The sequence below is a fragment of the Dreissena polymorpha genome, chromosome 5 (assembly GCF_020536995.1).
Source record: "Dreissena polymorpha isolate Duluth1 chromosome 5, UMN_Dpol_1.0, whole genome shotgun sequence".
Classification (NCBI taxonomy): domain Eukaryota; kingdom Metazoa; phylum Mollusca; class Bivalvia; order Myida; family Dreissenidae; genus Dreissena; species Dreissena polymorpha.
The window spans coordinates 65,076,398-65,300,417 of NC_068359.1; the positions used below are offsets into that span (position 1 = coordinate 65,076,398).

General features: G+C 35.6%; 3 protein-coding genes and 3 long non-coding RNA genes across 10 annotated transcripts; 2 read left to right on the forward strand and 4 right to left on the reverse strand.

Moving 5' to 3' along the window:
• Window positions 1-3,523: 3,523 nt before the first annotated feature.
• LOC127881380 (TATA-binding protein-associated factor 2N-like) lies at window positions 3,524-63,481 on the reverse strand. 3 transcript variants are annotated; one of them, XM_052429164.1, is made up of 10 exons: window positions 63,454-63,481; window positions 41,803-41,946; window positions 38,071-38,173; window positions 24,568-24,599; window positions 21,296-21,457; window positions 15,085-17,102; window positions 11,888-12,033; window positions 10,885-11,063; window positions 5,813-6,039; window positions 3,782-3,929 (listed from the first exon to the last, which is right to left on the reverse strand). In XM_052429164.1, exons 1-9 carry the CDS (start codon window positions 63,464-63,466, stop codon window positions 5,819-5,821), a joined length of 3,018 nt encoding a protein of 1,005 aa, XP_052285124.1. In that variant the 5' UTR covers window positions 63,467-63,481; the 3' UTR covers window positions 3,782-3,929; window positions 5,813-5,818. The 3 variants fall into 3 exon arrangements, with proteins under 3 accessions (XP_052285125.1, XP_052285124.1, XP_052285122.1); XM_052429162.1 differs by having other exon boundaries at window positions 24,559-24,599; XM_052429165.1 differs by lacking the exon at window positions 5,813-6,039 and having other exon boundaries at window positions 3,524-3,929; window positions 24,559-24,599.
• On the reverse strand, window positions 43,429-44,057 carry LOC127881382 (uncharacterized). The gene is made up of 2 exons (XR_008050038.1): window positions 43,815-44,057; window positions 43,429-43,652 (listed from the first exon to the last, which is right to left on the reverse strand). It is a non-coding gene; the product is annotated as an uncharacterized LOC127881382 (long non-coding RNA).
• LOC127881381 (uncharacterized) lies at window positions 46,339-48,703 on the forward strand. Its single transcript, XR_008050037.1, has 3 exons — window positions 46,339-47,138; window positions 47,620-47,720; window positions 48,228-48,703. It is a non-coding gene; the product is annotated as an uncharacterized LOC127881381 (long non-coding RNA).
• A 17,123-nt stretch (window positions 63,482-80,604) lies between the features above and the next one.
• Window positions 80,605-147,042, forward strand: LOC127881822 (phosphatidylinositol 4,5-bisphosphate 3-kinase catalytic subunit alpha isoform-like). Of its 3 annotated transcripts, none has more exons than XM_052429959.1 (22): window positions 80,605-80,681; window positions 99,663-100,304; window positions 102,623-102,870; window positions 103,823-104,029; window positions 107,619-107,869; window positions 108,914-109,031; window positions 121,174-121,298; window positions 124,454-124,639; window positions 125,149-125,284; window positions 125,636-125,778; window positions 128,540-128,646; window positions 129,702-129,783; window positions 130,575-130,739; window positions 131,635-131,738; window positions 133,882-134,041; window positions 135,638-135,753; window positions 137,320-137,441; window positions 138,731-138,809; window positions 139,247-139,414; window positions 139,948-140,065; window positions 142,036-142,187; window positions 145,263-147,042. In XM_052429959.1, exons 2-22 carry the CDS (start codon window positions 100,207-100,209, stop codon window positions 145,519-145,521), a joined length of 3,144 nt encoding a protein of 1,047 aa, XP_052285919.1. In that variant the 5' UTR covers window positions 80,605-80,681; window positions 99,663-100,206; the 3' UTR covers window positions 145,522-147,042. The 3 variants fall into 3 exon arrangements, with proteins under 3 accessions (XP_052285919.1, XP_052285921.1, XP_052285920.1); XM_052429961.1 differs by lacking the exon at window positions 80,605-80,681 and adding an exon at window positions 96,302-96,495; XM_052429960.1 differs by lacking the exon at window positions 80,605-80,681 and adding an exon at window positions 98,060-98,216.
• On the reverse strand, window positions 110,997-113,977 carry LOC127881825 (uncharacterized). The gene is made up of 3 exons (XR_008050302.1): window positions 113,803-113,977; window positions 112,959-113,020; window positions 110,997-111,282 (listed from the first exon to the last, which is right to left on the reverse strand). It is a non-coding gene; the product is annotated as an uncharacterized LOC127881825 (long non-coding RNA).
• A 1,954-nt stretch (window positions 147,043-148,996) lies between the features above and the next one.
• Window positions 148,997-159,196, reverse strand: LOC127831286 (uncharacterized). Its single transcript, XM_052356261.1, has 3 exons — window positions 159,184-159,196; window positions 158,802-158,893; window positions 148,997-150,553 (listed from the first exon to the last, which is right to left on the reverse strand). Exons 1-3 carry the CDS (start codon window positions 159,194-159,196, stop codon window positions 148,997-148,999), a joined length of 1,662 nt encoding a protein of 553 aa, XP_052212221.1.
• Between the last annotated feature and the right edge of the window lie 64,824 nt (window positions 159,197-224,020).

A 224,020-nucleotide genomic window follows, 5' to 3' on the forward strand; every position in this document is an offset into this window, starting at 1 on the left:
AGATACTGTACAATCAGATATTGATATGCAATATGTATAGCGTACATGGTTTCAACGAGTAATATCACCTGCTTGCAACACACCACGAGTATAAATTTATTTAATATACGTTTGCTCTTTATTTAAAATAATTGTACCTGTTTTATTTTCATACAGAAAGTTACTTTAAGGCTGTACTTTTACCAACGATTTCAAAGATTAGTATTCTTTTTACCGATACTTTAACACGAACTTCGACTTAATGCAAGGAAATAAAAATCTGCAGACTTATCAATTAATTATGGATGAAAAAGTCGTACCTAAATTTCTTACAAATGGTATCAAACCAATTCGCAGATAAGTCTAATTTAAATTATTTGATAACAGAACAGTTCGCCTTCTTTCAACGAATGTTTTATCGCAGCAAAGTCGAATACAGTCAATTGTCTTTAGCAGCGAAAACCCATAAATGTGTGATTGCCTTTAATCACATATCAAAATTAATAATTTCGTCTCACATGTTACACATTGAATCTAGGAAACATTTTAATATTCTTTAAAACGAACGTAAATGTATTATATGAATCTCAAATATAATCGAAGACGAGTATCATTTTGTAATTGTATGTCCTCTGTATACCGATATTTGAAAATTGTATAATGACAAATTCTATTATAACCAACATAGTATGAATATATTTATAGTTTTGTTAACGAATACTGACACTAAAATTCTAACGCATCACACGATATGTTGTAAACAGGCTTTTACAGTGAAAACTGAGACATTGAATGCAAACGTGGAGTATTATCATGGCCTTATTGCTTTTTTTTTAAACAGTGTATGTACTATTGTGGTCACTTTCGTTTCACCATGCATGTGCTTGTTGCTTATTTATTGCCAGTTTCGTATAATATAACAATGAACTTGATTTGTTCAGGTTATATGTATACACTTTCTGTTGTGTTCTCTTTAATCGGGTGCCGATTGTCCGGTAGGAAAATTTCATCGGGTGCCAATAGTCCCTGGGGACCGTTTCAATAAACATCGCAGTACACATTTACGATACGATACATTTTTCGAAGATACATAATTGCTCAAGTCCATATCATATGATTATACATTTTCAGTACTTAATTAATTACATTGGCATCTCAAGCGCCGTATATATTAGACGAGCATGGCGAGCTAGTTCGTCTACTTATTAAGATAACAAAATTCTCTCGCAAGTTAAAATTGTCGTACGATCGTTTATGAAACGGCCCCCGCGGGTCGATACAATTTACGAGGTTCCGATTGTACGGGAATAAAAACAAACGCAGGGAGCCGCGCTGTCCGGATACCCAATATTTCTGTATGCTGTGTTCCCATTGTCGTGCGAACCGACACAAACACTCCGGTTGGATACACGTTACTGATCGTAGAATGAGCTCGTAGTATTTCTCCGAGTTTTCAGGTCAAGATACGGTATGGTGACCGTTCCTAATGAAACGCTGCTCTCAATTGCTATCAGTTCACAACTTGACATTTACAGCAGCCTCAATTCAACACGGTCTGATCTCCGAGCGTGGCCGATGGCGAAAATCGATTTGCGAAGGTGCAATACCGGGCTCTGATTAGTCGGTAAAAATAGTCTTTTCAGACGTCACATTTCGATAAAAAGACGACAAATGGTTAAAATCAACTACTATCTAACAAAAAACAGCGAAAAAAAGGTACCTTATTTTATCACTGGAGCATACCTTTAAGATTTCAGAAGGTCCAAAGGGAATATTTAGAATTATTTCACTAATGTGTCTCTACTCACTACGATAGGGTTTGTCGAATTAGTACGTTCTCGTGCTAGGAGATACGATGCTTGCCGTCCTCTACTACGATACAATACAACTTGATACAATGACCCCGATAAGCAATAAACCCTTTCCCACCAACAAGATTTAAGTTTAAAAGGCTTCATTTGCAACCCTTAGATACTGATGAGCAGCAAACTGAATAAAACCTTAAAGACTGCGTGTTACTCGCAGGCTGTTCTGGTTTTATGCTGTTTGTACATAGCCATTTTCACTTTGCCTCTGGGTGAGAAAGCGTTAATCGCAGTTGATCGTTTAATTCGTTAAATTGTACCACCATAGGTTCATGATTAAATATAATTTCCATGGGGGCGCCATTCGTGATCTACCGGGTAGTCAGAAAGCGGCATTATATTTTAATTAGAATTTAGCGATGGTTCCGCATTGTATTTATATTTAATGTAATGTGAATTTCCGTCGCAATTTCGTCGTCCCTAAAGTATATAGTTTTTACCAGGATATGGTTGTAAAATTTATCACGAGTCTTCGTGCTTAAACAAAATAATTTTGTAGTTTATGACATATTAATCCGCTTTTGTAGATCATTGTCAAAATGACTGCAGCTTTGTAAATTATTTATGTCATGCGTAAGAGGATCATCGGTTTATTATGAATGCATCTTATCATTACAAACTTGTCATTATTGTAATAACTTCCTTTTTACATAATACAATCAGCTTGTTTGGTAATTATTTAACGACAATTCTTAAAGGTTAAAGCAGAACTAATCGGTGGTTGCGTAAGAATTACTTAAGCTTAAATGATGCTGTATTTCGCATTTTTCTGTAGAAATGTTGTTACAGTTGTATGTTTAAAGTAACGTTTTGTGTATATGTATATCGTTAAACTTCTTCTTTGAGCTAAGAAGTACTATTAATATGATAATATTGCTGTCATAGCCGCGGTTCATTCATATATGGTACAGGGTACATCACGTTTCTGGTGTGCTGAAGGCATATATACAGTAATATATTACACGACCAATGCACGACAAGGAGCGTCTGTCACGACTCAGGATATAATTCTGTGATTTTGGCTACGATACATAAATTAAAGGTAATATAAAAATAATTAAATGGATGCTTTTAATTCTCTCCCCATTCCGTGAACGCCTTCTAAGCATCCCCTCTAAAGGCACCAAACACTGGCTCTGTCCAGACAATGGACTAGGGGTGGTATTCCAGAAACATCTTAAGTCATTTCTTAAATAATTTCACTTAAGTTCAAAATTACAATGCTTTTATTTCTTTACTAGATAAGGAATCACATGTTTCTGTTGGTATTCCTAAAATAACATTGGCCTAATGATATTATTTTGATGTAATTCTTGATGCCAAACTATTGCAATAAAGAATAAATAGTCTCACCATTTACCACTTACTTATTAAGAGCTGTGTCTAGTCCCTTTGAAAGTTAAATTTAATTAAAGACCTTTCTTACTATATTCAAGTTTTAAAGGATTCATTTCCAACCTTAGATACTGATGAGCAGCAAACAGCATAAAACCTGAACATACTGCGAGTTACTCGCAGGTTGTTCTGGCTTTATTCTGTTTGCACATAGCCATTTTCACTTTGCTTCTGAGTGGGCTAGGATTAAAATAACGGCCATATCTCGTCGGAGCCCATTCTTAAAATAGCAACAAGCATCTTGTATGACTCGTATCAGATATATGTTACTGAAAAACACAGAATTATTTATCTATAATCCGTTTTTATTTATGGATTCATCCATGTAATATTTACAATGAAAAATGACGGATTCACATACCTTAAGCAGGACCTTAACAAAACAATATGGAAAAGAAGCAAAACAAAGTAGTACATTGATAGGAAATTATTCATTCACAAATTCAATTAAAAACAATATGAAATTAAAATGAGAACAACACAATATTGTTCAAGACTTGTTTAAATCTCGATACTTTTTGTCCAATTGTTTCGATCTATGTTGCTTGCTCTGGGTATGTTGAGCAAACTGTATCTCTGTGTTCAAAGTTGTGTCACACATCGGGCAGTAAAACTTGCCGCTGGGGGTTCGATAGTTGGTCACATCGATGTTTACCCTCGGCTTCGGGGGCCTTTCTGGTCTGAGTCCACCTGGAAATATATAGGGAAAAAGTGTTAGATAAATACTGCACACATTGATTTTCCCATAACTCAAAAATGGGAGACAAATATGACAAATGTCGACCAGACAATTCCAACTTGAATAAGAGATGTATCAGGGGGCTACAGCTTCTTTCAAAACACAAAATACAGAAAACAGTTTAGACCGATTTATTTAAGCTGGATTACATCAAAAGCCTGAGGCTTATTTGTAACACCCTTGATTATGTTTCCTGGGACAAGAACCAGTACTTAGTGTCTATGGGAGAGATCTGAGAATGCTCCAACCGTGGGGATCAAACCCGTGACCATCTGGTCGCAAGGCGGACACCATATCCAAAAATACAGAAATAAACCACCTTATGATTGGTGATAATGCAAAATACAAAAGATTGTCAGAAGTTGCCACTAACTTCAACGACTTTTTAATGTAGGACAACAAAATTGCATATGCACTACATGTTATTCCTTTTATGAGAACAAATCCATGCGTGTTTGAATACTGTACATTGAAAAGTTAAGGAAAAGTTTGCAAGACAAACTTGCCTCTACAGACGGACAAGATGAACAGATTGACATCCACGGTGAGTCCATTAATGCCCCCTTCATTTCATAATCATACCCAAGACTTAGCACAATACATGCACCTTACCAAAACACAAACAAGGTCACGGGGTCACTTAGTGTGTTTTAAAAATTGAGCACGGTATCTGCTGTTTTATGTGAAGACAACATGCAAAATATTCTGTGTCAATGCGACATGTGAAGATATTCCTCACGTCTGTGACAAAGATCTAGTTATAGTGGAAGATGAACAATAAAATAAATAAATAAAATTTGTAAGGATGTGCGGTATTCATAGTGTTATTATCTACAGTTGTTCTATATCTTCAGTATAAATGTCCACTAGTAATAGTCATACATTTGTTGCAAACAGATGCTGCCTTTCCTAGAAACTGCTGTTTACTTTTTACTCTTTTTAATCCGTATACATGTAAGCCCACCTGTCAGAGCACAACATGATCACCATTTGTCTGTTGTATGTTGTGCACTGTCAACACTTTTTTGTGAAAACTAGAGGCCACAAGGTTATTCAGAAAAAGCTTGTGAACCCAGGCAGGAGAAGTGCTAATTGGTTCACTGACTGCCGTGCTATGAATTAACCCTTTGCATGCTGGGAAATTTGTCGTCTACTAAAGTTGGAACATGGGCCATGCCGGGTCAAAAACTAGGATGCGGTGTCTCATCAGGGTCTGCGCTGTTTGCTTCAAAAAAATTCTTTAAGAAATATTCTAAATTTAGAAATAAATATACTAGACATCCCTAATTTTGGAAATAAATTGATCCAATTTAGAAGGATTCGAGAGTCCACTAGGCATAAATGGGTAAAGTGGAATTTTTTGCCGTTTTCTACAGTATTTAACCCTTTCAGTGCGGGAACCGAATTTTAAAGGCCTTTGCAAACAGTTTGGATCCAGATGAGACGCCACAGAACGTGGCGTCTCATCAGGATCCAAACTGTTTGCTATTCTGATAGTATCCTTTGAAAAAAAATCCAAGAAAATGCTAATTTTACAAATTCAGCAGACGACATTTTAGCAGACAACAAATTTCCAAGCATGCAAAGGGTTAACCTTGTAATGACCAATGGACAGAAAAACAAATAAATGAACAATTGCACATATACCTTCATACATCTATAAAAAAAGTTGAGTTGAAATTTCTCACACACAGCGAGTCACTTGTATATAAATTGCGTCCATCATTGAAAATTGCACCATTTTAGCTCTTTAGTGGTCAAATATACATGTACAGGAAAAGGCGCTTAAAAATTGTGTTTCAACTGACTCCACCCCACCCCCATCAAAAATTACATTTTATCAAATAACATCGTAGAAATTGTTTCCATAATTCTTCTTGCGTCGCCTGCGTGAAGCCATAGACTCCTCCTCCTCGTTATCGCTCGTCTCCTCGATAAACTCAATCGGATCTGGATTGTCGCTGAAGAAATTTGCGGGACCGTCAAAGCGTTTCGTGAATGCGTCATTCCTTGTCGGTTCCCTGTAGGGCCTAACGATGAATCCATCTGGTACCCGCATCCCTACAAGAGACAGTAGCTATCTGAGAACAGGGATTTTGATAGTCAGTTTTTAATACACTGATTTGATATACCGCATGTGATTTTTAAAGTCCATTTTAGTTGAGCTGATTGAATTAAGTGTATTGGATTTTGACAGTCTGTTAAAATGCGCTGATTAATTTTAAACTCTGATTGTTAATTCTGCACTCATAATTTCTAAATTGGTCAACATTCTGAGGAGAACAGGGATTTCACTGTGATCTGAATACTAAACTATAGGTTAAAAACACACACAAGTGTTTAAGAATCATTATGTGTTCTCAAATCAAAAAGATTTTCTTTAAAGCTAAATAAGTGAAGTGGTGCTATCCAAATACCTCACAAAATCCCTGTTTTCAAATTTCTACTCTCTCTGTCTAACCTTTACGAATGCACACATGTACACAAATTTTGGTCTAAAAATGGTCATAAGGAATGGAATGAATGATGATCTAACTAGGCGCTTTAAATACAAGAATTTTTTTCAAGCAGGGCGAAAATCAAAACCATTTAATGTACAATATTCATTGTGCCAAACAATTAATATGCAACTAAAAATGGAAGAATATTTGTAACAAAAGATGTGTTTGTCAGAAACACAATTCCCATTTACTGCATCGCTTTGATTTATTTATTTTTGTTTTTGATTATATCCCTTTAAAAAATATTACTTCCTTTGTAAAAATGATCTGTACCTGCCAAATGATAAATAGAAATGATTTCCCTTCAAATCTTGTTACTTCCCTTGGATTTTTTTTTTACCTTTGACCTTGAAGGATGACCTTGACTTTTAACCACTCAAAATGTGCAACTCCATGAGATACACATGCATGCCAAATATCAAGTTGCTATCTTCAATATTGCAAAAGTTATGGCCAATGTTAAAGTTTTCGGACATACGGACTTTAAGACAGTTCAAATGCTATATGCCACCCTACCGGGGGCATAATAAAACTAGATATGTCATAGATACAGATACGGCCATTAAACATATATAACATCAGAACATACTTTTAATGCCAATATTCGACCTGCAACCTCAGTGTTTAACCCTTTCTCACTCAGAGCCAAAGTGGAAATGACAACGTGCAAACAGCATAAATCCAAAACAGCCTGCAAGTAACTCGCAGTCTGCTCAGGTTTTATACTGTTTGCTGATCATCGGTATCTAAGGTATGGAGATGAAGCCTTAAAAACTTGAATCGAGTAAGAAAGGTCTTTAATTTATTTTAACTATTTGAATAACTACAAATGCGTGAAAACATGTAATATCCAAGTGGTACAGGGTTAAGCAAAGAAGGGACACAGATGTAGCATGTAACACACCTTGAAATCATTTGTGGCAAGCAACTTTAGAATTGCCTGATTAAAATGATGTTGCAGTTAGGATAAGCTATGCAGTGCCCTTATTTAGACAACAGTTTGTGCGACTGACTTTTTTTCTGCTAGGTTTAACTTGAAAAACATTTGGATAATATGAAAGGCATATAGAATGTTCAAAATATAAAAATTGACGAAACACAACAAACAATTGACAAAAGGAAATGATGCCCAAAGAAGCTTAACATTGTGAAATTGCATAAGATTCAAAGCTAACCTTTAACTTATCTTATACATGAATTATAACAATAGTTGATAAAAATAAAGTGGTTATGTATATATACAAACAAAATGATATGAAAGAAATTCAATCTATCATTACGCATGCTGCAAACAGGTTTTACAAAACAAAATCCTGTGTCTTCATAGCGATCATAAGTGGTAAATTAATAATCCTGTGTCTTCCTAGTGATCATAAGTGGTAAATTATTTTAAAATATCATGCTGAATGACAAAGTTACAGTCCAGCCCAGCACTTTAAAGCCAAATTTGACTTTGAACTCCAAGTGTGACCTTGAACTTTTATGTAGCATGGCAAGTTAGCACGTAACATGTATAAAGATGGACTGCATTTGTTCCATATCATTTAAAATCCTTCAATATAAAGTAAAGTTAAGACTGAGTGGAAAGTTCAAATCAGACATAATAAAGGTAAACAATGAAACAAGAAATAACCCACATTGAGCAACAAGAGATGTGTTTGTCAGAAACACAATGCCCCCTATTGTGCCGCTTTGAAGCCATATATTTGACCTTTGACCTTGAAGGAAGACCTTCACCTTTCACCACTCAAAATATGCAGCTCCATGAGATACACATGCATGCCAAATATCAAGTTGCTATCTTCAATATTGCAAAAGTTATCTCAAAACTTTAACCAAGGTTTATGTTTTGGGACAGAATGACAGAGTGACAGACAGACAGACAGGCCAAAAACAATATACCCCCTATCATTCGATCCGGGGGCATAAAAATGATTTTTACAGCGTATGATGCCAGGGTAGCTCCAGAACCGCCTGCACAATCAGCAGCCTTCTCCTTGTAAGCTTTAACCCTCGCCCACTCAGAAGCAAAGTGAAGATGGCTTTGTGCAAACCGCATCAAACCAGAACAGCCTGCGAGTAACTCGCAGTCTGCTCAGGTTTTATGCTGTTTGCTGCTCATCAGTATCAAAGGTTTGTAAATAAAGCCTTATAAACTTGAATCTAGTAAGAAAGGTTTTAATTAAATTCAACTTTCTAAGGGACTTCAAATGCGTAAAAATACGTATCTAAGTGGTAAAGGGTTAAATACGTATCTAAGTGGTAAAGGGTTAAATACATATCTAAGTGGTAAAGGGTTAAATACGTATCTAAGTGGTAAAGGGTTAAATACGCATCTAAGTGGTAAAGGGTTAAATATGTATCTATGTGGTAAAGGGTTAAATACGTATCTAAGTGGTAAAGGGTTAAATACGTATCTAAGTGGTAAAGGGTTAAATACATATCTAAGTGGTAAAGGGTTAAATACGTATCTAAGTGGTAAAGGGTAAAAGTCCCTTAAGGTTTTATGGTCTCCTTTGCAGACAGAAAAGCTGACCTGACAGCACATATGCACAGGCCAGTCTGGGACTACACAGGCAACATAAGGCAGTAGACCCGTTTTTACATGACACAGTTCAAATGTACAGCGCATGGCAGTCATTAGTTACAAAAGGCCAAACGAAATATGAATGTACATATGTTAAGGTACAGGTAAGTCCAGATAGCACTAAGTTTCAATGTTTAAATGTTTGAAAAATCATATTTTTCAGAAACCAAAAAATTACGGTTCATCATAACCCAAGAAACCAACTTTGACCCTAAAACTTTGACTTTAAATCATTGAAGATAATGACAAAACATGAGCACCGCATAATGGGTGCCAACGCTTGGCTGCAGGTGCAGTTTTGAATAAATGAAAGTTTGTCAGATTATTTGTTTAGGTCACAGTGACCTTCACCTTTGACCTAGTGACTCAAAAATGGGTGTGGCATGTAGAACTCATCAAGGTGCGTCTACATATGAAGTTTCAAAGTTGTAGGTGGAAGCACTTTGATTTTAGAGCCAATGTTAAGGTTTATATTTAAGTTTTATATTAGAGGTAACAGTGACCTTGACCTTTGACCTAGTGACCCAAAAAAAGGATGTGGCGTGTAGAACTCATCAAGGTGCATTTACATATGAAGTTTCAAAGTTGTAGGTGGAAGCACTATGATTTTAGAGCCTATGTTAAAGTTTTAAATTAGAGGTCACAGTGACCTTGACCTAGTGACCCAAAAATGGGTGTTGCTTGTAGAACTCATCAAGGTGCATCTTCACCTGAAGTTTCAAAGTTGTAGGTGTAAGCACTTTGATTTCAGAGTCAATGTTAAGGTTTATTTTAAAGTTTTATATTAGAGGCAACAGTGACCTTGACCTTTGACCTAGTGACCCAAAAATGGGTGCGGCGTGTAGAACTCATCAAGGTGCATCTACATATGAAGTTTCAAAGTTGTAGGTGGAAGCACTTTGATTTTAAGAGCCAATGTTAAGGTTTATATTTAAGTTTTTATATTAGAGGTAACAGTGACCTTGACCTTTGACCTAGTGACCCAAAAATGGGTGTGGTGTGTAGACCTCATCAAGGTGCATTTACATATGAAGTTTCAAAGTTGTAGGTGGAAGCACTTTGATTTTAGAGCCTATATTAAAGTTTTATATTAGAGGTCACAGATACCTTGACCTTTGACCTAGTGACCCAAAAATGGGTGTTGCTTTTAGAGCTGATTAAGGTGCATCTACATATGAAGTTTCAAAGTTGTAGGTGGAAGCACTTTGATTTCAGAGCCAATTTTAAGGTTTATATTAAAGTTTTATATTAGAGGTAACAGTGACCTTGACCTTTGACCTAGTGACCCAAAAATGGGTGTGGCATGTAGAACTCATAAAGGTGCATCTACATATGAAGTTTCAAAGTTGTAGGTGGAAGCACTTTGATTTTAGAGCATATGTTAAAGTTTTATATTAGAGGGCACAGTGACCTTGACCTTTGACCTAGTGACCCAAAAATGGGTGTAATGTGTAGAACTCATCAAGGTTCATCTACAAATGAAGTTTCAAAGTTGTAGGTGGAAGCACTTGGATTTGAGAGCCAATGTTCAAAAGGGTAACAAAATGTTTAGGTTTGGGACACGACACAACGAGCTGGCTATGACAATGACTCGGGTTTTCTCCGAAAACAGCCGAGCTAATTATCACATGCTTTATTTGAAAAGAAGACCCTATAAAATTCACTCAAAAAGCCTTTATAAGTTGATAGCATTCACTCCAAAGTCTTAACAAATTAATAAAATTCACTCAAAAGCCTTGACAAGTTGATAAAATTCAATAAAAAGTCTTGACAAGTTGATAAAATTCACTCAAAAGCCTGGACAAGTTGAGCCCTTACCTGGCCTGAGCATGTTGCGTCCCTCTACTATAAGCCCCCCTTCCGGAACGATCTTGTTCTCAGTGCCCTTTATTTTGTCACGTGCCGCGCGAGACTTGTGTTTCTGGCCCGCAACATGGATGTCCAAGATTTCTTGAGATGTGACCCGGACGTTGCAGATATTACACACAAAGTTGCCACTGAAATGATGGTATACAGTGATTTCTTGAGATGAGACCCGAACGTTGCAGATATTACACACAAAGTTGCCACTGAAATGATGGTATACAGTGATTTCTTGAGATGTGACCCGAACGTTGCAGATATTACACACAAAGTTACCACTGAAATGATGGTATACAGTGAATTTCATTCGGTAGCTTATTTGGCCATAGTAGGTGTTCATCTTGCATTTGTTTTTAGAAAGTATATTACATATATATATAATATTAAATCTGCTAACCTTTTTATCATATTGGAGTATTAGATGAAAATTGTTGAAATTTACCCCTTTACCTAGACAAAGATACGTATTTTTACACATTTGTAGTCCTTTTTAATGTTAAATTTAATTAAAGACCTTACTTACTAGATTCAAGTTTTAAAGGCTTCATTTCCAACCCTTAGTTACTGATGAGCAGCAAACAGTATAATAACATATACATCCTTACAGTTGTAAACAAAAAACAAGTACATGTAAATACTGAATCAGAATCTGTCATCAGCTACATGGACCAGAATGATAGAAATGCATCCTGAGGATGTTTTTAAATAAACAATTCTTATACTGTCTAAAAAAAGAAATACCTGTATTTTTAAAATTGGAATAGAAAAGAATTTTTTTGATTTTGAGAAAAGCTTCAAATGAACAACCTCTATATACACCAGTCCATTCTTTATTCTAAAGTCTATAAACGGGTGGGTGAAGACGGGCCCTAATCCTCTGACTATTATAAAAGGCACTGAACAAGGTCAATTGGGCTTAGATGGAGACTGACAACGTTTCCTTAACAACTTAACTTACAGCTGTTCTTCTGGCATGTTGGCCTGTTTGAGTCGTTTCTGATGGTTCTTTCCAGAGTAGTGTTGCTCAGCCTGCTGTTCAGAGGAGAATTCCACGCAGCAGAGCTTGCAGAAGTCTGAGTCTTGTAAGTGCAGTGTAACCCTGGCCTGTGGGTCACATGGGTGGGTGGGGAAGGAGAGAAGAGTTGGAAGGTGAGGCATAATTGACACATATATAAGTTTCACAGGTTTGAACTTTGAACATATAACTATCATCTCTCTAAGAGGCTGTAAGTCATTGTTGTGCATATTTAGGGTTGAGTGCGAAACGGTTGTTGTTTAGCACAATTTCAGGAAATACAGTAAATACCCTATGGCTCCGAATCGTCGAGACCAGACAAAAATCTGTCAATGAAACTTAAATGTATACAATAAATAGTTAATTTGCAGTCTTGAAGTTTTGCACTTACTAAATAACTGTCTGTTTTAAAACAGTTCCAATGATAACTTATCAATAAGACTTGATAAAACTGAGCTTTTTCAAGTCCCACAAACAGTTATCAGTGTGACAACTGTAACAACCCTTGGGAAGTGAAGCCAAATGACAAAAAATGCTATGAATATGAAGCAATCTAATATTGGTCCCTAAAAGAAATTTTGAACAGACAAAATATTCAAGACTAGCAACTGTTACTTTTCAGTTTCGTTCTCCACTCTTAACATGCTGATGACATGTACAGGCTTCCAAAAGATGATATTGTTAAAAATGTAGTTACGTTACTTTGTCCAACAAAATTTAAGAAATTCTTCACGATAAAATTATCAAAAGCAAGAATAGTTGAAACAGTTTTCTTAATGTTAAAATTATCAATAGCAAGAATAGTTGAAAACTTTTCTTTTAAGACTTCAAACAGTCTAATTGTGCAAATTACACTATAAACTTTATACCAAAGCCTTAAATGTGTTTGCTTTGAGGTAAATTCAGGTTTATAAAGGTGTACAAAGGTATTTGATTTAAGAACTTTTAATAGGTTAAATAATTTTGAATTTGGTTTAGATCAACTGTCTTTAAGCAACTTTTCAGACACTGTTAAACGATACATTTTCTTGGCAAATTATTTTCTATTGTTGGATAAAATAATGTTTTTGTTTATCTGTGTAAGCATTAAATCTAAGTTGAAGAAAATGATAAAACAGAGTCTTGCAACTTCCTATAAATCCTGCATTTCCTTGTAATTTGTTCATACCAACTTAAATATCAATGGTTGGGCATAGAAACATTGTATCTATTCTCACATAACAGTACTTTTGTACTAAACCATTCACTTTCAGACTAGAAACAATTCAACAAATAATTTGTTTGTAATTTTACTTTTACTATTTGTTTCTTCAACTTAAATTCATATACTTTGCACATAATATGCTTCATGAATGTTAAATGTGTGTTCCCATAAGAAAATTGAGCATGAAACTACTGTATCTAGTAAAGAAATGTGTCGTGTTCTGGGAAAACTGGGCTTAATGCATGTGCGGAAAGTGTCATCCCAGATTAGCCTGTGCAGTTTGCACAGGCTAATCAGGGACAACTCTTTCCGCCTTAACTGGATTTTTGTGTAGAAGAGACTTCCTTTAAACAAAAAATACCACAAAAGCGGAATGTGTTGTCCCTGATTAGACTGTGCAGACTGCACAGGCTAATCTGGGATGACACTTTAAGCACATGCATTTTTACCAGTTTTCTCAGAACACGACTAAAATCTTTAGCAGATACAGGTGTTTTTCACTCAAGCATCCATTGGAAATCATCATAAATTTCATAGAGCACTTTAATTTTATTTTCGCTACTCATTGTAGCAAATTATCAAGTAATGTATGGTCACATGTTGACCAGTTGGGAATGAAGTAACACTATATGACCAGCGTCATGCGAAAATGGGTCTTATGCCAAATACAGTCATCATAGCTCCAGTAGTATGCGCGCAGACTTATCAGTGGCTACACTGTCACCTTTAAAGCCCTGAAAGGTTATTGGTCTGATTAGCGGACAGAGTAGCTACCGACAAGACCATTCAAAAACCCAGATTTGGTCGTAGTGGAGCTATGCTCGTCCCATATGCCATTTGACCCATTTTCCGCATGAGGCAGGTTAAGAACATGATTATGGTTCATATAAGGTTTGTTTTTTTACAGTATTCAGAAATAATATAAAAATTCAATAAATATTATTTGTCCAATTGGAAAAGTTGCACTTCGGTATTCACCTGTTTCTTGAACACTTTTCAAATAAATATAATAATAACTATAAAATTATTTGTTTTTGGAATCATAATTAGATTGATCGATTAACCAAAAACACACAAAAAACACTTGATTTAGTTACTGCATTCCCACTTACTCAACAAAGACCTATGGCCGTAATCACCAACCAATTCTTAGACTTAAGACTTAGACTTGTAGGATTTGAAATGCATGAATTTTCTTTTTCTATTAAAGTGTTTAACTTTATGTGAAGTTTTTACCTCATTTTAATCACAGCCAAGTTCATTATTATTAATATAGAATTGTATTAATTTGTCTAAGATTTGAGCACAAATGGTGGTTAGAAAGTATTTTCCAAGGCAGTGTACTGAAATAGCCTAGTATGCCTGCTTTTAAAAATTCTTTTTGAAACTAGTTCCCTATGCAATAGTTTATAAAACTCTGCTATCTTTTCATAATGAACTGTAAAGTAATGTACAAAGCATTTTAAACAACAAACAAATAAGGGAGTAACTATGAGACATCCCCTGCAGCCAATTTGCAATGCCATGTTGTCAATCCTAAGTCAAAGAACAAGCTGGTGAGTACAGGCCTGGAACGTGTCTTATAAAACATCGCACGACAAAATTAAGTTACGATGCAATTTTTTAAGATGTTTAATTGCTAAGTGCTAATAGATATGATTGGAAAATTTCATTAATTCTACATATTTCCTTTCAAACTTTTTTATGTCCTGACAATTAGAAATTATTTCTCATATAAGGTATTTTTTTTAACTGCACAAATAAATTCAAGAAATTCTATTAATTTCCTTTTAATCTGTCCTATATCCTTTCTTTTATGAAAGTAATTACTGTTGTTATACACTTATTACTATTCAACTTTAAAATGCCATTGTAACTTAAATTTATTGTAAGACCTTTGATAAGACAGCGCTCTGAAGTGTAAATTATTGCAAACCTGTGCGACTTTCGCATCCAGAATCCTATTCCTCTCTTCCTCCTCCATGCGTTCTCTCTGCAGCTCTTCCTCCGACTTATTTTCCTCATTCTGAACTTTCTCTGCGTACTTGGTCATCCCGCACGTGATAAAGTTCTTGATCTTCTTGTTATGGTTCTTCCCCTGGTAATGCATCATGGCTTGCGGTGGTCCGCTCATTCTTGCATTGCACAGCACACAGTAACATGGCTGCATCATCTTCTTCAACGATTCCTCCGCAAGTTTCCGGGCTTCAGGATTCACTGTGCAGTGCTCCTCTACATGGGCTTTTATGAAGGGCATCACATCAATTTTCTCATCCTCCTTTTTCTTTTTGATTTCCAACTGTGGCATTTCCTCGCTCTTTCGTTTGGTATTCATATCATCAACACTCTTAGCTGCACCTGCATTATTTTCATTATTCTTGCTGTCTTGATTCTGTTGTCCAAATCCTCCCATTCCGCTGCTGTTGCCTCTAAACGAGCCTCTATCACCCCTGCCCCTTCCAAAACCCCCTCTGGCCCCTCTAATCCCCTCATCAGAAGACCCTTGGCCAGACTGCCACTGATCACCTCCCTGCCTATCTCCGCCCCATCTACCTCTTAAACCCCCGACAAAACCTCTCCCCCTGCCTCTGAACCCAGGATTAAACCCACTGTTCCCCTGACTATCATAATCTCCAACTTGATCCGTATTGGAAGAATTATAATCATTTTCCACTCTACCCTTTCCACCATCAAAACCCCTACCTCTTCCCCCTTGATTTCCCCTGCCCCTATTTCCCTCAAAACCCCCTCCTCTATTCCCCTGATTCCCACCTCCACTATTTCCATCAAAACCCCATCCCCTACCACCCTGATAACCTGCCCCCCTATTTCCATCAAAACCCCGCCCTCTAGGTCCCTGATTTCCAGCTCCTCTTATACCACCAAATCCCCCTCCCCTAGCCCCTTGGTCTTCAGCACCCCAACTCTCTTCCTGCTTTCCCCCTGTCTTGCCTACTTCACTGCCTGCTCCTCTTCCACCCCTAAAACCCCTCCCCGCATTGTCACCCCGTCCCCTTCCTGCCTGAAAACCCCTATCCCCTGAATACGTTCCTCTACCTCCACTGCTCTGAGGTGTAACATATCCTTCACCATATTCCTCCGAGTATGAACCATACTGATTATCTTCATACCCATAATTCTCTGTTTTCTGGTCTTCTACATAGCTATTTCCACCGAAACCTCCATCTTTCCCTTGTGCATTCCATCCCTTAGAACCTAGACCTGAATGCATATCTTTGTCATTGTTATTCCTACCATAATCACTGCCAGAATCATAGTAATACTGCTGTGCTGCTGCATCATCTTTCTGACCATATTCACCTTGTGCGCCGTATCCCGTCGATGCGGTGTAGCCTTTCTGCGACTGGTTCCCTGCACTCATTGCCTTCCCACCTTGAGAGCTAAACCCAGGCTGGGTTCCTGCAGTATTGCCTTGGTAACCACCATGGCCGTAGCCCGTCCCCTCTGGTTGGGAGCTCATCTTGTAACTCTCTAGCTTCCCTGAATGTCCTGCTGATGATCCCTGTTTACCATAGCCCCCAAATTTGCCTTGATCACTAGCTGGCCCCTGATGGGTGGCAGGGGTTTCTGGGTAGTAGCCCTGACCAGCCTGCGACTGTCCATACTTGTTCATGCCCTGCCCCAGTCCAGAAGAACTGCTTACTTGACCATATGCAGAGCCAGTATTTTGGCTAGATGTTGAAGCATAACCGGAACTAGAGCTGTCTTTCTGCTGCCCATAATGGGACTGTGGCTGGCCACTTGTGGAATACTGACCCCCATAGCTGGGTGCCCCAGACTGGTGACTGTAAGATGCCTCAGTCGACTGGCCCCCGCCGTATTTCTGCTGCCCAGAAGAGTTGTATGAAGTGATGGGAGGGTTGCTAGGGACCTGGGCTGTATTGCTAGCTGATGCCCCGTATCCAGCTTGCTGGCTCCCATAGGCACCTGTAGCTGAAAGCAGAAACTTTAACATTCATAACACATACATAAATATCTAATATATACGGTAAATTTGTGGCCATAAGTTGACCTAAAAACGCTCCCAAAATTGACTTTAAAAGTCAACTCAACTTATGGATGAGGTACTAAAAAAAAAAAAAATAAACATATTTCTGTGACGTTTTTTTTTAATGTACCTATACATTTTGATGATCCTAGGCCTAATTATTCTTGAGTTATCATCAGGAAATCATTTTACGGTTTCGAGTCACTGTGACCTTGACCTTTGACCTAAAAATTAATAGGGGTCATCTGTCAGTCATGATCAATGTACATATGAAGTTTCATGATCCTAGGCCTAAGCATTCTTGAATTATCATCCGGAAACCATTTTACTGTTTCGAGTCACTGTGGCCTTGACCTTTAACCTAGTGACCTGAAAATAAATAGGGGTCATTTGCCAGTCATGATCAATGTTCCTATGAAGTTTCATGATCCTAGACGTAAGCATTCTTGAGTTATCATCCGGAAACCATTTTACTGTCTCCCCTGTGACCTTGACCTTTGACCTAGTGACCTGAAAATCTATAGGGGTCATCTGCCAGTCATGATCAATGTACCTAAGAAGTTCCATGATCCTAGGCGTTAGCATTCTTGAGTAATCATCCGGAAACCATTTTACTATTTCGAGTCACTGTGACCTTGACCTTTGACCTAGTGACCTGAAAATCAATAGGGGTCTTCTGCCAGTCATTTCAGGATCCTAGGCCTTAGCATTCTTGAGTTATCATCCGGAAATCATATTACTATTTCGAGTCACTGTAACCTTGACCTTTGACCTAGTTACCTGAAAATTAATAAGGGTCATCTGCCAGTCATGATCAATGAACCTATGAAGTTTCATGATCCTAGGCCTAAGCGTTCTTGAGTTATCATCCGGAAACCATCTGGTGGACAGTAGAGCTGCAACGATTCAATCCGATTCATCGAAAATCGATTCGAAATGCTTCGATTCGATTACGATACCAAACCTACCAAATTCGATTCGATACTTTAACATATATACATATATATACATAGATACATAAAGCGCGCTGTATTCTGCCTATTGATACAGGAAGGTGTAGGTTTTATCTTTACCTGTAATTACGACGCGCGCGATTGGTTGCTTATTATTTTAGTCATCCAATCAATAAGCCCGTTACGGTCTACTTTCGGAAAAAGCGTCAAAATGGCTGAACAAGTTGTTGCCGACAAATTGAAATTATCAGATGCGCCTAAGAAGCTAAAATCAAAAGTGTGGCAGTATTTTGGGTTTCGGAATGGTAGCCCTACCGATAAAGCAAAGTGTAAACTGTGCTTCACGGATGTGGCGTACGCTAAGTCCGGCTCAACCACTAATCTAATGCAATACGTCAAACGCAAATATAACGTTGGTTTAGCAAGACTAAGACTAAGAGGTCGCACAAGTGCAACTACTCAAGTCGCCAGCCAGAAAAGTTGTTATATTTCTGTTGGAATTTTGTTAAGTTAATTAGAGAATGTGATTTGTCCTTCAGGTAACAGGTGATGCTGTCATGGCACAATTGTAGACATGCTTATAGCGGTTTTGGGTAAAAGTATAATAGTGATAATACTACCATTCAACTGATTCCAATTACGTTCTTCTGATAATTTTTTTTATATTATTGTGTAATCAACACAATCTTCTAATCCGAAGTTTTTATATTAAAATTGAGTCCTAATTTGCTATTCTTTTTTATGTGTTTTATTGAAATCACATTTGAACAGAAATGTTAATTTTTAGGCATAAGAGTGAATATATGATAAAACTAGGTTTGAAGATGATTCGAATCGAAACAAGAATGCCAAACTGTCACAAGATACGCCCGTTCGAAGGTTTTGAACAACATGCTCAATACTTGAAATGCACTAAGTGACCTCAAGACCTAGTTATTGACCCGGCATGACCCATATTTGAACTTCATTTAGATATCATTTAGACGTAACATCTGGCTTAATTCGGTGAAGATCAGATGGAAACTACTTCAATTAGAGAGCGGACACCATGCTAAATTCTTGAAATGCACTAAGTGACCTCATGACCTCGTTTTTTGACCCTGCATGACCCATATTTGAACTTGACCAACAGATCATATAGACACAACTTCTGACTAAATTAGGTGAAGATCGGATTAAAACTACTTCAATTAGAGAGCAGACACCATGCTAAATGCTTGAAATGCACTAAGTAACCTTGTGACCTCATTTTTGACCCGACATGACCCATATTTGAACTTGACCTACATATCATCTAAACACAACTTTTGACCATATTTGGTGAAGATCAAGTGAAAACTACTTCAATTAGAGAGCGGACACCATGCTTAATCCTTGAAATGCACTAAGTTACCCCCATGACCTAGTTTTTGAACCTGCATGACCCATATTCGAACTTGACCTAGACATTGTCTAGACACAACTTCTGACCAAGTTTGGTGAAGATCGGATGAAAACTATTTGAATTAGAGAGCGGACACTGCTGTGGTACGCCCGGTTTTTAAAAATGGGCGTATAAAAAAAGATTCATGCATAATAACTTGAATATGGATTGAGACATTGTGCTGTGTTATCTAACATGTATATTTTGTTCTGAAATTGTGTGTGTTGTTAGCCAAAATGCACCTTGCAATTTAATCATAAGAAAAATGTGGCAAGTAGGGCACTCCAAAAATTGACAACATTTTATATGTCTGACATAGCTAATTTCAAGGGGAACATTAACCATGAATAAGAGGATAACTAAACATGAACTTGTGTCGTATACATCATCACTTTACGGTGATGACTTATTTCAAATTTAAGATCAATTGTTTGAGGAAATTAAATAACTTTGTTGTGATTATTTAAAATACATCACCTAAATCACTTACACACACCAAAAATCTTTTCAAAGTGAATACTTAAAAGCAAACTTTTCAAATGCACAACATGAATTGTAAAACAATGCTGGAAAAATTCAAATTATTTTTTTATTTTTCAAACAAAATATTAATTTCACATATTTGGGACCAATTATGTGTATGAATAAACTAGAGCTTTGTCACTGAATGTGACTTATACCCCCATACCACTTTGACGCAGGATAAAAAGTTGTTTAAAAGTTTCGGATGAATACAATTTGAATTAGAGTCCGGACAAAGTGGCGCCGTTGAAAATGCACTAATTGACCCTATGACCTAGTTCTTGACCCGACATGACCCATATTCGAACTTGACCTAGATATCAACTAGATGCAACTACTGACCAAGTTTGGTAAAGATCGGATGAATACAATTTGAATAAGAGTCCGGACAAAGTGGCGCTGTTGAAAATGGACTAATTGACCCTATGACCTAGTTTTTTACCTGGCATGACCCATATTCGAACTTGGCCTAGATATCAACTAGATGCAACTACTGACCAAGTTTGGTGAAGATAAGATTTATACAATTTGAATTAGAGTCCGGACAAAGTAAAATGCACTAATTGACCCTTTGACCTAGTTTTTGACCCAGCATGACCCATATTCGGACTTGACCTAGATATCAACTAGATGCAACTACTGACCAAGTTTGGTGAAGATCGGATGAATACAATTTGAATTAGAGTCCGGACAAAGTGGCGCCGTTGAAAATGCACTAATTGACCCTATGACCTAGTTTTTGACCCGGCATGACCCATATTCGAACTTAGCCTATATATCAACTAGATGCAACTGCTGACCAAGTTTGGTGAAGATCGGATGAATACAATTTGAAATAGAGTCCGGACAAAGTGGCCCCTTTGAAAATGCACTTATTGACCCTATAACCTAGTTTTTGACCCGGCATGACCCATATTCGAACTTGGCCTAGATATCAACTAGATGCAACTGCTGACCAAGTTTGGTGAAGATCGGATGAATACAATTTGAATTAGAGTCCGGACAAAGTGATGCCTTCCGCCCGCCGCCCGCCCGCCCGCCAAGGGGTTTCACATAATACGTCCCGTATTTTATACGGGCGTATAAAAATCGGTATCGGAGTGTCTGAAATCGAAATCGAATCGAGCTGTTGGTGAATCGTTGCAGCTCTAGTGGACAGACCGACCGACATGTGAAAAACAATATACCCCCTCTTCTTCGAAAGGGGGCATAATAAAGAGGGAAAAAATGTGTTACACACCAGTCTGTGGGTTGACAGGACCAGGTGGGGGTGGGGCGACCGTGCCACTCTGGTAACCATAGTTACCACCATATGACCCGCCCCAGGTTGCAGATGTGGATGTTGGCTGGCTGGAAGGGGCCACATAGGGGCCAGGCGGGGGTGGTGGGGGAGGGGCATGAACTGTAATAAATATAAATTAAAGGCATGATGTATAAATGATATACTTTATAAAAGTATTTGAATGTATAAATTGTAGTGAATATTGTATTCAGGCATGGACTTCTTTATACATGACATTATCCTACAACTCTGCAGGCTTTCATACAGTTATTTCCCTTTGTATATTTCTGTATCAAAATTTTGTATCGAGCATATCTTAAAAACTAAATCAAGTGTCAGCTTGACACTTTAAGGGACATTTTCACATTTTGATAAATTGACAAAATAAAAAAAAAAAATGTTTTTAAAAATTGTTTCAGATTCGCAAATTTTCGTTGTAGTTATGATATTTGTGAGGAACAATAATACTGAACATTTACCATGCTCCAACATACCCATTACATGCATTTTTGACAATTTAATAACCAGAAAATTATACAGTGTTGCAACGCGAAACAATTTAATAATTTTGATAGTTTTGTTCTTGTCGTTAAATTGTGTGACACTACGAGGATTGCTTATATTAAGTATAAAATAAAATCATTATAGTATGAGCACGGATGGCCGAGTGGTGTAAGCGAAAGACTTTTACTCTAGGGGTCAGTGGTTAAAGCCCAGTTCAGGGTGACTCATTTCTATTTCTTTAATTTTATTCTTGTTTTTACTAGGGCTTTTTAGATCCAATGTTTACATTTATCAATATAAAGCATTTAATGACAAACTTCAATACATGCCGAAATCAGTGAAAAGGCCCCTTTAATAGATAAGTATATCTCATTGCAGGGATGTGAAGTTCACAAGAGCCACAGCTCTTGCTTCCATATTTTTAGAGTTACATGTATTACCCTTTATTATTTTGTATAATTCCATTTTGTCTGGAGTATATCTGGACAATAATAAAGTATGGTTGCACATGTACATCAGAACCATCACTCATTCTTTCATAATTTCACAGTTTTTTTCCTCAAGAATATTCATACTGTTGTAGTGTCATGGGCATATCTTCACTTTTATATAAAGTATCAAAATGAAACATAAGAATTAGGAGGTTCAAATTGTTGGGAAACAAGTTCTTTAAACATAAAAAAGTTTATTACAAAAAATTCATTCACCAGGATTCAATTCCAAGACCATAGGAATACAATAATACCAAGCCCCTCTGCCATCTAGGCTTTAAAATTGAACCAAGTTTATAGTACGCCATTTTATTAATGCCATTATGATTTTGGAAACAGGTACAACAATTGCTTCCTTGATATTTTGATTTTGATTGATGATTATATATCTCAGAAACTTATTTGAAACATTTGTCTTAGTCAGTAGTAGTATTTCTTTTTTTTTTGAACATATTGTATACATTTTATGTAATTATTGACAATTTTTTTCAAAAATGTCCCTTTGTAATCAAGCGTTTTAAGTAAGTTAGTCTGTAGTATTATTTCACTTGTTTGGACATATTGTTTACATTTTATTTACTTAATAACAATTTTTTGGAAAAGTGTCCCTTTGTACCGTAAATCTACGAATATAATACGCACTTTTTAACCTGCCGATTTTTTCTTCAAGTAGGGGGTGCGTATAAATATAATATACCAGTTTAGAGCAGAACAAAATTTTTCCTGTGCAAATTTTCAACTTAATCGCTGTTATTCGCTTTGCGGCAGCCATTTTGAACTACACCATTACATCAAAGGGGTGCAACAGGACTCGCGCTGTTGTTCGCCATTTGTGAAAATATTGAAAATTTGGCTCAATAAAAATCTTATTTGTGAAAATGCGAAAATCTAGTAAAATTTCATTGAAAACATCCGCCATTTATATCAAACTGGTTTTCTATATTTGTCTCTTTGTTTTAATGAAAGTGTTCGCAATTCGAACAGTAAACGAAACCCGGTCTGTACCCGATTATGAGACATCGCTTGACCTTATTGTTATTGAAGTGCGCATGGTAGCTGGCCAATCAACATTGAGCTCGCTTACACATGAAATGACGTTGTCGAATGAAACGTGAGAACAGGAGGAGCTATCGGATAATATTGGGTCATCCATGCGCAGACACTGTATACTTTGAATACACAGTTAATATCGTCGTCTGCCTACAAAATAGCGACTGGACACTAAGTCGTATAAAGAGATAAGCAAATGAAAAAAAAACAACTGACAATACCCGTAAATAAAAATTTCTTAGCTGTCCACTATTTATCTTTCTACCGCATATTTACCATATCTGAAGTAAAGAGTGGTAATTAAATAATTAGTTTTATGATGCTAATAGAGTCTATTACACCTGTCTGCCGATTGCCGAATTAAATTGAAATGTGATTATTAATTAATTTGTTTTTTACTCCCAAACTAGCCATAATGACAGCAGCGTATTTTAATTAACAAGATCATGAAAAACACGAGCAGTTTAAATGTATTTTAAGTTATATTAAAGTATCGAGTTTGTAACTAGAAAAAAGAAAAAGTAATTCTTCTAGACAACTATAAAAACGGAAGTAACCATATTGTCTTCTTATTACTTTATTATTATTATAATTATTATCGTCCCGAATATTGTCAAATTGAATTAAATGTGAAAATAAAAAACAGCGTTACTGCTTCTTTCTTTTGTAATTATGATTGCTTGACCCGGATGTCAGCAAGGGGCCCGTGTGTTATCGGTAACAATCAATGGTAATATAAACAATAGACAGAGATATTTATTATGCTGTCATAACTGTCATAACAACAGCACTATAACACATCCCGATCAATATACCGGGGTAACAGATAGTTGACAACACCAAATTGATTTGCCATTTTCACAGCACAAAAATATATTGACACCTTTTTTCGGAAATGGCCGATTTCGGACACTGATTTTTTTAGTACGTATTTTACTCGGATTTTCAATTTTTATCGATAAATTTTTACCAAACTCGGGGCCGCGTATTATGCGTGAGGGCGTATTATATTTGTAGATTTACGGTAATCAAGCTTTTTAAGTAAGTAAGTCAGTAGCATTATTTCACTTTTTTGAACATATTGTATACACTTCATTTAATTAATGACAATTTGTAGGAAAATTGTCCCTTTGTAATCAAGCTTTTTAGGTGGGTTTTAAGTCCAAGTATTCTCACCTGACATACCTGTCTGCCCTCCTGAAGCCGTTGACTGTTCACTGAAACATAGTTATGAACGGGTGTGATCAGTAAATACCACTTCATAAGTTTTATATAAGCTAATTTTGTCAAGCTCATTTATATGGAACATCATTGGCATATTATGGAAACATTCTTGTAAGAAATAATACTTGAAAAGTAATATTGAAATTATGCTCCCAGACTGGGGATTCAACTCAGGACATCTCTATTATATTCCACCTTGTCAACTCTCAATACCATTTACTATACAGATTTTTTTTTCAAATAAAAATAAAACATTTGTTATCCAAGTAAAACCACAAGAATACACTGCATATAAAAAAGCAAATGTTATCAAAATAAAAACACAAGATAAAGTGTAAAGCCATATTTTATTACACCCTTACAAACAGTCTAAGGCTTACATATAACATGCAGATGAAAATTGTTTTTATCATTAATAAAAAGAACTATATAATGGCTTTCCTTCTAACCGTGAATACGCGAATATAATAGGCACTTTTTACCTCTTTTTACCTTCTTCTTCAAGTAGTGGGTGCGTCTTATATACGAATGTTGAGCAGAACAAAAATTTTTCCTGTGAAAATGTTCAACTTAATCGTTGTTATTCGCTTTGTTTCAGCCATTTTGAATTACACCATTACATCAAAGGGGGGCAACAAGGCTTGCGCTGGCGTTTGCCATTTGAGCCATTTGTGAAAATATTGAGATTTGGCTCAAGAAAAATCTTACTTGCGAAAATGCGAAAAGCTAGTAAAATTTTGTTGAAAACATCGGCCATTTTAACCAGGACTGGTTTCCTATATTTGTCTATTTTTCCAATGTAAGTGTTCGCAATTCGAACAGTAAACGAAAACCGGTCTGTACCCGATTAGACATCGCTTGACTTTATTGTTATTGAAGTACACATGGTAGCTTGCCAATCAGCATTGAGCTCGCTTACACATGACATGACGTTGTCGAATGAAACTTGAGAAGTGGTGGAGCTATCGGATAATATTGGGTCATCAGACACTGTATACTGTAGTGAGCTGGTTATTAAGTACAAAAATTGTTTACCTTTTAAATACTTGTGTGTACAGTGACATTCGGTTGGTCTGGTGTTTTTACAAACATAATAAGTAGAATATGCACATGAATCTGATAATACACAGACCCACTAACATATAAATCAAACCATGTTTGTAATTTACCATTTTTTACCAAGAATCCTGCCACTGTTCTTTCTTGTAAAGTTGACTTGAAAACGGTCTGCTCGTAAACACACTTTTACTTCCATTATCTATGTTTAACACTGAATGTTTATAGCTTAAAATAACTCTCCGTGAAAGTTGAGTACACATATTTTGCTAATCCATGCATGTTATACAAATATCTTCATTATTTGTATTGTTATTTGTAATGTTCAGTAGAAATCAGCATGTGATTTTTCCACTGTCCGCCATCTTGGAATGTCGACTTGTGGGTAATTTTTGCATAGCAACACACAGCGGTGTAAACATAAATCTCACCGGCGCTATATTTAAGCTTTAGGTAAGAAAGCTGCACTATTTTTAGCAGACGTAAGGTCATTATTTAGTTCATATAGTCTGTTTTAAATTGTTTTGTCATTTAAAGTCTATTTTATTATTTATAAGTGTTAAGCGTGCGAGCGTTCCATAATTGGTCACGGCAGTTATTGTGACCCGTTTTTGGTCACACTGTGACCAATATTTGGTCACAGTGACCAACTTCTGGTCACAGTGACCAATTTCTAGTCACAAGTGGAACGCCGCGGCTATATAAAGTGACCAAATTTTGGTCACAAGATTCATTCTAGTCAAAACCTTAAGGCAGGCAACATCCACGCCAAATTTTTCTTAAAAAGTACTTTTTCTTTTCGTGAGTAATTTAAGTAACTTATAATAACAGTAATACCTTTGTAAGCAGATAATAAAGCGAACATTTAACATATTTCATTTAACTTGAGAATTATTAAAGTATTCAATCTATTTTTGTTATGATCGTTGGCAAGTGTCCTTGTTCCTTAAATTCGACGAAGTCCCGTTTACGAGTGTAATGTCCATTGTCAAAAATATCTTTTTTGACGCGCAGTTTACCGTCGCAAGATTGAAAGTATTGTAAAACCTTAATAAAGGGTGCAGGTCATTTTGTTGTTGGAAATATAACATTTTGTTGAGTTATTCGTGGAAACTGAATAAAAGTTGTATGAAGTTGAATCGAACTTTGAGTTAAACATTAACCACCATTGATAAAGAGCGCACTAACGGAGCGTAACAAAATTTATGGTGGCAGCGGTGGGATCAGCTGTTATATGCTGGTCTAGTGAAATGAACATTACGCAGAATAAACATTTGGTGTTAATGTAAACTAAAACCGCAATAAACTAACGCTTGATATTTACGCTACCGAATTATTTATAAACGAGATATTTAGCACATCTAACAGAAAATAAATAATAAACTACACTAGAGTTGACATGCACATTAAATAAATAAAATAGAATGTATTTCCAAACACATATCAACTAAAAATAATATTTAGCGAGAAAAGTAATAAACATTTCTAAACATGCTTTCCCAAAATCGAGTTGATAGTGAAATAAGTTTTCAACGACGGATCGAAAATGAGGAGGAAGACAGCGACCTACGGGCAAGCCACGAAAGGGAATGGGACGACGACGCGGATAGCACCGCCGACGTTGGCCAATCGACCGAGGGTTCGGTGATCCAAACTCAGTTGGCGAGTATCGCAACTGTGCTCAAAGATGTTGTTCGGGAGTTGAACAATTTGAAACAAGATCGCCAAACAAGTAGTACCGCTATGTGCATGGACACAAACAATAACAAGGACAAGAGCACTGGGGCAAGCGCTGTTGAGTCGGGATCGGCTACTTATACGCGGAACGGAGTAGCAGGGCCTCTGCAAGGGAGAGAATACAGAGACGGGAGTCGGCAGGTGTACGAAAATATAACCTCCCACGGGCGTTGCAGTGTGCCTAGGTACCAGGATGGTACCGGTGCAGAAGAAAGGGGTTCATATGTCCATCGATACGACGGTGAACGGCGTGAACTGGACGAGGTTATACTTAACTACGATTGCAGACAAGCCGGTCAAACAAGGGACAGTGCGCGTTACGGTCCGGAAGTGAGGTATGCGAACGACATGGAACCATACGGGGTTAGGTTCGCTACTCCACTTGTCGCTAAACCGCTTCCAGTAAAACTGCCGGCATACTCCGGAAAGGAAGAGTGGGCTACCTGGATTGCACAATTCGAAATTATTGCGAGCAGGTTCCACTGGAGCGAAGACGAGAGGCTGAACCAACTGCTTCCCAGATTAGAAGGTGCTGCAGCCCAATTTGTGTTCACGCAGCTATCGCCGCATATCATCAACAATTACCACGAGCTAATTGCTGAAATTAATAGCCGGTTCAGGGTAATTGAGACACCAGGTGCGTTCGCCGCCAAGTTCAGCAGAAGGTCCCAGCGACATGGTGAAAGTTTGGAGGAATATGCGGCCGATCTCAAGCGTCTCTATGACAAGGCGCACAGCTACAGAGACCGGCGTACCAGAGACGAGGACTTGGTAAGAAGGTTTCTCGACGGCCTGAGTGACGAGGAGCTCAAATTTGAAATTGAGTTCAATAAGGACCCAAGAAACATTGACGAGGCAGTCTATTACGCCCTGAATTACATTCAGATACGGAAGTCCGGTAGGGGTGAACGGAGGGACAAGCACAATGCTCGGAGAGTAACTCCAAGCTATTCCGGTGAACGTGACTTACGGTCGTATCGAGATGCTAGTGGAAAGGGTTCAGCAGCGAAGAGGCCTAATGCGAAATGGACACCTAAAGGATCGAGTGACGGGGTGAGAAATCAGATGGAAGTTGAAACCGATAAAACAAATAGCAATGATATCAAGGAGCTGCTGAGCAGAATTGAAAAGTTAGAGCGTCAGAATGGGTCTAGTAGGTGGTCGGGTACCGGAAGACGAAACGTAGAATGTTTCCGGTGCCATAAACAGGGGCACTACGCGAGGGAATGTCGAAGTACACCAAACAACCGCTCAGAAAACCCCATTGTCACAACAGAAGGACATTTAAACGGGCAGGGACCGACTCTTGCGGCCAAAGAGTGGTCCAATTAATGAATACATCGGAAGGCCAGAATCAATGCACTGAAAATAACACCAAGCCATCAGATAATTTTGATATGGCTGTGAACCAAAATAACAATGCGACGATTGCAATGCAATTTGCAAAAGGTGTATCCGCAGGGAAGCAACATGGAGACGGGTTCTATGTTAGGGGCTCTGTAGGGGGTGTACCAGTGGTTATTACGGAGGATACTGGCGCAACGAAAACTATCGTTTCCAAGAGGGTCTACAATAGAATGTCGACGGCAGAGAAACCGATTCTGAAGGGGTCTGTCAACCTAGTAGGAGCCAATGGGACATCCATTAAGGAGTTAGGAATGGGTGGGTTTCGGCTCATGGTTGGACCAGCGGAGTTGGAGTGTGAGGCCGTGGTGGCAGAGATTGAAGACGATGTCCTGCTGGGATACGACGTCCTAGGATCGGAAACGAATGGTCCAGCTGATATATTGATTAGCAAAAGGGTGATGGTCATAAATGGTGTGGAAATACCTTGCATCGGCAAACATACAGGCAAGCCTATCAGAATAGTTACTGTAGCAGACGATGTGACAGTACCTGGCGAATCAGAGGCACTTATAGATGTATTTATTGAAAGGCAGGAAAGTGACGACGTGAATGTCGGGGACTTTATTGTCGAACCGATAGCGACTTTCAAAGATACACATAAGTTGTTGATGGCCACGACACTAGTGAATGTGAACGCGCATCCTACGTGTAAAGTGCGAGTATTAAACCCTTTCTCACACGAGGTGCGGTTAAGACAGAACATGCAAGAAGCACAAGCAGAAGAAGCTGAAGACCTTGTTAAGGTGATTGCGAATGCCGAGTCTGAAGATGTAAATAGAGTATCAGTGCGCCGAGTTCAGGTTACACCGGAGCCCGTTAATATAATAAATGTGTTTCCAGAAGCTGATGAAAATGAAGTGCCGGATCATTTGCGCGATTTGTATGAAAGATCGATCATAGGAAAAGATGTGAAACAACAGCGTGTCGTAGCAGGGTTACTGAAGAAATACGGTGAGACGTTTTCCAAAGCGGAGTGGGACATTGGCCTTACAAATCTGGCTGAACATTCGATTGATACCGGGAATGCGCCGCCGATTGAACAAAGACCACGACGTGTGCCGATGGCGTATGCGGAAGAAGAGAAAAAGGCGATCGAAGAGCTACACGAGAAGGGGGTCATTAGAAAGAGCACCTCACCATGGGCCTCTCCAATTGTGCTGGTGCGTAAGAAGTAGGTTGCAATTCGGCCTTGCGTTGATTACAGGAAGTTAAACGCGCTTGTAAAATCTGACGGCTTTCCTATGCCTCGAATACAGGATTGTTTAGATGCTGTCGCCGGTTCATCCCTTTTCAGCAGTTTTGATTTGACCAGTGGTTATTTTCAGATACCACTCAAAGAATCAGACAGGCCCAAAAGTGCATTTGTATGCAAATACGGTCAATTCGAAATGACACGAATGCCTTTTGGCTTAAACAATTCGAGCTGTACATTCCAAAGAACAATGGAGCTAATACTACAAGGCTGGCAATGGGTCACGTGCCTTGTATACATCGATGATGTGGTCGTTTTTGGGAAGGACTTTGAGCAGCACATATTGAGGGTAGACCAGGTGTTAGACCGTATGAAGCAAGCGGGTCTAAAATTACGGCCAGACAAGTGTAACATGCTGCAGAGTGAAGTGGTGTTTTTGGGACACATTGTTTCCCAGGATGGAGTACTACCGGATACTCCTAATGTTGAGAAGATTGCAAACTGGCCAACACCTGTTAACGGAAAACAGGTGAAACAATTTGTTGCAACCGGTTCTTATTATAGGCGCTTTATTAAGGACTTTGCAAAAGTGGCAAGACCCCTGTTTGACCGGACAAAAAAGGATGCGGTATTTTTGTGGGACAGCAGGTGTGAGGACGCTTTTCAGCACATCAAGAGAGCGTTGATGGGACCTGAAGTAATGGGCTATCCATTGAATGACGGCGGTGAATTTGTGCTGGATACCGACGCGTCGGGGGTAGGAATTGGTGCAGTACTCGAACAGATCCAAGAAGGCAGAGAGAGAGTCATCGCATATGGTAGCCGCTCATTCAACAAGGCCGAAAAGAATTATTGTATTACCGAGCAAGAACTTTTGGCAGTTGTCTTCTTTGTACAATATTTCAGGCAATATCTCTTGGGTAGGCGATTTTTAGTGCGCACAGATCACCAGGCTTTAGTTTGGCTGTTTAGCCTGAAAGAACCGAGTAGCAAAATAGCACGTTGGATTGAGATTTTAGCGCTGTATGACTTTGGCATTGAATATCGGCCTGGGAAAAAGCACGGTCATTGTGACGCGTTGTCGAGGTGCGCGACACCAAAAGATTGCACGTGTAGTGAAGTAGACATGAGTGAACCGTTGAAGTGTGGGCCGTGTCAAAAATGTAAGCGACGGTCCCTGTTGATGCAATATCAACTGAAACCATGTGATGGTCAAGAACCCAAAGAAGACGATGAACAATGCAAGGCCGTAGTTAGAGTTGCTCATAGCACTCAGCCTGCAAAACCCGAACAAGCCTCAACGTCTACGTCTACTTCCATTAAGGTGGAGTCAGGTGGTCAGTGCTGGTTGTACGACAAAACTCCAGCGGAAATAGCGACAGAACAGAGCAAGGACCCTGACATTTCCGTTATAATAAAAGCAAAACGAGAAGGCGTAAAACCAAGTAAGAGCGAAATAGATCTGATGAGCCAAGAAACAAGACACTATTGGATACTATGGGAGCAGCTATTGATAGTTAACGACGTTTTATGCAAGAAATTTGTAAAAAAGAATGGTACTGGGCAATTCTATCAGCTGATACTCCCTAAAGATCAGCGTGAAGAAATGGTGCGTCAGTTGCACGAAACGCTACTATCTGGACACCTTGGGGTGAAGAAAACCAAGGAGATAGTTGGCCAGAGGTTTTACTGGTATGGAATGAAGAAGGATGTCAAGTTGACGATAAGAAAGTGTGACATCTGCGCTTCTGATAAGCTTGGTACCAAGAAACCGAAAGCGCCATTGGGTGGATTAAGAGCGGGTGCACCATGGGACACGTTGGCTATAGATTATATGGGACCGTTCCCTGAAACAGAGAGAGGGAATCGATACATTTTAGTAATGACGGATCATTTCACTAAATATGTAGAAGTGTTGGCGGTCCCCAATCAACGGGCCGAAGACTGTGCCAGACGAATCGTGAATGACTTTGTTGCACGGTGGGGTACGCCCTGTAGCATACATAGTGACCAAGGTTCTACTTTTGAGAGTCGCGTCTTCAAGGATATGTGCCAGATGTTGAACGTTAAAAAGACACGAACAAGCCCGAAAAATCCAAAAGGGAACGGTCAGACTGAAAGATTCAATAGAACCCTCTTGAAAATGATAAGAGCCTTCTTAGTTGACGAGCAGGAAGAATGGGATCTTCACTTGGGGTGTATCGCGGGGGCGTATCGGATGACGCCCCATGAAACGACAAGCCTGTCCCCTAATTTGATGTGCCTTGGTCGAGAGATTCGTGTGCCGGCGGACCTCATATATAATTACGCAAATGAAGAGTCGAACCCGGTCACGTCGTGTGACGAATACGTTCAGTACTTGCGTAATTGTATGTTGGGTGCACATTTAATAGCTCGTAGATTGTTACAAACAAGGGCGGAGAGAAGTAAAGAAATATACGATACTAATGTCGTTCACCACAGCTACAAAAGGGGTGATTTTGTGTGGTATTTACACGAACACAGGAAAATAGGTGTGTGTCCGAAACTTGAACGATTGTACGAAGGACCGTATGTCGTAATTGAGTGTAAATCGCCATTAAACTTCGTGATACAATTGACCCGTGATGGTGCGACCAAATTGGTGCACCACGATAAATTGAAAGCGTGCGACGGTAATAACATACCTAAATGGGCTATAAGTGTGGTAAAGAAACTACAACGTGATGAACATAAGGGAGTTGGTAAAACGTAATGGGAACCGTGATATTGAAAACGCTGATAATAAATAAACGAATAAATAGATAAGTAAATAAATAAGAATTAAAATAATAATAGCAATATTAAATGAGTACTTAGGATCGTGCGCGGAAAAAAAAAACGTTGCGTAAAAAAAAGAAAATCAAAATGCATATAAGAGAACTATATTTTTGTTTACTATTTGGGTGGGGGGCTATTACAAAAAAAAAGGATTAGTTAAAGTATAATCTTACGTTTAGTGGCGAAAAGGAACAATGACGCTTCTCAAGATCATTAAGTTTAGTAAAAATATCAAGGTGTTACGTCAATACTGGTTGTTTATTTTAGAACATGTGGCGAGCAGTTGATGACCGGCATAGGAAGTATAAGTGTCGTGTATGTGGGAAAGCAGATCGGAAATCGAGGTCGATAGCCCATGTATTAAAGTATCACGTGTCTCTCGACCGTGTGCCGTATTCATGTAGCCTGTGCAACTTTCGGTGTATGGAGGAGAATGAGCTAATGAACCATGTTAAAAAGTACCAGCGGCATGTGGAGGAAGTAAGCAGACTTGGGTTTCCGGACTCAAAAATTTTGCTAAACAAGGCTGAAAACCCAATTGACATCCAAACCCTGATTGAAGCCGTTGACGAACCGGGGGAACCAGTCAACGCTGTTTTGCCACAAGCTACGAATAATCATGGCCCAGTGTCGGGCCTTGAACTATTCAGGGCTATGACAGGGAGGCAAGCGTCGAGCAGGACTATTCATGAGGGGCCTTGGGCAACGAAGCCAGCGACGATCACGCCAACTCAACCGTCTGCGTTCGTCTCAATTGCAGGGCAAAAGGAAGGCACGGAAGCTTATTCTTTTGCTCTATCCAGCGAGCCAGGATGCTTGACTAGCCCTCAAATAGACCAATATGATGCCCCAACGCCCTTGATGGACGAGCACGTCGAGGGGGAGGAGGAGTTCAACTAATGGTTGGTATCTCTGGTCGCCACTGATGATCAGAAAACGGTTACTCATGAGGAACCTAATCAGCAGGTACCATCTCTTACACCTGACGAACAGCGGGATGCGAGAAGTCCCATGCTACTGACGGCAACACCAGAACAGGAAATTGTGGTCTCCCCTACGATGGCAGCTTCCCCAGTTACGTCAGCTGTAGTCCAGGACGCGATGGTTGATGCAATAAGGCAGTCAACTATACAGATGGTCAACGCAATAAGGGAGGGACAGTCTTCAATTTTGAGCGCAATAAACGCAAATCACAGGGACATGCTTAATGTGTTAAAGTAGATTCGGGACGCTTTGAAAAAAAATAACTTAAATAACAAACACTAACTGTGCCATATTACATTTACTGCGTTAATAGTTTTGTTATTTTACAATGGCACTAACTAGTATGACGATGACATTTATTTAAATAATTAATGTTCATGTTTTAAAAACTATATGTAATGTTTGAGTTTCACTTAAATTGTCTTTAAATGTGTACGGTTATCTTATAACATTATTTCTACGGAAGCTCGATATGGACAGTTATACATGGATATTCTGGAACATGACATTTTAGTGAAATTTTATTTAAATATGTATTGGCTACGGGAGTTTAGCCAAAATTTGTGGGGGGTAATGTAGTGAGCTGGTTATTAAGTACAAAAATTGTTTACCTTTTAAATACTTGTGTGTACAGTGACATTCGGTTGGTCTGGTGTTTTTACAAACATAATAAGTAGAATATGCACATGAATCTGATAATACACAGACCCACTAACATATAAATCAAACCATGTTTGTAATTTACCATTTTTTACCAAGAATCCTGCCACTGTTCTTTCTTGTAAAGTTGACTTGAAAACGGTCTGCTCGTAAACACACTTTTACTTCAATTATCTATGTTTAACACTGAATGTTTATAGCTTAAAATAACTCTCCGTGAAAGTTGAGTACACATATTTTGCTAATCCATGCATGTTATACGAATATCTTCATTATTTGTATTGTTATTTGTAATGTTCAGTAGAAATCGGCATGTGATTTTTCCACTGTCCGCCATCTTGGAATGTCGACTTGTGGGTAATTTTTGCATAGCAACACACAGCGGTGTAAACATAAATCTCACCGGCGCTATATTTAAGCTTTAGGTAAGAAAGCTGCACTATTTTTAGCAGACGTAAGGTCATTATTTAGTTCATATAGTCTGTTTTAAATTGTTTTGTCATTTAAAGTCTATTTTATTATTTATAAGTGTTAAGCCTGCGAGCGTTCCATAATTGGTCACGGCAGTTATTGTGACCCGTTTTTGGTCACACTGTGACCAATATTTGGTCACAGTGACCAACTTCTGGTCACAGTGACCAATTTCTGGTCACAAGTGGAACGCCGCGGCTATATAAAGTGACCAAATTTTGGTCACAAGATTCATTCTAGTCAAAACCTTAAGGCAGGCAACATCCACGCCAAATTTTTCTTAAAAAGTACTTTTTCTTTTCGTGAGTAATTTAAGTAACTTATAATAACAGTAATACCTTTGTAAGCAGATAATAAAGCGAACATTTAACATATTTCATTTAACTTGAGAATTATTTAAAGTATTCAATCTATTTTTGTTATGATCGTTGGCAAGTGTCCTTGTTCCTTAAATTCGACGAAGTCCCGTTTACGAGTGTAATGTCCATTGTCAAAAATATCTTTTTTGACGCGCAGTTTACCGTCGCAAGATTGAAAGTATTGTAAAACCTTAATAAAGGTTGCAGGTCATTTTGTTGTTGGAAATATAACATTTTGTGGAGTTATTCGTGGAAACTGAATAAAAGTTGTATGAAGTTGAATCGGACTTTGAGTTAAACATTAACCACCATTGATAAAGAGCGCACTAACGGAGCGTAACAATACTTTGAATACACCGTTAATATTGCCGTCTGCCTACAAAATAGCGGCCGGTCGTAGTGGTATAAAGAGAAAAGCAAATAGAAAAAAAACGTGACAATAGCCGTAAATAACAAGGGCTGTTTGTAAAACATGCATGCCCCCCTATATGGGCTATAAGTAGTAGTAGCAGCCATTGTGTGAATACGTATTTTGTCACTGTGAATGGTGGTGGTGGTGGTGGTAGCAGAAGAAATAGTAGTAGTAGTAGTAGTAGTAGTAGTAGTAGTAGTAGTAGTAGTAGTAGTAGTAGTAGTAGTAGTAGTAGTAGTAGTAGTAATAGAGTAGTAGTAGTAGGTGGTGGTGGTGGTAGCAGAAGAAATAGTAGTAGTAGTAGTAGTAGTAGTAGTAGTAGTAGTAGTAGTAGTAGTAGTAGTAGTAGTAGTAGTAGTAGTAGAGCAGTAGTAGTAGTAGTAGTAGTAGTAGTAGTAGTAGTAGTAGTAGTAGTAGTAGAAGTAGAATAGTAGTAGTAGTAGTAGTAGCAGTAGTAGTAGTAGTAGTAGTAGTAGTAGTAGTAGTAGTAGTAGTAGTAGTAGAAGTAGTAGTAGTAGTAGTAGTAGTAGTATGAGTAGTAGTAGTAGTAGTAGTAGTAGTAGTAGTAGTAGTAGAAGTAGTAGTAGTAGTAGTCGCAGCAGCAGCAGCAGCAGTAGTAGCAGCAGTAGTAGTAGTAGTAGTAGTAGTAGTAGTAGTCGTAGTAGTAGTAGTAGTATGCATTACAAAAATGCAGTTAGCCTTACATTTGGTAAAATTTAAATATATTACAAGGGAGGCAAATCTGTAACAATAAATTTAAACTTATTGCATTTGTTTCCCCTGTAGTGTATTACCTCCCCTGTCCTGCTTATATTTATATTAATCAACAAAATTAAACATTAACACAATATTTAATATACAAAATATACAAAAAATCTCATATTCTGATAATATTTTTACTGATCCACTGTATTTTACTAAAAGGATGATGTTTCATTGGACTGATAATTATAGATTTAGGATTACAGACCAGTTGCTTCAGTAATATTGTTCAGAGTGTGCCCTGTTGGCCGCATATGCATTCTTGAATTATCATTCAAAAAACCATTTTACTATTTCAAGTCACCGTGACCTTGACCTTTGACCTAGTGACCTCAAAATCAATAGGGGTCATCTGCGAGTCATGATCAATGTACCTATGAAGTTTCATGATCCTAGGCCCAAGCGTTCTTGAGTTATCATCCGGAAACCACCTGGTGGATGGACCGACCGACCGACCTATCGACATGAGCAAAGCAATATACCCCCTCTTCTTCGAAGGGGGGCATAAATATTTCTAAGCTGATCTCAGTTTATCTTTCTACGGAATATTCACCGATCTGAATTAAAGAGTGAAAATTAAATAATTGGTTATATAGCAATAATATTACACCTTTCTGCCGATTGGAGAATTTAAATGAAAGGTGATAATTAATTAATTTGTTTTTTGCTCCCAAACTATCCTTAACGACAGCGGCATATTTTAATTAAAGGGAAACGAGAAAATCACGAGCGGTTTTATTGTATTTAAAGTTAAATTAAAGTATCTAGTTTGTAACACTTCGGAAGAGTAATTCATCTCTACTGTAACCAATTCGTCGTCTTATTATTTTATAATACCACTTTGTCTACTTATTATCTTATTATTATTATAATTATTATCATCCTGAATATTGTCAAATGGAAATAAATGTTATAAAAAACAGCGTCTCTGTTTCTTTCTTTTGCAATTATGACTGCTTGACCCGGGTGTCAGCAGGTGGCCCGTGTGTTATCGGTAACAATAAAAGGTAATATAAACAATAGACAGATATTTATTATGCAACTGTCATGACAACGGCGAAACAGATGGTTGATAAGGCAAAAGTGATTTTCTATTTTCACAACACATAATTTTTTTTTCGGAAATGGCCGATTTCTGACACTGATTTTTTTAGTGCTTATTTTACTCGGATTTTCAATTTTTACCGATAAATTTGGACCAAATTCGGAGGTGCGTGTTATACACAAGGGCGTATTATATTCCTGCATTTACTGTAATTAGGGGAAAAAGGGTAATAATTGGGAAAAATAGAGCAATAAATCAGGAAATCAGGAGAAATGAAACATTATTATTATAACTATAATTAACAGTGATCCAATTGTTTATAAGTGCATGTAAAACAACATTCTAAAATATATATTGATACAGAATTATAAATCACAGTATATCAAGCTCAATAAACACATTATTGGCAAGTTTGGCATCTTTTTGGGAAAATTTCGGTAGGATTTTTGGGAAAAAAATGTTCCTTTTGCTTTTGGGAAACAGCCTATAAAAGGCTTAAATTTTGGACAAAAATAATCCTTGGAGGCTTTAACTGAAGGAAAAAATGCCAGCATGATAATTCTTGTTGTTTCTTCATTACCTCTGTGTCTGCGCAGCTGGAGTGACTGCCCCTGTGGTGGTTGCTGCCCCTGGCTGACTGTAGTAATTGTAGTAGTCATAGCCTGTCTGTCCATACCCATAGCCTGGAAATGTACAAATATGGTGAAAATACAGGGAAATGTACAAAGATCACAGAAATTAGCACATTAAGCGTTCTTTAAAACATAATTTGGTTGATATCATGAATATTTCATGACACATACCGTAGGTTTCCACGCATAGCGCGCAGTGTTTTACCTCCAAAATTCAAATTAAAAAGCTGGTGCGCGCTATACATTGTACATTGATACAACGCTATCCTGGCTGCTAAATTGGTAAAAAATATGTTGTGTAATCATACATAATCAAAATGGCCACCATGTTTTTCCCAGAAAACTACCACCCTATAATCGTACAGACTGAGGGGCCACTGTCAAAACAACAAGAAGTCGCTACTGGTAGATATGAATGCGATAAAAGAAGTTTTGGTCAAAAATTAATTTGTTTGAATAAACATGCGGACATTTCTTTGTTTGTGTTTTTACACATATTTATTGATGAATTCCGATGAGGATTGTTGTGGACATTCTGGAGAGCAGGCAAGGGTAGGTGCGAACGAGGTCTTTTTTGCGGGTAACGGTAGGTGTGAAAGGGGGTCATTTTGCACTTCGTAATTGGCAGATGTTATTGAGTAATATTTTCCACGACTTGTTAAGACGCTAATTATCCCCACGCTTTTTGAAAAAAAGGTGGGGATATTGTGGTTATCTCCGCCGTCCGTCCGTCCGTCTGTCTGTCCGTCCGTCCTGGCCACTATCTCCTCCTACACTAAAAGCACTAGAACCTTGAAACTTACACACATGGTAGCTATGAGCATATGTGCGACCCTGCACTATTTGGAATTTTGATCTGACCCCTGGGTCAAAAGTTATAGCGGTTGGGGTGGGGCCGCGTCAGAAATTATCACTCATTTTTTTAGGTTATTTTACATTTACTTCTTTATTTCTACACCGATTCACTTCAAATTGATACTGGACCTCTCTTATGACAATACGGTCAATCTCAACCATGCATGGCCCCATTCCCAACCCTGGGGCGCCCCGCCCACATAGGCCACACCCACCAAAAATTTCCATTTACTATAATTTTTTCATTTCTACACGGATTCACTTCAAATTGATACTGAACTTTTGTTATGACATTAGGGTCAATCTCAACTATGCATGGCCCCAATCCCAACCCTGGGGCGCCTGCCCACATAGGCCACACCCACCAAAAAATTCCATTTACTATAATTTTTTCATTTCTACACGGATTCACTTCAAATTGATACTGAACTTCTCTTATGACATTAGGGTCAATCTCAACTATGCATGGCCCCATTACCAACCCTGGGGCCCCGCCCACATAGACCACACCCACCCAAAATTGCCTTTACTATAATTTCTTCATTTCTACACCGATTCACTTCAAATTGATATTGAACTTCTCTTATGACAATACAGTCAATCTCAACTATGCATGGCCCCATTACCAACCCTGGGGCGCCCCGCCCACATAGACCACACCCACCCAAAATTGCCTTTTACTATAATTTCTTCATCTCTACACCGATTCACTTCAAATTGATACTGAACCTCTCTTATGACAATACGGTCAATCTCAACTATGCATGGCCCCATTACCAACCCTGGGGCCCCGCCCACATAGACCACACCCGCCCAAAATTGCCTTTTACTATAATTTCTTCATTTCTACACCGATTCACTTCAAATTGATACTGAACTTCTCTTATGACAATACGGTCAATCTCAACTATGCATGGCACAATTACCAACCCTGGGGCGCCCTGCCCACATATGTCACACCCACCCAAAATTGCCTTTTACTATAACTTCTTCATTTCTACACCAATTCACTTCTAATTGATGATGAACTTCTCTTATGACAATACGGTCAATCTCAGCTATGCATGGCCCCATTACCAACCCTGGGGCACACCTAGGTCAAACATTCGGCGTGGGGATACGCGTCGGCCTCTGCCGCGCCATTTCTAGTTGACATTTGAGACACTAATTGACATTTGAGAACGTGAAGGTATGCAGTTGCATTTTGTGTGTATACAGGGTTTTTTTTTACTAAGAAAGTGACGCCGAAATTCGGCATCTTCCCCTAACAGAATTTTTCCCCTAAAAATACCATTTCCCCTCCAAAAATATAATTTTTCACCAAAATATAATATTTTACCATCAAAGAAATGTTGTTTTTCTTTTGGGAAGTCGACCCTTATCCAACTTGTACTATGTACAACGATTTCGCTCTCTCTCTCTCTCTCCCGACGAACACTCAAATCTGGGAATCCCAGTGATTCTATATATAGCTCTTAAACTACGTCATGGAAACCAGGCAACTAATCGTATTAATCATGTGACTATTTTACTGGATTCCGGTCTTGCGCGAGAAGGGTGTTTCGTCAATTAATTACCGGAAACCAGTCGAATTATCATCCGGGTTATGTGAAAGCCAAGATATAAACGTTAAAACAGAAAAAAGTCTCACAATTGGCGTTCATACACGAACAAAATAAAACGTTCGGACTCGGAAAATATTAATTGAGTTGACGCATTTTTTAAGAATGAATCATCAAAAACCGTTGAAACCCAGCAGGATTCGGAGGTACATGTAATCAACATCGATTAATACTGTTGGATTATTGTGAAAGTGAAAGTAGACAATCGGCAGCTGCCGCACCTTTCCCTTCCAATAGCTGATCTAGATCGTCAACCCATTCATCATGAAATTGAAATCATAATATTGACATCGTTCCCCGGCCCCAGTTGAAAACATTTCCCATTATTAGATCTACACCTGCAACTTTATTTAGGACTTTGACTTTAATATCATACTTGTTCATGTGTTTAAGAACAAAAAGGCCAGAGACATGCCTCTTTTTCTTAAAAAAACCCTGAAGTCTGTAGGTGAGTTAAAGACATTGAAATGAACAGTTTTTATTTTTTCCCCAAATATGTCTCTTTCGCGTTCGATTTTTCCCTTTTACCCAGCGTCCAGCGTCTTCCCCTCTTTCTAAAAAAAACCCTGGTATAAATATTGAACGTTCAACAGTGGTGTACCTCAACAACTGTATCCCTGTCTCCCATGCGGCATTCAAATTTACCGGTAATGCCCATGCTTTCCCTGAGGAAAAATCACACGATGTACACTAATTCTTATTTTCTCATGTTTTTCACGAAATGCACGTGGACTGTTAATCTTTTGCTAGAAAATTACAAAATTGTCAGAAAAGAATAGTGCTATGCAACCCTTGCTCCTTATCATAATGACGCTTCCTATTTTGAATGCTTAATTAAGCTTTTCAATGCCCCGGATTATTGGATTGTGCAATAGGAAGATGGCGGCCATTTTCGGTCCGATTTGGTGGTTTTATTGTCTTTAAATATTTTTTTCTGCATTTTTGCATTTAAAAAACAGCCTGCGCGCTATACACGGGAGCGCGCTATACGTGGAAACCTACGGTAGATGTGCATTGACACATGGTCAAGGAAATAAACACATTAAGGCCAACTTAAAACATTATCCAGATCTTAAGCATTTTTTATCACAAACTTTTAACACAGATGAGTGTTTCTTCTGACTGAATACATAATTATTATGGCATAGAATTTTTTTTTGAATACATGAAGTTTACAAAAAAGATACAAAATCCTGTACATACTCTGGTAGCCCTCATAACTGCTGTAGTTCTGCATCTGATTGTAGTCATAGCCAGAGTAGTTGTAGGCGGCTGCAGCATCATACACAGTCCCACCCTGGGTGGTGTATGTCCCATCCACACCATAGGACTGGCTCTGACTGTAGTCTGGAGAAAGGAAATTTAAAACCACTTACAGTGTTTTAATTTGAGCAAAATGGACATATATTGTACACTGTTTGTGGACTCCTATAAATAATTAGAATTCCAGACAGCAAATTTAAATAAAAACCCTCGGAGTAAGGGTGGTGACAGGGCTTGAATTTATTTTATTTTTTCTACTTGCAAAAAATTGCGAGCAGCTTTAATACCAACTCGCAAAATCAAAAACATTCTCGCAAATTTTGATGGAAACATAAAAAACCTTGGACATTAGTTTAGTACTATTTAAACAAAATAAAAGTACTTAACATGTATACACATTTTATTTCTGCAACCATACAAAGATATCAGTTCCTTGGACCATAAGGGCCCACATCAGGTTGATTGACCATCTTCATCTACAAAAAGTTTTAGTCTTATTTTAAGTTATTTTTACCACTAATTCACTGTTTTCGTAGAAAGATTTAAAATCCGTTTTTTCAAACTAAACGGTTAACTTTGCTTTATCTTTTGTATTATGTATATTTTGTGTTATTTCCGTCTGTGGGAATAAAGTGACAAGTTATTTTTGGCTTCAATGAACATGTGTGAATAGTTGACTTTTTCACTTGCTTTGTACCAATACCATCCGCGTATCTGTATATACCAGTCTACATACAAGGTGCGCGCTTACGCATAAGGGCACTTGGGCGTTCTATAAATTGAAGATTTAGCGATCATGACGTCGAGCAGCATTATACCTACTCATTTCTTTTCACTATTTATTTACTCGCAAAAAATACTAGTGGCTTAAAACTTAACTCGCAATCGGTATTTTTTACTCCCATTTTGCGAGTGTGCGAGTGTTAATTTCGAGCCCTGGGTGATTATGTGAACTTATTCATACGGGCAAAAGCCCGCGTTGCGGGCGTTGACCGTTCAAACATATGGAAATTTAGATATAAAAATAGACATAAAGATGCATCTCAAAAAAATTTGCCACACGACATATATTTTCACGATGCTATTTATGACCTTGAACAAATCAAAAACACGTTGACATAGGCTAAATCACATATAAATACATACCTCACAGGCTTGGCGAAATTGCCGGTCCGCCGGTCCTGACCGGCAGATTTCAATTTGGTCCGGCAGGTTTAACAAGAATGTCGGTCCTGGTGACCGGCAAAATGTGAAATGATTGCAAACAAATCTTTTTTTTTCAAGTTGAAAATTTGAAGAGCAAATCGCTTACTACATCGTGAACATGAAATCGCTCGTTGTTTTGATGTTTGCTGTAGGTTTGTTATGTACAATTAGCAAATCCAACTTGTTACACAACACCTACTTTAAACTCGTTTGCAAAATCGCCAACTGCGTTCTAACAAAAAAGATCTTGATAGCTTTTACATATTTTTCGAGTAGGATAAGGACAACAAGGGACAAAATTGTCACAAAACCAGGTTTTCATTGTGAAAAAAAAATCTGATAAAGGGAGAAAACTCAAACTGAACTTTTGAAATGACCAAAAAAAATTAACCCCCTTTGTAATTTTTTTTTTTTTTTTAAATCTATTTTTAGTCGTGGCGACCTTGACATTGGAGATATTGACGTGATTCTTTCGTGGGACACACCGTCCCATGATGGTGAACAAATGGGCCAAATGATTTTAAAATCTCACAATGAATGACATAGTTATGGCCAGGACAAGCTCATTTATGGCCATTTTTGACCTTTGAACTCAAAGTGTGACCTTGACCTTGGAGATATCGACGTAATTATTTCGCGCGACACACCGTCCAATGATGGTGAACAAATGTGCCAAATGATTTTAAAATCTGACGATGAACGACATAGTTATGGCTCGGACAAGCTCATTTATGGCCATTTTTGACCTTTGAACTCAAAGTGTGACCTTGACCTTGGAGATATCGACGTAATTATTTCGCGCGACACACCGTCCAATGATGGTGAACAAATGTGCCAAATGATTTTAAAATCTGACAATGAACGACATAGTTATGGCCCGGACAAGCTTATTCCGCCAGCCCGCCAGCCAGCCAGCCCGCCAGCCAGCCCGCCCGCATTCGCCAATCTAATAACCAGTTTTTTCCTTCGGAAAACCTGGTTAATAAAATATGGTATCGTGATCAACACAACCATATGCATACGCCATTTTTCATAAGTGTAAAGAGTACAGTGCATTATGGGGCAGAGCTTTCATTGGACAAGCGAATTTAAATTTAGATTGAATGCAATACGATACATGTACAAAGAAATGTTTTTATTGCATCATATGCAGTGCCATGTAAAAAAACGTGCTCTTCCCGGGGACTTTCTGATACTGGTCAAAAATGAAAATGAATCTCTGTTAACAATTACACTGCGTTAGCATGTAAATAAATCGTCTTTTTTATTTAATTAATTACTAGTAAACGTTCTGAAAAATGAAATGCCTTAATCATTAAATGTCAGGTAACGTGTTTTGTACTGTGCGCAGTATATTTTAACAGCCGCTCCAAACTGCAATCATATTAAAGTAAGAATGTTTAAATCGTTTCGAATAAATTTAATTTGATAATTATTCGGCTTGCACATAAGTTATTGAAATTATCGCACCGAACCGTTCTAATAGGGAATACATGTAATAAAAACTGACACGCGAATTTTTCACAACATGATTGACATTACCCAACCGATTAACACCAATTAGCTGTCAGTGTAACCTCTAAGCAATTAAAATCAATAAAGAGATCAAGATGTGATCGCTGCCATTTTTGAATTTTCTAGTTAAGTTGTTGTTGCTTTACGGTCCGGCTAAATTTTCTCCGGACCGGCACATTTTCTGAAATGCCTGTCCGGATGACCGGCAGATTTTTTCTAATTTCGCCATGCCTGACCTCAGGAAAAGTACAGTAGATTCCACTTAATTGAATATCAGATAATCGAATAATTCGGTTAATTGAATAGAAATTGAAAACACCACACCATTTGCATCTCTTCCTGTTGTAAAAACTCCACATAATCTGATAGGAAATATGGCGTATTTCAGTTAATTGAATAGCCAATTTTCTATTGAACACTATAATCCACACTATAATCCAGCAAAGAATGTCATAATTCTCCAAGGATATGCATCGTATCGACGATTTTGACAGACACGCTCAACTGACTGCCTTTGTTTTCATTTCACACCATTCATGTATGCAGCGTCTGTCAAGCGTCACGTGACTTACAGGTGTAGTATGCATGCAAGTACAATGCAAACACTGGAGTCTCCTGTGTACAGTCAGGTGCAAACTTTCGAATGCAAACTGTCGAGTAACACACTTCAACAGTTTGTTGTCACTTAGAAACAATTAAAGAGTGTGTTGCTGATTAGAAACAAACTGTTGACATGTCTTGCTCAACAGTTTGCAATAGGTGATGGAATGTTACACTATATTCTCAGTTCGTGTATATAGACCTACACAAATGCGTCACAGTAAATCATATCTAAACATGATGTCAAACAATCAAAAACGCGCACATTTGTCAAAACATCGCAGTCTTAACACTGCTGATCATATTTTCACAATAACCAAAATTAAATCCAGTACAATGTATTGACCAGATTTTCCGGTAAATCAGTACACAGTACATTATCTGTTTCAATACTAAACTACCTGAAGAGCGTAACATCAGATACAGCATTCTTCTCGCTACAAAGTTTTCCTTTGACAGTGTATATACACCCACGCTAATTTTCGCGCGCTTTTTACCAGGACAATACATGAGCAATAGATGTTGCTAGCGTAGGCGTTGGGTAAGCAATAAAATGAAAATAGGAAAAATCATTACATGCACCATATGGCGTGACATTGTGCATTGCTGCATAGTTTTCGCTAGCTTTTTGTTGGGGGCAAAGGAAATACATGTGGACGTTTTATTTAAAGCTAGAAAGTGTGTTTTGGATTACAAAATTTGTATTCTCATTTGGGAATTCAACAAAACATTTATATTATATTTATAATGGATTCAATATTAAATTCCAATATTAGCTTTTTTTAAACGCTCTAACACAGCACAGAACGTAAATTGACACGTTAAATTTAAACAAAATCAACGTCGGGAGGGGACACCCCTCCCGAACCAACCCTAGCAGCCCCGGGGCGCCTGACAAAAATCCTCTGGAAAGCACTGACATCATAATTGTGAAGCGAATCGCACTAAATATTCTTGCATTATTTGTTTTTCTCCGCTACATATAGACTGTTCCAGACTTAGATTACCCAATTATCTCCCCTGAATACTCATCTTCAGTTGGTATAACTATTAGTATAAGGTTACATTACACTAAATCATTGTGTATCCCTCCGTGGTCCATTCGAAAGTAGTGCCTATTTCTAAAGAGTTCCTTTTCTCTTCTTGAATATAAGCCATTTAACAATGTGAGACATGACTTTTGTGGTTATTTGTAATATTCTGTATGTGTCTGGAGTACTTTGATGCCTTGGATTGGAAGCTAACTTAAAAGATGAACTTTTGAGGGTGTGTTTTCTATTGTGTGGGGCTTTTGTCGAAATTAGGATTCCGAAACACGTTTTTCTACGGTGGGTTCATTCGACAGCGATTTACTTTCTTAGAAGTTGCGAGACGGTATGTTTTTGATTGCAATTATTGGAAGATGACAGATCCATCTTTAAAATGATACCAGGTTCGGAAAAATTGATACGTCGGAAAGGCAAGAAAAATGCTGTGAAAGTTGTCAGTTTTATAATGGGACCCTATGGGAATCGGAATTAGTGTAATATAACCTTTAAAAAGCACATTTACTGCAATGTCAAGGTCACATGGATTCGTCTGCAAGCGAGACAAGTAGAAAATGAATTTTAATGAATGTTTTGATGATTTGGGTGCTAAAATAGATGAGAGGTGTCAATATTTTGGTCCAAATGGATGTTTTAGGTGGTTTTAGACGGTTCCGGATGGGTGGGGGACCTGGTATGGACAAGTAAGGGTAACATTTCCAACAAATCTTAAATGTAAATATTATTATGTCCATAGATTGAAGTTTCAGGTGGAGAGCAAGATGAAAAATATGCAAAATTACATGCATGCAACCCATTTATGCCATTTTTCTCTTTGTTTGTAGGCCTGACCGTTTGTCCTTGAGCCGTAGATGGTCAACAATCCGCTAGCTGTCTTGCTCTGACTGGTGCACTGGACATGATTTCAATGTGAGTCATCATACTGATTGTTTAATTAACACATGAATTTCAGTTTGTTCGTTAAAGTACTAACTTAGCTGTGTATTTTTACAGTGGACGTAGTGGTGCGGTGCAGGTGGTAGACTAGGTATTTCCATATATACACTATGTTTACAGAATTGCGGCCAGTGGAGCAACATAGCTGATGAGTTAATGGCACTAGTTCTTCAGACAAATAACTTTATTTTCAACCTATAAAGCATATTTAGCTGTAGGTGGGGCCAATTAGCTGTAAGATCTGGCTTTTGTTCTGTTAAGCCCTTAGAGTAATGAATTTCAGAGTGAAGACCATAGCGCCTTTTCCTAGTCAAGTATCGGGCAGCTGTATGTCTTTTCAGAAATGCACATGTCTTTTTAAGCATGTCATTGTGTTTGCTTTTAATAAGATAGGCAATAAACTCATAACCTTTAGACAAATGAGCATCTGTAAATTCAGATTTCACTATTTCAGAGTCAGCCAGACCATGATTGAGCTTAAGGATTGTGCTGCGGATGCAGCCTGTGCAGTTCCGGGAGAAAGTCACTGTCTCGGGCAATGCGGTCTGGTATCAGGTAAGCACTATTGAAAGTCTCACACTTTTGGGGGGTCTGAAGCCTTGTGCTGTCAATGCGATCTGGTTCAAGTACAATAAGAATGCATTCTCAAAGCAGTACTTCATCAGATATGGTTATCTCAAGCTTACAGTTCGCGGGCAGATATGACTTCGATTTGTTCTTGCTAGCAGAACCCCTACAGGCCAAACTATGCGTTAAGCACTATTTTCCACAGCAACCCTTGCAGACAGAAAAACAATACTCAAAATTACTTCTGGCATTTAATTTCTAATTTCCTACATATCTCTTTTGTATGTTTGTTTGCCCTTTTTAACTCTGACATGCCATCTTGCTCACATTGATGGAGCATTCCTGTTTTTGTTTAGAGCCAAGTCCCCGGCTGCTCGAGTTTGCCGTGTCAATAATGAGAAAGCCATGGCATGATGTCTCCTCTATGTGTATCCTTATCTCAGTGTTGAACATAATTGCCAGTTTCAGGGGCCTAAACATTTTATTTTATTAAAGGTCTGGATGATCCTTGCCTGACTGCGGGTTTGTGTACACCTCAATCCGACTCTGTGTCCTGAACAGAGGCCGCAGTGGTGCAGCGCTTGTGGACGATCCATCAACATCCTGAAAGGTCAACACTACACCAAGCTGGGAAAATTGATCCTGATAGTCATCCCCAGGTAGTGGAATGAATGTTCACTGAACTACAGAGGAATCACACCCAAATGACTTTCCTGCCACGACATTAGTTTGGCCACTCTCGTAGGAATTCCTTAGCAAACATGCTCTTTTGCATGGTGACTGTGGACATTTTTGCAAAACTTACGCTTTCAACACTGGATTTTAAAGAGAATACTTAATAAAATGTCGCTAACAGGACTTATTTATATGAGAGAGACTATCTGGATGCGCATTAAGTGTCACTTTGTGTCGTAAGCTGTTGAAGGAGCGATTTGCGCCTTTTTAAGTGTTAAATTTGGGTAGCCGGCTTGTACAGGGTCGTCATTATGATTGTAAACAAAGGATTATTTTGGAATAGTAACCGATTGGGCTGGGGGTCAAGGGGCCGCCTAGGCCCCCTTGTAGGTCCAGGGAAATACCCTGTTCGGGGGTTCAGGGGGGCGAAGCCCCCCGACCGAAAACGAATTCTAGACATTTTAGGGACAAAATACTGCTATTCTCAGAGCCTAAAAAAGTTCAAATGAGGTCTAAAAAGAACAGAAAATTTTAAGATTTTCACATTTTTTGTATACTGTACAATGTAAAAACATATTATATTATTATATCTTTTTATGTTCCAATTCTATCCATTACCCGATAATCCAGTATTATTACGATTTTCTTTTTTTTTCAAAACCAAATTACGGCCAATATTGACGATGAATGTCGTCCGCCATTTAACGCAAGTGCATATACAAATTGAATTGTGGGATTGGGGAATTCCAATTGAACATAAGTGAATAAGGTGACGCGATTTGAGAGCATTGAGAACCGTTTATATTTAGTAATTACGACAAATCAACGTCTCAATCTAAACTGTTACATGTACCTCCTTTCAGAAAAGTTTGCGAAAGTGAAAGTTAATTTCTGAAAATAAAAACGCGTCTTTCTTTAAATTTTACCGAGTACTTTTCATTCCTGATCGTGATATAACTTGTCAGGTCATTCATGCATGTAGACCTATATGTATGCATAGTTTGGCAATCTCAAAACACGTTATTTACCTCCTTATTATATAATGTGTTATGACCATTTGTATAACAAAATGCATTATTTAATTTAAGTATTTTCAAATGCGTATAATTAAATGTGTTATCTGAAATCATTTTCAGATTTCATTATTCACGGAAAATTAAGAAAATTCTAGCAACAGAGACACATTTCTCGTGTTTTTCATGTACAGATGAAAATCATGCCAAAATTAGACTTCATGTATAACATCACGTCATTCTTCCTCGTGGAAAGCGTGGACTTAAATATTCAGATGCTGAATAATGACTTCGTAGCACAGAGGTCGCTAATATCTTTTATCTTGGTAGAAAATCGAAGAGCATTTTATAATATGTAGAAAACATTTCTCTAACTAAAAAAACTAGTTAATTACGCCCTACAGTGCTACATTCGTTGAAATACGGTCAGTAATAATCAGTGAAATGTACAGCTATTTGATACAGTTTCACGTGGGGTCGGCGTGTATTCGGCTGCCTGAGCGCTGATTGGTTGACGTGCTTACCAAGAAGAATTTGATTGACAGCTGGAAAAATCAATATTGGCCACTCACTGAGAAATTCATTGAAAACATTAGTTCTTAGGCGGAGTTAACGGACTGACTGAATGACCGGGTGTCGCTCTACTTTACTACTTTTATTCCTCGTCAATTATTGTCGGTTTGCGTGATCAAAACTTCCGATCGCAATTTTAAAAATTCGGGAAAAACAACCGATTTTCTGGCGATTTTAACCGATGAATTCGATCGGCAATCGGTTAATAATGACAACCCTGCTTGTATCAGCTTGAAAGCTGAAAATTATGCCTCTCATCATAATAGCATTAATTTTTGTAATTGCAATGTGTATGTTTAGATTGTAAGTGAAGCTTTTAATAATAATTTTCTTAAAAAACATGATTTTATATGCTGTCAGTGAGTTTTTTTATTGAAAAAAGTGCTTAAAATTTAAAAAAAGTCTCCTATTTCATCAAGAAAAGTACACTGATTCACAATCAATACATTTATTTGGGCCTTTTGCTGATATATTGGTGAATTTCGCATGCAATGATACCAGTTTTTGCCATGAAAGTTACGCGTAACAATAATTGGAGACGCAAAATCAGCTGTCGTCACTTAGACTAAAAATCATGCATTCCGACTTGACTGCGGCCAATTTAGTCACCGCTTTGAATGGCCATTTTAAGGCCTTTACCCCCATCCGAATGCACTGAAATTGCATATTCATTGTGGAAATAGTTGAAATCTCATGTGGAGAAAGTTTGAAAAAGATAGGACAAAGTTGAGTTCCCTTAAAGGTTACATTACACTAAATCATTGTGTATCCCTCCGTGGTCCATTCGAAAGTAGTGCCTATTTCTAAAGAGTTCCTTTTCTCTTCTTGAATATAAGCCATTTAACAATGTGAGACATGACTTTTGTGGTTATTTGTAATATTCTGTATGTGTCTGGAGTACTTTGATGCCTTGGATTGGAAGCTAACTTAAAAGATGAACTTTTGAGGGTGTGTTTTCTATTGTGTGGGGCTTTTGTCGAAATTAGGATTCCGAAACACGTTTTTCTACGGTGGGTTCATTCGACAGCGATTTACTTTCTTAGAAGTTGCGAGACGGTATGTTTTTGATTGCAATTATTGGAAGATGACAGATCCATCTTTAAAATGATACCAGGTTCGGAAAAATTGATACGTCGGAAAGGCAAGAAAAATGCTGTGAAAGTTGTCAGTTTTATAATGGGACCCTATGGGAATCGGAATTAGTGTAATATAACCTATAAGTCATAGACTGGTTCACTACATATAGTGACAGTCTTTACCAAACACAATTTGGGTAAACATAACCAGTCTTAAATATATTGCCCGAATCTCAGATTTCTTTAGAATTTATTTGCTTTAATCCTTTTGATATCTTATTGTTATTATTATCCTGAAAAATCACAAACACTTGTTAAACATTATATGTTTTAAATATTATAGCTGACATCTCTATTCTCCCAGTATTCTCGCGGTATTTCAGTAACCACACCCTACTGTTAACTTGTCAGAATTCGTGATGCACTTTCCATTTGCTATCAGAAAGCAGTTTTACATGTGATCATGAACAATATTCTGGTAAGTTGTCGTTGTTATCCATCAGAAACACATTAATTCACAAAATTTAAAGATATTCCGATCTAACTTTTTAGTCGTTCAGCTTTAGTTTTTAACGTATTTACACGTTCACCTTGTCTGCTCGCACTTTACCGATATCGCGAAAGGTTACATATCACTATAATAAGTTTTGGCCTCAAACCACAAAGTCTAATACCGTTGGATTTCCGTACCAAAATCCTACGTTGCAAATCTTCCAGATTTGAAATCAACAAAAAAACAACAACAAGACATTTATAAATTGTCTGCATCATTAATCAAATTTTAAGATATTCGTTGCTTTTCCGTTTTTAAAAGCTGTTCTGCCAAGGCAAGAGCTTGGCATCACACAAGCCATTCAATCGAGCAAAACTGACAGTTTTGGTTTCCAGAAATAAACAAAGGAGGGATTCCTGAACTATCAAAATTTTTAAGCTATACACACAGTTATTTTCTGTGGTGATATTATTTATTGGTTCTGTTGGTTTACTTGGATGGAATATGTGTGAACTTTTTATAGAACTTTGAAAAGTCTATATCTGTCTATCTATAAACAAAAATCAGCTATGGCATAATAAGATCAGATGTGCAAACAATGTCAAAGGGTTGTTAAATTAACAATTTGAAGGCAATTATGCTGAAGAAATATGAAGGTGCCCATGCAAATTTAGTCTGTATATCGACACATGTCTGCCAATAAATGTCAAACTAGTAATACAAAACTTACCACAAGTATGTAAAAGCACTAAGTACATGTTGTGATCAATTTTAGTAAGATAGTCTTATTCTAAACAGTAGCAAATAGCTTATTTAGTAAATGCATAATGCCATTTATATGATTTCCTTTCTATTATGTAATTAATAAATTGGTTGTTACTTGTTGTTCCATGATAAATGTTTTATGCGCTAGTACAAAACCAGCATTGTTAATTTTGTAAAAGGTAATAAAATGCTACTGCATTGATTCCACAGTTTTTTTTAATATAACATCACTGTGTAATTTCATATACGTAACTATTTGTGTACTGTAGGTTGATTACAGTGTTTTAGTGTTACTTATTGTGTAACTATTATTTTATGTGCAAATAAATGATGTGAAGTGTTTTGTATCTCCACACAATACTAGGGCTGTAACAATACATTCGAATATTCCAGCGATTTTCCTCCTTCTTTATAAAGTACCGGTAAACGGCACTTTCCCAATTACGAAAAAAATACAAATTTCCCAATTGCTGTCCTTAAATTCCCAATTAAAGGTAAAAAAAAAAAAAAAAAAAAAAAAAATTTTTTTTTTTCTTAAGCAACATTTAGTTAGTTTCCCTTTGCAGCTCTATAGCTTGAACCTAGGTTTATATAATATTGACAGCTTGAAAACACTTGGTTATCAATTTTAAAGTATTTGGGAGCAAAAAATAAAATACACCAATTTCTCAATTTGAGGTTTTCACGACTCGATTTTTCCCAATTTTGAGGTTTTCACGACTCGATTTTTCCCAATTGGACCGGTACGGATACTTTTCCCAATTGGACAAGGAAAATCGCTGTATTCAAATTACTCGAATACGGCTGTGGACGAATCGTATTTGTTATTCGCCACCTCCCGAACCGAATATTTGATGAATACAAACAACCTGGTTCGAGTTTGAAAGTTTAATCATCTTACCTTACACATGAAGGTTCATACAATTAACCCCTATATTTAAATGTTCTTCTCCTTATTCGGGCGTTTTTCATCATGTTTACCCCACCCACTATGTTACACTGTGAGATTATCAACAAAAATGGCGGGCACTAGAGCTGTAACGATTCACCCATCATCCGATTCGATTCGATTTTGATACCAAACGGTCCGATTCGATTATTTTCGATTCGATTCAAATTAAAGTATTTGCTGCTTATTGTGCACACTATTTCATGTTTGGTTTGTCCAGGGCATGAATTAATATGTTTGGTATTTGGTATTAACTTATTATGTTGTACATTTTAAGTGTTTCATTTTTTAAATAACATTTAAATTTTAAAGACGCAACATTGATTTATAAGTAACAAATTTATTGAACAAAACTTCCTGTTGAGTTATTCTAAAATAACATAAAATGCAAAATGTATCACATTTGAAATATCAACTAAGTGTTTTCTCTTTAAATGTTGCCTCAAATTTGTAGTGTTTCCACATTTTTGGTAACTTTCGTCAACAAAACATGTTTTGACAGTTGCCTTTGCATCAAAGCCTTCGAGAAACCCGAAATGTTCCCAGACTTTTTATTTTAATTTTGACGGTGCGTTTTTCAGCGCAGTTAAAGAAGCCATTTTACCTGCTGATGTAATGCTCAGCATGTTATTCATTCATTCATTGGATGCAATATTGGCTATTGACCAATCACAAGACGTATTACAAATGACAAGAAAGTTGAGAAGACGGATTTGGGAAGTAAATGCGGATAAATTGGGATTACAGTGAATCTAATCGAAACTGGCCGTATTGGTATCGAAATCGAATCGGCGGCGTTGAACCGGTTTTTCGATGCATCGAACCAAATCGTTACAGCTCTAGCGGGCACCAGTTAAATATTTACGACATTGAATTGAAAAATCTTTCGATGGTTGTTTAATGTTTATTTAGGTAAATACGAGTGATTTGATGCTTAAACATACACACAAAGGATTAGCAGATGGATTTTTTTGTTTGTTTATCTTTACGACAATGATTGTGCAACTTATCAACAAACATGGAGCCTTGCGAAGGAAATGCTATTGGTATCGTTGACATGCCTGCCAAATACACGTTGTTTGTCTGGCACTATTTGGTTTCCCCAAAAAAGACGATGAGACAAAGACAATTTGCAGTGTTTTGTTATTTCAAAGTGTTATATTTCATATTTTCAGTATGCAATGATACTAAATCAAATTGACAAATACACATAGTTTCATACTATATAATGTCAGGGGTTTTTTTTACTAAGAAAGTGACGCCGATAATCGGCGTCTTCCCCTACCAGAATTTTTGCCCTAAAACTACCATTTCCTCTCCAAAAATATAATTGTTTACCAAAATATATTTTACCCTCAAAGAAATGTTTTTTTCTTTCTTTTGGGAAGTCGACTCTTATCCTATTTGTACCATGTACAACGATCTCGCTCTCTCTCGTTCCCGACGAACACTCAAATCTGGGAATCCCAGTGATTCTATATATAGCTCTTAAATTACGTCATGGAAACCGGGCAACTAATCGTATTAATCATGTGACTATTTTACTGGATTCCCGTCTTGCGCGAGAAGGGTGATTCGTCAATTAATTACTGGAAACCAGTCAAGTTTTCATCCGGGTTATGTGAAAGCCAAGATGGGTATAAACGTTAAAACAGAAAAAAAGTCTCACAATTGGCGTTCATACACTAAAAAAATAAAACGTTCGGACTCGGAAAATATTAATTGCGTTGACGCATTTTTTAAGAATGAATCATCAAAAACCGTTGAAACCAAGCAGGATTCGGAGGTACATGTAATCAACATCGATTAATACTGTCGGATTATTGTGAAAGTGAAAGTAGACAATCGGCAGCTGCCGCACCTTTCCCTTCCAATACTGTAGCAGATCTAGATCGTCAACCCATTCATCATGAAATTGAAATCACAATATTGAAATCGTTCCCCGGCCCCAGTTGAAAACATTTCCCATTATTAGATCTACCCCTGCAGCTTTATTTAGGACTTTGACTTTAATATCATACTTGTTCATGTGTTTAAGAACAAAAAGGTCAGAGACATGCCTCTTTTTCGAAAAAAAAACAACCTGAAGTCTGTAGGCGAGTTATAGACATTGAAATGAACAGTTTTTATTTTTTTCCCCAAATATATCTCTTTCACGCTCGATTTTCCCCTTTTACCCAGCGTCCAGCGTCTTCCCCTTTTTCTAAAAAAAACCCCTGAATGTCATGTCAAGTTGTCAGTATTACTTTTGTTCATTGAAATTAATATTCACGAATAAATATTCGTATTCGCTACCCTGTATTCGTGATACGTATCGTATTCGTCACCTAGTGTATTCATTACAGCCCTACACAATAACACATACCTTTTTATATATGTACTGAATATATATATATATACTTACATCATTTACATGCTTCTGCTAGGGGCTTAGCCAAGAAAGACAATGACTGACATATAAATAAGTGATTACTGATGATCTACGTTTTATTGTATGTGTTATTTGAATGTTTAATTACAAAATATGGATGATATATAACATTATGCATTCTAATATTTGCATTCAAATGGTATCAATAGAGCTACAAACTAAGTGTATGCAGTTTAGACTGTGATTTAAGAATTGCTACAAAATGGCTAGCTTTTTAGTGACTATATAATAGTATTGATGTGACACATCACATGATTTTGATTATGTACAGTGTACTGTATGTTAAAATCAACTGCTTTAGCAAGCTGTTAAGTTGAATTGAGACATTTGATGAAACAAAATGTTTCCTGGGTAGGACCAGTACTTAGTGTCTTTAGGGTTATCTAAAGAATGCTTGCACTTAAGGGATCAATACCTCCCAGTGACTAAGCCAGTTCAGTGATTTTTTTTGCTTTTTTTTCTTACAGCCTGTGCCTTTTGGATTGGGAAAATTAGCGCGATAAACCATTAAATTGGGAAAAATAGCGCGATAAACCATGAAATTGGGAAACATTATAAATATGATTATAAGAACAGAATTAAAATTATTAAAGTATGTTTGACAGCATTTTTATATTATAAAGTACTAATTTAATGTGTTCTTACAATGAAGACAATGTTAAGTTAATATCCTTCCACATTCATATTGAACTTGCAATAATCTATATAGATTCTTAAATATACCATTTAATTATAACCTCTTTAACAGTTAGAATTTAGTTCAGTATTCTTTTAAATTAAATATCATATGGTGAAAACATTAACACATATTTATAAAAAAAACGCTTTAGTGGTCTTGCCATATAAATGCAGCGATTTTCCTCCTTCTTTATAAAGTACCGGTAAACGGTACTTTCCCAATCGAACGAAAATTCCCAAATTCCCAAAACGGTACTTTCCCAATCAAGCGAAAATTCCCAAATTCCCAATCGGCATCTGGAAAAATCCCAATCAGCGTCCGAATTTTTTCTCAAAACGATAGAAAGTTTCGTAAAAAACCAACTTTCGGCGAGCGAACAAAGAAAATCGTATAGTTGTGTGTAACCACGCGCTCGATTAATTTCGGGTTTTATTATTCAGCGCATTCAATCAATAGAGTTGTTACTAGTGCTGCAACAATATACCGGTATATCGGTATATATCGCAATACGCAATCCGCATATTGTATTGCGATACGATTTTCGTCATACCGGTACGAAAATTTTACAAACATGCGTCTACATTTCGTTCAGAAAAGCCATCCAAAATAATGATATCAAGGTAAACAAAACAAAGCGGTATTTTGTAAAAATAAATTGTTACGTACAAATGGCATTCTAAAAAGTCTATTATACAGAGTAGCGTTGTTACATGGGAGCATCAATTCTATGCTTTTAAACGAATTATCGTTGAATTAATTACGCACAACTAAATGTTTCTTTCGATTCTGAAATGAGCATTATTAAATTTGTAATCCGAATTTCGGAAACATGCTTCCGAAATGTAATGCTAACGCGACAATAAAAAAAGTGCTTTATTCTTTTTCTCAATAAAAAGCGAAAGCGCGCAAAAATTATACAGACATGTAGAACGTCGCGTGCAAAGTGTGCGTGTATTTGTGTTGTATAAAACGGGAACATCACGTCAGGCGATTTACGCATGTTCAGTGGGAAAAAAAAACGCCCGATTGGAAGTTATTTCATCACATCTTTAAATAGTAACAAATGCCAAAATGTATTTGATATGTAAGAAAATTGGTGAATGTTTGTGTTTTGTGTTATTCTTGAGCATTTTTATAGTAAACATTTACTAGAATTTGCTTTAAAACTGGAATATACGGGATTATCGGGTAATTGGCCAGTCATAATTTTGGTACAAGTAAGCAATATATTGCGATATATTGCAATACGGGTTTTTGAGCTGACAATATATCGCAATACGCTTTTTGGCGTATTGTTGCAGCACTAGTTGTTACTGTTTCCGGTTCTTTTGCCAGGCAGCCAGCGTACTGTTTTACGTCGGTTTGTAACCTTATCGCAGTTTGAAATGAGTCATAATAGCAAATATTATGCCAAAAAACCAATCGGAACCATCTATCACAGGACACATTGACAGCAATAATGATGCTGTGCAGGGAGGGATGCAAGCAACTGAGTGATGATCAAACATCAAAGATTGTTGAAATTTTTACAAAAATGAAAGAGAGAGATTAAAACAACTAGTAATTGATTTGGTGTGTTCTTTATAATATTTTGTTATTTATATAAACTTTATAACTTAATGGTCATTAAGGCATGCCTGCAAATGATTATTTAAATGGGTATGTTCAATTAAGTATGAACTGTATGATGTATTCAATAAGACCCAAACTTCACGACGCGATTTTCCCAATTTCAGGATTTGACGACTCGATTTTTCCCAATTTTGAGGTTTTCACGACTCAATTTTTCCCAATCGGATCGGTACGGGTACTTTTCCCAATTGGACAAGGAAAATCGCTGAAATGATGTATTATATGGAGTTAAAATAATTTATTTCATTTCTTTACCTTTCAACATCTTGCACTTCAATGCTATTTCAGTAAACTGTAAAGCATGACAAACATAATAAAGCAGAATATGCATATGAATCTGATTTTACACAGATCCACTAACATATAAATCATATCATGCTTGTCTCTCTCCATTTTCAAACGATACTCATCTTAAATGCATTAACTTTGTGAGTAACGGTAGGCTAACTCCAATTTCCCAAAACTGATTTCCGTGATGCACATTCACTGTGAAGATTTGTAATAAATATTTGTTGTTTTTATCTCAAACGTTATATTTTGCGTTAATTGACACACGCATTAAATTATTCCGTAATAACCATATGATATCCGTTGTTAATTTGAATGTTATTTATCATTTTCGCCGCGGATCGCAAATTTCTCGTCTGCTTGCCGCCATCTTGGGCGTGTGTAAAAACAGGCGTTTACAATCGGGATACATCGACTATCGTCGGTATCCTCCGCAATATAGAGAGAGATGTGGATAGCAACGTAAAATCGTATTCGGCCAAATTCGCTAAAAATATGTAAGTCAGTTGTTGTTCGGCGACGACTCAGCAACTCGATCGGCACTCGTTCGAAATTATTGCTAAATTACATTGTAATCTTATTGGCTTTATTGGGAAAATTTTGTCTTTTTTGGGGAAATTTTAATCAAATTTTTGGGAAAAAACGTCATTTTTTGCAATTGGGAAGCAGCCGAATATCGGCTGTAATTTCTGGCAAAAAAAATCACTGCAGTAAGCAGACACTCTAATTATGTTACGACTCTGGTTGACTTTCGATATGGGGTTGGCTTCAGCGTACAGGTCTGTCAATACTATATTAACTGTACACTGAAGTTTCATTAGCTAATAAGATGCTAGATCTTTAAGCTAGGAACATGTTACTCGTTTAAAGATTGATTTTTTTTTTGGATGCATAACTTGAAAAAATTATAATATTTTGAACACAATACTGTCCATATATTTATTAAAAATATATGGTTATCAAAAAAACTTAAAACGCTTTTGCCCGCAAATTAGGTAGCACCTATAATCATATTATACGGGCAAAAGCCCGCGAAGCAGGCGTTGACCGTTCATACATATGGGAATTTAGACATAAAATTACATAAGAATACCACATATGGATACGTCTCAAAAAAATTTGCCACGCGACATATATTTTCGCGATGCTATTTATGGCCTTGAACAAATCAAAAACACTTTGACATATGCTAAATCACATGTAAATACATACCTCAGGAAAAGTTATATCAATGACATCATAATTGTGTAGCGAATCGCACTAAATATTCTCGCATTATTTGTTTTTCTTCGCAACCGTTCCAGAATTAAGTCATTACTCAAATATCTCCCCTGAATGCTCTTCTTCAGTGAGTATAAGCCGAAGACTGGTTCACTACATATAGTTACAGTCTTTACCAAACACAATTTAAGTGAACATAACCCGTCTTAAATATATTGCCGAATCTTAGATTTCTGTCGAATTTATTTGCTTTGATCTTTTCGATATCTTATTGTTATTATTATCCTGACAAATCACAAACGCTTGTTAAAAAAGTATTTGTTTTAAACATTATAGTTGGCATCTCTATTCTTCCAGTATTCTCGCGGTATTTCAATAACGACACCCTACTGTTTATTTGTCAGAATATGTGACGCATTTTCATTCGCTCTCAGAAAGCATTCTATACATAGATGGTGACGTCACTTCGTTATTGTGAGTAAGACCGGTGTGTACACAATGTCTCAGAAAGACGTTTTACGTGTGATTATGAGCAATATTCTGGTAAGTTGTCGTTGTTATCCACCAGAAACACATTTATTCACAAAATTTAAAGATATTCCGATCTAACTGTTTAGTCTTTTAGCTTTAATTTTTAACGTATTTACACCTCGTCTGCTCGCACTTTACCGATATCCCGAAAGGTTACATATCACTATAATTAGTTTAGGCCTAAAACCACAAAATCCGATACCGTTGGATTTTCGTACTACAATCTTACGTAAAAAATCTTCCAGATTCGAAATCAACAAAAACAAGACATTTATAAATTGTCTGCATTATTGATCAAATTTTAAGATATTTGTTGGTTTTCCGTTTTTAGAAGCTGTTCTGCGAAGCCGAAGGCAAGAGCTGAGCATCATACAAGCCATTCTATCCAGCAAAACTGACAGTTTTGGTTTACAGAAATCAACAAAGGAGGGATTCCTGATCTATCAAATTTCCAAGCTATACACACAGCTATTATCTGTGGTGATCTTTATTGGTTCTGCTTGTTTACTTGGATGGAACATGTGTGAACTTTTATAGAACTTTGAAAAGTCTATATATGTCTATCTATAAACAAAAATCAGCTATTGTATAATAAGATCAGATGTGCAAACAATGTCAAAGGGTTGTTAAATTAACAATTTGAAGGCAATTATGCTGAAAAAAAAATGGAAGTTCCCATGCAAATTTTGTCTGTATATCGACAAGTGTCTGCCGATAATTGTCAAACTAGTAATACAAAACTTACCACAAGTATGTAAAAGCACTAAGTACCTGTGATCATTTTTAGTAAGATAGTGTAATTCTAAACAGTAGCAAATAGCTGCATAATGTAATTAATATGATTTCCGTTCTATTGTGTAATTAATAAATTGGTTGTTACTTGTTAATCCATGATAAATGTTTTATGGCTAGTACAAAACCAGCAATGTTAATTTTGTAAAAGGTAATACAATAACACCACTTAGTAATTTCAGGGGTTTTTCAGCACTGTCTGCGCCTCCGGACAACGGAGGCACTCCCAAAGCAAACGGACCCGATCCCAAACCGAAATTATAAAAAAAAATCCCAATTTCCAAAAAAAAAAAAAAAAAAAAAAAAATTTTTTTTTTTTTTTTTTTTTAAGAATGAAGTGTCTTATAACTTGTGTGACTAACCAGTGTTTGTTTTGGTCAAAAATATTTGCTATAAGGTTTTGACTGTTCAATTCTTATCACAGAGTGTAACTGTAACTGAAAAACAAAACTGCAGCAATTGAATTAACGTTGAACATGCCCAATATTGCGTCTGTTTACATGAAGAAGACAAAATAACCAAATAAAAACAAATTTATTTGTTAAACCACTGAATTATTTAAGCATGATTAATTCACAATTTTTTCCCAAATGAGCCGTTTCATCGAAGCAAAAATTCCCAAAATGACCAATTTTGTCGATAAAAAATTCCCAATTTGGTCAGACTCCTTTTCCCAAAATAGGCAGAAAAACCCCTGAATTTCATATACGTAAATATTCTTGAAATGTAGGTTGATGATTGTGTTTTAGTTTTACTTATTTTGTAACTATTATTTTATGTGCAAATAAATGATGTGAAGTGTTTTGTATCTCCACACAATACCACATACCTTTTTATATATGTACTGTGTTATGTGTTATTTGAATGTTTAAATAAAAAAAATGGATGATATAACATGATGCATTCTAATATTTGCATTCATATTGTAACTATAGAGCTAGGTGTATGCAGTTTAGACTGTGATTTTAGAATTGCTACAAAATGGCTAGTTTTTTAGTGGCGACAAAATTTAAACTATTCAACAATAGTTTGCGAAAGAAAATTAGAAACCTGCAAGATACCTGTATTTATTAAATATTTTAATTGCGAATCAAGTATGTTGTTATGCTGTTACACATAATTATACATTGATAATAAATAAGAAGACAATTAGTGGTGTTAACGTTTCCCAACAGTAGAAATCATTCTTCTGATGAAGTCAGTGATATACAGACGAAAGCTCCAGGTATGGCTTTCAATACGTAGTGTGTGTTATTTGACAGTCTAAAACTTATTGGATTCAACAAAAATCCTGTCAAATTTGTCAATCAAAATTGATTTGACACATCACATGATTTTGATTATGTTAAATCAGTGTACTGTATGCTAAATGCAACTGCTTTAGCAAGCTGTCAAGTTGAATTGAGACATTTGATGAAACAAACTGTTTCCTGAGTAGGACCAGTACTTAGTGTCTATATGACGTACCATGACGTCGAAAGTCTGCAAGACCTACTAAGTAGATCGAGAAATGTACTTCACCGACCCTTGAGTGTTAGCCAATCAGAAGACACCTTACGTCTGTTGCTTTTAGAGATTTTTGACATTGAACATTATTATTATTATTTATACCGAATTATGCCACAATCGACCGCTTACTCATAGATATTGTGCGTATTTATGAAACATTATTATTATTATAATTTATACCAAATTATGCGACTATCGACCGCTAACTCATAGATATTGTGCGTATTTATTGACCTGGCGTGGCGGAATTAACCTCTGACTTATGCAAGTTATGGTTATCACAAAATACCACCAACGGGGAGTTTATAATACATTATTTATCCCATTAATGCTTGGTAACTGGTTACCGTTGGGAATTTCCAACACAGTAATGCGCTGGACGGTCGTGATACTCCGCCCCGCATGATCATTTCAGACACACAATATGCTGAACAATTTAAATTTTAAAAAGGTAACAATTGAATCTTCTTCAAATTTGTATATAATCTATTTCAATGCATTAAATACTTGAAACTTCTATGTGACGTTATTTTGCCATTCTGATATTTTTATTCATTTTGTCCTCAACTAAAGTTTTAAACATTTATTATGAATAAATCTGAAGGAAAAGCGGCTCAAGAGACTAGTGTTTTGATTGGCTGTTCAGAAAATGTGTACGTAGAAGTACAAACATGTATGTCGAAGTACAAATTGTACTTTGTCGTACAAATATATACTTTGAATTCCTGTGGCTAGAAAACAAAAAAATATATAAGATGCTAGATCTTCAAGCTTGGAACATGTAACTCGTTTTAAGATTGATTTTTTTGGATGCATTACTAAATTATTGCAACAATTATCATATTTTGAACACATCCATATATTTATTAATAATACATGGTTATCAAAAAAACTTAAAAAGCTTTTGCCCGTAAATTAGGTAGCACCTATAATCATATTAACAATTAGTGAAAGTAGTTTAGTGCTGTGTAACCGTAAGTTGCTCCACACAAAAAAATCGACGAGTTACAAAAATGACTAGCCATGCGGGTCACTTTTAACGAAAGCATCACTCAACTGATATTACTTCTGTAACTGATATAATGCACCCTTACCTGTATTAGACATTATAAGGGATTCAACTTTTTAAATAGGAAATAATTTTAAATGCTGTTCACGAGCTTTCGACTTCCATGTTGAATTAACAGCACCGACGTAAATATTTCTGAACTATTATTAAAAAAATATTTTGTCATTTTGATATAACTATTTTTGTATATGTGGAATAAATAAATAATCATAAATATTATAAAAGTTTATTTTTATTTACATTTTCTCTGAATGGCGGTAACAACACACACTGAACATTAGCCTTGTGGTCAGAATACATTAAATAGTATCCCTATATAATTCAATGTGAAAGCGACAACTTTAGGCCAAAATAAATGCAACATTTTGCACATAGAGACCCCCATAACCATACATTTTCTTAAATGCCATTCTAAGTGTGGAATCTATTTATGCAATACAAAAGATATGTCATTTTCAATGCAAGAAAGAACTTGACACAAATCAAAATCGACTGTTTTTGCAACTTTTTTTTCGGCCGTTTCTTAGTGGAATGTAACCTTTTTCAGTGCGATGGTTTACTATAGTCTTCAAGTTTATCATATTTCAGGGATTCAGTAGTGAACACCTATTCACGCCCTACCATTATCTCCGAAAGATAACACCCGAATAATAGATAAAAGTGTAAAACATGCCTTCCTGTCAACTATGGTATTTTTTTTAGAGAGTACAGTATTTAGTGTAATGTAACCTTGTATCAGTCTCAGGATAGACCCTTTCAGTTATTGCCGGTTTTTAATTATCTCCCTTGTGCGACGTCATGCGATGATAATCGAGTGTATCGATTGTAAACGAGAATATAAATCTTGCTAGAAATTGTTTTTTCAACGATGTAAATGGACTGAACGTATGCACAAAAGGATTTGTACTTACCAAATTGTTTATAATTATGGATTATTTTTCACTTTAAAACACCTTTTTAAAACACTGGTCAGACCCCAGCTGGAGTACAGCTCCTCTGTGTGGTCCCCGCATACCGTGACTCGCATTGAACAACTTGAGTCAGTTCAGCGTAGGGCTTCCCGTTGGGCCAAACAGGACTTCAGTAGGCTGTCCAGGGTCACATACATGCTTTCTTCCTTAAATTGGCGACGCTTTGACCTCCGCTGTTTTGACCAGCGCCTGGTTATGTTTCAGAACATCTTGCATAACCAGGTAGCCATTCCTATACCTGACTACCTCAAACCTATCACTAGACCATCAAGAACCTCCCACACAAAAGCATTCCATAATATTCAAACCACAACTGATTATCATAAGTTTTCCTTCTTTCACAGAACAATCATCCACTGGAATGCTCTACCTCCTGATATTCTCACCCTCCCTGGACCCGAGTTCAGCCTGGCTGTTAGCCGGGTTGAGCATATCTCCCCATAATAATACCTGGTCTGTTTTTAACCTGTTTTAAAAAAATAACACACTTCTTTCTCTCTTTTATATCTTTTTATTTCAGTCTTACTAACAATCTAAAAGTCACAATTTTTGTCCAATCATCATGGAAGTTGGTCAAAACATTGGTTTTATTGATATCTCGGACGAGTTCGAAAATGGTCCAGATCGGTGAAAAAACATGGCCGCCAGTGGGCGGGGCATTTTTCTCTATATGTATATAGTGAAAACATGTGAACACCTTAGAAGTCACATTTTTGGCCCAATTTTCATGAAATTTGGTCAAAACATTTGTTTCCTTGATATGAGAGTTGAGTTCGAAAATGGTTCCGGTCAGTTGAATAACATGGCTGCCGCGGGGGGGCAGTTTTCCTTATTTGGCTATAGAGAAACATTGTAAACACTCTAGAAGTCACAATTGTTGCCCAATCATCATGAAAGTTGATCAAAACATTGGTTTTATTGATATCTCGGTCGAGTTCGAAAATGGTCCAGATCGGTGAAAAAACATGGCCGCCCGTGGGCGGGGCATTTTCTCAATATGTATATGATGATAACATGTGAACACTCTAGAAGTCACATTTTGGCCCAATTTTCATGAAATTTGGTCAGAAAATTTGTTTCTTTGATATGATAGTTGAGTTTGAAAATGGTTCCGGTCAGTTGAATAACATGGCCGGCTGGGGGGGGGGGGGCAGTTTTCTTATATTTATATAAAAGCTTGTGAACACTCTAGAAGTCACATTTTTTGCCCAATCATCATGAAACTTGGTGACAAGATTGGTTATATATATATATCACATAATTAATGCCATAATTATTGCCCTTAGATTGTCCAGATTTTCATTATATAATGCAAAATCCTTGTAAACACTCTAGAGGTGACAATTTCGTTTCAGATTTTATGAATCTTGGTCATAATATTTATTTTTGTAAGCAAAGTTTGATGTTTCGTAAGGGGGGGTCAACTCAAAATATAGGCCACCAGGTCAAATCTTACAAAAACAAAATCACTCCATATGCCAGAGTTTTGGTTCAATAATGATGAAACTTGACCAGGATGTTTGTCTGGACAATATCTAGGTCAAGTTTGACGTTTGGTAAAGATTGAATGAACTGACTCCTCTCAGGTGAGCGAACTAGGGCCATCTTGGCCCTCTTGTTTTTATGTGCTTATATGTACTTGCTGTGCTTGTCAGTTTTATATGGGCTAATATGTACTTGCTGTGCTTGTCAGTTTTATATGTGCTTATATGTACTTGCTGTGCTTGTCAGTTTGCATATGCTTATGTGTACTTGTCAGTTTTTTATGTGCTTATGTGTACTTGCTGTGCTTGTCAGTTTTATATTTACTTATGTTGCAACCTTTTATTTGTTAGGAAGCTGCTGACCAGTTCAATTCGAATCTGTTTCGATTTGATACCTCGTCTTAACCCACTTTCTTAGCTCATTTTGTGTTTGGTTTCTTCTTAGTCTTAAACTCGCATTTTTTTACGGCAGTTTTTTTTATATTTATTTCATTTTTTAGATCTACTTATAGATCAAGATCAGCGGCCTCCAGCACAATATTTCTTTAAATAGTATGAAAACTATTAGAATGTAATACCGTGATTTCATTAACTTATTAGCATGCATATCATATCTATTAATTTTATTTTGCTATATTTTATTTCCATATTGTAGCTGTTTTATACATTTATACACAAGTTTATATAGTCGGTTCAAAAGCCTTCATGGCTTATGTTGTCTATTTATGTCTTGCCGACTCAAAATAAATCTTATCCTATCTTCTCTTATCGTATTCTTGTCGGTTTACGCGCGAAAGGTCTTTGTCCCCAGAAGGAGTTTGACCTTACTGGAAGATAGATAGATAGATTTTCTAATGAAATTTTGATATTCGGTTTATACTGCTGATACAGTAGCGGTATTGTTCATCAGAGAACGTGATCGGAAGAATAAATACTGAAAATCCCACAAAACAAAACAACTAAATAAGCCGTATTCTTTCTTAAAGTAAGACTTTTATAAATGATGTTTAAAAAATAATGAAACATATATTTGATCACAATTATAAGTGGTGTGGATATTGTTGTTGTTCATCAGCGATCGAATGTGTAAGAGATGCATTTAGTCAATTGTAAAACAAAGCCCTAAAAAAGCGGAATACATAACAATTGTTAAATTTTATCATTTTCTTTTCCATTGAATAGATTTTCGTTTCGTTTACATGTACATTGAATGACATTATAAATAATTGTAAGCATCCATTCGAACATGTATGTTGAAATCACTTTACTAATGATAAGGAGTGACACAAATCTAGCATTTTATGATCAATAAATCTATATATTTAATTTATTTAACGCAAGTATTGTTTACCCTATTGTGATTGCTTGCTTTCATGATGGTGTTTCGTACACTGAAATAAAGTACTTAAATCTATACACGTAATAGCGGAGTTTACATTTGCCGGTACCCGTTAAATACCTCAATTGCGTAGCAGTTAAATTGCACAATATTTTAACTTTATTTATAGTTATTAAACACTGCATTATTATGATTAAACTGTCTAATATATATATACAGTTTTCCTGTAAATCCATTTCCGATAATGTCTTCATTTTTTTTTTGTTAAAATATTTATTGAAGCAAATGCTCAGTATTTTGGCTTTAAAATTTGGCTAAAATGACTGCTTAATATGCCAAGGGGGAAGACATGGGGGTTGTTGTTGTTTTTGTTTTTTATCGAGTGCACCGGGATTGTCTCCCATACGGCCATCGCCCCCAGAAAGACGTGTTAGTTGGTTACGGGGGATATTGCACGATACAGGAGACACCCCGTTCCAGAGGTGACCCTGGGTCTTTTAGTGCCCGGTGTATAGCACCTAGTACACTGCACCTCGGTTTAACGTCTCATGCGAAAGACGAGCTAGTAGGTTAGGTGCAGCGGGGGATCGAACCAGCGATCTCTGGATTGTGAAGCCAGTGTGATACCACTAGACCACGGATCCGCTACGAAGGGGTATCATAAATTGTGTTTAAGTACCAGACACTAGGCTGCAACATGTGGTTTAAGCAGGGACCCAAGTATAGGTCCCTGGGTTTATGACACCTTGTTTTCTTTGTAATTGTCTGGGCAGTATCCGATCATAACTAGATAATCAGGTTGTGATGAACAAAGGTGCAATAAAACACCGGGATACAAATGCTGCAAAATAGAGTGTCAACAATGGTGTGAACAATTAAATCAAACAATTACATTATTCAAGAGAATTTATTTTATGTGTAACAAGGTAGGTTTTTTTCAGACAAATAAAGTTTCAAATCAGGTACAATATGTTGCGTAAATCGATCTATTTAATTGTTGTTTGTTTTCATCATTACTTGTTTTCGTTCGTTAAATTTAATTTATTCTGAAATAAGTTCAATTGATGACAATTTTTTAACAAAAAATGGTCGCGAAGTAGTGCCAAGTATGGAGATTTTGTCACAACCACATACCGAGCTCTTACATTATGTTCTACTCCCGAGTTCGTTGTTAGTAAAAACAAATAATAACAACAATATTATCGTTTCAAAAATGCATTTTCTTGCATGCAACTGTTTTTTTCAGACATAACTAGTAAACTGTATTTGATATGTTGCATGATTATCATTACAAACGATGATTTTGTCAGCCTTCTCTTTATGCTCTTATATGAATTCCACCTCTTTTTGCCAACCAGTGGGCGGAGTCTAAACTTTGCTGGTGGGGTGAATTGACACTTCAATTCCCATTTTCAATGGTAATGGTCATGTTCCCAAGTGGTAAAAAAGCGCTCAAATCATATGCTAATGATCAATACCATTAAAATATAAATGTTCGGCGTTGTTTTCAATATTTGGCATTGTAATAAAATATTTACGTTTAAAGTTTAGTGGTAACAGTGCGGGATTTGTCTTGAAACATACAGGGTTATTGAACGGAATGTTTAATGTATTTTCACGCTTCAATGAACGAAAATAAAATATGCGAAAAGCGACAGCTTTAATAGTCGTCAATATAATAAAAAATGAAATATTTGTGCAAATTACGCATATACAGTATAGTGCAAGGGACGGTGATATTATCAGCGACACTATGCAATTTTCTCTCTGGCATTTTTTGTATCATCTCATTACGTCACATCCGGCTAATGGACACAACTCTTACACTAGTAAATGCGAATAACTGAAAGGGTCTATTAACCTCCGCGCGTTGACGGGAATCTGCCTTCATAACAAACTACGTGATGATAGCCTAGCCACGTGGTACAATAATTTTACGTTTTTTTGTGTGTTTAATCTTTAAATTTCGGTAAATATATTTTTGATTATGAACCTAATCGTGTAAACTATTTTCAAAATGTAAAAAATGATGCTACTTTTCATAAAATAATACTCAAACCAACACATTCTATACATAGATGGTGACGTCACTACGTTATTGCCACCTCTATGCTAAGACGCATCACATTCCCCTGATTTGGGGAATTATACTTCCGCAAAAGTAGTTCTGCGTAGGAATGAAAATGTTAATAATGACAGAAAAATTGTGTGTTTTGTGTGTTTTAAACGGAATGTTGCTTAAAGAAATGTTATTTTTTTTTTGTGATTTCGAACTCTATTAGGACTAATAGCGATAATCAGAAGCACGATAACCATAACGTATGTATCAGAGTTTATTTTCAGGTCCTAAACTCTGATACATACGTTATGGTTATCGTGCTTCTGATAATCGCCATTAGTCTTAATAACCATAACTATTTTCGCTTTCACTTTTCACTGGTAAAAAAAGTGCTACCCACAATACCTTTCGCGTTAGTACACAGGTCAGTAAGACCGGTGTGTACACTATGCAAACCAACAAAATCAAACCCTACCAAATCTGGTAGAATTTTCTTGAGATGGAAGAGATTGTATGTGCGAGATAGAAACGACAACTCTGCGTGGATATTGGTTCAGAATCAACCTCCGCGAAGAGATTTTACTAGAATCACTGGAAATCCCTGCCATCATAACCAACCACGTGCTGATAACCCAGCCACGCCGTGCAATAATTTTACCGTTGTTATTGTTACTTTTTATAATTTGGGTATTTATTTATATTATGAAACTAAAATTATACACTATTTTCAAAATATAAATACAATGATATTGATTTTCATTACATAATACATAAACAACAAAAATACAATCCTACCAAATCTTGTGTTGGCAGAGATTGTATTTGAGTGCAAGGAACGACAAATTTGTGTGGGGATTGGCTTAGAATATGCCTGCCGGTCAACTCGTAGGTAAGTCAACTCGCACGTTTTTTGGTCTACTCGCACGCGGTTTTGGTTAACTCGTACTTAGTGAAATCAACTTGTAGCCGATAAAAGAATATTCAGATATAGATGTATGCTGTAATAAGATCATTGGTTTATAAGTATGCATCATAGATATGATGTATAAATCATAGATATGATGTATTTTTTATTATCCGAATATACGGTTGTCTCAATTGACGTTTCTTTCACACTTGTGGTTGATGCATTTCACGGGTAATATGTCTGTGTGTAAGAGGTGTAAAAGGTGTTATATGCAAGGAACGTTAATTAATTGCCAAAATAATTCAATTAAATGTAATTGGTATGTTTATCAACCAGTTTTCCTTTAATCTTTGTCACAACACGGAGATTGGTGTAAAAGGTGTTACAAGTATACCGCGCACATTATTTCATTGTATGACAATATTCGATTAAAGTTAATTTAACTTTGACGATAGCTGAATATAACATAACATAACATTTATTAGGCATAAAACAGCATATTGCAAATTTATAGCCTATACACGATATGTGTTTGAGTAAGCAAAGACATGGTACATGTATTTGAGAAGTACAACACAAATCGATGAAACAAATATTATAGTATACTAGTAAATCAAAACAAAGTCGGACGCGATGGTTTCGTTTGCAGTTAGAAATTTTGACAAAAATTGTGTTGATTAGAAAATCACAAAGCTGTACAAATGCAAATATATTTAAATGTTATTTAAAAATACGTATATGCTTTCACCGAGGAGACCGTTTTTGTTTGAATACAGTCTAACAAATCTGTGCTTGGTTGTAGGCAGCTACTCTACTAACATCAGCATGGATGCCGCCGTCTTAAAATGCTTAGGCCCTTTTAATTCCATGAACTTTCTGATAGCGGTGGGCCCACAGTAATCAGTCACTGTGTGTTGCTTGATTGCCTCCAGCTTTTCTCTCGCCTCAGTCACAGCCAGCTTGATGTCCGCTCAGCTGCTTGGCTCAGTCTCTGGATAGCCACATGTCTCTCCCTGCCAATAGTTCCTACTGCTGTCATCAGCCTGTGCACGGACTGGGAACAGATTCCTCTAACGCCAACTTACACGGGAGATAGCCAAGTACGCCAGCCTTGTTGCTTGCACAGATCCACGAGTTCTGTGTACTTTGCTACTAGGCCTCTTCTCATCTTGCCTCCCATGGTACTGTCAGCTCTATGGTTACGGGCTTCTTTCCTGTCACTGACCACAGTACAATATCTGGTCATAAGGTGGTCTGAACCACGTTTGGGAAAACGAGCCTTCTACCAAGGTCAACTTCCATCTTCCAGTCTCTCGTGCCATCAAGAATTGATGCTTTTGTTGGTTTCTGTGTCTTCGTGATCTCACCAGTTTTGACGAAAGCCATGTGCCCATGGCGGGGATAATTACCACGTTCCTTCTTCCGTTCCTTCTCTAGCCTGTCAGACAACTCTCTGAGGACCAAGTCATGCCTCCATCTATATCTTACCTGTGTCAGTGCTGTAGTACAAGATGACAGAACATGCTCTAGGATGCCTACTCTATCACACAGACTGCATTTTGGATCTTCTGTGAGTCCTCGTCGGCACAAGTTCGCTGGGGATGGAAGTAGGTCATTGACAGACATGAGAAGAAAGGAAAACCGAAAAGGCTCATACTTCCAGATGTCTCCCCCAGGTCAACTTTCTGTTTGCGGTTTCCCACGTGGCCCATGCTCCCTGCGCTCCCATTTCTACAGCTCTTGCTTGTCTGACATTTTCTTCCGCTCTCATGACCTCAGACTGAATCATCGCACGCCTCTCTTTCTGGTCTGATCGGCTCCACAGTACCACCTTTCTCGCACAAATTCCTTCACGTCCAAAAGCAGTCACTCCAACAATGTCCTTGTGCTTGAGCGCGTTCTCTGCCTGGCTCACAGACTCTGTCGCTGACCATTTCCTGCTCGTTCGGGTTTGGATCCCTGCCTCACGGATGAGCTCATCCGGAGAGTCCCTCAAGGTCAACACAAGTCTTGATTTTGCTGTCGTGAACTATTCTACAAGTGAAGATAGCGGGAGCTGTAACTTCCCGTAGAGTCTTATACTGGTAAATCTGGATGGAACTCCTAGCCACTTCCTGAGGTGTCGACTAGTGCTTCTCTCCAGGGCTTCCACTGTTGTGCTGGGTTCCTCGTAAATTATCAACGGCCATATAAGTGTTGGGATCAGTGCGTGCTGGTAGAGCCATGCTTTGAACTTGCCGGGTATTCCGCAGCGGTCTATCTTCTTGAGACACTCCTCTACCTGTTGCTCTAACTTCTTGATATTTTCGCGATCTTTTAGGCTTGCATCAAACCACTTGCCCAGGCATTTTATTGGACACGTCACTATGGAAGGAATCTCTTCGTTCTGTACGTAGAGTTTGAACCTCTCTGTTGCCTGTCCTTTCTTTATGACGAGAGATCTGGATTTTGCTGCCTTGAACTTCATTCTTTCCGTCAGGGCTGTCAACATCAATGTATATATTCCCGACTCTGTCTTTGGTCCACTGGTCTCTCGTTGGGCAGCATTTATCAGCAGGTTCATCCCCATGATGAAGAGGACCACGGAAACTGTGCAGCCAGTAACGATTACTTTCTCCAACCTCTACCATCTGGTTAGCTGGGTACCAACAGTAAACCGGAGCCTGATCCCATCCAGGTAACTGGTGATGATTTTATGAATGTGGCCGTCCACATGGTAGTTCGGAGGGCTGTATAGATGAGCTGGTGTGGAATGGACCCGTATGCGTTGGCCAAGTCGAGCCAAACTACAGTGAGATCTTTCCTCCATTTCTTTGCCTCACTTATTAGTCGTGTGATAGCACTGGTGTGCACTATGCAGCCGGATAAACCAGGTACTCCTCCCTTCTGGACCAACGTGTTAATGTATGCTTTGCCTGTAAGGAAAGATGTAAGTCTTCTTGCAATGATGGCGAAGAATATTTTCCCCTCGACGTTGAGCAACGAGATCGTTCGGAACTGATTGACCGTTTTGGAATTGCGTTCCTTTGGTGTTAATATCCCCTCTGCCTCCTTCAAAACCCTCTGGTACATCCCCATTCCCCCAGACTACTTTAAGAAGCCTCCATAGACGCCTGAGAAGTAGTGGGCACATCTTGTACACTTTGTACGGGATGGCATTGGGTCCTGGCGCTAAAGCAGCTCTGGCCTTTTTCACAGCTTGTTTCAACTCGCCTAGCGTTGGTTCCGTCGCATTCAGTTGTTTTTTTGGGTTCCTTCGCTGGATTTATTCGGTCACAGTCTCCTAGCACGTCCTCTCGATTGGGGTCAGAATGGGTCACATGAAGGTAGTTCTCTACTTTCTCTAATGGAGTTTCCAACTTTCCTGACCTTTCTTTCGCGAGAAGGGATCTTCCGAACTTGTATGGGTTGGCTGTGAAAGCTGCCCTCTTCTTTGCCCGTTCCCGTGTCTTTCTTCTTATGCTTTCGACTTTCCGTAATGATGTCAACTGTGTCCGAACTCTATCTCTAAGCTGTTTAAGTCCAATCCTCTCTGTGGATGAACAAGGACAGTACCTTTGTCTCAGCTGCTTGAGCTCACGTCTAAAGTTGTGGAAGCGTACTTGCAGCCTGTTTGGTTTTCGGGGTTCCTTTCGCACTCTCTCCTCTTCTAGTCCAAACCTCTTCTTGGCTTCTGAATATATCAAGGTTGTGAGGGTGGTCAGCTTCTACTGGTCATTGCATGGATGCTTCGAGGATGTTATCTAGGTCCTCGTCCAGTTGGGTCCATGATGTCTTGTCTGAAGCCTTGGGCCACTTAATCCTTGTTTTACAGGCTCTAGTAGCAGTGTCTTACTGTGGTCTATCCGGATCCATCGCCTGGTTTGCTTCAGGGATGCTTTGAGTCTGTAAGAGCTCTAAAAGGGGGTCCTCATCCTCCTCAAAATTTCGGAAGGCATCCTGTGGGGTCTTCTGGACGGAGAGCTCTTCAGTAGTGTGGATTGAGTCCAGACTGGAGTACTCCTGCGTCTAACTAGCCAAGATGGCTATGCGCTGTCCTTGTGACCTCACACGTTGACAACCAGATTCCCCTTGGTGAATGCGTAGACCGCGTTGGTTCTTGCACACCTTTCCGCACTTACAATTGACCGATCCATCTGTATTCGTAGTAAGTTAAGTTAAGTAAGAGCGTTCCGGACATGACACTCCATTTAAAATTTTGGATTAACATGTAATTCTTTTTGCGAATTTTACTAGTTCAGCAGAAATATTGGTTTACTACACTGTGACAGATGCAAGCGATATCACTAAAAGTTTAAAATTTAATCATTGTTACATTGAATGTGTTTTTGTTACATCTTGTTCCTTTAATTATCGTGTTTAACAGTTGTATCTTCGAAATATTTAAATATTAAACTCGTAATAAGGTTGGTCAATAGAAGGGCATATATTTTTTCTGAATTATTATTTTTATTTCAGTCCGCATTGTTGCGAAAGACTTGTAGACGGTTATGTGTCGAGTCAAACGATGTTTGTAGACAGACAAATACTTTATTTAAGTCTCATTTCTGTAATACAATTGAATATATTATTAAAATATGAGTCAGTTAATAAATTATGATAACAAATAATTGAAATGTATACAATACAATGTAGACAAACCACTCAATTTGAGTTACAAAAGACTATGAACATATTTACATTGATATAAACATAATTAAAACATTAAAAAAGTACAGATAGATAAAAGTGTAAAAGTATCATAAATATACATGTACATTTTTTGTATGATGTATAAAAATGTCATTGCAGGCTTTAGCACTGTATTCCACAAAAGACTCCTTAGATGCGAACTGACAAATTTGCTTTGAAGACTTTGAAGTATCTTACGATAAGAATCCAAGTTCAATATTGATAATATTAACAAACATATTTTGGCGAATTCTGTCATACAAGTTGCAGTGCATTTACACGTTATCTTTATGTTCTATATATGTATAGCAGTGAAAGCGAATCCGGTCATGTTCAAGTACTCCCTAGTATCTGCCTGTTTTTATTCTAACGGTTGCAAAACCGCATCATAATTAAGCTAGTTCACTTCTTTTTCCCCTTGACCGACAATAATATTTTAAAGCCCATTACTCAAATAAACGAATATTTCCCACAATATTATGAAAAATTAACACACAAATTCAATTTTGCTTATTGCAATAGCCAAAACTTAAACATTTGATGTGGTCTGGTAATATAGATTTAACGCGATTCAACATGCCCTTTTTATTTTTGGTGTCACAACATCTTCCATGTGAATTTCCGGCTACGACATCCGAACATTAATGACAGAACGCGAGATTGGCTTTGGGCAGCTTCGGAGGCACGACGTAGTTCGCATGAATACGTCATCTTCTGACGATGCCCGAAGCCAGTATCCCCTTTTTACCATACCACATCTAGCGTTGAATGGTTGGCTATTGCTATAAAGAACACTCATTTTTAAATGGGTAAACTTCATTTTACGAAATATTTTGCGAAATATTCGTTGATTTAGTTGTCTTAATATTTATTGTCATGTATATATAAAATCCCTTACACCATATAATACACATATATTGGTAACATGTGTAAACAAATCAGAGTTTACATGACACCAACGCTCGATACTTTGGTGTCATGTAAACTCTGATTTGTTTACACATGTTACCAATATATGCTTATCTGATACTGAAAAAGCCCTATAAATTTCGGTGGTGGAACATGTTTCTGTTGTTTAGTTTTTTTAATATACTGGATTTGTTGGTAACACTGGGCGGCTGAGGTCTACAACATCATTGACTGTTGTGCATGGTATAGTAAGGTCACTGAAAAGACGATCACGAACTTGTATACGGCTACTGGAGGAAGACGCGGCTTTATATATTTAAAACTAACTCACCTTGAAAGGATGTTTTCGCCTCTATGTTGACTTTTGTCGTTTACTTTTTGGATGACGTGCTATATTTTATCACCCCAAGTGGCTTAACTGTTTAATGCTGAAATAGATATGAGCCTGTATAAAAGCAATCTTACACACATATTTTGCATACAGTTAGAAAATCCACGACAATACGCGCACTACTTACACGTTAACTTTACCCTGTTACTTTTACATACATACATCTCACACTTATCTCAATATTCCATCAAGACTCTTATTTAAAACATAATTACTCGACTGGTATTTGTTGACCCTAACCCTTTTGCTTCTTTTTGCGTTTACTTACTGTCGACATATTAAACTATTTTTTATTGGAAACGAATGTTAGATAGATATCGGCTGATATAAAGACTAAATTGAATGTCAATGGAATCATAAATGTTTATGTCTTTACAGGCCTTGTGTTAAGTGCTTCAGGATAAATTTTGAAATTTTGGAATTCCTTAGTTTGGCAGAATATGGCATAATAGAAACTGTTATGTTATTTGAATGCATTATTGGCACAATATGTACACATTATATTCGTATTGATATAACGCAACTCTTGTGATGTAAGTCAGCAGACGTCAGCATACATTCAATTTAATAGGTATGCTTGTCAAGTATTTAGGGTATTTGATTGGTATTAGAGAAGAGTATGAAATGACCTAGGTTGGGGGATAGGATACATACGTGTTCATGTGTATATGATAATCATCGCTGCGAGGATTGGTTTAATGGCACAGATCTTGTCCCACACTGGAATGGGTCTTGTTTGGCCGTTCGGTAATAACTGCAATATGGGTGGAGTTTGTGGCCACTTATCAGAGGACATTTAAGCGTGGTTGAACAGTAAATTAGTATCAAATAAACCCATTTATTCGATTTATTTATCAACAATTCATTAAATTAAAACATCGAATGGTCTTTTAAGCGAATGATGCTAAACGTGCAACTTTCATCCACCTTCAGGAAGGTCATACGAAGCTTTTTCCTGGTCACCCATCTACGATTGTCACAAATCTATCGTGCGATTTCAATTTTAGGTATGTTCAATTCCATAATTTGCTATTTTAACGGACGGTTATTGTAAAAATAAGAAGGTAAAATATTAAATACGTCACTTCCATATCGATATCCTAGAGGAACCAACTAAAACAAACGTATCTCACATTGAGAGTATCTCTTGGCCAATCCATGCTGTGGGATTCCTATGGTACGTTGTCCATAAGTTAAGTTATTTATGTGAAAAATTCGTTCGAAATTTCCAGTTAAATCATATGAAATTATTATTATAATTATTGAAATCGACCATCTTTATGCGATTTGTATTTGCGACAGCGATATTGTGGTGTAATATAATCACAGTGTAGTAACCAATTGTATCATACCCGGATGTTGCGATGTGATTGTCATGGCGAAATGAATATTTGGCATACGTGCGTTGCTAGAAAGGAAAATTATTTTACTTTTTTGTCATTATGATGGTCTTTCATTATAAAGTTGAATTCTAAATCATCCAAAATCAAAGTTACCCTTTCATTTTAAAGTTGAAGAAAATATCGTTTATTGTTCCTCTCTCAAGTCATACGTAATTTAACACAGATTACCAGTACGAACAGTTTATGCTGCTGCTGGGTGTGTTGCTGTTGCTAATGATAATACCAACTTTACAGATGATAACAATGATGATGATCATCATAATGGGAGTGATAGTAATGATTATTGTGGTGATTTGTATTAACTCTCTGCATTTCTTGGGAACCATTTATATAGAACTGAATTATTGCTATTCTACAGAAACATGGCTTACGAGTCAATAGAAGTGTTTGGCTTTGACGGTAGTTTTGCTACGGTAAATTGCACGTCAACCCCTATGAAAACTATCTCTGCTGAAACACCACTTCACATGAGTAAAAACATGTCCCCATCAGCCAACCAAAGGAAAGCAATAACAATGTACGGAACATTAGTTACAACGAAGATGTGTCTGGAATAAGTTTAAGCTCAGTTAACCATATTTGTGACATACATGTATGTGAATATTCGACCAATCAATGATACAAAACCTGTTAAATCGGCATAGATTTATCGCAATAATTGATACATAATGCATTTAATGTAGTCGCAATCAATGATACAGCATCACTGCAATATATGATAGTCATTTTAAAAACCATCTTGTATCTTTTAATAAATATCTTAGTATATTCAAAATGCCGATAGATTATATGTATCATTACAATTATTGACTTCACTTGCAATGTATAACATACAAAAATAAGTATATTTCGAAACATATTTTAAACAAATAGTACATTTTGGCATAGAGCAACCTGTGTTTTTCAGTTTTCTTCGGTGATTTTCAATGTTTTCAGAAACAACAACTTAATTCGTCGAAGCGGATTTATACATTCTCAATGGAAACTTAATTCTCTACGACATCTAAACTACAGAGTCTACTAACTTGTTTGCAGTATTAATCCATTAATTTGTATCAATATTAACAGCAGTATATGTAAATATTGCCGTTACGCCATGGCAATCACATCGCAACATCCGGGAATAATACAATTGGTTTATACAATGTGATAATGGCATTGATGGGGTAAAGTTACGCTCGGAACCCAATGTGTCAACAAACGATCTTTCAGACAATAACGTAGTGACGTCACCATCTATGTATAGAATGCTCGGAACCTGTCTTATTTCTGTTCAAATATCAAACCAAATCAATCAAATAATTTTTTTTGAGTCGGCAAAGACAGTAACAAATAACATAAGCTGCAAAGCTTTTGAACCGACTATACAACAAATGTAAGTTTACAGTAAAACAAGGGTAAAAAAGCTTGATAAAAGAAAGACACATTAACATGGATATAGAAATACAAATACAACATCAAACAATACAGTTTAAGGCATACAACACTAATTTTACTTGACAAATTTCTGACTTTCCTGCTGGTATTGCACTAGGAGGGGAAATGAAAGACATGGTACTATCATCATCATGGCACGCATGGGGTTAAATATATTTAAAACAGTTAAATATAAGTGTATAGATTTGCTGGACCAGCAGCAGAGTCAAATGCAAAAGGTTATTTATAATGTACCGGAAGTAATAAGGCATGAATTGAGACCAAAAGCAATATGCATATACAAGCACAACTAAAACATATGAAAGTTTAAAAGCTGTGAAGGAAGCTGCTGATCTAGTTCTGTGGATAGGACTAAAAACTGCAGAGCTAGGAATTAAAAAACTGAGCGCAAAAAGAAACACAAAATTGCGACAAGATAAAATGAATCAAAGAACGAATATCACCTAAAATCAGATTTGGGGTGAACTGATCAGCAGCTTTCTCACTATTAAACAAGTAACATACATGTAGCGAAAAACAAATCAGCTATGAGCACAAGTAACATAGCGACAAATAAAACAACTATGAGCAGGCACAGGCAAAACCAATATACTAAAGCAAAAATAAGATAAAGCGCAAACATAAGGACAACACAAGAAACCAATGAACAAAGCAAACCAATATATTGAAGAAAAAATAAGATACTAAAGCAAAAAGCACAAAATAAGGATAGCTAAAGCAACTATAACAAAGCAAAAGAAACAGTGTGGCATGTCGCTCCAGATCTGTGTGTCAGATATGCGCGCCTATGTGACATTGCATGCTGAGCATTTACATTCTTTGCCATTCCAGTGCGAAATAAAGCATTTCAATTGATTAAAATTACTTGCTTTTCTGAACCTTTCTGGCAAAGAATTCCACAGAACTGGAGCCGCATGCCGGAAACTGTTGCTATCGAACTTTTTTTATTTAACCTGAGGAATCTCTAGAAAGTTGGAGTACCTGAAATAATAACGAGCGTCACGTTTAATAACAAGGTCATTTAAAACAGGGTGTGCCATATAATTGATAATTTTAAAAGTGTTAAGTGCCATGACTCTGATTCTCCTAATATACAGGCTAGGTAGATTTGCTTTTCTAAGTAATTGATCATAGGAAAAAATATAATCTTCATATACAAAACGGAGCGCCCTTTCCTGTATTTTTTCAATTTTATCTGTATTAATTTTAGAGCAAAAAAATGCCAAGTTAGAGGGCAAACACTAAAATTTGATAGAATAAAGGAATGAAAAATGGTCAGTCTACTTAAGCGACAGAGGTTTTTCCCTATTCTCTTCAAGATATTAAGTTGCTGTGCTGCCTTACTGCATATACTACTAATATCTGTGGATTGTTCAACGTGCGAAAAATAAAACAATCTTGAGAGATATTTTGTCCAAGAATTGTATCGATACTAGGATGGTTATTTTCATCACAATTTAAATCTTTTCCAATATCTTTCGCAACATTTATATAAAATTCATTGAAAATATCAGCTACTTCACTGTTATCTGACAAAGTTTTTTGGTTTTCATTCAATATAATGTTCTTTGGGTTACTTTCAATTATTATGGTGAAGAGTAGCCCCAAACAACAAGCAATCAAAAAACACTAAGTATTTGCTGCGGATAGCTGTGAGAAAAAAGAAAACAACAAATTACAAAGTAAGTTTTTTTAGCGTATCAATCGATTTATCGGCCTATACTATAAATAATATCAGATTTACTCGCTTATATATTAAATGTTGATAAATGTCAATCAATATGAGTGAATCATTTTACTTTTACAATAAAAAACATTTAACGTGTCCGAAAATCCGAACTACTGTGTTCGTTGTTCAATAGTAACAAATAAAAGTTAGATTTCGCTTAGAACAGAAAATTCAAGAGTGAACACTTTCAATGAGTGTCAAATATTTGAAAGTCTATCATATTTTATTGGAGTTGAAATGTTAATCTGTTATTATTTTGACACTAAAACATTGTTTTTAATACGATGTTACAGTAGTGTTTTTCCCAGGTCATTTTAGCGTGGCGAAAAGCCACGCTGCCCTCCCGGATCGCCACTCTGCCCTTTTCAAAGGCAAATTTCGCCACGCGCCCTTATCCATAACATCTTTATTGCCTTACGACCTAACTTGGTCCGCAAAATCAGCTTCCTTGATTGTCTGTGACGCTCCTACTCTGCTTGATTTACTCGAGAGACAGCAACCTCTAATCTACTATATTAATCGAGTTGATTTAATCTATAACAGTGCTCGATTTAAACGTCATACTGACTGCTCCAAAGCATATGCGAGGGTGTATAAAACAGGCCTAATTAGAATTAAGTAATCTTTATACGCATCGCATAAGAAACATGTTCTTAGATCGATGCCAGGGTTTTTTTTGGCCCGATTTTATAGCCGAAATTCGGCTATGTTCCCAATCCCAAAAAGTATACTTTTTCCCAAAATGTGGCAAAAAAATTCCAATTTAAAAAAAAAAAAAAATAAATAAATTTTTTTTTTTTTTTTTTTTTTTTTTTTTAGAAAGAAGTCTTATCTGTATTTTATCTCAATTTTAATTCAATTACATCTACAAAGTATTATATGATTTTCTTTTAATTTGAATAATTATAAAGAGTTAAATCAAATTTAGCATTTCCCTAATCAGTGGAATTTTTGTGTGGAAAAAAAGGCTAATGAATTTATTTTCCCAATTTCATGAAAATGCCGATAAAATTCCCAATTCCAAAGCCATGGGCTATCTTCCCAAAAAGTGGAGAAAAAAAACCTGGATGCAAACACAAATTTCTGTGTTCGATAGGGATTTATGTTAAAATTATCATAAGTAATCATGTACAGTCAACAAAAACATGTTCGTGTTTAATCCTATGTTCAGAGTCAGGGGTTCCGCTGTCGATCGCCATTGGCGCCAAATGGCGCTAAATTTTTAAATGTGGCTCCGATTTTTTAAAAGTGGCGAATTTCAAAAAATCGGTAAAATCCTATTCGAAAATGTACTGCGAGTCGAAAGCACGCGACCGAGCATTAGCGGCCAGCGTCTGTCAGTTGTAAATATTGATTTACGACGATGTAAGCGACCTACAGTGCAGAGTGCATTAGAAATCACCGAAGCGTGTAAGTGTTACAAACGGTGTTTTTACTGCTATTGTCAAGTTTTATGGGGGTTATTATCGGATTAACGGCTCCTTTATGATATTGACCAATAAGTTAAGTAACACGAGGACAAACTGTCACGACGATCAATAATTATAATGATTATTAGGGCCGCTATTTCTTTGTTAAAATCAAAACCATGGGGCTGGCAAAAGCATTTAATTTCTCCACATCAACAAATAAAAACTTGTTTCAACAGGTATTTGTGAGCATTTCTGTTTAATAGATTCATTAATGTAATGTTCTGGGAAGGATATAAATTGATTAAGATAACAACAATTTCTGAATTAAATATAAAACATTCACTCGATGTACTATATTTCGGATATGTTAAATTCGGACATTTAAAGATAGGGGCATTTATGTGTTGGTTTGATGTTGATAGTTTGTAAAAATATGTTTTATGTTATTTCAGGCAACTAGAATGGATTGTGGCAATTATCTGGGCCTTTCTGTCCGGAAAAAGGCGTGAACAACAGTCATTTAATTGAACCTGGAAATCATCCACCACTAACAGAAAACTTGTTAACAACAGAAGCTGATGTATATCATGTCCAAATGACCAAATATAACTGTTAAACAATTTGAAGTGAGATGCTTTATTTTCTGATTCCCTTTCAAATGATGAACATTGGTGTGATTTTATGTTTAAATAATTAATTTCCAAAACATTTATGCAACATACTGTTTAATACAATGATGTTAACATTATTATATTATTTTGGTTATCTGTGTTGTTTATCAAGTTAAAAAAATGTTATTTATATACAAATAAAGCTTATAAAGACTTATGAAGGTATGACTTATGAAGGTACTTATTGCTTTTTTTTATGAAATAACATACTTTTTAAAGTGATAATATAGTCAATGACATTAATGTAGTAAGGTTTCTTAAAATGATTGATCTTATTAATTAGGTGGAATAACCGACAGTATTCACGCGGCAAAAAAGTGGCGACAACTTTTTTTGGGCCAGTGGAACCCCTGAGAGTAAATGCACAATTTAATATTAATTATGTATTAACCTATGGCAATTAACTTACACACCTTTACAATAGTAGATAAACCAAATATACGGACTATCTAGCTAGAGATTTGATAGGTGTGAAAATTGTGGCCTTGTATTATAATGCGTGTCAATTCTTATATATGTCTTTCCTGCCAACACATGATGGGCTTCAAAAAACGGATTTTTTTCTAAAAAAACGGGTTCTTTAGCTGGCGACATGAAAGGTGTGAAGAGGGGACCGTGTATTAAAATGTGTGTCAAATGTAACTTACCTGCCAACGTCTATAGGGCTTCAATATACATACCGTTTTATAAAATACCCCATTATGTCATTTCAGATCGCCCTGCACCGAAAGATTTCTTTTTAATCGAACTTTAATCACATTTCTACGTCTGTAAAGACATGTTGATCAGTGCATTTTGGAATACATAAATATATAGCAGACTCGTGTTTAATTTGGACAATTTATTATTTAATTGTAAAGGCGTGTTGCTAATATTTGTTAAAGACTGAAAATGCCGTCCTGTAAAAGGAGGTTGGCGCAAATGGAGAAGGAAATGTGAAAGTGGCTTAAAAGGCACCACGCCTATGCCTGCCCTTTTTTGCATAAACTGCGCGTTAAAATGCACTTTTTGAATTTCTGCAACATGCCCCTTTGCCCTCCTGGGAAAAACACTATACAGTAGTTGCAATATTCCATCTCCCAGCTATTGGTTGCTGAGAGTTGCAATGCGCCGTCTTTTGTCCAAAGGTGCAAAATTTGATCACCACTGTAAATGCTAAGGAACACAGATGCTGCAAAAACGTATCAATGTTTACCTGTCTAAAGCACAAACTCATTCAAATGGTACCATTAAAGCAAGAAATAACTGCTTTTATTAGCTCATCTATTTTTTGAAAAAAAATTATGAGCTATTGTCATCACCTTGGCATCGGCGTCGGCGTCCGGTTAAGTTTTGCGTTTAGGTCCACTTTTCTCAGAAAGTATCAATGCTATTGCATTCAATCTTGGTACACTTACTTCCTATCATTAGGGGACTGGGCAGGCAAAGTGAGATAACTCTGGCATGCATTTTGACAGAATTATGTGCCCTCTTTATACTTAGAAAATTTAAAATTTTGGTTAAGTTTTGTGTTAAGGTCCATTTTATTCCTTTAGTATCAAAGCTATTGCTTTCATCCGGGGTTTTTAACCTTATATAACAGACGCCAAATATTAGCGTCTTCCCCCACCAAACTAGGCTGGTTTTTTCCCCTCTCAGAACCAAAAATTCCCCCTAAAAAAAAACTTTTTTTTTTTTTTTAATAGAAAGATGTGTCTCATGATTATATTATCTCAATTCTATTTCAATTTAATCTTGCCAAAGGTAATAAATTATGAAAAAAACAATGAATATAGTTCAAACATGTACAAACGTATTGTAATAATGAGAAAGTAAGTAAACAAATCCCCCAAAAAGGGAAATGCCGCGAAAATTCCCAGGCGCACATTTTTTCCCCAAAGTGGAAAATCCCATGTAAAATTTCCCCCACATAAGGGCTAAAGGCCCCTTCCCCCACAGCCCAAAAAAAACCCTGTTCATACTTGCAACACTTACCAACTATCATAAGGGGACTGTGCAGGCAAAGTTATGTAACTCTGACTGGCATTTTGACAGAATTATGTGCCCTTTTTATACTTAGAAAATTGAAAATTTGGTTAAGTTTTGTGTTAAGGTCCACTTTATTCCTACAGTATTGAAGCTATTGCTTTCATACTTGCAACACTTATTAACTATCATAAGGGGACTGTGCAGTCAAAGTGATGTAACTCTGACTGGCATTTGGACGGAATTATGAGCCCTTTATACTTAGAAAATTGAAAATTTTGTTAAGTTTTGTGTTTTGGTCCACTGTACCCCTAAAGTATCATAGATATTGCTTTCATACTTGGAACACTCGCAAACTATCATAAGGGGACAGTAAAAGGACAAGTTGCATAACTCGGTTGTCATTTTTACAGAATTATTGCCCTTTTTTGACTTAGTAACTTTGAATTTATGGTTAAATGTTGTGTTTCGATCAACTTTACTTCTAAAGTATCAAGGCTATTGCTTTCAAACTTCAAATACTTTCATGCTATCATGAGGTTGCTGTACCTGGCAAGTTGAATTTTACCTTGACCTTTGAATGACCTTGACTCTCAAGGTCAAATTATTAAATTTTGCTAAAATTGTCATAACTTCTTTATTTAAGATTAGATTTGATTGATACTTTGACAAAACAACTCTTACTTGACATACCACAATAGACTCCACCCAAACAATCCCCCACGCCCCCCCCCCCCCTCCCCCCCAGTTTTTATAAAAAAATTTAAGATCATCTCACAAATGACCACCACACCCTCACACTATACCCTCCGCCCCATCCCCCCCAAATTATTTTTTTGAAACGGTTAAAAAATACAAATATTTATTTTTATTATTTTATTTTTGAAATACCGTCTTACCATCGCACCCAAGAATCCCACCCCCCCCACCTCTCCACCCCCGAAATTATTTATTTATTTTTTTGGCAGTTTTTTTTCGCATTTTTGGAAGATTATGTAATAAATGACCACACCCCCACACTATACACCCCTCTTCACTCCACCCCTCCCTCCTTTGTGATTGAAATTGAGAGTCCCTTCACCTTTAAAAAGAAAATAGATGAGCGGTCTGCACCCGCAAGGCGGTGCTCTTGTTTACTTTGTTATTCTTTTGTTTGCTCTATTCACCATGTTCTGAAACTGTCGTAATGTTGCCCACTAAAAGTGTGGCTATCAATTAGGTTGAAGTACACCAATCTTTTGTACAATGTGATATTTGATGTAACCTTAGTCAATAATGATGTAGAACAGATGTCAAATATTTACACTCAAATTTCAAAATGAAAATGTCAGCAAGAATAGTGTGTTGAAACATTTGTCATATTTTTAGGTTGCTTGCATAAGATAACTTCTGTAGGCTGATATTCAGGTAAATTAAATGTCAAGATAATTATTTTCACCCATTGATTTTGAAAAATAGGGTGATTTCATTCTCGAAATAGGGTGAAATGAGTTATAAAAATGCAAACCTTAAAATCATTGCTGCTTTCAGGGCTTTTTTTCCTTCTTTGGGACCCGCCGAAAATCGGCCCTTTCCCCTCAGATTTTTTTTCCCCTCAGCAGGTAAATTTTCCCCCAGGCTTCATTTTTTTCCCCTAAAAAATTTTTTTTTTTTTTTTTTTTTAACTTTAAATACATAAATTAACCTGATTTAGTGTAGAAAATATAACATATTGCATAATTAAATTATCTGTTGCCTTGATTTTGGTTTAAAAACAGCAAAATATGTTGAATTGATTATTTAAGACTTTGCTTATTTTCCCCAAAATCCGGTGTTACGCGTGATTTTTATGTCCCCCACTATAGTAGTGGGGGACATATTGTTTTTGCCCTGTCTGTTGGTCTGTCTGTTTGCGCCAACTTTAACATTTTGCAATAACTTTTGCTATATTGAAGATAGCAACTTCATATTTGGCATGCATGTGTATCTCATGAAGCTGCACATTTTGAGTGGTGAAAGGTCAAGGTCATCCTTCAAGGTCAGAGGTCAAATATATGTGGCCAAAATCGCTCATTTTATGAATACTTTTGCAATATTGAAGATAGCAACTTGATATTTGGCATGCATGTGTATCTCATGGAGCTGCACATTTTGAGTGGTGAAAGGTCAAGGTCAAGGTCATCCTTCAAGGTCAGAGGTCAAATATATGTGGCCCAAATTGCTAATTTTATAAATACTTCTGCAATATTGAAGATAGCAACTTGATATTTGGCATGCATGTGCATCTCATGGAGCTGCACATTTTGAGTGGTGAAAGGTCAAGGTCATCCTTTAAGGTCAGAGGTCAAATGTATGTGGCCCAAATCGCTTATTTTATTAATACTTTTGCAATATTGAAGATAGCAACTTGATATTTGGCATGCATGTGTATCTCATGGAGCTGCACATTTTGAGTGGTGAAAGGTCAAGGTCAAGGTCATCCTTCACAAGGTCAAGGTCATCCTACAAGGTCAAACATCATATAGGGGGACATTGTGTTTCACAAACACATCTTGTTTCCCCCAAAATCCGGCATTTTGCGCGATTTTTCCCCCTCAAAAAAGGCCAGGCCCTTTCCCCAAAATCAGATAAAAACCCCTGGCTTTACTTCAGTTGAAGCTGCACCCTTGTATTGATTCAATAAAACTGTAAACTAATATAACTAACTTAAATAAACTGATGTTTCATAGCGTCTTTAATCCTTGAAACTGTCCATATATAAATATAAACTTTAAACTTAAAAAAAAAACCTGATGTTAACTGACATCTTTGTAACTGTCAAACATATCGACTGATATTTTGGCGGGATTATCGTGGACGTCTTTCAACCTCTCTTAGACATTTTATTTCGCATCATAAAGAGAAAATACCGAAAATGAGCAAAGCATTTTCGATCGAAGCTAATGTATTGTATGCATTAAATTTGACGAATTTGCGTAAAAGTTGGTTGAGTTTTCAATACACATGATATTGTATTTCTTTGCGTTTTTAAACATTTTAATAGGGTGAAAGATGCAGATACGCAGCTTATCATAATCTGGGGCACTGCTTTCCTTAATTGGTTACAAACCACATCTGTTTAGTGATGTGCAACAATGCTGTGTGCAGAGCCATGATTAAATTTATGAAGGGGTGCATTTGTACTCCCAGAGCCGCCATAACAAAAATTATCAAAGTACGTTTATATGGACTAATGACAATTGCATTTGTTACATGTATGTAAAAACTTGCACAGGATGACACAACACATTTCTCTGCCCCTACCCAGGCCTTTTCTGCTCCATTTTGGGAAAATGCCACACTGGAATTTCGGGAATTTCGTGCCGTGAAAAAACCCATTTTGGGAAAAAAATTAATCGCAAAACTGGCTCTATTGGGAAAAATAATCGCATGTTCATGTAAATAGTGTTTCTTATATTTCAAAGAAGCCGTTAACTGGTAAATAGCGACTTTTTGGATAACACATGATTAAAATTTTACAAAATATTATGAACATGTGTGATAAGTGCAGGTTTTTTATCTGATTTTGGGGAAAGGGCCTGGCCTTTTTTGAGGGGAAGAAAATCACATGGAACAATGGATTTTTGGGAAAATAAGGAAAGTTTTTCAATAATCAATATAACATATTTTACTGTTTTTAAAACAAATTCAAGGCAACAGATAATTTAATTATACAATATTTTTATATTTTCTACACTGGATCAGGTTAACTGATATATTTAAAGGTTTAAAAGGTTTAAAAAAATAAATAATTTTTTTGAATTGGGATATTTTTGGGGAAAAAAACAACCAGATTTGCATTGGAATGGGGCCAATATTCGGACCTGTGGCATAGGGCGGAAAAGACCTGCAACCAATTTCATTATGAAGGGATTTCACAACTCAAATTCAGGATTCAGAAAATCACTGTCATCATCTGTAAATATGTATGTCGGTCGATATGCATGTAAATATTATCACACATTTTTAAGAAGAAAACGAATTAAAACTAACACACAATAAAATTTGATCTTATTTGCACATCCAAATTTTTACACAATTTATATTTAATCCCGGGAACCCCTTGAGTCTATTTATAGAATTGTCAATCGTTGGCCCAAAATTTTGAAAATCAATAGGAAATCAACTGTTTGATTCAGAGGATATAGGTCAATTAATCCATGTACCTGTATTAATAATAAAAGATAAGACTTTGTTTGTAAATGACAATGTTTGCTTGCTTGTTTTATGATGAGTTCAGTAACTGTATGTTTTTCTCTTTCATTAAAGGGACCTTTTCACAGATTTTGGCTTGTATTGAAGTTTGACACTGTATGCTTTATATTGATAAATGCAAACATGGTATCTTAAAAGCTCCAGTAAAAAACAAGAATAAAATTAAAGAAAGAAAAAACAGTAACCCTCAACTGGGCTGGAACCAATGACCTCTGGAGTAAAAGTCTATCACTTAGACAACTAGGCTATCCATACTCACACAATGAGAGAATAATTTTTTACTTCATATAAGCAATCATCGTAGTATCACACAATACAACAACAACAGAACTCTCCAAATTGTTCAATCGTTTCGCGTTGCAACGCTTTATATTTTTCAGGTTTTTAGAGTGTAAACAGATGCATATAATAGATATTTTAGAGGATTGTAAATGTTATGTTTGACTGTTTCCTCAAAAATACCATAACTAAAAGGAAAATTTGCGAATCTGAAACCTTTTTTTATTTTTTTTTCAATTTACCAAAACGTGAAAAGGCCCCTTTATTTTTTTTTAATTGATGCATAGAATTGTTTTTACGCATCATGAACATGTGCATATTTAACCCTTTGCATGCTGGGAAATTTGTCGTCTGCTAAAATGTCGTCTGCAGAATTTCTAAAAATAGCATTTTCTTCTATTTTTTCAAAGAATACTATCAGAATAGCAAACAGTTTGGATCCTGATGAGATGCCACGTTCTGTGGCGTCTCATCTGGATCCAAACTGTTTGCAAAGGCCTTTAAAATTCGGTTCCCGCACTGAAAGGGTTAGGAGATAAGAACCATGCATTCATTGGAAAGTAGCTGTGAAATTTTCCTTGTTAACAGCCAAGGTTGCATTATTGCAATGTACCGTATTTGACCATTATATACCAGGCATCAATGTATAAACCAACCTAAGGTTATTTAAAGCAAAAATGGAGAAAAAATATTTCAAGACAAGAAAACCTGCAAATCGCACCGAAAATGGCCTGCACTTTTACATGTATAGTGTAATCATTAATTAGAGTTTTTTTAACGTTTTTTGTTTACAGGGAAGGAAGTGTTAATATGCTTTAGAGCATGGGTTGCAAAGCACTATATTTTAGAAAATTCTTAAAATTATTCTCTTTAGAAAATGGGGGCCCTGAAAAGGGCTGTTGTTGTCATTGTGTTGGTATGGTCGTTGTGTACACTGGTCATCTATTGATGTCTGAGACTTCGAAAACTTGGATATCTTCATCATAAGTTGTCCCTGTAAAAAAACTTCTAAATCTGTCATCCCAGTTGGTGTTTCCTTGCAATAGCATTCTAGTAAAATAAAATCCTCTTCATCTGTCGGGTTGCCAGATGGCTTTTTGCCAGGTCTTTCTTTCTGTCCCGTAGAGGATGGTCAAGTTACAGCATTTTTTGAATGCCTTAAAAATTATGTTTGGGTCAAGCTCTCGTGACGCGTCAACTACCGATTTTCATATTTTCTCCAAATCCAGCTTTCCCATCCGCACAGTTGCTGTGTAGCAGTGGTCACCCGTGCTGTACAACTGTTGATTTGAAGCTAGAATTTGTTAATGTTAAAAGTTTTGACAATATTATGCATGAACAGCACAATTTCAACTAGGATTATATCTCTTAAGTAACTGGCAATATATTTTCGTGGAGGAGTGGAATGTAGGGACCATTTAGTGTAGTAAGTTGTTATAACAAAGACAACAAACTGCAATCAATTACTAAAATTATCAATTAATAGTGAGACAGGGTTGTTCACACACAACTGATTCCCAGCCTTTCCCATCTTCTGTGCCTTGGGGCCTCAAAACGTGCATTGTGTAAACAATTACGGGTAATCTAGTTTTACTATTCCCCCTTCAAAGAAGAGGGGGTATATTGTTTTGCACATGTTGATCGGTCGGTTCGTCGGTCGGTCAGTCCGTCCACCAGATGGTTTCCGTATGATAACTCAAGAACGCTTAGGCCTAGGATCATGAAACTTCATTGGTATATTGATCATGACTGGCAGATGACCCCTTTTGATTTTCAGGTCACTAGGTGAAAGGTCAAGGTCACAGTGACTCGAAACAGGAAAATGGTTTCCTGATGATAACTCAAGAATAATTAGGCCTAGGATCATGAAACTTCATATGTACATTCAGATGATGACTGGAAGATGACCCCTATTGAATTTCAGGTCACTAGGTCAAAGGTCAAGGTCACAGTGACTCAAAACAGTAAAATGGTTTCCAGATGATAACTCAAGAATGCTTATGCCTAGGATCATGAAACTTCATAGGAACATTGATCATGACTGGCAGATGACCCCTATTGATTTCAGGTCACTAGGTCAAAGGTCAAGGTCACAGTGACTCGAAACAGTAAAACGGTTTCCGGATGATAACACAAGAATGCTTACGCCTAGGATCATGAAAATTCATAGGTACATTGATTATGACTGGCAGATGACCCCTATTAATTTTCAGGTCACTAGGTCAAAGGTCAAGGTCACAGTGACTCGAAACAGTAAAATGGTTTCCTGATGATAACTCAAGAATAATGAGGCCTAGGGTCATGAAACTTCATAGGTACATTGATGATGACTGGCAGATGATCCCTATTGAATTTCAGTTCACTAGGTCAAAGGTCAAGGTCACAGTGACAAAAAACGTATTCACACAATGGCTGCCACTACAACTGACAGACCATATGGGGGGCATGCATGTTTTACAAACAGCAAATGTTGTGATTAGAGACAGTGTAGCAAAACCTAATTTACCAAAAATATCCGTAAATATCACCCTGACACGATGGGGTTGATTCAGAGTAATACTTATTCAACTATTACAACACACAAAGACTGTTACAGTTATCCAAAATAAATTATTTTGGACTGGTTTGTTTTTGTCAATGTATGCAAGCAGAATGATGATTGTACATTTTTGGATGCGCCAGACATTCTGATCTCGTGAAACGAACCACTTGAATTTAAATAATTCAAGCATCATTTTTAAGGAGTTCAATGGACTCCCTTGACACAAAAACAAGGAGTCTTCTTCTAAATTCCTGAAGTCTCATACTACAAGACTCCCGTTGGTGTCAAACACTGGTAAAATGAAGTCATCACATATACCTCCAATGGTTGATGACTAACCATATTTTACCATGCATAGCACGCAGTTTTTTACCTTCAAATTTCAAAATAAGAATTCAGTGCGCGTAATACATTGACACAACGCTTTCCTGGTTGCTAAATTGCAAAAAATCCATTTTGTAATCGTAAATCTTCACAATTGCCGCCATTTTTTTTATTGCAGAAAACTACACCCTATAGACTGAAGGGGCTGTTGTCGAAACAACAAAAAGCAGGAAAGGGTAGGAATGAACGGGGTAGTAACAGTTTTGACAAAAATTAAAAGATGAACAAATGTCTTTGTTGGTGTTTTCACACTTCTTCATTGATTGTTCATTAAAAAAATCGAGGTATATCCCCGCATTGTCGCGGTATTGATTGTTAAAGTTTTTGTCGTCATAAAAACTTGTTGATTTACAATGCAAAACGTCTTATTTGAACTGACGCTAACTATTTCAATCATATGTCTCAACTTCGCTTTTTCTTTATTTTGATAGTTTAATCCAAAGTTTAATGTTAGCAATTCCAAAAATTTGCACTCTATGTGAATTGACAGTTTCACATCATAAAAGGAAAGCCGCTTCCTGTCTGAAGCAATAAAGTGACAAGTTTCTCGCCGACAAAACCACTATTATTTAATTGGATGATTGCCATTGAGGAACAAACACACGATTGGTTCGGCATGTTGATTGCTAGACAAAGGAAGCCAATTTTGTCGGCGAGAAACTTGTCGCTTTATTGCTTCAGACAGGAAGCGGCTTTCCTTTGATGACGTCAAACTGTCAATTCACATAGAGTGCAAATTTTCGGAAATGCTAACATTAAACTTTGGATTAAATTATCAAAATAAAGCAAAAGCGAAGTTGAGAAATACTTATTGAAATAATTAGCCTTAGTTCAAATAAGACGTTTTGCGTTGTAAATCAACGAGTTTTCATGACAACTAAAACTTTAACAAACAATACCGCGGCGCACAGGGATCGAAATACCTCGATTTTTTTTAATGAACAATCAATGAAGAAGTGTGAAAACACCAACAAAGACATTTTTTTCATCTTTTAATTTTTGTCAAAACTATTACTACCCCGTTCATTCCTAACCTTTCCCGCTATTTGTTGTTTCGACAACGGCCCCTTCAGTCTATAACATTATAGGGTGTAGTTTTTTTGCAATAACAAAAATGGCGGCAATTGTGAAGATTTACGATTACGAAATGGATTTTTTGCAATTTAGCAACCAGGAAAGCGTTGTGTCAATGTATTACGCGCACTGAATTTTTATTTTGAAATTTGAAGGTAAAAAACTGCGCGCTATGCATGGTAAAATACGGTAATCTTAAAATTTTTCGAAAATATAGTGCTATGCAACCCATGCTCCTGGTCGTATAAACGCTCCCTACTTTTAAACAAAAAATTAAGCGCCCAAAATACTAGAATTAAATGATTGCGCAATATAAGAATGGCAGCCATTTTCGGCCCAATTTTTAGGTTTTTGGTCTTAAATTCTTTTTTCTCCATTTTGGCTTTAAAATATCGCATGCGCGTTATATATGGGAGCGTGCTTTAAATAATAAAATACGGTAATATGTTTGAATTCTTAAATCTACTGTTGACATCTTACTTACAATTTCAACATACCAAGTTCAGTGGGTTTTTTCATTCAAATTTGGGTGCGGTGGGGGGACCCATTCCCAATGGAAAAAAGTATCTATTTTTCCCAAATGAAACCTTAAAATTCCCAATTAAAGGTTTCCAAAAAAAGAATATTTTTTTAATAAGTAAATTTTTTATTGAAGTCCAGCTCTAGAAGTTGAACCTTGGAAAACATCATATTGAAATCACTTTTATTATCAATTTCAAAGTATTTGTAAGCATAAAATCAACAACATCAATTTCCCACATTTAGCCAAAAGAACGAGATATTTCCCAATTCAAACCTGAGACTGGGCCCCATGCCCAAAATGGTGAAAAACAACAACTGAAGTTATGCTAAACCTCAGACATAATGTATTCAAGTATCAGTAACCACACCTGTTTGGATGTTTTGATGTTTGATTCATGTGGAAACTTAAAATATGTAAATTACTGTATGTTTAACATACAATGTATACTGTGGTAAAATTTCATCATTGGTTGGTTAAGAATGGGCTTGGCTAACATTCTGTCAATGTTTTTCTTTGTTTATATGAAATATCAATAAAAAGAGTCTTAGCAAATATCTGATAAATATCACAGGAAGGGCTTGCTTTGAGAGTGTTTCACAGCAGATGTGGGAGTAAGGTTTTTAAGTTTGATATATAATTCATTTAATTATGCCTAGTGGACTCTCCAATCTTTCTAAATTGGATCAACTTATTTCCAAAATAAGGGATGTCTTATATATTTATTTCTATATTTAGAATATTTCTTACAGAAATTCCTTAAAGCAAACAGCGCAGACCCTGATGAGACGCCGCATCATGCGGCATCTCATCTGAGTCTACGCTGTTTGCCAAGGCCTTTTTTCTAGACGCTAGGCATAAATGGGTTAATATATGGACTGTGCTCTGTGAAAAGGGTGTTTAATGCATGTGCTTAAAGTGCCCTCCTAGATTAGACTGTGCAATTGTATTTTTGTTTCAAGAAAGTATCTTCTTAGCAAAAATCTAGTTTAGGTGGAAAGTGTCGTCCCAGATTAGCCTGTGCAGACTGCACTGGCTAATCTGGAACGACACTTAAGGCACATGCATTAAATCCCTTTTCCACAGAGCACAGCCCATATATTGCATTTCAGGTTTTTTTTGGCCCGATTTTATAGCCGAAATTCGGCTATGTTCCCAATCCCAAAAAGTATACTTTTTCCCCAAAATGTGGCAAAAAATTCCCAATTTCCAAAAAAAATATTTTTTTTTTTTTTTTTTTAGAAAGAAGTCTAATGGGTATTTTATCTCAATTTCAATTCAATTACATCTACCAAAGTATTATATGATTTTGTTCTTTTAATTTGAATGATTATAAAGAGTTATATCAAATTTAGTATTTCCCTACTCAGTGGACTTTTCACGTGGAAAAAAAGGCTAATGAATTTATTTTCCCAATTTCATGAAAATGCCGATAAAATTCCTAATTCCAAAGCCATGGGCTATCTTCCCAAAAAGTGGAGAAAAAACCCTGCATTTCATATTTCAAGAGTGAAATACCTTAAGCTTAATTTACCAATAATTAATTCCATTTTGAATTGAAGAACATAACTCTTAAAATATCTTAGTGTGGAAAAACAAATTATCTTAAAAAGTGTTTATCGGTTTACATATGACACTTGTTGCAGACCTATGCATTTGGCAACCGGCTTGATTTTTTAAAATGTCATATGTCATTTATAAATTTCTACATTATGTGTCAAATAAAACTGCGCCCCTCGCCACAAAATTTAGTGCCTCATGTAAGTTATTACTATTAATATCAAAATGTAGAGAACATTTTTATGATGAGTTAAGAAAAATATTCTCAAAACATGAACATTAATATTTAAATGCATTAATCGTGATCTAACTAACTCTTGTTTATCATTGTTCTATTTGTCAACATGTTGTTTGTTATGACTGCGGATTATGCATTCATGTCAGGGTTACAAGCAACGTATATTGAATTTATCCTTCATTTAGAGCAATGTGCACTCTTATTTATTAAAACAAACAAGTTATGAGCTCTAAGGAAGCTACTGGTATATATCTTTAACATTTTAAGTGCTGGAACCGAATTTTGAAGGCCTTTGCAAACAGTTTGGATCCAGATGAAACGCCACAGAACATGGCGTCTCATCAGGATCCAAACTGTTTGCTATTCTGATAGTATTCTTTGAAAAAAATCGAAGAAAATGCTAATTTATGAAATTCAGCAGACGACATTTTAGCAGACGACAAATTTCCGAGCATGCAAAGGGTTAACATGAAGTGTAGCATCCACAAGAGTGTCACACTTGATTTATTATATAGTGGGATTTTTGAGTTACAAGACTGTATATACTTATAGTGTGGTAAGTTGAAACTGACTAATTCTCATGCTGTTTGCATCTGCTCATGCCGTGTAATTTATGTAATTAGTAATTAATTACCATTTACTTCAATTTACCACAATACAAAACAGGAAGTGTTCACTAAGTAGGAAAGGCTGAGCAATGGTGACATTCATATTAAGAGGTTTACAAACATTGTGATAATGAACATTATTTAAATTTGTGACCAAAAGCAGTTGTTTAGGTATGGTGTAAATAAGTGTCCATTTAGAAATCTTCAATGTACTACCGATAATAAATTTAAGTGTACAAAAAGTGAATTGTGCTGGAATTTTCAAATAATAGTTTATGAAGGTAAATGTACAAAGTTATAATTTGAGTCTGACCTGGAAAACTGGGCGTAATGTATGTGCGTATATTGTAGTCCCAGATTAGTGTGTGCAATCTGCACGTGCTACTCAATGATGACGCTTACTGCCTACACTGGTTTTTCTTAATTAAGAAAAGGCTTCCTATAAACAAACAAGTCATTACAAGCGGAAAGTTTTGTGCAGTGTGCACAGGCTAATCTTTGATTATGCTTTACACACATGCATAAGGCCAGTTTCCTCAGAACAAGGCTCATTTATCAGAGGTGTCAAAGTTCAGGATTATTCCTGAAATCAGGATTTTGGCCCTTAAGGACCAATTTTTATATTGATATAAATCAGAGGATTGGTTCTGGAATTTTAATATTATTGTCACAAAATGTCATCTTAAACACAAATTATTTTACTTTGACATATTGTTTACAACGTTATAAACAATAGTTCACAAAGTTACATGAATTATTAACCCTTTTTTGCTCTGGTCCCCAAACGATAGGCTTATTTTCAGGTTTTTAGATTTTGGCCAATTGACACCCCTGTTTATTTGTTATTCTCATGATGATTGATATACATAAATAGACATCTACAAATCTATATTAACCCTGCTATAAAGTGATAATTGCTAGTAAAATTTGTAGGTTTTGATTCTGCTGCTTGACGACTACTAGTGCTGGAGCAATATACCGGTATATCGGTATATATCGCAATCCGCATATTGTATTGCGATATGATTTTCATCATACCGGTACGTAAAATGTTTTAGTCATTGATATGATGTGCAAAAGGCATAATTTAGTCACAATTGTTGAAGGTCAAGGTTATATGCCAAGGTCAGAAGTTTGACCTTTATTATTTTGTCATGTCTATATATCTTGTACCCATTTAAGGGTTTCCATGAAACTTGGCTACAATGTTGAGTTCATTGAGACGCTGTGCAGAAGGCATGAGTCTGTCACTGGGGTAAAAGGTCAAAGTCATAAAGGTCATACGTCTTGTTGAAAAGTTTTAGCATTTTTTACTGCCCATTTCATATCACCTTTACCTTTTGCTGACTTTAGCAAACTTAGCCCTAATGTTTGTATATTTTGGATCATTTGCTGAAGGCACAGAAGACATGAGTTCATCACTTGGCTCAAAATCAAGTTTACAACTACATGTATAAGGTCAATACAATCTCATGAGGGGGGTATGGCTGTCAGGAGGGGGGGGGGACTAACAATGATGATGTTTAACAATGCTTTTTGGCTTTAACAAAGTCAATATTTATTGTCAATAAGAAGATTTGTCAAATGTTACAAACTAAGCCACATGCAAATTTTGAGTAATTATTTGTTGTCAAATAACAACAAGAACTCCCTTCTTTGTAAGTACATGTACATTTTTGCAGAGCTTAGCAAACAAGGATGTGGAATTTTCTGTTCAAGGCTATACTATCAGGATATAATAATGTTATTTAGCATATCATGAATTGTCAAGTGTTACCAGGAAGTTTGTGATTTAACATTTATCTGTTGTGTATTCTTAGTGCTTATCTTTGTTTGCTAAATATAAATTGACGCACTGAACAAATAAATTATTAATCCTCCTTTGATCAGAATTCAAGTTTAGAATAGATACAAATATAATGTTCTGAATTACAAGTGGTTGGAAAATACAAATTTTCAAAATAAGGATTAAATATCTTAGCCTGTTAGTACATGTAACATGGTAAGCAAGTTTGAAATGGAAAAAGAAATTCTGAATTTGTACATTTGTACTTGCAAACCATGTATCAGACAAGTGAGTGAAAATAATTTGTATACCCTTAAAGTGATCTTTTCACGCTTTGGTAAATTGACAAAATTGAAAAAAGTTGTTTCAGATTCGCAAATTTTCGTTTTAGTTATGATATTTGTGAGGAAACAGTAATACCGAACATTTACCATGGTCTAATATAGCCATTATATGCATCTTTTGACGATTTTAAAACCTAAAAATTATAAAGCGTTGCAACGCGAAACGATTGAATAATTTGGAGAGTTCTGTTTTTGTCGTTAAATTCTGTGAAACTACGAAGATTGCTTATATAATGTATAAAATACTTCAAGTAAGTGTACTCGGCGGAATAGCTCAGTAGGCTAAAGCGTTTTTACTTCAGGACTCTGGCAGGACTCCAGGGGTCACTGGTTCGAAACCTGGTCCGGGCAATGTTCTTTTCCTTTTTTTAATTTTATTCTTGATTTTTTACTGGAGCTTTTACGATCCAATGTTGACATTTATGGATATAAAGCATTTAATGAATAAGTTAAAAAATGCCAAAATCTGTGAAAAGGCACCTTTAAAGGGTGACATAATTTTATTCATTAGTTAAAAACTGGACATCAATTTCAAGCCAAATGCAACTTTGGAGTTAGGGCATTTGAAGTTTGCCCTTTGTTGTACATGTATTAATTTAAAAAAACAAGTAGCATCTTGGAACCTGATAATTTGGTAGATCACATGTACATGTGTATGGTATGTGCAGTGCTCAAGAACTATGATTCTTGCTCCTATCATACGATTAAAAGTTAAACAAGGTATTAATATGAAACTTAATTTGTATTGTAGGGAATTCAGATTTATGGAATATGCAGTGCATAAAAACCATAACTCTTCCTCACTTGTTGTTATAGTTATTGCTCTTAATTAATGTGTGATCTTAAAAATATGTCTGAAGCATATGTTGAAAATTAAAAGAGGTATTACTTGAAACTTTATATTAATTATGAGTATGCACAGTACATAACAAGTTAAACTACAGTATATATTAAAACTATGTCTTCAACTTTGTATTATCCTTTGTTATTTTGTGCAAGTTGGTTTTGTCCTGAGCGGAAAGATTAGAGGTATCAAATTAATACTTTAGCATTAGATTAAATTGATCGTATGTGCTGTGCATGCATTAACAAAATCTTTTGCTCTCCTTAAGTTTAAGAGTTATTGCCCTTTGTTAATTTGTGTACTTTGTTGTTGATAAAAATTCACACGATGACTGTTCACCCAACCATCATTTCTTTTTCAGATGTGTTTAGCAGGGGCATCATAATTATGGGCACATTTCTTGATTAGCCTAGATATGAATCACTCTTATTTTAAACTAATAAACATTTGTTCTTCTGAATTCTTTGCTTCCAGGTTCATGCATGATGCGCTGTTCTTGAAGACTCTCAGTCCAGTGAGGGGTGTATAGCTATTAAAGGAAGCAGCATACTCGTTACAAACTGGTCACATGGGATCCTTAAAGGACAGGCCTCAAGGAGAGGCAACATAACAAAGACAAAGGATGGTAGATCTTCATACTGAGACGTCTATAGGTCCTTAACACAGTGACACAAGCCTTGAAAACCCAGAAGTGTATTTGGTCCATAAGTTACAGTGACAAAGGATTTGAAAACTGAAAGTGTACTAGGTCTTTAACAGCGACACAAGCCTTGAAATCCAGAAGTGAATAAGATTTATAAAAGTGACACAAACCCTAAAACCAGGAAACGTGAAAAGTTGTTACGTTGTCACAAGGTGCCAGTTCCTTAAACTGGGAAAGTGTACTTGCTTCGATAAAGTTACACATGAAAGTCTGTCAGTGCGGTCACCAGGTTTGAAGCCCTTGATAATCACCGGAAGCTAAATTAATAAAAAAGTTTAGTAGTGTTCAGAGGAACTTGTAGTCACTTGAGGTGAGATGCCGCCCAGTTCCGGAGAGCTATGGGGCCACCATCTGATGCCCCAGCAGATCTTTGTGGACTGCCTCATGCCCACAGGTCTTATCATTCCACTGAGGTGAGTAAGACTTTGTCTCTTCAAGCATGAGAAAGGTCCCCTTTTCAGCTTATTTCTTCACTGATCAAAATGTTATATGGTTAACCTGCAGTTTATATTCACTCTCGTTATAATTGCTTCTCTGTTTTTGCATCCCTTTTTAAGGATCCACTGAGTTATTGGGCTTTTGTATGCAGATGAAAATGTTTAACCTAATATAGTTCCCTGCCGTACTGATGCTCACATGAAAAAAAAGTTTATTCTAGTGATTTTATTTTTGAAATACGCAGAGGCCCCTAATCTAGAGCTCTGATTATGAGATGGATTTTTGCTCACAAGAACCACATCTAAATGCCTTACTTGAAGATGAAAAGTTAAAATGCATTGACCTCCAAGGCTCTATGTGTGTAAGTATGTGGAGCAGTGTTTTTAGCTCACCTGATTGCTAGGTGAGCTTTTCTGACCTGTCTTTGTCCGTCGTACGTCAGTCCGTCCGTCTGTCCGTCAGTTAACATTTGCTCGTAAACGCTCTAGAGGCCACATTTGTTGTCACATCTTCATGAAACTTGGTCAGAAGCTTTGCCCCAATAAAATCTTGGCCGAGTTCGAAACTGGGTTGTGCCGGGTCAAAAACTAGGTCACTAGGTCAAAAAAAAGAAAAAACTTGTAAACACTGTAGAAGTCACATTTCATGCCCAATCTTCATGTTACTTTGTCAAAATGTTTGTCTTAATAATATGTTAGTTGAGTTCAAAAGTGGTTCCGGTCTGTTGAAAAACATGGCCGCCATTGGGTGGGGCAGTTTTCCTTATTTGGCTATAGAGAAACCTTGTAAACACTGTAGAAGTCACACTTTTTGCCCAATCATCATGAAAGGTGGTCAAAACATTGGTTTTATTGATATCTGGGACAAGTTCGAAAATGGTATAGATCAGTGAAAAAACATGGCCGCTAGTGGGCGGGGCATTTTTCTCTAGAAGTATAATAATATAGTGAAAATATATGAACACTCTAGAAGTCACATTTTAGGCCCAATTTTCATATAATTTGGTCAGAACATTTGTTTCCTTGATATGAGAGTTGAGTTCGAAAATGAAACCGGTTAGTTCAAAAACATGGCTGCCAGGGGGGGGGGGGGGCAGTTTTCCTTATTCGGCTATAGAGAAACCTTGTAAACACTCTAGAATTTACAATTTTTGCCCAATCATCATTAAAGTTGGTCAAAACATTAGTTTTATTGATATCTCGGACGAGTTCAAAAACGGTCCAGATCGGTGAAAAAAGCCAGTTGGCGGGGCATTTTTCTCTATATGTATATAGTAAAAACATGTGAACACTCTAGAAGTCACATTTTTGGCCCAATTTTTCATGAAATTTGGTCAGAACATTTGTTTCTATGATATTAGATTTGAGTTCGAAAATGGTTCTGGTCAGTTGAATAACATGGCCAGCTGGGGGGGGGGGGGAGTTTTCTTATATTTATATAAAAGCTTGTTAACACTCTACAAGTCACATTTTTTGCCCAATCATCATGAAACTTGGTGAAAAGATTGGTTTTATATATATCAAATAATTAATTATTGCCCTTATATTGTCCAAATTTGCATTATATTGTAAAAAATCCTTGTAAACACTCGTAGAGGTCACAATTTAGTTTCAGATTTTATGAATCTTGGTCATAATATTTATTTTTGTAAGCAAAGTTTGATGTTTGGTAAGGGGGGTCAACTCAAAATATAGGCCACCAGGTCAAATCTTACAAAAACATAATCAAACCATATGCCAGAGTTTTGGTTCAATAATGATGAAACTTGACCAGGATGTTTGTCTGGACAATATCTAGGTCAAGTTTGATGTTTGGTAAAGATTGAATGAACTGACTCCTCTCAGGTGAGTGAACTAGGGCCATCTTGGCCCTCTTGTTTTGTTTGATTAAAATCGGTATTCAGCCCCATTCCCAACGGAAACAAGTATATATTTTTCCTAAATGGGACCTAAAAATTCCCAATTGAAAATGTTTAAAAGTTTTTTATATATTTTTTTTAGATTTCAACATTTTGTTTATCTCCCATTCAGAATTAATATAAGTTCAATCTTAGTAAAAATAATACTTCTTTCCATCCTCAATTTTAAACCTTTTTTAGCACAACAGTAACAACACTTATATCCCAATTTTAGTCAAAGCGCCACAAATTTTCCCAATTCATAGGGACCTGGCCCCGTTCCTAAAATGGTTAAAAAACAAACTGTGGGGATTATAATCACTCTCAGTCATTAATTGCTTTCAATATGGAATGGTTAATCACAGAAACTTCATACTCGATCTTCTGCCTTTCCAGGTGCAATCGAGATGCCACAATGGAAAAAATTAAGTCCGATCTTTGGATGGAAGCAAAGAAATATCCCTTGTTTCACAAACTTACGGATCCATCATCTTACATATTTGTCGGCATCACCCAAGATGCAGCGCGAGAGGAATTCTATGACGAAACTCGCCGCCTTTGTGATTTGCGTCTCTTTCAACCTATTTTGAAGGTTGTTGAGCCAAAAGGGAACCGTGAGGAGAAAATGCAGAATTATGAAATTGGTAATTCATTTGATATTAAGGGCCTTGTCTCAAAGAAAAAATAACACTTTTATTTTAGAATTTGATTCAATTTTTTAATTATTTTTCTTTAACTTATGATTATTTTATAAGCTGACCAGAGCATGGAGTGCTCATGGTGCGCTATTGTGAGCTATTATTGCTGGTGGTTCTCTGGCGGCATGCAGTGTCTTTTGCCAACAATGTGCTACAAATCAATTTTTATGAAACTTGGTCCGAACAATTGTCCTTATAATACATGTATCTTGGCCTACCATAGTCTGAACATGGGTTCTCTGAAGCGGTCAAAAGTCATAGTACAGCTTAAAAATTACTGTCTCTGCAATAATCTTTCCATATTTTCATGGATTTTAAATGACTCAGACGCAAAACTTTATGACATGATAAATTGATTAGTCTCTCTATTAAAATGGTCAACGTCGCACTTAAGAGATCTTTCTAAGTTCAAATATGGCCATAAATGAGTTTGTTGGGACTTCAATGTTTGTCATTCATCTTAATCACTTCATATTAACTCTTTCCCACTAAGAAGCAAGGTGAAAATGGCTTTTGCAACCAGCATAAAACCAGAACAGCCTGCGTGTAACTTAACAACTTGAATATAGTAAGAAAGGTCTTAAATTAATGTAATCTACTGAGGACTACAAATGCGTGAAAATAGGTATCTTAATGGTAAAGAGTTAAGATAGGTTACCACAGATGACAAGGAAACAGCATTTCATGTGCAATAAACATCTTCCTTCCTCAATGTCATCACGTGCAATAAACAGCTTCCTACATCAATGTCACACTTTGAGGTCAATAGTCAAATTTTGCAATAACACAGATAGAAAATTCCTTTCACTGCCAAAACTTAGCCATAATTGCATATTGAAACTGAAAAATCTGTTTTAAAAACAGTTCTTGCTCATGCTCATAATCAAAATGCTTCCAGGCACAGCTATCGGCATTTCTGTGAATGAGTTCAATGAAATGAAGGACCTAGAAGTTATGACGTTCCGACGCAACATTCTCAAAATCTGTCAGGAGGCGTTCGAGGAAAGACGTCGGGACGGCAAGCACAGTTTGGCCCTGTACTTATATCCCCCTGATGTCGAGTCTTCTGCTAAACTGCCCTCACATCTAGAGGAAAAACTACAAGGTAAGAAGGAATGGGTTAGAGTTTTGCAGTAGCTTATTGTTAATCAGGTTTTCCGATTGGTGAATGTCGGCGGGCGGGTTGGCGGAACAAGCTTGTCCGGGCCATAATTTTGTCGTAAATTGTGAGATTTTAAAATCATTTTGCACATTTGTTCATCATCATTAGACGGTGTGTTGTGCGAAAGAATTACGTCGATATCTCCAAGGTCACACTTTGAGTTCAAAGGTAAAAAATGGCCATGAATGAGCTTTGCATTCCCTCTCGAATGGTCGAGATCGGTGAAAAAACATGGCCACCAGTGGGCGAAGCATTTTTCTCTATATGTATATAGTAGCAGTTTTCCCTATATATGTATATTTTAGCAGTTTTCCCTATTTGGCTATAGAGAAACCTTGTAAACACTCTAGAAGTCACAATTTTTGCCCAATCATCATGAAAGTTGGTCAAAACATTGGTTTTATTAATATCTAGGACGAGTTTGAAAATGGTTGGGATCAGTGAAAAAACATGGCTGCCAGTGGGCGGGGCATTTTTCTCTATATGTATATAGTGAAAACATGTGAACACAGTAGAAGTCACATTTTTGGCCCCATTTTCATGAAATTTGCTCAGAACATTTGTTTCCTTGATACAAGAGTTGAGTTAAAAAATGGTTCCGGTCAGTTGAATAACATGGCTGCTGGGAGGGGGGCAGTTTTCTCGTTATGCCCCCCCCCCCCTTTTGAAGAAGAGGAGGTATATTGTTTTGCTCATGTCGGTCCATCCGTCCACCAGATGATTTCCGGATGATAATTCAAGAGCGCTTATGCCAAGGATCATGAAACTTCATAGGTACATTGGTCACTAGGTCAAAGGTCAAGGTCACGATGACCCGAAATAGTATAATGGTTTCCGGATGATGACTCAAGAACACTTATGACTAGGATCATGAAACTTCATAGATACATTGATCATGACTCGCAGTAACCCCTATTGATTTTCAGGTCACTAGGTCAAAGGTCAAGGTCATGGTGACCCAAAGCAGTAAAATTGTTTCCGGATGATAACTCAAGAACGCTTATGCCTAGGATCATGAAACTTCATAGATACATTGATCATGACTCGCAGATAACCACTATAGACTTTCAGGTCACTAGGTCAAAGGTCAAGGTCACGATGACCTGAAATAGTAGAATGGTTTCTGAGTGATAACTCAAGAACGCTAAGGCCTAGGATCATGAAACTTCATAGGTACATTGATCATGACTTGAGATGACCCCTATTGATTTTCAGGTCACTAGGTTAAAGGTAAAGGTCACGGTGACCCGAAATAGTAAAATGGTTTCCAGATGATGACTCAAGAACGCTTATGCCTAGGATCATGAAACTTCATAGGTACATTGATCATGACTCGAAGATGACCCCCATTGATTTTAATAGCTTAATTACGTTACCTGCTATCTAATTGCTACTTACTCCTAAGGATCGTAAGTAGCAATTAGATAGCAGGTAAGTAATAACTAATTAAAATAAATTTTACTATACAAATTTGTTTTCAGGTCACTAGGTCAAAGGTCAAGGTCACGGTGACCTGAAATAGTTAAATGGTTTCTGGATGATAACTCAAGAACGCTTATGCCTAGGATCATGAAACTTCATAGGTACAATGATCATGACTCACAGATGACCACTATTGATTTTCAGGTCACTAGGTCAAAGGTCAAGGTCATGTTGACCTGAAATAGTAAAATGGTTTCTGGATGATAACTCAAGAACGCTTATGCCTAGGATCATGAAACTTCATAGGTACAATGATCATGACTCACAGATGACCACTATTGATTTTCAGGTCACTAGGTCAAAGGTCAAGGTCACGTTGACCTGAAATAGTAAAATGGTTTCTGGATGATAACTCAAGAACGCTTATGCCTAGGTTCATGAAACTTCATAGGTATATTGATCATGACTCGCAGATGACCCCTATTGATTATCAGGTCACTAGGTCAAAGGTCAAGGTCACAGTGCCAAAAAACGTATTCACACAATGGCTGTCAAGGTCACGGTGACTCAACTTAGAAAAATGGTTTCCGGATGATAACTCAAGAATGCTTACACCTAGGATCATGAAACTTCATACATGACTCGCAGATGAAATAATGACGAAACTTGACCAGGATGTTTGTCTGGACAATATCTAGGTCAAGTTTGACATTTGGTAAAGATTAAATGAACCGACTCCGCTCAGGTGAGCAAACTAGGGCCATCTTGGCCATCTTGTTTTTTCAAATTGAAAACTTTGTTTTGTGACAATTTGTTCCCTTGTTTTATTTGTAAACTCGAAAAAATGACTGCTAGCAGATTATACCATGAAATAAATGGACTCCACTATAAATTAGTCATCATATTGTCAGAATCAGCTAGTTAAAACTTGTCCATTAAGCAGGTTAACTGCTAATTTGTCACTTGGTTATTCATGCCAGTGACAATATAGACATCATGGACAATACATACCACTAACAATTTATATCACCACCCCTGTATGGTATTTTCACCACTCCTGTATGGTATTTTCACCAACCCTTATATGGCATTTTCACCACCCCTGTATTGTATTTTCAACATCCCCGTATGTTTTTTTCACCACCCAGTATGGTTTTTTCACCACCTCAGTATGGTATTTTCACCTCCTCTGCAGGCCTTTTGCACTCCATTTTGGGAAAACGCCACACTGGAATTTTGAGAATTTTACGTCGTGAAAAACCCCATTTTAGGAAAAACATTAATCGCAAAACTGACTCAATTGGGAAAAATAATCGCTTGGAAATAGTGTTTCTTATATTTCAAAGGAGCTGTTAACTGGCTAATGACGACTATCTTGATAACATATTATTAAAATTTTACAAAATATAATGAACATGTGTGATAAGTGCTGGTTTTTTAATCTGATTTTGGGGAAAGGGCCTGGCCTTTTTTGAGGGAAAAAAATCGCACGAAACGCCAGATTTTGGGGCAAGTAAGGAAAGTCTTAAATAATCAATTTAATATATTTTACTGTTTATAAAAAAAATTCAATTGGGAAAAAAAACAACCAGATTTGCATTGGCAATGGGGTCGAAATTCGGACCCGTGGCATAGGGCGGAAAAGGCCTGCCCTGTATTGTATTTTCACCACCCCTGTATGGTGTTTTCACCACCCCTCATGATATTTTCACCACCCCTGAATGATATTTTTACCACTCCTGTATTGTATTTTCACCACCCCAGCATGGTATTTCCACCACCCCTGTATGGTATTTTCACCACCCCTGTATGGTATTTTCACCACCCCTGTATGGTATTTTCACCACCCCTAAATGGTATTTTTTTACCACCCCAGTATGGTATTTTCACCATCCCATCATGTTTTTTTCACCGGCCCAGTATGATATTTTTACTTGCTTCAGTATGTTTTTTTCACCACCCCTGTATGGTATGTTACTGTTTCTATTTTCAGATTAACACATTTAAGGCTGTGTGTCCTATGTTCTTGCATAGCTCCTACCATTTTAATTTCTGCTTTTCTGTAAGCTATTGACTGACTGTTTATAGATGCTTTTGTCTCTCAAAATAGATAAACAGATTCTAGTCTGCGTGTGGGTGGTTCACTCAGACAGCTCCCGTAACAAGTACACCGTTCGAATCTCCCATGCAGCCAAACCAATTGATGTTATCGCGGAGACCATACGACGACGGGGTCGGGCAAAGGGTCAGTCGCGAGTGGAAACGGAGCGCTGTATAGAGGCATTTTCGCATACCTATGTTCTCAAAGTCTGTGGCTGTGATGATTTCTTGTTTGAAGGATATCCAATTAGTCAATATAAGGTAATTTACACTAAAAGACCTTGTTTAGTTCTTCTTTATTTATCCCTTTCCCGCCCATAATCTGTGCATATGATGCCCATGGGCATATAATGTCTTTTGTGGTCGCATTTTTATGCCCCTTGTAGGGTGGCATATAGGAGTTGAACTGTCAGTCCGTGAAGCTGCACATTTTGAGTGGTGAAAGGTCAAGGTTATCCTTCAAGGTCAAAAGTTAAAAAATACAATCCAAGCGAAGTAATAAGCTTTAAAGGGGAGATAACTTCTAAACCTGCCAAATGATATATTAAAATTTTATTTCAAAGCGGCGCAATAGGGGGCATTGTGTTTCTGACAAACACATCTCTTGTTGTGATCGTTTTCAGCATATACCAAAAAAAACAAAAAACAATTATCTCGAGGCAAATTGCAGTGAGCTATTGCTGAGTCCATAAGACCGCTTAGAAAAAAATGATAGCAGACAACAAGACAATGTATGGTTGATATATACAAAGAGGTACCGAAAATTCGTTTAACTATGTTTTGTAACGTATTCCACATATTATAAAAGATAATTGGTCAATACTTTATAATAATAATAATTTTATTACTACATGGATATCTTTTGTGAATTGATAAAACCAAAAGGGTGCTAATTTATGATAAATGTTGTCTACTTAATTATTTGAGGGAATCCTTTTAGAACAGACCTTTAACCTTTATTTTTGAAATGCATATAAGCCTTGCTCTGGGAAAAGGGGGTATAATGCATGTGCATAAAGTGTGGTCCCAGATTAGCCTGTGCTGTCTTCACAGGCTAATCAGTGATGACACTTTCCATCTAAACTGGATTTTTGCTAAGAAGAGACTCTCTGTAAACGTAAAATATCATAAAAGCAGAAAGTGTTGTCCCTGATTAGCCTGTGCGGACTGCACAGGCTAATCTGGGATGACACTTTACGCAAATGCATAAAACCCCCTTTTCACAGCATATATACATGTAGTAAAATTTTATGCAGGGAATTTTCATGTTGGACCAAAATGTATTATACGTTCATGTTATTTCAGTGTATCCGTGAATGTATAGAGACTGGCAACATACCTCAATTGATGCTTCTGACTAAGGACAATGTTTATGCAACAATCAGGGATATACCCTTCACAGTTCCATCATATGTACAGAAAGGTATGCATATTGCATATGATCCTTTCGCCAGGAAAACAGGGCTTAAGGCATGTGCATAAAGTGCCATCCCAGATTAGCCTGGGCCCGTATTCACCAACCGATTCTTAGACTTAAGAAAAAAGAATAGACTTAGAACCAAGAAAAATGTGTTCAGTGTTTGAATATATACAGGCCTCCACTGGTAATTATGTCATTAACAAAATGTTCTTTATGAAGAATAATATAGATAGAAATGTTTACTGCAGAGTTTGACTCAAAATTAAAGAAATTCTTGAATATTCTAATTTAAAGAATTTTCTTTATTCTTGGACTTAAGTCTAAGAATCGTTTGGTTCAGTATGTGAATGCTTATCAGTGACAATGCTTTCCGCCTGGACTGAATTTTGCTTTATGCAAATAAATTCCATACAAGTCTCTGATAAGCATGTGCAGACCACACATGCTAACCTGGCAGGATACATTACGCACATGTGTTTAGCCGGCTATATGTACAGTAATCTTAATACAGAGGTCTCTGATGCTGTTCTTATTGTGTTCATTAAATTTCACTAATTATGCCCCCGGTAGGGTGGAATATAGCAGTTGAACTGTCCGGCTGTCCGTCAGTCCGTACGGCTGTCCGTCCGTCCGTCTGAAAACTTTAACATTGGCCATGACTTTTGCAATATTGAAGATTGCAACTTGATATTTGGCATGCATGTGTATCTCATGGAGGAGCACATTTTGAGTGGTAAAAAGGTCAAGTTCAAGGTCAGCCTTCAAGTAAAAAAAACAAAACCCAAGGGAAGTAATAAGCTTTAAAAGCGAGATAATTTCTAAACCTGCCAAATGATATATTGAAATTTTATTTCAAAGCGGCACAATAGGGGGCATTGTGTTTCTGGCAAACAGATCTCTTGTTTTCATTATATCTTCACGAAATCATTTCATTGGGTACTACGAGAGCATTTTCTCACTGTTTGCTGTTATAACCCTTCCCTCTCAGAAGCAAAGTGAAAATGGCTATGAGCAAACAGCATAAAACCAGAAAAACCTGCAAGTAAGGTTTTATGCTGTTTGCTGCTCATCCGTAACTAAGCAGTGATTTTTTTTGCTTTTTTTTCTTACAGCCTGAGCCTTTTGGATTGGGAAAATTAGCGCGATAAACCATGAAATTGGGAAAAATAGCGTGATAAACCATGAAATTGGGAAACATTATAAATATGATTATAAGAACAGAATTAAAATTATTAAAGTATGTTTGACAGCATTTTTATATTATAAAGTACTAATTTAATGTGTTCTTACAATGAAGACAATGTTAAGTTAATATCCTTCCACATTCATATTGAACTTGCAATAATCTATATAGATTCTTAAATATACCATTTAATCATAACCTCTTTAACAGTAAGAATTTAATTCAGTATTCTTTTAAATTAAATATCATATGGTGAAAACATTAACACATATTTATAAAAAAAACGCTTTAGTGGTCTTGCTATGTTAATGATGTATTATATGGAGTTAAAATAATTTATTTCATTTCTTTACCTTTCAACATCTTGCACTTCAATGCTATTTCAGTAAACTGTAAAGCGTGACAAACATAATAAAGCAGAATATGCATATGAATCTGATTTTACACAGATCCACTAACATATAAATCATATCATGTTTGTCTCTTTCCATTTTCGAACAATACTCATCTTAAATGCATTAACTTTGTGAGTAACGGTAGACTAACTCCAATTTCCCAACACTGATTTCCGTGATGCCATTCACTGTGAAGATTTGTAATAAATATTTGTTGTTTTTATCTCAAACGTTATATTTTGCGTTAATTGACATACGCATTAAATTATTCCGTAATAACCATATGATATCCGTTGTTAATTTGAATGTTATTTATCATTTTCGCCGCGCATCGCAAATTTCTCGTCTGCTTGCCGCCATCTTGGGCGTGTGTAAAAACAGGCGTTTAGGTTACAATATACCAAAAGATTTCCTACACAAATTCAATGTAAAAGCAATAACTTCAACAAAAAATAAAGTCAAACTTTTGCGCATAGAGACCCCCATAACCATACCTTTTCTTAAAGAGCATTCCAAGCCGCAATGATTTAGACAATAAAAAAGGGGGGTCATGCGTTTTGCAAGAAAGAACTCGATGCGAATCAGCGGTCACTGTTTTACAGCCATCAATTTACCGGGTTCGTACCAGTGGATGAGGGTTTCCCGCCATCTGTCAAAGTCTCATGTAGTCTTTAACCTGCAAGCAAATGAGTGAATTTCTGTTAAACATCAATGTTTTCCCTACCACATGCACAAAGAAACATTCTAAAATAAAGTCATGGCAAGTGCCCACACAGAGAATTGTGTCTTCTTATAAATGATGTTCAGGTTTTTAAAGAGTATAGCATTGCACTCCAAAAAGATTTAGTATATTGTAACCTAAAGGAAAAAATTGTTCTGAATGAAATGTGTTTTTCTTGCATATTATTATCTTCCTATTCATATTGCACCAATATATTAAGTTTGGCTGGATTATCTGTCCATTTGGCCATTTTAGATCACATTTTCACATGTGGGTGTTTTCGGTCCGAAGAAGGCGATTTAAGGGCTGTTAAAGCTTAAATGTCCCTTTAAGATTTAAAGCCTTTGTGTTCAATATCTGCAACAAAATACCAAAACAAACCATATGGACAGGCACGTGGGGCTTATGCGGGGTGGGGAAAGAATGAACTTGTTAGATATTTTCACTCCAAGCAATTTTGATAATGTCTTTTTTGTGTGTGTTTTTTTAAAAATACCCCCAAAAATGTCAATTTCACAGCAAAAAAATCCAATTTCATCCAAGACAAACAACAAATAAGCAAAAATGAGAGATCAAAGATACTTTGAAGTGTAGAAATCAATAAGCTTCCTATTACTTGTTGTTTCACACTTATAAAAGTGTGAAATCTTGAAAGCGCCTTGTTGCTCGGAGCCCATTTATTTACCAGTCGCAAATGGTATATTCTAGCATATAATGCCATGGGTGCCTTTAAACTGCAGCAGATGGTCAATATGCTCTGCCAGCTGTCATTCAGAGGTTCAAGAGAATACAAAATTTCATATTTTGGGCGCAAAATAAGTACTTTTGACTATTTTTATGGTGGCAATCTGGTCCAAATGGGCGTTAATAACTGAGCGAAAGAAAAAAATGCTCATTTTGGGGGTTTAAACTAGAAGGAAAGGTTAAAATGAACAAGATACATATATGTTGGAGAGCATTATAAGCTTAGAAATGAAGTTCTATGAAGTAACAGGGGCAGAAAGGCAGCTCAGATCAATGCAGGCTTCCTGAAAGAGGTTTCTAGTACATCTTCTGGGGACACAGCTTCCCGCAGAATTCTCAACACAACACATATCATTGATCCATGTCACCTTTGTATGCAAAGACAAGCAAATAAGGTCAATACTTCCCATAAATCACTGAATGAGAGAAGCATGTACCAAATGAAAAACTAAACTGGTTGCTGAAAGTGCCACATTTTGGCAAAAAGATCCCTCTAAGGTAAATGATGAAGGGGACACTTGCTACAACAATCCTATGTTTAAGTCGGACGCCACATCCTTTCAAGCCGGGACCATGACTGTAAGCATATCGTGAGAAAACAATACCAAACACAAGCTAATTGTAGGGTTACAAGTAGCATATCAACTCAGATGCACTGCATACATGCTTTGGAACAAGGATAAACCTGTTAAGTGCCAACTTCTGCTGCCAACAAAGCGCGAGCTTTACGTGTCAGGACGCGGAACTATCCATACAAACTGCACGGGGAATTGCATGGCGGCAAGGGTTTGAGTGACCACAAACCTGATTATGACAGTATTTCACACCTTAAGCATCATAAATATGCTTATTTGCTTGCGTACATGATAATATTTAAGTATTATTACCTGTTTTACCATCAACAACCCTTATCCAGTGGCCCTCGGCTTAGTCGCAGACATTCCTCTACCTGAAAAAGTCAAAATTCCCAATAAAAAATAGATATAAAATGGCAAAAAACATGCATTTAAGTATTTTTAGTGTATTTTTATGAATAATATGAAGTAATAAACCTTGTTATGTTCATGATTGTACTAAATATGAAGGCTGCCTCAATTAAGTGTCTGCTGCACTGTCCAAACTGTAAAAATGTCCGCCATTCCATGTCGGTGAAATGGGGCTCTGTTTGAATGTTCATGCTTTATGCACTAGCTATTGTTGCGTTACTGGATCACGGAGTTCCTGGCGTTGAATTCTGACTTCATGTAGCACACTAACGCTACACGGTCAACCAATATGCCTTTGAATTCAAGTCGAAAAGCAATTTAGCCCTTATTTGGCTATATCAGGGTGGGGGTCAACTTGAAAAACAACTATTCCAGGTCAAATTATCTGAATTCATGCATTTAAGTCACTTATTTTCTTCTCTTTTGTTAAGAAATGACCAAAAATCAGCTTTCCCAGTCATATTTTGCACTTGCAGATGATATTTCATTTTTACCTAAAGCTAGTTTAGGTTACAATATACCAAAAGATTTCCTACACAAATTCAATGTAAAAGCAATAACTTCAACAAAAAATAAAGTCAAACTTTTGCGCATAGAGACCCCCATAACCATACCTTTTCTTAAAGAGCATTCCAAGCCGCAATGATTTAGACAATAAAAAAGGGGGGTCATGCGTTTTGCAAGAAAGAACTCGATGCGAATCAGCGGTCACTGTTTTACAGCCATCAATTTACCGGGTTCGTACCAGTGGATGAGGGTTTCCCGCCATCTGTCAAAGTCTCATGTAGTCTTTAACCTGCAAGCAAATGAGTGAATTTCTGTTAAACATCAATGTTTTCCCTACCACATGCACAAAGAAACATTCTAAAATAAAGTCATGGCAAGTGCCCACACAGAGAATTGTGTCTTCTTATAAATGATGTTCAGGTTTTTAAAGAGTATAGCATTGCACTCCAAAAAGATTTAGTATATTGTAACCTTTACAATCGGCATACATCGACTATTGTCGGTATCCTCCGCAATATAGAGAGAGATGTGGATAGCAACGTAAAATCGTATGCGGCTAAATTCGCGAAAAATACGTAAGTCAGTTGTTGTTCGGCGACGACTCAGCAACTCGATCGCCACTCGTTCGAAATTATTGCTAAATTACATTGTAATCTTATTGGCTTTATTGGGAAAATTTTGTCTTTTTTTGGGAAATTTTAATCAAATTTTTGGGAAAAAACGTCATTTTTTGCAATTGGGAAGCAGCCGAATATCGGCTGTAATTTCTGGCAAAAAAATCACTGCTATGGGTTGGAAATGTAGCTTTTAAAACTTTACTTTAGTAAGAAAGGTCTTTAATAAAATGTAACTTTCTAAGGGACTACACATGCGTAAAGATATGTATCTTAGTGGTAAAGGGTTAATACTGGTTATACATGGCATTTTCCCATCACTTTAGGAATATGATCTATTTCCATCAAATTGGAAATTTTAGTGTCAATTTACTTCAAATAGATAAAATATATTTTTGCCTGCTTTATATGTTTTAAAGTGCGATTGCTAAAACTTCCATGAAACAGAAAAAGCTTAACATAAATATTTATGTATCAGGGGGCCGTTTCATCAATAATTACGTATTTTTATACGATCGTAAATTATGTATCGAGATTAATGTAGTCGTTTACGATTTTACATAAACTCCGTTTCATCAACGAAATCGTAAATGCAACATACATAAAATACGACTACTTAAATATACGTATTTTGTAACCGAAAAAAATAGTGACACAGTCTGAAAAATTGCATGACGTAATTTTCGCGCGTTCTGTCAGCTAAGGAAAATATCGCACAAAACATAACTCCTATAAATATGTGGTCGATTAACGTCTAATTATTTGGACTAACAAAAACAATGCTAGTTGTGAATCGAAACAAAAACAAACACTGGAAAACGACGTGTAGACCGGTGTGGAAGGCTACCGATTGCTGTTTGGCCGACAGTATACTCTTCTTCCGTTACTAAACGCAAAAAGAAGTTATTTCGGATGCCGGGATGGAGACGGTTGAAATGTGAGTTGAGAACTTGTTGGTCATGAATGAAGACAGCTGAAATAATTCGCGTTCAGGATAAATCTGAACGCGAATTATTTCAGCCAAGTGTCTGCAAAAGCAAAAATCATCAAAAGACTCTAAAGGCGGCAATTGATATTGACAAGAATGAAGATTATTTTTGCTTATTTTCTTTATCCATGAATAAAAAGGTATTGGTAAGATTAATTGTTTTGTTCTTTCTATGCAAAAATGCGACTGTGGTGTAGATCAATTAACAGTTTAATAATATAATTTAATATAGACAAATGGAAATTCAGGCTGACAATAACAAGACATCATGGATTGAAAGTTTGTCATGTCAGCATTTTGTGTTCAATTATCAAATATTTTATTTCAATAAGGTATTAGATTCACATGACACAACATGTTTAGTAATAACAAATGTCATATCATTGAGAATGCTATTTGTTTGTCTATTATACAGAGGATATTTGTTGGATTTGGTGGATTATCGTTTTTAATGCACGAGTGATCATAGACAATGATATTTTCACAAGTGGCGCAGCCACAAGTGAAAATATGTATTTCTATGATCAGGAGTGAATTAAAATCAATATTCCACCGAATCCAACAAATTTTCTTTTTATTTTATGCTTTTTTCGCAGTTTATATACATTGTTAAAGAGTTTTACTTAAGAATGTCGTTGGGATTATGTTGTCATTTTGTCAAATAAATTACGTCATTTCACAGTAAACAGTGAAAATTATCGATAATTCTCACTGATAATTTTCATTGTTTGAAACAGTGAAATTATCAGTTTTAATCCACCGATATTTTTCTATAAACCACCGGAAAGCATTAAATAAATATCATTGTCCACAATAATTTATTATAGTGTTGATTCACAAGATGTAAATAATCAACATTGATTTATATTGCTTTCTCTGCAAAACTGTGTTACATGTAAAGATCACAAATGCAGTTTTCATTTCTTTGTTTTTTCCAGAAAACAAAATGGTATTACTGGCTGAAGGACCAAAATTGAATGGACAGAGAACACGGTTGTCAAAACTCAAACAGAAGTTGTGTCACTCAGCTACATTAAAACATAAAACTGAAGGCAGAAGCAACAAATAGTAATTATTTTTTTTCTATAGAATATAGTAAAGCAGACTGCTAATTATTTCCTACAATGAAAATGTAACAATTTATGTTTTCAATTTTTAGCTGGGCTGTTTTCGGAGAAAACCCAATGTATTGTAATAGCCAGCGTGTCGTGTCGTCCGCGTCATGCTCAAACCTTAACATTTTGTCAATGTATTGAACTTTGGCCATAAAATCAAAGTGCTTACACCTATAACTTTGAAACTTCATATGCAGCTCCACCTTGACGAGTTCTACACGCCTCAACCATATTTGGGTCACTAGGTCTAAGAAGGTCACTGGGACCTTAAAATAATTCTGACAAGCTTTTATTCGTTAAAAAATGCACCCGCAGCCGAGCGTTCAGACCTGTTATGCGGTGCTTTTGTTTTTCATTGTACTCTGTTTTATGGGGATAAAGTATTGCTGCATTTTTTCATTTAACTTTATTACCGGTAACTTATTTACCAGAGTATGAACTTGTGTGTCAAGGTATTTTTTATTTAATTCTTTCGACATCAATGTACTTAAAAAAGAAATTGGAATGTAGAGCATTAGTGTCACACACAAATGTTGAGTTTAAGTTCAGAAAGCTAGGTTAATTTTGCAATACAAAAACCAACTTTCGGAAACAAAACCAGGTCATGTAGGCATGCTAACTTATTCTGACCATAGTGTCATATGTTGTGTATTTAATATTTAGTTCTGTTAAATGTATAAACTAGTAAATTTATCTGCTTGCAGCAACATGTGAAGAATGAAGCAACAGAGTAATAAAACTCGTGAGGAGATGTTGATGGCGTCAAGGGAAAGATATGCCATTCAGAGGGACATAAGCAATAATCATGAGGAACTGGTTACTCTTTCCAAAAAATGAAATTTTAAATTGCTCAATTGTTTCTGGAACTTTTAATTGATTTTACATGTGATGGTGTTCAGTGAGTCTATGAAACTTATTATTACACATACTATATGTAAGATATAAATTGTCATATGAATTATAATACCATGCCCAGTTAATATATTGTACTTCCTGATTAATAATAAATATTTGTGAATGTTCTTTGTGTTTTATTCATTGAAAACTAGTATCATAGCAACTGTTATCAAATACCATAAACATTATTATGATAAACATTTCAATAAAAATACAAAAAAATTGCACAGGTAAACAACATATTTTAACAGTAGATGACTAAATAATTGAACAGAGAATCATAAAAGGGTAAAGTTTAGTAAATACATTCAGAAACAATCTAATATACTGGAAAACTTCTATTTTTTTATGACAATAATATCCATATTTATAGACAGCACACTTATTATAATAAAGTACCGATACATTTACAAGCCAACTTTTTATGCCCCCCTTCAAAGGGTATATTGTTTTGCTTGGTCGGTCTGTCCACCAGATGGTTTCCGGATGATAGATAACCAGGGGTGTCAATTTGCAGAAACCTAAAATCCTGAAAATCATCCTAGAATTATAGGGGGCCAGAGTCTAAAGAGTTTTAATGATTCATTAAATTATGTTTCCTTTGTAAACAATATGCCAAAGGTCAATAATTTGTGTTTAAGAGTGACATTTTGTGACAAGAATGCTTAAAATAACCAAAACAATCCTCTGATTTATATCAATATCAAAAGTGGCATGCAGATATCTAAACAAATATCAAAAGTATTTCTTTAACATAGACATTTGTCTAAGTGACTAAATTGTCCTGATACCATTGACATTAATTTAATTTCAATATAAATTATATATAATATATAGCCTACAAAACACTTTATTTGTGCCTGTATTCACTATTAATGCACAATATCATTTAAATGCACTAGTAAACAATATTTCATACATAGTGTCTGAGGATAAGCAAAAATTTTTTTTAAGATTTAAAATAAAATGAATAAATCATCAGTTTATTTAAACGGACATTTTTTTATGAAACATCATATTCACACATGCAAACAACCCTCAGTTATAATAAAAGTTAATTTACATATAAATTCTAAAATTTGATAATTGAAAGTTGTACGTTATCAAGCTTTAGAAGTTACTTTTGATTTAAGACACTGTGAGGCACAAGAAAGAGATTGGCAGTAATACTTCATTTAAATACTGTGTGGTAAGTTGATCTCGCACTAATAAGACTTATATTTCACAACCTATATAATTTGTTACCAATCTCGTGATTTCAACACTCCAAATGCCCTTTCTACTACCCACGCTCTACAAAGATGGTCATTGTAGGCCTGTTCCGCAGCATGGGAGGGATGAGGTTAAGGGGTCATCAGGTTAGTCCTTAACAGATACCCACTATCTCCCAGCAGATGACCCTCATCATTCGTGCTCAGATATTGCTGTAAATTGAAATAGTTTATTGGGCAGTTGCTTTGTCTTTGATAAAACAGCAGTCCACAGTTAATATTGTTAGATTAAGGTAGGTAAGCATCTCAATAAGTTTCACAAAACAAGCTTAAGTATTATCAAATCACTATATTTTAGTTACCTAGATGAAATAATGTAACTTAAGACAATATTTAAAGATAATACTGATAGCTACATTGGCTAACACATAAAAGAACAAAAGCTTGATCACACAGTGCTAATGGTGCTTATTGTGGTAGTTAATGATTTTTGCGCATGTACGTAACTAATTGTTATTAGATGTCAAAGATGATAAGCATTACGGTTATTTTAACCTTTTATGGTATTTATCTGCTTTTATACCAAGTTTAATGATAAGGTAATGAATCATAATACTGTATTTACATTTACCTCATGCTGGCGTCAGCAACAGCCTGCACATTAATGGCATGGAAACCTCAGTAAACATCTCCCTTGGCAATATGCAATATACCAAAATCTATAAAAAATAAAAGTTATTCATTAACATGAGAGTGCTCATCATTTCAAGTTAACATTACCAACACAAAAGGGAGGAATGCAGAAAAGGAGTAAATAAATAAAAAAGCAACATCAATATGCACGAAATAACATTTTTGGATGGGGGGTGCATATTTTTAGCACTGCAGAATTGAATTTGACAAATAAATAAATTGTAATCAAATGAAAACAATATAGAAATAATTAAGGTAATTGTTCTGCAATTATTAAAGACATAAGGTACAATCTACTTTACTCACGCTCGATTGGTTATTCACAGCTTGGGTACTACTTACATGTACCCCTGGTACCATTAAGCATACTTGCATGTACCTCGGGTAAGGTTAATATACTTAAACGTACCCAGTCCTTATTAGACTGTACCCGAGTTGTATTCCTGCCCAAAATCCGATGTGGTACAGTGCACTACAGATAAATGTAAAGCGATATTGTTTATCTAAATAAAACTTACCTTTTGAAAAAACTGCATCAACATACTTTTTGAGTATAAATTTCGATGATATAAAGACTATTTGAGAAAAAAATTGACATTAATTAAAATAATTAAAAAAAATTAAGCCTACAACAACCCATTCAGCATTAAATTTCCGGCTATGTTAAAGTATATTAACTGTAACAGGGTTAGCTCTACATGTAAATATACTTAAAGAGTACGGGGGGTACAGGTAATTAGTATCCGAGCTGACAATGACCAATCGAACAACATTGTAATCAAATGAGAACAATATAGAAACAATTATGGTGATTTTTCTACAATTATTAAATACATAAGGTACCATCAGCATCTTCTTAACTCACAAATACAATAAACTAGTTTAGAAATAGCAAACACAAACAGTATCATGATGTCATATTCATTTTCATGATCATGATGTTATAATCAACAATTTCGAGGTAAAGTATTGTTCAATCACAACATTTAATAGTAGAACAACTACAAGTTCAACATTAGCGGGTGGGGTAAATCAGCTTGCTCTTAATGTCATCGATAAGTACACGTCGGCACAAAATAGAATGAGTTAAACATAAAGTCATTTGTAAAGAAACACAACAATAAATGATTAAACTAATACCGGTAATCATTGAATGCTTTTATTAAGAAAAGACACAACAATGACTTATTCTTCAACCATTTTGCAAAATCCGAGTTGTCAAATGCTAAGTAAACAAGGGGCAACTACTCTAAAGTTTTTGGGTTAAATTCTACTTATTTGCTGTTTGAAAATAAATACAATTTTATAATTATACTTGTTTAAATCAATGATTTCTTCGCCTTATTTACTAGCTGAAATAATTCGCGTTCAGAATAAATCTGAGTCTGCCAAAGCAAAAATCATCAAAAGACTCTATGGCGGCAATTTATATTGACTACCTTATTTACATACCTAAGCGACGGAATGAAAGGGATGAGCTCGCCGGCAAGTTGGTGCTATGTCTTCCCCGATTAAAACCAACAATCGCTCTATTCCGCCTTTACTTAGACGATATATCGAAGCAATGTTCTCATCTCTTAGGTTTTCGAGAACAATTCTCTCCCTAAAAAGCCTTGGCATTGGTAATTTTTCGTCTCCTGTCATCGTGGATGACAAAAACGACCGCCATTACGTTAATTTACGGGTGCCCTTACCCAGTCGTATATTTATGTATGAAATTTATGTAACTTTAATTTACGATTTGCTTGATGAAACGCGATTTCATTGAAACATCGTAATTTATGTAAATCGTAATTTACAACTAGTCGTAAATCGTTGATGAAACGGCTCCCTGCAGTTGAGTGTTTATTAGAACTTCAATCTCTTTATTTTTACATTTAAAAGCTATATTTCCAAAAGTCCATAAATTAAATGTGTCTTTGTGGGACTGGACTGGGGAAAAACTGATTTGCAATTGAGAATATTAGTTAATGGCAGATTAACAATCAGCAACAAAAAGCCCTGAATGCTGTCCACTACAGACAGACTCTTTATATCCCCCACACTTACTTCTCCATGAATTAGATTATTGATCTGTGATTCATATTACAGGTATTCAGGCATTGAATGATGCATGCAACAAGCAGACAATCTCCATCCTAGACAGAATTCATGTCAATTTCAAGATGAAGGTCCACTGTGCCACCAATGTCAATGTCAAAGAGCAAGGTGGAAAGGTAAATACAGTAGGATTTAAAAAAAACTCTTTTCTGCTCAGAAGCAAAGTATAAAAGGCTAAACACCAGAACATGCGAGTATTTTGAAGTCTGTTCCGGTTTAATGCTCTTTGCTGCTCATCAGTATCTTATGTTTGGAAATTAAACATTTAAACGTTGAAGCTAGTAAAAAAGATTTATAATTTAATTTGGTTTTTCTTTTGTACTACAAACAGGTCAAAGGGGTCTCTGAGCAGCAAAGGGTAACATTTGTTCCAATGTGTACAGTACAGCTTAACCCTTTGCATGCTGGGTAATTTGTGTTTTGCTAAAATGTCGTCTGCTGTATTTCTAAAATTAGCATTTTCTTTGATTTTTTTCAAAGAATACTATCAGAATAGCAAACAGTTTGGATCCTGATGAGATGACACGTTCTGTGGCGTCACATCAGGATCCAAACTGTTTGCAAAGGCCTTCAAAATTCGGTTCCAGCACTGAAAGGGTTAAAGTCCTTTTGCCCCTGTCACATGTCATTGTCTTATTTTACTGTGATCTTATTCTAGTGTGATCATAAAGAAATTTGGATGAGATCCATTTGTGCAAAGCTGTGTAGACATGGGTTCCATTTATTACCACAACTTTGAAGTAACAGTAATCACATATTTGTGAATTATTGACTTGTGGCCATATTTGAGAACATGAATTGAAAAATTGCTTACAAAGAAAGATATAACACATACTTTGACAGTCTACAAAGATGGATCACAGATAAAACCAGATATGTGTTTGTGCATATAATGTAACCAAAATACATGTCAGGATAAAGCAAATAAGAATCTTCTAGTCTGACAGTATATGTAAACAAAGTTCAGTTTTTATGCCCCCGGATCGAATGATCGGGGGTATATTGTTTTTGGCCTGTCTGTCTGTCATTCTGTCCCAAAACTTTAACCTTGGTTAAAGTTTTGAGATAACTTTTGCAATATTGAAAATAGAAACTTGATATTTGGCATGCATGTGTATCTCATTGAGCTGGACATTTTTAGTGGTGAAAGGTCAAGGTTATCCTTCAAGGTCAAAGGTAAAAAAAACAAATGCAAGGGAAGTAATAAGCTTTAAAGGGAGATAATTATCTGTACCTGCCAAATGATAAAAAAATAAAATAAATCAACGTGGCGCAGTATGGGGGATTGTGTTTCTGACAAACACATTACTTGTTTGTTTATCATATATGCCTAGTAAAAACAATTTGATTTAAAATCCAGAAATTTGGCTGGATTTTCTTATTAGCTCACCTGAGTGCTAATGGTGAGCTTTTGTGATCGCCTTTTGTCCGTTGTGCGTCGTACGCCGTCAACATTTGCCTTGTTAACACTCTAGAGGCCACATTTATTGTCCAATCTTCATGAAATTTGGTCAGAAGATTGGTCTCAATGATATCTTGGATGAGTTCGAAAATGGTTACGAAAATGGTTATGCTTGAAAAGCATGCCTGCCAAGAGGCGGGGCATTTTTCCTTATATGGCAATAGTAAAATCTTGTTAACACTGTAGAGACCACATTTATTGTCCAATCTTCATGAAATTTGGTCAGAAGATTTATCCCAATAATATTTTGCACAAGTTCCAAAATGATGCCGGTTGGTTGAAAAACATGGCTGCCAGGGGGCGGGGCATTTTTCGGTATATGGCTATAGTAAAACCTTGTTAACACTCTAGAGGCCACATTTATTTTCCGATCTTCATGAAACGTGCTCAGATGATTTGTCCCAATTATATCTTGGATGAGTTCAAAAATGGTTACCTTTGCTTGAAAACATGGCTGCCAAGGGTCAGGGCATTTTTCCTTATATGGCTATATATGGCAATTGTAAAATCTTGTTAACACTCTAGAAGCCACATTTATTGTCTGATCTTCATGAAACTTTGTTAGAAGATTCATCCCAATACTATCTTGGACGAGTTTGAAAATGGTGCCGGTTGGTTGAAAAACATGGCCGCCACGGGGCGGGGCATTTTTCCTTATATGGCTATAGTTAATCACTGTTAACACTCTAGAGGCCACATTTATTTTCTGATCTTCACGAAATTTGCTCAGAAAATTTGTCCCAATGATATCTTAGTTGAGTTAAAAAATGGTAACCTTTGCTTGAAAAACATGGCTGCCAAGGGGCGGGGCATTTTTCCTTATATATGGCTATATACATGTATGGCTATAGTAAAATCTTGTTAACAGTCTAGAGGCCACATTTATTGTCCAATCTTATTGAAACTTGGTCAGAAGATTCATCCCAATAATATCTTGGAAGAGTTCAAAAATGATGCTGGTTGGTTGAAAAACATGGCCGCCAGGGGGCGGGGCATTTTTCCTTATATGGCTATAGTCAAATCTTGTTAACACTCTAGAGGCCACATATATTGTCCAATCTTCATGAAACTTAGTCAGAAGATTCATCCTAATAATATCTTGGACAAAAAAGATGCCGGTTGGTTGAAAAAATGGCCGCCACGGGGGCGGGGCATTTTTCCTTATATGGCTATAGTAATACCTTGTTAACACTCTTGAGGTCACATTTATTTTCCGATCATCATGAAACTTGGTCAGAAGATTTGTCCCAATGATATGTTGGATGAGTTCGAAAAATGGTTTTGGTTGTATTAAAAACATGAGCACCAGGGGCGGGGCATTTTTCCTTAAATGGCTAATATGGCTATAGTAAAACTTTGTTAACACTCTAGAAGCCACATTTATTTTCCGATCTTCATAAAACTTGGTCAGAAGATTTGTCCCAATAATATCTTGTTATCTCAGATCAGAGGCTTTGGGCCTTTTAGGCCCTCTTGTTTTTAAAGCCAGATATTCCAATAATTGCACACTGTACTTTACCATCCTGTTAACAAGGGAAATAAGTCATATAGTTTAATTCATTAAGTTTGCATCGTTTTGACTAAAATATCAAAATAAGCGTTTGTAAAAATACTTTAACATTGAGAATAACAGTGATTTAAATATTACATTAAGTAAGGTTCAACTTAAAAAAAAGCACAGGCTTATCTGGGACAGCAAGTTACACACATTTATTAAACCTTGTTTTTTTTCAGAGCAAAACTCATTTATTTACAATATTTGGAAAAAAACACAATACAAATTTCAAGAAACTGTTGCCCTAATTTCAGATCTTTGTGCGGGCGGGCCTGTACCATGGGACAGAGTCACTGTGTCAGAATCAGCTAACCAAGGAGATGGACTGGGATGTCCCGCGCTGGAACGAGTGGCTGGAGTTCCTCTTCCTTCCTGACATGCCACGCAGCGCAAAGATCTGCTTCTCTCTGTGCACCATCAGCAAACGCAAGAACAGAAAGGTAGGGAACTGAAGTAATGACATGATTACAATTGTCTTTTAACCTTTTTTCCACTAAGATATGTATTTTGACGCATTTGTAGTCCCTTAGAAAGTTAAATTTAATTACAGACCTTTCTAACTGGATTCAAGTTTTAAAAGCTTCATTTCCAACTTGAAGATACTTATGAGCAGCAAACAGCATAAAACCTGAACAGACTGTGTGTTACTTACAGGCTGTTCTGGTTTTATGCTGTTTGCACATAGCCATTTTCACTTTGCTTCTGAGTGGGAAAGGGTAGAGACACCAAGGTTACACACCAAGTTGATTCAGGCGCAAAGAGGGTGCACACCACTGATACATTACACCACTTTATATTTCAGATTTACAATGCGCTTGTGGTAACATCCAGCTGATCGACTGTACCACAAAATGGTTACACACCATATTAATTCAGGTCTATTTTCTTCACACAGAGGTTGCACATCATTCGTATTACATAGCTCTATATTTGTGTGTATATATTTCAGATTTACTATGCACTGGCGTGGGGCAACTTGCAGCTGTTTGACTTCAACAACCACCTGATGAACGACATGGTGAGCCTGCAACTGTGGCCCATGCCCCACGGGCTCGAAGAGTTGCTCAACCCACTGGGAATACCAGGCTAGTGTTTATTTCTACCATCTTGGATATGGGACAGGGTCGTTTTGGATTCGGAAAAATCGAATCGTTTTAACTTAAATAATAAAATTAGTGTTTTTGATTTTTTTAATAATATATATAACATTGAGAATAACAGTGATGTCAATATTACATTAAGTAAGGTTCAACTTATAGAACTTGATGGGAGATGAATTTAATGTTAAGACTTATAAAAAAAAGATATATGTTTTATTGGAAACCCTCAATAGGGAATTTAAGATACCAATAGGGAAAAACATATACTTTTTTCGATTGGGAATGGGTTCCCCTACAGGATCCAACTTTTAACGCAAAAAAACACCCTCAATGCAGGCTCAAACCCAGACAAAGATTGCCCATGCCTCGAGATAGAGTTTGAGAACTTCAGCCCTACTCTTACGTATCCTAGCGACCACCAGATGGAGGACCTGGCCAAGCTTGCGGCAAACAGGGACAGCTATTCTTCTCTGGCACTGGTATGTTGCAAATATAGAAAAAATACCTACACCTCAACCCTTTCCCCCTAAGAAGCAAAATTAAAATGGCCACATGCGACCAGCACAAAACCTGAACACCTGCCAGTAACTCGCAGTCTGTTCAGGTTTTATGCTGTTTGCTGCTCATCAGTATCTTAGGGTAAGAAATGAAACCTTTAAATCTTGAATCTAGAAAGAAAGGTCTTCAATTAAATGTTACTTTCTTAGGGACTACAAATGCGTCAAAATACGTATCTTAAGTGATAAGTGTTATGTGGGGGAAACACTTATGGTATATATCGAGCTGACGTAGTAAAAATCAAACCAACCCTCTCAAAATTTATTCCAAATTGTATACATTATGAGTTATGATTAATTTGCTCTGGTATGTTGCAAATACATGAGTCAAACTGTGAGAAAATGGGGCTTAACCCTTTCAGTGCAGGACTGTTTGCTATTCTGATAGTATTCTTTGAAAAAAATCGAAGAAAATGCTAATTTTAAAAATTCTGCAGACGACATTTAAGCAGACGACAAATTTCCCAGCATGCAAAGGGCTTAATGAATTTGCTTTAAGTGATGTCTCAGCTTAGCCTGTGTGGACTGCACCGCTTTTATGTTTGTTTGTTTTTTAAAGGAAGTCTCTTTTTAGCGAAATATTGAGTTTAGGCGAGTGAGTTGAGTGTTGACTCTGATTAGACTGTATAGACATCACTTTACACACATGCATTAACCCTTTGCATACTGGGAAATTTGTCATCTGCTAAAATGTCTTCTGCTGAATTTCTAAAATTAGCACTTTCTTCAATTTTTTTTTAAAGAATACTATCAGAATAGCAAACAGTTTGGATCCTGATGAGGCGCCACGTTCTGTGGCGTCTCATCTGGATCCAAACTGTTTGCAAAGGCCTTCAAAATTCGGTTCCAGCACTGAAAGGGTTAACCTTTCACACTCAGAGGCAAAGTGAAAATGGCTATGTGCAAACAGCATAAAACCAGAACACTCTGCGGTCTCGCAGTCTGTTCAGGTTTTATGCTGATTACTGCTTATCAGTATCTAAAGGTTGGAGACGAAGCCTTAAAAACTTGAAACTAGTAAGAAAGGTCTTTAATTAAGTTTAAATTTCTGAGGGACAAAAAGTGCGTCAAAATACGTATCTTAATGGTAAAGGGTTAACCACTGTTTCCTTAAAGTGCAGTTCAGATGAAAAACATCTACTCGTTAATGTGGGGAAAAATACTTGGGCTTAAAATCAAGCTCGCCATTTAAAAATGTTTAAAATTGTATAGCGTATTAATATTTATAATTTGAAAGAAAACAACCATCTTCTAAATGATAACTTTCCTTCATTAGTTAATTTTATTAGATCGACTTGAAATTTGTGTTGTCACAATTTTTTTTCATCTTATGAATATGCAAGTGTTTTATACTTTATTTGGTTTTTATTTTTCCTGCCATGTATTTCAAACATAAAAATAACATGTAAAGATTGCACAAAAATGATCTGATTAGATCAAGAGTACTCTGCTTCACAATTTAATTCAGTTCTGAACATTCTCCAACAATAAATGTCTTTTGATGCCCACATGCAGTCTTTTGACATTAACCCTTTGCATGCTGGGAAATTTGTCATCTGCTAAAATGTCGTCTGCTGAATTTCTCAAATTTGCATTTTCTTCACTTTTTTTTCAAAGAATACTATCAGAATAGCAAACAGTTTGGATCCTGATGAGACGCCACGTTTTGTGGCGTCTCATCTGGATCCAAACTGTTTGCAAAGGCCTTTAAAATCCGGTTCCAGCGCTAAAAGGGTTAAAGAGCATGCCTTACTGTCCCAAATTAATCCTTTCCCACCTAGAAGCAAAGTGAAAATTGCTATATGCAAACAGCATATAACCAGAACAGCCTGCGAGTAACTCGCTGTCTGTTCAGGTTTTATGCTGTTTGCTGCTCATCAGTATCTAAGGGTTGGAAATGAAGCCTTTAAAACTTGAATCTAGTAAGAAAGGTCTTAAATTAAATATAATTTTCTTATTGACTACAAATCCGTGAAAATATGTATTTTAAATGGTAAAGGGTTAAACACAGATCAATTTAGGGTAAAATAACCCAAAGGATACTCAGCTGATTATCACTGTTTTAGATAAAACTTCAGCGGCATTCTCTGAACCAAAATATTTAAAGCTGTCACAACCACACTTGTGTTAAGTAAGCTGTCAATTAGTACACTGATCTTATAATAATTGGCATGAAAATGTGTTTATTCACACCTTTTGCAGTGAATGGGACAGCTGAATTTCAATATTGCCATTTGATACTTTATCCAGGAAAAGATTAAAACAACTGCATGTGGTCTTAGTCGCTGAATGGAAGTGGTGGTTGACTGCAAATACCTTTTAAAATAGAAATTGCATTCAGGGGAGTAGTAGTGGTCGCTTAATGGAGGTAGATGCTAAATGCAGGTAGAAGTTTTCATCAATTAGACTGTCTATAAAAATTACATATTTTGGGGGCAAACTACAGTGTACTTCATCATATACAACCTTTTATACAAGTCCTCTACAAAGTTGTTATAAAACCTTGCCTCATTCTTCAAAATTAGCCAAGCCAAGCCTCAGGTTTTTGCAACTTTCTACACATTAAAGACAGGCTGCATCTTGTGTATTCTTCATCACTATTATATGACAAGCTAAACAATCTCTTTATTCCTTTCTTACAACAGTCTTTTTATGATCTCAGCGTTTTGATTTTTGATTGCAGCAAGCTGATGACTGGAGAGAAGAAGAAAAACAACTGATGGAGATCATAGATCGAGACCCCTTGGCGGAGATCATTGAACAGGAGAAAGAGTTGCTATGGAAACGAAGGTAGCATTTAATAAAATTTTGGAGTAATTTGACTTACATTAGTTTCATTCTTCCTACTTTTATTTTGTTTTACCATTTGGAAATTATGCTTAAATGGTAATAATGTTAAAGGGTTTTACTGATTAATAATGTTTAGCAATACTCTACACTGAATAGCCCTTGCTATACGGCTAACCCTCTTGTAGACATGTGTGTAATTTTCTTGGGAACGGTAAACGGGCAACATCTCCATATTACTTTTTATACTGCAAGTATTTAATATAAACTTCCCGTATGAGTTCTTGGTAATACTGTGAGGTTACTGACCAAGCTCCATAAGTCTGACCTGCAATTTCATAGAATATGCCTCCATTTGAGCTTACAATATGCTCTTTAAAGTTTGCACGCAATTGCTTCATATCTCTGTGAACTGCTGATATTAAAGTATAATTTAAGGTTTGTGTTCAGGGTCTTAATAAATTGTCACTGACTGAGGTTCATATCTGTAACCAGCGTTTTATCAAGATTATGCAGTGTGTTGTTCTGAAAAAAGTCTGGTTAAGGTTTGTATACAAACCTTTTCAATTATTTTGTAGCCCTTTACCACTTAGATACATATTTTGACGCACGTGTGGTCCCTTAGAAAGTTACATTTAATTAAAGATCTTTCTTACAAGATCCAAGTTTTAAAGGTTTCAGTTCTAACCCTTAAATGCTGATGAGCAGCAACTAGCATTAACCCTTTGCATGCTTGGAAATTTGTCTTCTGCTAAAATGTCGTCTGCTGAATTTCTAAAATTAGCATTTTCTTCAATGTTTTTCAAAGGATACTATCAGAATAGCAAACAGTTTGGATCCTGATGAGACGCCACGTTCTGTGGCGTCTCATCAGGATCCAAACTGTTTGCAAAGGCCTTCAAAATTCGGTAACTTTGGGGCCATTGTGGTCCAGGTTATTGTAATTGTGCTGTAGTTGATGAATAGGCAAGCGCACTTTCTTGGGACAGATCTTGTTGTATCATAATTTGACAGACATTGACTGACAAATATCCTTATATTGTTATTTCATTTTGCAGGGACTACTGCCTACACCAGCCTAACTCCTTACCAAAACTATTAAGTGCAATAAAATGGAATGACCAGGAAAATGTGGCACAGGTAAAAGATGGAGATTTGCAATGTGCTTTATAAGTTACTTCTACCTGTGTAACGTGAGGGGACTGTTAATTTAACCCATTTGATGTTTTCTCTCTGGATCCTGTGGTAATTAAAAAAGCGCTTAAGCTAAGTTTAGTGGTTTTTTGACCCTATTGGCAAAAGTACTGGTACTGATCAAATCGGGGAAGAGAGACTTTCTTTAAAAGAAAAATATTGTCCTTGATTAGCCTAAACATTAAACCTGCTTTGCACAGAACACGGCTCATGTAGTTGGGTAAGTATATATCTTATTGAGATTCTGTTCTCACTCCGACAACATTATCAAACTGATTGTGGGACTGCTGTTTTGTCTTTGACAAAGCTTTTGCTTAAAAGTAGAAACATAGCTCTCCATTAGGGTATGTACATGTACTGACAACAATTTGAGGGTCCTAACCCTGTCTTTAATGAAGACGTATGCTAAATAATTTTGAAATATCTTATATTAAGTAGAATGAAAATATATATCAAACAAACAAATTAATAAATGAATACAGAGAAGTTTTGTATTTTCGCTATACTATTTTGAATAGCCCTTCTGTGTGCATTTTCTTCTTGATTACAATATAGAAAATAATTTTATTTAAAAACTATATCAGGAGAGAAATTCTTGTTCATACCCACTACTTTGAGAAAAACAAAACAAAAAACTATAAACATAAAATAATTCAAATTGGGATCATCACTTTGGAGCAGTAAAGCCTATCAGGATTTTCTTGTTATTGTAAACATGCTATGTTCTTGTATTTCAGCTATACATGCTGTTAAAGCAATGGCCAACAGTTACACCCGAGGTAGCCCTACATTTGTTGGACTGTTCGTTCACGGACCTGCGTGTGCGACAGTTTGCTGTGCATTGTTTGGAGATAGGCATTTCTGATGACAAACTACAGAGATACCTTCTTCAGTTTATTCAGGTAGTTTGTTGGAGCATTAATGAATTATTTTTAACCAGAATTTTGTTTTTGGTTAATGTTTCACTTCACATTGCGAAAGATTTGATGTATACTGAAATCAGCATTTGTCTGTCAATGAAGATCTTTCAGTTTGTGTGTCTGTATGAGTTCTCTTACACTGCTCAAATAAAAAGTTGACACTTGTATTAATTGTTGCCAGCATGCAGAAGTTCAACATAGCTGTCACAAAAAAGGAGTGTTTATGTGCCTGATTAATGCGTCTGCTAGAGATTTCCTTACCATAAAACCATGCATTTGTAACAAATAACTTATCACCATGGAGACAAGTCTTATTAGAGTGTCACTTGCTTAAAAGTCAAAGTCAAATTTTTAGGCAAAGTATACCTTGTCTGGAGTGTCACTTAATTATTCATGATACATATTATTAATAACTTTTCACAAATTTACATGGTATGGAGATGGAATGTCCCTAGAAAGATTTCTATGCTTTGTGCAAAGGTCAGCATCATACTGAAGGGGTCAACCATTGGCATGGTACAAATAGATACTTATTAACATTCCTGCCAAGGGGCTAAGCATCTTGCGTGAAGGCCTATGATTATAAGAGCCTTTTTCTGAGAAAACTGGGCTTAATGCATGTGCGTAGTGTCGTCCCAGATTAGCCTGTGCAGTCTGCACAGGCTAATCAGGGACAACACTTTCCGCCTAAACTTGATTTTCGGTAAGAAGGGACTTTCTTGAAACTAAAAATCCATAAAAGCGGAAAGTGTCGTCCCTGATTAGCCTTTGCAGACTGCACAGGCTAATCTGGGACGACACTTGACGCACATGCCTTAAGCCCAGTTTTAAACGAAGGTGGCTTAATATAATAAATGCTCCCATATTTTGTGTTCAGGCGTTAAAGTTTGAGCCGTACTTGGATAACCCGCTGACAAGATTTCTGTTGAAGAGGTCCCTCATGAACCAGAGGATTGGTCAACAGTTCTTCTGGCATCTCAAGTATGTCTGTCTGTTTTTTCTTGTGAATAAATTATATTGGCCAATATACATTGTACATTTACATGCAAACATAGTTGATACAATGGCATCTCAAGTATGTCTGTTTTTATGCCCCCGGTAGGGTGGCATATAGCATTTGAACTGTCCGTCCGAAAAATCTAACATTGGCCATAACTTTTGCAATATTGAAGATAGCAACTTGATATTTGGCATGCATGTGTATCTCATAGAGCTGCACATTTTGAGTGGTAAAGGTCAAGGTCATCCTTCAAGGTCAACGGTCCAATATATGGCTTCAAAGTGGCGCAGTAGGGGGCATTGTGTTTCTGACAAACATAGCTCTTGTTTTTTCTTGTGAATACATTATTTGGGCAATATGCATTGAACATTTGCATACAAACATAGTAGGAATTAGGGATGGCAAAATTATTTGAATATTCGAATATTCGATTGAATGATCAGTATTCGAATAACAGAATTGATATTCGCTTATTCCCAATTTTTGTTTCAAACGTAATTGCCCTTATATTTAATGACCTGCGAGCCGCTTATTAATTGGCACCCGAAATCATTTGGGATTAAGATGTTTGATGCGCCTTTTTTCGTGTCTACCTGATAACGCGGCCTGTATCAGCATTGATTGCGCAATGCAATATACACACTCTAAGAAAGGCCCAAAACTGTTCTTTGTCAATGAGGTGCCAATTAACGGCTTCAATTGACTGGCGAAGATTAATTAAGTTTCTGCGATCACAGTATGAACAGCCATTAAAATGTGTGAATACCTATTAATTATATGTGATAAGGGATCATAATTTAAATCTGAAATTGCCACCAGCCCCTTCGGAAGTATGGAATTACTTTACACGGTCTGTGGATAATAAGACCGCAACGTGTAATGTTATCGTACACGATAACGTTATTTTAAAATTTCAAATAAAAATAAAATTCTATGACATGATGTTTGTCCTTATATTTGTTCTTGAATATTTGGTGTATGCCTTATTGATATGTTTCTTTATATAAACGTACATGCTATCGTTACTTTAAAATTTCAAATAAAAATAAAATTCTATGACGACGTTTTTCCTTCTATTTGTGCCCAATTACACTATCCGTCATAGTATTAGCCAACAGCGATACAATTATTCGATAGCAACGTTAATGAACAGCCTCGTATTCAGCAAACAGATATAACTTACAAAACAATGAAAGTTAACACAAAACAATTTTCACTCTTTTCTGATATATTTCGCCTACATAGGCTTTTTCAAAGTTTGTTTTTACAATTAAGCTACATTTTCTTTCTATTTTTTAACACAACAATAGTATATTCAATTGTATTTCTGTGTCAATGTATACTTAATATCGCTACTGGATACAAAACTGGGTGATATTAGTTAAATCAATACATTCGTTTTATGCGAATATTCGAATATTCGATTGAATGGATTTGCGAATATTCGAATACCCATATAGGTATTCGATGCCATCCCTAGTAGGAATGCTAAGAAGATTAAGTGTACACAGTCATGTTACAATAATGCATAATAAAGCTATATAAATGTTATACAAACACTAATAGTTATGAAGGTAAATTAGTGTTACAAAGAGAACTCACCAATTCCAACAAACTTGTATAAGATTTGCTATGTTGTTAAACTGAACAGGCTAGTTTGCAACTTATTTGCAGGCATTAAATTGTTGGGGTTACCATTTTAGGTCTACATTTATAAATAAAGCTTTTATTTCAAGACTTCAATTTGTATACTTACTAAATTTTTGTGTCTTGTGTTGTAATGTGTCTTCTCAGACTGATATTTTCAACATTGTTGTTATCATTTTGTTGAAATGACAAAAATCAGAAAAGTATTGGAATAAGAAAAACAGATTGTGTAAATAATCTTTCATTGAATCCAAAATCAGTTCCAACATGTGCGTCCATCCTATAGCCCTATCCAAACCTATATGGATCAGTGTTTGCTGGAGGGTACGGGTTAATTTCCTTTTTTAGAGCGTTTTTTAAAACTCCCCAAAAGACACCAAGTACTGGTTCTACCCAGGAAATGGACTGGAGCATGTTTTAGTAAGCCTTAACCTTTTGATGCAATCTGGCTTAAATAGTTAAGTTTTATCTATGTAGGTCGGAGTTGCACTACTCGGGGATGCGTGTACGGTACGGTCTGATTCTGGAGGCGTTTTGCAGGGGCAGCGGAAACTTCCTGAAGACTCTCATCAAACAGGTGGAGGCTGTGGACAAGCTCACCAAACTCACCAATGTTCTCAAGGCGTCAGGCAAAGATGTAAGATTGGCACAAATTTGATATGTGCTGGTGGAAAACTTGAGTCAACGCATGTGCGTAAAGTGCCGTCCCAGATAAGCCTGTACAGCCTTGATAGGCTAATCAGGGACAACACTTTCCTCCTTGATTAACAATTCTGTTTAACCCTTTGCATGCTGGGATATTTGTCGTCTGCTAAAATTTCGTCTGCTGAATTTCTAAAATCATCATTTTCTTCACTTTTTGTCAAAGACCACTATCAGAATAGCAAACAGTTTGGATCCAGATGAGACGCCACGTTCTGTGGCGTCTCATCTGGATCCAAACTGTTTGCAAAGGCCTTCAAAATTCGGTTCCAGCGCTCAAAGGGTTAAAGAAAGTCTCTAAGCTTAAAACTAAGTATACATTTAGTAACTACTGAAGTCTTAGGATAACCAGCTGAAAACTTAGGACAACTAGCTGACAACTTAGGATAACTAACTGACAACTTACGATAACTAGCTGAAAACTTAGTTTAACTAGCTAAAAACTTCTGATAACTAGCTGAAAATTAAGAATAACTAGCCGAAAACTTAGGATAACTACTTTATCCTTTATATTCATAGCCTAACTTAAGAATGGAATCGATATTTTTAAGCGATATCTTGGATGTCACTTAATTGTCCCCTACTGGTTTCACCGGAGGGGACTTCTGGTTTGCGCTCTGTCAGTCTGTCAGTCCGTCAGTCAGTCCTACTTTTCTGGATCCTGCGATAACTTTAAAAGTTCTTAATATTTTTTCATGAAACTTGAAACATGAATAGATGGCAATATGGACATTATGGACATTATGCATGTCATTTCATTTTGTTCCTATGTCAAAAATTCTGGTTGCTATGGCAACAAATAGACTAGAAATACTGCTGAAAATAGTGGTTTTCTGGATCCTGCGATAACTTTAAACGTTCTTAATATTATGTCATGAAACTTGAAACATGGATAGATGGCAATATGGACATTATGCACATCATTTCAATTAAACCTATGTCAAAAATTCTGGTTGCTATGGCAACAACAACACAAAAAAAATATGACAATGGTGAAATTTCTGACAATGGTGGAGCCGGTAGGGGACTATATTGCTTGGCAATAGTCTTGTTCATCATACATTTGAAGAGCAACCAACAGTTTATTTCTAAGTGTTTACATAGAATCCGAGAACTGTTATTTTGTTTATTTTCATATGATATTGTATTTAAAACAAAATAAGCGGTTTTATGTCACAAAAAAGGTTTTTCACATGTCAAAATTATCTTTTCCTAAGATACTTTATTTCAATGTCAAATTTCATGTTCAAATTGGGACTAATTCGTGATAATAGTAGATAATAATCCTACTACCGGTATTCCTTTTCAGCATGTTTGTATGATCATTGTTCTTGGAAATCTGGGCAGTCTTCAAAGGTTTATCAGGGACATTACTTTCTGCTGTAATTGAATTTTTTGTTTTAAAGGAATTTTCTAAATTTAAATCCTGTTACAGCAAAAAGTATTGACCCTGATAAACCTGTGATGACTGCACTTATGCATTAAGCCCAGTTTTCCCAGAACCTGGCTCATATATTGACTCCCCCCACAGGACAAGCAGGAGTTGATGAGGATGCTTCATGAGCAGCTACAGCAGCCGGACTACCACGAGGTCCTCACAAACCTAACCTCCCCCCTGAACAGCAGTCATAGACTAGGCAATGTCAGGTAAGACTAACCTCCCCTCCCTGAACAGCAGTCATAGACTAGGCAATGTCAGGTAAGACTAACCTCCCCTCCCTGAACAGCAGTCATAGACTAGGCAATGTCAGGTAAGACTAACCTCCCCTCCCTGTACAGCAGTCATAGACTTGGCAATGTCATGTAAGACTAACCTCCCCTCCCTGTACAGCAGACATAGACTAGGCAATGTCAGGTTAGACTAACCTCCCCCCCCCCCCCGAACAGCAGTCATAGACTAGGCAATGTCATGTAAGACTAACCTCCCCTTCCTGTACAGCAGACATAGACTAGGCAATGTCATGTAAGACTAACCTCCCCTCCCTGTACAGCAGTCATAGACTAGGCAATGTCAGGTAAGACTAACCTTCCCATCCTGTACAGCAGTCATAGACTTGGCAATGTCAGGTAAGATTAACCTCCCCTCCCTGTACAGCAGACATAGACTAGGCAATGTCAGGTAAGATAAACCTCCCCTCCCTGTACAGCAGACATAGACTAGGCAATGTCAGGTAAGATAAACCTCCCCTCCCTGTACAGCAGTCATAGACTTGGCAATGTCAGGTAAGATTAACCTCCCCTCCCTGTACAGCAGTCATAGCTAGGCAATGTCAGGTAAGACTAACCTCCCCTCCCTGTACAGCAGTCATAGCTAGGCAATGTCAGGTAAGACTAACCTCCCCTCCCTGTACAGCAGTCATAGACTTGGCAATGTCAGGTAAGATTAACCTCCCCTCCCTGTACAGCAGTCATAGACTTGGCAATGTCAGGTAAGACTAACCTCCCCTCCCTGTAAAGCAGTCATAGACTAGGCAATGTCATGTAAGACTAACCTCCCCTCCCTGTACAGCAGTCATAGCTAGGCAATGTCAGGTAAGACTAACCTCCCCTCCCTCCTAAACTGGGTTTTTGCTAATGAGAGTCTTTAAACAAAATACTGTTAACTCAGAAAGTGTTGTCCCTGATTAGCCTGTGCACACTGCATGTGCTTATTTGTGACAACACTGTAGACATAAACATTAAGCCCCGTTTTCACAGAGCAAGGCATATTTGAAAAATATGCAGTTATAAAGATTGCAAATTGATGGATGATTCCCAAGTATAAAAGTTGCAGAAACCATGCTTTGTTTTATATAACACATCAATTAATATAATACAATGCTTAAAACTTGTTTAAATAGAGAATAATAGGTTAGTGTTGGTTATAGATCAGGTTTATCATGCGAGGCTTAGAAAACAATTTATTTTGTAAACTTTTTTGTTTAAACAAAATTAGTTTGACTGGATAATTTCGCTGGATTTATGACGTCATTTCGTCCAAATATTGACGTCATTTCCTGCAGTTAATTGTAGATGATATTTAATCAACGGGGCTTTAATCAACCGAATTCGCTGTAAAAGTGGGATAAAATGGAGTTCATTAATTTTGAGAAAGTCTTACATAATTATTGCGGTCAGTCACTACAAGGTCAAGGTCATTTTAGCTTAAAATGCAACCACGGCTTTTGATGGTGGTAAGGTATATACATTGTGTGTGTAATTGGTATTTTGCAGCTATGAGCAGTGCCAGGTGAAGATGTCCAAGAAGAAGCCCCTCTGGATGGTCTGGATCAACACAGACCCCCTGGCTGACCTCTGGGAGAAGACCTACACCATCCTTTTTAAAAATGGCGATGGCAAGTGTTTTGCTGTATAGTTCTGGAGGTTCAAATAGTGTCTGGCTTGGGGAAAACAAGGCTTTATGCAAATGTGTAAAGTGTCATCCCAGATTAGCTTGTGCAGTCTGTTAATGGGCCTGTTAGCGATACTTCCTTAAAACAAAAATGCTATAAATGCAGAAAGTGTTGTCCCTGATAAGCCTGTGCAGACTGAGCTTGCTAATCTAGGATGACACATTATGCACATGCATAAAACCCTTTTCCATATGGAGGCTAAATAACATTTTTTATCTTTATGAATCATGTTGATTACTGATTTTTAATTTTTTTTGCAAGCATTCCTATCAGTGTGCTTCCCCTGTTTGCTTAGTGGAGAAAATCTTTTGAACATAGTTTTGCGTTCTAAAGGAAAAATGTGGGGGGTGGGGGGGTCTCTTCCCTCTCTCTATGTTCTGTTTATCTCTTTACCACTTAGATAAAAAAAAAATGATGCATCTGTAGTCCCTTAGAAAGTTAAATTTAATTGAAGACCTTTATACAAGATTTAAGTTATAAAGGCTTCATTTCCAGCCTTTAGATATCGATCAGCAGCATACAGTCTTAAAACCTGACCAGACTGCAAGTTTCTCGCAGGCTGTTCTGTTTTGATGCTTTTTGCGCATAGCCATGTCCACTTAACTTCTTAGTGGGAACGGGTTATGACTGGTTTATGTTTGGTATCCACAGATCTGCGACAGGACATGTTGACCATGTCCACTTAACTTCTTAGTGGGAACGGGTTATGACTGGTTTATGTTTGGTATCCACAGATCTGCGACAGGACATGTTGACCATGTCCACTTAACTTCTTAGTGGGAACGGGTTATGACTGGTTTATGTTTGGTATCCACAGATCTGCGACAGGACATGTTGACCATGTCCACTTAACTTCTTAGTGGGAACGGGTTATGACTGGTTTATGTTTGGTATCCACAGATCTGCGACAGGACATGTTGACCATGTCCACTTAACTTCTTAGTGGGAACGGGTTATGACTGGTTTATGTTTGGTATCCACAGATCTGCGACAGGACATGTTGACCATGTCCACTTAACTTCTTAGTGGGAACGGGTTATGACTGGTTTATGTTTGGTATCCACAGATCTGCGACAGGACATGTTGACCATGTCCACTTAACTTCTTAGTGGGAACGGGTTATGACTGGTTTATGTTTGGTATCCACAGATCTGCGACAGGACATGTTGACCATGTCCACTTAACTTCTTAGTGGGAACGGGTTATGACTGGTTTATGTTTGGTATCCACAGATCTGCGACAGGACATGTTGACCATTCAGCTGATCAGTGTCATGGACTCCATATGGAAGGCTGCTGGACTAGATCTTAGGTATATACACTGATAGTCAAAGTGGAAGCACTATGAAAAATGGTCTAGACTCATTGCATGAAAGTTTGCAATGGACTATTTGTTATCTAAAAATATTGTTGAGATACAATAGCCAAGTGAGAAGGATAAATTAAAAGACTTGAAAATCTGACTTGAAAGTAATTTTGCTCATTCACAAATAAGATTTGATATTACAATGTGATTTTAGAAAGTAGACAAAGGATAGTACTTTTCATTTCATCATTTGCTGTAACATTAGATACTGATGAGCAGCATACAGCGTAAAACCTGAACAGACTGCGAGTGATTTACAGGCTGTTCTGCTTTTATGCTGTTTGCACATAGCCATGTCCACTTTGCTCCTGAGTGGGAGAGAGTTATAACCTTTGTTTTGTAAAGGCCCTGGTGTAGCCTTTGTACAACACTTTGCCTTACAGGATGACCCCCTACAGCTGTCTGGCCAGCGGTCAAGACGTGGGGTTGATAGAGGCCGTGCGTAACTCTGACACCATTATGAAGATTCAGGAGAAATCAGGGGCCAAGGCCTCCCTGCAGCTGGGCTCTAAGGCTCTACATAGCTGGATCAAGAACCAAAACATTGAAAGGTAAGCCATCATAAAAACTTATCTATGGTAGCAAAAATAATACTAAAACTTGAAGTTTCATTTCCTTTTTTTCCCCAATTAAATCCATCTCTTTCATGTTTAGGATCATGTGGAAAAATTATGATACACATTGTTAAAAAGGGTTTTGTAACAAAATTAATCAAGACTTACAAGATGTTAACCAGGTTTTATATATATATATATTTTAAACCCTGGTTATTAGATTGGGAAATGTTTGGTTGGGAGCCAGGCTGCGGGGCAGTAGGTGTCAGACAAGTGGTTTCTTGGAAAGTTAGTTTAGGAGTTTGATGGGTAAAGGTCAAGGTCAATGTTTCTAAAATGTGCACAGGCTCAATAATTTCAGTTTGGATAGAGATATACCTTTAAAATGTTCTGTCGAGGTATCTTACTTTCAAACTTCCCAGAATGAGGCCCAAATGACAAATACACCTCCACTGGTTAGTCAACAATGTTCCAGGAAAAATAATACAAAATGTGTGGGTCATTTGAATGTTTTGTTCTATCCTCATCAGGTACGAGGCGGCCATTGATGTGTTCAGACGTTCCTGTGCCGGCTACTGTATCGCCACCTTCGTTCTCGGCATTGGGGACCGACATTCCGAGAATATCATGTGTGCAAAGGATGGAAGAGTAAGTCAATACGTCTATTATGGGTATTATGGACAATTTAAGCATCCAACGTCTATAAAAACTACTTATTTTAGTATGTACCCAGTATTTAAGCTATGTTGCAATAGCATTTGTTTTAACCCTTTTCCACATAAGAAGCAAAGTGAAAATGGCTTTTGCAACCAGCATAAAACTAGAACAGACTGGCAGTCTGTTCAGGTTTTATGCTGTTTGCTGCTCATCAGTAACAAAGGGTTGGAAATGAAGCCTTTAAAACTTGAATATAGTAAGAAAGGTATTAAATTAAATGTTACTTTCTTAAGAACTACAAATGCGTCAAAATACGTTTCTAAGTGGTAAAGGGTTAAATACGTATCTAAGTGGTAAAGGGTTAAATACCTATCTAAGTGGTAAAGGGCTTTATACGTATCTAAGTGGTAAAAGGTTAAATACGTATCTAAGTGGTAAAGGGTTAAATACCTATCTAAGTGGTAAAGGGCTTTATACGTATCTAAGTGGTAAAGGGTTAAATACGTATCTAAGTGGTAAAGGGTTAAATACGTATCTAAGTGGTAAAGGGTTAAATACCTATCTAAGTGGTAAAGGGCTTTATACGTATCTAAGTGGTAAAGGGTTAAATACGTATCTAAGTGGTAAAGGGTTAAATACGTATCTAAGTGGTAAAGGGTTAAATACCTATCTAAGTGGTAAAGGGCTTTATACGTATCTAAGTGGTAAAGGGTTAAATACCTATCTAAGTGGTAAAGGGTTAAATACGTATCTAAGTGGTAAAGGGTTAAATACCTATCTAAGTGGAAAAGGGCTTTATACGTATCTAAGTGGTAAAGGGTTAAATACGTATCTTAGTGGTAAAGGGTTAAATACCTATCTAAGTGGAAAAGGGCTTTATACGTATCTAAGTGGTAAAGGGCTTTATACGTATCTAAGTGGTAAAGGGTTAAATACCTATCTAAGTGGTAAAGGGCTTTATACGTATCTAAGTGGTAAAGGGTTAAATACCTATCTAAGTGGAAAAGGGCTTTATACGTATCTAAGTGGTAAAGGGTTAAATACCTATCTAAGTGGAAAAGGGCTTTATACGTATCTAAGTGGTAAAGGGTTAAATACCTATCTAAGTGGAAAAGGGTTAAATACGTATCTAAGTGGTAAAGGGCTTTATACGTATCTAAGTGGTAAAGGGTTAAATACCTATCTAAGTGGAAAAGGGCTTTATACGTATCTAAGTGGTAAAGGGTTAAATACCTATCTAAGTGGTAAAGGGTTAAATACGTATCTAAGTGGTAAAGGGTTAAATACGTATCTAAGTGGTAAAGGGTTAAATACCTATCTAAGTGGAAAAGGGCTTTATACGTATCTAAGTGGTAAAGGGTTAAATACCTATCTAAGTGGAAAAGGGTTAAATACGTATCTAAGTGGTAAAGGGCTTTATACGTATCTAAGTGGTAAAGTGTTAAATACCTATCTAAGTGGAAAAGGGCTTTATACGTATCTAAGTGGTAAAGGGTTAAATACCTATCTAAGTGGTAAAGGGTTAAATACGTATCTAAGTGGTAAAGGGTTAAATACGTATCTAAGTGGTAAAGGGTTAAATACGTATCTAAGTGGTAAAGGGTTAAATACGTATCTAAGTGGTAAAGGGTTAATGGGATACTCATGAGAGCCATGTCTGGTAAGATCTAGAGATCACAACAAGAGCGGGAATTTAATCTGCAGCTACCTCTTTCATTAATTTTCAAGAGACAAATCAATGTCCCAAAAATATTTGTTTAGATGCACCAATAGGTATTGTTATGCACCTGGGCCCACTTGTATTTTAGTTGTAGACTTTTATTATTTAATTGGGGGAATCTGGAAATGGGGCAGCCTTTGTTTTCAGCTTTCAAACTTAACTAAGAGGTGTCCTCAAGATTACTTTTCAGAGATCAGAAATACAAATAAAAGACTTCATTATGCTCCTAATTTTATTTCAGGTTTTTCACATTGATTTCGGACACTTCTTGAATCACAAGAAGAAGAAGTTTGGCATCAACCGTGAGCGGGTGCCATTTGTGCTTACAGAAGACTTTGTGTATGTGATAGCCAAGGGTCGGGACCAACCACAGAAATCGGACGAGTTTAAAGAGTAAGAGTTTATGCTCTTATGCTTCGAATTTTCATATTTATCTGTTGATCTGTTTCATTCCCAGTTTGTATTACATTTTTTTGCAAAAATAGTGAAACAAAGTTGATAACAAGAATATAAATTAACAACAACATTATGAACTTCTCACTTCTAATTTTCCAGCAATTGTATTTGTATCTCAAAAGCATGTTTAAACCTAAACATTACCATACACATAAAATATAAGTCCTCACACAATGCAAAAGTTCTGACTATAATAGCTGTGACACTTTAAAGGAGCCTTTTCACAGATTTGGGCATGTTTTGAAGTTTGTCATTAAATGTTTTATATTGATAGATGTAAACATTTGCTCTAAAAAGCTCCAGTAAAAAATCAAGAATAAAATTAAAAAAAGAAAAAAAAGTAACCCTCAACAGGGCTCGAACCACTGACCCCTGGAATCCTGGCGAAAAAAGTCTCCAACTTAGATCCCTCGACCATTCTTCTTCACACAATGTCAGAAGTATTTTATACTTTATATAAGCAATCATCTTAGGTTCACAAAATATAGCGACAACAACAGAACTCTCCAAATTAATCAATCGTTTGGCGTTGCAACGCTTTATTATTTTCAGGTTTTTAAATCGTCAAAAGATGCATATAATGGTTATATTAGAGCATGGTAAATGTTCAGTATTACTATTTCCTCACAAATATCATAACTTAATCGAAAATTTTCGAATCTGAAACAACTTTTTTAAATTTTGTCAATTTGCCAAAACGTGAAAAGGCCCCTTTAAAATAGCTCCAACATTATTAAAAATAAACTATGACATTATATAAAATAGCTTTTAGACCTTAAATTGCTCAGACAATATAAACTAGCATTGGCTCTTAAATATAGTGCAGACATTTATAAAAAAAAATAGTCCTGACACTTTAAAGTAGTTCTAAACCTTTAAAAGAGCAATGACACTTAAAAATAATTCAGACACTTTAAAATCAGAGGGGGTAATCACGTGATAGTCAAGATGGCGACGTCCATGCCGAGACAGTTATTATTGGCTGTTTGTCGGGTCTGTCCCAAAATTTCATCCGATCTTCACCAAACTTGGTCACAAGTTGTATCTTGATGATGTATAGGTCAAGTTTGAATATGGGTCATGCCGGGTTAAAAACTAGGTCACGGGGTCACTTAGTGTGTTTAAAACCGAAAGTTTGTCCAGACCATAACTATGTCATTTATCATTAGATTTTAAAATAACTTGTTACATTTGTTCACCATCATGGGACGGTGTGTCGGGTGAAAAAAGTACGTCGATATCGCCAAGGTCAAGGTCACACTTGGAGTTCGAGGGTCAAATACCTGTCCAGGCCATTACTTTATCATTTATTGTGGGATTTTAAAATCATTTGGCTAATTTGTTTACCATCATGGGAGGGTGTGTCGCATGAAAGAATTACGTCGATATCTCGAAGGTCAAGGTCACACTCTGAGTTCAAAGATTAAAAATGGCCATAAATGAGCTTGTTTGGGCAATAACTATGTCGTTCATTGTCAGATTTTAAAATCATTTGGCACATTTGTTCACCATCATTGGACGGTGTGTCGCGCGAAATAATTACATCTATATCTCCAAGGTCAAGGTCATACTTTGAGTTCAAAGGTCAAAAATGGCCATAAATGAGCTTTCCCGGGCCATAACTATGTCGTTCATTGTGAGATTTTAAAATCATTTGGCATATATGTTCACCATCATTGGACGGTGTGTCATGCTAAAGAATTACATCGATTACTCCAAGGTCAAGGTCATACTTTGAGTTCAAAGGTAAAAAATGGCCATAAATGAGCTTGTCTGGGCCATAATTATGTCGTTCATTGTGAGATTATAAAATTATTTGGCATATATGTTCACCATCATTGGACGGTGTGTCGTGCGAAAGAATTACGTCGATAACTCCAAGGTCAAGGTCATACTTTGAGTTCAAAGGTCAAAAATGGCCATAAATGAGCTTGTCCTTGCCATAACTATGTCGTTCATTGTGAGATTTTAAAATCATTTGGCATATTTGTTAACCATCATTGGACGGTGTGTCGTGCGAAAGAATTAGGTCGTTAACTCCAAGGTCAAGGTCATACTTTGAGTTCAAAGGTCAAAAATGGCCATAAATGAGCTTTTCCAGGCCATAACTATGTTGTTTATTGTGAGATTTTAAAATCATTTGGCATATTTGTTCACCATTATTGGACGGTGTGTTGCGCGAACGAATTACGTCGATATCTGCAATGTCAAGGTCACACTGTGAGTTCAAAGGTCAAAAATGGCCATAAATGATCTTGTCCGGGCCATAACTATGTCATTTATTGTGAGATTTTAAAAATACCTGGTACATTTGTTCACAATCATTGGACGATGTGTCATTCGAAAGAATTATGTCAATAACTCCAAGGTCTTGGTCACACTTGGAATTGAAAAGTAAAAAAATGGCCATAAATTTGGACGGCATGTCATGCGAAAGAATTCAAGAGTTCAAAGGTCAAAATGGCCATAAATGATAATGGCATTGTAATTCTTAAAAATCGCCATAAATTTGATTCTCTTGTTTTGTGAAGACAGCATGCAAAATAGTCTGTGTCAATGCGGCACGTTCTGTGTCAATGCGGCACGTGGGGGTATACGTCACGTCTGTGACAAAGCTCTAGTTACTTCTGTTTATTGTTTAAATGATGCTCACTTTTCAGCCATATCAGTAAAAAGGTGATAAGCGTTATTTCGTTTTTAAATTCGCTTTATATCGCGACTTTACTCCCAGCAAATTTTCTTAGCAGAGCCCTAATAAGGTCATCCCGCTAAGAAATTTCGCACCGATTAAAGTCGAGATGTAGAAGGAATATTACTATGAAATAAAAGCGAATAACTGTCTTCCTAATATGGCTGGAAAGTGAGCGGAATAAAAAAAAAATACAAGTAATAAAGGGTATTAAACGACGAAAAATACCTGCCTCGTCATGGACGTCACCATCTTGTTTGTCACGTGATTACCCCCTCTGTAAAATACCATAACTAAAATTGTATCCACTTCTCCATTCACAGCTTTCAGCTCCTCTGCCTTAAGGCCTACGTGGAGCTGCGCAAGCAGTCAGACCTCATTATCAACCTGCTGACCATGATGCTGTCTTGCGGGATACCAGAGCTCCAGTCCCTTGACGACATCAGCTACGTGCGCAAGACGCTTGCAGTAGAGAAAACCGAGGAGGAGGCAGTCATGTACTTTCAGCAGCAGCTGCACATGGCGTACAAGGGACAGTGGACCACAAAGGTGGACTGGATGTTCCACAAGCTCAAAAACTAGCATTTGTGTTCATTGTATGGTGATATTTTTGGAGGGTGAATAATGTGATTTTTTGTTGGGTGGGGGCGGTTTTTCACAAACGGGTCAAATCATGTAGATCTAAGATTTATTTATTCAGTAATTAATTGACAAGAGTTTCATCAAAGTACAACCTCCAGAGATCTATATATTATTCAATCAAAAGAATCAGAAATGTGTGCAAGATCTTCAACAAGAAAAAAGATTGGAGGAAAATTGCTAGCCATGACGCACTTTTAGCAAAAATAAACGATGAAAGACTCCAGGATATTCCTAAAGATTGACAATAGTATTATCCATTGTGCTGTTTTTCTGATTTTTTTTCTTAAGTGACCGATTCTTATCATTACATGTATCATGAAAGCAAAATAGGCAGGTAAATAAAAAGTGGATATTTCACAATATGAGGTAAAATATTTATTAGGTTTATAAGATTTTAAAGAAATTGATACCTACTGTCCAAAAACTAGGTCTCTTGTTGAATCTCAGAAAAATTGTTATACTTATGAGCTACATAACTGACTTCATCTTAATTAAACTTTGTCAGAATGTTTGTCTTGACAATATCTATGTAGTGTCGAAGACAGGGTCACAGGAGTTCAAAAACTAGGTAACTAAGTCAAGTTTTAGAAAAAACTGGCTACCAATGTAGTGGCCATGTATAACTCAATATTAATGGAACATGGTCAGGATATTTAGCAATATCTAGTAATAGCTTCATTTTAGGTAAAAAAACTAGGTCATGATGTCAATGCTTAGAAAAAGCTTGTTAACAGTATAGATGCCAGGTTACTGATTCAACCTTGATTACATTTAGTCAGAACGTTTATCTTGACAATGGCAAGGCCATTTTTGAATCAGGATTATGTGGGGTCAAAAATCAGGTCACCAGGGCAATTATTTGATCATTAAAACTCTTGTACTCATGTGAGTTTTTCAGCCCTGGTCATGGCCTTCTTATTTCTTGTTTGAATTTTATTTGTTTGTGTACACATACTTTTCCTTAATTATTGATTATAATTATGTGTTTAAAAGTGCTCAGTTGAGGAAGAATGCAAATGATCACACGGTTAAAGTTTGCCTTAACTTGAAAATTTGACCAATAAGGTTCTTTAAATTATTTGTGCTTGATCCTTATTGGTTGAAATTTTAAGATAATATTCAAAGATCTAGCTCATTGATATTATAAGATAATGTTTTTTTGCCAGAACTCTTTGATCTGGTAAGGATTTTCCCCTACCTTTAATGACATTGTGCCACTGACAATTGTACTATTTCATACAGATCTGTGATGTATTGTTAATGAATGGGTGGGGGTTGACTACCTTTAATTTTGTTCATTTATTCACGGACTCTAGATGAGACAATATACGCTCCGTGATTTATTCATTATTCATTATAATTTATTTTGTAGCCATATTGTATTCTGTCCAATCACACGTTCATACGTAATACTATGTTCTGTACATTTTATTCAGATAATTAAATTGTGCATTAAATTTAGTTGGTTTTGTTATCTTCCCAAAAGAGTACTTTGTTTTGTTGAAAATATATTGTAAATAAATGAACAAATCATGACACCTTTTTAGATATCTAATGAAGATGTGCTTGAATAAAGTACATTTTGATATAATATGGCAAAATAATGTGTATGTGAATCGGTCATGACTTATCATGAATCATATCTGATTCAAGCAAAGAAGTTTGTAGGTTTCCTGCTTATGATTATATTCACTAAGATCTGTGGAACTGTACATACGCTTGGACAGTCCAAACAGTGTGAGTAACTGACCGCAATGACAGTCCAAACAGTGTAACTGACCGCAATGCTAGGACAGTCCAAACAGTGTGAGTAACTGACCGCAATGCTATGACTGACATAAAACCAGTAAAAAATCCAACCCCAAAATATTATTATGCCATATATAAATGTGCAAATCTTTTTACTTGGATTAGGCACAATTAATTGGTGTTTTAATTTTTCGCGGCCATTCGATTGGCCTACGTTAAAAAACGAACTTCATTTCCTGTGACTGTAATATTAAAAACATTCAAAGAGCGAACATCTGCGGTGCCTTTGGCGCTTTGATTTAACTTTTTGTTGTGTTCGCTTTTTCTACAGAATTTGTTTAGCCCTTTCAGTGCGGGAACCTAATTTTGAAGGCCTTTGCAAACAGTTTGGATCCTGATGAGACGCCACAGAACGTGGCGTCTCTTCAGGATCCAAACTGTTTGCTATTCTGATAATATTATTTGAAAAAAAATCGAAGAAAATGCTAATTTTAGAAATTCAGCAGACGACATTTTAGCAGACGACAAATTTCCCAGCATGCAAAGGGTTAGTATCATATGTTGTGCGTGTTTTACGCACTGTTTGCACAACAGTTAAATAAGCGAGTTGGTTCAATTGCCTTTGTATTCTTTGTATGTAATTCACTTAAGTCGAACAAATGTACAATCTAAATTCTTCAATGAAAATATTTGGTTGTAAATTGTTTAACTTTCGATTCATCACAAGACAAGTGTTTTTAACCCTGTCAGTGCGGGAACCGAATTTTGAAGGCCTTTGCAAACAGTTTGGATTCTGATGAGACGCCACAAAACGTGGCGTCTCATCAGGACCCAAACTGTTTGCTATTCTGATAGTATTCTTTGAAAAAAATCGAAGAAAATGCTAATTTTAGAAATTCAGCAGACGACATTTTAGCAGACGACAAATTTCCCAGCATGCAAAGGGTTAGTACATATCATATCGTATCATATGTTGTGCGTGTTTGACGCACTGTTTGCACACCAGTTAAATAAGCGAGTTGGTTCAATTGCCTTTGTATTCTTTGTATGCAATTCACTTAAGTCGAACAAATGTACAATCTATGGTGGACGAACCAGTTATCGAACACCTAAGAAATTAAGTTAAATTTGCAAACACTTAAAATAACAAAAACAATTTGTTTTAACAAATAACTAACAGTTCAATCATTAAATAACTTATCTGTAAAGTCTTCAAGCAAATATCCGTCAAGAATTCATAACAATGATTCCTTGTTTATTGTCACCTAGCAGACAAAACAAAATGGCGGCCGATGTAAACATGACCTATTACCGAACAGTTCATAAATACTACTCCAGTGAATATAAACAAACATGAAACTGAACAATTTTTTTTGAAACATGAAAATTAACAAAATTAGAAAAGCATGTAGCTTTGAACACAAAAAACAAGTCTATTCCTCTGCAATATTGTGGCAAGGACAATAGAACGGGTCATTTCTCCTGACAACATTTGTGGCTGTGCAAAACTGCAAGTGCACCCAGTGGCTACAGTTATCAAAGTCACACTTGGCCCACTTTACAAATATCAATGATACGCAGTTAGCAAGTTCTTTTGGCTGAAAGAGGCTGCATACACAACAAGTTTCATCATCATCTTCATCTTCAGAGAATTCAACATCAGTGTTCAGATGGGAGGGTCCAGGCTCTGGGTAAGTGTGTTGTTTTGTTGATTGTTTTTTTTCAGTTGTTTGTTCCTTGTTTGTGAAACTGTTTCTTTTGTGGGCATAAGCTTCGAATGTTTGTTGGATTGTTCAGTTTGTTGCTTGTTTTTCTGTTCATTTGTTGTTTCAGCTCTTTCCCTTAGTTTCTGTTCAATTACCGGATCTGTTATTTCTTTGCCAGATGTAAATTCAAGAATGTTATTCTTTTTCTTTCCATTGTTGAATTCTTTCTTTTTGTTAATGACAACTTCTGCTTCATAGAAGAAAACATCAGGATTTCTTTCATGCATGTTTTTGTTGATTTCAGGAACAGATTGTTCAGCAACATATGGTAGCGAAGTGGTAAAATGCTCCTTGCTAACAGCTGACTCGTCAACAGGAAAAACACCTGATTTCTTGAAGGCAGATCGAAGATTTTCCACAGACAATGCTGCTACGTATGCAGCAGATCCAAGAGGAGCAACATTGTACCTTGTTATTTTTGTAGAGGGATTTTCTCTGATAAATCTGTGACACATGGAGTTGTAGATTTTTTGAAGGGGTCCAAAACAACCCACATCAAGGGGTTGAAGGACATGGCTTGTGTGGGCCGGTAAGATGAATAAAATAATGTTATTCTTCTTTGCCCAATCCAGCACTGGAACATTTATGTGGCTTTTATGGCCATCAAGCAGAACAAGGATAGGCTGTGACTTGTCCACTCTTTGCACATATCTGAGGAAATGGGTGTCCATGTAGTGTAAAAACACAGCTGAATTTGACCAGCCACTGTCAGACATACACCCTGATGACCCTTGTGTAGACCCTTGTAACAGATCTGCATTCAGGCGTTTCCCTTTGAAAACAAAGAATGGTGGAAGCTGTGTGCCTAATGCGTTGCCACATCCAATTATTGTTGTAACGCAGGACCTTGACGAAGTAACTGCTGGTGCCTTCAATGTGCCACTTATTATGAATGGTGGGGTATGCTCTGTTTGGATACCTTTTTCGTCAATGTTATAGACACACTCAGGTTTGTTGTGGAGGTCATGTTTTTCAACAACGCTCATCAAATTGTTGAAATATTCATGAACATTGGCCTCTGATGTGGCTTCAGCTCTGTAGTTGGACAGTACCCTCGGACGAACAACTCGCAACTCAGGCCATCGCTGCTGGAAACCCTTAAACCATTTCACAGACAAAGGTTTATCATTTGGCCTTTTACCAAGGAACACTGCATAGTTTGTAGCACTTGCTACAACTTCACTGATAGTATAACCATACCCAAGGGCAGCCATTGTCTTGACATGGTCAACTAGTTTGGCCTCTTCTTCCTGAGAGAAGAGTGGAGCTGGTCCGGGTTTGAGGCATTCAGGGTCAATAACCCCTTTCACACGGTCCCATAGTGTAGTATGAGGAACACCATACTGTTTTGCAACAGTTCTTACTGGCAAGCCACTGTCTTTTACTTTAAGGTATGCATTGTGAAGAGCTGTTGGTGAGTAAAGACCTCTGTGTTTAATTATCTTCTTAGGTTTAGACTGAAAAAAATAGAAAAACAAACTTAACTTTATGATGATCAATTGTCAAGAAAGAAAAGCTGGAATATTTTTTCGGAACTGTGCTGTAGCTCTAAGAGCGATAATAAAACAAAGTCACATGACTATCACATGACTGTCACGTGACCCGGACTCGACGAAAAAATCTACGTCTGCTGCAACCAAAATTGCAAATGGAAATACGCTTCTTGGTGTGTAAATGCACGTTTTGATAAATGCATTCAAAAAGTAATAGCAAAAAACACATAAAACCGTGTAAATAACAATAAATGCATTTTTTTTTACCTGTTTTCGGCGCATTTGTTGCAAGCTTAGTGGACAAGTAGGTCACGGACTTCATAAATGACCATTTGTTTATGGATGTGACGTCATGCGCACTTTTGCGCATGCGCATATAGAACCAAAACAAACCGTCCGATATTAGGTTCTGTTCGATAATAGGTACTTACACGATAAATTCTTCAATGAAAATATTTGGTAGTAAATTGTTTAACTTTCGATTCATCACAAAACAAGTGTTTTTAACTATGCGAGCTTCAATACACATGCATAGCTCTATAGTAGGCAATTATTCTATCACATAGTGGTTTTGCGTTCTCATGTTACACTTCAAGCGGAACGGAACCGATCTTTTGTTTCAATTGTTCACGTCAAATACTATTTTGGTGGTCATTTGATCGCAAACATGGTGAAGGTTCTTACAATGAAAACTATTTACTCGTTGAAACACTAAAAGACGTTATTGCAAACAAAGCAATCTCAATGAATTATTTAAAAAAAAGACAAGCGTCTAAAATGACTGCGAGTTTGATTCATTCAATAAGGAATATAAAGTGTTAATTATGTTTGTCAATGTCCGTAAAATAGAACACATAAATGTGATCATTTCAAATAGAAAACGGGAAATATAATAATTAATAGATAATTGTAACAGGGAATTCTTTAAATGTTTGCGGACGCTTGTGGTTAAGGTATAAATGCACCAAAACTGTTTCATGAACTAAACACATGAAATAATAAATTGTATAATCCTTATTGCGGACGAACTGGCTCATGACAAGGCGGATTACAAAAATATATTGTATTGGCCTAAAGGCTCAGTTTTTAAAATTATCCTTACAGTATTTATGCATGTTTACATTAATAATTTATTTTTCGCAATTTAAAGCTTTGTGTCAATGTACTCATTGGCAGGGACATTGGTAACGTACAATGACAACGCTTGTTCGACAACATTTTATGTTGCAACATTCATATGAATATATTACAGGGGTCACTGCAACTCTTTCCATTTCAATGAATTGAAGCACAAAAGGAGGGGTTTACACAACATTGATGCAAATTCAAAATAAACAAGAAATATCTTTAAAAAAGATATACGGCGTTGATTGTGGTAGATGTTTATGAACGATCAAAGGTTATCTCTATGAGATAATCAAAGCGCTGAAGGCACTGAAGACGTTCGCTATTGCATAATTTAACACGCAATTCATTTTTGAAAATCAATCGCAAGTTTGAAATGAACACACGCCATTCAACTTTATAAAGTGTGTGTCATAGCGCACGGGTCGAGTTTTGTGTGCACTTTTTATCATCCTTATTATTTCATAGAAATAACTTAGACAAAATAAAAACAACATGCTTTTTGGAAGTTCTGAAAGCATAGAAAGTATGATGAAAATGGTAATGATAACTTAATATAAAGAAAATTTGCAGTCACCATCATATTAAAGGAATATTTTTTTCTAATATCAAATGACTATCACACCAAGAATATAAATTCACAATGAAAGTTCCGTGTACAAAACTTTTGATTTTTGACACCATATACACATTCAAAATATACAACAATCTTCGTATCTTGTATATGGAGGAATAAAAGTATATAAACATTGCTGTTTATGCTTTACTTATTACCCGAGCAGTTCACACGGTGTCAACAACGCTAACATAAACATAGGTATAGAGCACTAATGCGCTTTTAGGCGTAGCTGTTCCAGTTTTCATCTTAGTGACTTTTACATAACGCCAACAGACACGCATGAATATTTTCGAATATTTAATAAGCTGATTCGAGATACAACCTCTGAATTTTTGCTACATCACTGCGTATTAGTCTCATTTATAAGACGCGCAAAGAATTTAGAGATACTTTTTATATGGGCTAAATTCTTTGGAACGTCTCATCGTTGAAGGACCTTTTTTGCGGTGGAAACCAGAAAGTTTAAATTTTCATCAATTTGCGTAAAATTGCAAAATATTTAACATGAGCTTTTAATACCGACTTTTACCTAACAAGATCTAGTATGCTAATCTTTGTCGATTTAATAAGCATATGTTCAAAACAGATATGGTGCAGTTTCTATTCACTGTTCTAAGTTTCAGGAAGTGTTTATGCATGTCTTTTTCGCACCTCTGTCTGTGTTGTTTTATGTACTTACATTCTACGTTACAAAGGACGGTATACTGTACGATCTGTATCAATATTATTTATGTACAGTATAAAAATAAAAGATGTACTTTATTTCAGAACTTTTTAATTGTCAATTTAGAAAAAAAAACAATGCTAAATTAATCCAGAAAAGTATAACATCGGTTTACTATGTAACGCGCTGCACCACAACAGACGAACGCAAACTGTATTTTACGCTGTTTATTCTTCCACTTTAAACCAGATACGTAACATCGAGGTCGTGTTATCGATTTATATCTACACAGCGAGGGAATCGAGAGATATTGAAAAATTGAATAGTGGTTGGATTTAAATTGCTCAGGCGTGCAAAATTCAAAGTGTCATTACATAATTTTTACGGAACATTATCGACAAATGAATTATCTACACAGGTATGTAAATATTATTGCAATCCGTTGTTATTAAGTGTCTTATATCGGGGCTTGAATGTTGCGCACAAAATCCTTGCGCAACAATATAGACAAAGAACAAAAAATTCCCACCACATAATTGGTCTTTCACCCTTTGTACGCTCCAAATATTACCCATATAAAAAGTAGCTTAATATTTAAGAGCGTCAAAAATTTGGACTACACTGCGTATGTGCTCAATTCAAAGGATGTAGCACTGTTCAGTGTATCAAGGTATTCCGGACTACTCTCTGTATGCTCAAACGACACAAATTGTGGCCCTGTTACAACTACGCGTTACAATCCATCTCGCAGAATTTCACTTTCGCCTCCAAGATGAGAAAACAATCATTAGCGAAATAGTATAGTGTCACGATAAGAGAAAATCGTTTAATTATCATACCACAATGTTTGCCGTACTTGGTCAGCACGTCTGGAAATCATTCCTTAATGTGTGGATAGGCTGCCATTATTAATAAGTTTGCTATTTTCAATTCAATTTTGTATCAAAAAGCACTGTTCTTAAATGTGGCATTTTCAATTCGCAATGAGATTTGTAATGACCCTCGTCATGCGAAAATGGGTCTTATTAGATATGCGTCCATCATATAAATAGCCCACTCAGCTATCCCTCCTTCTGGTAAGGAGAAACATAACATATTGAGTGATTTTAAAGCGAACATCATCCCCTATGGCCTGACTGCGCAAAAGCACATGTTGGGTTTAACAAACGCTTGCCAAAACGCATAAGACCCGTTTTCGCATGACGGCGCTATTGACGTGTGATTTAAATGTGTCGAAAGAAAACTGCGTTTAAATAAAATAAAAACATACGATATATTTCGATAGTGAAGAAAGATACTCATAACAAGGCATATGAGGACACATATGAAGTGCTCTCCCGTAGTATATTTTTTATTTACTCACACTAATGAGTGGTTTGACAATGCTAACACACATTTCATGCGGTGAATATGCAGCTTACAAGTGAAAAACACAGCACAATAGTTTAACTTTTGTTTAATTGTATTTAATTATTTAGAAAAGTAAATTGCTAACTTTATTTCAAAGTCAGCGTATACGCCGACTACATTTTTAAGACATTTATTGCTATAAATATATTTAATATAATATATTAAGTTGTTTTCGGTTTTAGCGATTAAAAAGCATTTTCGAGGTTGCCTATAGTATGCCTGTAGTAATTGATGAACTCATATCCAACTGTCCATGTATTGAAAACTGTGAATATAAACAAGCTTAACCTTCTACTAACCTTCTACTATTGCATTCGTATTATTATTATCAATTGTTTGTTATATTCGGGTTTAGCAATTATGAAAAAAAAATTTTGTCTATCGTATCGCTGAAGTCATATTTGAACTTATGTTCAACGTTTTATAAATTGAGAATATAAATAAGCGTCAACTTTTTCCCGAATCTCTCAATTTACGACCTGTACTACGTCATTGAGTTGTATGCGAGAGCGTAACCTATTGCGTTGTTACAACCCGTAAACTTTCCTTTGTTTATCGACAGGCGCATCTATTAATAGCCTCATATCATGAATGCCAAAACAACCGGGAAAAAGAACCACGTGACCAAATAGGACGCAAAACGCAAATACCATGCGACTTCGACTTTTATTATGTAAGAACGCTCCGCAAATCCTTTGAAGTCGGAGCCTTGTGATTGCTATTACGTAAATAATTGAACTCTAACTGAAGTAAGCAAAGGAAACGCAGCATCTAATTGACCCATTCCTTCTATGTGCGAAGGCAGATTGAATTTTACTAATGTATGGTTTGCCTATTATAACACACATTATAATGCGGTAAATATGCGACTAACAAGTAAAAAACTCTATAATTTAACTTGTGTTTTGAATTAAGTTATTTAGAAAACAAAATTCCAAACCTTATTTCAAAACAGCAAGACTACATTTTTTAGAGAATATTATTGTTATATTTAAATGTTTTTTAACAGTTTCAGCGATAATGAAACATTTTTGTATGTTGTCTATCGTATCCCTGTAATAATTGTTGAACTCGTGGTCAACGTATTATTAATTGAGACCTGTGAATACAAACAAGCGTAACCTTATACTACTGCGTTATTCTCACACGGACTCCCCTTTGTTTATCGCCAGCCTCAGATTTATGAATGAGCTGAGCGAAAATACTACGTCACGCACACGCAGCAGAAAGTGAACTATTTTAATCATTCATAAACAATCTCCTCCGCGACACGTACAATACGATCATTGTTTATTGATTTTTTTCTATTAAACACCGTTCGAAAATATTGAAAGTAACACGATATTAATATAATGTTTCCATTTGTGAATACACATAATTGGAGAACTCAAACCTCTTGCATAAATTATACAACTCTTTCTTGCGCGGATACGCAAGCTGGTATTGGGTTAATCATACCTAGGCCGTATCGACCTGAATTTCACACTAAGCACTTTAGACGGGCGCTAAAGCGCCCATCTAAAAAGTAGCGGATGCCTTTTTTTCTGCGCAGTTCTTAGCTACATCATAAGCAAATCAATAACGGGGTGTTGCGCCAGATTTCGTGGCTTATTTTGCTTTATGCGATATTATTACTCAGATATCTATATTTACAGAATAGAAAAACACAAGAAACATGAAAATAAACGAGTGCATATAGGTCAGCCGGCAATACTCGAATCTTATTTAATTGCATAATTATAGTATAGCGAATTATTGTGCTCATGCTTAATAAACTGGTCTTAATGGATAAATATTTCTAATTAATTTTATCAAAATTGGTCCTTATCATGCAAATGTTGAAACCATATTAAAAATCGATGATTGACATACCACAATAATATCGCCGAATATCTTTTTTAGTATCTTTCTGATCAAAATAGACTTCAAGTGCACAAAGTTTACGAGACGGCGTTTATATAAAGATTTCTGCAACTGACCGCAAACTGACCTTGATACCTTGCGGATTGGAATGCAATGCATTACAGTCACTACGTTATTGTCAGTAAGACCGGTGTAACACAATGATCGCAACCCCTTCTGCGAACTCCGGTGATAAACTGTATATAAACTCTGACTTACACAAATGGCCGCGAAATGACCCGAAACCTCGCGAATTCAAATGCAATGCAAGTAAGTACTAAATATGACAACATAGCCTTTAGTATAAACGCTTTTGCGCTGGTAATTCTCTGAAAATAAAAGGTGAACGCACAAACTGTATTTATGTCGAAAATTGATTGTAAAACTGTTTTATCTATTGAGCCTTTTCATTAGAGATAAAATTGTTTCATGCAGTAAAACAGTGTTACAAAGACGCGGATATGTTTCCAATGTTCTGGTGTTATACTCAAATCAGCCAATGGAATAAATGAAGTGTATTCATTCGTACCTAGCCGCGGGAAATTTTATTTGAGTATTATTGGACACTTACAAAGGTCAAGTCAGGGTGAAAAGCTGGCTTAATACAGCTTACGCCGAAAAAAACGTACTTAAACTGAAACTTTGCATCATGGTAATATAGAGTTATATTGTAGTTTGAAAATACAAACTTAGTATTATCTTACATTGTGTTTTTGCAGGGTAACAGAAAATTTCTTAAGGTTTGGACCAAACGATCCGAAACCTTTCGTAATGAAAGGTAATTGCACATAATTATCGTTGTTTAACTTGTCCAGCAGATTTGAAGTTTTTTCCGTTACATTCGGTTTAATGTGATTTGTATTGTGTCATGTTTGTTATTACAATATTTTATGTGTTCGTTTTGTGACCAAAAATTATCAAAATAATAATGGTTTTAATACTGACAAAACAAGGTATCACAATTAAAATAAGTCATCAGGAATTTGACCATAATTACACAAAAATGCATATACCCAGCCTTTTGAACTAATGAGTTTACGTTTTCCTTCAATTAATTGCATTAAATTAGTAATTTTCAGTTTTTGTAAATCATAGACACGACATCAACATTTTAGTAAATAATTAATATTGCACAATAACTTTTCCATTGTACATCGGTCTGTCTAGAAATATTTCGGAAAAATAGTATAATATATGGAGAAGCTAATGCAGCAAAAAGTAAGATACATTTGACTCTCTATGGATCTGGAATTGCGTAATATATAAATCCTGATCTCTACACCTAATTATCTGTTTTGATCCTCATTATCTTCTCATTCTTTGTTTTGCCTCGCTTTACAGTGGACGTTTGTTAGACTCAAATCTACAATAATGTTATTTTGGGTATGTTTGTTCTGTCATAAAATACTGTGCTCAAAAGAATACTCTTATTGTGTACTCAACTAATTATTATGCTCAATTATGTATAACGCACATTATTTTCTTAAAGCCAAGATGGAGGGAAAACATTTAAGTAAGAAAACTGGCGAATCGTCGCTCATTGAAAATTGCGCAACAGGCCAATTAAGTGACTGGCCAATTAATCAGTGAATATATACGATAGCAAAATATATTGGTTTTCGCAAATAATTCCATTAATGACCACATTATTTTTTTTGGCAATTTTATTAAAAACGTTTAGGAACTATATAATAATGCTATTTAACAACTTTATAATGATATTTACTATTGGAATATTATTGCTTTATGCAATTTTAGTCATGTCCCAAATTTGGGACGCCAGACACATAAGATATCAATATTCATATATATTCCATCGTTTAGTAATGACACATTTACTTCCAAATATGCATGAATGTATTATTTTCTGCATGTTTATTACAATCCAATCACCTGTCTATGAATTGTGAAATATATATCTCGACTTATCACTGGCGATGAAATGCTATGAAACATCTGTATTGGAGTCCATCATTACACTTCACGCAGATCCGGGTTGACTTTCCGCCACAAAAGGCACACCTTCTAGATAGCTGTGTGTTATTTGGCGTAATGTAGTGGTCGCGCCTGTCTTGCCTGACAGCAACCGGTACTCTGCGCATATTTCCCGCCTGAAATCTAGCAGATCCATGGGTTGGTTCTGATATATAGCGAATAACCTGTACAGGACCCATGCATTTTGAACAACCATGTCCGGGATAAACGCAAACAGTGCCCACTACCATTTGTTTATCCGAATACCAATTCTGTAGGTGTTGATATTTTGATCCATACGATCAGCACCTCCTGTACATCTGTTGTATTCCGCTATAACGTTTGGCTGTTGCAATTCTATAATCCTTCTTTTACGTTTTGACCAACGCTGGACCCTGTTTACTGGAGTGATTTTGTGGCAGTTCGTGCCCATATATACAAGGTTGTTGTCATTCCATTCCACAATCAAGGCCTGACCATCAGCAAGAAGTTGGTTCCTGTCAAATTGTTTATATTGCCCCGAGGTCTTCATCTACGCTATCCTCATCACTGTTTGTAGCATCTTCTGGTCCAGTCATGAACACATCAGCTTCTTGAAAGTCTGTATCATCTTCAAGAAGATGCAACACATTATTTAGAGTGAGCCTGTTTATATAAATGTAGTTGTAAAATATTATCATTTGTTATTTTTACAGACCATACTTAATCTCAATTTTACAATATGTGCTTAGCGTCCCATATTTGGGACATCATATTGATTAGTAAAAAGTCAAGGGAAAATAAGTAAATACTTATATTTCCATTAGTGTACATTATAAAAAACACATATTTCAATATTTCAAATCTATAATTTTGACTTTATTATAAAAATGGTATAATTTAGCATAAATAAATACATACCTTTTTTAGCCATCGTCAGTCCAAGAAAAATTTGCCCCTTGTCGTCAAATGCAGCCTTATGAATGCATGAAATCTCTTTCTGTTTCATCTCTAATTGGTGTTACCTGATACAAAGGACTGATAGCACAGCCACACAACAGAGATAACTGTGTACTTATTACTGAAATAATTAACACTGACCAGATTTCCTAGGTGTCCCAAATATGGGACGCTAGACATTAATGGGTTAACACTCAAAATAGCCTTTCTTCCCGTATAATGCGTATTAACCTTTAAAATTTGAGGTTATACAACTGCTAGTACGGTAAAGTACGGTATACAGTCTAGTTACTATAACCGGATCAGTAGCTTTATAAAGTTTGCTGGTAAAAAACAATTAATGTTTTGATACTTCTATTATACCAGTTTAATGAAACATTATCTTTGCTTTCTGTTAAAGCAAAATTTATGTTTTAAAATGCAGCCAATATCTTTTTGTGGCACGTTGTTTCGGAATTCATGCATTAACAGATCACGTGTAGCCATAACGGATCACGTGATCAAAACCACTCATGGGGCATCTCAAACGCTTTTTGAACTGCCAAAACATGAAACTTGTACTTGTATACTGTGAGTAAAACATTGTATAAAGCTGATATGCTAATAAATCGTGACAATGCTGTGTTTGATATAGTATTGTACGCATTGCAAGCCGTGGAAATAGCCATAGCAAAGTATGCACTATACTGGAAAAAACCACTTACCATTTCAACCTGGCCCATTTTATCCACACATGGTAGTTTCATTCCATTAATTACATTTGCTATGTGATGTGATTTACAAAGGATTATCAATAGGTCAGTTTTGTTTTAGCAGCAATAAGTGGGTTTCTCCTAAGCTTCTGTAGAGAAACATATTTTGTTTCATTATGAATTATTTGTTTAATGTCCTCTGAAAAGAAACTTGTGAAGGAAGATTCCTTTGCCTAATGTTGCAATAAAAATAATGTAATTATGTACGAAAAAAAGCACACACTACAGCTAGGTGTAAATATCTTAGCATTTCAAATATTGAAGGACATCTATATAAGTGCTTATTTATGTACATTGTATATGTCGCACATACTTGAGACTTTATATCATACAACGAAGGAAACAAAGAATGAAACTTATCAAAGCATTGATAATTGCATAGCTTTGCCCTAAAACATATCGGGACGTGCTTTAGTTAGACTGGCAAAAGTGCTTTCTGAATCATCAGCAACCATATATCAATGAGGTATGACAATGTCTAATGTGGGGCATGCCATGGTGGGACGCTTAGACAAGGCTCTCTTGTAACAATCACATATCTAGAGTGCAAAGTCCAATAGTGTTAAAAAACCAGCCAGACAATGTGCCTTGAATAAGGCTTACAGACAAGACAGCAATATCTTACAATTTTAAATGACTTTTTAATCTGTGACCATTAAATGTAAATAGATATCAAATTAATAAAGATCAGGGATCTGTAACACAGGACAAGCGTTTTTATCAACATGGTTTGTATACTCCCGGCCAATGAGAAAGTAAGAGTCTATGACAAGGGGTTTAATTTTATAAACATGGTAACCCTAAGTAACTGAATTGTCAATGACGATAGTTGCTGGAATGTTTTGATGTTGATGAAAAGTGTTTGAGTTACTGGTGGCTACAACTGAACCCTTAGCCTCCTTAGTGGCTACCTGAAACAGACAACTACATATACTTTTAATAATCAATATGAATAGCTTTGTAAAACATAAATTATATTCGTACACTTTTTAGCCGTTTTCAACGACAAATAACTCAGTCAGGGATGTGTGGGTATGCAACGTGTCCTTTTCATCTACAATTTATGGCGATTATATATTTGAAGTTTCAATTAAATCTCTTTGGTAATGTGGATGAAAATCACTACACATATTACTAACAGTTTATGCCGACATCCAAACGAGAGTGTATTTGGCAATATATTTAAATTAAACAGTAAATGTCGATGCTGTTAAAAAGTGTAATAAGTAGGCCTACATCGATATCATACAAACATCTGTTGTGCACATGCACTATTGGTCGTTTTTTGGTCACGAAACAATTCTAATGAATAAATATATTGACTGTTATGCATTTTTATTTTTTGAATGAACAGTATATGTTTATCGATATAATGTCTATATGTATCATACTCAGTAAGCTCTTATTTTTAAATATTTATTTATAACATAAGATTAAACAATTCCCTTACAGCCTTATCACGTTATTTTAATGTCATTGATAAAATTGGATGGCCATTGAAACATTTGAGAAATCCCCTTTTACTTATGTAAAAAGGACACGCTTGATCCGCTATTGCCCTCATTCTTCATTCTCTTTACTGTGGTGCAAAATCTTAAAAACGAAATGAAACTGAAATGGTGTTTTGCAGACAGAAATCCTACTAAATGGGCTTTACATATATATTCATATACTTCTTAGTTATCACATAAATATAAAATTTGGCCGGGCTAAATGATAAACCTCGTTCTCGAACCGAGACGGAAGTAAACAAAGTCTTATGTACATGTCAGCAAAACACAACAAAATGTTTGACAAATAGGTGCCCGATTTTGATAAAAAAATATCGCGTTTTAAAGAATATGCCTTGCATATGCTTTCTGCAAAGTATCATCCCAACATAATAACTATTAATCGTGATACGCATTCTTGAACATCAAAGTGATCCGCTATTTGTAATGATCCGTTAATGGTAACTTAACTGTATATAAATTTCATTTCCAATCAAACAAGATATTTCATGTATGTACTGGTTAATTTACTTGTTACCGGTTTTTCGCAACTATGTTTAAAATGTGAAAAAGTTTAAATAACTTAACGGTAGCTATTAACTTCATGTTATGTTATTAACCATTTCTTGTCATTATAATTTACAAAAGGCATCAGAACTGCCATACATGAACACTACAAATACAATCTTAGTGTTTATTTCTTTTAATTTTGTATAAAATGCAATGAATACATATACGAGATTTCGTGGTAATTACATTTTCATATTTCAATCAGGTACGGAAAAGATGCAGCTCCGAGAAAAATGTTCTCAGACATCCAGAAGAACCACATTTTGTGGTGTGCGGTCTTCAGGTCCAACAACAAAAGATGCCCTCATTTACCGGCACTTCCATGTATGATTTAATATAGAAAGTGTTAAATCAACATATACAGTATCCTTAAGTAACAGAAATAGTATATACATCAGTACTACTACTGATAACTAATTTAAATTGGGGTGGTATTTACACAACATCTTTTAATGTCCGTGTTGTTCATTAGTCACCCGAGTACATCGTGTTAATAGCGAGCTATTTAGATATTCGTCGTCTGTCTGTACAATATGTGCATAAGTTCGTTCGTCTGTCGATCGATTTTTTAGTCAAATGACATTCTATACTTTATACGTGGTCATAACTTTAAGAATCTTTATATGAATGCTCTTCAGGAGGTATTTTATGAAAATGGTTCCAATGGTTCCCTCTATATTTTATGAATTATGTCAATTGACGAAAAGAAAAATTAAAACTTTTAAAATCTTCTTCTGCTAGCGGTTTACCCAGAGGTCTTATTTTTGGTATTTCAACAGTCTTTTTGTGGTTCTCTACAAAGTGTGTTCAAATTATCCCCTGAGATTAAACTTTTCACCGCCTTGGAGGTAATCTGTGTTCCTTAAAAACTCACCTAAGCTCGTAATGCTTATGGTTCGGTTTTGTGGTACTAGTATGTATTCTTCTGGCATCATGTTTTGTAGAAAGTTGGTTCAAAGCATGTCCCCTCGGGTTATAACTGACCATGCATAAATTGTGCAATTATTTAAAGAGAACTATTTAGTATGTAGATTAAAAGCTCTTGCCTGAAACCGCAATCTTCAGGTGTTAAACATGTGGTGTGTAATATTGTCTGGTTATCCTCAACAGAATTGTAAAAATCATTTCACGGGTCAAAACAGTCATGCAGCATGGTTAATATTATTTAAAAAGTAATATTATATAATTTTTAAATGTATGGTCAAAAAGGCCGCGCATGTATTTATATTATTGAAATGTTTCATTTTTGTTGTAGTTTGCATGTGGCATTATTTATTACTCATCCACTCAGTATTTGTTTCATATATTGACCCTTGTGTCAAACTATGTCCTGTCAGGGATGTTCAGTTAATTGTTTTAAAAATGAATTTATATTTGAAAAGTTACCCACTTTTGTGATCTCCTTCACAAATTGTTTAAATCATACCCTAAGGTACGAAACTGGCCATTGCACAGGTGAGTGATCACGGGCGATTTAGGATCTCTTGTCTTCTCTAACTTTAAAGACAAATAAGCTACACACATGTGGTATTATGTAATGTTTATATAAAATAACACAGAAAGATTTGTTCAAATTAGGTACCTTTCGTATCATGGGTCTTGAGCCTTTAGAATTACATAACTTGGATATTCAACAGGTTCTCCGTTAATACTTCAATGATCCACAGAGTTCTTATGTTCATATTTTCTTGTGAATGTTTTTTTATAACGTACAGTGAACATTGTTTTACTAAGTTAGTTTAACACATGTCATAGCTTTTTCTTTTGAATGCATTATACATTAAACATTCAAAGCATAAATATTTGCTAACGTTTTTCTATCTGAAGTTATTTCGCTAAATGTTAGCCTTTTGTAACATGTTCTTAAATTGAGGTGTGCCTTGATTGTGTGACTTTACGTACGTACAGAGTACTAGTCATTGCTATTTCCTTCAAGATTACTCATATTCATATCTTGCCATGATCGGCAAGACCATAAAATTGATCTTGAATGAAAAAAAACTTTGATACATGTTAATTACACTATTTGTGTAGTTTAAATGAATAATAACTTCATACTTCCATAGTAATGAAGACATTTCACAATTAATTAAAGGGGCCTTTTCACAGATTTTGGCATATTTTGAAGTTTGTCATTAAATGCTTTATATTTATAAATGTAAAACATTGGATCTTAAAAGCTCCAGAAAAAAATCAAGAATAAATTAAAACAAGGAAAAAAAAGTAGCCGGTACCAGGGCTCGAACCATTGACCACCGGAGTCATGGAGTTAGTCTGAAGTAAAACGCATTAGCCCTCTCGGCTATTCCGCCGAGCATACACAGCATTGGTATTTTATACCTTATATAAGCAACCTTCGTAGTTTCGTAAATTTAAACGACAAAAACAGAACTCTCCAAATTATTCAATCGTTTCGCGTTGCAACGCTTTATAATTTTTAGGTTTTCAAATCGTCAAAGATACATATAATGGCTATATTGGACTATGGTAAATGTTCAGTAATACGGTTTCCTCACAAATATCATAACTAAAACGAAAATTTGCGAATCTTAAACAACTTTTTTCAATTTTGTCAATTTACCAAACCGTGAAAAGATCCCTTTAAGATCTAATAATATTTTTGTTTGTAATAATGATATATGATTTTAAAGTGTGTGATTTTGTTGTGGGTTAATTTTCACCTCACAGAAAAAAGGCCATGGTTTATTAAGCTGCAATCGCACAGCATCGGCGATTGCCTTAACGTGTGCGACCTTGACACAGGCAGATCTGAGAGACAAATCTTCTTGTCGCCAAAGATCGAATTCAAGTATGAAACTTCCGAGGCAGTTTTCAGAGAGTGTTTTATACTTTATCTTTAATTCAGATATATACACACACATGATACGTGATGGTAATACATTGGGAAGTGACTTCATTTTGTAATTTAAAGCCTTCGCATTAAGATTGATTTGGCCATGCAATATAGTTGACCCTCTGTTTGAGCAATTGTTTGACCTTCTACAGACAGATGTGCTTGTCTTTCATGATAAATTATGAACTTTCTTGAGAAATAGAAAGTTATATGTGATGCTTATAGGAGCCTGGAAAAGTTTTATCTTAAGTGATAACCATATTTTCTGTCTATTCGTCCATATATCCATATGTCCATCTGTCCATACGTTTATTGTTTCTTATGCCCCGACAGCAAGTGTCCGTCTGTCGATTCGTACTTCAGTACGTCTATACTTACGATTTATACATACATACATAAGCTTGTGTTTTAAATTTATGGTCAATAACTGTGTGCATGTGTCCTAAACTATCACAGTTAAAAAACAGTACTGTGTAAATTATACTAAATATAGGATTATGGACTTAAACGTTTTAGGCAGAATTATGGCTTTTTGTTTGAATTTCGAACCTAGATAATAAAATGACATGAAGCTTGTGTTTTCAACTCCTCTTGAATTACTGGATGGATCCCGCTTAAACTTTCAGACAATAATTACCTTTATTGTGTGCACGATCCTTTTTAAAGAGTTTTAGCAGAATTACGGCCTTTTATTTGTTTCACTATAAAATATATTGGTCCATATAATATGTTTAACCTATCTAACTACTTTGTTTATTATGCTCACACTTTCACAGCTGCATATGCATATGGTTGTTATGGAAGGAATTTTGACTGCAAACACTCTTTGGCCGTTCGTGTTTGTCTGTTGTAGGATATACAGTGGATTTGTATTGGTCTTGTGAGGGGGGGTCAGTGTCCGAAACACATTTCTAACTTTTTCCATACTTGAAATTTAAGTTATTTATTGGATTTGTTTTATTTAAAATGGCCTTGTTTATGGCGCACTGGTCTTTATAAGAGATGTTGAGAGAGGTTTTGCCTTTTGTTAGAAGCCCACACTATTATAATGAACATTCGTGAATAGAAATGGTATTTCGAGACTTTATTTGGCATTGTATCGGTGATGCTAGGTGATCCTTATCAATGCCTTTGTTGCTCAAAATAGGAACAATTTTTTTCTTATTTACAACTCAATAAAAATCTGACTGATGTACCATAAATTCACACCTCATTTATTTGCATTTAGGGTTAAAACAAAAAAACATTGACAATATTCAGATTAATACATTGAGAATGCATTGAGTTATCTGAATAAAACAACTTACAAGTATTTATATACCAATACATTGAGATTGCATAAAGGTGCGTTTATCTATTTATTGGTGAGTACATTGCTTAACCCAACGTTTGACCCTTGCGAAATTATGTCGCAATCTAATTTTGTAATTATACATTATTTAATATATATTTATATATATGATATATAATTATATAACCCCATGTTAGTAAATGGTGTCTATGAGTAAGAAATAAAAATATATTTTTATTTTCAGAAAAATAGCCTGGGCTGAACGCAACACCATGTTCTTTGTGCTGTCGAACAATCTTCCTGACTTGCCAGGATTTTCAACTTTTGTAAGTATAAAAAATCTATAAATGTTAGGTAATCATACAAATGATAAAAAGTAACCTCTTTGTAGAATCTGCCTTGGGAAGGCTTGAAATATCTAGCAAACTTGTTAAGCGCATGTGCATGTATGACGTTAAACGTTTCGTTAGATCAAAGCTCAAAGCCACATTAATAGGTCAAAGATCTATTTTTGGTATAACATAGCATGTCCGTACTGTAACGCCATTATTCGTCATGTTATTTAAGATAGGTATACATGTTTTTCTGTTCTGTCTCCCTAATGCAAATGTCAAAGTAATCTTAAAACGAAATTTTATATTTCGCCATAAATGTGCTTATGTTGACTGAAGCTTAATCATTAATCAACTTTAAAAATTACATTATAAAATATGTTCGCACTGTAAACAAGACATTTTGCATGTAATTACTATATTGCTCAAAGGTTAAAGTCACAGTGGGAAGTCAAAGGTCAAAATTGTACATACAACAGGTGGTATTGATAGAGACTTCATCGTTAATAAGTCAATATCTAAATAACTAACGACATAAATTTGAGACTCCCTGGCTCGAAGGTCAATATCACAATTGAAGATCATTTTATTTGGTACATATTTATGTTAAAAAATAGCAGTCAAAACTTTCCAATATAATGAACTAAACTTACAAAGTTAGAGTTTCAGGAAGATCAAAATTCCAATTGTTAGTTTTGAAAAGTCAATGGTTTTCTTGCATATGAAATGTGTTCTTCAAACTGTCCTAATCTGATAAGAGTGTTTTGTTAAAGAACATTTACTATGTCCGTAAGTCTTACCAGAGATGTTCTTTTGTCTTGCAAGTGGTGTTCTATATTCTTAGAAGAGATGTTAATTACTCGTATAAAAGATGTTCTTTAGTCTTACAAGTCTTGTTCCTTAGTATTAAACGTGAGTGTTCTTTACACTTATAAGTTAAATCGGCCTTTTCACGTTTCTGTAAATTGACAAAATAAAAAGAAACAATCGTGTCAGATTCGCAAATTTTCGTTGTACTTATGATAATTTTTAGCAAACAGTAATACTGAACATTAACCATGCTCTAAAATATCCAATTATATACATCTTTTTACGATTTAAACACCTGAAAATTATAAAGCGTAGTGACGCGAAACGATTGAATAATTTGAAGATTTACGTTGTTGTCGTTATATTTTGTGATACTACGAGGAGTGCTTATATAAAGTATAAAATACATCACTCATTGCATGAGAACTGATGGCCGAGTGGTGGAATTGATAAACTTTTACTCAAGGGGTCAGTGGTTCGAGCTCAGTTGAGGGTTACTTTTTGTCTTTCTTTAATGGTATTCTTTTAACTGGAGCTTCAAAGATCTAATGTTGAAATTAATCAATATAAAGCATTTAATGACAGACTTCAATACATGCCAAAATCTGTGAAAAGGTCCCTTTAAGTCCTTTTTCTCTTACAAGAGGTGTTATTTAGTCTTATAAGTAATGTTTTTAGTCGTACACGAAAATGTTATTCAGTCTTACATGTTTAGTTCTTTTTCTCTAACAAAATAAAATAGTCTAAAGTAGAGAAAGTGTACGTGAAGGTGGCCGCATATTTCGTTTGTTTGTTGCAAACATCGGAAGGCAGCTTCCGTTTCCACTCATTGTTTCCTACAGGATTATTTTTTTATAAATCTGCCATTAACTATAGCTAACAAAGCTTTGATCTGCCAATTATCATAGCTGACAAAGCTCTGATCGTCCCTTTAATGTAGCTCTGATATGCCCTTTAATATAGCTAACAAAGCTCTGATCTTTTATTTAACATAGCTGATAAAGTTCTTATCTACCCTATAACATAGCTGAAAAAGCTCTGATATGCTCTTTAACGTACCTGACAAAGCTCTGATTTGTCATTTAACCTAACTGACAAAACTATGTCCTGCACTTAAATATAGCTGACAAAGCTCTGATATGCCCTTTAACATAGCTGACAAAGCTCTGATCTGCCCATTAATTTACCTGACAAAGCTCTGATCTGCTCTTTAACTTACCTGACAAAGCTCTGTCCTGCCCTTTTATTTAGGTGACTTAACTGACAAAGCTATGTCCTGCACTTAAATATAGCTGACAAAGCTCTGATCTGCCCATTAATTTACCTGACAAAGCTCTGATCTGCCCATTAACTTACCAGACAAAGCTCTAATCTGCCCTTTAACTTATCTTACAAAGCTCTGATCTGCCCTTCAACTTAAGTGACAAAGCTATGTCCTGCCCTTTAACTTAGCTGACAAAACTATGTTATGCCCTCTAATAAAGGTGACAAAGCTCTGATCTGCCCATTGACATAGCTGACAAAGCTCTGATCTGCCCTTAAACATAGCTAATGAAGCTCTGATTTATCTTAAAGTTGTTTTCCACCTAGAGCGACTGTTTTACAATCAGTGAGTTTTGTCATGCTTATTTCAGAAACGTTTGAGATACATCAGGAACATCTCATTGGTAATAGCAGTTTTTGCTGCATTTCCGCTGAAAATTATCGGCATGTTTTAAATCGATAAAAAGGTTAGTCAGAACCTTCTGTGTAAATGGAAAACTACATCATTCAGAACTTGCCATTGCTTGAATTTCTAATTGCTTCAAAATGGTTTTAGAATAAATAATGGGTTCTTAATTTAAATTGGTTTTTGACAACTCTTTAACATAAAGTACTTGAGGGTTTATTTTATATCAAAAATTTATATAAAGTAAATATTATCTTCGGCGTTGAATATAAATTTAATTAAAAGTTATCATAGAAACCGCTACATGTGAAAATAAAACTGATATTCTACTAAAACGAACACATTATGTACTTGAAAAATATGTTAAGCACCCGATCTAGTGCAATAAATTATATATATATTTATAAAGGGCTTTATTTTATTATTTTGGAAAAAAAGTGATCTTCATGTCGCTCAAAATTATTCAGTTTGTAAGAAAGTGCTAAATACAAACGTAGTTATGTGTATATACCTTACTCTACACTCGGTATCAATGTGGTATTCTCAAGACACGTTACCTACTTCGTTATAAACTTGTAATTGTTCCAACGGGAATCTAACAATTTTATGTTGACTTTCAAACAATGCCCAATTACAATTTCTATCGTAGCGTAGAGGACATGATGACCGCATAAGGACAAGCGTCGCCGTTGTTCGATCCCCAATTAAGGAGTGTTCTGACGAGACAACGAACTGATTATTCCAAGGAAATGGACTTGACATTATCTTGATATGCTTTAGGATTTTGATTTAGCCAGCTTTAATCAAGAGTTTAAAACTAAAGTAAAAACTATTGACATTTTCACTTTCTCAAATGATAATCTCAATTAACCATGTAAAGCATGTTAAAATTCTTTTTTAGGTGTTTGGATAACGTGTAGTTGATGCTTTTCTTAAAGACGGCCAATTGGTCATTGTGTTTGAAACTGGACATGTGGAGTTCTATAGCTTCGAGTACATACTAGAACAGGTAAGTCCTTTTAAGCCGCATTAAAGCGAAATGGGATTATTTAATCTGCAGCCAGCTTGCTCTGTAGGCTATAAAGTCTCGCAGGGTTTTGTTGGGTCTCATTAGCCGATATTATTACCCCTCATCAGATTATACGGGTGCAGAAGCATATATGAAGCTACACTGTTTAGATGTTCAATTATGGCATACATTTTGAGTTTAAACTCCGTTTGAATTGCTTGTTTATAAAGTAAACCGTTACTGATTGAAAAGCAGGTGTTTTATTCAGAATAAAAAACCACAATCTACAAATCATGTAATTATCTTACTTATCCATAAACCGGCCTACATCATGCAATTCCATCGTGGACGAAACAATCATATTATAATATATTCTACAAAACCATGTTTGCAATTTAGTATACACTAATTAATTATAATATATGCTGATTCATTGGTATCTCCCGCCAGACGATGTTGGGATGTGCAAATGGTAGGTGTATATTTGTTCATGTTATGCGAACGTGCGTGATACCTTTTCCTGTCACGCTATTCTATGCGCAAATCCGTGTATATTGCGATTTTTAATTAAACTTGCACATAATGATTATCTGCAGTATACAAGATATACTGTCATTTTTTGTAGTAAAGTTGTTTTAGCTTGCATAAGCACATATTAAGGAGCTTTTTGGATGCCGTTTTGTTCGCCGTCTGTCCCTTAACCTTTTTCTAACGAATTCTTCTCGTGAACCGCTGGGAAGATTTTTAAGAAACATCATGAGTCCTAAATTTAACTCGTTTAAAATTAAACAAATCGTTTCGGTCGATTTCTTAATACGTCACAAGTGCTAAAAAATCTATTTAACAAATGAAAAACATCAAATATATTCTCTTACAGGGCTCTGGGCTGTAATACTTAGTGTTTCGCATCGTTTTACAGTCATCTACTGATCTGCCCTTCATCCTGCCCCTGTGGTCGAAGCGGGTCACGTCTAAGGGGTCACATGATATGTATAGACTTATTTAGTAATTCACTTTAAAACTGTTATTCTATGTAACCACAATGGTCAGGTGTTTGATATTTGGTGTATAACGACGTATGGTGGTCGTCTACAAAGTTTGTTCCAATAATCCCCCTGGGGTCAAAATCGGTTACTTCGTTTTCTTATATGCACACAGTTCAAACTTAAAAAAATCTCTGTCAACGCCTTTTGTACTTTGCATGTATAACTGTATGGTGGTTCTGTACCAAGATGTTAAAAAATCATGACCCATAAGTCAAAACTGGCAATGCCACAGGGTTACAAGATTTATATCGGCGACCATGGTAAATAGCTTTGCGAATATTCCCTATAAACACTAGGGTCAGTGTTGTTTTTTTATTTCTAGTTAAACAGAGCTTCATCTAGCTCGTGATTTTTCTTGAGCCAACATTTAAGTCAAGTGAATTTTTCTGAAGTCAAAATCAGAAATTATAGCCAAACGTTATAGCCGCATGGTGCAGGTCTAGCAGGGTTGTGTTTGAGGAAATGTCCGAGGGGAGGAACATTCTATCGAATTATTGACAAACCTCTGAGAACACACATGTACAATAAAATGAACTTTACAACAAGACGTATTTCTAACCTTATTAAACTCAAATTAAAAACAAACAAACTCGGATGCAAATTAAACAGTTTTTTGGAGTGAATGCCGTATGATTTGCCATTCTCTGAACGGATCTTGTGATCAATGTTTGCAAACAATTTACTTTTTCAATGTGGTCCGCACTTTCACAGAGTTCAATTAAAATTAAAAAAAAACAAACATAGCACGGGACCTGCTGTTCATGAAAATCATGCCACTGGGGTCAAAAATGACCCCGCAATACTTTTACTTGTTGGTGTTAATATTTTAGTTTTGGGAAAGATCATGCTGTTTGATAATGCTGTTTCAGAACACATTAAGTCTGTTTCATAACGTCTAAAATTCCCAGATAAAAACTTCAGTTATTACGCAAATATCGTACAACCAACGCATACCATTTTGTTTTAAATATATCTAAGGTTAGTGAAAGTGGGCCCTTATGCCTGCTTGTTTATGGATTTATAACCCTTTTTAAAAATAACATATATAACCTTCGGTATGTAACAAATCCTTCCTGTTATGAACAATTGTCATCAAACTTTTACATAATAATGTTCTCCAAGAACTGATGTGCATATTGTCAAGGTTTTAAAATTAATTTATTGTGTAAGGAGTTATTTTCTTATTTTGTGTAAATAAACATAATTGCTAAGCCTTTAGATTGAAGTTGTATTCGTTTTTCTTAATTATTCGATTCAATATTCTTTCTTACTAAAGTACTTCTCTGACAAAAATATAAATGTGGCAAAAGATACGCCGTTTGGAAAAGCATCTTGCTACTCGAAGAATTGCTTTAAAGTGCTAACGTTTGCATTAACATATTATGAAGGTGTCGAAGTCAATTGAAATCTGGCGGAACAAACATATTAATAAGAAGAGTGTTGTAAGTTTATGAGATTCTTCCGCGCATGAGGCTGAAGTATGACTAGACGCCGAGTGTGCCCCAGCACTTCTTCCTCATAAACTTACTAGCATCACGAAAGTTGGGGACTTTTTGTTATAGCCGCAAATTTAAGTTATTTCTAGATAATTTCAAAAGACGTTCAACTGTGTTGTGGTCTTGTTCTGTAAGTTGAATCCGGGTAACCAGTAGGAAAACTGTATGATAGTATTTTTGTTCCTGGAAAAAGACATATATAGCCAGAATTTTGTTGCCGATAAACATAGTCAAACTGTTATATACAGAATGTACGTTAACTTAAGTATGCTATAAGATTTCGATTGACATTTATTTCAGTATACGTTATTTGATCATGATATAAATAAGTCCATACCACCTGGCATCAACTTGATTGAAGATGGGAAAAAGGCTCAAGGACTTCCCATCAACATAAAGATAAAAGGTTTGTTTGTTAATACAACTTTTAGTCATTATAATATCAATAAAAAATGGCATGCGATATCATTAGTAATTAACTATTGAGCGATGGTTACCAGACTTTGCTAAACAGCCAACACGAAAATAAATAGCACAACAAAAAATATAATACGTATTCCTCAAATCACAGCTAGCACCGTAATGTAACGGTCCATCGATTTAAAGACAGATAAACTTAATTGTAATGGTATTTCAAAAATAATCTTTATTTGTAATACAAACTGTGTGCTACAAATTTTCATTTGCTCGGGGAGTGTATTAAAATAAACCTCTGAACAACAGTGAAGTGTATGACTGTCCCTTCTCAACTCTGAGACACAGTAGGTTTTGTGTTTGCAATTCAATTAATATATCTCCATGAAATAAAACAATAAACATTTATGTTTATATAACAATAATTTACATTACTGTGACTGTGATTTTACCTATAACGTTACGTGTTGTATAGTTCACATTTTTAATCTATGTGAACTACAGTTTTTGTTAGTGCAAAACGTTTCAAAACAAATATATTTGTTAAAACAACAGAAAATATTTGAGAAAAGCCAGATGTTGAACAAAGGAATATTTGTCAAAATAAAATAGACATAAACTGTGTATGTTTTAATGTCATTACATGATATGAGTTTCATCTTGCGAAATGGGTCTTATGCCTCATACGACCAGCGAAGCTTCTGTCAGCTTACGAGACTGCGATACCGTTCGTAACTTTTTAGCGGACCTATGGCATAATAATTTTTTTCGCATGACGTCACTTGATCAAAACTCGAGATAACGAACATTTTATATTTGTATTGGCCCAAGTTGTCACGAACATGTGTTAAATACACATATTGAATATGACACATGCTGATTAAAAAACACACACCGAGAACGATCTCATATCTTTGTTCATTTGTTGTGTATATGTTTTAGAGCGACCTCCAGTATTCTTCAGGGTCAAAAGCATGGATACGCATCTTAAAGCCACATGTTTGAAGTTGCCGCTATTAGCAATATGATTATGGTATTTTAACTCGTTTTGTTATAAGGTCTTAAAACCATCTAAAAACAAAGAAATAGGCCATGATGCCCCAGGTCTATAATGCACTATTTTGTTTATTATTGGACCCATTTCGTTGAACGTTCTGACCTGTTGTAAAGTATTTATATGAATACGACGCCATATAACATGTTGTAGTCTAGTGTAACAAGAACTTATTTAATACATGGCACATTACTGTGGGAATGTAGCAAAAAAGCCAATATCTTTTTAATCAACAAGTTCAGTGCATGTTCATATTTTTCAGCCTAAAAACAGTACTATTTCCAATGAAGCAGCTTTGTGTTCGTTTAATGAAGAGCCTGAAATATGTGATTTCCACGCTGACCAGTCGGGAAGAATCGTACACATGCTTGCACGGCATGGAGTAATGCGGTAAGCATTCATGTGATATGTTGTCATCAATAACTCTACTACTTAAGAAAAAATCATATCGCTAGTTCACAGAATGCTTGAGTTTTTCGTATGCAATGTACCATGGTAGCTTATGGTAGCTTCCTTCAAATAATTATAGATGGTACCATATGTGGTTTTAAAATGATCTTTAACAAGTCACTTTGTCTTTTTTGTCTACATTAGTGTATATATCAATATTAAATCTATTAGGTCGAACTAAAGTATCATTAAGTGGCAAAATGAAATAAAACTATTTTTGTGCAAAACATATTGCCTAAATTACAAAAAAATAAAAATTGTTTAAAATCATGACAGCACCGTAAACTTACACTTATCGGAAAAACAAACACCGTTATGAAAACGTTTGCACTTCCTAAATTAATTTATTCACTAACAGTTCTCCCAAACCCACAAAATGATATTATTGAAGATATAAAATCAGAAATATTTAATTTCATATGAGACGGTAAACCTGATAAAATTAAACGAACTCCATTAATTCAATCAGAAGATTATGGAGGTAACAGACTAACTGATATAGATTCATTCCTGAATGCAATCAAATGCAGTTGGGTTTAAAGATATTTGGATAATACCAATACGAGTAAATGGAAATTATTCTACAAGAAAATTCTTAAAAAATATGGTGACTCCTTACTTTTTGAATGTTACATCGACAATTATATCCTGGATGAAATTTCAACCAAAAACATATTTCTATCGAATGTTTTATCGGCGGTGTAGAGTTAGTCGTAATTTAGAAACCAAAATAGACAGTAAAATCATTATATGGAACAATACAGACATAACTACTAACAATAAAACGTTTTTCTATAAAGATTAGTTCGAACGAAACATAAACTATGTAGATCAATTTTACGACTATTCTTTTAATAACCTTTGCTACATATTCGGAATACCTACTAGTAATGTTTTAATGTACTACACATTGATTAAAAGTATACTTATACATATCAAAGCTGCTACCAATACAAATAACACACCATGTACTCAAAAAAATTCGTAGAAAACATAATTGCAAAACAAAACAAAACGAACAAAATATTTTACACGCTTCAAATTAAAAGCCCTGCCGAAATCTCTAAAGCTCAAACTAAATGGCAAAACATTCTCGGAAAAAAAGAACTAAATTAAAAAAAAAATATTTGTCATGCCATATAAATCAACAACTGATAGCACACTGAGAAATTTTCAATATAAATACATCCAGAGAATCATAGCTACAAATAAATATCTTTTTATGTGCAACCTATCCAACACAAATCTATGTGGTATGTGCAGTAAACATATTGAAACAATAGAACACCTTTTCTGGGAGTGTAAATATATTCAATCTCTATGGAATCAATTGACAACCTTTCTAGAGAAACAATAATTAAATGTTAAACTATCTCTCTTAAACATCAGTTTAGGAGTAAATACCTTCAAAATACAAGAGGTTAATAACACTGTGAATTACATAATTATATTAATGAACTATTTTATATTCAGTATGAAATGCAGAAAACAACTACCTACAACGAACTGCTTCATCAATTATTTAAAACTGAAAATTCAAATTGAAAAAGAAATACCCCTAAACAATGATACACTTGATATATTTGAACAAAAATGGAAACACATGAAACTTTCATTAACAAATCCAGTATGCTTTATACCCACTTTATGCAACTCATCCGTAATTATAACTATTCTGCTTGATTTAAAAATGTTCTCTTTCTTTTCAAAAAACGCACCTATCAAAAACAACCAAACAATACATATTAACCCTTTTTTGCTTAAGGAAACCACAAGGTAAAAAAAATATATTAGCATATCTTGTATAACATGTCTGAACATCAGTGTTGCTACATGGTTTCACTTTGTTCCATAATCATATATATGTATACATTGTATGTCTTCTATTGATAAAAAAAGAATATACAGTGCATGATAAATGATATGATTAATGTTTTGAGTTGTATGTTTTTCAAAACAAATTCAATTTGGTATTAGATATATTTTTCTTTCAGAGTTTATAAACTTAAGGAGATCAATGGCTCCAAGATGAAATTGGAGCTAGAACAAGTAGCCGAAGTGGATCGTCGCAACAAGGCGGTATATTAATTTATATATATATATAGCTCGAATTTTCCATTTTTAGCAAGCAATATCGTATTCTGGTGTCAAGTTGACTTCTTGGTTAAGTTATTCGCTGAGCTAATTTTCTCAGGTATGGCTTAAAACATGTATTCACCATATAAACGTGCTTGGGACATGATTATGGTACGAAATTTGAATATATTCAAAATAAGCATGTTGCAGTTAAAGTTTTCATGATTGCCGCAAAGTGTATCATTTAAAATTATAACGCGTATTTTCGATATTAAAATGACCCCATTGATATGTTCTAAAGAAACTTCATACCTTAAAAACCTGTTTCCAGACCTAGATTTGGATTTAATTTGGGTTGGGTGGTTTCAAGAACATGTAAAGTAACTGTAGAAACATCGTTTGTCGTCAATTACTCCAGACTAAAGGTAGCTTTTGTAATGAAATAAGTAACATAATTTACCTTGAAATTCATGCTTTGTGAGAGTTTCATGGGACATGCATGACGTAAAGGCCAAGTTAAATGTTACCAAATAACAAACGCATTCCGCTTAGCAACTAAAACAATTGACCTATTGACATGCAACTACATTCATAGATAAATTACATCACAACTTTATTTGGGATTGAAGATTGGGTAAATACCTTAGAAACTTAATATTGATATACTTTATAATAAAATTTGATTTTTTATTGTAACTACGTACATACATGTCTTTTAACCGGCTCCAGCATATCATTGAATGTGTGTTGTGAGGGTCAACGTAAATGTTAATGAAAAGAGATATTAAATGATAAAACGTATACAAACGTAATACTGATGTTTAAAAAAAACTAATTATGAAAAAGTGAATTTAAATTAAGGAAAGTTTCAATACACACAATGTCAAAAAGTCATTTTAATGTTTATTTCTTTTGATAAATGGTATATTTTCGTTTAAGAGCATTCACTCAGTTGACTACCAAGATGACTTTGATCTGACCTATATTTCGGTGACCAATATGAATACCAACAAAGTGTGTTTCTATGACAACAGCAATATGAAACTTGTGCGTGAGTTGTGTTTGGAATTCGATGAGCAACAGGCTTTGGTGAGTAAACAGGTGTTGTATTAAAAACGTTTTACGAGTTTATTAATACGATTTTGGTGCAAACGGTGACATGTTGGCGAACCCTGACTGAAATTAGTGGCTTATACCTTACAGTCAACGGTTATTTGATTATTTGCTTACCATTGTAAAACATTTTAAATGTTCGTTATCAACATGTGTATCGATTATCTATATTGCAGTGTGTCGAGCACAATGTATACATTGACAACATTATACAAATTATGAAACCCTTTCGCGCCCGCAATTTCGTGTGCAACGTGTATAGGCTTTCAGAGGACCTTAATCAATTGGAAAGCTCTATGTCGCATGTGGGGGGCTACAGAAAAACGAAACTGAAAGTAGGCGCTGATCTACGGTGTAAAAGCCGCTATCAAAGAGTATGAAAAGGAATGGACTTTCAGCGGGGACAAAACACTCCATAATCAATTGATCCACCGCATATGCAGCGGAGCAACCATTCACATCTAACAATTGAGATTAACATCTGCCGATGCTTGTGTCAGATTAGCCTTAAATGCACCCATTGTACTACATAGTATTTATTAAAAAAACAGTAATTGCACAACATTGATTTAAGCTGCCACGTTTGCTTTTAAAATTAAATTCACTTGTTGTTTACGTTTCTTTTATATTTATAATTAATTAATATTAATTTGAATTCACATTTTCATAAATGTTTGATTCATTCATTTAACTTCTATCAAAGCTTTTTTCGGGGGCATATGTCATCCTATGGAGACAGCTCTTGTTTCAAGTAATTTAATATACGAGTCGTGATATTTTAATCAATATAAGGCCACAACAAATTGCTTAAATGTTCGATGGATTTCCCGCACCTAAAAATCTTAAAACGAAATAAAAATATTTTTATTTTTATTTTGCGCCGCAGCAACAATTTGTGCTCCGCACATATTCGTTCAATGATTTAGTTTAATTTAGCCTACGTATTTTACGATATAGACTGTTATAACGCGTTAAGGCGAAAGTCTATCGAGATTTGTTCACCCTGTCTATGAAGATTTGAACAGCCGTAAATCGTCGAAGTTAGAAAGCTAGAACAGCTTGTGGCATAACAACGAGGTTTCGATAGGTGGCGGTGTTGAATGGGCGTGTTTTTATTTCGTTAAGGCGAAAGTCTATCGAGATTTGTTCACCCTGTCTATGAAGATTTGACCTGCCGTAAACCGTCCAAGTTAGAAAGCTAGAACACCTTGTGGCATTTACAACGAGGTTTCGATAGGTGGCGGTATTTAATGACCGTGTTTTTTTTTATAGATCTTATGATTTTATGACTTTTTTAATGCAATGTTTAGTTTTGTGTGATGTAAGTAGTTAATAACAGGTGAACGATATCCATGGGCAACACTCGTGTGACAGAACTCAAATTTGAGTGATTCTCCCGTATTATTAGGACAATATTACATTTTATTTCTTGTCGTTTGTTCGACCTCGTGGTCGGTCGCGAAGAGAAACTATGAACTATGGCGGAGTGTAAGAGATTTGCCATTTCTTGTCCTTTGTTCGACCTCATGGTCGGTCGAGAAGAAAATCTGTGAACTATGGCGGAGTGTAAGAGATTTGCCACGCTGGAAGACGCTCTTTCAGCATTGGCAGAACATGAGTGGCTCACCACTGTGCGTTTTGTTCAGTGGAGCTCTCCAAAAGGCTTTGAAGCTCTAAGTATGTCTTTTTAATTAGATTAATTTTATTTCAAACATTAAATCTAGTTTTAGACTTGCGTGCTGTTCAGCCTGTTGTATTGTCTATTGGGATTTGGCTTAAACGTACTGGATCATTTATCTGTTTTATCTCAAATCATAAAACATTGTCTATAGAGATTTGAACTGTACTCTGTTGGTCATTAATGATATTGTCTAGTATTGATATGTTAATTGTACGTAATAGGTCATTTATTATAAAAATTTGTCTATAGAGATTTGAATTGTATTTAATTGGTCATTTACTATCCAAATAACAGATGTGTCTATACAGATTTGAACTAAACCTTACTTTCTACTCCACATATATTTGAACAGGGAATGACTTGCCTGTGCTTTAAAGAATGTCTATACAGATTTGAGTAGAGTCAAATTGTTCTTTTTGAACTATTCTATCTATCTTCGGATACTGTTTAACTCCCCTTTTGGGTATTATTAACAGATCGCGCTGTCCGTGCAAGAAAAGGGATTTAAACAATATTGTACAATAAAAGTTTTGACAGTGAGACGTCAAAAAAGAAAGTATGAATAAAACAAAGTTTTGAAGTGTTAGTATATGTTTAGACAAGAGTTAAAATCAGGTTAAAAACGCACTCTGCCGCAACTAATTGTATGAAATTTGGCTAACTGCCAGCTTGAAGGATTCTTTTTTTATTTTTGTGTATTTTTAATAGTTACTTGTTGCCTTATAATGGCTTATTATAGATGTCAAAAAAAAAAAAAAAACATGGTCTCTAGTGTATATTTTTTATATACTCGAAGATTTCAAAATACGGATTCGAAAAGTACCTTAGTCCTTTCATTTTTGTACAGGTGTGTCAACACATATAAGTCTTAAACTTTCACTCATGCTGGGTTGTCTATAGGGATTTGGATTAAACGTACCGGATTGTTTATCTGTTTATCATAAAAATGTGTCTATAGAGATTTGAAATTTAGAATTGTACTCTAATGGTCATTAATGATATTGTCTATAGAGATTTTGAGCAATAGGTTATTTATCATAAAAATCTGTCTATAAAGATTTGAATTGTACTCTATTAGTCATTTATGATATTGTCTATAGAAAATTCAATTGTACGCAAAAGGTCATTTATCATTAAGATATGTCTATAGAGATTTGAATTGCACTATTGGTCATTAATGATATTGTCTACAGAGATTTCAATTGCACGCAATAGGTCATTTATCATAAAAATGTGTCTATAGAGATTTGAATTGTACTCTATTGGTCTAGGGCCCTTGTTACACTTTGGGGGATAGAGGCCGGGGCCCTTAGACGGGGGAATTTCATGTCGTTTTGGGCGAAAAAGGGAATTTTAGATCTTTTCACCAACCATTCAACAATTAAAATTGCTATATTTTAATGTAATTTACATAAATATCAGGGCTATAGATAACAAGCATATGTGCGTTATTACGCAATTATAATAACCAAAAACGTAATTAAATTCAAAATCAAGCTTATACAAACGCAAATATAAATTTAATAACGTAATGCCTGTAAAAAACCTTGCGTCACGAAACCCAATTGTTACAAACACCGGGCGTATTTTTTAGACTGGTTATTTCCTGTACAAAAATGTACGGTCAGTACCCAATACGTTATATGCTGTCCTATAAAGAAAAGAAGGCAGTCTTTCCAGCGGTTATCAATCTTTGGGGTAAATTACTGTAATTATTCGTAGACCCGTCTGATTTATACCAGCTGGCAACATAGGTATTAAGGTAAAAAAAAAAACATTTTTTGGAAGGGGGGATTTTTAACTGCAATAAGAGAAAATATATACTATTTTAAGGGGGGAATGGGGTCGAATTTTGCCCTAAAAACGGCCAAACAAGGGCCCTGTGGTCATTAATGATATTGTCTATAGAGATTTCAATTGTCCATAATGGGTCATTAATCATAAAAATGAGTATATATAGATTTGAACTGTACTCTTGATATTGGTCATTAATGATATTGTCTATTGAGATTTCAATCGTCCAGAATGGGTCATTTTTTCATAAGAATGTGTGTTTATAGATTTGAACTTTACCAGTGTTTATTATCTTCTTTGGCCGGGACCTGTTCCTAATGAACTACGGATCCGTTCCCAAAATGAACCGGACCCGTCCCAATTTCTGGATTTTTTTTTTTAGCCTCAATTGGGATTTTTTGAGTCCCATTTGGGAATGGGGCCGGAAACCGGCAGATATTTTTAACGAAAAAAACACTGTAAGCACTTTCATTTACACGTGAATGCCTTAAGAGAATGGTTTATTGTGTTGTTTTCTTTGTACTTGAGTGTTGATTCAATTTACAACAAAAAGAATTAAATCAGCAGGATTAATAATGCACATCTTGTATTCAGCAATTTAAAATGGTAAAATAATGCAAAGTATTACAACACAATCTGTCTTGCGATAGCATGTTGTTGTTTGTGCAAGACTGTGAATAAAAGTGTATGTTGCTTTCCTGTGTCATTTAAGGCTGACAAAAGTTAAACAAAGTCATTAAAATACCATTCTTCAATTGGTACAATTCACAACAAAATTTTTTCCAATTGGAAGATTTCACGACTCGTTTTTTCCCAATTTTTGGTGATTTCACGACGCGAAAAATTTCCAATGGCATGGATACCGGACCCGTTCCCAATTGGGTGAGAAAATCACTGACTGTACGTAATATGTCATTTACTATCCGAATAACAGATGTGTCTATACAGATTTGAACTAGTCCTTACATATCATTTATGATACAATATAAATTTGGGAACAGCTTGTGGCATTTACAACGAGGTTTCGATAGGTGGCGGTGTCGAATGACCGTGTTTTTTTTTTATAGATCTTATGATTTTATGACTTTTTTTAATGCAATGTTTAGTTTTGTGTGATGTAAGTAGTTAATAACAGGTGAACGATATCCATGGGCAATACTCGTGTGACAGAACTCAAATTTGAGTGATTCTCCCGTATTATTAGGACAATATTACATTTTATTTCTTGTCGTTTGTTCGACCTCGTGGTCGGTCGCGAAGAAAAACTATGAACTATGGCGGAGTGTAAGAGATTTGCCATTTCTTGTCCTTTGTTCGACCTCATGGTCGGTCGAGAAGAAAATCTGTGAACTATGGCGGAGTGTAAGAGATTTGCCACGCTGGAAGACGCTCTTTCAGCATTGGCAGAACATGAGTGGCTCCACACTGTGCGTTTTGTTCAGTGGAGCTCTCCAAAAGGCTTTGAAGCTCTAAGTATGTCTTTTTAATTAGATTAATTTTATTTCAAACATTAAATCTAGTTTTAGACTTGCGTGCTGTTCAGCCTGTTGTATTGTCTATTGGGATTTTGCTTAAACGTACTGGATCATTTATCTGTTTTATCTCAAATCATAAAAAATTGTCTATAGAGATTTGAACTGTACTCTGTTGGTCATTAATGATATTGTCTAGTATAGATATGTTAATTGTACGTAATAGGTCATTTATTATAAAAATTTGTCTATAGAGATTTGAATTGTATTTAATTGGTCATTTACCATCCAAATAACAGATGTGTCTATACAGATTTGAACTAAACCTTACTTTCTACTCCACATATATTGAAAAAATCACTGACTGTACGTAATATGTCATTTACTATCCGAATAACAGATGTCTCTATACAGATTTGAACTAATCCTTACATATCATTTATGATACAATATAAATTTGTCTGTAAGAAGTATATCAGTCAAAATATACGAGTGTGATTACATATTTAAACCGTAACTTAAAGGTCATTTTTAGCTCATCTATTTTTTGAAAAAAAATGAGCTATTGTCATCACCTTGGCGTCGGCGTTTGCGTCGGCGTCGGCGTTTGCGTCGGCGTCCGGTTAAGTTTTGCGTTTAGGTCCACTTTTCTCAGAAAGTATCAATGCTATTGCATTCAAACTTGGTAAACTTACTTACTATCATGAGGGGACTGGGCAGGCAAAGTTAGATAACTCTGGCGTGCATTTTGACAGAATTATGTGCCCTTTTTATACTTAGAAAATCGATAAATTTTGGTTAAGTTTTGTGTTTAGGTCCATTTTATTCCTAAAGTATCAAAGCTATTGCTTCCATACTTGCAACACTTACTTACTATCATAAGGGGACTGTGCAGGCAAAGTTATGTAACTCTGACTGGCATTTTGACAGAATTATGTGCCCTTTTATACTTAGAAAATTGAAAATTTGGTTAAGTTTTGTGTTTATGTCCACTTTATTCCTACAGTATCAAAGCTATTGCTTTCATACTTGCAACACTTATTAACTATCATATTGGGACTTTGCAGGCAAAGTTATGTAACTCTGACTGGCATTTGGACGGAATTATGGGCCCTTTATACTTAGAAAATTGAAAATTTGGTAAAGTTTTGTGTTTTGGTCCACTTTACCCCTAAAGTATCATAGATATTGCTTTCATACTTGGAACACTTGCAAACTATCATAAGGGCACAGTAAAAGGACAAGATGCATAACTCTGGTTGTCAATTTTACGGCATTATGGCCCTTTTTTGACTTAGTAACTTTGAATTTATGGTTAAATTTTGTGTTTCGATCCATTTTAATTCTAAAATATCAAGGCTATTGCTTTCAAATTTCAAATACTTTCATGCTATCATGAGGTTACTGTACCTGGCAAGTTGAATTTTACCTTGACCTTTGAATGACCTTGACTCTCAAGGTCAAATTATTAAATTTTGCTAAAATTGCCATAACGTCTTTATTTATGATTAGATTTGATTAATACTTTGACAAAACTACTCTTACCTGACATACCACAATATACTTTACCCTAACCATCCCCCGTGCCCCTCCCCCCTTCCCCCCCCCCGAATCCCCCCATTGTATTTTTTAAAGATCATCTCACAAATGACGACCACACCCTCACACTATACCCCCCACCCCACCTCCCCATTTTTTTTTGTTTTGAAACGGTTAAAAAACACAAATATTTATTTTTATTATTTTATTTTTGAAATGCTGTCCAACCATCGCACCCAAGAATCCCCTCCCCCACCCACCCCCCACCCCGAAAATAATTTTTTTTTTGCATTTTTTTTCGCATTTTTGGAAGATAATGTAATAAATGTCCACTGCCCCACACTATACACCCCTCTTCACTCCACCCCTCCCTCCTTTGTGATTGAAATTGAGAGTCCCTTCACCTTTAAAAAGAAAATAGATGAGCGGTCTGCACCCGCAAGGTGGTGCTCTTGTTTTAAAATGTGCCTTAAGATTTGAACTGATTCTCAGTCATACAACATAGTTGTGTCTATTCAGATTTAACCAAGTTCACAAGTTAGGATGTCCAATGGGACAAATATAAGTGAAATCCCTATAGACAATATCTTTATTGACTGTAATTGCCACAAGCTTTTCTAGCGGACGGTTTATAGCAAGTCAAATCTTAATTGACAGGGGAAACAAATTTGTGTAGACTTGCCTTAACGAATTTGTAATTTAAACAGGACTTGTCAAATTTGAGTTCCCAAAACTAAGAGAAAACGAGGAAGTTCCTAACATGAAACCCATCTGCTCCATTTCTGCATAAACTCAAAAAGTTTATACTTCATATAATTTGATGTGAAATTTGCTATTATATCATTTTCATGTCCACCACCACTATAGCGGGGGACATATTGTTTTTGCCCTGTCTGTTGGTTGGTTGGTTGGTTTGTTTGCTCCAACTTAAACATTTTGTCATAACTTTTTCAATATTGAAGATAGCAACTTCATATTTGGTATGCATGTGTATCTCGTGGTGCTGCACAGTTTGAGTGGTGAAAGATCAATGTCAAGGTCATTATTCCAGGTAAAATGTAAAATATATAGCTTCAAAGCGGCGCAGAAGGGGACATAGTGTTTTTGACAAACACATCTCTTGTTTTTGTCTAGAACACAGCCTTTAAAGGAGACACCATTTCAGTCAGTTCTTAGCATACATAGAAAATTGTGATAACAACGCTTGGTGTTTATTTCAGATACATGTTAACTGTACTGTAAATGAATTGATAACAAGTAATTCTATTTTGTCGGGAGTTCAAGCCTGTTCGAAAACTGATTATTTTCCACCTCTGTCACTCTGTCACACTAAATGAATTCATATCTTGTTAGTGAATTATATTTGAATGTTGTTTGAGATCTTTCTGTAGGTGGAGGAATGTGAGACCAGTTGAAATAATGAACTCGTCAATTGAATGATTATTCTAATAAACTGTTAAATATTCATATACATCTATGTATCTATGAAATAAAATTGTTTACTGTAGTTTGAGTTCCAAGCATGTAATTTTATATACAGCAAAAGCCTTCATTGAGAAATTATCTTAGTTATTATAGAATCAAACATCCGCATCAATCATTTTCATGACTTATTACACATTTCAAGAAACTGCGTGACATAATGTGAAAAACAAAACTTTGAAGTATTAATCACCAAAAGTAAGATTTTTTATTTGATTGTAGAAAGAGTTGTGTTTATATTGAGATGTTCTTTTTATTTCAGCACATGCAACTGTTGGTTGACCAAAGGTCTCATTCTTCAAAAGTACACCTTACATAACATTGGCAAGTAGGCTGTACTATTGTCAGTTTGGGAAGGACCAAAAGAAGAAAAGCAACTAGGCTGTACTATTGTCAGTTTGGGAAGGGCCAAAAGAAGATAAGAAAGGAGAAAAAACTATGGTAACACTTCTTTAATTTATAAATCTTTTAATTTGCCCAAAGCAAAGAACCACAAAAACACCAAAAGTTTCCTTTTTTTAGTAAGTCTTATTTAACAGTTCATTAAACAGTAGAATCAAAAATACCGTACTTTTATGTAAAAAAGAAAAATAGCTAATGTACTTGTTGCTACTTAGATTTTGTAAAAATGTCTCCCTACTTTTTATTGAACATTCTTCTGACAATGAAGGAGACATGAGTATATATTTTTTTCATGATTTTCTTGACTTCCTGGCAGATATGCAGAAACTTCATCTTCATATCATTTTCAATGGAAATGCTCATAGTACAGTTTATTTTTTTGGTGCAAAGTTGGAACAAAAAAGAAGTTTTTAATATAGTAGGGATTGAAATATAAGAATAATCTTTACATTACCAAGAATGCTTTATTCATAGCTAAAATAAGTATTTATATTTTAGGACAGAGCCTTTCATCATGGCTACATGAAATTCCAAAGCCAACGGGTACAGGACACCAAAAAGGTTGGCTGCTCTGCAAAGGTTGTTGTAAGGGAAATCATGAACTATCCAGATTTCAAGGTAAGATATTATAGATTTGTGACTTTGTATGCATGGCCTGTCTGATCAGTCATGCAGTGCTGAATTAGAAACCTGTTTGATCATTACTGTTGAATAAGCACAGAGTGCAGAAATTTGATCTTCTTTTTCTAGATGTACAATAAATCTATAGCAATATTTTAATTACATAATTTCTAACTAATGTAGGAAAACTCTTCTGAATAAGTCCAAATTGACTGACAACTTAATACATGGGAACTGCACTTAAGATAAAAGGCAATGTTATATTCTGTTTCTATATATAAACAAAATATAACATGGCATTATATCAAAAGTCCAGTTCCCATGTATTATTATGTATTAAGTTGTTGAGGGTTGTCCATACATTTTTGCGACTGATTCAAAAAGAAAACTAACAATCACATATGCTTTAAACTATAAATACATGTAAGTACATGTTTGAGTACCACAGTCTGAAAATTTCTGACCAAAACAAGATATTGGAGCGTTACTGTTAAAACTCAAACCAATGCATGTAACCGATCACGGAGCACTTCGTCAAGTAATAACGTCACATCATTTATATGTCCAATTAAGTCTCACAAAAAAGCACAAAGTAGCTTCAACATTAACCTAGACGCTTGAAAAATAATAACCTAGGATACAACTTTCTTAGTGAAAAGGGTATCTAGTAGTAGTTTTCAAGATTCATAGTCATATGAAAACATTGCATGCTTTACTCTTAACCATTTTGCCAACATATTGTATACACTTATAAAACCCACTAAACCTCTAACTTTTTGACTACTTTTTATCAAATTTAACAAATTATCATACAGTAAGAATTCATTTAATAAGAAAGCTCGATACCAAAATTAAGTAGTCTAAAATTTCAAACACTATTAATGAATATTTTAACTGAGTAGGATATTTGTTTTGAAATTTATAATGATACGATGATTTCTACAAAGCATTGCTCTGTGCAACGTCGCCAACGTCGATTTTTCTTAAACATTTCATAAAAAGGTGTGTGGTCAACTAAAATGTAGCAGGCTTTATTTTTACGTGTGTGGCTCAACTTAAGTCTTTTATTCAACACTAGAGCAGACATTCGCCATTCATATGATTGATATAATAATGCGTCTTACATACAATAATGATTTTACAAAATATCAAACATACATGACCAGTTTGAGATTTTCATCATTTTCAAAGTGCTACGTGACGGCGTACTTATATAACCTTGGCCATTCAATGGTCACACGTTTGATGATCAGGATAGACAAAATATAACCGAACTACCAAGGGATGTAAGTTCATTGAAATGTAATCTTTATAGCATTTTTAGCTCGACTATTATATATGAAATATATATATAGTGGAGCTATCCTACTCACCCCGGCGTTAGCGTTCCCGTTAGCGTTAGCGTGCAAATGTTAAAGTTTGCGTACTAGCCCAAATATTTCCTATGTCTCTTGACATATTGCTTTCATATTTGCATACTTCTTTACCAACATGACCCCAACCTATAAACAAGAGCAGACAACTTGGTCAGAAGTTGTATCTAGATGATGTCTAGGTCAAGTTCAAATATGGGTCATGCCGGGTCAACAACTAGGTCACTGGGTTACTTAGTACGTTTTACACATTCATCGGGGTGTCTGCTCTCTAATTCAAGTAGTTTTCATCCGATCTTCACCACACTTGGTTAGAAGTTGTATCTAAATGATGTGTAGGTAAAGTTCGAACATGGGTCATGCAGGTTCAAAAACCAGGTCACGGGATCACTTAGTGCGTTTTTAACATTGAGCATGGTGTCCGCTTTTTTTCGTGAAGACAACATGCAAAATATTCCGTGTCAATGCGGCATGCGGAGATATTCGTCACGTCTGTTTCAAAGTTCTAGTTTTTAATACTTCCAACTACATTAACTAATATTATTATGTTTCAGAATGTACTGACATCAAAAGAAAAACAAACTGTTGCCAGGCAAGTAAGAGCCAACCTTGATGCTGGAACTAAAGGAATTTTGCTCAGTATGCCTAGCATTGAAGACCATTCATTTCACGTTACTGGAAAAGTAAGTTTCAACTGTTTTACCCTGACTCAGCTTTAAAGAGATCATGGAAAAGGATGGGTCCTTGACGTTTTCATTATAGTCCCTTTAATTCATAGACACCATATTAAGACTTTTTTTTTACAGCCTTAGAATATTCTTCTACACACTAAGTTTGTAGAAATCAAAATGCCAGAAGTAGCCACTTCCTGTCATTGTTTTTTGGAAACATCAGGCTTATATTGTGAATAAATCTAAATAGTTATACAGAGCGCTGGATTTGCAACAATTGTGGTAATTAAAAAATCACATTTAATACGAGCCATGTAGTAATATAAGATTTGCATTGCTTTTTACTGAAGGAAATTATTAAATAAAGAGTTAATGGTGCTGATTGATTTTGCACATGCTTTATAGGATTTGTTTTTGTTTCAGGCAGCAGGTCTTGTTCAAGTTCTTGATCCTTCCCTTGTGAGTAGGATCAAAGAGCTTGTTGAAGAGGGAATGGTTGATGTTGATGATTTGAAGGCTGAGCTTAAGGAATTTGTGAGAGACAATATCTCAGCTGCCTTACATCAAAATAACAGACGCTATTTTCCAACACGGATGACCATTGCTAACCATATTCGGCTTGCAGAAAAGGCTATGGGATGGTCCGAGGATGATCAAGAGCAAGTTCAGCAATTGGTAATACTTATAGTAAAACAGTTGGTAATACTTATAGTAATTTTAAATGTTCTTCCTGGACCTTTTCCAACACAAGGGAAATCTGCCACAGTATATATATTGCTTTTATGCATCCATATGGTCAAAAATACATGCACATACAAAATGGAGATTACTTCTTATTTTCAACACTTGCCTTGATCAAAAGTATACATTAATCTTTGTTAACAAAAGTACTGATAAAACTTTAATAATGGTAATTGATGAAAACCATACATGTAAGTGTGTAAGATTCCACTTCTGAAACAAAAAGTAAGGTAGAAATTCCAACGATAATTTATTGATACAAATGTACAGTAAATGGTACATAATTTTCACAGTTACATGATTGGAAGACAAAAAATCCAGACGATTTGGTGCTTTTAGAAAAAAAATGTGTTAAGAATGACAAACAGTATTCATGTATTTGAATCATGTTGCTGTCCAGTTCTTGAATTTTTCATTTTTACTGTTAAGTTAATCGTTCAATTTTACTGTTATTGTTGATATTTTATATGAAAGGATTGTTTCGCTACCTGTCAGTGCTCTACAATTTTGATACCTTTTAGTTTTGTACCTATTAATCTAATTGGGCTAATCGTGTCTATTCTGTATGTTTAATACACAATTACAAATAGTTAAATTATCAAGATAACAAGCATATTATAGTAGCATATTATTCATCATGCATTTCATCCGTTGACGAAAACAGAACAAATTATATTATATAAGAGTTATCCAGGCTAGCAAAACAACTTCCTATAAGGTAGCAAAACAAGTAGTATTGAAAAGACTTGAAATGCACTGTTATACAGAATGAAAAATAACTTCTCAAATGTTATCAGCACACAATGAACTATGAAAATGACATGTAGGTATACTGGGGTGTAAACATGTTTGACGACCATACTTTTAAATGTGTGTTTGACAAAAAAGTGTGCAGAAAGCTTAGCAGTCATTAAAGATGCACTTCTGATTTTGTTCTAGAAATAGGAATACAAATCAGTCATATGTGCACTTGGAATTTTGTGGGTCCCATACATGGCATCCACTGTACATCTTTTCCATGATAAATGCTTTGGTGTGAATATATTAACACTTTTGCAATAGGGACATGTATGATCGGATCCTCAGCCAGCAAAGTTGAAGCTGGCCTTCTTCTCATCCCACTCAGGAATAGCAGGGTAATGGTCACTGATGCACTAACAATGTTTTTATTTTAAGATCATCCAATAATAATACGCTTAATAGTCATGAAAATTCAATGAGATTTTAAAAGAAAGTGAAGTTGTGTAAGTGTATATTTAGTTAAGTGACTGGAACTTAAAAAATCCAGGATAACTGGTATGTACATGCCAAAGAATTTGTGAAGAAAAACAGAGTTAATCAGGTTCATTATTTTAAAACCCACGGTTGTTCACTTTGTTCTTGAAGTTGACAGTTTTTAGCTCGCCTTTTATATATGAAATATATATAGTGGAGCTATCCTACTCATACCGGCGTCGGCGTTCCGTTAGCGTTAGCGTGCAAATGTTAAAGTTTTCGTACTACCCCAGATATTCCCTGTGTCCCTTGACATATTGCTTTCATATTTTGCATACGTGTTTACTATCATGACCCCAAACAATAAACAAGAGCAGACAACTGTATCAAGCATTTTGACAGAATTATTGCCACTTTTATAATTACAATATGCATATTATTGATAAATCTATGTTAAAGTACGAACAAAACAACACTTACCTGACATACCACAATGCACTGCACTCAAACCATCCCCCACACCCCTCCCCTTAAAATGATCACACACCCTCATGTAAATATACCCCCACTCCATGATGGCTTACGTTATACTGTCAAGCACTCGAATAGTCGAGCGCGCTGTCCTCTGACAGCTCTTGTTTATGTTGATGTTCCTTTTTACAGTTATGATGATATTTAAAGCTACACTGAAATACAGAATAAAAAAGATCATCTTAAATCAAAAGTGTATTGACGTACCTTGATTGAATAGTGCTATGGAAATAACAGTCATTAAATTTTTTATTGGATTTAAAGGTGTATAGTGGCAATGTCTACTTATAATAGTCAGTGATAGTATGGAGAATATTCTTTGACTGATTAGCCAAGCCGTAAAAGAAGTAAAGTGAGTTTTAATACTTAATTAATTTGTGCATAGTATCTAGTAACGTTAAGGAAATAATTTTAGATTTGTATAAAAAACATCTAAATATAACTTTTAATATTATGATGTACATCATGTTTTTAATGTATAGAGCAGAAGAAGAACTGAAAAAGTGATTAAATTTCTGTTTTCAGTTACCGAAAAGTTGTTGAAACATATTGCCTGTGAACAACTTAGAATAAGTATTTATACTAATGACTTATAATGTTTCAAAAATATTTCCAGATTCTAAATGAATTGTTTTATAAAGTTTCAGAAGTTTCTACTGGTTTTTTCAAACAGAATGTTTTTGTTTTTAACATGACTTACAAAAGTGTGCGACATTTATCGTTAATGTTGCGACATATATCGGCAGTTGAAATTTTTGCGACATTTATCGTTCAAGTTGCGACATATATCGTCAGCAGTATATGCGACATTTATCGTTCCTTGCTACATTTATCGTCAACGTTGCAACAAATCTCGTAGCCTGCGACATATAACGGCAATGCGACATTTAACGGCGCTACACTGTGCGATAATCATAGAAGCTTTGTTTACATGCGTATATTGGTGTTTTGAGCTCTTATAATTTGCCGAATTCATATTCATTGAACTAAAACATGTAGCAATGAAAAAAAAATCGCACACTGTTACTTTACTCCAAACAATGTTATCGATTTAATGTTAATTTTACATATAATGTGTGCCGTAAGTTTTTTTTGTCTGCTCTGAATTTCTCTTTCCATATGAACTGCCTTAGTCCAGGTTCATGACTTAATGACTTTTTTTCATCATTGGTATCAAACTTATTCGCATAAGTTTACACTAAACATGTATGTGATAAAAGCAAAATATGTTTAAAAATATCACGTTAAAAATCTGATGTCGTGCTGCTTGGAGTAGTTTTAATTTTAGGTCGACTTTTATAACGAAATTCAATATTGTGTTATACATAAAGGTGTTATATTAAACTTTATTATATACCTGTTTAATGCATTTAAAAAAATACAGGTTGTATCAATCGTTGAAATAAAAAATCCCGTATTACGCTACTCGCTGTTTCCAATTCCGTATTACCATGCTAGCCGGACTACTTCGACCCATATAATGACGTCACATTCCGCGCACCGAAAATATAAATAGTTTATATTACGAAATATATTATATAGAACATCATGTGACGTCATTTCTGTGACGAAACACAATTGTTTTATCTAAACTCTCTGGAATTTAAGGACATGTCGGACGTGGTGTTTTTTAACAGTAAATATTTGTTAAAAGTATCGAACGAATTCAAAACGTATTTTGGAGTGCGTGTTTATTATGCTTATATGTTTATTTCGATAGGAATGCAATAAAATAGTGTGGTTTAAACTAAGTTTCGATTAAGACATGGAAGAATAGATGTGGAAGTGCATATGGTTTCAACGTTTTTGTTATAAACATCGGATTACAGTTGTCAACTTAATTGTTATATACATTGGATTAACGATGGCATTAAGGTAAGCGTGTCGGAAACCACACGTTTATTTACATAAACTGTATGCATACGCGTCTTAAAAACTATGGCGTACTGTTTTAGTCATTGTTTTGTCAGTTTTGTTAAAGTAAACAATACAAGTGTTAACTGTTTTCGTTAGTTGTTGTATATAATAAAAGGAATATTACGATAGTCAATTGTTCCAAGAGTTTGTATCACTCTCGTGGATTGTGCTATTTCGCATCATCACACAAGCCACTCGAGTGATACAAACTCTTGGAACAATTGACTAACGTAATATTCCGTATGTATTTAATGCAATATAAATTCATTCTACATTCTCTTTTAGCCGGTTACTACTGACATTCCATCTAGGTGGAATTAATTCCCACAGAGTTCCTAGTTAGATTGAACATGAAGAACCCACATGAGTGTTTTATTGTATAATGTGACATTTTTATTCGTCTATTGGTGTGCACAAAAATTATATCAAGATTGTTTCAACACGAGTGATTTATTCTTTATATCAGAGCAAAGTAATTTTGTTTTAGTTTTCATTGATACTTTTCAACTGTATGTGAAGGTTTCATTTTTATAATGATTTAACAATATCAACAACAATACGATCAATATGGATCATTTAAGAGTGCGTTATTCTTAATGCGAGCGAAATTTGTTTTAGTTTTTAATTCATCATGTTCATCTCTATGCAAAGGTGTTTTGGAGTGATTTAACTATTAACGATACCTGAAGGCTTTAACGAAATTTTGCTTGCTTTGATGACATTATAAACGCAATGGTCGAACCCTTATTCAGTTTTGCGCGCTAGCGCTTCATGGATAATTTGCCAACTTGATAATTGCATTCAAATACGATACTAACCGTAACTAAAGAAGTACCGCCGCCTTTAACCGAAATTAATGAAAAAGAATACAGACAGACAGTTTATCCAGACTTTAACACAAGTACATCGACTTCATACTCAAATGTATACGTTATTTTCTGTCACGTAAGCAGGTATAATTACATTAGATAACTTAAAAATGTCATTTAGGAATATATATAAACACAATCAGTCGCAAGCCTTTGTAGATTCTATCGAAGTGGTAATTAAGTTTATTTAACAGTATTATTTAGAATTGTATTTCTTATAGCAAAAGGGTTTTTCATATATTTATAAACAAACCGAATTAGTATTGTCACACGAAACTAATAACTTGTGGAATTTATATGGGTTTGTGTAAATATACGGCTAATAAATTTTTTCTTAAGTAATTGCGGCTAATACATATAAAATGGTATTCGTCTTCTAAATCAAAGCGATTACAACGATAACCATAACGTTTATTTCGTTGTATGTATGAGCGTATCTGTCAGTTTGCATTATCAACGGGTTAGCAGAGCCACAAACTCTTACAAAAAATAGGCGTCTAGGAATCAAGTCTTAATAGTCTTGATATTACAATGAGGTTTTAAAAGCTTTATACGTATATAATACAGAATTGTTATTCATTTTACCATACCACGTTTAAAAAAAAAATGTAAGCAAGTCTACATTTGAACTCGCAAATAAAACTTTAAACTTGCACAACGTTTCGATTTTCAAATAATAACCAAATCAAAAATTATTGTACACGTTATTGACATTTGATACCCAAATTGTATAAGGTTTATAACTATCCTTTAAAGTCAGTTTGTAGACAATTTGCATTATAATATTTTCATTTTTTTAGAATTTTAAAACCAATATTTTAGAATTGTCAAGAAACCTGTTTACATAAAAAGGGATGTCTACCTAATCACTATGAACAGCAACACTACATGTATTTATTTTAACCTGTAGCAATATTTGGCAAACTTTCGAATGCATGCGTTCAATATCATCTGACTTTGTGAATCTCCATACTTCCGAAGCATAATTAAATATACAGACCAGATAGATTATTTGCGACTTAAGCATATACAGCTCATCGTCAAAAACAATAAAGCAAACATAAAACACATAAATGCACATGAGTCAAAATAACAACACACTTTGTATGCATTTCTAAACTATATTATTTTTGTGAGAATGTAATATGTAAGAAAAGGCTCTTATTTTTTAACAAAGTTAAGTTAATTTTTCAAATCCTTTATTGATTGAGAAAAAATGCAGTTAGAAATTATATACAAAATGTCAATTATTGAAAAAAAAACACGATATTTTCTCAGAAGATTATACATTTTTGGCTCTAAGTTTAAACGCTTTTATGCAGAAATTAGCTAGACGTATCAGTAAAGACTTTCTAGTCTCATTCAACAATTGTAAAAATTTAAACATACTTGGTCTACTTCTGTTAGCAGATGGTATGCGTATATTTCTAATATTCTCATATAAAGGACATATTAGAACCAATATAGAACAAACAAAGAAGTCAAACAACTGGCAAAGTAGTTTTGGTTTTATGGCAATGCCATTGTATTTAAACCATAGTGTATTCATTGCCTCAAGGCTTTACCCACCAACTGTTCCTGATGTAATTGAAAACTTCCAGTATAATTCAACACTGTGTCTAAAAAGTTAAAGCTATCAACCCTTCAATATTATTGCTATTGTATGCCAATTTATGGTTTTCTTATTATCCACTCCTCATCCGAAATACCATTATTTTTGTTTTGTGTGCAGTGCCCCAAATAATTGTAATATAAAATATAAGGTATCTAAATGTGTTTAAACTTAAACCGGGGACTTGCCTAAAATACCAATGTCATCAGCAAATAATAGCAAAATAAAAAAAATGTCATCTATATTTAAACAAGAGTTAATATTAACTTGTATGTAAAGTTCAAGGTCTTCTTCAAATAAAGGAAACAACATCGGAGAGATTACTTCCGTTTGTCTCAGTCCAACCGCATAACTAAAATAATATTAATAAGAGGAACATGATTGAACTCGTTACTTAAAGGACAACAGACAAGTTCAGACTTAAAAAACACTTTTTTATAAATGAATATAATATAATAACATTGAAATAAAAACACAAAAAAAGATATAGTGCTAAAAAACGATGATTTTGATGATCGGTAATTTCCGTAATGCGTTCGGCACTTTCCGCCACCATTTTCCCTGATGACGTAGTCGTGAGACAACTGCGCATGACCCAGAACGACCTTCATTAATTGTTATTTACGCACTGAAGCTTGCAATTTTCCCGCAAAACTTCAGAGTATAAAGAACTGTGTTTGTCATTTACTAGCATTAAAACAACTTTCAATCTAGACTGTGTTGATTTCCATTAGATTTGTTATGTGACATTTAGGATTTACCTATTTGTACGATGGTGCAGTGTGTAGCGTTTGGCTACAACGCTCGTCCCGATAAGGGGACAAAAGGATTCTTCGGCTTTCAAGATCAAGATTTCCAAAGTGTGACAGGGCTGGACAATCGTCGATTGTTTTTAAGTTGTTGAATGTAACCTTTTTAAATAGCCTTTACTGTGAGGTGTGTTATTATTTACACGCGCCAATTTCCCATTCGATCGCAATCGTTTGTTGATGACAGTTGATGGCAGTAGATGAATTATGTAAATATCATTGTTTTTTTTCATCTGCATTTGTCAATTGTTCATATCATCTTGTAATTGGGCTGTCCATGCATTGATTTGTACTGTAGTGCTTTAAGGTCTTTTCAGCGACGCGGTTATAGTGTCTGACTACCACTCCGGAGGTCGTGGGTTCGATGCCCCATTGAAGATCCGTATTTTTACAATAATGGCGACGAGGCAAACACGAACTGTGATTCAGAACGTGGGTGTGAGCTTTCTAATGGCTTCAAGGAGCCGCTTGTGAAAGGGTCGACACTATAAAATAGCATAAAGTGTCATATGACATGCTGTAGCAGGCATGTCTGGCCTTGAAACATTTTTAATGTCTTCAAGGAGCCGCTTGTGAAGCGGTCGACACTATAATAAAGCAAAAAGTGTCATATGACATGCTGTAGCGAGCATGTCTGGCCTTGTAACATTAAGAGGGGGAGGAGTGTAATGATTTAAGGTCACTTCCAACAGCCTTGCTGTTGAGCTAGCTTTTCAGCGACGCGGTTAGAGTGTCTGACTTCCACTCTCGAGGTCGTGGGTTCGATCCCCCATTGAAGCTCCGTATTTTTGCAATAGTACGTATCCTTACTATATTTCTGTTTGGAGATTGACATTTATTCAGTCCGAGTAAAAATGGTAACTTGTCTTTTCTGACTCTTTTAACGACCACTGTATGCATATATTTACACCAAATTCGTAACTTACAGTCCATCTAACATCACAGGCTTTTATTTTTTCTGCATTGGTTGCGGAAAGTCGTACAACCAAATATATGTTCTTTGTTTATAGTAAAATCAACATGCTAATAATAAACAGTGGCAGTGTCAGTTCTTAACCCATTTATGCCGAGTGGACTCTCGCATCCATCTAAATTGGATCAATTTATTTCCAAAATTAGGGATGTCTAGTATATTTATTTCTATATTTAGAATATTTCTCACAGAAATGCTTTAAGCAAACAGCGCAGACCCTGATGAGACGCCGCATCATGCGGCGTCTCATCTGGGTCTACGCTGTCTGCCAAAGCCTTTTTTCTAGACGCTAGGCATAAATGGGTTAACCATAAAAAGTGTGATGGACTTAGTAAGTTAGTATGTCCATAACGCACTTGCATAAGTTGTAAAAACAATTTGAGTTTATTCTTGTTACATAAAAAAGTTGACTTAATTTGTCATTTAAAAGTAATATTATTTTTTTAATTTAGATGGCATCTGGCAGCCCTGCATTCAGTTAAGAATGCACACATAAAACATGCAGAGACCAAGAACGGGGAAAGGGCTACAGAATTTCGTATCCGAAGTATAAGGCGGGCCACCATGTCGTTAAACCTGTAGAAGAAGCCTGCAATTATGGTAATGGTCCTTCTAAGCACTATAAAAAAATGGAATTTTAGGCGCAATTGCACTTGACCGGTGCGCAGCACTTAGCACCAAACAACGTACCCTAACCCTTAACACCAACAACTAATGCAATACCTAATAATCCATGTTATCCAATATATTTCCTAAGTATCGGGGCCTACCGTCCCCAAACCCCCGCTTTGTCGATAGTGGTAAACAATTGCATACCGGTAAAGTGCAATCCAGCCACATTCTAATATACATATAATGTCAAAACCTTGTAATTGCAAATGGCCAGCTTGACTGTTATTCAAATGTTGTTGTTTTTTTATAATATATGTGTATTTTCTTTATTTTTCAATGTACATATTTGTAACAATGCATATGATTGGTTTTGAATGAGTACAATATCAATCATTGATAAATATTTTAGATTATGTCACCGAGCTCATGGCTGAATTGCTGCAATTGAAAGAACAATCAAGAGCAGCCGGACTGTGAGACAGGCTTCTTCCGTTCTGTTCTCTTCTCCACCGTTGGCATCTTCTGCGAAGAAAATTTTAAAAACTGATGCAGTGCAGTTTTAATTGCTAGGTTCAATTAGTTTCAGAAATTTGAACCAAATTGACTTGCCATTTTCCATGCAGCTATGCCTAAACGGAGAGGCGCAGCACCCTGCCACCCCAAGGTTCCACCCTGGACCCAGAACATTCCCTTTTTATAATCTGATCATATTATTTTACTGGATATTTTATTTGAAGTTTCAATAAATTCATTAGATATTCAAGGGAAACTAGTTTTATGAATTATAGAAACAATAGTTTAAATGAAAATACTTTGAATATGAATATGTATATGAGCTGGCGCGCTCTGAAAAAACTGGGCTTATTAATGCATGTGCCTCAAGTGTTGTCCCAGATTCGCCTGTGCAGTCCGCACAGGCTTATCAGGAACAATACTTTCAGCCTATATTGTATGTTTCGTTAATAGTAAGTTTCTTCTTATTGTACATCCAGTTTAGGCAGAAAGTGTCGTCCCTGATTAGCTTGTGCGAACTGCACAGGCTCATCTGGGTTGACACTTTTCGCACATTCATTAGGCACCTTTCTTCCACAATATATGCTATTTTTAAAATATAATATGCCACAGGGATAATACGAACATGCGTGCTTAAGAGCCTTTTAACAAAGAATTCCCCTGATCTTTTAAAAACTTTTCTGGAGGACTGATCACGTTTTGCTCCAAATTAACATAGCAACTTCGATGAATTGTGAAATCATGTGAATGTATTATTTTGATAAATATGTTTTCATAACAACTACCAGTTGATGGAGATATAAAAGTCATTAATAAAGTTGTTCAACAAAGCATTTCCATAGTGTGTTAAAGTGTAAGTTTACTATATTTCATGTCTCCACTTTTATTATCCCCCGCCATAGGCGGAGGGATATTGTTTTGGCGTTGTCCGTCCGTCCGTCCGTCTGGCACTTTGTGTCCAGAGCCATATCTTGGAATTGCTTTGGCGGATTTCTTTGAAACTTGGTATGAGTTTATATATGGATAAGAGGATGATGCACGCCAAATGGCATTGTACACCATCTGTTAATAACGGAGTTATGGCCCTTTGTTTCTTGAAAAAAATGCTTTTTTGAGTGTCAAATATAACACTTTGTGTCCAGAAGCATATTGGCGGGGGATATCAATTCAACGAATTTGCTTGTTCTTACATGTTTTGGCAATTTAGTTTTTTTGTAAGTATTGCTTATTCAAAAACGTTTTAATAGTGATTTTGTTCAGGGTACTTGAGTTGACTCTCGGAATAAAGTTGTATTGCAACATTGTGCTGGTAAATCCTCTGTAGTAAATCCGTCCAGTTTGCTAAAACTTGTTGCAATGGTAAGAGTGTAATGGTACACTTTGTTGTGTTGTGTCAGTGGTAATTTAAATTCTAAATGTTGCAATAAACTTGTGTAATACATATAAAGTGTTGTGTAAATCATTTCAATAATATCGAAAGTTTAAATTTGACATGGTGCTTCTTCGTTATGATATAAATATAAATTCACCACGCTCGTGTTATGTACTATAAAACAATTAAATTCCGTCATATTAATTTGAAATGAAAACAAGATTACTTATGAAGACAAATTATTAATAAAAAGAGAGCAGAACTGAGGTAATTCTCAGAAATGAATGGCATCAACAACGAGTTCAATTTACCATAAATAAAAAAATCGTGTGCAGAGACCACATCGGGTTTCATCAAAATGAACATGTCAGGATATGAGCCAAAGAAACGAAGCGAATAATCTCGATTAATCCGTTTAAAATGACGTGACCATTGTAAGAATTATACATTTCAAATTAACATTATTCATATTGACAACGTTATTGAAGTGTAAAAAATTGAACGGTTAATTTGGACGTGCATCGTACAACGATTCGCTATATTCCAGTAACCCATAACTCATTTCGGCATAACCAACTGATGACTTCCGGTTAAACGTAAACATTTATTCTTCTTGCGCAATAACGAAAATAATCAACTTTGGTGAATACAGTATGTATCAAAATGTCTTTTTTGTCAGATATGTAGGATATGTTACCTAAATTATATTGAATTTGGTGTATATGCACTCAAGTAATTGTCTTTCGATGGGTTTTCAGCCGAATTAGAGTTTTTAGTGGAACAATAGTGGGTGGAGGTGAAATAACACATTTTCATTATTCGTTTAAAATTTCAGGACAACGATTGATGCACAAATGTTTTGTTCCAGATTCCATTTTGGCATCCTTCAAATATGCCTTATTGTCATGGACAAATAGCATGATGATCCTGTTAGCCAAGACTTTGTGTGTGCCTGAAAGTTATAAATGTCCAAGGCAAGTGTATACTTAAACTAAATCCAGCAATTAATCTGAACACGTTATTATAAGATTCTAGAACGTATACCTCTTACTGATAATATATAAAATTAACCAAATACTACATGTTGGAATACTGAATTAAGTGTGCATTGTTCAAAATAATTTATTTTGAACTGAACCAGAGACATATGTTGTATATGTCCCTGACTAAACAAATATATATATATATACCACCCTGTTGAAGTTTTTTCTATTTTCTTTTTTAACAAACATATTTTATGTTAAAATATAATATTTACTTCATATTCACTTACCCGGTATTGTACAGTTTTAAATATCATAAAGCATATTTTTGCTTTGTTATTTGTACACAATTTTTGTATAAATAAACGACAAAAAAGTAAAAGCACTCCAGTTAAAATGTGCTATTCTTCTGTTGTTTTCAGACTTGACAAGGATACGTCGAACGATTTGTTACTGGCTATAAGGTTCGAAGCTTTGTAAGTGGTACATGAACACCATCAAACATCACGGAAGGTGTCGTTATGCAGGCAGTCAAATATTACAACCGCAATGACAGACAGGGACTCTGGTGTTAATGGAAAGCTTTTTATCTCAAAGAACTATATAAACAAACCATTTTATATTTATTTTTGCATAATCAAAACAAAGTGTATGTATTAACATAAGTGCAAACATGTATTTATGTTTTTTGCTTCTTTGTTATTACTGTAATTGATGAGATACATATGCAATCTGATTATGCGTGTTAATAAAACAGTGGTTTCATAACAAACAAGAATTGTTTTTGAATTTGTTTCACCCGCAATTAAAATTTTGTACATGGATTGGTGCAAATTCATTGATGTATGGTAGAATCCTCACAAAACATGGAGTTTCATGTAGAAATCTTCTATAGTATTTGAGATAGAGTCCTGAAAAGTTACATCATAAACAAACAACAACGGGCAATAACTCTGATTTAAGGAAGTGTAGGGTTATGTTTCTTGTGCACAACAATTCTCCTGATTGAAAAGTTTGTGACATGCGGATGGACAGACGTCGCCAATTCTATATCCCTCCTCTTATGGCGGAGGATAAAATAATAATAATAAACCCAATGATGCTTGTTTGTGGTCTTTTAATTTAAATTTCTTTAGTTTCCAATAACATGCTCACATGGGTTTCTTTAATATATCAGAATAAACACTTCATAAATAATTTCATTACATAATAGTAAGCATACAAATTTCACATGTTAAATACAATTGTAATTCAGTATCAACTTCATAAAGAAGTACAGCAGTATTCTCAAAGTAAGTTTAACTTGTCAATTTTTGAATTGCAAATCTTGCTATACAAACATATAAAAGCATCAATTAACACTTAACAAGTTATCATACAAATGTCTTTAATTGGGGTTTACTATACAAAAAACCCATATTAAATTGTACTACCGGTAATACATGAATAAATTTCTAATGAAACCTGAATATCTGAAAATACTTAAAGATGCTTAATGAAAATACTCAACAGCCTCAGTCATAAAAGGGGGCTACAAGATCTTATTACCACTGCACCAAGTAATAAACATGAAATGTTGTTCGATTTGTCAAAATGTTTGATGATATTTTTATTTTTTCATTCAATCTTTACTTAGATTTTTTTCTTGTACTGCAATACTTGAACGATCAGTTAATTCCACAGAACAGTTACTGGGTATGTAATTTGTCAAGGCTGGTCCATTAGACACTTTTTAACATTTTCTATTTCTGTAAACTGTTCATTTCATATCAAGATATCACTTCAAGTCTGCTTTCAGATACTTTCATCTCCTCACTGAAAAGAAAAAAATGTAGATAGTACATTATATGCAGGCAAAACATGTAAATAATATTTATAAGTAAATACACATAACACACATAACATTAAAACTGACAACCAAGTAAATCATTTTTTTAATTGAAAGTTCATGTACTTAGTTACAACCATAACATTATTTGATGAAATATTGAGCAAAATATCTCATTTTGAACTTGAATGGCTTGAATACTATGTCTGGTTTTAAATGGTTTTGCTTGTTGCACAGATAATTTGCATGATCACATTTATATTAAAATAGAATTTGTTAGAACATATATGATTATGATATAGATGAACATGTGTATACAAACGAATAGAGAATATGAGCAAGTACCTCAAACAAAATATACTAAGCAGCCTCGCGAACTAAGCTTTGTAAGGAAAGGCAGCCATTCTAAGCTTGCATACCACATTATATAAAATTATGTCCAGCGAAAGATGTTTTCTAGGCTACGCATCTCTTGGAAGTAAATGTAAATTCGCTGATCTATGTTGCGGTGCGCAAGAGAATGCCTGTCTGATATGTTGAATCTTCTTAGGTGTAATAGTAGTATGCACACATCAGTGGTCCATGTGGCATCCAATATCTTTAAATAGACAATATATTATGAAAATAAAAATGAAGTATTATAGTTTGATCATATGAATTTTAATATTTGGTATTATAATTTTACTACGCAAGTGTCCTTAAGTGAATAGAAATTACATGTTAAGCTGCACATTGACAATAATTACATTTTATTTCCAGTAGCTATATGTCAACTGTTGTTTACCATACAATATATTATAACCAAAATGTTAAATGTAATAAAAAAAACCTCAGATACGTATTAATATATTGTTTAACAGCCGTATTGCTATAGTGGTTATAGTGGTTAAATTCTCCACACAGTTCTATTTTTCAATAAATCAACATTAATATACCCCAACCACAATAAACATTGATTATTGTGTATTTGAAAAAAGTTATTCATACCGCTAACAACACATCAAAATCAATATTATGCATATTAAAAATAGTTATCAAACACATCCAACGATTATTTCCAATATTATTTTTAAATGATAATTGATTTTCTTACCTAAAACGATGGATTGAAAATTTTTGCTTTTACAACGGCAGTAACGGAGTATCCGAATTACGTTGAAACCGGAATTCATCAGTCTAAAACGGCATTATGGTCTATTGGAAAGTGAAGAATAAGTTTCTATTTATAACTAAATTGATCAGTTCAATAAGTGTCATTTACAAAACCGTCTTCAGTTGATTAAATCATTATTAAAATATGAACTTCATTTAATAACGCTGACCTGTATGTATAATACGAAAACTGGTCGTTACTTTTCGAACTTTACAATGACACTCGCTGATAGCGAGTCTTTTGTTATGAATTGGAAGAAAGTTGTCTCACGACTACGTCACTTCCGGTTTAAACAAAAATGTCGACTCGGACGCAAAGTGTGAAAATTCGGCATTATTATCGGCTGAATACTCGCTGAATGCGATGGTTTTAAGCAAACTATGGCGTGGAAATGCTTTAACACATTAAAATCTCCCATAAAATTGGAATGTTTCATCTTTTTTAAACCTTGTCCGTTGTCCTTTAACATTTGCATACATATCCTTCACAATTCTAAGGAATTCTTTCGGCTACATAAGAACCTAAGCGCTGCAGCCCTTTCCCGCGATGATTACTCATTCGGCGTTTCGCATCGGTAATATAACGGCGCTTTTCGGTCTGTGACATTTCACCTTTGACACACACAACTGGCAAAATAATCGAATCGGACGAATCGATTGACGCTCTACGTACTGTTTTCGAATCGTTCCGTTTTAAAATCTGTCGCATGGGTATCAGTTTGGGCCATAATTAACGATGTTTCGCTTCGGCAAAATGGACGCCGAAGAAATATGACCATGATTCATGTAATAAAGTATGTGGTGTTCGCTCTGAGACACAGTTGCATTAAGAACAAAAGATTCGGATGAATCGGATAACTCTGTACTTTAACTGTCCAAATAACAAACATCGTTATCCACACTTTTTTCACTTCAAGAGAAAATATGGGGAAAATGAGCGATAGCACGGTTTTGTACTTCGGTCCCATAATTCCTGGAATGCCGGAATTTATCGTTCCGATTCGTCGTATCCGTAACATATACCGGAAACTTAGCAATTATGCGGTATTTAACCTCGGCTCCGTGGTTTCTGGAACGACGTTTCGCTTTGGAAACAAGCATATGCCACTCGCTCGGAGTGGGAGCACAGTTATGCACAGCTTTTCCTGAAGATTAGGAATCGAATGACGCTAAACTTGCCTCGTCCGATAAGTGTCTTCACTCATTTTTATGTTCCCCAGTCTATACTGGGGGACATATTGTTTTTGCCCTGTCTATTTGTTGGTGTGTTGGTTTGTTGGTTTGTTTGCGTTTAACTTTATGATTGGCCATAACTTTTGCAATATTAAAGATAGCAACTTGATATTTAGCTTGCATTCCATGTGTATCTCACTGAATTGCACATTTTGAGTGATGAAAAGTCAAGGTAATCCTTCAAGGTCAAAAGTCAATTTTGTGGGGCGCATAATGTTTCAAAAACACTACTTGGTTCATTAAGCAATAAAGCGTGGCCTGGAGCGACCAAATTAAATGTTCAGTTCGCGTTGAATAGTTTCGTTGAGCTAATAGTCTGAATGCATGTGTTGTTGAGAAAAGCGATCTGTTCTATATTTTAGCATATACATATTCCAGCCGTACTGTAGGTATCGACCTCTCTTTGAAATGCAAAATAATAAGTTCACTCTCATGTGACAAATTTTTTCACTTTCCTTACGACAGACAGCTAATTTCTGTCAAATATGTCGAGCTATCGTTTGTACAGTGATTGTATAATTTGTTATGTCTAAAAGAAAACACTTAATGTGCAATTTACATGATTATGAAAATATTCTATTTTGAACTTCACACTTGTATTTATTTAATGTGGTAGCGTCTTATAATTGCAAATGCCAACCACACGTCAAGTTATGATCTACAGAGACTACCATAAATCACACGTGTTTAAAGGCAATTGGTCTAATGTGTAATTAAACAAATACATTAAGGCCAGTATAAGATGAGAAACAGATCATATTGCGGAAGTATATACTAAACAATAGCATGAAACATATATTGCCATGTTTTCTATTCAATTTAATACGCGATTCAATATAATCGATACTTGTTATTAGGACAGTAGAATGCACTCGACCTTTGGCTATGATGACAGCCAATCGAAACGACACTTTACTTGATATCAACTTTTCGTTAATGCCCATTGATGTCATTGTTTAGATAAACATTTTATTGTTATGTGTTTTGGGTGTTTAATATTAACCGTTCTCCACAGTATTTCAGTCAAATCATACCAATCAATTAACCGTTTCCAGTTTTCATCGGTTAGCTAGTTTACCAGTTCTAAGTGCATATGATTTCAGTTTAATTCACCTCGTACTTGAATTAGAAACTGCATCTGCAAAAGGTCCAGATTGACCAGACCGTCTGTACCGTCCTGAATGCATGATTTCAATAAATTAAAATTATGAAAGAGTTGCGAAATAATGGCGTATAAGTGTACAGTTTTCAACACTATTTGTTTAACGTTTGCTTCTAAAATGAGCTTTTATCTCAAATAAGAACTCAAGTAACTCGAAAGCGTACATAGAAAGCTCTACTTATTTGCGTATCATTAAAAAATCAAAAACATTGCAAAGCTTATAAAGGTAGTGCTCTCATGTTGCATACATTTATTGATCTTTGTGACAAGGTTGGCAGGCGGCCGGGTGAATGAGGTACTTACGGACCTTTATGTACAGTTGCAGTTTTATGTGTTGCTGTTGCTGTGTTAGTGTTTTATTGTTGATGTTTTTTAATTTTATATTGATCTCAATGCTTACGTTAAGACTTAAACTAGAACTTGTACACATGTATATGTAGTTACTGTCAATCGGTCAATATTCAATATTTTTATAGTTCGACTAATAGAGAGTACATTTTCTAGTTTCGGTTATACGGAGTTTATCAGCATGTGTGTGTGTGTGTGTGTGTGTGCGTGAGTTTGTAAAACCTACTAACCGGGGAAATCGTATGAATACACACCAACAAACCGGGGAACACCTACCAACCGGGGAATTCCCCGGTTGGTTTTAGGCGAAAATCTCTAATCTACGTGAATGAAATACCAAACTGTCAATTTAAATTAGAAATCCAACGCCTTCCCCGATTAGCGGGGTTGTGGCATGCACAAAATATACACAAATCTTCACCATATTACAATCGAGTGTGTATGCAGGCTTATAACAGTTCCCCGGTTGCGCTGTTTAAAAATCATACACTCGGTATTTATATCATTTAGTGAAAGTCAGTTGGAAATATGGAGTTTCGAGCGAACAAACGCATTAAACTAAGGTAAGTTTTTTAATTATGTTTATAATTTTTAATTGCTATTAAAAAGCGCTTTTATGTAAACGTTTAAGTAATACTGGAAGACAAATTCTAAAGATCGATTTATATAAATATCATTTGATTACAAAGCTTGTTTTACGGTACATATTTCAAGAATATATTTGATAAATATACGTTAAACAAAGTAGAGCTCTAGGCAGTTTTTAGCTCGACTATATATATACAGTGGAGCTATCCTACTCACCCCGGCGTCGGCGTTAGCATGAGCGTTAGCGTGAGCGTTGGAATGTTAAAGTTTGCGTACCACCTCAAATATTGTCTATGTCCCTTGACATATTGCTTGTATATTTTGCATACTTCTTTACCAACATGACCCCAATCTATAAACAAGAGCAGACAACTGTAACAAGCATCTTGTAAGAATTATGGTCACTTTTTTCCACTTAAAAAATGCATATTATTGATAAAACTTTGTGAAAGTTTGCGTACCACCTCAAATATTTTCTATGTCCCTTGACATATTGCTTTTATATTTTGCACACTTCTTTACCAACATGACCCCAATCTATAAACAAGAGCAGACAACTGTAACAAGCATTTTGTAAGAATTATGGCCCCGTTTTCCACTTAAAATATGCATAATATTGATAAATCTTTGTTAAAGTTTACGTACCACCTCAAATATTTTCTATGTCCCTTGACATATTGCTTTTATATTTTGCATACTTCTTTACCAACATGACCCCAATCTATAAGCAAGATCAGACTACTGTAAACAGCATTTTGTAAGAATTATGGCTCCTTAGTGATTTTGTTATTACTACACATGCCTAAATACATATTATGTATATCATGAAATTAATGTAATTTGTGTACAAGGAATTAATGTCAATGTGTTGTACTAAATGGTTTTATGAATAACGAACTTTTTAACTCTGACTAGATTATGTGTTATACCATTTTTATTGTTGTTTTGAATAGGCAACACAATGACTACTAGATCTACGGACAGCCAGGAACCAGGACAAACAACATCCGTGCACACGGAAGAAGTCGATGAGACGGTTTGTAATATTTCACTATGTCCAAGCTACTAAGGCGTATTTTCTGGTTTGGTTTAGTCTTCAGTGAAATAGGCGTAATTTTGCCTTAAATTATATTGTGCCAATATTTATTCCGGGTGATGCTAATTGGTATTTGGGCTTAACATAACACGTACGTCGATGATCATTATATTAACATGTTATGCGAATTGTAAAAGAATAAAATATTGTTTACCAGTTGTAGTGACTTTGAACTACTTGTCTTTCAAAATCTTCATATACACAAAGAATTTAGAATTTACACCTGTCAATGAAACTGGTGCGCATGTGTATTAACCACTGTAGTTTATAAACATCGACTTCATCATAATCACAAAAACGTTAATTATCGCTTATCCAAGAAGTGTAATATCATTAATTTTAATTTTCAGTGTAAGACTTATACGCTGCCAATTACTGTGTATGAAACTCTGAGACATTAAGAAATTTAACTTGCGTGTTACATATGGTCATTGGTTGATATTTCATCTTAACGACAAAAAAACAATAGCGTCTACTCGATATTTTGCTATACGATACATTCTGACATGGGTAAGAAAAGATAGTTCATTTTACACCAACCATCGCACAATACATACATGATTTACCGTGAACCACAGTCCGTTCACCAGTTCTTTTTTCTTCCAACACATTTGTCCAGAGAAGTACAATACCTTTCATTTAACCGTGCATACATTTTGTCTTATTAGTATCTGTAAAAAAATATTCGTTGTATACTTTTTCGAACTTTGATAACATGTTTGGAACAACCTGGTATATGTTAAGACTTGCTACGTCGGTGTATTCTGCCAATCTTCAAACAAGCTTGATACGTTCAAGATAAATAATCAAAGATATGTTAAATTTGAAACCGTTTTGTTGAAATTGATCATTTAAATGCAACCTTTACAAATGTTTTATGGGTGTTTTTCAGTTTGTTATTATGTCGACAAAACAAGCTATCAATCTGTTTCAAATCTTCCCCAATGACAGTGAACGGCAAAAAATAAAACATGTGATGTAAGATAAGGAAAAGTAAACTATTTTGGACGAAGGTGAATTAAACTTGTATTATACCATCGGTTGCAAACATTTACACAAAATTCTCATGTCACTTAGATTTTCTACATCTTAATAAAAAGCCACATGAGTGATGATATCAATTGAAACTGCTGCTACTAAAGAATTGCAATTTCAACTGATACTAAGTAACGTGGATGTATGAATCTTACTCTATTATTGTCTCATTGAATTGTGTTGCAGAGTACCGAAACTAAAGAACATAGCGACACTGCACACGAGTACAATTCACAAGATGCAGCAGAAAATATGTTGAACAGTGAATCATCGGATATCGATGTACGTAAACTTATAACGATTTTGTGATTGCAATACAGTACACACATTTAAACATTTTATCTAAGATTATATATAGTTCCGATTTTTTTCAAGCTCTAGTATCGAACTGTAATTAAGACATGCATTCTGGTAAGTGTTATGTTACACTTACACATTTTTATGGATGTAGTTCACCAACAACAAATTATGATGTTGTGATATTTTCATATTTTTAATATGATCTCACACACAGGAAAACAACTTTATTTTACAGGATAGTGACAATGACAAAGACTATATTCCGGAAGAAGGCGATGCATCGTCAGATGAGTCGATAGTTGTCGAACTCATACCAAACATTCAAAGATTTCAAAAGAAGACAGCGTCAACACTACCTCCTATTGAATCCTTGCAATCTCGTGAACGTGACGAATCATCCGCAGAGGCACACAAACCAACATCACCATCGCTCAAACAAATAACAGTGAATACAGACATTACGATAAGAGATGTTATTGCATGTTTTGCGAAAAGGCTCAAATAAAACTAAAAAAAACATTTGCTTTTGCAGCATAAAGATGGGCAAGATGTGAAAGATCTATTAAATACGGAAAATTCAGCAGAAAATAAAAAAATGTATGAAAAAATAAGGAACGTAGGGAACCATCTCCATAATGTTAAAGTATTGCGAGATGGCCAAGGACAGCTGTTTGTGTCATACAAAGTCACAATCAACGCGTAGCTGCAGACGAGTATGGACCTTGTCCTTACTGTTACGGGTATTACCCGAAGAAAATCTTGTGGAGGCACACTCAAAAATGTAAGTTTACAATGCGGCGGGATCAAGAAAACGACTCGCTTAAGATAGCAGCCTGCTATTACCAAAATCAAAAGAAGGAATCACTATTTTTAGACGAGTAATCGAGTCCATGAGAAACGACGAAATAAGTCGCAAAGTCAAAAGTGATAATACAATCCTTGCATTCGGTGAAAAACTCTGTACAAAAAGGGGCCATGATGAAAAGCAACACAATTATATTAGACAGAAGTTAAGAGAAGTTGGTAGATTGCTGAAAGACATGCGATCTTGTCCAGGCAATGTTGAAAAGTCTTTGGAGAATTTCATGTATCCAGATGCTTTCAAATTTATTACACAATCTTGCAAAAACGTTGCAGGCTTCGACGGAAACACCAATACTTATGCTACACCATCATTAGCCTTAAAGATTGGCACAACGCTTCAGAAATGTCTAAAAATTCTAATTTCGAAAGGAATCGAAACAAACAACCAGGATCTGCAAACAAGGGCTGATGAGCTTTCCAAACTATTTGAAATTAATTGGACGGATGACGTGTCTTCCAATGCCTTAAGAACACTTCCTGAGGCTAAGCAGAACAGTCAGAAAGAACTGTTATCATTGGCAAATGATGTCAAAGTAATGTCTGAATACTTACGACATTAAGCAGAAACACATGCAAATACCTTACAAGAATCAGCAAGTGATTGCGAGAAAAGGCAAGCATGGCATAAGTTGTCTGAAATCTGCTTGTGTTTAATCGAAACGATCAGACGATGTGTCAAAAATGACAGTCGAAGAATATTCAAACAAATTGACAAATGACGATGGAGAATTAGCTTGATGTTTAACAAAACTGGAAAAAACCTGTGCCGTTATTTTTAACGTACAGAGATTATTGCAAAACGCGGTCGAATAGCTGCAGTACTGTTTCCAAGACAGGTAAAAGAAAATATCGACCTGCTCATACGCAGCAGAAATTCTCTAACAAACTGTTTAAATAGTAAATATCTTTTCCCAACAAAATCTGCATCATCGCATATTCGTTGGACAGATGTATTACGTTCAATTGCAATTGACTGTGGAGATGAACATCCGAAAAGGCTTCGTTCTACAAAGTTAAGGAAACATATTGGCACAATGACTAGGCTTTTTAACTTGTCTGAAAATGAAATAGACATTCTAGCTAAATTTCTTGGTCACGACATTCGGGTACATAGAGAATCCTACAGATAACCAGATGGAACCATGCAGGTTGCCAAAGTCAGCAAGCTGCTCATGATGATGGAAAGTGGACAAATTACCAGAAATTCTGTTAATTCGCTAGACGATATTGATGTGGACGACGAATGTATTATAGGTATGTCGCATTTTTAGTGTTAAATTCATACAGTAAACTTAATGTTAATAATGGGCTCATTACCGAACTTGATTACCTAAAGTGATAAAAAGAATTACAAACATTTTCTGAAATATACTTGTGTTATGCAAGGCAATTCTTTTTTATCGGAGACGACCAGGTAAGGCGGAATTTAAAGTCTACACTCATTTTGTGCTCAGTAAGGTTTACATTGGCTACTTCTAATTTTTCAATTTCAATGCACTCACTGCATATTTATTTGGTGTGCTTCGGTTGTTTCCATCATTGTTATATTATAAACTATATATAATTTTTGATCTTGTGATTTACACGACAGATGAACAATATTCTTCTGAATTATCAGAAAATGAAAATACTGAAGACCTTGAAACTCTGCTTCCCAGCACCAGTCAACCAAAAATAACAGACAAAGGTATGCATACACATGTGAATGCATTTAAGTTATGTATCTCCAAGTTTCTTATGTTTCTTAGAACATGATTTGCTTAAATGTAATTGTTTGATTCATTAGGCAAAATAATGTTTCCAAATTTGTCTTGTGACATCGATGTCATTATCAGGTGCCGTAAGTACCTGGACGCTTTTGTCGGAATTTTGCTATGAAAAATTGTACTGAAGTATATATATTTAATATGGATATCTTACACATGGCAGTTAGCGACGTCATATGGTGTTTTATTATCCATGTACAGAAAAGGGTACTTCAAATACCAGGAGAACAAAACAAGCAGCCAAAAAGCAACGGAGTGAAGACGAAAACAGGAGCTGTTCACAGACATTTAGATCGTTTTTTGATAATTGGTAAATTACCAGGGAAAAAATCATCACTTGCATGTATTGAAAGTGAGAATGACCTTCACAACAGAAGTTGGAAAAATGTCAAAGACTTTTGCATAAATTTAATTGAAACAAAAAAGCGACGGGGACTTTTAACTTAAAAAAATATAACACATATAATGCACGTTTAGGAGAATACGTTAAAGGATGAAGTTGCCACATGTGTTTTGTGTGTTTTCTTGTTCTATATACTCTTTTCGAAAACGATATATGTGTGCTTATTGTATTTGAATGTTTTATTAATACGGTTCAGTTAAAAACGATATTTGTTCATAATCATATCGCCGAACAAATTAGGATTGGTATATAGTTCGGCCAAAGAGTGTTTCTTTGTACTTTCTATTACGAGTTTCTACGAGTTACTCACTATACAAGTTATTTTTTACCCCAAACTTGGTGAATATGAATGAATATAGCAAACATGATAACAAATCAATCTAGAAGGCTAAACGTTCAGAGAAGGCACAAAAAAAATTCAGTCGGATAAATGGAAACAAACATTTTGTTCAAGCATAACAAACAAACACTTTTAGATATAATAAGATAAATGTAAACAACATAAAAAACTACTGCTAAACTACTGCTACAATGTGAAGAATACAAATGAATATTTTGTCAATTTTACAAAATTTGTTTTGAATGACAGGTGTCTGACTTGCAGTTGAGTACTTAATAGTTATTTTAAAGTAAAAATTTACCAATATGTAAATTATTGCGTAAATATCGCACTCGAATTGATTAAATAGTTGTTAAATATTACAATAATTTCCTACACAGACTTTTGTGCATTTGTTTTGCGTGTAGATATTCACATTAACTATCAATTCACATATTGCTTTGTGTATATAATTGGTATGTTTATTTTCAGAATTGAGTCACACTGTTATAATTTCCCTGTTGGTACATATTATTTTTAAGTTGGCACCAACAAGGGTCTAACAATTGATTCACATTTGCACTCCCCAGTAAGTATATATACTATAATGTAAGTGATGCAAAATAATATTAAACTACGTGTTTGATAAGTGTTTTCTTTGGTACATATTTAATTATTAGTGTTTTTATAAAATGATAATGCTGTCAAAGTCAGCGATGATTATACGTGTATAACAACATTAATTATAACTTTTATATTGTTTTCAACAAATAATATATGGTTGACACATCGGCATAAATTTTCAGTGCTTAAAATACACTCTTTCTATTATATTTTATGCAAAAATTAGGTACATAAGTTGGTTTACATAAAGGTAGTTTGAACAAAATACGTGAATTCAAATCTTGAAAAAATGTGTTTGGTTTGCAAGGGAAAACTAAGCGATTGCCAGTGACTATTTTCCTTAAAATATAATCTGTTATTTCGACAGGTAGAATTTAATGTAAGTTCATTATTAACGTTAACCCGTTTTTGGCATTCTCTACTCAAACAAGTGCATACATACTGTATTTTCTTAATACAGCACATGTGTAATGGTATCACAGTTGTAGAATTGGAATTCATATATTATAACAATAAATACTGATCATTATTCAGATTGACCTACCGCCGTAGACTAAGTCACTGGCGCATCAAAATGCATTGTTATCAAGTCGTTTTGCTAGTTTACTAAACTATTTTGTTTCTCAGGCCTCGCCACATTCGTTGTGAAACGTTCATGATTGTTTAAAGTTACAGATTTTATTATTTTTGAAAATGCAATAAATGTATTTAAGACAATTTAAGTGAAGTGGAAGTTGCCCTGCGTGTGAATGAATTTTCTGATGTTTACCTGTTTCAGGGGATTAAATGCATGAGTTATTTTATAATGTCAAAGTAAGGACAAAGTAAATTTACACTACTCAATCTACATGCTTATGGGCAGTTCTACTTTTAGGATAAAAATCTTCATAGTACGTGAACATCGTGAATATTTTTTTCTGATGGAAAAAAGGAATTAAACAAATAAGCCGCCTCCCCCTCTCCTTCATTCGGTTTGACAAATAGCGTGGCCTAAAACAAAAACATTTTTTTTAGTTTTAAGAACGAATTGTATTCATTTGCTGATTAATTCACCATGATTGATATGGTATAATGCAGCACTTGCATGTTTGTAGTCGGCTTATAGCTAATAAAGTCATAAATGTATTGTTTGATTTGCGTTATGTCTCGTATGCTTACTTTGATGTGAATAATATTTGAGTCAATCAAATGAGGCATTTTTGCAGAACTTATATAAGGTCATATAATAAACATATTTAATTTAAATATTGTTTCATACATATTCTTTTCAATTTTTGTACTAACTTAAATATTATCCATGAACGTGCACGCCATTGTCCTATCAACAACGGTACCATGATTACACACAATTACCCCTGTTGGTAAACGCAAGTTCCCCGTTGGACATTATTGAAGTTCCACAGGGATAGCGCGCTTAAGTTTCTCTCTTGGTTAACACAATTCCCCTGTTGGCACACATTAAAGTTCCACGGTTGGTACGCACATAGTACCCCTGTTGGTATACACCGTTCCCCAGTTGGAACACATTGAAGTGCCACAGTTGGAACGCACTAAGTCCCTCTGTTGGTATACGCCATTCCCCTGTTGGTACACATTGAAGTTCCACAGTTGGTACGCACTTAGTACCCCTGTTGGTATACACCGTTCCCCAGTTGGCACACATCGCAGTTCCTCATTTGGTACGCACATAATTCCCCGGTGTGCATGTAAAATTTTATTTGATTTATTACCCTATTTATCATAATTGTTATGTCAAAATCGTATTTTAGGTTCGAAACTTGTCTGTTTTATATCACTTTCAGCTTTCTAGAATATGTGGAAATGGTGGTCCCCGGTTGGTAGGTTTAGAACACATTTCCCCGGTTGGAAGGTTTTACAAGTATGTGTGTGCGCGTGTGTGTTCGTTTGTGCGTGCGTGCGTGCGTGTGTGTTGTTTCCAATATTTTAATTGTTAATTCTAAATTTATATTGCATAAAAGTATTTATATGCTTGCATGTCATTAACCTTCAAGCCCAATGTATTCTGATAAGGAAACTATCAAATTATAAACATTTTTTTATTCTAGTCGTCCATCGTTTTGTACAAATATTGTCGATTATAAAAATATTAAAATAATGTTACAAATCAACTATCTGAGTGGAAACATATCAATGTCTCAGCAGTGTATATTGAAGCGGTTAAGGCGATTAGTGTTTCCTGATACTTATTGTTGATATAAAACGCCGGTATATGTATAAAAGGGGGAGGTTGGGCTTACGCATTCATATAATACAATCAAATAGTCAGCAGGTATTTACATGTGTAATATCACATGGTGGAATGAATATAGTTGTCATCGGAATTCAGTGAACACTCGATTTGTTCCGCTAATGTGCCTGAATAACCTCGTATGTGAACGAGGTAAAAAATATAGTTATCTTAATCCATTTAGTATTCAAACTAAAATAGCCTCAATACCTGTGTCAATATTCGAATATTTATTTCACAAAAAGCATAGCGTCATAAGGTTGTTTGTACAAATAGATTAATTAAGTTTTGAATAAGGCTAGGCGATCAACCGCCAATGTGCGCGTTTTACTGTTGATCGATTTTAATGAAGACAAATTCTCTTTTGTTGGGTTGCTGATATAAGTGTGCCAAAGAATTATGAATAAATAGACCGACCACTCGTTGTTAAATATATATGTTTGGATTTCATATTAACGTCTTATAATACAATTAATTGTCACCGTGGTTACACAAGCTAAAGTTTGGCTTTCTCTTTATACCAATGAAAGACGATTTTTTGATTGGAGAATTCTATACCCCTCCTCGTTTTGTGTTACAGGATTATGCACAACGAATCTAAAGTCATTGCCAAGTGTGCTTTGGAGAAAAATACAGCCTAAATACACGTGCCATTGTGGTATTAAAGAGTTAAACGGGATATTTCAGCATATTTATCACATAATATTTAAGACTTAACTTCATAAATATAAAACACATTTGCGGCAGCGTCTATATTTAGCTCCATAACGTTGTTGAGCTTATGCCTTATCGATGACACCAAGCACCGCGCTTGGTAATTGGGATGTGTCTGTAGACATGGAGAGGACAGCAGCTTTCGGCGTTCTTTACATGATTGGTATTACGCCACATCATTTTATACATGCTTTATCTTCATAAATTTAAAAATATATGTATATAAAATAATTAATTTCATTATATGGATACATCTTGTGCTACATATGATCGAATTACATATTTAAAAACGAATCTGAATTTGCTGGTTCAGTAGGTATTAGATAACAATTATTAGTAATTAAGAAGTTTACTTCCAACTAGTTACTTAATTATGTAATGAAATGTTTTAGTTTCAGTGTGTTTAGCCACGCATATCCAGGCCTATAGTGGAACACAGAAATGCTTCAACTGCAGAGGCGATATCTCTACTGGAAACATATTGGCCATCACAGAAAGCGAGTGTTTTAATAAGGCTCGCAATTATTCTTCAGTCCACTGGTCTCCATACCATAATCGATGCGCAGTGTTTGTAAATGAACACACCATATTGTATATAAATGAACCCGGTCGCTGGCAAGCCTGGGTAACGTCGAATCCAGGTAAGTGTATATTATAAATATTAAAACATGATTGCAGCCGGTGTACATTTCATAGTTTATAATCTTATTTACCTTTAACTTATTTGAATTCGTAATATGTGATCGTGAAACGCAAACTCAAAACGAGACATACAACTGTATCATGTTCCCGTAATATTTAACAATACAAGTTTTCTGGCAGTCAACGATAACATTAGCTTTGGCAATGTTTCATAATTTTAATTATGATTATTGTTAATAAGGATGAGAATTATGGACGCATTGCATTTCACTAGTGTGCCTGTGCTCTAGACAATATAAGTAACGAGGTAAGGAGATACTATACGTTCTGCCAGTGTATAAATCATCAAATTTATTATGAATACAACGTATGGTCTGGCAAAATAAAGCTGCCTTCTTAACAGTAACTGAAACTGATCCACAATTGAAAATGTTGATTAATATATGAACAAAAATTAAATTGCGATACTTATAACAAATTATAGTGACAAGAAATCCACATTTAAGAGTCGAATACGATTGTTATGTACCAGTGATTCCAGGGATGTTGCTCGTGAATCACAAATAGGTATTTTGCAATTATTAGAGATAAACCTGTTTAACAATAACGTATGTTAAAACTTGCTTTAAATACTCTTAGTACACGTGCGCACACTGCAACGGGTTGATAAAAACGGGAAAATGCTCTTGTGAAGATAAGATAACTACCAGGCTATTTTTACCGATTACAAAATACAAATGAATCCTTTTAATGACAATATTCACCGTATGAAAAATAACAGCATTTACACATTATTTTCTATGTTAATTGATATTGCATATTTTTGAAAACAAAGAAAAAATGATTTCAGAAAACATGCGCATTTGATAGTTGTTTGAATACAATTTAATGAAAGGCTTCATGCAGCAAACATGGCAGTTTTACATTTCAATCAAACATAACATTACACATTAGATGCACTAGTTGTATTGCATTTGATTTTCACTTATGTCTTTCAATACAAAAAAGACATTCTAAGAAAAATAAATCTGAAACTTTGCTGCTGCTTATGATGATGATGAATTCGATGGCCTAAAGCACGCACTATGAGTAAAAAGCATTGCCATCCAAAAATACAAAGGGATTGTACATGTAATCAAAGTACTGACAGTACTGGTGTGACGATGCTTTTGAAGATGATTGATAAAAAACATTTTTTTAAGTCGATATACATCACCACAATTGTGTTTGTGGGTACTAAAATTTTTGGTAGGAAAAAAAAATGTGTATACGAAAAGAAATTAGGTACAAAAAAATTGTGTACGAAAAATGTATGGTACGACTAACAAATTGGGGGTACGGGGAAGTAGGACCAGTGGGGAACTTGATCCATTCAGCGAAACTGGGAGGCGGGTTACATTCTCGATCAAATACATGTATAACAAGAAATATATTAAAAAAAATATTCGACGTGTATTTTCTGTACCACTTATCTAAAAAAAACGTTATGTTACAGCAAAACATTTGTGGGTTATAACATTACGTTTCAGCATATACATTCAAAACTTCACATGCTCTTTAATTACACCATGCTCTTAATTTCACATGTATATCATACCAAACTTTATATTTCGTTGTTTCCTTTCCTAAGTTAATGATCCTATGTGTACGCACGTGATTTCACATGCCCGTGTGCATGAACATATATTGTTTATCTTATTTTTATTGTTTTTTCTCTAATTCATTAAGCTTAGGCATGTTTGTTCGTTAAGTATGGCAATAATTTCATGATGATTCCCGAAAGTAGGTATGAGCACATAGTCGTAAAAGCACCTGAATACATGAGTTCGCCCATGACCACATGGTAAGGTTAACTTAATCTCCGCGATATTACCTAATATGTGTTTAAAACAGCAAACAATATCCAACAAACGAATGAATTATGAAACATAGTATGTGCACTGATGTGGCTCTGTAATTTCTGTTTGAAAAGTTTATAAAATATGCAAAATGAGAAAGCGCGCAAAAAAGCGAGTTTCACAGATGTCATAACGCTATTAAGCTGTTTATATACCATAGTCGCTACAACGTTTACAAATGGCAGGTTCGAAATATTTCGTTTCCTTTGTACTCATGATCGCATTGAAAGTTAATCATACACGTTTTAATTCGCAATTTATTAACTGAATCACGACAAATGTCAAATACAATACAGAAAATGCATAGTTGTTTCATTGATCTATAAATATATAATGGATTGAATATAACTGATTTAAAATTAACATTTTAAAACTGTTATTACATTTTTCCCAAGAATATGATGTACTATTTATAGCTAAGCTTCCTATACCATTATCAATAATAATCAGCGAGGTATGCCGATTAGAAAAATCGAGCTATCTCAATCGGACTTGCTCGGTGTTTTACATAGGTCGCCATTGTGAAGATTTTTTCATGGATGGATAACTTAGACGAGCTGCTTCGCAGCATCGTCAATTCAAATGGTACACTTGTCATGAAGCATCTTAGAAATAAACATCATCGACGAAATGCTTAAAAAAAGACAAAACTCACGTAAGAGAATCGTACGCTTCAGTGGACCACACAGCGCGGTTGCGATACACCGTACATTGTATCACCCTTCGTGGCGTGTAATTTTGATGTTTTTATACCAATCAAGGATGCTTTTTGACGATGCTGGAACAGCATCGTCCAAGGTATGATAACCATAAAAAAATCACAATGGCGACCTATGTAGAAGACCGAGCAAGTCCGATTGAGATAACTCGATTTTTCAGTAACTTCCCTTTTGAATTCGCCACTTAGTAGGAGATTGCTCGTCATTGATAACATAATCCTAGCAGAGTTGTCGTTCGTGTTTCAACATTCAACAATGGCCGCCCCCATGAGAGTCTCGATTCAAAACTTTCTTACTGCATAAATTGGCTTGTTTCGCTATTTAGAAGCTGTCATTTAGGATATATGAATTATTTATTCACTAAATCTTCCCTTATGACAACAATAGAGTTGGAATTCGAAGGATATATACTCGATGTGAATGAAGGACTTTCTGGATCGTAACAGCTTGACACGGCAAAACTGGCATACTGGTATTTTTAGAAATCATTATAAGTCACATTGTGCTTTATAAATTGTATTCGAGCATTTTGCGACTTATTGAATGACTATGATACCCGATATCAACATGTCATCGGGGATTTGCAGATCACCAAGCTGTCCTGAAATTCAACATTGATTTCAAACTCTTTACTGGTTTGTACTCTTCATTTTAAAGTTAAATGAACTGTGTCACAGTAAAAGAGACATTAAGGCGATTGTGGCCAGTTTGGATCTAGATCAGCCTGCAGTCGCTTGAAAGCTGTTTGCTTAAAAGCGTTTTTCTGACAATAACAAATATTTTAATTGGATACTGATTTGACTGCGCTTTTCCTGTGACCTGGCTCAAATAATAGAATTGTCAGTTATCAAATTATTTATTTCGAACATTAATCAATTGTTTTTCTTGTCCCTCGGGGTCAATGACTCCAGCACTTTCCTGTTGAGAATTGAATACTGCTAAAGGCGATGCTAGGGGACGTGAGAGATGTTGCACCTTCCAGTATCGCTCGATTGTTCATTGTCGGCTCGGGTACTACGTACATGTACCTTGGGTACTCTTAAGTATACTTACATGTATCCCGGGTACGGTAAATATACTAAAATGTTCCCGGGAAATTTAACCCTAAATCAGTCGTTGTCGACTATTTTTTGTAATAATTATATATACACATGTATGTCAATTTTCTGTAGAATGGCCTCTATATTATCGGAACACATACTCAAAAAGCATGTTGATGCAGTGTTTTTTTTAAGAGAAGTGTGTTTAGGATAATCTGTTGCGCGTTTTACGACATCGGATTTTGGGCGCGAATACAACTCGGGTACAGTCTAATATGGACCGAGTACAATTACGTTTATTTACCGTACCTGGGGTACATGTAAGTATACTTAGAGTACCCAGGGTACAAGTAAGTATACTTAAGAGTACCCGGGGTACATGTAAGTAGTACCAGAGCCGACAATGACCAATCAAGCTCCATTATCCCTCATGAACCGACTCAAAAAATCGAGTCGGCAATATTTGACTTAATTTTTGGTTTGGTTGCTCTCGAGGGATCGAACATTTCAGAATCTTCCTAAAAGCCCAACAGGTTTTATCCCCAGAAGCTACATTGAAAACTAGCATACTTTGTTATCTAAAAGGCTGCTAAACCTGATATACAATGATAATGTGAATTTTCTCTCACATGATGTCCATCAGTCATATTATATAAAAACTTGCAGTAGTAAACAACTGGACAATAATTAATGAACGCATCTTTCATTTGTCTTTGACACTTTGATTTTGACAAAAATGTGACTGGACTTTACCAGCACTCTTGTTACAGAGCTAAGTTTAAATGTACCATTGAAGATCACCTAAATCCAGATTTGCTATTATAGACGTGTGAAAAGTTTTGAGGGTGTGACAAGTAAGCAAAAAATGGTCATTACCCAGAGGCCACAACTGATCTATGACTGTATTAAAACAAGAAAAATCAGTGCCTGATTTAGATTTCCTTAGATAGTTCAAAAACAACTAATTTCATAAGCCTGGTAACAGTTTAACGGTAATGCTACCAATGTGTCACACCAGGGCCTTGAATTTGAAATCTAGGACATGCATGGTCATTTCTTCATGAAATCAGGACACAAAATTGTATTTTAAGTCCTTAATTGACCTGGCTATAGTTCTCAGATTATTATAAGCTCAATCAGTATATTTATATCATTATTTGTGCTTTGTGTATTGTAAACATATACACAATCATGCAGTTACATGATAGCAATAAATAATATCAAAGCTACCCATACTATTAAAGGGGCCTTTTCACAGATTTTGGCATTTTTTTTAACTTATTTATTAAATGCTTTATATCGATAAATGTAAACATTGGATCGTAAAAGCTCCAGTAAAAAATCAAGAATAAAATTTAAAAAAGGAAAAGAACATTGCCCGAACCAGGTTTCGAACTAGTGACCCCTGCAGTCCTGCCAGAGTCCTGAAGTAAAAACGCTTTAGCCTACTGAGCTATTCCGCCGTATACATATACATGCTGTATATTATACGTTATATAAGCAATCTTCGTAGTTTCACAAAATTAACGACAAAAACAGAACTCTCCAAATTATTCAATCGTTTCGCGTTGCAACGCTTTATAATTTTTAGGTTTTAAAATCGTCAAAAGTTGCATATAATGGCTATATTAGACCATGGTAAATGTTCAGTTTTACTGTTTCCTCACAAATATCATAACTATAACGAAAATTTGCGAATCTGAAAGAACTTTTTTCAATTTTGTCAATTTACCAAAGCGTGAAAAGATCCCTTTAAGGTCATTGACAAAGCCTATGGTCAAAATGTGAACACATTGAGTGTAATCGCCCTCTCGTGCCAGCAAAAACAACACGTTGACAGGTTGTCATTTTTGACAGTTCTACTTTCACTTTCATTTTGTGATATCAAACTAAGAACAATTATGTGGCTGAGAAAAATATCGCCATTGCTTTTTATGCCCCCGGTAGGGTGGCCTATATCAGTTGAACTTTCAGTCAGTCAGTCAGTCAGTCAGTCAGTGTGTCAGTCTGTCCGTCCGTCCGAAAACTTTAACGGCCTTAACTTTTTTAATATTGAACATAGCAACTTGATATTTGGCATACATGTGCATCTCATGGAGCTGCACATTTTCAGTTGTGAAAGGTGAAGGTGAAGGTCATCCTTCAAGGTAAATGTCAAAAATAAAGCGTCTGTCTGTCTGTCTGTCCGAAAACTTTAACATTGGCCATAACTTTTTCAATATTGGCGTGCATGCGTATCTCATAGAGCTGCACATATTGATTGGTGAAAGGTCAATGTCATCCTTCAAGGTCAAGGTCAAAGGTCAAATTCTGCAATATTGAAGACAGCAACTCCATATTCGGCATGCATGTGTATGTCATGGAGCTGCACATTTTGAGTGGTGAAAGGTCAAGGTCATCCTTCAAGGTCAAAGATAAAATATATGGCTTCAAAGCTGCGCAGCAGGGGGCATTGTGTTTCACAAACACAGCTCTTCTTTTATATATTTTCTGCACATTTCTTCAAAAAACTTACATCAATACACGATTTTGTTCGTTGATTCAATCATTCCTGACAGACTTGTGTATAAATTTCGCTTACATTTTGACGCGCGTAGGTAGGACCGCATTACCGCTTCCGAAATGTGTATTCATACTATTGCCTTCGAGAAACTTATCTGATGTTTGACGGAAAGAGCCGAAAATGTGCGAGGTGGGTCAAGTTCCCCACAGGTACTACTTCCCCGTTCCCCCAATTTTTTTTCCGTACCTAAAATTGTTCGTACCCATTTTTTGTTCGTACCATATTTTTTTTCGTACCCAATTTTTTTTTCATCCCCAATTTTTTGTTCGTACCCAATTTTTTTTCTGTCCCAATTTTTTTTGTTCCCAAATATTTGTTCGTACCCAAATTTGTTTTCATACCAAATTAGTTTTCGCAAAATTTTTGTACCAAATTTTTTTTCTTACAAACATACACAATTGTGGTGATTGTGGTGATGTAGATAAATTTAACTTGATGCTTTTATATCCATCCTCTCAAAAGCATCGTCACACCAGTACTGTCAGTACTTTGATTTATCAAGCCCCTGCTATGTCCCAACGCTTTTAATAACATATTGAACCTGCATTGATGGCGGTTGATATTAATCATGTGTTAGATAAATATTGTTCTTCTCAACATTTCAGGACCTGTAATCATACACAAATAGTGTATCTAGTTATAAAACGG

Excerpts from the sequence above, each read along its gene's own strand:
- LOC127881380 (XM_052429162.1), bottom strand. Across the intron at positions 38,174-41,802 it reads CAGTTATGAGGGCTACCAGA|GCTATGGGTATGGACAGACA; the intron begins GTATGTACAGGA and ends GTACATTTCCAG. Across the intron at positions 6,040-10,884 it reads ACGCAACATGCTCAGGCCAG|GGATGCGGGTACCAGATGGA; the intron begins GTAAGGGCTCAA and ends TGTCTCTTGTAG.
- LOC127881822 (XM_052429959.1), top strand. The coding sequence starts at position 100,207 with ATGCCGCCCAGTTCCGGAGAGCTATGGGGCCACCATCTGATGCCCCAG. Across the intron at positions 138,810-139,246 it reads GCTGCTGGACTAGATCTTAG|GATGACCCCCTACAGCTGTC; the intron begins GTATATACACTG and ends TTTGCCTTACAG. Across the intron at positions 139,415-139,947 it reads AAGAACCAAAACATTGAAAG|GTACGAGGCGGCCATTGATG; the intron begins GTAAGCCATCAT and ends TATCCTCATCAG.
- LOC127831286 (XM_052356261.1), bottom strand. Across the intron at positions 150,554-158,801 it reads GCGTAGATGAAGACCTCGGG|TCTAAACCTAAGAAGATAAT; the intron begins GCAATATAAACA and ends TATTTTTTTCAG.